The sequence below is a fragment of the Siphateles boraxobius genome, unplaced genomic scaffold (assembly GCF_051911475.1).
Source record: "Siphateles boraxobius isolate OS27281-9 unplaced genomic scaffold, OSU_SipBor_1 61, whole genome shotgun sequence".
Lineage (NCBI taxonomy): Eukaryota > Metazoa > Chordata > Actinopteri > Cypriniformes > Leuciscidae > Siphateles > Siphateles boraxobius.
Window position 1 is genome coordinate 11,658,542 of NW_027509188.1, and position 251,658 is coordinate 11,910,199.

The 251,658-nt window shown below is 40.2% G+C and overlaps 6 protein-coding genes and 1 long non-coding RNA gene across 7 annotated transcripts in view; 4 read left to right on the top strand and 3 right to left on the bottom strand.

Annotated features, from left to right (window-relative positions):
• Positions 1-3,809, top strand: part of LOC143718558 (uncharacterized) — a 4,351-nt gene extending 542 nt beyond the window's left edge. The window contains exons 2-6 of the mRNA XM_077209577.1: positions 1,762-1,876; positions 2,055-2,275; positions 2,363-2,431; positions 2,517-2,594; positions 3,793-3,809. Of these exons, the coding sequence (XP_077065692.1) occupies positions 1,762-1,876; positions 2,055-2,275; positions 2,363-2,431; positions 2,517-2,594; positions 3,793-3,809 (500 nt within the window). The remainder of the gene's footprint in view (positions 1-1,761; positions 1,877-2,054; positions 2,276-2,362; positions 2,432-2,516; positions 2,595-3,792) is intronic.
• A 5,243-nt stretch (positions 3,810-9,052) lies between these two features.
• LOC143718559 (E3 SUMO-protein ligase ZBED1-like) lies at positions 9,053-10,564 on the bottom strand. The gene has a single exon (XM_077209578.1). It carries the CDS (start codon positions 10,562-10,564, stop codon positions 9,053-9,055), a length of 1,512 nt encoding a protein of 503 aa, XP_077065693.1.
• Positions 10,565-52,467: 41,903 nt separating this feature from the next.
• LOC143718561 (uncharacterized) lies at positions 52,468-56,504 on the top strand. Its single transcript, XM_077209579.1, has 4 exons — positions 52,468-52,880; positions 55,670-55,803; positions 55,983-56,130; positions 56,360-56,504. Exons 1-4 carry the CDS (start codon positions 52,468-52,470, stop codon positions 56,403-56,405), a joined length of 741 nt encoding a protein of 246 aa, XP_077065694.1. The 3' UTR covers positions 56,406-56,504.
• A 42,694-nt stretch (positions 56,505-99,198) lies between these two features.
• On the top strand, positions 99,199-105,042 carry LOC143718420 (uncharacterized). Its single transcript, XR_013196386.1, has 2 exons — positions 99,199-99,280; positions 104,608-105,042. It is a non-coding gene; the product is annotated as an uncharacterized LOC143718420 (long non-coding RNA).
• Positions 105,043-114,382: 9,340 nt separating this feature from the next.
• Positions 114,383-190,876, top strand: LOC143718301 (tripartite motif-containing protein 16-like). Its single transcript, XM_077209356.1, has 6 exons — positions 114,383-115,225; positions 170,801-170,896; positions 170,981-171,211; positions 177,167-177,326; positions 177,478-177,525; positions 189,473-190,876. Exons 1-6 carry the CDS (start codon positions 114,524-114,526, stop codon positions 190,027-190,029), a joined length of 1,794 nt encoding a protein of 597 aa, XP_077065471.1. The 5' UTR covers positions 114,383-114,523; the 3' UTR covers positions 190,030-190,876.
• Positions 124,120-134,815, bottom strand: LOC143718322 (uncharacterized). Its single transcript, XM_077209380.1, has 8 exons — positions 134,718-134,815; positions 130,318-130,529; positions 129,321-129,469; positions 127,805-128,254; positions 127,321-127,698; positions 126,840-126,909; positions 126,428-126,596; positions 124,120-124,463 (listed from the first exon to the last, which is right to left on the bottom strand). The coding sequence occupies exons 2-8, from the start codon at positions 130,523-130,525 to the stop codon at positions 124,340-124,342; spliced, it is 1,548 nt and encodes a 515-aa protein (XP_077065495.1). The 5' UTR covers positions 130,526-130,529; positions 134,718-134,815; the 3' UTR covers positions 124,120-124,339.
• Positions 190,877-206,489: 15,613 nt separating the features above from the next.
• On the bottom strand, positions 206,490-217,838 carry LOC143718312 (E3 ubiquitin/ISG15 ligase TRIM25-like). The gene is made up of 6 exons (XM_077209369.1): positions 217,183-217,838; positions 215,520-215,615; positions 213,057-213,287; positions 210,611-210,770; positions 210,413-210,460; positions 206,490-208,176 (listed from the first exon to the last, which is right to left on the bottom strand). Exons 1-6 carry the CDS (start codon positions 217,750-217,752, stop codon positions 207,629-207,631), a joined length of 1,653 nt encoding a protein of 550 aa, XP_077065484.1. The 5' UTR covers positions 217,753-217,838; the 3' UTR covers positions 206,490-207,628.
• Positions 217,839-251,658: the final 33,820 nt, after the last annotated feature.

The window sequence follows — 251,658 nt, forward strand, 5'->3', positions numbered from 1 at the left end:
TTACATAAGCAGAGAGTCTGATTTCTTTCGTTTTGAATTGTTCTGTTAAAAGTAGACATTTCAAGCTTTCTATATATTTCTCAGATCTGTGAGGCAAGTACCTTATACGCTGTGTTTCGGTTCATTTATTAGAATTCATTTATTCTGTTCATTTATTATCCTCCGTGTCATGATGATCTATTTTCTACTATATTTACTTCTTATTTATTAAAAACAGGCAATTGGTTGATGAAACATTGATTAAAATTAAGATACAATTAATAAAAAACGAAATTCCCTTTAAAGAAAGGCTTTGTGCTTTCTGTTTTAGGTCTCTGTGAAAAGTTTTAAAGTCGCTTTCAGAGCGGTTATGTCCGTAACGGAGAACTGTCACGTCCGTAACATCGTTTTTTTCCTCATAAATACGAACACGAAAAATTGAATAAAAATAATATTTTATGTTCTGTGGAGGCCGACCCTCATCCGGTGGGTAGTATTACTTTTGTTTTGTGCAGTGTAGTTCATAGAATTAATAAAAAAAATATTTTGCCACCTAAAAGTTAAAGATTTTTTTGTGTCACGTCACATCTATTTCCCTCATATTAAATATAAAACGCATGTGTAAACTGGTATTTTTCTAATGTCTGGAGCTTTATTAAGGGGGTATGTATATATAAACAGACATTTCAGTATTATTTCATTTTCTGAGAATTATTATTATTATTAGCTTCTACTAATGATAATTTAAAAATGTGGTAGCCCTACATCTAACACATCACACTCCACTGTTATGGTGGCAATTTCAGTAGATTTACTCACTAACATTGTTGTGGAAACACAATAAGAATGGAAACTAAAATATGGTAGTATCGCGCTACAGCGCACAGGTGGTAGACCTATTCTGTGTGGTTTACTACAATTTAGTTTACTGTTTACTATTTAGTTTACTATTGTTAATGTGTTTTCTTTTTTATTATTATTTTACAGCAGAGAAGTTAAGAAAATATACAATGTTATCATATGTGAAAAGCAATACTTATTAGTATGTGAAAAGTTAAAATAGCTTTAATGAGGTGTTGGATATGTGTTGTCGGCCTATTGTGTATGAGATTGGGTGCATATCTGTTTAAAATCATTATATTCAGCACATTTGTATCATATGTTGACTTTTGATGAGATTTGTATCATATGTTTATGATTCTATTTACTATTCTCGACAAAATTGATGAAAAATAAATATTAATAAACAAATACAAATTGTTGTTAACAATTGGTGGTGTTGGGGGTACTCCGGAAGATCTATAATGTCTCAGGGGGTACTTGCCTGTTAAAAGTTTGGGAACCACTGCTCTAACCTATTCTCTAATATTTTAGCTTATGCACTCATGAATCCTTTTAAATTGTACTGTAAAGTGTTTTCGTGCAATGACTTTGTACCGTACATGACTGTATTATACTTTATTACACGTATATAACTTTTTTTTTTTCGGGCCTAAATTGATCAGTCCAGGGAAGTTATTTAATGCCAAGTTCCCCCGAAGGGCTGGCATTTTAATTTATTGAATTTTTTAAAATGAATGAAGCCCCATTTACAATTGTCAGAGGCTGACTCATCTTTTTATTCTTTTAAAGATGGTAAAAAGTTTCAGAAAGGGTAATTTGATATGTTGGTCTCAGTTCCTCATGCCATGGCAAAATGTTACAAATGGTTTATTGCACATCACATTAGTTTTGTGTCATACGCTGTATGTGTTGACTTTTTTGGCACATCTTTTCTTACAGCTATTCAGTGTCCTATGTGCCCAGCGCGACTGGTGTACATCACCGAGCACCTGAGGGACGCCCACGTCATGCTCGACCTCGAGCAACTGACATTACAAAATATGCCCGCCGCAGAGTAAAGCTGGCCAATTTGGCTTGTCTGCTCTGCGGCAAGGTTGTCAAATACCCGGAGAAACAGCTCCTGAAAGGGCACCGGGATTTGACAGTAAGTCGTCGTTAAAACTAACCCCTTGTTTTAAATCGGTGTACGATACAGCTTTCTGTTTGTTGTTGATTTAACAAATGCAATCAAGGGCAGTGCGGGCGTTGGAGAAGTCGGTGACCGTGGGGAAGCTGCAGCTGCTGTGGGACAGCATGCCAGCCATCCCCATGGTCCTCGACTTTTCCCAGGCCGAGGCCCCGCCTGATGCCTCCCGGGACGAGGCCGGGTCTCCGGAACCGGCTCTGGTGTGGGTCTCGCTGCCTCAGGTCACACCAGCCCAGACTGAGGAGATGAACATTCAGGAGATCCTTGGTATGAATCCGTTGATCATCACAATCCTGATAATCACTCAAATTAATTAATGATTATTAATAACTAAATCAATGGTTCGTCTTTCAGACGAGCTGTTCCCCACCTTCGACGGCCTGGCAGCGCTGTGGAGCCCCGACGACCTGGAGGCCACTATAGGTATGAATCCCCTGTATCATCACAATCCTAATAGTGCTGCAGATAATCAATAAGTGGTCAACTAAATTGACGGTTTGTTTTTCAGAAGAAAACCCTCCGAGCCACAGAGATTTGCCAGCAGTCGGGGCCACAGCGCTGGCCGAAGTCCCTGAAGTGGACATGAGTAAGAGTCCATTTATCATCATAATTCCTAATAGTGCTGATAAGCGGTACTCTAAATTGATGTTTTGTTTTTCACAAGATCTCTTCCCCAATTTTTTGTTTAATTTTGATTTGTTGTTTTGATTTAATCCCAGTGTGTGTGTGGGCCCCCGGGGGCCAGAGATACAGATTAAAAAAACGCATTTATCGGAAAACTCGACGGATCCGGCGGGCACTGAGCTCTTTGGAACCGTCTATTTGAGCTGAAAAGAATGCTACAAATTTCATGATTTTTTGCTGTGTTTTGGCAGAGATATTAGCCGAAAACAACCGGGCGCGAATCAAAATGGCGTCCGCTTGTGCGAATCAAAATTTTGTCCGGGACAAAATTGCTCGTATCTTGGCAACGCGAAGACCTATGCTGCGTCCCAATTCGCATACTATCCGTCCTAAATAGTATTCGAAAATAGAATTAGTACGTTCCAAATCGTAGTATGTTGAAATGAGTGTTCCAAAGATACCCGGATGGTCTACTATATCCGGTCAGAATCCGAAGTGCAGATCGATGCACACTCTAACGCAGGCGCGGATTTATGGGCGGGCCTGGGTGGGCACGTGCCCACCCAGATTGGCAGGTGGCCCACCCAATCAGATTAATAAAAACGAAATTTAAATTTTTAATTTTAATAATAATAATAATAATGAATTAAGTTTGGCCATATACGGCCCGCCGAACACTTTATATGATATATGACAAGCCTGAGCGCGTCCATCTCTGGCTCAGCGCCAGCCAACGCGCGAACGCACAGTTTGAATCTGGCAGTTATGTCATGTCACTGTACATATTTTTTCCAGACTTTGACACCCTTGCAAGGAGAGGGGACGAGGCTCATTGTTCACATGAACACCGTGTCTTGGAAAGACAAAGACGGGCCCGTTCACATATCGCGTTTTTTGCGCGCTCAAGTTTGTTATTTCAGATGTTCGCGCTCATAATGGAAGCGACGCGGTCGTGAAAGACGTGGTCAGGCATCTGATTGACTCGTCAAACGCATGCGTTTCGACTGCCAAGGGACTCGCGATTTGTCATAAAAGCGCGCGTTCTTAACGTGCGCTTTGTGGTCACGGAAAAAGCGCGTCAGAAACGCGCGTTTTTTGCATCAAAACGTGCGTCCTCGACGTGTGATCTGCTTTTTAAATGATATTGTTTCTGTCTGCAGGTGTTTTATGCCTCTGAAGTGTTTTTGTAACAAGAAAAACAACTCTCGGTTTCAAGTTCACTGTTTTTTATTTCAGCACCTCGGACAGTCCCTTAATCCCTTCGTTCGAGACACATCTCGCAAATTTTCCAGTTGTAATTCCGGTAACACTTTACAATAAAGTTTCATACATTTTTTTTTTAATGCAAAAACCACAAATTTCTGGCGCGCATTTTCCGTGACCACAAAGTGCACGTTAAGAATGCGCGCTTTTATGGCAAATCGCGCGTCCCGCATGCTTTATGAATACTTTAGCTTGCCATCAGTGTTGCCAGATGTACGATAATTATCGTATTTGTACGATAATTTTGACCTCTGTACGATGTACGATCAAAAATGAAAAAAATCCCATAATATACGATAATTTCATAGTTTTCAGTCGTTTGTCAAAACATCCTACCGCTTCTCTCTCTGACCCAGAATCATTTTGCAGGCTCACCTGCCTGCACGCAAGCACGTATACACACACACACACACACACACACACACAGGCACCACACGTGTCGCCCGGCCCGCACGTCAACACTACTCCATCTAATCCATCCTACATGTTGGGATAAATAGCTGTATTCTGCACGTTTACGTCGTGTACGATAATGTTCTTCCAAATACGATCATTTTGAACTTCTGGTACGATAATTGGACATTTCCAATCTGGCAACACTGCTTGCCATACGCATGTGGTGCAGGCTGCAGCGCGCTCGTTTTTCCAGGCGCGCCTATATGCCGCGGCGAGATGAAAAACATCTCAACTTTTCAGAGAGTGCCGCAAGGTCATTTGACTAAAACCAACCGGTCAGCTTCGGTCTTTCCGTATTAACAACTTCGAAAGCTCGGCCGAACAGCTGATCATAGCTGTACAGTGCGGTTTTTATTTCTCATCTCCATAAATATAGCCTACTAAACCCTAGATTCAGGCCCACCTCGACTTAATCCAGGCCCACCCATCTGTCACGTTCTGCATCCGCCACTGCTCTAACGGCTAATATTGTCCACAACCCATCGCGCGTTGGACGAGGATTCGGTTAGAACTACAAACACGAGTGAAAAGTGTTAAAAAACTACAGACATGGAGGACGCGCGAGTCCGGTGGTTGTGTAGAAAGGTTTAGATAAAGGGGTTTGAGTGATTAATTATCAGTATCCAACCTGACGAAAATGTAGCCTATTTATTCAACGTTGTCTACATTATATTTAATCTGCAGCAGCATTTGAACTTTTGTAAAGATATGTTTAGCCATTACCTTTTAAATGCATCATTATATTCAAATTGCAAACACATGAGGAGAGTCTCCGCATGAAAGACCCACGACTGGCAGATGAACGTGCTCTCCGAAATGGTAGGAAAACAAATTAGATTGAATGGAGGATTTTAACTGTGACAGGATGATTGACAGGGCAGTTTACGGTGACAGGATGCACGCGACAGATCTGTCCGTTAAAGATGACGTGATAGTATGTCCCAAAGCTTGCCTACTCTTTTGCTACACACTCAAAAGAATGTACTTTTTTTTCACAAAAAGAGTACATACTTTTAAGTCGTAGTATAAGTAGGCGAATTGGGACGCAGCTCTAGAGAGCTCAAACTCGGGTGAGGGTGTCCCGCGGGGACACTCGCCTGAATGCGAGAGTCGCAGGACCCGGGGACGCCCCCTAGTGGATCGCCGGTCGCTGGAACCCCCGACTTTGGACGGCTGTAACTCGGGGGCCCTTGTGAGTTGGACATCATGGGTGGGCTCTTAGGAAAGGACTCATCCGGCACTGTGTCTATTATATAATCTATTAGAGTTTGGGGAACGTGGAGCAAGGGGCTCCTGAAATAGACGACCTTTTCCCAGTCCACTTTCGCATCTCCTGGACATGAAAGTGACCTCAAAAGACTATAAATGATCCCTGCACGGATCAACCTTTATCATTCTAACTAAATCATGGCTCACGAAGGCTGCATCATTGTATATAATTTAAACATGAATGACAGCAACTTTTCCCAGGACGAGGAAGTGGAGGAGGAGGGGGAAGAGCGGGCCTGCACCAAACCTGGCTGCGTGAAGATGAAGGATGAGCTCAGAAGGCAGGAGGCTGCTCTGAAACGGGCCCTCAGAAGCATAAGCAGCTGCTTCCTCCAGCTGAGGAGGATTGAGGAGAGGCACGTCCAGAGAACAGTGCCACCTCCTCCGGCCGGAAGGGTCCCACTGGCGACACGGGTCCTAAGAGGCCTGACGGGCCGACACCGAACGCCGCCACCCCGACGACAGTGGCAGAAGAAGACATGTCCGCTTTGGTAAGTCCATCTTTTGGTGGGTCTGTTTAAGTTGAAGTGGGCGTGTTCATATCTCAGCTCTGGAAGGCTCTAGAGCCTCCATTTTTACACTCAGGTCTAAGTCTCATTGCCCTCTATCAGAATCCAGAGTTTTCGAGAAAATCGGAGAAACCCACACCCCAAGGACTGTTTGGACGTTTTCTCAAGTTTGGGACTAGCCGGAGAAGTACCCTGTCGAAGAGCTGCAAGACCATGACACCATTCATTTGTCTTTCAATGTTGATGAACTACCATTATTTAAGAGTTCAGCGAAAGTCATGTGGCCTGTCCACTGTGCGATCCACCTCAATCCCATTGTTTTTTTCCCTACAACATTAACATGTGGAAACAAACGGCCAAACGATCTGCATTTTTTTAGATGATGTTGAAGCAGAGACCTCAAAGACCTCCTGTCTAGTGGCATTCAATGCAAAGGTAAAAAACACAACATGAATGTTCTCTGCATTGTCTGCGATGCTCCAGCAAAAGCTTTAGTCCGTGGCACAAAGCTGTTCTCTGGATATTATGGCTGCGATAAATGTGACGAAAGGGTGAATGGTTCGACAGAGTCACCTTTCAGGACACTGAAAACCTCACTCGAAGAACAGACGCCTCATTCAGAAGAATACATTTAATGAATACAAATAAACGCTGTTCATTTAACTTTCTAACAGGAGCACAGAATCCTGAAAAAGGTATCACCATTACAATTTTTTTTTTAAATATGAAGCAGCTCAACTGTCCAACATTGATAATCATAAATGTTTCCTGAGCAGCAAATCATCATATTAGAATGATTTCTGAAGGATCATGTGACATTGAAGACTGGAGAAGATTCAGTTTTGATCACAGGAATAAAGTACATTTTAAAATATATTCAAATAGACAAACTGTTCTTTTAAATTGTAATAATATTTCCCAATATAATGGTTTTGTCATGTTGTGCGTTTTGTGTCATTTCTCTTAGTATTAATAATAAAGCAACCACTATGGTAGTGTTCTGGTTTAAACCAGTTTTGTAGAAGTGGGAAGTTCGTATCATTTTACTGACTCGGATCTTTGAATCTCGTTCATCAAAATGAACAAATCTTTTTGCGAGTAATTTTGTTCATTTCAGCAGAATGTATTTTTGTGTTTTTTTGATTGCAGTCTTTTTCTGATGCCATTGTTTTCCTTGGATATGTTTATCAGTTCCATGAAATGTTAAGCTTTTCTTGGTTCATGCCATGTTTTATAGGCAACCTCTGTCATGCTAATTCAGATTAGCACAGTTGGTTCAAATTAATCTGGTTTATTTTAGGTCAGGACTCCATAGTCCAGGTGTAACTAATCTGTACTTAATTTTTTAAGACATTTTTTAAGACATGATTAAATATTCTAGATTAAGGCCTAATCCTGGTTTAATTTAAACCCTGTCTGGGAAACCGCCCCTTTGTATAAAGATTTGTTGATGTAATAATTGCCAGAGTTTGCCAGTTAGTTATTTGTACTATTGGTTTTATAGTGCCTTCTGTTTCTAAGCATTTTATTAACGATTTATGATTAGGTGTGTGTGGCGGTCTTGATGTAATTTTAGAAAGGGTTAATATTAGCGCTCTGGGAAAAAAGCAGAACATCGATTAATCGTTTTCTGAAATGTGGTTGAATCTAAAATCAATTCTCAAAACTGAAATGATAATTTTTTTTCTGTATTGTAATTTCATTCAATGAAAACAAGATTAAAAATTAAATGAGAGCTTGCAAATCAGAATCGAATCAGGACATCTGAATCGATATACTGCTCTAGTTAATATGTCAGGTTTAATATGTCCTGCATAGTTAACATTTGACTCTTTACAGGTGAAGGTCACAAGGATGACTCAGTCGGATATGGGCGAAATACCTGTCTCGGACCTGAAGTGTGGAAGCACTGTACTTAGAGTCCCACTGTGGCGGCATGAAGCCCTGAGTCCAATGTGTCTGGACGACGAGGTCATTGTGACACATGTAAGACCCAACACATCAAATGGCCTTAACAAGCTGAATAACTCAGCATACACATCAGTCAAGGTACAAGTAACCCTCTGCAACAATTCAGCTGTAATCAATGACATAGTACAATAAACATATTGAATCCACTGCTGTTAAGGACATACAGTTCATTCTCAACCCCTACAGCTGTATCATGTATATTGTCTCGTACATTTCAAAAGCTGAACATGAGATGAGTGATTACCTAAAGAGAGTGATAAAAGCCATGATAACCTGACCGCGAGAGCATGAATGCAGATTCAAAGAACAGTCTCGCACATGTAGTCTGAAATTAAAATCATCATCATGTGATGTCATATTCATATTCATAGCTACTGATGACAACACTGTAAAGATGAGTTTACCGATGAGGTGCTTGGAGACCATAGATGATGACATAGAGAACGTGTGGACTATCTTGTTGGTATTTGACTTAAAAACATAAATAATACTATAATGGGATAATAAATTCCAATGAAAATAAGAATAAATAAAGTCTTTGGATCTATTGAATTAAATGTAAGCTAAATAATATTAACCATGTATTTCTTTTAAAAGAAAACTTCTGGGCCTCTGTCTGCAAGGCTCATTTGATCAACTATATTACAAAAATGTTTTGTATTTTTAGGTTGTGTATTTTTTTCCTACAATTCTGTTAGACCCGAGTATGAGTAGTAGAGTAGAGAACTTAAAAACACGGTGAACAAATATATCTACCTGGCTGTTGACTTAAACAATAGAGCTGCCTTTTGAAAAATAAATCCTTTTGAAAATAAATAGGAACAACAAGGTCCACATCTTCAGACTTAAATACGAGCTAGCTATGCATATCCTTTTGGAACAAAACAGGAAAAGCAGTCAAAAAAACTACATCAGGGCCTTTTTACAAATTCCACACCTATTTCCAGTCCTTTCAGTTCATATTAAAGTGAAGAAATGTGAGCATGTTCACATTCTCAGTGCTCAGTCTTGACCGCTGAGGAGACAGAATATGGCCACTTGTGCTGAACACCCTTTCCGAGGGCACACTTGTTGCAGGGATACAGAGGTACTTTCTAGCCACTTTTGAAAGCATTGGCATTTCTTCCACATGTGCCTTCCACCAAGCCAGAGGGTCAGCATCAGCACTGATTGCTGGAAGGGACGAGTACAGGTTCACCTCGGAGTTAAATTTTTCTTGGATTGATGGCATTGCATATCCTGGAGTTAGTGACCTGTTCATCTTTGCACTGGTGATTTGCTGTAACAACCCAGACAGGCTCTTCTCTTTCCTTTTGGTGGTGGGGGTGTTAGTAGAGGAGGTGCTCTGTGTGGATGCTGCTGGAGGATCTTCTGTGTGTGATGCAAGAGCCAGTGCTTCATCACTGCATGCCTTGACTGTGTCATCTAGATTCTCAGCAAAGCTTCCCTTGAACCTGGGATCCACAAAACTGGATATGTTCAGAACATTCTTCATTTCTTCTGTATATCTCAGTTGCATTAACAGGTCTTCTCTTATGACATGTTTCATTTGTTTAGTGAGAGTGCAGTCTTTCTCTTGATCTTGAAGTATCTCATTGTTGATGTGCTCCAAGACTGGCTTTAGGGAGGAAAGTGTGACTTGTTTCTCTGAGGCCAGGACATCAGTGAAATCATGGAGAGGACAAAGGAGCTGGCTTACTTTCTCAAGGACAGTGATGTCATTGTCTTTAGGCATAAAATGCCAGGTGTTTCTGTCTCCTGCTAGCACCCCACAGATGGCCTGCTGCTGCTCCAAGAACCTGGCAATCATTTCAAATGTGGATCCCCACCTGGTGACCACATCGTGTATCAGTGAATGCTCAGGGATGTTCAATTCTGCCTGCTTCTTTTGAAGCTCGCGTTTCCGTTTCCAGCTTCGAGAAAACCCTTGCACCAAATGTCGGCATGCTCTGGTAGCGGATTCAACTCTTGGTATCTTGAGTACTTTGGAAATGGCCAAATTTAAATTATGACCAAAACAAGGAAACCAAACACAGGGAAATGACTGAAAGGCTTTCCTCATGTTACTTGCATTGTCTGTTGTTATTCCAGACAGACTCTCTTTCTTTATCTTCCAGTCCAGGAGCATGTTTTCCATCATTTCAGTGATATGCTCTGCTGTGTGGTCATCCGGAAAAAAAAGTGTCTCAAGACAGTGAGACTTAAGCTGCCAATCAGTAGAGAGGTAGTGGATTGTAAAACTCATAAAGGGTTCTCCCCCACCAACAGAGCTGGTCCACAGGTCTGTGGTTGCACCAAACCACACACCCTCTGTCAGCTGTTCCTCCACATTTGCTCGTACCTCCTTGTACATTGCTGGGATTTTGTTTGTGGAGAAGTAGCTTCTTGATGGAACTTTGTATTGTGGCACTGCCTTTTTCATCAGATTAAGAAATCCTGTTTTTTCCACAATCTGAAATGGCATCATATCTTTGGAGATGAAATACGCCACTGCTTTATTTAAATCCTGGGCTTGTTTTGAATTGGGAGCATAGGTTACACACTTTGCAAAGGATTCTCCAATAGTTGGTTGTTGAACTGCGGCACCACCGGTCTTAAGCTAAAAGTGATGAAGAAAGATTAAAATAAATGATCCATACCAAGACAAACAGTAATGACTTAAGTTAATTTTTAATGTTTAATTACATTAATAATTATATTTCTATAACAATTCAGTATTATTATTATTATTTTTAAGACTAATATTACATGTATTTATCCCCCAGGGGAAATTGTTACTAATGATGGGAATAAACTGAACTGTTACTGTTATCCACTCCAATATTATTGTACTTATTTTAATACTCTTTTTTAATTATTAATCCAAATTTTACATGTGCCATTAGAAAATCATCTATTATAATCTCATTATTTTGGTTTGTTTGTTTGAAGTTTAAGTAAAAATAATAGAAAGAAACTGAGAACATCTCTCATGCAGTGTTATTAATAACTGAAATGAAGTCTACACGGCCCTGATCTTATGTTAGTGTTTTACACCGGGCATATTAAAACTACAAAGCCTATAACATTTACTCAACACAGACAGGAGAAAGCAATAGGATATTAAGTTAAATGTTCACTAGGGCTGTCAACGAATATTCTAAATTCGAATATATATTTCAATAGTTTTAAAAAACAGAATTTCGATATTAATATTCGAATGTGAAAAAACACGCCCGCGGTACCAGAGGCGCGGCTGTCTGCATTTTCCAGCTGCACAGATAGCACAGTGAGTGTCTGGCTCACTCATTGGCTGTGCTGCGACAACTGCACATCCAATGGCGCGGGCGCCTCCAACGTGTGCGCCAATGAGCTAGCATTACATCATACACGTCAAAGCCCGCCAAGGGGGTGTGGGCAGACGCCACAGCTCGCTCGGAGCGTTCAATGTCGGTTCAGTGAGGAAGAGAGAGAGTGCAAGCGGGAGTAAGGTCAGCGGTCTTGGCCATTAGTTGACTAGTTTACTTGTTTTTGTGCAAGTTAATACGTTGTCAGATATGTTTAAACTTAAATAAACTACCTTTACAAGTAGTTATAAATGTCTCTTTGTATTAATTTGTCCTGTTATTGACGTAATGCGCATCATTGACAAAATGCGCAAGCGGATGTTTGAATAGTTCGAATATATGTGTTTATATATATATATTCGGAATATTCGAACGTCATTTTTGAGCAATTTTGACAGACCTAATGTTCACTGACTGAAACTCTTGAGAGCACGTCACATTCTGTTTTCCACAGACTTACGTTACCATAACATGACGCTGTTTTTTTTTTTTTTTACGTTGCACTGAAAGCTAAACTCTTACCGCTACTGCATGGATTTTAAGTGAAACGTTTATATTTAATACCAACTCAATGTTTTATTAATTATCTAGCAACATAATTTAACTTAATTACCTTTGCATGAGTGTCCAAATCTGGGTGGTGATCTGCATCAAATTAGATGTATTGGCTCCTTTAGCAGAAACTTTTTTACGGCAAGTTTTGCAGACAGGCGATCCGTCTTCTTCAATTACACCCTTGTCATTCTTCGTGTAACCAAAATGCTCCCACACTGCTGACTTAAGGCGTTTTTTTAGTGGAAATAGAGCGTCGCTGCTTCTTCCCTCTGCCATAGTGACTGATGAGTACGGCACTTTAAGCTGGTGCACCGCTGGTGTAACTTTGTTTTCGTTTTGTGTTAGTTGCAAAAGTTCCGTTCCGTGCAGAACACTCGGTGTAGCATAGTCTTTACGATTAATTAACCGTGACGTTTTAAAGCGCGGTTAATTGTGAAAACCGGTAATCGCTGCATCCCTACTCTGGACAGGCGTTTCCAAGGCGGGATTTCTTCAGGTAAACTCTTGCTGATTTATCTTCGTCTTTCTGGACACTGTCACTAAAAGAAGTTCTTCATTTGCTGTAACAAATACATTAACAGTGTTTAGTAAAATATCATCAGTAAACTGTAGTAAAACAAGTCAGTGGCGGGTTCAAAAAGCAACATGTTCCTGCATTGAGCAGTGAGTCTCCAAACTCTCTTCGGCTGCAGGGTGTCTGGGTTTATAAGAACGTTTTTCAAATTCCTTCGATATCGATCAACACCACAAATGTGTCAGTGATGTAGAATAATCTGACCTGGGTGACCTTTGCTGCGATGAATGAGACAACTGCACGCTGAAGATAAATCTATGGCACAAGGTGAGTTAGTTTGCACTGTCCTCATTGTAGATCAGGGCTCTTCAGTCTCTTCAACATTTTCAATGTTTGCTGATCTCAAACTTGTAAGATTTAAAATATTAAGACTGAGCGTCAATGTACAATACAGAAAAATCTGTCAACTCTGTTATAGACAAATTGGGTTGACGATTTTCCACCATTTTGTGCTGTAGCTCAAAATGCAAACCTCAAACCAGATACCACATGGCATGTCTAAAAACAGAATTTTATGGGTTTTCGCCATATGTTTTTTAAAAAGTGAATGAGAGATTCACTTCAATATCACAATAATAGATGTGACAAATACTTAATCTACTATTGGTGTATCCTAAACATTTTGTGCAAATTAATGAGACAAGAATAATGACATACTTCACTGCTTTCCAGAGTTTCCCGCCAGAGGAAGTGACATCACTTGGTGCAATCACATGCTTTTTCTGCAAATGCTTTGGAGGGTTTATTTTGTTTTATAACAGAGTTGACCAGATCATGGGGACAGACACAAAATAATTTTTTTTATTAATTAAATTGCATAGAATATATATTTTCTGTATTATTTGTAATTGTTTATATAACTTAATAAACACAATTTTTTTTTTTTAAATTAGACTTAATTGTTTCATGATAATTAAAGTTGAATGTATGAATCAGGAGGCAGAGACAGTCAATAATAGGTGGAGTGTGAGTCATTTAGTTAATATTTCCAATTAATTTTTTCCGCCTAAATATACATTTATAAGTTATAAGTTTATATAATAAAAGAAGGTTTATCTGGGAGACTCGAAATGTACCCCCAATTCTAGAATGCCTCATATATTAAATGAAGCAGCGCGGGCTTTATTCCTGTGATGACGGGTGGGTTTCAGTTTGTACATTTGCTGTTGCGTGGCTGTCTGAGCATTTAGATTGAATGCTTATAGGTGTTTTCTGAACTGAACTGAACGAGATGGATGTGGTTTGTTGTTTGCAAAGTGTATTATAAACGATTATACTTTTTAAATATCGTATTTACCCAACGAATTGGAGCGTTTTTGTGTCTCCTCAGCATTCTTCATATGATGGATGTTTGTGGGTTGACACATTATGAGGTAGGCTACTATTTCTACATGTCGTTTTTCACATACTTGAGAACTTGTACACACACACACACACACACACACACGTGTGTGTGTGTGTGTGTGTGTGTGTGCGTGTGTGTGTGTGTGTGTAAGCAAGTGAATGTTTATATTACCAGTTGTATTAATAAGCTGCTGAAATTAAACTAGCTTTTTTTGTTCATGCTATTAGGACTTGTATAGAACTTTTCCTCTTAGATTTGAACAAGTTAGATGTTGTTTCTTGTTTAAGTAAGAAACAACTAGAAATTTAAAAAGAAACTAATTTTATAAAAGTCATTTATTGTATTCATAATAAAATATGGTAGGCTACGCATTAGAATTAATTGATATTTCTCTTTTATTTTTAGTAGATAAGTGTGGTCTGACTGCTTTTAATCTGTGTATAAATCTATATTACCCTCTGTTTCGGGTGTATGCTGAATTTCAATGCATTATGGACCAGAACCTGCCAGAACATCTTCTACGCAGAACTCGACCGCCAAAGACTGGAAAAACTTCTGATACACGATATAATGATATTTTGGCCTTGTTCGTTCAAGGCTGTTGAGTGGTTTAACTGAAGCCCTACAAGTAGAAGCTTCATATGAAAGAAATAATTATTTTCCATTATGATTGTTTTGTGATCTGAAGAGCTGTGTTCAACGTTTAATGCCCAATAAATTTTCAGTATCCATGCGTCTTATTATTTTTTGTTAGCGTTCTTATCAAATGTGACAAGATTAGATTCGATAGCACTCCTATTTTCAGAACAATATAGCAACTTGATGGCAACCGTCTGCCAGTAACTTACTGTAAAAATACAAGGAAATCCTTAACAGTGTTTATTATGTTTATTAGCTTCATATTTCATGTATAGAAACATGTCTGTGTTTATTATGTACGGACACAGAACTAGAAGTGTAATGGAGCTGCGTCACTGGAAGAGACAGAGCGGGTTATGAATATGTAATATGAGTGACGTGAGCAGCGAATGATCATAACAGCGATCGAGTAATATAAGTCATAACTCTTTATACATATTTCTTTATGTTCTTAATAAATATGTATTAAAAGATAAAGAAAAAACGCCTGTTGTGCCAAATCTCACCCACCAAACAGATCCTATTGTTTTGGATTAGCTCGAACTGTGAATATTATTTTAACTTTATTGTAAAATTCTCTTTACTGCCTTATCTCTATTTAGATTAAAAACTTAAAACAGAAATGAAATACTGTTGCAGTAATACAATTGTACTGTCAAATTAAAACATATATTTGTTTTAACTACTAATATTTGTTTAACATTTTTAATTTCCAAATCTTCAGTCCTTTGTGCCTCAAGCTTTTATTTTGACTTAATACTGGAGAAATGGTAAAAGTTTAGTTTACACTTTATTTTAAGCCGTCAGTATTACAGTGTAATTCTACATTTAAGTCCTGAGTAATAATTATTAACTACATGTACTTACTTTAGGGTTAGGATTAGGGTTTAGTTTAGGGTTTAATTGCATGTAATTATGCATAATTTATAATTATTACTACAGTAACTATAACGTGTAATAATGACACTGTAAAATAAAGTGTTATCAAATTTTCTATCCACAAAAGTGCTGGAATGAATGAATAAAGTAATAAAGTGAACACTACTGACTCTAGCTGAGGAGGAAAGTCTGAGCGCAGTGTGTGATATTATGAAACAGTGTAAATGTTAAAGGGCAGTTTTTCCCCCAAAAAATTATATAACCTTGTATGAAAATACCATATGAAAAAAGTTAATGCAGGATTGTAATTGTTTTACAAGGCACGAGGGCACAAATTTACCAGAAAACGTGTCAAAAATAAAAAAAATCACGTTATATTACGTCACGAGAAGGCCGTTCGCGCTGACTCAGACTCGGTTGGTATTCAGTGAGAGCGGTCGTGATTCAATGTGTTTTCGGTCATTTTTGTATTTCAATTCACCATCGTCATGGTAAATGATTGTGTGTGTTGAGGCTGCATAAACTCTAGCCTGTCAGGACATCGAGTCCACAGTTTTCAAAACAAGAAAAAAAAACGGTGTTATTCCGTGTCTGTGTGTGTTTTGTGGGTGAAGAAACGGACTTCACTTCTGCTTCTGCTTCAAACACACGGTGTTGTGTAGCGTTCACTTTATATCTGAGGATTATAATCCCGGTGATATGATGCAGTTGAACACGGACACTCAAACCAAGCGAGACTCTTCATCGGTCCTTCATCCGTCCGTCAGCGATAAAGCTCGACGTGAATGCGCACCGTAAAAATAAGTGTGAAATTAAATATCAGGGCTGTTTTGGCAGCAAAAGCGGGACCAAAACAATACTAGGAATATGAAGGCAAATGAGTAACAAAACTCGAGAGTAATAAGATGTGAATTTGAGAACTTGTACAATAAATATCCGTACTTGTACGTGAACATTTACACTCACAATGTGAAAACCTGTAAAAAATAAAAATCTGAAGTTGAATGTCGAAATTTGCACTCAGAGACAATAGGCACACTCACAAACCTGTATTCTGAATTTGAAGCTGCAGACAAGTAGTCGCATCAATGTTAATGCATCAACCAAATTATCATTGAATCAATGTCGAAATTTAACATTGATTTTTCATCCGGTTTACACCCTGAAATAATGTTTATTTCAACAACGAAAAATCAAGATGGTCTTAAAATCTATATTTTTTTAACATAAATTAAATAACTTATTTAACACTGAATCAACATAGAAACAATTTAAAATCAATCTTGCTTTATGTACATCTATGCTTGAATGTTTAAATGATTCCTTTCAGACAGACCATGTAGGGTTGCAATTAATATGGTTTTGAATCAAAATGTCATTCAAAGTAAGGCAAGGCAAGGCAAGGCAAGGCAAGTTGCCTTGCCTTGCCTTGCCTTGCCTTGCCTTGCCTTGCCTTGCCTATTCAAAGTAAACAACATCCTTCAGTTTACAAGCAAATGTATTTATTTATGCCCCCAAACTGAACAGGAAATATCACACGACAGACAACAACAGCGCAGTACTACAGTAAGAAAGAATGAAACATTACTCTGATAAATAGTTCAAGTTCAATTTTATTTATATAGGACATTTACAACAAACCAAAGTGCTTTACAGAAGAACAACATTAAAAGAAGATGTAATGCATTAAAAAATAAAACAAGATATAACATGCATCATGAAATAAAACAAAAATAAGAGCAATATAGCTAAGAGTAACCATAAAACGGGAGAACCAAAACAGAAATAAGAACTCAGATATAAATTAATAAAACCAACCAAAGATAATAATTGATAAACAGTATCAATATAATATATAAAATAAAACAGGTAGGTTTTTTAAAGACTTGAAAGTAGGTAGAGAAGGGGCTGTTCGAACAGGCAAAATATTTGGAAATGTGACTAATTATGAACCACAAATGTAGTACAAAATAAAGTGAAACTTGAAATTTTATATAATGTTTACGTAAAAACAATCTGAATTCAAATTCAAGACTATTTAATGAATTTTAGTATAGAGATTCAGCTTTAAAGCACCTGCAGACACACAGGAGGAATAAATGGAAAGGCAAGTTGAAAAGATTGAAATAGTTTGTGAAAAAAGTAAAGGAAGATAATTTGCTAAAATTAACAGGGTTTAACAGTGTGAGCATTTTACTCGCATCTCCGACAAAAAAAAGATGTGTGCCAACCGTAAAATGTATTTTTAGGAGTATGTGTAAATAATAAGTAGGTCCTCTTTTGCAAATTATAAAGCCTAAAATATATCTAATATAATATATATCTAAAATATCTTAAAATGTTATAACAAAAACTTTAGCATTTTAAGAGGTCCTAAATTTTAGGCCTTAAAACATAATTTGCTGAATTCAATAGCCAATTTGATTTGATAAAACTGAAATTAAGACTTGTACAGACCCACTGGGGCCCTGACTTACCAAACATGCACATCTTGAGCCTAGTGTCTTTAAAAGCTGTTTTCCTTTTTTGCTCATTTTTTATTTTCTTCCCAGCCCAGTTCATCTGAGAGGCCAGCTCATTAGTTATACTACAGGCCAGCATCCTCTGATGCTCCTCCCACTACAGCAAAACAGCCAACCGAGTAAGGTGTCAGGAAAATATTAGCATAGAACATGGAAAGGTTTTTTAAATTTTTCTATTGATGTGTGTCTTGTCGATATACTTAGCGGTATTCTCTTAGGTGTTTTCTGTGATTGTGTGTTGTGTGTGTAATATGTGTTAAATTGTGAATTAAAAAAAAGAACATTGATAGGTTTAAAGATTACATCGTCCCATCATCGTTACATCGTTACAAAAGTCCCCTGGTTATTTAAATACGTTGCAAAATTAAAATACATAGTCCTTTTAATATAGCAACTAAAACACTTATTCAAAGTCATACAGGAATGACAACTTTACACTTTGGAACATTATTTCTCCAATATTTTGACATTTTATTTTCACAAATGTTATTTGAAATATTAAAGTAACGTTAGACAGTTTAACGTCATTTTACGTTACTTGCATTTGACAAGTTCTGTATGTATATAAAATTACTTTTGTAAATTATATTTGACCAAAATAGTGACGTCTCGTCTTTGACCATATTACAGCTGTTATTTCTCTATATTTTTACCCCTTTTTGGAAGTCGTGGAAACGCTGTCATGGATAAATATATATATAAAAAAGAAGCTTTTATTGGAATACAAAAATTATACCTGCCGTCGTCTCCCATTCGCGTGCACAACTATGAACTTCTTTGCGCCTTTTTGGGTTAGTACGCCCTTAAAATGAAAATTAACAGTTTACCCACTGTTGGTTTTACCCACGATAAGGTTTGGTGAAAGACAAATTGAAATTCAATGTATTATTATGAAAAAATGCCGGCCATTGGTTTGTGCACGGTGCGCGTTCATGTGACTAATAATTTTAACGTCACAGTTCATTCCGACTCACCCAGGAAAAGTTGTAAGAAATATAGATAAATAAAAATGAGAAATGAAATTGAGATTTAAGATTAACTTACTTCTAAAAACCACTCTGTCGTTGCCCAAATTCCTCGTCGCTTGAAGTCTGTAAAGTCTTTGATCTGATTGGCGGTTGTCAACCAGCTCGAGGTGCATTACCGCCACCTACTGGATTGGATTGTTGCGCATTCGATATATAGAAAATATTCTAATATCTCTCAACCCTGTATTCTTTAGGTAAATAATCAAAATGTGTGTACATTCTACATTAGTTTTGAATTAATAATAATGCATTTTTAAAAATGAAAAGAGATATGAAATATATAACTGGATGACCACAAGAATTTAGGACTCAGTGACATTCATTATCTCTGGCTGAATGTGCGCATGTAGCTATCCGAAACACTGTGTAGAAGGTTCAAAACGTTTCCATGATGGTGGAGATTAGAAAACATTAGTATGAACACTCAATTGGCAGGTCTTTTCTTTTGGGTGGTGGTGTGCTGGAGGTCAGTGGGAAGGAGCAGAGGATTCGCTTACAATATATAACACAAATAGATACAGACAGGCAGAAGCTTCACACACACTAGACATAACGTGGAATGGACAAAGACTGGCTGAACTGAAGGGAACTAAATACAAACACTGATGAACACAGATTACCAGAAACCAGGTGACAGATGATGAAGATCTAACACAGGTGACACAGATGATGAAGATCTAACACAGGTGGAACAGATGATGAACTAAATGACAGTAACCATAGAAACCAATGAGTGGCGGAAAATAGAACATAGGAAGACGTGACTAGGGGTGACTGTGAAACCAATATTATTTTAACATTGATTTTTCAACATTGATCCAATATTTTTTAGCATTGAATTTTCAACCTCAACCAAAATGATGATTCTGATGAAATTTCAACGTTTAATTAATCAGATAGCAAGGCAAGGCAAGGCAAGTTTATTTATATAGCACATTTCATACACAATGGTAATTCAAAGTGCTTTACATAGAAGAAATTAAAATAATCAAAAGAAATCAGAATAATTAAAACAGTTTAGAATAAAAGATAAAATACAGAAATCAGAATAATTAAAACATAAAATAAAATACAGTGCAAACAGTCGGACGAACAGTGGCACAGTGCTCATTCAGTAAATGCACAGCTAAACAGATGTGTTTTGAGTCTGGATTTGAATGTGACTACTGTAGGAGCACATCTGATCTCTTCTGGAAGCTGGTTCCAGCTGCGGCTGGCATAGTAGCTAAAAGCAGACTCGCCATGCTTAGAGTGAACCCTTGGTATTTCTAGCCGATGTGATCCTAATGATCTGAGTGATCTGTTGGGTTTATATTCAGTGAGCATATCTGCAATGTATTGAGGTCCTAGGCCATTGAATGATTTATATACCAGTAATAATACTTTAAAATCAATCCTAAATGTAACTGGCAGCCAGTGTAAAGACCTGAGGACTGGTGTGATGTGTTCATATTTTCTGGTTCTGCTCAGAATCCTAGCAGCAGCGTTCTGTATGAGCTGCAACTGTCTTATGGTCTTTTTGGGAAGGCCAGTGAGAAGTCCATTACAATAATCCACCCTACTGGTGATGAAAGCATGCACAAGTTTTTCTAAGTCTTGACTGGAAACAAAGCATCTAATTCTTGCAATATTTTTCAGGTGATAATATGCTGATTTAGTTATTGCTTTGACATGACTACTGAAACTAAGGTCTGACTCCAGAGACACACCAAGATTCCTGACTTGATTTTTAGTTGTTTGACCCCTAGACTGAAGGTATGCGTTCACCTTGAGAACTTCATCTTTGTTTCCAAACGCAATGACTTCAGTTTTGTCTTTGTTTAACTGAAGAAAGTTTTGGCACATCCAGTTGTTTACTTCATCAATGCATTGGCAAAGGGAGTCAATGGGGCTGTAATCGTTAGGCGATAGGGATAAGTAGAGCTGTGTGTCGTCTGCATAGCTGTGGTAAGCGATTTGGTTCTTTCTCATTATTTGGCTCATTGGGAGCATGTACAGGTTGAATAGGAGTGGCGCAAGAATTGAGCCTTGAGGGACTCCGCATGTCATGGATGTCCACTCAGACTTATGGTCTCCTATACTCACATAATAACCTCTGCCTCCTAAGTATGACCTGAACCATTTTAGGACTATCCCAGAAAGCCCGACCCAGTTTTCCAGCCTGTCAAGAAGTATTTTGTGATCGACAGTGTCAAATGCAGCACTGAGGTCGAGTAGTACCAGCACTGATAATTTGCCTGTATCAGTATTTAAGCGAATATCATTTATTATCTTTATGAGCGCGGTCTCTGTACTGTGGTGCGGTCGGAAACCAGATTGAAAATGGTCAAAGTATCCATTCGAGCTTAAGAATTTGTTCAGCTGATTGAAGACAACTTTTTCAATGATCTTGCCTATGAAAGGAAGATTTGAGATCGGTCTATAGTTGTTTAATATGGTCTTATCCAGATTGCTCTTTTTCAGGAGGGGCTTGACAACAGCAGTTTTCAGGGAGGTCGGAAAACTCCCAGAGAGAAGTGAGGCATTTACCACTTCTAGGAGATCTGCTTCTAAGCTGTGTAACACATTTTTGAAAAAAGATGTGGGAAGTGCATCAAGGGCGCAGGTTGATGTTTTTAGTTGCTGTACGGTTTCTTCCAAAATTTTGCCATCAATTTCTTCGAAATCAGACATAGTGGCTACTTTCTCGTGCTGTTGTTTGATCTGCCTGACCCCAGCGCAACTCAAGGATGAGCTGATCACCTTTCTGATATTATTGATTTTCTCAGAGAAGAAAGAAGCAAACTCACTGCACTTTCTCACTGAGAGCATTTCACTGGGAATCTGGCTTGGGGGGTTTGTCAGTCTCTCTACAGTAGCAAAAAGAGTGCGCGTGTTGTTTATATTGCTGTTTATAATATTCGAGAAAAAAGTCTGTCTAGCTTTGCTTAGTTCCTTATTGAAAGCATGGATGCTGTCTTTGTAGATGTTATAATGGACTACAAGTTTTGTCTTCCGCCACATGCGCTCTGCTTTTCTGCATTGTCTTTTCATATTTTGCACTGCTGTTGAGTTTCTCCAAGGTGCTTTTTGTCTGCCACTCTTCTTCCTGACTTTCACAGGAGCAATATCATCAATTACACTCTTAACTTTTGAGTTAAAAGAGTCAAGGAGAAAATCAACAGAGTCAGCAGATATGCTTGGTGTTAAAGATATAGCCTTCATAAATAGTACACTAGTATTCTCATTTAAGCATCTCTTCTTGACAGACACAGATCTAGCTTCAATGGCAGGAGAGATCAATATATCAAAGAAAATACAAAAATGATCAGACAGTGCTACATCCTTAATAACAATTGATGAAATGTTTAGACCCTTACTGATAAGTAAATCTAGAGTGTGTCCACGATTATGTGTGGCTCCATGTACATGCTGAGTCAGATCAAAAGTTTTTAAAACAGTTTTGATTTCTTTTGCCATATTGTTTTCTGCATTATCTATGTGAATGTTAAAATCTCCAGCAATGGCAAAGCAGTCAAACTCTGAGGAAATAGAACTTAACAGTTCTGTTAAGTTCTCAGCAAAAGCTGGAGAGTATTTTGGAGGCCTGTAAACAATGATAAGTAAAATGCGTGGAGCACCTTTTAACACAATACCCAGATATTCGAAAGACGGGTAATTCCCAAATGATATTTGCTTACATTGATAGACATCTTTATAAAGAGCAGCTAAACCTCCGCCTCTTCTGACAGCTCTGCAGACACTCATAAAAGTAAAGTTAGGAGGGGCTGTTTCATTGAGGACTGTTGCACTGCAACTTTCTTCTAGCCAAGTTTCATTTAGCAACATAAAATCCAGGTTGTATGTGGTTATTAAGTCATTGACTAAAAGTGATTTATTTTTAAGTGAGCGGATGTTTAAAAGTGCTAACTTAACAGTCTTACTTTTTGTCCCCACAGCAATCTTGGTATGTCGTGTAATAGGCACCAGATTAGATGGGTTTGCTGTACGGCTTTTGAAGGCCTTAGACTTTCTATCATGTAATTGAACAGCAATAGAAAAACATACAGGCACACTGGGTTCCCGCTTGTTCTGTAAACATTTGAGAAAGTTATTGTTATCATAGCGGGGACCCGACACATATCACTGAGAGCTGGTATCAGTTGTTTTTGGTTCACCTCGAGCCGCTGGAGGAGGGTGTGGGCCCTGGCGCTGTGGCAGAGGCCGAAGAGCTCTCACAGGGGGAGGGGGAGGGCGAGCTCGGCCCGTAGGCTTTGGTGGTTGTGGGGCCTGGCGTTTTTTGGTTGGTATCTGGGGGCTCGCAGCAAAAGAGTGGGATAGTCTAGTTCCAGCGTGCACCAGTTGTTCCATTTTCTCTGAGAAGCACAGAAGTGGAGATGCTGGAGAGAGTGATAATGTTTCCAGTGAGAGTGATTTTTGCTCTGGTGTTATTGGAGGCTGTAATATGCTGTCCTGGTTTCCCTGGCTGTTTTCCAGAAAGTCGTCCTTGGGTGCTGTATATTGGAGCAGTGCTGGTATGTCACAGTCTGTCTGTGGTGAGCTCTGTGGGCAGGGCTCAGCTGAGATTGTGTCCGTGAGCAGAGGTTGTTGTGGCTGAGTGGTGTTATCACTGTCCTTGTGTGATGTGTCAACCGCATGTCCATTCAGGGGCTGAAGTGAAATCCTGTGGTCATTCATACTGTATCCAGGTGTGTGTGTGCCATTCAGGTTGAGTGGATTGGCACACATTGCAGAAGGATGACGGAGGGAGAAGTAGATATTGTCCTTTAGCACTCTTGAACCAAGTTTGTTTGGGTGGTGGCCATCCTGTTGAAACAGTTGCCTCTGACTCCAGAAAAGATTGAAGTTGTCAATAAAGTTCACTCCTTTTATATTGCAGGTTTTTTGCAGCCATGTATTAAGCCCAAGCAACCGTGAAAACCTGTTTGTTCCTCTTGCTGGGAGTGGTCCACTGATGAATGTTTGAACTTTCAGTCTTTTAAGTGTTTCAAAAAGTTCATTGAAATCCTTTTTAAGAAGTTCCGACTGCTCTTTATGAATATCATTCTTCCCCACATGAATGATGAGTCGATTTGCAGTCTTATGTTTCATCAGAATGTTCTCAAGTTCCCTGTTTACATCAGATGTTGTTGCTTGTGGAAGGCAGCACGTTGTTGTATCCCTGCTATTAATGTTTCTGATTACGGAGTCGCCCACTATCAGAGTCCTGGGCTCGGCTGCACTGTGAGCTGAGTGCCGCTGTCTGCTCGACCTTGAGCCCCAGTTAGCATCAGTGTTAGCTACTGGCTGATTCTGTCTGTGTGTGATCACATTCATCAAATTTGGGGATTCCTCATTCATTAATACTTCAAATCTGTTCTCAAGATGTATAGGCGGTGGTAGGAGACCAGTGTTTGCAGTCCTTGTCAGAGCCGTATCTGGGGTAGAGGATGCTACTGCAGTAATATGTGATGCTCGTGACAATCTGATGTCTCGAGTGCCTTTGGGTCTCGCACCCTGTTTGTGCCATCGATTAGTAAAACGATCGGCTTGTTTCTCTACACTCAGTATGGCCTGTCGAGAAGCACTAGATTCATGGGACTCACCGGCTGTATGCTGAGGACGTCCATGACGAAGCTCTGTTGTGTGTTCCGTCTGGTTTGGTGGTCCCGCAATTAACTTTGTTTCAAGAATTGCAATCCTTTGTAAAAGTCTGTGGCAGTTGGAGCAGCAAGTAGATTCCAGAGGAGGCATTTTCTTATCCTTATGAATGTAGGCAGTTTTGTTTTCTCTTCCCCGGAATGTAAGCTTTCAGTGGGAGGCTGGTTGAATAAAATAATTCTGCTTTTTTTTGTAGTAATCCAAACGTTTGAGCACTGTGCTGATTTGCTGAAGTTAAAATTAGGTGATAAAAGGAGATAAAATATAGAAATATAAAAGCGATAGAGCAAAGCGCGGAGCAGTAAGCGAGAGCGTCCGAACAGTAGCTGAGCAGGAAGTGTGACCTTGCAGACCTTGCTATCTGGGCAGATAGGCTCTTTTTCTTCTTCTTTTTTTTACTAGTGGGCAAAGGACACTATAGTTAATTTATGTTAGTGAGGAAAGCAAAAGAGAGTAAACTGTGACATTATACCCAAAAATTCTTCATACAGTGGACTGGCAGAAAATGTATAAAAATTTGGGACACTTTAACCTGACCATGTTTTGCTTAAGTGTTTTTTTTAATTGCTAATGTGATGTTTTTACACCACAGACTGAACAAAATGAAGCATTGCTTGGTATTTTATTGACCTAGATTGGTATTATCTAATTGTGTGCTGAAATGTAACAGCTATTCAACCTAATTCATTTGTGAGACAGTCTAACAGAAGGACAGGCAAAACCAGTGAAATATCAACTGATCTGATAACTCTGAGATCATGTCTTATTTTACTACCATTTTCCTAAACTACAGCGAATAAACTGTGATAATGTGAGAAATGTTGAAGGTGTCTGAATAAAATTTGACTAGGTATTAACAAATTGTCACCCGTTCAGTACAAAGCAGACTGACAATTTGCTTATACATTGTTTATGCGGCCAAAAAAGACATGAACACAATGAACACAAACACCCAACATCACATTTATAACTTTTTATTTAAAAACGCATAAAAACACAGTAAAAAAGAACAGACTGAACAATTTATGAACACATTTATTAAAACAAAAACTCCCAGGTGTAAAAACCCACCGTTACAAACTCCTCGTGATAGTTGGGAAAGAGGTCATCTGAAAAATAAACCATCAATTTAGTTGATCAGGGTCATCGGTAAGTCCCACATATGCCGCCACTGTGGGCAACCACCTGAGCCGGCAATGCCCACACCTGAGCTGGTCGGTCTCCCGCCTGAGGCTCCAGGGACCCTGCCTCATCCCACGGGCATCAGGTGGGCCCTCGGCCTGAGAGAAGTCGAAGGCCATGGGGACGGCTGGCTTTGGGAAATTAAAAATCCAAAGTCCAGACCCTTGGGTCCAGACCTGGTTAGGCACAGTCCATCCGTCCAGGTCACGGACCCACGCCCTCCCACACTCCTGAAATTTTCTCGTGACCCGAACTCCTGGCAACCACCAGTGAAAATGTGTACACTGCTCTGCCCAAAAACCATATAGTAAAAAAGGGTTGAAATTGAATTTTAATATAGGTCTGGCACGCATTCAAGTGCTCTGTGAAAGCAATGAAATCCTCAATCGAGTAAATTTTTTTTAGATTTCCTTGGGGAGACTGGACAAAGCTGGTGTCCAGTCTGATGCATGGGTGAATTGGGTTATTGGGTTGACACTGGAAGTGAGTTTAAAGCCGCCATCCAGTGTTCCAACATAGCCTTCACCGTCGCTGGTCTCCAGTGAATTCCATCCTGCTCAACATGAAATTGTTCTGATGGAAGTGAAGGGGAAAAATTCAGGTGATTTGTGATGTGTGTATTTAAGTGCTCCAACATCCCCTGCTCTCCCAATGGGAGAGTTCTGGAGACATGAATAAGGGGGAAGAGGATTTCTGTCCACGGTAGTCTCGTCTTTGCCACTCTGTACGCGTTCTGAAGCGCTGTAATCGCCGTCATACGGTGTTGTCTGTTATTCAGACCGAATGCCAGAATATTTTTTTCTGGTTCGACCCGAGCGTGGTCTTCTCGACTAAGTTACCGCCGTGATGGAGTTTTGCACCTGGGTAACTCTCAATCTGGAGGTCGGGGCAGTTGGCTCCCCTGAGGCTCCAGGGACCCTGCCTCATCCCACGGGGCATCAGGTGGGGCCTCGGCCTGAGAGAAGTCGAGGACCATGGCTCCGACTGCCACAAAAGCCGAAGCTTCCCCACAGTCACCGACTTCTCCAGCGTCCGCACTGCTCTTGACCTCGAGCGGGTCTAAAACATCATAAAAAACATGATTGTATTTGTTAAATCAACAATAAAGAGATAGCTGTTTCATACACTGATTTAAAACAACTGGTCAAACACGATCATGTCAGTTTTAACACTGACTTACCATCAAATCCCGGGGCCCTTTAACCAGCTGTGTTTCCGGGTGCTTGACGATCTTTCCGCAGAGTGGGCAAGCCAGATGATCTCTCCATCTGCTTCTGCTCCTGCCCTGGTCCTGGCTCTCACACCAACAGCTTTGATTGACCGCCGTTTATGGTCAAAATGACTGCCATGGCCATTCTAGGTAGAAATAGTCAGAACAGTTTTGTGATTTTGATAAAATAAAATAATAATTATTCTGTGTCAGAATAAAATATACACATATTTAGGAAAAGTCTGAGTCCTACAGCCACATTCATTTTATTGGTAACGCTTCCTTTTACAGTACAGCACTTACGTGTACTTACAGTGTACTTACCTAGAAAGGGGTAGGTTCAGGGTTAACAAAGGTATTACACTGTAAAATTTAAAAACGGTCAAAATGACTGCCTTGGTATAGTTCTAGTGTTAAAGGGGGGAACAATCCAACCGTCTCCATTGACTTTGCATTGCGAGAGGCTGCCTCCTCGTCATTTATGAATGATAACAAAAAACAAAACAATGTCTAAAAGCTGCTATTTGACAAGGTGTACAGCAAACAACCTAAATAACCCAGAAATACATTTTTATAAGCTGTCGACCCCAAAAAATGTTTGTTTCGGGACATCAAAAGTGGATCAAATGAGACAGAGCGCAACTAGTTCTCGAATTATGAGAACTACGCCCACTGGAACGCGACATGATATTGTAAAAATATTGGAATGCTGTATTCTTTGTATAATCTTTTTCCAAGATTCTCTAGTGTAGACGAAAATGTCAATTTCTAAATTAATAAATTATTTATGGACAAAAAATAGAGCCAGATATAAAGGGAAGTTGGGGTGCAGTTGATATCGATAACTAAAATAAGGTAGCAAGCTAGTGTTAGCAAGCAACCGTAGCTTGGCACTTGCAAAAAAGCAAACCTAACAATTACTGTATAGGTTTCTGCTTTATCCACATTCTAAAAGTTGCATACTGTCAAAATGCTACAGCTTAGCTTACATAAATATAATATATAAAACTGACATTTGGATATTTGACTTACCAGTGAGAAAATGTTTACTGCACACGTAGACATACTGAGTGTCAGGATCCCACAATTTACCCATTCCTCCTGCTGATGCTTCACGTCTCATTAACTGTATCCACTTTTGTCTCCTTAACGGCTGTTTTTTTATGGTTTTGGAAGCTTATAAAAATGTATTTCTGGGTGTTTTAGCTTGTTTGCTGTACACCTTGTCACAGAGCAGCTTTTGGGCATTTTTCTGTTTTTTGTTATTATTCATAAATGACAAGGAGGCAGCCTCTCGCAATGCAAAGTCAATGGAGACGGTTGGATTGTTTTCCCCCCGGTGGGCGTGGTCTTCAGATTATGATGCGTTGCGCTCTGTCTCTATAGCAACCATAGTTAATTACCAAGCCAACTAATCACCTGATCCATGAACAAGGAACGCCCATTAATCTGATTTGCACCACCCATTTTAAAAATCTTTTTATTATTTTTATTTTTAATATATATATTTACAATTTTATGAAATATATACTTTTTTCATTTCATGTTTAAACGTACAGTATGTCATTTTTTGCCACCAGGGGTCGCTAATCTCTTAAAATGACAAAGGCGTATATCGATGACGCAAAGCATTAAGTGTAAGTATGGATCTTGTCGTCAAGCTGATGGATCTTTTATGGATGAGTGAATACTTTGATGTTTTTAACATGACTGTGGTGAGAAGCAGGGCGCGATTGCTAGCGAGAGACAGATACCAGCGCCACACGCAATGCGAGTCCCGCGGATTTAAAGGAATAAGGACATTTCATTCTACCGAACTACTCGCAAGGGCTGAATTAATAAGTTACTCACAGGTCAGTTTATTAGACGAATGAAGCTTGAGGTAACGCAGTGCTGTTTCACTTGCTCTAACAGTTGCAGTATCACACTAAACGGCATTTGAGTGTGTTGAATGTTAGTTAGGTTGTTTGTTGGCTGTATGAGACTAACTAAGCTAGATCAACATTAGAATAACATACAGATCATATTCTAACATTTCATCATGTTGAACTAAATAACATTGATTAGTTTTATGTACATTTGCTCACCGGTCTAATAAAGTACATGCAACACTTGTCAAGTCTCTGTCAAGTCGAAGTTAGTCGCGGACGTGGAGCTCTCGGCATCTCAAAAGATGTTGATCTTCGTTTTAGTCCTCTTTTTATCTCAAAGTCTGAATAATGTATGAACAAAACAACAACAGCGTGAGCGTCCTGCTAGGCATAACCCAGTTGTCCACGTCTATCGCCATGGTTACTATGGCAGTACGAGTGGAAAGGTCCTTTCACACTGGACGCGATTTTGACGCAGGAATAATTCGCGTGATAGTTTTATTTTTTGATCAGCTGTTTGTGTAATGAGTGCTTCCACACCGAACGCGAATGTGCTGCGGCGAAAAAACGACTTTTATTTTTTTCGCTTCGATGTCGATTTTTTTTTACTTTTGCGGCGACAGAAAAGGGTTCAGCCAATCACATACAAGGAAACAAAGGTGAAGCTTGTTGACGCTACGCTTTGGCCGCTCTGACGTGGCAGCATGATGTGCGAGAGAAGAGAAGTGTCACAACATGAAATGTAAACTAAAAACAAGAAATACATTGAAACTAGAAACCTTTTATAATGACAGCATTTTTATATTGCCTATTCCGCATCTCAACGCACGCATACCCTATCATTTATGACATGACGTTATTTCTTACCAGCAAAAGAACGAGGCATGGGATAAAATAGCTTGGATGTATAGCTGCTGATGATTTATAATATTTTTGACTAGGAGGGAAATAATTGATGTAGAATATTTTCAACATTCATCATTGTGTGTTTCATATTTTTGCATGCATGTAGGCCACACACCAGAGCATGTGCGTATAAAGCGGAGCGGGGTGACGCTTAAATAGGCCTATAAGTTAAAAAACTCAAACATACGTTTCATATATACATTTAAATAATATAATGCTTTATTAAAATTTCATCTATGTTGATAGCTATATGAAAAGGGAACCGCATGAGATGAGTATAAGGATCATAATGGTGCGTTCACACCGGACGCGAATAGCGCGTCAGGCGCGAGTGATTTCAATGTTAAGTCAATGCAAAGACGCTTACGCGCGTAAAAAATTCCTGCGGCGCGAATGAGGCGTAGAGCGCGGCAGACGCGAATTCGCCTCATTCGCGCGTCAAGTTCGCGCGAATGGTGCGAATTAAGCGGCTGGCGCGTTAAGCGCGTTACGCGCGAATGATTTTGTTAGTGCTATTTGTGCATTCACGCGTTTGACGCGAATTCGCGTCTGCCGCCCGAGTTGAAAAATCTGAACTTCTGCGTCAATTCGCGCCGCGTTAACCAATCCGGAGCCTAGCTGCATGCTGCTGTCATGTGGTGAAGTATCTGGAGGCTTCAATAAATTATTTTGTAATATGACTGGTTCTAATGCACAACAAAGCAAATATTTTATCACATAAAACTTGATTTCAATATATGAGACATATTCATTTTGTATTGAATGCTATTTATTCCATATCTAGATATATGAAATATTATTAATGTAAAGACAACCAACATACTGCATAAGTTCGTGTCTGGACAGTGTTGTTAGAGAGAGAGAGAGAAATCACAGGACAGATTAATCACTTTTGGAGGCTGGCTCCATTTATCATCAAAACAAAAATAAATGACAGATTAGGTGGATGAGGGCGAGGGTGCTCCTCGCTCCGATGCGGGACAACAGGTCATCAAGCTGGGCGCGGGACAGGCGGAAGTACCGCTGAAAGCCGCCGTCATCCAGGCGCAGCTCCTGGAGCGAGCCAATGGTGAAACTCGCCACACTGGGTTCGCCTTCGAAGGGTCTGATGGACACAAATACGGCGACGATTACCCCTACGCCGCCGTTCTGCTCTCCAGAGCAAATACAGAGGGGTGACTCTTCGATGAATGCTCGATCAACATAAAAAAGATGGCCGCCAACGGGTTTCGATTCTGACGCGCGTAAATTTCGCTTCAAACTTTTGTTTTTACGCGCGTCAGTTTCACTCTTGACACGCGAATTAACACAAAGTGGTCAAGCGTCAAACTAGACGCGGTAGACGCGAATTTGACGCGCTATTCGCGTCCGGTGTGAACGCACAGTAAGATGCCCAATATATCGAAAACATTTGGAATGGGTCAGAGATAATTTTGGCCACTTATTAAGTTTTGTTTTGTAGAAAGCCTTTCTTAAAAGTGAATTTCGTTTTGTATAAATTGTATCTTAATTTTAATCAATGTTTCATCAATAAATTGCCTGGATTAATAGGAATAAGAAGCAAATATAGTAGACAATAGGACATGGAGGCGCCGGCACCGGTGCGTGAACTTGAGCGCGTCTCATACCGAAAACTGACAGAAAACACTAGTTTATTAATAAACAATTCAAATGTTTAATGCATAATCCTTACTTTGGACGGTTCTTTGTGGCAAAGTTTTAGCTACTTTACAAGATTAGCATCTTTAGCATCCCTTCAGACTCTCTGTTCTTTAAGATTGGGTGTACACAAAACCTTCTTCTCTGTCTTTTTAAAGAAAACGAAAAGCTCATCTTCACTGGATGATGATGATGATGATGATGAAGTGTCCGTGTTTTCTCAGCTGTCGGCGCGAAAGTTTTGGAATGTTGAAGCTCTGAACGTTGCAAATTCGCGTCGCAGATGATGTGAATGGTTTTGACGCGAACTATTCGCTTTTCCGTTTCGCTTATTCGTTACGCGTCAAAGACACGTCCCGTTTCCTTGGTTAAAAATCGCAATTTTCTCACGGTTTACAAATAGTTGGAAACATTGGGGATATTGTAAGTAATCAACTAAACAAAATATATAACATTGGCCTAGTGGATATTTTACTGCAAAAATCCTACATATTGTACCTTTAAATTAAATGTGTTTATGCAGTTCCCTTTCAAGGGAACTCGAGCTGCGTTGAGACGCGGTGGGAACGCTCTGCGTGATTGCGTCGTGAAGCACGTGTATAATCAGTCCAATGGAAGAGCGAGACGTCATAGGCGGTGACGTCATAGACCAGGAAGCTATAAAGCACACCAGAAAACAGACCGCGACAGCTTCTGTTGCCTTCAGCAAGCGATCTGTGTATTCTGTCCTTGTCATATTTATTGTTGTCTGTCAAGTTGCAATATATATATATATTATGGCAAAAGAGAGCAAGCAGCTTTTGTGTTGTTCCCTGCCCACGTTATATCACGGGTGGGGACACACACATCAGCTTTTTGTTACTATTTGGGAGTGGAGCATGCCACAGTCAGTTCTCGAGGGGGCTGACTGTGAGCATTGCGAGAAGCTGTCCGTGAGGGCGCTCCGCTCCCGCCGGGCGTTCTTCGAGGAGGACGGTTCGGTTCGCGCACCCCGCGCGGGTCCCGCTGTGGCCGATGCACGGCGGCGACTCGCATTTTGGGGTTCGCAAACGGATCTGAAAGCGGGGGTTGGGACGGGCCCCGCCCTATCTCAGCTTTCACCTGCCAGATCCAGTGCTGGCGATTTCCAGTTCCGAGGAATTGGTATCGTTAGTGTTTTGTTTAGAAAAAGAGAACAAAACAAATAAAGATATTAAGAAAAGGCAGATGTTTGAGTTTTCAATAAATGAATAAATAAGTCAGCTCATAACTCTGTTGAATAAAGAGGAGCTTTAAAAGGAGGTTTATCTACTGCTGTTGCTAGTTAAATATTTTCTGGCCAGTTGAACATTATGAGAGTGAAAATAAAAAAAGTTTATTAGATGAAATAAATCTAAAAACAGAAAACTCTGTATCTCAGCCTCCTCGTCGGGGACTGCCGTTTTTTTCCCTATCTCCACACCACACTGAGGTGTCGAGATCGTGGAATAAGTCAGTTTCTATTTTATGTGTTTAATGCCCAACGTCTAACTATAGTAATGCTATGGGTATTAAGTATCATGGTATGACAGTGCCTCGGGTTAAAGAGACGCTTGCTAGCTTTCTCTCTCCCGAGTCGGCGACATCATTTTTAACCCCGACGTAAATTATAAAGACATGGATGAATGTGAGGTTGTCAGCACTGACGCTATTCGAGAATTGCGTCGTGCAAAAACAGATAAACTATACTGGGGAGGGACGGTTTCGAGAAATCGTTTCTCCTCTGCGTCCTCTGGGTGGCGACTCTCCGAGGAGGGTCGCAGCACGGCCAGTTCGGTTGTTTTTCCTGCTGGTGGCCACGGAGTGATATATTTATATATATATATATATATATATATATATATATATATATATATATATATATATATATATATATATATATACGTTTTTCTGATTTAAAAATAAAGAAAAATAAGATAAAATTATGTCTGTTCTTCTGGACGCTCCGCTTTCAAAAACAAAACAAAACAAAACTAAGAATAAACCGTTCAGCGGCGTTCCAGAGGTTTCTTCCTCACCAATCTAATGTTCCCGAGACTGCTGGGCGGAGCAGTCTCAGTCTACTAAGCTCCTCGCAGCACAGAGTGCAAGAACGAGCATCGCCATTTGGGGTCTTCCACAATCGAAGGGGACTTGGGTGGCGGTAGCAGTCTAGCCAGTTAGAGATATGCAAGATCTGAGGACTATTTTATCTCTAAAAAAGCTTGGACAAGAGGAAGCCCTGACGCCGAGGCTATCAGGCTTCTAAAGGGTGGTCCCCTCCGGGGTAGGGATGGTTTTGAGAAAATCGTTTCTCCTCGGCGCCCTCTGGGCTGCGACTCTCTGAGGAGGGTCGCAGTGCTGCCAGTTCGGTTTCCCTGCCGGTTCGCCGTTTCAGGGTGCCGAGGTGCCTGCTTTTTCCAATGATCCTCCGAGGAGGGTCGTTGGAACTAAGTTATTTAAAGGGAGGCAAGATCTGAGGACTGTCGTCATCTCTAATAAAGCTTCTGAGGGCTCCTCCGGGGCAGGGATGGTTTTGAGAAATCGTTTCTCCTCGGCGCCCTCTGGGGTGCGACTCTCTGAGGAGGGTCGCAGCGCTGCCAGTTCGGTTGTTCCCTGCCGGTTCGCCGTTCAGGGCACCGAGGTGTCAGCGTCCCCATACGATCCTCCGAGGAGGGTCGTAGAACGGTCAGTTCGGTTGTTCCCTGCCGGTTCGCCGCTTCAGGGCACCGTACTGACTGTTCAACCAAATCCAGAGGCCAGTCTTGAGAGACTGGTTCCCCTAGTAGAATTTCTGTCAGCGTGGAAACTACTGCCACATATTTCTCGGTGGGTCCTGCACACTATAGAAAAGGGTTCAGAATTCGGTTCTTGTCCGCCCAGATTTCTAGGGGTCCTCCCCATTGTGGTGGACCCCGAGCAGGCTTTGGTTATGGAGCAGGAAGTACTGACACTTCTGCAAAAGGAGCTGTAGAAGGGGTTCCTCCTCCCGGCAGACAGTCAGGGTTTTACCTTTCATTACTTCATTGTTCCGAAAGAGGATGAGGGGTTGCGTCCTACTCTAGACCTGCGTCAATTAAACAGCAGGTTTCAGAATCTTAAGTTCAAAGTACGCTAAATATGATTGTGTCACAGATTCAGTCCGAGGACTGGTTTGTCACAATAGACTTAAAGGACGCTTACTTATCTATCCATCCTCATCACAGGAGGTTCCTGAGGTTTGCTTTCAGGGGCGAAGCATACCAGTATCGGGTTCTTCCATTCAGCCTAGGTTATCACCCCACACCTTTTACAATATGCGTGGATGCAGCTCTGGCTCCTCTGAGATTCCAGGGCATTCGCGTATTAAATTATATTGACGATTGGTTGATTTTAGCTCAGTCCGAGCTTTTGGCAGTTCAACATCGAGATGTCGTTCTGTCCCACATAAGGAGGTTGGGGTTGCGGCTCAACACCAAAAAGAGTGTACTCCTCCCAGCTCAGAGGACCACTTTCTAGGTGTATTATGGGATTCGACAACAATGCAAGCACGTCTGTCTCCTGCACGTATTTCTGCGATTCTCACAGCCGTAAAGAATGTAAAACTAGGTCAGTCACTCACTGCAAACAGTCTCTGAGACTGTTGGGGCTCATGGTAGTTGCGTCTAACGTAGTTACTTTTGGCCTTCTGTACATGAGACCCCTGCAGTGGTGGCTCGGGACCAAGGGGTTTTCTCCGAGGGGAAATCCGTTTTCGCATGATCAAGTCACGCGGCTATGCCTTCGTGCCTCGGTCATGTGGAAGAAACCTTGGTTCCTCACCCAGGGCCCAGTGCTGGGTGCTTCTTGTCGACGTGTCACGCTATCGACGGATGCTTCCCTCACAGGATGGGGGGCGGTCATGAGTGGCCGCTCGGTGAAAGGTCTTTGGCTGGGGCTCATGGCAGTTGCGTCCAACGTAGTTACTTTTGGCCTTCTGTACATGAGACCCCTGCAGTGGTGGCTCGGGACCAAGGGGTTTTCTCCGAGGGGAAATCCGTTTTCGCATGATCAAGGTCACGCGGCTATGCCTTCGTGCCTCGGTCATGTGGAAGAACCTTGGTTCCTCGCCCAGGCCCAGTGTTGGGGGCTTCTTGTCGACGCATAATGCTATCGACGGATGTTTCCCTCACAAGTCGGGGGCAATCATGAGTGGTTGGTCGGCGAAGGGTCAGGACAACACACTGATGGTCTCGTATATCAGAGCAGATATCCTGTTGAGGCAGGGGCTGTGGCCCGGGGAATGGAGACTTCACCCCGAGGTGGTGGAGCTTCTTAGGGAGAACTTCGGTCAAACTACAAGTCGACCTTTCGCATCGCTTGTACAATGCATTGCCCTTGTGGTTCTCCCTCACGCATCCAGTTCCGCTTGGACTGTATGTAATGTAATAGGTGTGGTTGCCACTACACCTATACGCTTTTCCCGATATCTTTGCTCCTGGGAGCTCTGGAGTTGTGGATACTGTGGGCTCGGCCTCTGAGGGGGCCCAGCTCATAGATTCAGGTTTCTCGACCGAGGTCGAGGAGACCATACTCCAGTCTAGAGCTCCCTCCACGAGAAGACTAATATGCTGTTCTCTGCCTGGTGCAGAGAACGCCTTCTGAATCTCGTTTCTGCCCTGTTGGTACAGTACTTGATTTCTGTAATGAATGTTTCTTTGCTGGGCTATCTCTGAGGAGAGATCCTTAATTTCGTCTTCTCCGTGGTACATGAGGCTGAGGCCTGCACGTACTTGGATTTGCACCTGGTTGGTGGTAGTATTTCTTCACCCCAGATCGGGTTGTATTTCTAGGTCCCTACTAATTTGTGCTCCAGGCCTTCTGTCCTCCACCTTTAATACCCCAGATCAGGAAAATCTTAAATCTGTTATGCCCTGTCCGGGCTTTGGATGCTTAGGTCCACAGAGCTGCTCAGTGGCGTTTATCAGAACAATTATTTGTCTGCTTCGGGTAACCTAAGATAGGTTGCCCTGCATCTAAACAGATAATGAGCAAGTGGGTAGTTGAGGCTATCTCACTTGCTTATGAAGCGGCCGGACAGTGTTCACCTGTGGCTGTTCAGGCCCATTCTACAAGGAGTATGGCTGCCTCTAGGCTTTAATTTTGGGTGTTTCCCTTCAGGATATTTGTAATGCGGCAGGCTGGTCCTCACCTCATACATTTGTCAGATTTTATGACCTACACCTCTCCACTCCCGGGGCTAGGCTGCTTGCTTCTAGTGTGCGCAAGGACTTCACACAGAACAGGCATTTGTCTTATGGCGTAGTGGGTATGGGGTTCCCACCGCGTCTCAACGCAGCTCGAGTTCCCTTGAAAGGGAACGTCTCAGGTTACGTATGTAACCCTGGTTCCCTGAGAGGGAACGAGACGCTGCGTTCTCCTGCCATACTTGCAGGTTCACCACCTGGTCCCGGAAGGGAGTGGTGGGAACCTTGGGCACATATCCAGGCCGGGGTCTCAGGATCACGTGAGAGTGACCGGGCCCGAATTCCAGGCACGCTTCGTCAACGGAGAATGCGTGCAGGTCCCCTTCCCTCTTGATAGAGGCCAAAGCAACCAGGAGCGCTGTCTTCATAGACAGGACTTAAGCTCAACTGAATGCAGAGGCTCAAAGGGAGCCCTCTGCAGGGCATTTAAGACCACTGAGAGGTCCCAAGAGGGAACGAGAGGAGGGCGAGGAGGATTCAGTCTCCTCGCTCCTCTCAGGAACCTGACGATCAGGTCGTGCTTCCCCAGAGACTTACCTTGAACTGCTTCGTGATATGCGGCGATAGCGGCCACATACACCTTCAGGGTGGAGGGAGACAGCCTTAGCTCCAACCCATCTTTCAGGAAGGAAAGCACGACAGAGATCGAGCATCTCCTGGGGTCTTCTCGACGAGAAGAGCACCAGTTGACGAAGAGGTTCCACTTCAACGCGTAGACATGTCTCGTGGACGATGCTCTAGCGGAAGTGATGGTAGCCGCCACCGCTGGTGGCAGGGTACTCAAACCTGCCTCGTCCCGTCCAGGAGCCACACGTGGAGCCTCCAGAGATCGGGTCGAGGGTGCCCCGTCTCTGAGAAAGGAGATCCTTCCTCAGAGGAATTGGCCAAGGAGGTGCTGTCGCGAGGAGTACCAGTTCGGAGAACCAGGTCCGGGTGGGCCAATACGGCGCAACCAGAATGAGTTGCTCCTCGTCCTCCTTGATCTTGCACAAGGTCTGTGCGAGAAGGCTCACTGGGGGAAACGCATATTTGCGTAGGCCCCGCGGCCAGCTGTGCGCCAGTGCATCCGTGCCGAGGGAGCCCTCGGTCAGGGAATAGAACAGGGCGCAATGGGTCGAGTCGTGAGAGGCAAACAGATCTATCTGTGCTTCCCCGAACTGGTCCCAAATCAGCTGAACCGACTGGGGATGGAGTCGCCATATCCCGGAGATGGGCCGAAACCGTGACAGCTCGTCGGCTGCAAAGTTCCGATCTCCCGGAATGTAGATAGCACGAAGGGACCTCAGGTGCTTCTGACTCCATAAGAGGAGGTGGCGAGCGAGTTGCGACATACGGCGGGAGCGTAGACCACCCTGACGGTTGATGTACGCTACAGTCGCGGTATTGTCTGAACGGACTAGTACGTGTTGACCCCTGAGCAACGTGAGGAAACGGTGCAGGGCAAGGCGTACTGCCAGCAACTCGAGGCAATTGACATGCAAAAGGCGCTGGGGTCCTGTCCAGGAGCCCGCGGCACTTGCAAAAAAAAAAACTCAAAACAAAACAAAACTTCAATATCATGTATAACTAGCACTACACTTGCTGTGAACCATCATTAGTTATTTTGAACTGTCCTGAGCGTCTATCATTAAACAGCAGACATTTTGCTTTTGGTTCCTACTCACATTCAGATGCGCCGCAATAGGGCAGGCAAGCCAGGCAATTGCCTGGACCCCCGCATTTTAAGGGGGCCCCCGAGGGCTGATCATTCAAACAATCAGGAATGTTAAAGGGTTAGTTCGCCCATTTAAGACATGAAGTTGTATGGAATCCTTACCAGCACTATAGCGCATACACACTGACCCACTCTGTAGTCACCTCCCTGGTCAGAGTTCTGGCCGCTGGAAGTTTTTCAAGAAAGTACTCCCGGTTAGTTTTCGGGGCCTCAAAACTGTGCGTTTTTACGTGAAAAAATGATTTGCGTTTCAAAGCTTGATTCATTTAACACACAAAAAACACGCCGGTCAAAATTCATACCTCAGTTTTAATCGGCACTATTTTCTTTCTATTTCTATCAATCCGCTATGCTGTCAACGTCAACAGTGCGCACGTTGCGCACAACCACCGATTTATTGTTACATGTCTGCATCTTGCACGAGAAGGCAACGAATTCAGTGAATTTGCCAAATTAACGTTACTTGCTGATCCCCACTGTTACAGCTACACGTTCCTGGTGACCTGTTGCATAAGGATGCTACATTTCCTGCTTCTATGTTGGAATACAATAACACCTATTTGATTTAAATTTTAGGCTACTAAAACACAGTTCTCCACTGTATCAGTGTACAGTACGTTAGCGCTATAAACTAGTGCTAACATGTTGCCAAACAACTGTAAACAATCTAGCCCTTGCTCGCGCACTACTGTAAACATTTTAAAACCGTTAAAAGGTTAAGGTTAAAAACAGTTCTCGTCCACGCTCGTTTGATTTTCTTCTGTTTTTTATTGCTACAAAGAATAAGTATTAATACAGCAAATTGCCACGACACAGTATCAATTTTGTTTACATGCGCTTCCCCGTGAGATCGCGTCCAAGAGGTGCTAAATCTGACAAGATAATCTTAAGAATATCTTGTAGTGTGTGATGCGCCACTATTTCCAAATCTTGTAGTGTGAGCATCAGAGATGGGGGACTCGAGTCACATGACTTGACTCGAGTCAGACTCGAGTCGCAAATTTAAGGACTTGAGACTTGCTTGACTAAATTAAGAAAATGACTCGACTTGACTTTGACTTGAGATCCAATGACTTGAGACTTGACTTGCCTTGAACTGTATGACTCGAGAATGACTCGCAACATCAATTGATGAACAAAATGAAAGCAACGGAACCGTTGACGCCAGTCATCAGATTCTGCGCGATTGCGTGACACTGCACAAGCCCAGAAAAAACATACAACGCGGTGAGTGCGCTAAATACAAAAACATCTCCCAGCATCGTTTCTTTTTGGATATAAACACTACAAATTGACTATATTCATACAAGAAGATTTGCTGTACGCATAATAACTGGCAAGGGATATCGGACGACCATCACAACCTCGAACAGTCGAACTTCATTCACCACGTCTAAAAGTAAGCTATGGCTTGTTTAACCTGTTTGTTATAGTTAATTTGACTATCTTTAAATCGAGAATATTGGTCAAAACAGCATGCCTCTTTATACACAATTTTGTTTTCAAATGTAGCTTAATGTTGTCAATATTCAAATGATAATTAATGATGTCATATGTTTTGTATAACATTTGCCACATTTCTTTCTAAATCATGCTTTAAAGCCAAATATGTCGTTCTTTCCAATGACAAAAAACAACATAGAAAACTGTTAATGTTTTGTCGTGTTTTATGTTTCTCTTAAAGCAGGGTTAGATGTTATCAGGGGTTACATCTATTAGATGTTATCAAAATGCCAGCAGAATTAATATTGCACCCAACATTCAAAATGTGGTGGGAAAAAATGCCCTAGTATGAGTTATTTTCATAATTATAATATATGATATTAAAAAAATATTTCCAGAATATTGACGCGATTGCAAATGTGATAATGATTTTATAAAACAGTTCAGTACACAAACAGTGAATATTGTGATGTGACATTTAGACATAGCCTAATATTCCAAATATTTTCTGTTTTTGCTCGATTTCTCCAATGACAATAGTTCCAAACAAGCCACAGAAAGAGTTATGCGTATTTGTGATTCAGTGACCTAGTTGCTTAGTTCCAGAACGAATCTGCCGTTTTGAACATAAGTTAAATGAATGCTTCTATGACTCGTACATTAATACGGTAATTTGGCGCCACCTATTGGCGGTTTTAACTTCATAATTAAAAATATATAATTTGTATTAAGGGGATGCCAGTTTGAAGAATGCCTTTGGTCGCATAGGAATTATACTTGAATTGTGAATTGTTTAACACCTTTTAATGGTCTTTGCAATGTTTGAGGCATATTTATTTTTTCATGCTTTAATGTTGGGCTAATTTCAGTTACATTTAGATTTTTATTGTACTAACCACTCAGCTATATGTGGAAATGCATATATTAAAAAAAAATAAAGTTGCAAATAAAACCATTCTCCACAACTTCTGTAGTTTTGACTTATTTTAATATATAAATTCAGTGAAATCGTCAAACGTTTGTATGACTTGCCAGTGACTTGTGACCCAAGCTACGACTTGACTTGACTTGCTTGACATAAGGCAGTGACTTGACTTGACTTGACTTGCCTTTATAAAAAATTTACTTGGACTTGCTTGAGACTCCAAGGTTAAGACTTGAGACTTGCTTGTGACTTGCACATGTGTGACTTAATCCCACCTCTCGTGAGCATGTTTAAGATGTGAGGGAAGAAAATCTGCAAAGATTCTCCTTAAGTGTGTGTGCTGCAACCAATTTCTAAATCACTTAGGATTTTAAAACTCCTGTAGTGTGAGTCAGGTTTAAGTCTACGAGTCCGTAGGCCGTCCCTTTCATCATGTTAACGCTCTGAAGTGAGTGTGTGCTCAGCAGCGCCCCCTATGTTTCCTTGAAGCATGCATGCAGGCTCCACACACTTTAACTACCCAGGAATCCTTGCGAAAGGCCAATCAGACAACGGATGGGGGGAAATTTTGCTCACGGACAATTGTAAAAATGGCTGAGAAGAAATTATTTAAGTGTATCATTATGTTTTTTATGACCTAGGTGTACATTTTACCAGTTATTACCTACAGTTTATACAAACATTATGGTCATCGACCAGTGGTTGCGGTCTCAAACATAAGCTAATAATAGCGTGCTGAATAATACGATCGCATTATGATTCATGAAATAAATTGATCCGAATGTTAGGGCTTTACTGAGTCATATGTAAACGTAGTATGAATATTTAAACCTGTATATTCATCTGAAACTCACGCATATTTTCATTATGTGTTAAAACTGTAATCTTAGTTCAAATGCAACATTATGTATTATTATGTGCAATACATCATTTAAATAAGCATGTATCTATTGTCTAATGTCCAGGTAGCATACACAATATCAAAGTATAGAACTGTAAAAGCAGGCTGTGTAGTTGACATGGAGATAAGATTTGGGAAAATAAATCCTGTTCTCAATCTAAATAGTGATTTCTCTTCATGGCAAGCCATCTCACAAACACAAAGGTAAAAACAACATCAACAATAGTCAGCATATTTCCCCGCACCTGCAGCTCCTGTCCTTAACAACAACCAGACCGTCTTCCTATTTCCGGCGTGACGATCAAGTCTGTCCTAAAAACACCTCTCAATGCACCCTCGTGGACTCGTACCAAGAGGCCTATAGGCCTGTGTCCTCAGCACTACATGACGTCAGCAAAGCGTGGACTCTGAGGAAGTCCACAAGTCCGCAGTGTGCCATTTGGGACAGGGCCTCTCTCTCGCCGCCACGGAGTTGCAACTGCACAAGTTAGTTTTGCATCTCATAAATCGCGAAAAGAGGAGCAAAAGTCAAGGTGCGAAATTTGAAAATGCAGTGACAGATTTGAGAAGTTGCAAGTGCCTAATTGAGGTTGTACCTCAAATGTGAATGTAAGAATAAGTGCAAATATATATTTCAAGTTTGTGTATGTCGTTGTATTTCTGTGAATGGCATTTTACACATTTGTGACTGCTTGTCTGCAGCTTCAAATTCAGAATACAAGTTTGTGACTATTGTCTGCGAGTGCAAATTTCAACATTCAACTTAAGATTTTTATTTTACAGGTTTTCACATTGGAGCTGTGAGTGTAAATTTGAGCGTACAAGTATGAATATTTATTGCACAAGTTCTAAAATTTACACGTGCTGTCGAGTTTTAGTGCTGCTGTTACCTTCATAGTTCTCAGCCTATTGTTTCCTCTTACAAATCAGTTGTTAGATTTAAAGTTTAGTTCAAATATAGATGACCAGAATAGAGGATCTCCAGATACATTTGCTTTTTTCTTTTGATAGCAGGAACTTTTTGACATTTTCATGTGTGCCTTAAAGATCCTGTCACCAGGTACTCTTTGTTTGAAGTTTGATACCCTTTCCCTTGATACTCTCCCTTTGCCACGTCAAAACTAGATAAATATCTTTAATCAGTTTGATTCTCGATTAGTTTGTCAACACCGTCAATTGTGTGTCAACACCGTTAGTTGGGTGTCAACACCATAAGATGGAGGTTTTTCATTTTTATAAAAAAAAATTATGTTTCTTTTGTTCAATTGAGTGTGTTCCAACATTAAAACACCAACTTATCTACATACATCAGTGTCTTGTGTGCACAAAACCACTGATTGTATATATTAAAAATATGTCTCGGAGTTGACAAATGTCAAGTTACTAAGTGACTAAATGTCAATTTTTATAAAAAGTGGTTAAAGGGATAGTTCACCCAAAATGAAAATTCTGTCAGTATTTACTCACCCTCATGTTGTTCCAACTCCGTAAGACCTTCGTTCATCTTTGGAACACGAATAAAGATATTTTTGATTAAATCTGAGAGCTGGATCACTCCTCCATAGGCTTCTAAGGGATTGAACTTGTTCCCCGAAAAGTTATTAAAGACATTGTTAAAATAGTCCAAGTGACTACAGTGGCTCAATCTTAAGTTTATCAAGCAAAGAGAATACGTTTTGTAACAACTTTATTTCAACTATTAATTACCTTCTCTTTGGGCCTCGAGTCAGTTAGCGTAGTGTGATAGCGTAGAGCTACGTCACACGTAGGCTCACTATTGGCCGACGCTGGTCATGTGTGTGATGCGTGTGACGTACAACATAGAAGCGCTGCGATGTTACACTAGTGAACTCACTCGAGGGTACTTTTTTAATGTACTCTAGGTGTTTATTTTGTAATGTACACAATATAGTACAGTCATGGTCAGAATTAATGGCACCCCTGGTAAATATGATCAAAACTGGCTGTAAAAAATAAATCTGCATCATTTATCCTTTTGATCTTTCATTCAAAAAATTGCCAAAAATCTAACCTTTCATTGAAGTAAAAGAATTGAAAGTGTGTTGGTATAATAATTATAAATTATTATTTCGTAATAATCACATTATGAAATAAATGTTTTTCTCCAAAACACGTTGGCCACAATTATTGGTACCCCTAGAATTTTTTACCAGTAAAATATCTCTGAAGTATATTCCCATTAATGTTTACCTTTTTTAACACTAGGAACATGAAACTGTCTAGCTATGACTTCTTGTTTCACAGGAGTTTAAATATGAGGAAACACAAAGGCTAAATCCCCTTAATCATCCATCACAATGAGTAAAACCAAAGAATACAGTTCTGATGTGCATCAAAAGATTGTTGACCATCACAAAATAGTAAGTGGCTGTAAGAAAATAGCTAAAGAATTGAAAATCCCCATTTTGACCATCGGGGCAATAACTAAGAAGTTACAATCAACTAAAGATGTTATGAATCTGCCAGTAAGAGGACGTGTGTCTATATTGCCTTAATGCACGGTGAGGAGGAGAGTTTGAGTGGCCAGAGACTCTTCAAGGATCACAGATGGAGAATTGCAGAGATTACTTGAGTCTTGGGGTCAGAAAGACTATTTTAAAAAAAATCAAACAACCCCTACATCACCACATGTTGTTTGGGAGGGTTTCAAGAAAAATCCTCCTCGCTCCTCCAAAAACAAACTCCAGCATATTCAGTTGTCAGAATGACTGGAACTTTAAACGGCACAGGGTTCTGTGGTCAGATGAAACTAAAAAAAGAGCTTTTTGGCAGCGAACACACTAGATGGGTTTGGTGCACACAAGGATAAGAAGTACTCCATGTGTACAATTTAATGTACCGTTGAATCTTTAATGTTGTGGGCATATTTTTCTGCTGGAGGTCCTGGACTTCTTGTTCAGATACATGGCATCGTGGAACGATCCAAAAAAAAATATCAAAATCAACACAAAAATGTGTTACGGAGCACAAAATGAAGCTTCTGCCATGACCGTCACAGTTCCCTGACCTGATGAGTGGAGTGAACTGAAGAGGAGAAGCACCAACATGGATCTGGGAATCTACAGGATCTGGAGAGATTCTGTATGGAGGAATGGTCTCTGATCTCCTGTCAGGTGTTCTCCAAACTCATCAGACATTATAGGAGAAAACTCAGAGCTGTTATCTTAAAAAAAGTATTGCAAAAAAGAGATTGCAAAAAGTATTTAATAAAAGGGTGCCAATAATTGTGGCCAACGTGTTTTGGAGAAAAACATTTATTTCATAATGTGATCCCCCCCCCCCCCCCCCCCCACACACACTTTCAATTCTTTTACTTCAATGAAAGGTTCGATTTTTGGCAATTTTTTGAATGAAAGATCAAAAGGATAAACGATGTAGATTTATTTTTTACAGCCAGTTTTGATCATATTTACCAGGGGTGCCATTAATTCTGACCACCACTGTATATTAAAGTGTTCTTGATTTCAAAGTGTGTCTTAACATTTATATTGAATTATTTTTGCACTTTTAATATACCATTTTGAATACTAAATAAAACAGCTTTTTAATAAACTATTAGTGTAATGCTAATACATTTCTAATGAGCTGAAATGCTATTGAAATGTTCTTGAAGTAAATTAAAATGAAATATACTTTGTATATTAATATACTTAATTTGTTTCAAAATAATACATTTAACACACACTTAGTACAGTATAATTTAAATATATTAAGTGTGTCCAAAAAAAGCACAATTTAAATACATTTCCTTTTCACCTGGGAACACAGATGATGAAGTTTATGAGCTGATCATATCATCATCAAATTAATCTCAAGAACCTGAAATGGAAACTGGTTCCGATAGGACCTTAAAAAAACTTTCAAACCTGCGTTAAACAATTCCTTATAAACTTAGTTTCCTTAGTTTCTTCTACACATAATCAAGAGAGTCAACAAGCTGAACAACATGTGCTAACGTTTAAATAAAGGCTGAAACACAGTAACACAATAATTCTGACATGAGACGACATGATCTTACCGGGAGTCAGACTGAAGACGCTGCTCATCAGGAGATGATGGTGTTTATGAGCTGCTCAGTTCTTTTATAGCCTGAATTAACTCCGGAAACATCAGACAAAGATGCATTAAACATCATTTACAGTTAATGCACACACAACTCACATCAGCAAACCAAACCAAACTACACAATATAAAACCATTAAAAACCCCCCCCCCCAAGTGTTATAGAAAGGAAAATGTGAATAGCCATTAATACAGTGATATAATATTAAAATTGTCATACTGTAAGTTTATCAAATTATGATTATGCAGTAAGGGCTAAATAAAGACAAAATCTTATAGCAACTTTTTCTACTGAAAACAAAATCACTACATCTTTATTTGCAGTTTAATTCCAAGTCAAGCCAAGTAGAAATGTATTTCTATAGCACATTTAAAAGCAACAGAGTTGCACCAAAGTGCTGTACAATAAAACATTGAGCATATAAACAGAAAGCATAAAAAGAAACACATTGGGCCTTTCGAACTGTCTCCCCTTATCTGTGAAAACGTCAAATTCTGTTTATGTTTAAATCTAAATTGAAATCTTATTTTTGTACTTTGGCTTTTTAAAACTCTGTATGTTAAATTTGCTGATTTTATTTTGTATGGTTTCCTTTTATTTTTTGTTTGTTTCCTTTCATTGTTTTATCTTATTTGTACAGCACTATCGTTCAACTGCTGTTGTGTTTATCTGTGCTTAATAAATACAAATACATAAATACAAAATACAATAATAATAAAATAATTAAAGCTGCAAGCAGCATTTATTGGTGTTCAAGCAGTTAAGCTCAAAAGCATCAAAAGACATTAAGTTTTATTTAGCAAGCATTTAACCACTGACATCATAGATGGAATAGACCATGTTTTAGCATGATTTACCTTGATATACCACATTTTATAGTGATTTTTCATGATTTACCATATTCCAGTATGATTTACAATGAATATAGCATGATTTACCACGTTTTAGTATGATTTACTACGTTCTAGGATGATTTACCATAGAGCAGTGGTTCCCAAACCTGTCCTGAAGGACCTGTTTTCTCTGTCTCTCTAATCAATCACACCTGATTCAACTCATCAGCTCACTAACCAACAAGTGATTTTATAGTGTCTAAATATGAATGCACCTGTTAAAAGACTTCATTAATAAGTAGAATGAGCCAATAAGTGGTCTTCTACTGCCCTCTGCTGGCCACTTTCATTTTGACAGGCTTGATTTTCACCAGTATTCTGCACTAAAGCAAACCAGTTTTTCAATTTTAACTCCTTTATGCAAGCTCACACACACACACACACACACACACACACACACACACACACACACACACACACACACACACACACACACACACACACACACACACACACACACACACACACAATCATTATGAAAATACATTTGAATGGTATTTCATACATGTCTTTGCAAAATATTAATCAGATTATTCAGAATTTATTCAGAAACATAGGACTACACACACATTCTGTTGTAGATACAGAGATTTGAACTATGTCTCATTCAGGATTCACATTTGTCAATGTGACAGAATTGTCAATAGTGATACTTCAATAGATGAAATTTGACTTAATGTGATTGTAAATGTTAAAATAGTCATTTTATAAAGTCTAAATAGTAATTTTGTCACACTACTCAAGTGTAATTCATATTTTAAACAGCAGGGGGCAGTAAAATACTACTTATTGGCTTAATATGCCATTATATTCATTTAATTTTCTCCTTTTTAACTATTATAGAGGCAAATTTTGTCCGATCTGTCTGAAATTGTTCATGATTGTTTGGATTCATATGGCACATGGTCTGACTTGTTTTTAAGAAGATTTGAGCATTCATTGAATAGATATAGGCTTTCGGGGACACTTGGTCGAAGCCACATTTTGAAGTGACCCTATTAAAGTAATCCAAATGCAGAAGTTCAACTTTTCTGATAATTATTGATCTAGACAGCCCAGAGTATTGTACTGCACTGGTTTTGAACATTATGATATGAACATTATATGACCGTAGATGGAAAAGACCATTTACAGCTAATACAGGCAATTTACCATAGGAAATACATGGTTTAGAAGCTTTTTAACAGTTAAAGTGCTACCTATGGTCCGATCTCCAATAAACTTTGCATGCTTCTTCACCATGTTATGACACATATGCTCATCAATTTTTGAGGATTGATGAGGGGATTTTGTTTTCAAATAGCAATTACAATAAGTTTTCAGCACTTCGTGCTTGAACACCTAAAAAATAAGACATGATGTTTGTGAATCAATCTGTCAGTAAACGTTGAGTTAGTTAGATTCTGCACTACGCTTTAATAATGTAAGATTCTAATTATTAACACTTGATGAAGTGATAAATGTAAAGTATATTAACTGTATCCAGACGAGAAATGGCATTTCTGTTAAATATTTACAAAATGTGCATACCAAATGTTAAATTATATTGTGTTAAAGGTGCTGTAGAATGCATTGATACACTATTTTAAATTATTCTCTGATATCTACATAGAAGTTATGTGGTTTAGGTTAGGTTTTACATGCTTTACATGTTCATTTATAACCCTAGGATTTGCCCCTGGCATGAAATGGGCTGTTATTACCTTATTTGGAAGCGTCGTGAATAATAATGTTGAGCTCTGCTCTGATTGGCTGTTTCACAGATTTGTACGTAGGAGCTGTGGTGTACTCTGAAATACAAACGTGCAAAATAATCATACTTCAGTTCTCAAATAAAATATTTTAACAAATTGACTAGATGGATTGTCAAATGACAATTGTTTCAACTGAAGTGGTGGAGAAGGTGACGTTAGCTAGAAGGAGCAAGTGACCTATCTGTAAGCAACCAAACTAACCTAGTTAGCGCCTGAGTTATGTGTTGTTGATGAAATATAGGCATTATAATACTACCCGACAAAAGGGATGGACATAGATGTATCTACAGTTGTATGTATTTTGTAAATTTATATGACAACACAGGAAATAATATTAACCTCTGTGTAAATAGGTAGTCATACTATTTAGTGTTCTATGCATGTTACTTGGAGCTTGCTAGTTAGCTAAGGTTTATGTTACTGTACTAGTATCTTGAGTTCGATCTCGACAACGAAGTGTAAATTATCGTTAATGTTGTTAGCTCACTAAGAAACTCTCAATTTAAACAGAAATGGCTTCAACCGAGGAGAAGTGGATAAAATAGGTAACGTTACTTACCGCTTGCGGAAGGGGTTGTAATGGAAATATAACGTTACTTGGATATAATGTTATATTGTCCCAGGTTAGAAAAACTGTCAGTGGTGAAATGGGCAGAGCAAACTAACAATTTTGAATCAAATTGGTGCGGTAACCTGTTGTAAACATCAACCATGCCCGTTGACAGTTTGTTCTGTGGGAAGGGAATGAAAAGTGCTCACATCCCCTGCACAGCCTGGAACATAACATTTAAATCCATGATCTGCCATTTTCACTATTGTCCTTGCTTGCTTCTTCACAATACCTGCAGAACTTCTTATGATTCGGCTGTGCAGGTCCACGTTAACACCGCCTGGCCTAGAACATGGGCCGGTATATGCACATTATTGGGGGCGTGAATATTAATGATCCCGACTGCAACGTCACAGTCGGTGTTATGTTGGGATTCGCCCGTTTTTCAGTGGTCTTTTGCAAACACAAGATTTACAAATGAAGGAGGAAACAATGGTGTTTGAGGCTCATGGTTTGTCAGTTCCACGTACAGAACTCTTATTATTCAACTATGCCAAGGTAAATACAGTTGTAACAAGGTTAGATGTTATGGGAAGAAGGAGGCGGGAACCGGCGAACAATTAAAGAATTTAATAACCAAATAAAACAAATACAAAAAACGAAAGTAAAGACGGCAGTCCTTCACGGTCGACTGCCGTCACACATAATAAACCAAAACATCAAATAAAATCCAGGCCTGGCCTCTCTCGATCTCCACAGTCGTCGCTCCACCTTTTCTGCTTCCGCTCCTGCGTGAGATACGAGACCGGTGCGTCGCGCAGGAATCGCTCATCAGTAATCACGCAGGAGTCGCTCATCAGTAATCACGCCACAGGCCTCCTGCCGCTCTACCACGGCCCTCGGCCTCGTCCTGCTCGCCACAACAGTTTTCCATTCTATGGCACCTTTGATACTGGTGAAAAGCTAATTCATGTTCAAATGTGGTGAACACTAGACTTTTTAACAGTATGGTAAACTTGAACAACAATCAAACAGCATCTTAGCTTACTGGTAATCATGACAGTAATGAACACTTTCATCAACATGTTGATAGTGAACACAAAAGTGATGTGATGCATGTATTTCACATATGATGATTTAGAATATTATAATAGCTTAAATGAGAAACAATACAGTTTTTAAGCATTCTTTAAAGTGTCAGTCATGAAGGATTTAACCTGAAGCACTTCTACTGAGTATCATAATTGATTTGGTTTCTGCCATTAGAAAACACTTCCCTATTGAGTGGATGTGGGTGATGTTTTCCTCAATTTTCAAAAGCTTGATTCCTGAGAGCTTGTTACTAAGAGATTCAGTAGTGATTGCACATTTCCTCATTTCCCATCAGCATTAATTCATTATGAATAATGCCACAAACCACCTCTAATATAACACAAATGTTAACTGTTTCCTAATGAATGTATCTGCACAATATATGTGACAATCTGTGAGTTGTCTGCTTATGTGGACTTAAATCCTGTATAGCATGAATTTTGTCATTGATTTCGAAACAGATCACTACAGGTGCACCCGAGTATAAAACAGCGCATGTAGTACACGTCATCCACTTCTTTGTCTTGTAACAGGCTCAGGCATGTTGCCATGTTCTTTCGTACTGAGTGTACTACTACTACACACCACCAGAGGCACTACGGTACTCTAGTGGATGGTATATACCCATGTGGGTAGTAGAGCAAGGCGGATTTGTTGGGCAGAGGAAGCAAGGCTTACCTTGGGTGTGTTACCACAAACCGCCTTCAGTCCTGACTGAGAAACTTTGGTTTTAAGATCAATCAAGGACTCTTTAACTGTGTCCCAATTCAGGGGCTGCTCCTCTGAAGGCTGTATTTGAAGGCCGGTTGCGTCACAGCGGCGCGGCGAAGGCTGTCCCTATTCGAAGGATCCTTTGAATGTGGCCTACCGTCAGTATTGCCAAGTCAGCGGGAATTGGGCTACTTTTAAGTTGTTGTCGCGGGTAAACATTTTTTTTTTTCCACGGGTGTATTTCCACCCCCGTAAGTACGATTTCGGCACTCCAACACCCCAAAACATCTCTCAGACTCGGAAATCCAGTGGAAAATTACCCCGCTCGATGGAGAAGAGCCGATGGGCTTTGTGGGCTACTTTTGTTGCACAGACCTGGCAACCCTCCTACCGTCCTCCTTTCCCCGGCCGAGGAACAGCAGCAGCCGAGAGAAACGAGACCGAGAGGAGCTGATCCAGATATTTAGTTTCAGATATATATGTTTCAAAGAGAGACAGAGGAGAGGAGATCACTGGAGAGCAGGGAGAGAATGTTTTCTATTCTTGACAGATTGGTACAGAAATAATCTTTTGGTTATGTGAATTAAAATTTTTAAATGAAACAATCGAATACATTACTTTTATATAAATGAAAAAAAAAATATCTGTACATTTTTCATTTTTGTAATGCATGTTAATTATAACTTGTAAATGTAATAAAAAATGATTCTGTAAATTTATTTTTGTCACGTCAATTAATTTGTAAATTAACAAAATAAATTGTTCAATACATTTTTACTTACAGTACTTTTTACAACTATTTAGAAGATAAGTTATGTTTAAGATAAGATTTTTTTAAAATTAACAGTAAACATAAAACAGATTGCAAGAACACATTTTTCTGTGGACTGTTATTGATCTGATCAGTTGATCCTGGATGGGCTGCATAATAGAGACTGTCACTGAAATCCGTACACAAAATGAAGAATTCCTTCAATGTTTCTGCTTGCAATGTTTAAAGTACAATAAATGGAGAAGTGAACAATAGTTTTAAAGAAGTAATCAAATGTTTTCTTCCATTACAGAAGATTGTTCAACATCTTTTGACATCACAAAAATTATAAATATTCTCTGCTACAAAATTGACAAATTTCAGGAAAAGCCATAGTTCAAAACAACTTGGTGGGGTATGTGATTTGGAAAACGACCGGCAGATTTTGAAAATACACAATTCAAATGGTCCTACCTTCTTTCCTCCAACGCTGGCCCTGACTCCACCCATTCGAAGAACATGGAGCCAATTTATGGAAGTTTTTTCCTAACATAATTAAAATTAAAATTAAAATGCTTAAAATATCAAATAATAAATCAAAGTCTCAAAACAACTGCTCAAATGATGAATCAAATTGTCAAATTATTAAAAAATAAATCAAAGTCTCAAAATGGCTGCACAAATGATAAATCAAATGCTCAAATGCAATTTCATTTCCTCAATCGTGGAAGCATGAACTGTATCAAAAATCAAGTTAAAACTCATTTGTTTTTGATTTTTAATTTTCATTATCAGCCCAGTATAAACCTGTCATAATTAAATCTATAAGTCAATGCTCAAATCATAAATCAAATGGACAAAATATAAATCAAATGGTTAAACCAACATCGAAAATGGCAAATCAAATGATCAAACGGACATCGCAAATGATAAATCAAATGCTCAAACGGTAGCCGGAAACGGCAAATGATAATTCAAATGAAAATGAGGAATGTCAATCAAGTTGCGTGGGCGGAGCTTTGAGCTCAAGATCGATGACAAACTGACAATGTTTATACAAGATATAATTTTACATTTGCATGCCCTTTCCGAAGATGTGTCATTGGGAAGCTTTGACGAAAAGGTTTTGGAGTCCACGGTGGAATATATTCTGGAGAGAATGGGGGAAATATCGGCCCTTACGGACACCGATGTCAACAATGTTGCGATTGCGAACCTGCGCGAGGTACTGAGGCAACTGCAGGTGCAAAAAGTCAGAAGAACGCCAGGGAGACCAAGTCAAAACATCCCTGCAGAGACCATCGAGACGTATCTATTGCGAGGTATAAAGGCTGCGGAAATCGCAAGATTGTTTGGTGTTTCGGAGATGACAATACGTCGTCGAATGCGTGAATATGGAAAAAGGTAAGTCTCGTATGGGACTTTTTGTGCGTCATCCCAAAATTGCAGTTAAGTTAGTTAAATAAGTTGCAGTTAACTAAGTTAGCCTAGTTATTGGAGAAATTATTCACCGAATGATTCACTAATGTTACGTCTGATCTATTTCTGTCAGAACAGGTCTGTGCAGTTTGATTTGAATTAAAAGCCCTTAGTCTTAATCTTTGCTAAGGGACCAATAACCAAATACTACGTTTTACTTTCCTAGCAGATTTCACAGACATGGCTCACAGAAATGTAATATTCAAGCAGCTTTATTAAAATGCCTTAGATAAAACGGTAACACTTTAGAATACGGTTCCTTCGTTAATGAATAACTACACAGGAACAAATGAGTAACACAATATTAACAATCTAGTAACTACTATTAACTAACAAGAAATTCTGAGTAACGAATTAGTAAGTAACAGCGCACAGATGAAAGTGGTAGTTCACTATTAAAGCTACACTGTGTGCATCCAGTGAATATTAGTTTCTGTTCCTCTCAATTCCGATTTCGTTTTAACTCCTACGGTGGCCAATGTAGTCCAAGATTGGAATGCAGCATTACAACTGCATTATCACATTAGGCTACGTTAATTGTGTATAAAGTAAAATAAATGAAAAATAACTAAAATTTAAAGTGCCTACATATAACTTATAGCCTACAAATTATAGCGCCATTAAAATATTAATCACATGTTATCCGTCATAGAACACGGATTTATGTTACAAGGTAAACAATACTTTTCATCATTGACGCGAGGAAACCTATCCTAGATGTCGTTCTAGCGTTATGCACAGCACACCATGATATAATTAGCCAAGCAACTTCCAATATACACAAACAGGCTTAATTAACGTTACCTGTCGAGAAGAAAGCAGGCAACGTCGGCGTCCTTTTTAAAATCATTGCTCGTCATGAGCTCTTTCCATCTTGGAAAGGCCACTCCAATATTTACTTTTGTCTTGTTGATTTGCCTGTTGCGTTGCCGTCTTAATTCTCTTTTTCGCTTCCTTGGCGACTCTGATACGTATCCTCGAGAATAAGAGTGATCCTCCATCAGCAACAGACTTTCAAAAAGGCTTTCAGGTTTTTATATATCAGTCTCAAGCAATCCCCCTCTTGAGATTCGACACGGTGCCATCGAGTGTTAAAACGCGAAAGGCGAAGCTTGAATTAACGGGTATGTCCCTCTTTGGCTAATGTACTTTCAAGATGGAGGGGCAACATGGCGACCGACATTAGAACCCCCCACCCGTATGTATTTTCAATGGCATATTATACACTCACGAGAATACTTTATTACTTGAACAAAGTAAATATACATTAATGAGCACATATATTTTTGAAAGAACTAAGTGTTTTTAGCTAAGAATAAACTAAAAAAGTTACACAGTGTAGCTTTAACTAATTGATAACTACTATTTTTTTAATGCTTCCCAGAGAACTACTGAAGAAGATTAATAATTCATGCAAAACTAATCAATAACTAATGCAGGACAAATGACTAGCACTGCATTAACATTAATAACTGCTACTGTAAACAAATACACAAGGTTTATCAATATGTAATAGCATAGCAGACTTATGATTTGGGAAATAATAATCCTATGCTCTCTCCTAGAGAACTATTTATCAACTGAATAATTTTAAAGAAATGGCTTTTTAAATGCAGTTGTCAGCACTTGTCCTGTAGTGATTCAATGCCAGTCCAGAGGAATGCCAGAAAATTGTCCAGAGTCATGGTGACGGCTGGAACATATTGAGTTATCAGCCATCCAAATACCATATACAGTGATTTTATTATTTAACCTATACCTCGCAAAAAAAAAAGAGATTTTATTAATGTCTCCTACCTCATATACGTGTGTGCAAAAATCTTGTGAAGGAATAGAAGATTCTACACTTTAGGATTGGCTTTTCATGTAAGAATCATGCTAACTAACTAGTAATGACTCAAGTGTTACTACATACTTCTAAAGGAATGACTAATTATTTGGATCCGTATTCTAAAGTGAAGATCATGGTAACTAACTAGTAATTACTCAAGTGTTACCACACACTTCTATGGGAATTACTATCTAAAACTTCACCAAAAACCTCAAAAGCTTAAAAGAATTAGTAACTCCTTTAGAAGTATGTAGTAACAGTTGAGTAATTACTTGTTAGCTACCGTGATCTTCACTTTATAATACGGATCCAAAGAATTAGTCATTCCTTTAGAAGTATGTAGTAACACTTGAGTCATTACTAGTTAGTTAGGATGATTCTTACAGTAGTTCTCTGGGAATCATTAAAAAAAGTAGTTATTGATTAGTTAAAAGTGAACTACCACTTTCATCTGTGCGCTGTTACTTACTAATTTGTTAATCAGAATTTCTTGTTAGTTAATAGTAATTACTAGATTGTTAATATTGTGTTACTCATTTGTTCCTGTGTGGTTATTCATTAACGAAGGAACCGTATTCTAAAGTGTTACCGATAAAACATTACTGGTGTGCATCTTGAGACAATGACACTGGCATATTTCAAGATATGTCAAAGTTATTTTCGACTCGAATTTGTTTTTTAGTCTGGGACCAACTTAAGAAATGTGTATAAAAAAACAGCGGTAAATTTACTGTATTAGAGGCACTAGAAGGTAATGAAGTCCCATAAAACTTGCTTGCTTCAAATTGTTCTTTCTAAATGAATTTGGAACTAGTTTCTGTCTTTGTGGCTTACACTTAGTTTTTCATTTAATTGCCATACCATTGTTTCCCCATTATTGCAGAGCATCTGACCTATACACAGACATATCAAATGATGATCTGGACAGAACTGTAGCAGAAATCCAGAACCTCTACCCCAACTCTGGCTACCATATGATGCATGGCCACTTGAGCTCAAGAGGTGTTAAAGTACAAGGTAAGACTTGTTCATCTATATGTAAAATGATTATTGCATACAATTGGCTACACTTCTACCTGGACACGATTAAATGATGTAACTCCTGAAACAGGCAAATTCGATCTTCAGTTGTCAGAGAATTTATACAGGTAAGATTACGATTTTTTGTTTGTTATTTCTCTCTTTTTTCATATTAGTTGAAAGAGTGCGCAAGTCCCTGCGGAGAGTGGATCCACAGGGAACACAGCTACGAGCCTTGTCGCTACGCACAATAAGGCGTCGACAGTATTCCGTTCCAGCACCTAATGCCATGTGGCATATAGATGGGAACCACAAACTAATTAGGTATGTTTTTAAGATTTAAAGGATAAGTTCACAATTTATCTTTTAGTTTGTTGACATTTTGTTCCTTGATTTATAAACTCACTGTTCCAGAAACAAAGAAGATGTACATTTAAAAAATTATTTTGCATAGGTGGAGGATAGTGGTCCATGGAGGCATAGATGGCTTCAGCAGGATGATTTTGTACCTAAAAGCTGCTATGAAAAACAGTGCTTCTGTTGTGCTGTACAGTTTCATAGAAGCTGTAAATCGCTTTGGATTACCCTCCAGAGTGTGATCTGATAAGGGCTGGGAGAATGTTGATGTGGCCTACTTCATGGTGTCCAATCGAGGGGAAAACCGACACTCCCACATCACAGGGCGCAGTGTCCATAACCAAAGGTTGCTTCCCCCCCCCCTATTATCTCAGCATCTAATATTAAGACATAGAGACATTAAGACATTAAGACAAATATAGAAATATTTCATTAGTTACATAAATATACAAAATTAGATAAATTACTGAAACTTCAAAACAATCTTAGGATTACAACGATAATTACTGACAATAACACTGACTGGAGTTGTATTTTCGAACTTTGGTTTGTTATTCATTGTGTAGACTTTTACATTTAAAGAACCTATTGACATTGTGTTCTCCTTAATATGTTACATTCATTGATCTTATGTCTACCTCCATAAAAATGCAGAAATCTTGAACACATGAATAGTCTCTCGTCACTTTCTAAGCATCCTTAACTGTAGATTGGGGAGAATGTAACAGATTTTCTTTACTTCAGGTGGATGACGACTGTGGTGTGGATTGGGAAGGACCACACTCCTCTGAGGAAGAGGGTGTGAATATCCCCGAGGTTCAACTACCACGAGAACTTACCATTGAGGAAATTGCAACCTTGCCTCATCCTGACGTTCCATTTTTAAGATACTGTCAGTGTGATAAACCAGTTAATGTCATAATCACTAAAACTTATACCTCTTATAAGAACTTCAAGTTCAACTCTTGAGATGCTTGAATATAATTTGTGTATTGATGTACAAATACATTTTTTCTGATGCACTGGCTGGTAATTACATTTGATTAAACTTACAAATACACATATTAAAAATATTAAAGTACTAGTACATTTACCTTTTTAACATAACATTTCATCTTTAAGTTACAAATTATGTAACTTGCAACAAATAAATAAATGGACATGAAATTATAAAATCATGTAGTATTTAGTTTCATTTTAATTCATTCATTTTCATTTTTTCTCTCAATAAACGGTCCAGTTAAAAGCCTGATGGCAGGGAGCATACTGGCCTCTTCATTTAAAAATCCCAGGAACTCTCCAAATGATTAAATTAATCCAAATCCTCTTTCACTTGTGGACACTGCTGCTTTTAAGTCCGCCTGAAAGTCCATATAGTTAGTGTAGTGAGAAGGCAGTTTTATTTTCTCTGTGCATGTGAATGCAGTGGGCATTTTAATGGAGTTAGACACCTCCACATAGAGATGTTGTGGGAGGATTGCCCAACCCACCCAAAATGTAACAAGCTGCTCAATATCCAATGCTGTAGCTGTAAAAAAAAAAAATACAAATAAAATGTGTGCACACAATTTACAAAGTTGTGAAATGAGCCAACTGATGTCTGAAATGAATGTGTGGTAACAAGACCATTACCATTTTCAATGTACATCCTGAGGTACGATGCCATCTGGCATTTCATAGATAAAATCATTAATCTGGTACACTTTGAGTCACTCGAATAGGTTGTTAAAAATAAATAAAAATCCACCCGCCAACCACCCATATTCTTTGATTTAGATATCTGCATCTGATCATCACATTACAATTATTCAATTAAGCATGATAATATGGTAACATATCACACTGAAGTAGGCTGATTTAAAAGTTCTTCTTTTGGCAAAATTGCATTTCCTTTATAGCCTAAACAGAGGATTTACTCCCTTTAAACTTAAATTGTCAATGTTTCATTTTTGAAAACACTCTTATCGGAATAATTTTTTGTACCTTTATAAAGGGCATTTTCCCCTTAATTTTATTTAATGCATGCTCTAAATTTCATTTCAAATTCTTACTAGGGATGTCAATTTTCACAAATTCCCATAATCGATCGTCGTTTAAATTAACGATCAATTAATCGTTAGCCTTAATACTGCAGTATGCCGTCTGCTGCAGTGATATGGCCAACAGCATGACAGGGTCTGCAAATGCTGCTCAAAACACTGTTCTTCACCAAATTAATGAGAATGGTTTTTAATCTAAATAAAGGGCTAGTAGGATTGTAAAATGTTTCTTTGTGATTGATAATTAAAATAAATTAATTATTTAATAATCAAATATAACGACAAATACAACGTGTCACCAGCGCCGCCTCAGATGCGTGCTTGTCAGAATGTGTGACTGTTGTGGACATGCTCTTCCTGGAACAATGCGCTGGAAACGGCAACTAAACCCAATGCATTCACAACGATTTAATAAAATAATGTTCTCATGTTATGTAATATGACAGTCCCAAATTAATCATCGTTATTATTAGTAGGGGTGTAACGGTACACAAAAATCACGGTTTGGTACGTACCTCGGTTTTAAAAGTCACGGTTCGGTACGTTTTCGATACAGCAAAAAGAAAGAAATGCCAGAGAAATTTCTTAGTTATTTAAAAATATTTTTTTCTTTTAACAAATGAGTTTTCCTACATCTTGAAACTTTCAGGTTTATTAATGGGGGTCATCTTTGAAGGATGAACAAATAATGTTTTGGTCATCACATTAAAAATAACATTTAAATATATATATATTTATTTATATATTATTTGAGTTTTGAAGAGCTGGAAAAAGATGTGTGAAGTACTTGAAAGCAGTTCACTATTCCAGCCAAACTGGTTACAGTTAGTGTAAGCCTACTATATTAAATCCATGGTGAATGTTGCTGGTCTGTGGACGTAAAGTATTACTAGTTCATTCACGGCACAATGTTTCTCCTGGTTTCCACGTCAGTGCTATTTGATCTAGAGATCTACGGTTAATAACGGAGAAATGTGAATGCTTCTCACTAGATCTCGCAGCGATGTTATTACTTCAGTGGCGAATTCAAATGTTTTCTTTACTGGATCTCTTAGCGCTGTGTTGTAACAGTGTCGCTTGATCGAGATCGGCTCGCGCTGCACAGATGTTGCTGGTCAAACGGTCCGTGAAGCACAATATAATGAGTAGCGCAGTTTCGTTCCGCTTTCATTACGTTTGCCATTTGATGTTGCGCAACGTTGTGGTGATCGCGCCAGCGCGAATTTTGTCGGCAAGAAAAATGGTCCAAGGAATCGTTCGGTTTGTATGCGTACCGAACCGGAAGCCTCGAACCGAAACGGTTCAATACGAATACATGTACCGTTACACCCCTAATTATTAGTCATGCATTTGCTGGTTGAGCGGCGAGCACTGAATGAATAACCATTGAGCACTTTGCTAGCGCGTTATTTAACTCAAAGAAACGCATCCTATATGAGACTAATCAGATGTATACAAAATAAACATAATACTACAAATTAGACATGTGCCGGTATTCGGTAATGCGATAAATCGCGGTAATGAATATGCACGATATTGTTATCGCGGGCACTTCAAAATACCGTGAATAATAATAGATCCGAATTTAGATGTCTAGAACGCGCATCAGCTTATTTTCCATCAACCGCTTAAAAAACACTGCGTATATGCTGCGCAAAACACGTGAGCGAACGCACTCTGTAAACAATGCCCACGTGTAGAAGCACTGTGTGCATGCGCGCAGTGCGCACTGAGGTCTAATGTAAACAATTCTCAGATAGAGAAGAAGCATGGCGGAAGGGGGAATGCTGCCTACGATTTATCCACCTTCTAAAAGGGTAAAGTCAGAGGTTTGGAAATATTTTGGGTTCCAAAAAAATGCAGAGGGATTGCTGATCGAAGACGGTTTCCCTTTGTGTAAGACGTGTGGACGGAAAGTGGCTGCGAAACATGGGAACACGTCTAACATGTTCGCTCATCTTCGCGACAACCATCCAGTGCAATTCAGGCAGATAAAGGATAAGACACTTTATTTCTCATGTTGAATGCCACAAAAAAAAAACTATTTGAAAAGACAGGATGGCAAAATTACGTTAACTTATTTCCATTTGCTGCTTGTAGCTTGCTTCCACGTAGTTTAAGAGTTAGCCTGAACTCCACTAGCAACGCTAAAGTTTGCGTCTTGTATTAACAACAAAAATACAATAATCAGCTAAAAGTAAGTTGTGTAATTAATAATGGAGGTTTGGCAGAATAATTAATTTGAAATTAAAGTTAAAAAGGAACGCAACACAAATACATTTTCCACACAGTGCACTAAACTTTTTGTTTATAAATGTTTAGCTAGCTATATTAGCTTACCTACTGGCTTTGTTATTTAGAAAAAATAACTTGAATTACAGTGCTACTGTCGTACTGACAAGTCGTTGGTAAGTAATTTGTCAGTATGACCCTTTAAATATCAAGAGATGTTATATGTGTTATTTGGCTATGTAATTATGGTGTTGATTACACTATTGTAGAAGTGGAAGAAAGCTCATCGTCATGTGTTTATAATATTTAATATTAATTTAATTACAAAATTACAAAAATTAAAATTATATATTTAATCTAACAAACAAAAAACAAATTTTCAGGTAGCATTACTTTGCCTGTATTCTCTGTCTGAACAGCATCTTTTATTGACATTTTCAGAGGTATGAAGTAATATTTTTCTTCCCTATTTTACAGAGTGGCCATGCATCTAGCAGTGCTGCTGGTTCATCTTCAGCTGAAGCCATCGTCCAGCCAACAGTCAAAGAGGCATTCCAGCGTCAGGCTTCATATGGACCCTCATCTCATCGGGCCAAGGAAATCAACCATGCCATAGCATATTGTATTGCTAAGGACATGATACCAATTTACACAGTAGCAAAACCAGGATTTCAGAAACTGATGAAGACGACAGTTCCACTTTACAAAGTTCCCTCACAGATGTTTTTCTCGAAGACAGAATTACCCAAAATGTACAACAGTCTAAAAGAGGATGTTGGCAAGCGTATAGCCCAGGGAAAATGGTATGCAGCAACAACTGACCTATGGACCAGCAGTGGAGGAAGTGGACATCCATACATCAGCTTCACCATCCACTACCTCACAGATTGGAAACTTCAATCAAACTGCCTGGAAACGCAGTTCTTTCCAGAAGACCACACTGCTGACAATATCAGGGAATTTTTGATAACATGTTGCAGGAGTGGGGCATCAACAAAGAGCGTTTTGTCAGTGTTACAACTGATAATGCTACAAACATGAAAAAGGCATTCGAGAATGACACCACCTTCCCCAGTCAGTGGTTTGGGTGTTTTGGCCACAACTTGAATCCGGCCATTTCTAAAGCTCTGAAAAATCAGAGGGTGGACACAGCTGTCCGAAGCTGTAGACATTTGGTGCAGGGATTTTAAAGAAGTTGGAAGAGAAGAAGAGAGCTCAGAAATAAACAAGAGGCCTTAAACATCCCTCAGAGGTCGCTCATCCATGATGTAGTCACTAGATGGGGATCGACACAGAAAATGCTGCAGAGGTTTATTGAACAACAGCAGGCAGTCTGTGCTGTACTGGCAACTGAGAGAGGGGCATGGCATTTGATGCCAAAGGATGCAGATATTGCAGTCATTGAGCAAGTCTTGCAAATCCTTCAACCACTCAGTGCTTTTACTGATGCTTTGGCTTCAGAGAGCAGAGTAAGTCTGTCAGCCCTGAGGCCGGTGCTAAGTCACATCATCTCAGACATTCTTGAGGTAAAAAATGAAGACAGTGCCCTCACCAAAGACCTGAAGAGGGTAATGAAGTCAGATCTTGAGTCCAGGTACACTGCCGATGCAAAGAAGGTGATGGACTGGACAAGCTTAGTTGATCCCCGGTTTAAGGGAAGCTTTTCTGATGACCTTGATGCCACAGTCAACTGCTGCATTGAGGAAGCCTCAAAACTGGCAGAGATGACAACACTGAGTGAGGGAGCTGCCCAGACAGAGCAAAGCAGCACAACTCCCACCCCCTCCTGAAAAACAGCAACAAAGCTTGGCCACCCTGCTCAACAAAATCACCTCCACAAGGCAGCAGAGAGCAGAGGAGCAGGAGGGTGAAGGCAACATTGTCAAAGATTGAAGCTGAGATAAAAGTGTATGTTTCTGTGCCACTAATAAAATCAGAGGCAGATCCATTGCAGTGGTGGAGTTTGCATGCTGAAGAACTACCTCATCTTGCTACCGTGGCTGAGAAGTTTCTCTGCATTCCTGCAACAAGTGTTCCTTCAGAGAGGGTATTTAGTGCCAGTGGACACATCCTCTCACCTCAGCGTTCAAAGCTCAAGCCAGAAAAAGTGAACATGCTCACATTTTTGCACTTCAATCTGGAGGACTAACACATGCCAGTCCAGAAGAGATACCAGGTTGAAAATGTTTATTGTTGATTCTTTATAGTTGTGTTTTTTCTATTTAAAAACAAATAACAAAAGTGGTTATTTTGCAGTTTGCACTTTCTGTTTGATAGTACAATTACTAACTTTATACATTTGTATTGTGTATTGTTTTATTTATATTTATTTGTATTTAAATGTTTGAGGTACTTTTTGTTATTTAAAAAGTTATTAAAGTTACTAAGTGGACAAAACTGAAGTTTGTTTATTTTTTTAACCTGTTTCTCTTGTGCTATTAAAATATCGTGAATCGTGATAATACCGTATACCGTGATAAAAGCTCAATCAATTAATCGCAGCATGAAAATTTGATACCGGCACATGCCTACAACAAATTATATCGAAATAAACTAAATTTGACGGAGGCGGCCGCCTCATAATTGTCTATGCAGGAAAATGCTGTGTATTTAATTTTAATGCAAGCAAAAAGGTACGAGAGGCTGTGCTGTATCGTGAATAAGTCACGGCTGAAGGGGGTTGTTAGGCTAGAATCTTAAAAAATAAATACAAATTTTGTCAAAACTGCTCAGCACTAAATTTGAGCTAGGGAAGTTTCTGAAATTTGATTGATATGACCCTGTAATATGAACTTTTCTTCATCGGGTCTAATCTGCTTTTCACTTCCTGCCCTCCATCTGAATTTCAAACTTCATTAGAATCATGTGACTGCAAACAAGCTATTTCTTCTCATTCAACATTCCGTTTCACACAGAAATACACCACAATACTGAATACCGCATGTTGAAGAATGGTTTCTGCAAGCCACTTCCGGTTTTCTGTAGTTAATGTTGGCAAGTCCCAGCTAAAAGCAAGATCATTCACTTTGTATCGTTCCACATCTGTTAGATTCCGTGGCTCTTCAAGCTATGAAGAAGAGCAAGCAAATTGTTTAAATAAATCATTTAAATTGCAAAATAAAAAGTACTGTGATGACTTAACGTAGAAATGAACTAACCAGAGAAACAATATCGACTACATCTTGGTCTGGGCAGTCTCTCATGTCTGTGATGGCTGGCTCATCACTTCCTAGAAGTAGGTTGAACATGGAGGTGCTCAGTCCTGTCAAGAGTGGCCCTCCATGAATGAACGAGTGGCCAATCATTCGACCAATGACTTTAAAAAGATCACTGTCCAGAAGAACTCGTGAGGACGATGGTACCAAGTGGTCTTCTTCTCCATTGAAGAACAGCATTTTTCCAGTGTTATCTTAAAAAGTTTTAAAAGTTGGCAATTAGTTCACACTATAATTAAGACAAAAACTTCTCAATTGCACAAGAAAAGTAAATAAAATACACTTACCAATATTTAAAATGAAGCCGTATTGTATTCTGGACATAAGCATCGCAAAGTAGTAACGCGTTACGCCATCCCCAATTGCAGCATCACCTGACGCAATAAAAAAAGCATTCTTTATACATACAAATAGTATATAAATAATAATCCTATGTCTAATGAAAAATATTCCGTTTTAACCATACCTTTAAGGTTGATTGATAGTGGGGATGCCCAGTCAGTTCGGTTTGACTTGTAGAATGACAGAAACTGTCTATCTCTGTCTTCCATACTGCTGGTTAGATCTAGTGTAACCTTAAGGGGTGTCTGATTTTCTGATCCATGTAATAAATTTCTTCTAAACTGATATACTGCCTGCTGTTCATCACTCTCGATTTTCCAATCTGAAAATATAAGTTTCAAACATACAAATTAACCCTCATCTTGGCAGTAGAATCGTGGTTGGCTAGTAATTTTTTTTCTTGCCAGACAGATATTTCCTCATAAAACTATGTAAGGGTTAATGCCCGTATGGGTTGCCTCCGCCGAAGTCCATTAATACCTAGACAATGGACATCTCGAAGGGCATTAACCCGCTTATACCATGGTCACTTGTCAAATAACACATTTTTAAAACATTAGTTTATATTTTAATTAGTTTTACAATCGAAATCTAAAGTTTTTACAAACATTAAACTGGTGGACGCCCAAGCCCTATTACCGGACAACGAAAACCCTGGGCCATTCAGTGTTCTTTTGTAAAAACTATTGTTTACTATTCTTGTCTGCTTTGACATCATCTCGCCCAATTGCATTTGAAGACATTTGATAAAAAGAACCATTTAGAATATTGCTGGAAATGTGCAGACCTTCCACTACAGCACGGATCTCAGATCCACTGGTCTCTTGATGCTCCTGCTCTCTACCAGAAAGAATGCTCCCTGCTCTGCTGCTGTTTTCGTGAATGGAAAAGCTGTTGCTGCTTCCTGCTCTGCTCTCATAATGTAGGGTGTTGGGACTACTTGCTGGTGTATTGCTGCAAGTAAAGCTGCCCTGCATGTTGCTAAAGTGGAGTTTTAAAAGACTTGTGATCAGATTATAATAATATAATGTGTGAATAGGGCACTGTAAATTGGACACTTCAGAAATAAAATTTAAAGTAGCCTAAGAAATATACTTACAGTTCACAGCAATCAACATGTTCTTGTATCTCCGGTAATGGGAAAATCTTGCTGCAATACAAACAGACCACTGGTGGCCCATTTCCAGACACTTGTCCTACAGCAACCTGCCAAAAACATGCCAAACTTACAAAGGCTTAAAGTAATGCAGTGATAGTTTTAAAGGGACTGTTCACCCAGCTCTCGTGCTTGGACGTGAGCACTTTAAAATATAATCTGTGAGCACTTTAAAATAGAATTACAGGGCTCCAGACTAACTTTTCCACTGGTTGCACTGGTAATACCAACTTTCTCAGTTGGTCGCACCAGCATATGATTTGGTCGCACCTTTTTTTTTTTTGCTACATGCCATGGGATTAATCAATGCATGCTGATGAATAGTGGTTTTAATGGACCAAGGCTAGCAAAGGCTTTCTGGGTTGCAGCATTTATACCTGTAATATATTATATTAAAAAAAAAAACACATGTCATATATGATAATTATCATTGCCAAATTTCAGGATTTTCGTGGATTTTGGACAGTAATTTTAATCTGTAATTTTAAGCATTTTACATTTGAATTATACAATCTAAAAAATGCTGGGTTGTTTCAACCCAAATTTGGGTCTAATATGGACAAACCCAAATGTTGGGATGAAAATGTAATAAAAAAAATTACAGTTGGAAGAGAAAGTTGAAGTTGGGTTGAAATTTTTAATTACATTTTTAACCCAACATTTGGGTTTGTCCATATTTGACCCAAATTTGAGTTTAAACAACCCAGCATTGTTTAGAGTGTATACATCTATCTATTTACATTTTAATTATATTCTATCTATCTATCTATCTATAAGCATCATCTTTCTATCTTTTAAAAATCATTAAACATTAAAATGTATGCATTACATTTTAAAAGATTAGAGTAGTATAATATGCTGATACAGATTTTCCGTTATCAAAGTTTATAGTTGTAACAAAAATCAGAAATCTCACACTCCTTACCTTCTGCATTTTATAATAATTTTCCTCTGTCGATCGATTACTATCATCTAACCGCTGAAAAGACGTAGGAAGGGGCTCGGTATTTCGTCAGACCTTTTCATTTTTATATGCCTTAATTCCTGAATTCGTAATTGGCGCGTTTCACCATCAGTGTGCAATGCGCGTGACGTGTACGTTCGTCAATAAATAAACTGCACGTGTCTTGCGGAAGAACACTGTAGCCGGAGCTACTTCTCTCCGTTAATGTCTGTGGCGAGTCACGCAGGCACTGGGCTACTCCGCAGCCGAGCCCGGGATAAAATAGTCAGAATATAAACACTTATTATAAGCGTACCGTAGGGATTCAGGATAAGTCAAAAACACCGTTTGGAAAATGGAGTCATGATGTACTCGTTCATTTTGAACATAAGTTACGGACTGCAGCAGCTGATACAACGGCGTTCTGTTGCGCGAGCGTCCACTCGCACAAATGCGACCACATACAATTTTAACTCGCACATTCTCAAAAAAAATTCTCAATTTGGTCGCAGTCTGGAACCCTGAATTAGTAATTCTAGAAAAAAAAATTACTGGAAAAGCTGCTGGAAAATAAGACAGGCAATGCCGTTTTGACATAGCAGCATTCTATGTTCGATCATAAGAGAAGTGTCACAACATACAATGTAAACAGAAAAACAAGCAATACATTGACACTAGAAACATTTTAGCTATAATACTAATAGTAATTTAAAGATGTGGTAGCATTGGATCTGGACGGGAAGGATAACTCTGGGAGTTGGCAGGGGTGTGTCGCAATCGCGATTCTGCCTTCTCACATCGCGATACAGATCGTGGATCTGAACATCGCGATTTCGGTTTTATATCGCGTATCGTTACAGCCCTAATGGAATACTGAAAACACAAGTGAAATATTAATTACTGACTGTATGTATAAGGTTCACATTGCCAGTTTTTTGGAATTGACAATTTTATTCAATCCTGGATCTAAAACCTTCAGATGACACGTAGCTCAGCTCTCTGTGGCTGAAAACTCGCAACAAACAGTAGACACTCTAAAAGATTATGTGGGTTTTTGTTTCTAGTCTGACGTATTCTGTACATACTAAAACTCATCCACTTGTTTGGTTATCCCCATGGTGTTCGTGGAAACCCATTTGCAAAGTTCTTCCCGTGAGGCTACATGTATCTGCTCTTTCCCTTAGTATGTCCTTTTGATCTATTTCGTATGCACAGTGGTGTAGTCTAGTTCTCTGTAGTGAGTATACTGTGATATACTGTAGGCTAAGTTACATTTGAAACTGGATTCCGTGATTCGATCCGTGTCGCTGCACAAACACAGACGGCGCGGTTAATTTATGCATGAAAGTTCTGTCACAAAACGATGTTGTTACGAATCCTCACGCTTTTTTAAGTGGGTATACGGAAATCCTTGACATTTTCTAGTGGGTATACGGCGTATACCTGCGTATCACAGACTATACCACTGCATATGCAAATTATCTTTAAGTTCTGTACCACAAACAGCTTTGTTTTAAGAATTTTTTAAACACTTACTTCTGTATTCAGATCTTTTTGCAGGGGTCTTACATAAATTGTTGCAGCTCCTATACCGACTGCATCAGAGCACAAATATTCAGGAGAGTAGCCTTCATCTGGACATGGGATAGGTTCCAGAATTTTTGTCCTGGTGCAGCCTCTCGTCTTTAAAAGCTGAAAACCACCAGCTTCACTCAGTTTTGGGAACTGGCGCATGAGTTCTTGACTAAACTCTGACGAAGAAGAGTATTTGTCTGATGAGGAAAACATTTAAAGAAAATGCACATTAACATGCAGCACATTATCAGTTATGATATTATGTATATTATATAACTGTTATTATCATAACTGTTGCAAACTCACCAGAGAAAATAATTTTCTTTTCTCCAAGTCCAGCTCTCTCCAGTTGAAAATTTTCTGGCACCTTTGGAACTTCTGAATCTTTCCTCTTGGCTAGGCAAAAGAATCTGTGTGTGTATGACACACACTTTTTTTTCAGTCTAGGAGATTGTGAAGGAGGGAAATGCCCAGTTCTTCTTAGTTGATTAACTGGACGTCGAGGGTAGGGTGAAAATAATCGATTCACCTCACCTAGAAATGTCAAAATTTAAAGCAGTGCTGAATACAAAGTCAATGCCTTAAGTATAAAAAAGCATTATTAGCTTAACTCTGTCCCCTTACAGCACCAATATGACAAAATTAGTATGTCTCAATTCAAAGTACTCATTAAAGAGCAGGCAAAAAGTACATAGATGACATACTTTTTCCAGTAACTCAGGTGTTCTGTTGTTGGATGTAAGAGTGAACATAGCAGTCTCCATACACCTGACACCAGAGCAGCTGATAAGTGCATAAGACGCAGTGGATTACTTTTATTTTTTGAAGGGAATGCCGCCCCTTACTTTTACTTTTATACTTTAAGTAGTTTTGAAACCAGTACTTTTACACTTTTATTTGAGTAAAAAGCTTGAGTTGATACTTCAACTTCTACAGAAGTCTTCTTAAACCCTAGTATCTATACTTTTACTTGAGTAAGTTAATGAATAGTTATGTGAATACTTTTGACACCTGGCAGTAATGAAGGGGAGAGGGCACACTTGATGTAAAATAAAGCTTGAAGTGACCGTAACGGGCTTGTGGAAGGGCCCTTTATGAAGGGATCCCGTTGTTCTCTTTCCCTGAATGCCCTTAAAGGGCGCAAAATGGCGTTTGGAACTAAGTACAAAGTTAAAACAGCTAATTCCAGATTCATTTTGAAAACATGACGACACAACATTTATTTTTACCATAGATATGAAGGGGACTGGAGCGATTACAAAATGGCTGACTGAGATTAACGTTAGACTCACCTTGCAACGTTACTACCTCTTGTGCCCGTCGATCTGGAGCACATTCAACCGAAGGCTGCTGGGGAGGGCCGGTTGTCAATAAGGTGCTCTGCTCCAGGGCCTCTGCTGCATCCCTTAAAAGTTTTGTTATTGCATTTGTGTCCATTTTATATTAAAAAACGATGTCGTCGAAGAGGTAATTTGGTAAACACTCGACAGCAGCGGCTGAGGTAACGTTACCACGGCCCGTTGGTCTTAAAGCTCCGCCCACGCAACTTGATTGACATTCCTCATTTTCATTTGAATTATCATTTGCCGTTTCCGGCTTCCGTTTGAGCATTTGATTTATCATTTGCGATGTCCGTTTGAGCATTTGATTTGCCATTTTCGATGTTGGTTTGAGCATTTGATTTATATTTTGTCCATTTGATTTATGAAAACAAAAACAAATGAGTTTTAACTTGATTTTTGATACAGTTCATGCTTCCACGATTGAGGAAATGAAATTGCATTTGAGCATTTGATTTATCATTTGTGCAGCCATTTTGAGACTTTGATTTATTATTTAATAATTTGACCATTTGATTCATCATTTGAGCAGTTGTTTTGAGACTTTGATTTATTATTTGATTTTTTTAGCATTTTAATTTTAATTTTAATTATGTTAGGAAAAAACTTCCATACCAATTCGAGCAATCATGCACGAGCGAAAACTCAGATGCGCGAGAGATTGTAATGCTCTGCCAGCACGTTCATCACGCAGCAAAACATCAGCTGATTTCGCCATCGCTTCCCACGGTTTTCGAGTACGGACGGTAAGTAAATCACTGAAGCGGTACTTTTTTCTAATTACTAGTTGTTTCTCGTTTTATGTCACAGTAATGATCAATCTAGGTTATTTAACAATGAAAATATTAGAGAAAAGTAATTTTATTAATTTTATTTTAATTTTTATTAAAAAGTGAGTGAATTTAAAAGCAGAATTGAATATCTAGTACATAATCCTGGTTTGCAAAACCTATTTTGAAAATATTTAATTTATTTATATTTATAAAAAGATTAGTTCCAGTCTTTGATTCTGATTGGTCAATAGCTGTGTTTTATTCACGACAAAACTATGACCGCTTCACCCAACGGTTCTATGTATCACTACACGGCCCCCTTAGCAACCGCTCTTAGCAACGTAAACATGTGTTTTATCTCATTGATGTTGTTCATTGAAGCTTATAAAGTAGAGTATATTGTGAGAGATCGAGTAAGCGACTGTACCTGCATTTACAGTAGACTGTACAGTAAGCTGTAGTGTTTTGAGTTTAGTGATTAATCCAGCAAAATTTGTCCCTCTTCGCAGTAATAAATTGTATCTATTTCTATTTTATTTTTGTGTGTCTGTGCACATATTGCTGTTCATATCCTTGTAAGAATATGGGATAAATGTTCGTTTTTGTTTTAAAATAATATATTGAGTTTTATGTTTGAGTGACGTCATTTCCACTTGCTGAATCGCCCAATCGCGTCCCGCTCAAAGCTTAGAACAGCTTTGGATTTGAACGAGACAGCTATGTTGCAAATGAGCTCTGAAGTAAAATGTTTAAATATAATAGATTAAGTCAAGACTTTGATCAATATCGGTGGATGACATGTTTTAATGCTGGATTGAGTCACTTAATGTGCTTGCATGTCGTTATGTTTGTGTATATTGTGTATTATTCTGGGTTTTGTGTTAATGAGCTCTTACTGAGTCGGTTCAAGTTGCTGCCCGGGCGGGTTTCTATGGTAATATGGTTCTTAAATTTAATTAAAAAGGTTGGATTATGTTCATAACATATCATTCAGTTTACTTTGCTAAAGTATATTGTCTTTTTATGTCTAAAACTGTGTATTTGGAGCCACGTGTGTACTTAAAATGGTTGGTCTGATGCAGTTACAGTGTTAATGGGGGTAGGGGTTCACTTTTCTATGTTCTCACACTGGTTTCACCCCTTATTTACACAGCCTACGTCTGCGGCGCGTTGCGGCTGCGACACGGCTCTAGTCAATGCTTGTGTTTACACCAGCCGCGACACTGCGCGTTTCAGAAGCGCCGCTTCGCTAAAGATAGGCGCCTAGTATATTTTTGACGGACGCCATGTCCAAGCTGCACCATAAATACAAAATAAAAGTAAACAAATCTTGTCAATTTCAAAATAAACACCCTGTGCAAACTCCCAATTGAATTGCACACCAATATATCCTTGGTAGGAGGCCAGAAATGGACGACGAGAGGTTCATCCTGGAACTTTAAAAACACACAGTGTTATATGACACTACAGATCCTTTTTACAAGAACTGTTTCAAAAAGGACAAGGCATGGAGTTTGATTGCAGGAGTTGGTGGAGTGGAAGGTGGATACTGTAACCTCCTAATTATATAGAGAATTTGAAAAAAATTTATGAATGCAATAAAATAAATTGAACAACTCATGAATTGCCAATCTGAGGCCCTATTCACAAAAAATGTTAAGGCTAAAAGTAGCTCTTAACTGGCGAATTTAGGAGCAACTTACAATCTCCCTCCGGGAGACCAGTGTTGCCCGAGCCAGATCCAGAAATGTCAGCTATGCTGAAAAAGGCCGCCGAGGCGGTAGGGCTCGTGTGGAACCCTCCACCGTGTCCCGAGCCTTCTCGGTTGGATGATTGGTATATTGGGGCGGGCCGTACTGGTTCTCAGTCCGCCGCCCCGGTTCCTTTCTTTCCTGAAGTGCATGAGGAGCTTACGAGGGCATGGATGGCACCTTTCTCTGCCAGAAACCGCCTGAGTAGCTCCTCCCCCCTCATTACCCTTGATGGGGAGCGGTGAAGGGTTACGAGGCTATCCCTCCGGTGGAGCGGGCCGTTGCGATGCAGTTATGCCCAACGGCGGCCGCTTCCTGGAGAGGTGATCCTCGTCACCCCTCTAAAGCCTGTAAGTTCTCGTCCGCATTTACGGGCAAAGCTTACAAAGCTTGTGGGCAAGCCGCTTCCTCCTTGCATGCCATGGCGTTGCTCCAGGTCCACCAGGCCCAGGCACTCATGAACATGCACGAGGGTAGTTCGGACCGTGAGCTCATGGGTGAGCTCCGCACTGCAACTGACCTCGCCCTCTGGGCGGCGAAGGTTGCAGCTCGCGCGGTCGGTTCGGCGATGTCCACACTTGTGGTCCAGGAGCGCCATCTCTGGCTCAACCTGGCCGATATGAGAGAAGCGGACAAGGTTCGGTTCCTGGACTCTCCCATTTCCCAGGTTGGGTTATTCGGCGACGCTGTGGAGAACTTTGCCCAACAGTTCTCTACAGCTCAGAAACAGACGGAGGCCATCCGGCACATCCTGCCTCGGAGGGACGCTGCTGCCTTCACCCGCCCGCCGAGGACAGATCCTCCGCCTGTTCGTCGCCGAGGGCGTCCGCCCGCAGCCGCCTCAGCTCCCGTCGGACCATCGCAGCAGCCTTCACCCAGGTTCCGCCGTGGAGCCGGCCGCGGAAGGGGCGCCCAGCCTGCTCCAGGCGCTGCCAAGCCAGGTGGTAAGCATCAGCGCAAAAGGAAACGCTGAACCTGGACGGGCTCTCAGGGATGGATGAGTTGCTCGTGGAGTGGTCGCCGGCTGGAGTTTTTTGTTATGTGTGTGTCTGTTCCGCCGCTGGCCCCTATAAAAATGGGGTCAGCGGTACCCACATATTCAGAAAAAGAGCAAATTTTCTGTTCCTGAGTCCCAAGTGGACCTGTCTGGCGGTGTGACCCTGTAATAGCCTTACATCCCTCAGCTTCCCTTGGTCGCCAACAGGAAGCTTGGGGCGTTCGAGGACCCGGTCATCCGCCTTCTCACGTCCCCCTGCCGCTAGTGGAGATAGGTAAGTGTTGCACTGCACACTAACACCACTATCTCTACTTTGCTGCCCCGCCCCAGGCTCGGCTACCCCGCTCAAGTCAGTGATAATCATCACATTAGGTGTTGAGCAGACGTGCTCCTGAAAATTCAGTGATATTCATCGCACCGAGTGTGGAGCAGTGCTCCTGACTTGTGCGTGCTTATCTTATCCTGCTGGCGAAGGATTTGATATAGCCGCTCCTCCAGCCGGTATGAAGGCCAATTGTGAAAAAACTTGTTCTTCGTGCTACTCGGTGTGCGTCGTGACCATCTTGGCCCAAGATTGGTCTGCAGCTCCGACCTGAAAGACATGTGCTTTAGATCTCTACCTTCTGCACCGCAGGCCATCCTGTGTGTGGCGTGTAAGAAAAAAAGGGTGGAGTATCAGTACAGTGTCCTTCCCCTCGAGTGCTCCAGAGCCCGTTGGGTCTTCAGGTCAACTGGAAGGGAGTAATCTCGCCCACGGGCTGAGTATCTCTTTTTCAGTTTTGGAGATGGACTCGGTCTAACACGTCTCTCCAATGAGAATGTGTTCAGCTGGTGTTGAAGTGAGAAAGGGTCCCACTGAAAGAACTTTCAGAGGCTCCTGGGGTATGTGGTAGTCGTAGCCTTTGGCTTCCTCCATATGTGACCACTTCAGCTCTAGCTTCATGATCGAGTCCCGAGGTGACCGTGGCAGAGCAGCTCACCCTGTGTGACTATAGTTCGTCCCGGTCTGCTGCCAAACCCTCTTCAACAGAGGGGCCATGTACAAAGGGCGTGTTTTAACGGGGGCCTGGGCGACCCCCGACTACACGGGCATTCGTGCCTCGAGTTGTTAGACATTGCGACCGTTGCACAAGCTTCCCTTGCATGTCACAACTCACCCGTCACCTCCTCCTTGGAGTCAGAAGCTTCTGAGGACGCTTTGTTCCACTCCTCCCGGTTTACTCAATCGTGCCGCCATCAAGCCTCACGACAGTTATAGCCAGGGCAAGTGGAGACTCCATCCCCTGGGTCCAGCTGGGTCATGACCATTCCGGGGCCGCTCAGTTGCCCCCCCGGTTTCATCTTTCCACCAGTGTTTGTGTAAACCGAGCGGACTACCCTTGGACAAACACTGGCTCTCAGCTGCCCCAGGGGCCCGCAGAAATTCGTTTAACCCCAGTGAGCCTTCTAAAAGTGACTGCGACTCATGGTCGCCTTGCGCCTGCTCAAGTCAGTGAAATCATCACACTTCATGTTGAGCAGAATTGCTCCTGAAACTCAGTGAAGTTCATCGCACTCAGGTGTTGAGCAGCAATGCTCCTGTAGCTCAGTGAGTTCATCACACTCAGGTGTTGAGCAGAAATGCTCCTGTAGCTCAATGAATTCGTCACACGCAGTGCTGAGCAGAAATGCTCCTGGTGCTCAGTGAAGTTCTTCGCACTCAAGTGTTAGGCAGAAATGCTCCTGAAGCTCAGTGAGTTTATCACACTCAGGTGTTGAGCAGGAATGCTCCTGAAGCTCAGTGAACTTGTCACACTCAAGTGCTGAGCAGAAGATGCTCCTTAAGCCCAGTGATCTTCACATGTTGTGTTGAGCAACGCTCCTGTCTTTTTGCGCCCGTCGCTTGCACCTACGTGCTAAGTCAGGAGAGGAACAGGTCTTCATAGTTGCCCCTTATTGGCCCAACTAGACCTGGTTCCCATCGACAGCCTTCCTGACTTCCCCTGAAAACTCTTTCAGGGACGGGGCACGAGGGCACCCGCGTTCTTCCCCCGGAGATTCCGGGTGGTCTTACATCTGAACGCGGAGGTTCAGGTGGCTATCACAGGGCATGTGATAGTTACCATCACTTCTGCGAGCACCCCCTAGAAATGGGTAGCTTGCTTACGTCTTTAGAAGTGGAACCTAGTCGTTGAGTGCGTCTTCTCTCCAGAGGAGATCCTGAAAGCTTTCGATCACTTCAGTGCTCTCTTTCCTGCAAAATGGGTTGCAGTAGGCTGTTTTCCTTCACCCTCAGAATGATGTTGCCTCGGTGTTTAAACGACGCTCATCGTGTTGCAGAAGTGTGCAGAAGCACGTTCTGATCGTCAGGTTCCTGAGGAGCAAGGTCTTGTAAATCCTTGCGTCCCTCTTTATCCTCTTGGGCCTTGTCCCTGGTGCGACTGCACTGCAGAGACCGCCCCTGAGCCACTGCAGGCAGTGAGTTAAAAATTCTGTTATATCAGTTCTCCTGCTCGCGTGGTCTCTACTAGAGGGTAGGGACTTGCTCGCTTTCGGTCAACGTATTGTGCCTGGAGTCTGGGCCGGCTAACTCTCACAAGCTGAGACCCCGGCTCGGATTGTGCCCAAGGTTCCTACCTCTCCCGTAATAGGAGCAGGTGGTGAGCCTGCAAGCGCTGCCCTGGAGGAGGCAGATCCAGCCCTGGCTTCTCTGTCCGTTCGCTTGGACGTGTACAGAATGCAAGCCATAGACCTCAGACCAGCTCTACAAATATCTGTTGGAATTCAGCAGAGAGGGAAGGCTGTTTCCATGCAAAGTTGCACTTAGTGCTTGCCTTCATTTCGGTAGAAATCCGAGATGCAACATGTCCACTTAGGTGTTGAGCTCCTCTATGATGAGTGTAAAGTGCTCCGCCTGGGCGTTGACGATATGCTTTGCTAAACAGATTCTAGAGTTGGGGACTGGACGACACCTAGTTGAACCGCTGCTTCCCGTGGGCTCCCTTCTCATGAAGCCAGTTTCACCGTGAGCCCGGTTCAAGTGTCGGCTTGCTGCGCCATTCCCCTCCTATGGACTGGATACGTGCGCCGTTCTACTCCAGTTGAGTTCCCTTAAAATTGAACCCTGTTGAGTTCCTCCACACCCCTCCGACGTCGGACGTGCGGAACGTCTGGTGTTAGGCCTACCACTCGTAAGCAGTGTGGAACCTGTGTTAGGCTGGGTCCATATGTTGCGGTCCCTACGGCGACCCCATATGTGTATTCTTCCACGATACAGCTCCCTGCGGCGAGCCTGTGTCTTCCCTCGGCAGAGCCTCTCTGCCGTCACTGTCCGGTGTGTCGCCCCCGTCTTAGGCTGGAGCCACCCCAGTGACATTCCATATGTTAGACTGCCCGGTTTCCGCCCAGTTCATATGTGTATTCTCCACGTTACCTCCCTCTGGGTTGGATGTGGCTTCCGCAGCGTCCCTTCCTTCCAATGTACGGGGAACGCTTTCCCAGTGGTCCTGTAGGAACAGCAGTGACTTCCCTGGCCTAAGCCCTGTCCTTACCCGCCTTAAATTTGCGGGGGCATCAGGAGGCTTTGGTTTAGGCACTGGAAGGTGGCAGCGTTAGTGGCGTTTTCAAAGGGTGATCCCATTTCAGTCGACGTCGACTACGTCTGACGTTATCAACTGAAAGGGAACGTCCTGGTTGCGTATGCAACCCACCATTCCCTGAAGGAGGGAACGGAGGACGTAGTCCCCTTGCCACTACCGCTGGACCACCGCTGACCCCGGGTTACTCTCGGCTCCTCAGCGAAAAGCAACTAGTGCGTGCATCCACTTCCGTATTTATACCGGCGCCGCGGGGGCGGAGTGTGTGATGCAAATCACGCACGCCAAATTCCATTGGCTCGTTCAATAGTAATCGAAGATGATAGGCTCCCTAGCGTGATCCCATTTCAGTCGACGTCGACTACGTCCTCCGTTCCCTCCTTCAGGGAACGGTGGGTTGCATACGCAACCAGGACGTTTTCTTTTATTTTACAAAAGTACAACGTTTTCTTATTATTGTGAGATTACACAAATAAAAGTGGATGCGAATGATGAATTATTTTCTGTATGACCAGAAATTATGGAGTATTTTAAGTTGTTTCCAATGTTGTTGATAGGAGAATTCAAATGATCGCTCCGGCGCCTCCATGTCATGCAGTGCGCGCTCCACAATAATGGTGGAATATGTTGGAATAGAGTAGACCAGTGTTTCCCAAACTTTTTTTCTGGGGAATTACATTTTAAAGTTGATAAATCCTTGTGACCCAATAATCATTAGGCCCATATAGTTCATATATCACGAAGAGAATTTATGCATTAACAAAATTTGTATGACCATTTTTAAGGTCAGTTAAGCTTCCAGTTAACTATTTAAAAGAGATACAGATATTTGACAAAGCACAATTTTTTTTATTAACCTGTTGTTGACCATAAGTAAAATGCAGAGGTAAAATGAGAAAGGAAGAGTTGACAGGGCATCTCATTGTTTTCATATTCTCATCATTACAGTGTACACAATTAATCCTTAATGAGACAAAGTGCAAATCCTTCCTATCATCAATAAAACCAGACAGAATCAATGCATGCCTTTCATATAACATTCAATGATTTGCACATCTACCAGAATAATATGAAGTTTCTTACTGAAAATTTTTTTGTGAACTTTTTTATGCACCCACTGTAATATACACATTTTATAAAGTGCACAGTATGACAGGCTCTCATTTTTTCCTCTCAAAACAAAAATATGTATGCAAACAATATTTAGAACAATAGTAATATGAACCTTCAGAGCTATCAAAAACATGACTTTTTATTTTATTTTTTTAATGTTGGTCAGGCAGAAGAAGAGTAATGTTTAAGTGCACCAGTTTTTATAATCATTGTTTCACCAAATCAAGGCAGTTTACCCAGCTAATGACAGAGATGGGCCTGCTTGTTTTTTAGAATTACATTCCAGCTTGGTGTACATGAGGAGACTGCAACACGCATATCAGGTGCAGCATTCAGTCTATTTATGTATTTTGTCTTTATTTTTGTGAGAACTGAGAACCCAACTTCACATTTGTATGTAGTTGTAAAAGGAATAAGCAACAGTATGCTTGCCTTGCTTAAGACAGGGTATTCAGATGAAATGCTTACCCAAAATGATGATAATGTCATGGATTCATGTCTTCTTTTAAGTGTCTGGTCACTGCTCAGCTCTAACAGTTCGGTTGAAGCAGAAGCATCTGCTTCAACCGAAGTTGAAGCAGAAGCTTTCTTCAGAAGCAGTTAGTCCAAGCTCCAGCAGTGACTATGGACTTTCAAAATCAAAAGGATTTTGGATCCACCTTTTATCATTCAAAATGTCATATCTGTCCTTAGGGAAAAAGTGCTCCAAGTTATTAATGAGTGCAACTAGGTGTGTCACTATAAGCACAGTCAGGTGTTTCACTTGGGTGTCAGTGACATCATTTTCCTCTATGTGCTGTAACACAGTAGGGAACATGTAGTGGCTGGGTTTTGGACTTCTGAGTCGTGCAAGCCACAGCCTCAGAGACTTTTGAAAGGTGAGAATGTGTTTCCAGTTTTGGAAAACATCATCATTCTGTCCTTGCAGTTTCAAACATAGCTTGTTGAGAGATGAAAAGATATCCGCCAGATATGACACTGTAATAAGCCATTCTTCAGTGAACAGCTCTGCAAGTGAAGAATTTTTCTCAAAGAGAGAAAAGCATGTATTTCATTTCTCAGCTCATATATTCTTGTGAGGACTCTACCTTTGGAGCGCCACCGCACTTCTGTATGAAAGAGTAAATGGGTGTGTTCCGCCCCCATGCCGGCGCACAGCTGATCAAAAAGCCGACTGTTGAGTGCGCTGGCTTTAATAAAGTTCACTACACGAATTACTTCTTTCAATGTTTTGTCAAGCTCGGGGGGTATTCCTTTGCATGGCGGTGAATGAAACAGTGATTCCACACGATGTCTTTACCAGCTGCCTCCTTGATTCTTTTCACAACTCCGCCCCTTTCTGCCCGTCATATTTGCAGCCCCGTCACTCGATATACTTTACAGTTGACCCAGCTGAACCCACACTCTGTAACCATGTAGTTGTTCAGTACTGAAAATATCTGTTCACCTTTCATTCCAGTAGGAATATTCAAGCAACATAATAAATCCTCCACAAATTCTGTTTCCCACACGTACCTTACGTATACCAACAAAGTTGCGCAGTCCGAGACGTCAGTGCTTTCATCCAGCTGTATTGAAAATTCCCCTGCCGCCTTCAATCTTGTTATGAGCTGTTTCTCAAGATTGTCTGAAATGTCATTTATCCTTCGGGAAACAGTATTGTTACTCAGGGGGATGCATTTTAATTTTTGTGCGGTTTTTTCATCAATAACCGTGCTAACCATTTCTATTGCGGCAGGCAGAATAAATTTTTCTGCTTCAGTATGAGCTGCTTCTCTTTGGCCACACGGTAAGAAACCATGTATGATGCTAACTCGGCTTTGTCATTTAATATCACATTTCTACGGAGAAGCTCAGCTGATTATTCAATCTCCTGTGCCTTCCTTTGAAAGAAATCCCTAGGTTTCTTTCGCCAAGTCGAAGTGAAGTGTTTCCAAATGTCTTTTTAGTTTAGTTGGTTTTAAACTCTCATTTGCGAGTTTTTCGCTGCATATAACACACTGGGTCGAGCTTCTTGGTTCGTTTTGGAATAATTAACAAAACCATATTTCAGGAAGTAGTCTTTATATGGCCTTGGTCTTGTTTTTCTTTTCTTATTTGGAGGCTCTTCTCCCAAATCCTCAGAAGTACCTGCTCCGGCGTCTGGACGAAAGCATCCACTGGTTCCGCTTTCCTCACATTCTTCATCATTATGGCGTTTTTCACCTGAAGTAGCTTTGCTAACATTAGCTAGTCTATTTTCACGCTGGCCTCCCTCGGGGACGGTATTTTGGCTGTTGGCAGTGTTAGCCTGGTCTTTAGCTGGCTTTTTCTTCTTAATTAGCCAAGCATCCTTTTTATGGCTGGTTGCCGAGTGCAGAGCGCAGCTAAACAAAAAAACTAAAACAAAAAAAAACAGAAGAAGAAAACGACAAGCTCCCTTGTGCGGCTAATTGGTGAACTACATAAATTTTAATCAAGAGTATATATAGCACACTGAAAAATAGTGCTCGACTTAGCGACCCATACAAAATCTCCCGCGACCCACTTGTGGGTCGGGACCCCGCCTTTGGGAATGATTGGAGTAGACGATTTAATATGAATGATTTGCGTCAAAATCTTAGTGTTTATTTGTGATAATCTTAGCCCTTTATTATTATTGTCTAACCTGTATTATGACTGACATTTGACGAAGTGCTTTGTTCCTTTTTTGTAAGTCGGTTTGGATGAAAGCGTTTTTTATGTAGCCTAAATAGGGGATTTTCGACTTTATTCTCAAAATATTTCCACTTTATTCTCGAAATACTTAGGGAGCGGGCATCCACACCACTAGTGGAACGTGCTACACAAGAAAAAAGGAGAAGTCACAGAACACAGACATTGGGGAGTGGCTGATGTCCTTACTTCAAGAGCCTATTCCAAAACCACACATGCCAGATGCTGAACTAGATGAAGCTTATCACTTTGCACTAAGCCTTGTGTCAATGTTGCACAGATTGGATAAGGACAGGAGGCAACAAGCAAAAATAGATATCTTGATCACCCTACACAACCTAGAAAAAGCCCAACACCACGAAACTGCCCCCCACAACATGCAGCTGGTTGGCATCCCCCCACTAAGGATAATAGAGGGCATTCCAGGCCAGCAGGCTTTCGGCCAATTACCTTCCCTTCACAGGGTACACAATGCCAAGACGAGAGCAATGAGGGGTCTTACTACAGAGACTTGTAGCCAGTACAGAGCAAAACTGGCTCAATTGTAAATAACTACTGTTTTTTGTTGAGTTTCAGTTGGCTCGATTTCTTGTCTATGACATTATGATCTTACATCAATCAACAGCCAGTCTCTGCTTGGGTTCTATGGCAGCTCTGTAATTTGTTGATTGTCTGGTCAGTTCAGGACCAATGAGGGACAGAAGTTCATCCATCTGCTCTACACTCATCCTAAAGTTTTGATCGCGTTGGCTGTCCAGCCTCAGTTCAGCCAAAAGATGCTAAACATGTCCTTGCTGTGTCCTTCACTGGTTGAGAGGATGCACCCAATACCGTCTCCTTCTCCCTCTAAAGTCTTTCAAGTAGGAGAACAAATGACAGTGTTCTCCTCATGCTCACAGGCACTGTATGTGAAATATAGATATGAGATAATTGAGGATGCATTTTAAACGACTAAAACACAGCTACAGATATTTTATCCTTGTCATTCATAACTACCCTAGTAAAAATACCTATACCAAAATCTATTTAAAATACATTAACCTCATTGTATACTTCAAATCCATATTTATTGACATATCAATTAATACTTACTGATATAAAATAATGATTAAACTGAGTATTTCTTTATTGCACAATGCACATTTCTTAATATTACACATAAAACAATATCACTATTTTAATATTCAGTGATATCTTGTCCTTTTAACAGTTATGGGGTTTTCCCATAGACATAATAAATACATAGACCCAGTGACCACTTGGGAACATTGCTGCGACTCGTCAACGTGTCCACCATATTGCTCAGGGTCATTTTTAAAGGCAAGCGACTAAGGTGTGAGTGGCTTTATGCCTGCCCAGAAATGGGTCTCTGACAACGGCTGGATAAACAGTGACCTGTTCCTGGAGTGGAGTCAGATGTTTACAGAACTGCTGCCTCAAGATGACCCAAGGCCCCATGTTCTCCAGTTGGATGGCCACAGTAGCCATGTCTATAATTTGGACTTCATAAAACTGATGAATGCCAAAAAATGTGCATATGATGGCCTATCCGCCTCACACCACTCATGCCCTCCAGCCTGCTGACAAAGCACTTTTCAAAAGTGAAATGTAACGCTCGTTCTCATGCATAATGTTCTGCCTTGTCGTGTGAACGTGTGGTTTCGTGTTCGCTCTGTTCACGTGTGTTTTGGTTTCGGTTTTGCTCACAACAGAAAAAAAACACTCGGAGCATGAATGTCCGAATCCCGACACAAAACCGAAACCAAACTAGACAGATGTGCCGTGATCCAAAACACCAACGCCCCGCACATGAAACAAAGGCACCTGACATCGACGGGGGAAATGTGGGAATTAGGTTAAACTGTGAAATGTATGATGAAAATTGGCTAGCAATTTAGCCAAGCAAATACCAAGAAATACGTTACAGCAGTTTGTCTTTCGAGTACACAAAATCCGGGATGGGACTGAGCTCGAACAGCTTCCGCGTCAGCGACTTTTTATTGTACAAAATCGCTGTCAATCAAAAGTAGGTGCAGTCTTTGGACAGACCCTCCAATCATCACGCAGAAGCCCGGAGTCCAGCCCAGTCCAGATTTATCCAAGGACCGTCTAGTTTCGAAGCACTGAAAAAAAACTGTTCAAAGCAGCGCCACTGAAGTCAATGAAGGCCCGGCCTCAACAGAGAAATGCGCTGTGACGCTCCGGGAATGAATGAGAAGGAAATCGAATCAGCCAACCTGCTATATGAAGCTGATTCTGAATGAACTCGTCTTCGAGATGAACGTGTTCTAATGCATTTTTGTCAATAAAATGTTAACACAATAGCAGGGTTCTCAAGTCTCACGCATTGGCCGTGAGACACACGCAATTCAACCAGTTCACACGCTTACACGCCACACTGTGTATTTCTCACGCTGAAAAGGCAATGCCAACCAAGTTGTCCTGCAAGCTTTATATATAACGTTGTATACGAGGCGCAGGCACACAAAGTGAAGTTTCCTGCCGCCAGCACGTATCTCGGCCAGATTGCTTTCGGTACTATGCAACATAGATGTGCGAACACACAGAAGTTGACGGAACATTCTCGGCCACCGTACGTTCGTTACTAGGTAGCCAACAACATCGCGCGAACACACATCATGATGGAGTAGGTAAGTTGGAAGAAAGCTTGTCTAACATTTTTAGGCTAGAACATTTAATATATAGCCCATCGTATACATTATTATTGATGCAGTCAAACTAAGGGAAATGTTAGCGTGTATGGGAAGGAATGAAGACGTATTTCTTCATTTTATTTTAAATTATATATTATACAGTATTAATAGTCTTTTTAGTTACATTAAGGCTACATGTATTAAAGCAGAGTGCTCTGTGTAATATTTTTATATCCTGTCAAAACATACATTAATCATTGCCATTGCATTTGTATTTTTCAAAGATGTCAGCAAAAAGATATTTTATCATTCTGGGCACCAAAGGGGTACGCCCCCTAAAAAGGTTGCCAGATTAGAGGAGGAGACGGTGGAAGAGGTGGTGGCAGAGACGGTGGAGAAGACACCAAGTGAGACAGTAGGAGAGACAGTGGAAGAGAGCACACAGGAGACAGTGGAAGAGTCAGTGGACAGGACAGGGAAGATAAAAGCTTGTGGAGCAGCCACTTATAGGTGTACATTCAAAAATGAGTGGACAACCAAATGGCCATTTATCACTAAAGGCACTAGCAGCTCCTATTACTGGTGCTCTGTTTGCAGACAGGAGAATTCATGTGCCCATCAAGGTGTGACTGATGTCAACAGGCATGTTAAAAGCAAACGGCATCAGTCCAAAGAACAGGCACTTCAGTCAGCAAGTAGGATTGCAAAGTTTTATACTCCAGCTTCTGTTGGTGGCATAACAGAACAAGAGAGCAAGGTACATGGTACATATGAAAACCAAAAGACTGGCAGTAATGTTAGCTGAATTTTGTTAACATTGTAGGTTGTATGCCCCTTGTATTATGCCCCTTGTATTATGCCCCTTTTCATAAGATGTAAAATAAGTCTCTGATGTCCCCAGAGTGTGTATGTGAATTTTTAGCTCAAAATACCCAACAGATCATTTTTTACAGCGTGTTTTAATTGTCATTTTGTGGTGCTCAGAAAAACGCGCTGTTTTAGTGTGTGCCCTTTAAATGCAAATGAGCACGGCACAGGGGGCGGAGCTTCAAGAGCTCGCGGATCTCACAGAATGATCATAATAATATCAGAAACTCTCAGTAACGGTGTTCATTTCGACCCGGAGTCGGACAATAATGCCTACAGAGTCAGAGTGCTGTATAGAGATGGAACAGGTATAGTTTAGTAGTTTAATTACGGTTATAACGTATTTGTCATCTGCTTGTATGTATCCACTATTAATAGCCTACAAGTCTGCTGTTTCGGACCAGGTCCGAATGATAATCAAACATATACTGATGAGTTTAATAAAGTTTATTGTACATAACACAAAAGATGAAGCGTCAGTTTTACTTCAGAAACTCACCGTAAGAGCTGAGTAAACAGTAAGATATAAGAAGTGCGCAAGTACATACACGAATTTCGGTAGAGTTGAGGGAGCATTTTCTTTAAAAAAAAAAAAATTCCACCTCGTCTTCAGCGGCTGCCTCAGATTTCGGGGGTAATTAGAGAGAACTATGTGGATTAATACATCCAGCCACACAACACCTACAATGCTGGGAGACATTCTCGTCAGTGCAGCCGCTGTGAACTCGATCAGGGCGGGTCTATGTTAGAACGGCAGTGTCTGTCAACACTCGTGGGCGGGGCCTGTACTTAGTGATGTCACTAAAACAGTATTCTGAAAACAGGTCGATGGGAGACACGGCTGATGATTTATGGGGATTAATAAAAAAGGAGTGAGTGGATTTTTATCACTATTGGGTGGTTGTGTACACACACTGCCAACACACATGTATGTCCAAACAGCATACAAAAGTGAATTTTGCATTATATGGGACCTTTAAAGGAGTGCTTTAAAGATTCGACCACAGCACAGGATTTTAAGTGTGCGAGCATTAAAACAGAGTGCATTATCAATGGAGCAGTGCCACCATATTTTAGAAATGAATTGGTGATGAAAATGATGGAAAATCCTTTTACATTGATCACAGATGGGTCAAACGATACAGGTATAACTTTGACAGATATTGTAAACAGTATATTTGTTGTTGGTTTTTTTTATATTTTCTGGCACCCATTCCTAGAACACACACACACACACTTAATTTCATACAGATGTGTGACTTTAATTATGTAAAACATGCACCTTGTCTTTGCAGGTCGAGATAAAATGAATCCACTCACTGTGCGGATATATGACAGTGACACTAACAAAGTTGTCCATAGGTTTCTAGATATGTGCACCAACAGTGGCCGTAGCTGTGGCACAGCTTAAGTAATCTTTCAAAAGATGAATGAGGTTTTGCAGAAAAATGCTATTACATGGGGTAACTGTGTAAGTCTGTCCATTGACAACGCACCTGTCAACACGGGAGCAAAAAATTATATATCATCAAGAGCACTCAATGAAAATGGAAACATTTACATTCATGGTTGCCCCTGCTACATCATCCACAACACGGCCAAACATGCTGGACAGAGGTTTTTGGATGTAAGTTTGATAATGTCTGCTTTCCATAACTTACAGTAGCTGTTTAATGCCATGTAAAATAGTTTGCTGTGCTGGATTGTAATGAATATGTAATTTGATTCAGAGGACCTGAGTGTGGATGTTGGATACTGGTTTAGGGGAAGCACCAACCGTAAAGGATATCTGTCAGGTTTGTTACTTGACATGCACCTGTGTACTACAATGGAAATGCAGAAGATTTTCTTTGAATTGATATTATGGATTATATATTTTCATCACAGAATTTTGTGACTATATGGAAAATCCAAAATAAAAATTACTCTGTTAGAAATAATTTCAAGTTTTCAGAGTATTAGTGTCAGTACTACATTGAAATGCTATATATAATGTTGAATATAATGTATAATAATGGGAATATTTGTGGCTCCTGATAATGCCAAATGTCTTGTTACCAGTAAAAGGTGTCCTACATTATTTTAATTATATCTAGTCAGTGACAGATTACAAGCATATTCTGGTGTCTCTATTGTCCTGTGCATTGGGTTTTCAGCATCAACTCCAAGCCTATTCATTTACACACAAAATGTAATATTAAATTTAGCATTTTAATCAATTGTACATTTTTTGTTAATCTTTTATCATATGTCTTGGAATATCGCAATAATATCGTATCGTGGTTCATTATCGTGATATGTATCGAATTGTGACATGAGGGTATCGTTACACAGCATATCCACAAATCCAGAGATTTTCTGTGTGTGAGGATTGTACTGAACATGTTTTTTGATAGCCATGGCATCCAACATGAGAGTCACACATCATTATTTAGCTGGGTCTTCCTCTTGTCATCTTTTCAACATGTCCAACATCAAGTTGAGGCCAGGCTTGGAATCTACAGAACTCATCCACCTTTGTAAAATAAAAAAAATGTAAATTAATGTATTAAACTATTTTGTACAATCAAATGAATCAATTTAAATGAAGAATACTTCTGTAATGTATGTGGATGTGGGAGGTGGAGATGGAGAGACTTCCTCAAATAAGCCGCAATTTGGAAGCGGCAATTTGACAATTATTTACAGGTGACAATTTTCCGGATGAGCAGAAAAAAGTGTTACTAATCCACTGCTTAGGCGCGGAAGGACAACGCCTGTACAATACACTGCCACTTGAACACAATTAATACAGCGGGACTGTGACTGCATTGACAACCTTCTTTCAACCCAAGGTTAATGTGGTAGCAGAAAGGTACCAGTTCAGACAATGAGCTCAACATGTGGGTAAGTCAACGGATCATTACATAGCTGCTCTTCGCGAGCTAGTTGCTACTTGTGCATTTGGTACATTTGAAAATGAAATGTTGGGCGATCAACTGATCGAGAAGACACCTGTACCGCGTATTCGAGAGAGGCTACTGCTTGAATCCGATTTGACTCTTGAAAAAGCCCTGGACATTGCCAGGCAAATTGAAACTGCCAGCGCTGAGGCAAAGACTATGTTGGAAGGAGAACCCAAACCCGTGAGTGCAGTACAATTCAAAACTACTCAAAAACGAGCAGGACAACGAAGGAAATGTTTCATCACCAGTGAAAAAAAATTCAACCCATTATTACTGACACAAGAACCATTAATACAGACACAAGAACCATTAGACAAAGGAACCCTCCTTCATGGATGAAAGACTTTGTGACTTAAAGTATATGAGTACAAAAGAGAAATGTATAAGTACTGAACATTAAGCTATTTATCCAGTTATTGATAGGGGTAAAGTAACAGCTAAGATTAAATGTTATCCTTTAAGGGTGGTTTTGATGTGGTTAATGCTACAATGTTCACAGGAGATGGTTAAATAGAAAAAAGAAAAAAAAGGGGGAAAATGTTATGTTCTGTTTAGGGCACTAGCCCTTTAAGAAATGGTACATGTGCGCGGGAAAAAGAGAGCGCGCTGCACAAGTTACTGACATGCGCAGAACAGTTCAGAAAAGTGAATTCTGGCTTACAGCAATGTCTCTTTGTTAGAATATCTTTGTCCTTCAGCATACAATATAACAGGCTATATACAATATTTATTCTAGCCAGCACAACAGCCATGTCTGCACATTCTTTTCCTTTTGTGTAAGCTAAACATCTGGTATTCATTAATGGAGGTTGGAATAGCCCCCTCCTTTGAATGTTCGTTCTTTCTATACATTGTGTGTTTGAAAAGCTTCTGGGATCCCCAGGATCTGTTGGAAATCTAACAGGATACTGCCCATATAAAGAAAGCTGTTATATAATGTCTATATGATATCTATGATGTAATGTGTAGTTTTATTTGATAGATTTGGTATTACTCCCGTTTAGACTTATAATATACACCATAGACAAAGGATATTGGGTCGAGCTTCTACTCCAGCCGGCGCCGGTGTATTGTATTATCTATTCATAATAAAAGACCAAGATTTGGGGCACTTTTCGTTTGGACCATTTCATTTCCATTTCTAACACTCTTTATTGACTTGCACAAACATTACAACAGTAAGTGAAGAGTGAGAGCAAACTCCCTCTGTTCTTTTGTGTACTCGTTGCCCTGTTTTGACAAGAGGTCTATCGGATGATCTGTGCCCGGTTGCATAAAGCACCTTAAGAGACTGAAGGTGTGATTTCCCCTCAGTTAAGGGAGTAATTTAAGGGTGTTGTTTATAATCCCTCAAACAGCAAGCCAGTTTTTGTCATAAAAGTTGATTGCTGCCATGGACACGTTATTTGTTAATGCAGATAGCGGTAGGTTTCACCAAAAACAGCATAACAGGAAAACAAAAAGAGAAAACCAAATATGAAAGAGAAGGACCGGATGAGACAGAAACTCAAATTGATAGTTTACTCAAAATTTTAGGCCGCTTTCACACTGTTGTTGCTTGGTAACCACTAAATGAAAAGTCATCAAAATGGATAGACTTGCTCGGTTCATATTTGTTCTTCTTTTTTTGAACCTTTGCTTTTGTTTTCAACATCAAGATACAGAAACACATTTGCGTCTGTCTGCTGCAAAAATACTGAAATCATTCCAAAGACAGCGGGCTGTCCGCCGAAGACAATTTTTTGCGGAGGCAAGCAGAAATCATCTCTCTGCTTGCAGTGTGTCAATCCCGCTTTTCGTCAAGGTAAGTGAATACACACAAGCACACACGAAAGAGCTAACGTTTATCAAATATTTTGTAGCGTTAAGTGTTAGGATAGGAACTTTTTTAGGAACTGTTTTGATGTTTACTTGTGTTTAGTTTTCACTTTGATGAAATGTAAAATAATATGTACTGATATTATAATACATAATTTAATAAATGAGCTTACATATGATTCTACATTCTTGTTTATAGAATAGATCATGTAATGCTTTATTTTCTATCATGTCATAGGAGAATTTGGATCCGTCATCGATCTGGTAGGAGCATGTCCTAACCAGCTGGACAGACTACGAATGGCACAATAATTTTAGGATGAAGAGGACCACATTCATGCAGCTATGTGATATCCTCAGGCCAAATCTTGAAAGACATATCACCAGATTTAGAAGAGCATTGTCTGTGGAACAGCAAGTTGCAATATGTATCTGGAGGCTGGCCACAAAACCTGCAATTCAGGTCACTTTCACATTTATTTGGGATTGGATTATCCACTGCTTGTATGATAACAAAAAATTTAACATCATTCATTGTAGAGAAATTGTTCCAAATGTACATCAAAAACTCAAATAATGGCTCATGGCTCATATATCAGACAATAATAAACTGTACTTTCTATGCAGAACTAAATGCACTAGTAACGCAAATGTGATTTAACCATTAACAAGAAAATGAAATGGTGTCCATTAACTGAACCAACACATACTTTCCCTGTTACATTTTAAATACATTATCCAGAAATATTGATACATTATCCAAAATGTGTCTGCTACTCATAAACTCAATAAGCTGCTTGTTTTTACACCATGCTTTCAGCTATTAACAAAATTAAGTATAGGATTATGCATTCATGATTAATGTCCATTTTATCAATTGTACATTTTGCTAATAATATTGACAAATTACTACTGCTCCAAGATTCAGCACCCAATGATGACTTCCTGGAAAACAGCCAGGGAAACCAGGACAGCATATTACAGCCTCCGATAACACCAGAGCAACAGACGCTCTCATCGGAAACGTTATCCCTCTCACAAGCATCTCCACTTCTGTGCTTCTCAGAGAAAATGGAACAACTGGTGTATGCTGGAACCAGACTATCCCACTCTTTTGCTGCAAGCCCCCAGATATCAACCACAAAAAGGCAGACCATGCAACCACCAAAGCCTACGGGCCCAGCTCGCCCTCCCCCTCCCCCTGTGAGAGCTCTTCGGCCTCTGCCACAGCGCCAGGGCCCACACCCCCCTCCAGCGGCTCGAGGTGAACCAAAAACAACTGATACCAGCTCTCAGTGATATGTGTCGGGTCCCCGCTATGATAACAGTAACTTTCTCAAATGTTTACAGAACAAGCGGGAACCCAGTGTGCCTGTATCTTTCTCTATTGCGGTTCAGTTACATGATAGAAAGTCTAAGGCCTTCAAAAGCCGTACAGCAAACCCATCTAATCTGGTGCCTATTACACGCCAAACTAAGATTGCTGTGGGGACAAAAAGTAAGACTGTTAAGTTAGCACTTTTAAACATCCGCTCAATTAAAAATAAATCACTTATAGTTGTAAGAACCGATTTTCCTGCTAAGACAAAAGCTGAGATAAAACTCACCATAAAGCAATAAAACGCACCCTGGACAGAAGATCGCAAAGACAGAGCACAGGACATTGTCTTGTCCAAACGTTTCTCCTATCTTATCTCTGCATCCCCCTCTCCCTCTCCCCCTGAGTCAAGTCACCAAAAGTTCACTAAGAATGCTTATATATCATATATGATGTATCTTGGGAATCTATTGTTTTTCCTTTTCGTGTTTGGTATCATTTTAAGTGTCTCGGTGCGATTGGTAAAATGGTCTTAATTTCATTGCAGTCATTGGTAATATGAGAAGGATTGAGGACTTAGGAGAATCCTGTGTTCCTCTTTGGGTGATGTTTCTTCAAGACATCTCCCCTCTCCCCCGAGACCAGGTGCTACCCCCTGGGGTACAGGAACTGACCCAAAACACACTGGAAAAATATTGGTACAACCCTTTTTCTGGTCTGGGTATTTAAGGCTAGGTAACAGAGCAATCTGTGGGACCTGTAACCAGGAAAACCCCCATGCAGTAATGTGTCAGTGTTATCCCCTTGGAAAGCTCTCACACACTACTGTGTGTCTCTGTCAGGAATGCATTGCTTACTTTTAGAATCATCTTTGAGTAATTGATGTCATGCATTTATTATTTCTGAATTGGCTTTTAATCATTTACTTGTGAAATTGGCACGGTACATTTTTCCTGACAAAAATAAATGTTAACCTTGATTATTCTGAAGTTTTCTGGAATCATTATTTCTAGTAGATTATGTGTAGTCTGTTGTTCCCGCAAATCTCTGTCCAGGATAGATCACACCTAAGGCACTAATGAATGGAGCATGGGGCACATCATTAGACCTTCTGATTCCTGACTATCTCCTAACTTAGCATGTTGTACGCTGCAACTATTGAGAAAAATTACACCTATGAGTCAGCAGTGAGCGGCCGCGTAGGGTAAGATAGTTTGCACTGCACCCTCTGACTATTTTAGGACTGGCTAGTTTGTGATCGTGAGCGCACACTCGCGACGTGACGTCTCAAAGCGACACCAGGTCCTTAATGAACGAATATTTGAAATTATGAAATGGCCAGAATAATCAAAGATCTAAATTAACTCATAATCAGTATTTATGACTGTTTTCTAATAAGAAACACAATCTAAATTTGATTAACATTTGAAATTGGAGTCAGATTAAGCGTAGAGCTAAAGTATTATTTAAACTAAATTCCAATAAATTAAGTGAACTTCACTGGATCGCTGAAAAGACATACACGCATTATTCCTTCGACCATACCATTGGATTCCGGTGTTGGGCCAATGGGTGGACCTTACAAATTGGTGACCCCGACGTGATTCTCCAGATTGTGAGTGTCTTTTCAGCGAAATATTGGGATCTCCTTCTCTTTCTTCAGCCATTGTGGTAAGTCAATTATTTTTGCCTTTTTAAAAGTGTTGAGGGAAAATTCAGACACACCTCATATAGACACATTTATAGAATGGGTCGGCATACCCAGTTAGACCGGAGAGCGCAAAATCCGGTGGGGCTTGAGAATTAGATAAAACCACATGCCAGGGACATGATAGCGGCAGTGTAGATGAGAAATTATATTCCCTTGCTTTAACTTTAAATACCTCCTTGTTTGCCCACGCAACAAGTGATGTAACCTAAATTGGAATAACTTCATTCAAATTTTATTCTGGTACTCAACAAAGGGCTGTAAAGTTTAAACTAAAAACTTAAATTCTGAGATATTTGTCGTTTAAAACTGATGCATATAATGACAATTATTGTGTCACTAAGAGGCTTGTAGCCAGGCCTGATAGTTTCAGAGCACATGTGCAGCTTGTCGTTGTCTCATAAGAGAATTGAGACAAAGCACAATATGAAGTACCTCAAATTAATTGCTGTTCTTCGAAAATCTTTCAATAGTGCTAAAAAGTTCATGACTGATGTCCCAGAATATGGTTTAAACAACACCATTTAAGACTCAGTCTTATAAAACATAGCTTTTAATTTGGTCTTATATCAGACTTTGCAATCACTGCACTCTTGTATGTTTTCGATGTCTCAAAAGAGACAGACAAAACTAACAAACCAAAAAACAATCTTGGCGCCCTCCATCAGACCTGTTTGCCCAACCCTTTTTTCATATTCAAATAGATTCTTAAAAGAATGCAATTGATAACATCTCAGCCTAAAACAAGATAACTGTGTCCAATTCTATATTGTAGACACAGAAATCTTTGAAGTGAGCAATTATTTGACCCATGTTTCTCAGTGCTTGCAGTACATTTAATGTTCACAGCATCAAAGCAGCTATAACTGGTTTCCAGTTTAGTTTGTTGCTGTCCACACAATGCTCATGCCAGCACAGCTGGAGCTGCAGGGCCAAATGGCTTCTAAAAGATCAGGGAGATAATAACAAGTCAGCCTGGACATCTACTCAGTAGAGACCCCAGAGACCAGTAAATGAAATTTGTTTGATTTATACAATTTTATATAATATAATTTATATTATGACCAGATTGTGATATATATTATATTATAATGGCCAGGAATGGCTTTAGTCTCTTGATGATTCAGCATTGGTTTAGAAGAGGAGAAGATGTTGACGGAGAATGAAAAGAATCAGAATGTAGAGAGATGGTATGTGCATGTAGGGAGCAAGAAGTCAGGAACACTTCTAGTGTTGGGAGGAAGGAGATAATAGATGGTTAGAGAAAGTATTGGTAAGGAAGGAAACTGAAGAGAAGAATGAATGAGAAAGAACTTATTTACCTTCTATTTGTGCAAGAATCTTCAATGAGAAAAATTACAATGCCCAGTATATACCAACTAAAATTATCAACCCGATTGCCATGTCTTGAATGCGTCCAAATTCACAGGAGGATTTAAATTTCATCGAATATATCTTCACCCCAACAACAAGGGGAGGTACAAGTTTTAATTTTCTCTTGCAACAAAAACCACAAACAAAGTGGTGCAAGTGTTTAACTCCTCTCTAGGAGTGTCAGCTCACATGGGATCTGATCAAATAAGGTATTTTACTGGACATGTAAGGAAAGTTGTGTGAAATGTAAACATCAGGCAGAGAATCTACAGTATGGACCACAGAGATCCACATGGTCAAGAGTTTGAATGGCACCATAAATTCCAAAGGCTAAACAAACAAACAAACAAACAGAGCACCACTGGTGATCTAATTGCTCTGAACACAGATCTGGCTAGTGTAAATAAACACAACACAGCAGACTGTATGAGTTTAACTGCAATGGTAGTCAGATCTGACCATTATCACACAGTTTAATTGATCTGTTCTTTGCAAAAACAGGATCATGATAATGACACATGTCTTTGTAAACTAAAACAAATTTTCTCCAAATGGCATAAAATCTTAACAGATCAAAGCCACCAGTAACAACTTTCTGGTTAAGGCCATCAAACAAATATTGTGATAGACCATCTATCTCAATGCAATTTGTTTAAAGGCTTAAGATTAACTGTGTTTTCCTCTCTAGGTCTATCTCCTTTACAGGGTGACAACTGCCGTTCTTCAGAACCAGATTCTGCAAGGGTCTGGTCAAGCCTGCATCAAGCAGGACACACAACTTTACATGTAGGAGATGGGGGTGGAGAAACTTCAAGGGGCCGCTCACACCTCATAACACTACAGAAGTAGCTACTGTATGTGGCCTCCCGGATTAGCACCGGAACTAAATTATGCAACACAGATTATGGTAGGATAGACACCACCCATCCTATATACAAACATACACAATAAACACTATCAGTACCACAACCCTTTAGAACATCTCTTCCTGGCATAGATCATAAGACTATCCAGGCCAAAATTATTCACATCATGCAAATCTATAATACAAAATTCACCTTCATACATATAGGACCAGGGAAATTATTTTAATAATTTCCTTTCAAGAATTTTCCTGAATGTAAACACTGATGTGCATAATGGGCATGGCTATGGTCACACATCAATAAGTTAAAATTCCACAGATAAAATCTAATTGAGACCTAAGTATCAATACAACTGGTCTTTGGACAAAATGTTTATTATGTCCAGTCATTAGCGTTGTTGCAAACCAGGAGGGCCCCCTGGTTTTCTACAAATGACTAATGACAATAAAAAATGATCTAAACAGATCTAAAATGCAGCCATTTCTAATGGTCAACTATACAATTCCCAGTCAGATCTGCATTATTGAGTGTGACATAGCCTGTACATCAAATGCACAGAGGATGATTGCAAAAGTTAAGCTACAAAGTTTAAATCTATGTTTCTGTACATTTTATTCTCTAAATTGAACATATTAAAACCTTAGGTTTCATTAATGATTTGCACTTAAAATAGCTAATATAGACAATTTTATCATTATGAAATTGTGTATTTCCATGTTTAATTATGTGATATACTTCAATTATGCATACTGCTGGTAAATATAGTTATACGGACTTTCTGCTGCCCTTTCTTAATTTATCCAGACCAAGTCTAAATTCCACTGCCAGATCACTGTGGTAGTGAAGAATTTGGTGATCAAATGAGACCTGGTCAATAAATATATGATTCTGAAAAAGAGACCTCATTTACCACTCGCACTTCTGACTTTTGTCTTTCGCACTTTTGAGTACATCATGTCTTGTTATATTGTGTTCTTGTGTTTATCCAATAACTTTTTCTCATGACCACACATACATCAGTATTCAATTATTGCATGGTCATTCAGAAGTTGTTCAGGTGTCTTACACGCAATGGAGTGTCATCAGTGAAAAGATTCCTTCAATGATGGAGTTCTGCCCTGCCCGGCAAACAAAACCTTCTGCTTGAAGGTGAACGAGGACCTCAAAGGGTCAGTTAAAACATCCTAGGGAGGACACGGATGTTTCCTCAGAGCGTTAAAATGACACTTTCCACTGACACTTTCTGATCATGCTGACCAACGCAAACAGACTTGATACAACGAGTCATTCCACAGACTGGATACCACTGCAACCAAGTGCAGGTGAAAGCAAACCCGGCCAAGAGGATCATGGGACACCCCGTCCAGCTGCTGCAGCATCCACTCAGCACAGTACGCCTACACCTAAAGGGACTGTGTCACAGAGGTGTATTCTGCAGTGTTTTCCTTTTAATGTTCAACCTGTCTTAATGCTGTTATTTCAGGTGACTACTTGATTCCTGCACCCATCGACTTCACTGAGAATGTGGAAACGGGAAAATGTCCAAAAATGTCCCCTTAGGTCTGATTTGAATCTGTCCCAAGGGGCCAGGGGTCGTCTGTAAGAACCGATTTTCCTGCTAAGACAAAAGCTGAGATAAAACTCACCATAAAGCAATAAAACGCACCCTGGACAGAAGATCGCAAAGACAGAGCACAGGACATTGTCTTGTCCAAACGTTTCTCCTATCTTATCTCTGCATCCCCCTCTCCCTCTCCCCCTGAGTCAAGTCACCAAAAGTTCACTAAGAATGCTTATATATCATATATGATGTATCTTGGGAATCTATTGTTTTTCCTTTTCGTGTTTGGTATCATTTTAAGTGTCTCGGTGTGATTGGTAAAATGGTCTTAATTTTATTGCAGTCATTGGTAATATGAGAAGGATTGAGGACTTAGGAGAATCCTGTGTTCCTCTTTGGGTGATGTTTCTTCAAGACATCTCCCCTCTCCCCCGAGACCAGGTGCTACCCCCTGGGGTACAGGAACTGACCCAAAACACACTGGAAAAATATTGGTACAACCCTTTTTCTGGTCTGGGTATTTAAGGCTAGGTAACAGAGCAATCTGTGGGACCTGTAACCAGGAAAACCCCCATGCAGTAATGTGTCAGTGTTATCCCCTTGGAAAGCTCTCACACACTACTGTGTGTCTCTGTCAGGAATGCATTGCTTACTTTTAGAATCATCTTTGAGTAATTGATGTCATGCATTTATTATTTCTGAATTGGCTTTTAATCATTTACTTGTGAAATTGGCACGGTACATTTTTCCTGACAAAAATAAATGTTAACCTTGATTATTCTGAAGTTTTCTGGAATCATTATTTCTAGTAGATTATGTGTAGTCTGTTGTTCCCGCAAATCTCTGTCCAGGATAGATCACACCTAAGGTACTAATGAATGGAGCATGGGGCACATCATTAGACCTTCTGATTCCTGACTATCTCCTAACTTAGCATGTTGTACGCTGCAACTATTGAGAAAAATTACACCTATGAGTCAGCAGTGAGCGGCCGCGTAGGGTAAGATAGTTTGCACTGCACCCTCTGACTATTTTAGGACTGGCTAGTTTGTGATCGTGAGCGCACACTCGCGACGTGACGTCTCAAAGCGACACCAGGTCCTTAATGAACGAATATTTGAAATTATGAAATGGCCAGAATAATCAAAGATCTAAATTAACTCATAATCAGTATTTATGACTGTTTTCTAATAAGAAACACAATCTAAATTTGATTAACATTTGAAATTGGAGTCAGATTAAGCGTAGAGCTAAAGTATTATTTAAACTAAATTCCAATAAATTAAGTGAACTTCACTGGATCGCTGAAAAGACATACACGCATTATTCCTTCGACCATACCATTGGATTCCGGTGTTGGGCCAATGGGTGGACCTTACATAGTCAACGACTTAATAACCACATACAACCTGGATTTTATGTTGCTAAATGAAACTTGGCTAGAAGACAGCTGCAGTGCAACGGTCCTCAATGAAACATCCCCTCCTAACTTTACTTTTACGAGTGTCTGCAGAGCTGTCAGAAGAAGCGGAGGTTTAGCTGCTCTTTTTAAAGATGTCTATCAATGCAAGCAAAAATCATCATTAATAAACTGTTTCAGGCCTGGTGTGATCCTGCTTGGTAGGAGTGAAAACCTATAGTTATATCAGCCCTTTATGTATTACTTTGGAAAACAAAGATGTAAAGAAATTAACACAAACCTAAAGAGTTCAAGGGTCAAATAACTAATTAACGAAAGCAAAGTATGGCAGTATTTATTCTACTATATTTAATAAAAGAGGAAAATCAGTTACCTTCATTTCCCATTACATGCACATTACACACTATCCAGTTGCTCACAGCCTTCTTTACATTGGCCAGTGAGGCTGGTGGCCACCAGCATACTTTTCTCTCTGTGCCCTTGAGCCACTCGAATGGAATTTTGTTAATTTTTTTGCCGCCATCAGGGTCAACCTCATCCACAAACCCCACATCACTGAACGAGGACACCCTGCAGAGTTCAATAAATCATGTAATGTGTAGAGGCAATAAAAGCAGCAGTTTAGTGAAGTCTGTCACTGGAGCACTGGAAAGCTGACCAGACAGTTTTGATAGCAAACAGACTCCAAGAGATGTAGAATCAACACGCCTGACAATTTGTTTCACAGGATTCTGTGGTCTTCTCACCATTTTTTATCAATTGTCCCAAGTAATTCTCAAATGGAAAACATGAAACTGAATCCAGAGGGCCATACTTTTTACCATCATCTGCTAAATGTAAAAGACTGTGTGTATTGTTAACCAGAAATGTTGTCCCATATATCTTCTCAAAGTTGGTAACAAAACATCTTAATAATTTTTGGGCATACACATAGAATTCTCTACACATGGGAGACAAAAGTATTCTCATAACATTGCTCATAGCAAAAGCACAACAGGCCCTGTATATAATAAAAACTGTAGCCTTCCATTGGCTCTACTTGGTAAAAGAACGTGGCTTTCTGGAGAAGCTCAGAGGTAAGCTTGTGCTGCGTTCCAGTCCACTTTTAGACATGCACTTGCGAACTTCCCTAAGCACTTCCCCTCGGGGGAATCCCTGCCGCCATTTTGAAGCACTTCCCCTCGGGGGAATCCCTGCCGCCATTTTGAAGTGCGTTCCACTTCATGAAGTGGACGAGGGAAGTTTATATGGACAGACCCTCATTCCCTCGATTTTGATCGAGGGAGCGTGTCTACTTCATATGTACACTTCAGGCAGCTCCATATACCACAATGCAACACGATTGTGACGTCACTGCAGATCTCGTCTAATCACCATCACCACAAACAACTCTATGATATGTTAATTCGATTTTTTTTTATATAAAACAACCCAAACACACCTATATACATTTTGGATGCTGCATTAAACAAATTCTTAAAGGGAAAAAAATTGTAAATAATAAATCAACTCCACAGCTGATTCCAGGTGATCAAGGGCTTAGGACGTTCCAGTTCAGCCCATTGTAGTTTCCGCCAGAAGTGGACACTCGTGCAACGTAAGCAATGACGCACATCCGAGTGAACGAGACGGAGGGAAGTTAGCGGGTGAAGGGCATGTCAATTTTGGACTGGAACGCAGCCTTGGTCTACACAATTTCAAGTGATCAGAGATGGCTGATAGAGTAGAAGACGAAACCCGACACTGCAATGGTCTCTTAACCCACAGAGCAATTAATTAATTAATTAAACAGACAATGCCCAAGCAAACTAAATGCATTTAGTCTAAAGGAAAAGTGGAAAACATGCCAATGCCTATGCCTTGGAGAGGTGATTTAGAGTGGTGGTGCTCTTCATCAAACATTTGATCAAACTGAGTGTCTGTTCTTGGGCTTGTGCAACGCTCACAAGAACTGTAGCCACCATGACCTTTGACATTTTAAAAAGGCTCTTGGTGGAGTGACACAGATAGACGCATCTGGCAATGGTACATTTTAGTGTTTACCAATAAAAGTTACACCAACTCTTGTGACAACTTTTAAATCTTCTATAAAATCATGCATGTAGTCATTTACTGATTCAGGTTTACAAGTACCTGCATAGACACAGAATATAAACACATTTGCTTTTGGTAATTCAAATATTTTACCTAATATAGGCCACAACTGCATATTAGAGCTCCTAGAAAGAGGTAATCCATCAACATTTACACCAGTGGTTCTCAACTCCAGTCATCGGGACCCACTGCTCTGCACATTTTGCATGTCTCCTTATTTAACACACTTGATTCAGATCACCAGCTCGTTAGGAGAGACTCAATGTCTCTGTTGTCAGTTCACTCTCGCTTGTTATTTTCAATTCTGAAATTATTGCACTTGTAAGGCCAAAATGATAGTAGTTACACTGACCCATCTCTTTCAAATCACATTTTTTCACTGAACTGAGGAGAGTTCTGGGATCCTTTGGAAAATCCAAACCTAACTCCAAAAGTATACCTAATAGTTCTGAAAGTGCAGAATGAGACACATTTCGGCTCTAGCTGCCCATTCACAGCCAGTTTCCTTTTAGCATCATTATGGGGTTTCTCTTTAGGATTATCAGAGCAAGAAATCCAGATTAACAAAATCAAAATCCAGATTAACAGCTTCATCACCATTGTCCTCAATATTTTGCTCAATATTTTGCATTTTGTCCACAGCCTGATCTGCCTGCCTGCTCCATAGCCTCCATTGCAATACACATTAAAATGCTGCTGCACTCTGACTTTGATTCTCCACCTCATCGTTCGTGAATTGCCATTAAGGTAATGCATTTCACTACAACACACAGACCAGGGGCAGAAATAGATATATATGCTGCGTCTTCAAGGGCTGCATACTTCGGTAGTCGCATTTGAAGGCTGATTATGTCATCAAGGATGTCTTATTTAAGAAAAGCAACCTTAATAAAATTGATTGTTATTCCTAGTGATGTGTAAAATATTGTAATTTCTTAATTTGCAAACTAATGGTTACTGTCACGGTGCCAACCCTGTGATCATGAATGGACTGTATTCACGTACACCATATCAAACACACCCAGACATTGTCGCAGCATTAATACAGTCTGTTTACTGACATCAAAATCATGCATACTCGGACTGGTGCAATATATGTGAATGTTTGAAGGTATTGTGTATAATGTGTTTAGGATGGTAGGATGTGTATTTGCTCGTTATGTGTAGTGGATATGCACAATGTGTTTGGGTAACATTAGCCACTTACATTGTTAATTCATTGTTATAAATAACCACAATACACATATGTTTGATTTGAAATATTTATTCAAGATTGGATTACACAGTATAACATATATAACTTACCTGCTTGTGAAACAACAATGACCAAAACTGTATTGTTTTAAAAGCATAGTATTTAAACATGGTAGACAAGCTGTCTGATTGGGAGAAACCATGTTGGGTATGATGTAACTGGGGGTTTCCAATATTCCTGTAAAACAAGGTTTATGTTTGTTAATTCATTAGTTGCATTGTTTTATTGTGTAATTTAACCATAGATAGGTACTGTTTTATATGTATAAGGTGATAAGAAGTGTGTGTATATATATATATATATATATATATATATTATACAGAATTGGTTCAAAGTTAGAGTTGGAAACATCTTGAAAAAATTTGTCTTTTTTGTATGCATGCAAATTGAATAAAATCCAAGGTAAACATTTCTAGTAATTGTGCAGTTAATTCTCATACTGTATTTTCAGAAGGTTTTGGAATATGTATCCTCTCCCCAAATTTGTCAATAATAAAACACAATAAAAAGGTTACAATTACAACAACAATTACAATTTTAACAATATTTCAAGTGTAATCTTTCTTTGTAAAAAGTGTGACGATCCGGTATGTGACGCCCCCGTACTTAGATGATGGGCGGTTCCATGAGTGGTCTCATCACTCTTCACCTGGATGCCCTATCTTAATGCCCTTTGAAATTAGCCCTTTTACTACTCCTCAGGGCTCCACCTTTTGTTTGTTTATGTTACTGTTTTTTCCCATTGTTGCACTTACACCAGAGCCTCATTACAGTTCATGTTTACATTCCACACCCTACATTACTGATTTTACTGACAATACCTTTGCACTTGTTTGGTTTATTCTTCTGTTCTGTTAATAAATATTGAGTTAGATCCGACGACTGTGTGTGTCCCTTCCTTTGTTGCGGGCTTTTGGAGCCACTGGTCCTAACAAATGGGGGCTCGTCCGTTTGGTATTTGTTCTTTTTTGAATTTGGCGTAATCAGTATGATTATAGCGTTTGTAAGAGAAAATCTTATTTGAATATTGTGACATCACTTCCGCGTAACGGGACACACGTGTGGAAGTCTGTTTGATTTGTGTGCAGCGTTTGGTTGTTGCATTGAAGTATAGCAGCATGTTTCCTTTGAGACATGTTGGTTATTTTTTTTATGCTTTGGTAGTGTTGCGGGGAAAGCGGGTAGTAGCAGTTGACTCTGGGGCACATCCAGGGTGTTGAAAGTGTCGCTGGTCTGACCGGTAGCATTTTTCACCCACTGGGTTTTAGTGCATAAATACCCCCTGCCAGTAGCCACATGAAGACTAGATAGATAGATAGCTAGATAGATAGATAGATAGATAGATAGATAGATTGTTTTTTGAGGAAAGTTAGAGGGGAATCCTCCCAGTATTTGATTGCACATTTGGCTTGCTTATTAGTCTATTTGTTTCTCTGATGGCGGATATTGATGCGTTTATTGAATCTCCGTCATATGTATTGTTAGAAAAATATATGAAGGAACAGCTTTTAAGAATTGCTGCACATTATAAAATAGATGTCGTTGATAAAAAAAACTCAAGGAAAGTTTTAAAGTTGAGATGAAGTCTAAATTATTTGGAAGGAGCATTTTGAGTATGGAAATGGATAGAGAGCCGATTTCGTCGGCACAAATGCCGACCAGTTTACAATCTGTATTGATGTTTGACCAGCAAAAATAATTGTTGCTGTTGCAAATGGAACATGAAAGAGCAAAACAGCAATCCGAATACGGTAGGATGGAATTAGAGAAAGCGAAAATTGAGGTTGAAGTTTAAAAAACTAAGACTTGTGAAGAAGGATAAGGGGGCGTTTTCTAGTGATAAGGAAGATGCAGGTACATTTGCACTGAATTCAATTTTGAAATTTGTTCCTAAATTTAATGAAGAGGATTCTGATATCGGTTTCACTCTCTTTGAGCGTAACACTGAGCTACAGGATTGGTCAGAAGAAAATCGTGTGTTATTGTTGCAGTGCGTGTTGACCGGAAAAGGCTCAGTTAGACTTTTCTGCTTTGAGTAGGGAAGATTTACAGGATTATGATAGAATTTAATTAGCGGTGTTAAAGTCTTATGAGTGTGTGCCTGAAGCATATCGTCAGCGTTTCAGGGCGTGTAAGAAGGAACACGGACAGTCTCATTTGGAGTTTGTACAGGATTTGAGAAAATACTTTACTCGTTGGTATACTGCGCTAGATATTGCATCCTTTGATTTGGTCCAACTGATGATATTGGAACAATTTAAAGTTTCTGTTCCAGACAGTATTGCCATTTATATTAATAAACGTAACGTTAATTCACCTGAAGAAGCAGCAACATTGACTGACGATTATGTACTCACTCACAGAAGTAGCTTTGTCGACTAGTGCTCACGGGGAGACGTAATTACTGCTCGGCCTAGTACATCTCTGAATAGTTTTCCTCCCAAGTCTAGTTATTTTCCTACTGGGAAGTTTGACCCACATAAGACATATAACCAGTGTTGGGGAGTAACGGAATACATGTACCGGTGTTACGTATTCAGAATACAAATTATGAGTAACTGTATTCCGTTACAGTTACAATTTAAATAGTTGGTATTTAGAATACAGTTACATTTTTGAAATCAATGGATTACGTGACGATACTTCTCTGTTTCACGAGTTTATTCACTCTCTAAATAAATTAAAGCAACTCCATGCATTTCCCAGAAGCCCCAATATGAAAACGAAAAAATGGACGGTTTGCGTGATCAGTTAAGTCACAATGGAGTTGGAAGAGGAGCAGCGGGAGCTAGATGTAGAGATGGAGCCGTAACAACAGATCCAGGGCAAGAATACGTTTCTATCTTGGAAATTCAAACAGCATTTCACATTAAAGAAAGAGAAGGGAGGATCTTCCTGGGTCTTCCCGTCCAGATCCAATGCTACCACATCTTCAAATTACTAGTATTATTTGAAGTTAACATTATAAAATACGTAGACCTACACCACAAAACTAGTTGAAGATACATTCTTTAAAATTGGCCAATTCCGTTATAAACGTGACATTTACAGTCAAAACTTGAAATATAAATTCTCAGAAAATGCATTTAATACCAATATATTGAAACGTCTGTTTATATCCATACTCCCTTAATAAAGGAGTCCAGACATTAGAAAAATATTTGTCTAAACATTTGGTTTATATTTAATATGAGGAAAACATGCGTGACACAAAACAATATTTAACTTTTAGGTGGCAAAATATTTTTTTGTAATTCTGTGAATTACACTGCGCAAACCAAAGTAATACTACTACCCACCGGATGAAGAAGGGTTGGCTCTCAGTCTCCACAGAACATAAAATATTCATTTTATATTATTTTATTTTTCGCATTTATGAGGAAAAACAATGTTACGGACGCAACAGTTCTCCGTTAAGGACCTGAGCGCTCTGAAAGCGGCACTAAAAGATGCTTTAAAACTTTCACAGAGACATCCAACAGAAAGCACAAAAACTTTCTTTAAATTGAATTTCGTTTTGTATTAATTGTATCTTAATTTTAATCAAGGTTTCATCAACCAATTGCCTGGATTTAATAAATAAGTAGTAAATATAGCAGACGATAGATAATCACGAAACGGAGCCGCCGGCGCGTGAACTGGAGCTCGTCTCATAAATGAACCGAAACTCAGCGTATAAAGTAACCTACTCGCCTCTCAGACATGTCTACTTTTAAACAGAACAATTGAATACGAAAGAAAACAGACTACAGACTGCTCTCTGCTTATGTAATCCGTATGAAATGTGCATTTCTCTCTGGCGCGTTCACTACTGAAGATCGCGAGTCAGCATCGTCAACTTCATCTTAGCCGACACTGACAAAGAAAACACTTGTTTATTAATAAACAATTAAAATATCTCCTTGCTATATTTGACATATTCATAATCATTACTTTTGCCGGTTCTTTGTGACAGCTTTTAGATACTTTATTGGCAGCGCCGCCCTTACATGTTACATGAACGCGTCACCACCGCACCCTCCGGTTGATGAAACATTGATTACTCAGATTGAGTAACGTAACGGAATACATTACAAATTACATTTTTGGGCATGTATTATGTATTCTGTAACGAAATACGTTTCGAAAGTATCCTTCCCAACACTTCATATAACTACTGTTGTGAAAAAGGGCACTGGAAGGCAGATTGTCCTTTACTTGAGGAGAAGGCTAAACATGAAGTTAATAAGTCTCCTAAATCAGCTGCTTTTGTGGCCTCAGCTTCCTATAATGATGATGAGAATTGTGTAAAGGAAAGAGTGAATACTAACTGTTTATCCTTTCCTTACTGAAGGCTACATGTCTCTTTGTGGGTAGTAATGAGAAAGTACCTGTCAAGATCTTGAGGGACACGGGGGCTATGGATTCGTTCATTTTAGAGTCTATTTTACCATTTTCTTTGCGGTCTGACACTGGTGACAGCGTGTTACTCCGAGGAATGGGTATGAGTACACTAACCGTTTCTCTCCATAGGGTCAAGCTGTGTTCGAGTTTGGTGAATGGTGACATTGTTTTCGTCCTGCATCGCCAGTTGAAGGTGTTCATCTTATTTTGGGGAATGAGTTAGCAGGCAAACGTGTGTGGCCTAACGGTCCTGTATCACCCATAGTTTCATCAAATGATGTGCTTCCACAGACCCCTGAAAATGGACATCCTGTGTGTGTAACAACTTGTGCAATGACTCGAAGCACGACCAAGGAAATAGTTGATAATCCAAAAATAATGTTGAATCAACTGTGTAGTTCTCTGCCTGTGCCTGATTCTTTTCCTGTGTCTGCAGATGAGATGGGAGAGGAGCAACTTTCGGATTTATCCTTGGCTGAGCTGTTTGACAGTGCTGTTCAAGGGCGATCATGTGTCTAACATCGCTCGAGGGATCTTGACAGAACCCCTGTCTTAAGGGGAGGGGTGTGACGATCCGGTATGTGACGCCTCCATACTTAGATGATGGGCGGTTCGCTGAGTGGTCTCATCACGTTCACCTGGATGCCCTATCTTAATGCCCTTTAAAATGAGCCCTTTTACTACTCCTCGGGTCTCCAAATTTTGTTTGTTTATGTTGCTATTTTTTTCCGTTGTTGCACTTACACCAGAGCCTCATTACAGTTCATGTTTACATTCCACACCCTACATTACTGATTTTACTGACGATACATTTGCACTTGTTTCGTTTAGTCTTCTGTTCTGTTAATAAATATTGAGTTGGATCCGACGACTGGGTGTGTCCTTTCCTTTGTTATGGCCTTTTGGAGCCACAGGTCGTAAAAAAAGTATACATTTTATCATGCGTATTTCAAAGGTAAGGATTCATTAGTTTGAATATTGGAACAAACACTATAATAACATCTTAGTTGATAATTCAATATACCTACTTTATTTTTATCAAAACATTCCATACTATATATTTAACATATGTGCAGAAATTGGCGAACAAAAGCTTATTTGATGTGGCAGTAGTTTTTTTTTTTACAGTAAAAACGATACTCGGTTACTAACGTAACCTCGGTTCTCTCTAGAGAGGGAACGAGTATTGCGTAAGTTTAGCTTACGCTACGGGAAAGATTCATCTTCTCGAGATACTGAAGCCAAAAAATTATCCTTAATTTTGTATAACTTGTCAACGCAGTGCAGCAGCTAGCAGACCTAGAGCAGGCCATCTCGCGTGCTCATTGGCTGCCCTGCGGGCAACTGCTGCAGCCTACCAGTGCGCCCGGCGTGACGTCACGCCCAATGAAGGGCGCCCGCGCCTTTATAGCGTCACAGCCCACCAGATAGGCGTGGCTTAGCGTATAAAATAGGGGCTGTAGGCTGAATTCTCTGGTTTTTCGACGACTGAAGCGAAGTCGCTCGTGGCGCGAGCACGGCCGGTTACGCAATACTCGTTCCCTCTCTAGAGAGAACCGAGGTTACGTTAGTAACCGAGTATCGTTCTCTTACGAGAGGTTCTCTCGTATTGCGTAAGTTTAGCTTACGCTACGGGAACACTTTGTCAATGCCGTGCGCGCCAAGCATCCACATGAGACCCCGAGGTTGAGGGGAACCCCATAAGTGGAAAAAATAAGGTGGCCAGCCACGCGGGCCATCACTTGTACATAAGCACACATAGGGAATACAGAGCAGCGCGCCGGTCTGTATAGTCATATGGCACATACCCTACTTAGTGCAGCTCAACCAGGAGAGCTGAGTCATGAACGTGATCTGAGCAGGAGATCTGGGCAGAATACACCTCTTTTCAGACTGACAACAGTTTAGCCTGCAAGGCAGGAACTTCTAGGTTATAAAACCTGACAAAGGTAGACGGGGAGCTCCAGCCCGCCGCTACACATATGTCATGGATAGAAATTCCACTGGACCATGCCCACGACGAGGCCACGCCTCTCGTGGAATGAGCCCTGATGCCCAGAGGGCATTGCAGGCCTTTTGACGCGTAAGCTGCCGCTATAGCGTCCACTATCCATCTGGACAGGCTCTGTTTCGAGGAGGCAATCCCCTTGGCGCGCCCACCAAACGAAACGAAAAGCTGTTCCGAACGCCTGAAGGAGGCGGAGCGCGTAATGTAAAACCTCAGCGCTCTGACAGGGCAGAGGAGATTCACATCACTTTCGCTGTCAGATGCTGGGAGAGCTGACAGCGAAATAACTTGCGCTCTGAATGGAGTGCCCATCACTTTAGGGACATAACCATGTCTAGGTCTGAGGATGACTTTAGAGTCATTTGGTCTGAACTCAAGACACGACGCGCTGACAGACAGCGCGTGCAGATCCCCTACACGTTTTACTGACGACAGTGCAGTCAGAAAAACGGCTTTTAGTGATAGATATTTCAACTCCACGGAGTCTAGTGGTTCAAATGGAAAAGCTTTCAGGGCCTCGAGGACCAGTGAAAGATCCCACATGGGAACCGACGGGGGGCGCGGCGGATTCATCCTTCTAGCTCCTCTAAGGAAGCGGATGACCAACTCATGTCTTCCCAGTGACTGGCCGTGCGTCGATTCCGCGAATGTTGCTACGGCCGCCACGTAAACTTTGAGCGTGGATGGGGATCTTCCCTTATCCAACAGCTCTTGTAGGAAAGTGAGCAGATGCGCCACCCCGCATGTCCGCGGGTCCAGACCTCTGTCGGTGCACCATCCAGAGAACACCGACCATTTAGACGCGTAGAGCCTTCTCGTGGAAGGGGCTCTAGACTGCGTGATCGTGTTCATCACTCCTTCTGGCAGGGCAACGAGTACCCGTTGATCAACCATGCATGCAGAGACCAGCGCTCTGGATGGGGATGCCAGATCGTGCCGCGAGCTTGAGAGAGGAGATCTGCCCTCACCGGAATCGGCCACGGAGCTGTATGTGACAGCCGTGCCAGTTCCGGGAACCAAGTCTGATTCTCCCAACGCGGGGCTATGAGGAGCACCGAGTGGCGCGTTTCCCTGATCCTCTTGATCACCTGTGGCAACAGAGAGACCGGAAGGAAAGCATATAGCGGGAGGCTGGGCCAAACCTGGGCCAGCGCGTCCTCGTCCTTCGAGAAGAACGTCGGGCATTGAGCGTTGTCTTTTGACGCAAACAGGTCGACTTCCGCTCTGCCGAATAGGCGCCACAGTTTCTGGACCGTTTGGGGATGCAGGGACCATTCCCCTGGGGGAACATTGTCCCTGGACAGTCTGTCTGGGCCGTCGTTCAAATGGCCAGGCACATGCGCCGCCCTCAGCTAGCGCAGGTTCGTCTGTGACCAAATAAGGAGGCGTTCCGTCAGATTGCAGAGATTTCTGGAACTGACACCGCCCTGACGGTTTACATAGGATACCACAGATGTGTTGTCCGAGCGGACAAGAACATGCTGGTCCTGTATAAACGGGAGGAAGCACTTCAGCGCGTTCTCGACCGCTATCATTTCCAGACAGTTTATGTGAAAACCCTTCTCCTGGTCTGACCACTGGCCAAAGGCCGGTCTGCCCTCGAACAGCACGCCCCAACCCGAGTTGGACGCGTCTGTCGAGATGACCTTCCGATAAGAGATGGTTCCCATCATTACTCCCTGCTGGTACCAATCGGCCACTAACCAGGGCTGCAGAGCTGTTATGCAGGTCTGAGTCACTCTGATTTTCTGGCCGCCAGACACCCAGGCTCGGCGAGGCGCGCGAGCGTTCAACCAGCGTTGGAGTGGGCGCATGCGCAGTAGGCCCAGCTGGAGCACCGCTGCAGCTGATGCCATACAGCCCAACATCCTTTGAAATGTTTTCAAAGGGAGAAAGCTGCCCTTCTGGAAAGATGCGGCTAGGTGGCGAACACGGCGCACGCGCTGTGTCGATAAACGAGCCGTCATGGTCACCGAGTCCAGTTCTATTCCTAAAAAGGAAATTGACTGGCTGGGCAGTAATGAGCTCTTGGTCCAGTTGACCGTGAGACCCAAGCTTTCCAGATGACTGAGAAGCACTGTTCTGTGGGATAGTAGTTCTGTCTCTGACTGTGCCAATATCAGCCAATCGTCCAGATAGTTCATTATGCGCAGCCCCTGACTTCTCAGGGGGGCGAGCGCCGCGTCCATGCACTTTGTAAATGTACGGGGTGCTAGGGACAGGCCGAACGGCAGGACGGTGTATTGATATGCCTGACCGTCGAAGGCGAATCTCAAAAATTGCCTGTGACGGGGTACTATCTGAATCTGAAAATAGGCATCCTTCAGATCTAGAGAAATAAACCAGTCCCTCGGGCGAACGTGCGCGAGGATTTTTCTGGTCGTAAGCATTTTGAACGGTCTTTTTACAAGCACTTTGTTCAAATATCTCAGATCTAGGATAAGTCTGAAGGCTCCGTCCTTCTTGGGTACGAGAAAATATCGGCTGTAAAAGCCTGACTCGCTCAGAGAAGGCGGCACCTTTTCTATAGCCCCTTTGCACAGCAGCTTTCCTATTTCTGCGTGAAGTAGGTGTGCTACTTCCGCATTCACTATCGTCGCGGTCCGGGTTTGAAAGCGCGGAGGACGGCGAATGAATTGAAGTGCATAGCCCTGCTTTATTGTGCTCAACACCCATTCTGAAATCCCTTGGGATAGTTTCCCACGCATCTATGTGAGCTGCCAGGGGGCGAATGGCCTCCGGGTTCAGACCGCCGCCATTTGCGGGCTTGTGAAACTGAACCGGAGCCGAGAGCGTGCGTTCTGGGCAATGGCCGCTCGCTGACAGCCGAGACCGGCTGACTTATGTGAGATGTCCTGATCATAAGGGATGGGGAACATACTTTTACCACACTTTGACGCACGAGCAGCGCTCTGGGCGGGAGAGCTCTCTGTAAGCGTGAGCGCGCGCACGCGGGCACGAGACTTACAACTGTATCTGACGCCCCGATCATAGTAGATGGGGAGCGTTTTATTAACGCCCTGTGTATTGTGATAACACTTAAACGCACAGGCGGGGCCCGGGGGAAGGTTTGTGTTAGCAAGCGTGAGCGCTCTCTGGCGGGCACGAGACTTACGTTCATAAGCTTCTTTGATCGTGTAACAGAGCGGGCAGATAGTGGGCATAGACCTGTGGACACATTTCTTACATTCAACACTCGAGCGGCTTTTCTGCGCTTTATGAGAGTGGGCACATTCACTACACTTAAAACACTGACGGCGTGAGCCGGACCAGACATTATACTCTTTTTGAGATTTCTCAGGGTCGCCGTGAAAACCGCGTTTGTGTGCAGGCGAGAGGGTGAATAAACCGGCTTGTTGGCTGCTAGTTGAACCACTGCAGTAGCCTGTTCGAAGGGGACTGACAGGGAAATGAACTTTGACGGCGTTCCGGCCGCAGCGGGACACGCGCGTCTTTTCTCTCCCGCTGTTAGGAGGGCTTCGCGTGCTCAGACTTCAGCGTGAGCCTTTGCCGAGGCCCTCTGGGGGGCGGCGGTCTGCGACGGCTGTCTGAGCGCGATCTAGGGCGGCCGCCCTGACGTCGCTGCGAAGGCTGATGCTGAGGCTGTGCTGGACGCTGGGTGCTGGTTCGCACAGGAGGCTGGCTTTGTCTCTCGCGAGAGCGGCCTGTGGCGGAACTCGAGCGTCGCGGCAGGAAGAGGTTCATGGCCTGCGTGGTCTTTTGCACCATAGAGAAGCGGTCAACAATCCCGTTCACCGCTGGGCCGAAGAGACCAATGGGGGAAAGCGGCGCGTTCAGAAAGGTGGCTCGCTCAGTTTCCCTCATATCTGCGAGCGTTAACCAGAGGTGCCTCTCCGTCACGGTTAACGCGGCCATGGCTCGTCCGATGGCCTGGGCTGCAGCTTTGGTGGCGCGGAGAGAAAGATCCGTCGTGCTTCTCAAATCGGTAACCGCAGCTGGGTCCCGGCCCTTCTCATCCCATTCACGGAGGAGGTCGGCTTGCAGGATCTGAAGCACAGCCATCGAGTGTAGAGCAGACGCGGCCTAGCCGGAGGCGGCATAAGCGCGGCCGACCAAGGCGGAAGTGGCTCTGCAGGCTTTAGACGGGAGGGCTGACCGTGACCGCGCTGCGACCGCCTCTTCCACAGGGGGAATCGCTGTGTACCCTTTCTCGGCGGCGCCGTCCACTCTGGAGAGCGACGCGGAGGCCTGTGACTGAAGTCTAGCAGAAAAAGGTGAATTCCACGACTTCGTCAGCTCCGCATGAAGTTCCGGCAGGAATGGAGCGGGCCTGGTTTCTGAAACTGCGCGGCGGCGACTTTGAAGGAAGCAGCCGTCGAGCCTGTTCGGCGCGGGTTCCTTCGGCAGCGACCACTCGAGCCCGAGACGGTCAACAGCTTGCGTCAGCAGGCGCATAAGTTCCGCGTCAGCTCCAGCGCGGGTACGGGCGGATTCCTGGATTGACGAGGAGGCGGAGTGAAGCGACCATTCCTCGCTGTCTGATGCCAGGATAGAGCAGCAGTCTTTTGTGGCGTGTCCCACGGACTCATCCTCCGAAGTGACGGCAGTGAGGCTCGCAAGCGGCAGCTGCGCGTCAGTGAGGAGAGGTGGGGAAGGCGAGAGCGAGGCTCGAGGGAGGTTCTCCGGCGAACGCGTCGCTGTGGCCACAGGTTCCGGCTGTCTCAGGGAACGGCGCTTCTTTCTGCGCGGTCCCACAGGGGGCGGAGTGACTGCTGTGGTGTTGAACGCTTCGAGTCGAGCCCGCAGGGTCGACAGCGGAAGCTCCCCACACAGAGCTCGCAGCCCCCGGACGCGAGGGCGAGCTCTGCGTGTTCCAGGCCAAGGCAGAGAGCGCAGATCAGGTGGCGGTCTCCGGCGCTGAGCGGGGCTTTACACGAGCCGCAGGAAGTGCGAGGCATCTTTAAAAAGACGCTCGCTGCTCTTTTAGAATGATTTGCAAAAAGGATGCGTCGCCGGATAGCGTAGCTCGCACGGATGGCTGAAGGTGGCGAAGACGGCCGGCTTCTTCAGCGCTGTCCTAAGCTGGCTGTTCGCTGTTCGACGGCGGCGGTGGCTTCTCTCAAATCCAGCGATGCGAAGAGCTCGCTGAAGAGTCGAAAAATCAGAGAATTCAGCCTACAGCCCCTATTTTATACGCTAAGCCACGCCTATCTGGTGGGCTGTGACGCTATAAAGGCGCGGGCGCCCTTCATTGGGCGTGACGTCACGCCGGGCGCACTGGTAGTCTGCAGCAGTTGCCCGCAGGGCAGCCAATGAGCACGCGAGATGGCCTGCTCTAGGTCTGCTAGCTGCTGCACTGCGTTGACAAGTTATACAAAATTAAGGATAATTTTTTGGCTTCAGTATCTCGAGAAGATGAATCTTTCCCGTAGCGTAAGCTAAACTTACGCAATACGAGAGAACCTCTCGTAAGAGAACTTTATAATCTATCCAAAATTAATCAACAAAATCTTGTCTAAACATTCATATTTTAGTCTGTAACATATCATGTTTATGATATATTAGCATACAAATGTTTATTTGCAGTTTGTTGCTTATACAAAGACATTTTATTTCAACATATTTCAGTCTATTTTTACTCATCTCGGTAGGCTATAGCAATATAGTTTGGATGTGTTCATGTAAACATAACATGTTTACTAATGTAGGTGCGAGTGTGAAAGAACGGCACAGATGCGGGCTGTACAGCTGTAGTAAACAACAGCGCGCGCATCTGTACAATTCATTCGAGTGAAAAAACGAAGATAAAATCCAAAAAAAAAGTCAAAGGTACAAGACTGTGTACATATTTTCATTTCCAAGCGAAGGAACTGCTCATCCCATAAACCACCGCGCCTCACTGAAGTCGACTGAAGCCACCCACAACTGCGAAAGAGCCTTTTGAGGGACTTCCAAATCTGACAACAGCCACGCGAACTTTTTCATCCAGTAAATTTCATATGATGAATGTGCAGTTAATAGCAGTTCTTTCAGTAGTAATCGTGTAAATAATAGCGAGTCGCTGCTCCCCAGCGTCCATTCCTCCGTGTGTGTTCAGTGTGCAGTTTGTGTGTTTATTTCAAAGCCCTTTATGACACAGGACGCTCTGCTGACAGGACAGGGTGAGGTCCATGCTCATTTTATTCATGAAGTTATAGTTTGTTCATCCTTAATTTTAATAACATTTAATGTATTTTCTTATTATCCACAACAAGTGAAAATTAAAAAGTGATGGTCAGCAAACCAGAAAGTGCACCACGCCACCGGTCTGATGCATGGACCGGTGCATGGTCTGCTCCTGGACCACCATCATATTCAGTTTATTAACTTGCGATGAATTATTACACAAATGTTCAGCAAATGAAGAGGTATGCCTCTATATTGTTTTGACAGTGGCATCATAAAATGCTTGATATGATTCATACCATATGAAGGCTACAGTAGCCTACACTGTAAAAAATGATTTGTTAGTTTGACTCAAAAAAAGTAAGTTACCTGGTTGCCTTAAAATTTTTAGTTCATTGAAACTAAAAATGTGAGTTTTACAACAAGTGATTTTTTTGTTTCAACTATTATTTTGTTATTTCAAACAAAGATACTTTGTTTAACTTAACTTAATGTTTTGTTGTCCTAACTTAAGATTAAATATTGTATCAACTTATCCAAGCAATCATATGGATTAAGTTAACTTACAATTTTAAATTGTAAATGATGAATGAACGGCACAGGCGCACACGCGCGCTTTGTTTACTACAGTTACAGCGCGTGTCTGTGCCGTTCATTCACTCTCGCACCTACATTAGTAAACGTTATGTTTACATGAACACATCCAAACTATATTGCTATAGCCTACTAAGATGAGTAAAAATAGACTGAAATATGTTGAAATACAATGTCTGTATAAGCAACAAACTGCAAATTCACATGTATATGCTAATATATCATACACAATATGTTACAGACTAAATATGAATGTTTAGACAAGATTTTGTGATTAGTTTTGGATAGATTATAAAGTTTTGACTGTAAAATAAGACTACTGTCACATTAAATAGGTACGCTTTTGTTCACCAATTTCTGCTCATAAATATACTATAGTATGATGTTTTGTCAAAAATAAAGTAGGTATATTAAATTATCAACTAAGATGTTATTATAGTGTTTGTTCCAATAATCAAACTAATGAATCCTTAACTTTTTTAATACGTATGATAAAATGTATACTTTTTACAAAGAAATACACTTGAAATATTGTTAAAATTGTAATTGTTGTTGTAATAGTAACCTATTTGTAATTTCGACTTTCGTCCTGCAGACGTCCTGGAGAATATTTCTGTTCGTCCTAAACACATTTTCTATCGTCCCCAGGACGATAGGACGCCGTTAGTCTCGAGCCCTGCACTGACGTTTGCCTACAGAACAACCACTGGCTCTACTCCCTTTTACCTAAACTCATTACTTCAGACTTATGTGCCATACAGAAACTTGCGCTCTGCAAGCGAATGTTGTCTTGTGGTACTATCTCAAAGAGGCACAAAATCTCTTTCTCGGACCTTTACCATGACTGTTCCCTGTTGGTGGAATGATCTGCCTAACTCTACCAGAGCTGCTGAGTCAGTAGCCACAAGAAACTGCTGAAGACGCATCTTTTTCGGCAGCACTTGATCCAGTGATACTAACACTTTCTCTTCTATTCAATTTTTATTTATTAAAAAAAAGATTAAACTCATAGCACTTACATATTGTTGTCCTACTGTTAGTTTAACTGCTTCTATGGTTCTCATTTGTAAGTTGCTTTGGATAAAAGGGTCTGCTAAATGAATACATTTAAATGTAAATGTTGTTACACTAGATCATTGGAAGAAATTTTAACTAATGGTATTAATTTAAGGGCATTTTTATTTTGAAATAATTTGTTTTGGAAGAAAGTACAATCACGTAATCTATGCCGTCCAAAGCCGTCATGTGACCATAAGCAAAAGGTTATTTTTTTTCATTTTATATATATTTAAAAAAATGTATATTTCTATGTCATTTTCTTTGTTTTACCCTTTTTATAAATGTTTTAATCTGTATAAAATGAAAAGCTGATGTAATTTCCAGCCGCCCTCTCTCTTTCGCGGGATGTCATGGCGATGAACGGCACGGACCAGAGATTCTCCTTGTTAGAACTGTCTGATGGGGTCTGTTATATTTTGATACAGAAACTGAGAGAAGCCGAGTGCAAATCACATCACAACTGGATCATCGTGTGGGATATCTTTTTTGTTAAGAAGAAAACACAACACAGACGGAAACCCACTACACTAGAAGTGAGGAGCCTGCTTTATAGATTTGCAGACACATGTTTTTCACACATCACTCAAACACAGAACCAGGAAACAGGAAACAGGAAACTCTTCAGTTCAGAGAAACTGAAACTGAAGTGCAGTTGAGCCGTTGTGTGTTTGTGTCTCTGTATTCAAGCAGTAAAATGGCAGAAGCCAGAATTTCTCAGGATGAGTTCCTGTGTTCATTGTGTCTGGATCTCCTGAAGGATCCAGTGACCACTTCCTGTGGACACAGTTTCTGTAAGATCTGTATTGCATGCTGCTGGGATCAGGAGGATCAGATGAGAGTCTACAGCTGCCCTCAGTGCAGACAGACCTTCAGTCCAAGACCTGCTTTAACTAAAAACACCATGCTGGCTGAAGTGGTGGAGAAACTGAAGAAGACTAAACTTCCTGCTGACTGTTACGCTGGAGCTGGAGATGTGCAGTGTGACGTCTGTGATGGAAGAAAACGCAAAGCCGTCAAGTCCTGTCTGGTGTGTCTGGAGTCTTTCTGTCAGAATCACCTTGAACAACATGAGAGTTTTGTTAAAAGAAAGAGACACAATCTGACTGATGCCACTGGACGACTGCAGGATATGGTCTGCCAAACACATGATAAACTCCTTGAGGTTTTCTGCCGCACTGACCAGAAGTGTATATGTTTGCTGTGTACGATGGATGAACATAAAAACCACGACACTGTATCAGCTGCAGCGCATAGGACAGAGAAACAGGTATGAACTTTAAACTAGACACTGATGAAAAAATATTGACACTATTTATATTGGCACTTATATGATCAGATAATATCACATTGCAGACGTCAGAAGAAGTGAACAGAAACTGCAAGTGGACTTTCACTGCTGAGTGACAGAAAATATATAACAGAAAATATGGTGAAAATGTACCATAAACATATTTACAACACAAACTTTTGTAAAACAGGATTTGATGAAGCAACATAAAATAATATAAAATATTCACAGATTGTTTGACAAAATATATCTCTATCAAGAATAACACAAGTTAAATGCAGCGACAGACAAAAACACTTTCTTTTTAGTAAATCTATCTCAGTCCATATAAACAATTTTTGATGGAGATGGGATGCCTGTCTTCATGTAAATTAGAATGACTGATTTCTGATCAACATTTTATAACTGATGGCATTTATTAACAGAAATATTGGGTAACACTTTATTTTACGGTGTCCTTGATACAGAGTAATTACTTAGTTAATTACTTAGTAATAAACGTTGTAATTACATGTACCAAAATGTAATTAACATGTAACTAAGTTATGGTACAGCCTGTACTTACAGATTGTAATTACACACATGTAATAGGCAGCTACTGTTACACATATGTAACAAGCCGAGTCTGTTACATATGTGTTACAAACTTGGTACACTGTAATTATGTAAGAAAGTACTTAGTACCACACAATGTAACAAGAAGTACTTAAATATATTAGGCTACTAAGGTCTGCAGTTACACATGGTAAATGTGTACGTTTTGTAGCATTACATGTATGTAACATAAAATAAAGTGTATCAAGATTGTACTTGAGTGCAATTCATGTGTATCTACATACCTTATCCATCTTAAATAACCCACTAGTTCACCGCTAAAATACATGCATTAGCTTCCTAATTACATTGCAACTACAGAATATTACACAGGTATAAGCTACGTAAAATAAAGTGTATCAAGACTGTACTTAAGTGTACTTCATGTGTATCTACATACCTTATCCATATGTACCTTAGTTTGAATTAACTCTCTAGTTCACAGCTTAAATACATGCATTAGCTTCCTAATTACATTGCAACTACAGAATATTACACAGGTATAAGCTACGTAAAATAAAGTGTATCAAGACTGTACTTAAGTGTACTTCATGTGTATCTACATAACTTATCCATATGTACCTTAGTTTGAATTAACTCTCTAGTTCACAGCTTAAATACATGCATTAGCTTCCTAATTACATTGCAACTACAGAATATTACACAGGTATAAGCTACGTAAAATAAAGTGTATCAAGACTGTACTTAAGTGGACTTCATGTGTATCTACATAACTTATCCATATGTACCTTAGTTTGAATTAACTCTCTAGTTCACAGCTTAAATACATGCATTAGCTTCCTAATTACATTGCAACTACAGAATATTACACAAGTATAAGCTACGTAAAATAAAGTGTATCAAGACTGTACTTAAGTGTACTTCATGTGTATCTACATACCTTAGTTTGAATTAACTCTCTAGTTCACAGCTTAAATACATGCATTAGCTTCCTAATTACATTGCAACTACAGAATATTACACAGGTATAAGCTACGTAAAATAAAGTTTATCAAGACTGTACTTAAGTGGACTTCATGTGTATCTACATAACTTATCCATATGTACCTTAGTTTGAATTAACTCTCTAGTTCACAGCTTAAATACATGCAATAGCTTCCTAATTACATTGCAAATACAGAATATTACACAGGTATAAGCTACGTAAAATAAAGTGTATAGAGACTGTACTTAAGTGGACTTCATGTGTATCTACATACCTTTTCCATATGTACCTTAGTTTGAATTAGATCACTAGTTTACAGCTTAAATACATGAATTAGATTCCTAATTACATTGCAACTACAGAATATTACACAGGTATAAGCTACGTAAAATAAAGTGTATCAAGGCTGTACTTAAGTGTATTTCATGTGTATGTACATACCTTATCCATATGTACCTTAGTTTGAATTAACTCTCTAGTTCACAGTGTTGTGGTTTTCAATCTTTCTGAAAAATAACTTTGCAGAGATCTTTGATGCCAGAAATAATTAGACTTTATTTTCGAACGCCGTCCCGTTCCATAGAACGGCGCTCTAACGCTCTCTGGCCCTCTGGCCTTCCAGTGCGCCCCCGAGTACATTTTGGTTCAGAGTTATATACATACATCTTCTTCCAAAGAAGGTAACACACCCTATAGATAGTTTTGGGTAAAGGTCTTTTACCATGTGACTTCTCAGAATAGAATTTTCTGCAGCAAACAATATTCCATTCAAGGTCTTTCACATACACAGAGGAAATCCAAAGTCACAGACAGAAGAAATAATTGTGTCCAAATATATAGCAAAATTACTTGTTTTCTAAATAATAAAATCTTCAACATTCCCTCCTCTGAGGCTTATCTAAGCCTCACTTTCACTAGCTTTTTCCAGAGTGTAGTTTCAAAATCCAGCTCCCTCAGTTATACTACCTAGTGACTCAACTGAGTCACTCATTCTCCTTTCCAATTACTGGATTAAGCCACCACACTCCGGAGGAGCACTCGAGCCAAACATCTTCTTCCATACATTTTATTTCTTTTAGTTGTTCTTTCTTTTTTGTTTAATGGAAAAAGTAAAAGAATCGAGGTCTCCTAGTCAGACAAACTGAAACATTGTTATAAGTGTGTGTATACCTTTGTTCTTGCATTGCATGTTATTGTCACAGTTATGTAGAGTATATCAAACATAAAAGTCTCTTATACTATTGAAAGTTTTCTTGCGGTGTAGATATCCTCTAGGGTCTGGCTCATCAATCATCTTCTTCGTCCTCAATTCCTCATTTAATGGGATCAACATCCAGGGTTTGTAGATATCAATTTGGTTGCCCTCTCAAATTAGTTTTCATTATCTTTTTTCCGCATTTCCATTCGTTTAACCGTGGTTTTCCAACTAATGATCTTAATATACAAAGTACACAACAGAATAATAACCCAATTTTAATATTGCATCTCCAAAAACATCTCTAATTGAGAAAATCATAATTTTCCAGACTTTACATTAAGTTTTCCTTAACTTCTGCTCTTAAGGTTTTCTAACATGATCGTAATCGCTAAATTTTCCTCCCTGCGCAATATTATTTAGTAAAAGTGCAACACTGATCACCAAACATAAGTCAGTTTACTTTTTTCACATAATTGTTTTTCTCCTAATGCAGACAAAGCATTATAATAAATATCTGCTTATTATAGTAGTCTAATTTATTTATTATGCATTTTTGTTCTACTTGATCTATATGACTATTAATTCAAAATATGGCTGGGTAAACATAACTTTTAACACTTCTTATGAGAGAATATCATTTCTTAAATTCGAAGAATCCATCTTTTAGTCAGTCAATTTTAGTGAACAGAACACTTTACACCTATCTAATAAATTGCAATACATTTCACTTACTGTCTATTTTATTACCAAATTTAAACAATAAATTCCATTTTGACCTTTTTAATCTCGCATGTTGCTTCTCATTCTCATTGTAGCTCCTCAGTTCAAGACTAAACTGAATACATTTTCTTCGTTTCTACTAATTTCTAAATAAACTATCATGAATAAACTAATTATGTCTCATGTAATCACTCTAACTAAGAAAGCTTCAGAGCAATGTTACATTTATCTCATAATAGTCATTCAATAAACTCATTAGACAATTAGAAAAATAACTCTAGCAAATAACGTTTTGCACTCTTACATATTCCTTATATGTACATTTCTTTTTCTTTATATCTAACAATCTAAAAGTTTTTCTATCAACCATTTAAACCATTAGCATTATAACTTAATTATTATTAAAACTTCCTTGTGTTCGTATGCAACTTATTTTTAATCTTCAATACTTCTGTTTAGTTGACATATAATCTGACCTTATTTCTGATAGTTTTTCAATCTAAGGATTACTTCTGTTAGAGATTTAATTTCTGTTCCTGTCCCTCCTCTGCTGATTTCATTGCTTTTACCCATCTATATCATGTCCACATGGTATACTGATATATGGCCTATTTTTGTCGCTATTCTTTTCTTAACTTTGTTTTTGCCACAAATTTCACAAAACTTTGCAAAAATGCCTTTTAATTTAAAATGCCTTTGCCTTTAATTTTAACTTTATTTTAAATTTTAATTTCCTTGCCTTACTCCCCCCTTTGCGCACTGGTTTAAAACCATTGCGCATCTGGACTGAGAATATTCAAAAGTATTCATTGGTTCAACAATCTGTCCTTCATGTGAATGCCAAATATCTATTTTTGACCCCCCTCTGGTGCCATTTAGATTGTTCACAAGGGTCTGTTTGTTATTGGATTTCAATAACTTCCTCTAAGTCTATAAACTTTCTATCCTTTCTATCAAGCACTACTTGATATCATTTTAGCTAATCAATTGCATATTGAATCAAATTGTATTCTTAATTTAAATCTAATATTTGTTAATACTTGCTTTAATTTCAACTGTAGCCTTAAATTAATTAAGTATACCCTTGTATTGACAAGTTACATCTGAGTACCCTTTAAGATTTATTTTAAAGTTATTTTTAGTTCTAATTTTTTTCCTTCATGAATTGTCTTAATTCCCATTATGCTATATCAATTGTTAACATTATTTTAGTTTCTTTTCTTAATTAGTCATTATCATTGTTTTCTATGTTGCGTAATATATTTTTCTCCTTAATAATTTTTTGTTATGGTGGGGTTATTATTAAGTTGCTACTGAATCTATTCAAGGGCTGAACATCCAATCATAGGAAAGTTGGTTGATGTTGACTATTGTTTGAGCTTGTACTCATCTCTGTTGATTCTCTTTTCTTTGCACAGTTCTTCTCATTACTGTATTTCTGGTCAAGTTTGTCTTTTCTTCCATTCATGATTTGATCATTCTGTTAACCTTGTCATCAATCATTACATCTTTCACCAGGGTGTCTCCAGTGAGTCGTTCGTTGCAATGGACTCTTTCTCTCATTGTCAGCATGTCCTTGATCCCTCAGTTCAGTTGTGGGGGGTTGCTGAAGTCAGTTGGTGTATTTTAAGTTGAGAGGCATGGACTCAAATGTCACACTGTTGATCACTTCTTCTGAAATTACAAAGCACAGTTACTGGTTCATTTTGTCAGACTCGTCCCAGAATCTTTCCTGGAATCGAGCTGCTGCTATCTGTAAATTAAAGCTTAATTATTTTTGTTAGTGAAAACAACATGTGATTTCAATCATCTGCTCATCTGTCCCATTGTCCTTCATGATGTTACCTGTAGAAAGGTCATATGGGCTGAGTGGTGTCATTTCTGCTTTCATTAACAGCAGTGCTTTAATCCATATATTCCTATTTGTTTTTCATAAATTTGACTTTTCATCATTATTTGCAACTTTTTGCATTTTTCTCACAACAAATTTCAATTTACTCTTATAATTAGTCAATACAACTCAGTTATCTCTTTGTCTTGCGTTCCACTATTAGCCCACTATTTATTAGGCATCTTGGACAATACTCAACCCACTTTGACAAAAGTTACAAGACAATATTTCATACTTTTGACAAAGATCAGCTCCATCACGATATGCTGAAAAGAAAGGCAGACGTGTTATGCTGCAAAGAAAGTCAGATATGTTATGCGCTGCGCAAATGTGGCACTGTTTTTATATTTTTTATTTTTCTCTTTTCATTCTTTGTTTTTTCATATTGTTACTTCAGTTCCTGACCAGGAAATTTAACCAAATCCATCCATGGTCATTATTTTACTGGGCAGAATTTGCCCTGTGGGCCCACATGTTACATTTTAAATACAGCTGTATTTGCAAAATAATTGATTTGCCTTAGTGTCTCTTCAGACACCATCTCTCACTCATTCACACTCAGTGTCTCTCTCACACACACACTGGCCAGCATACACTCTTACAGGTTGTGCTCTAAATGTGGCATCCTATAATTTTAGCCAAGGGTTGATCAGGTCAACACAGCTATGTCAAACACTACTGAGAAGTGTCAATGATCATAAGGTTTAGTTTAACACCGTTGTTATAATCCTTTTTTTCTTTTTACAAATTCTAATAGACTAAGTATTTTAGAATAATAAGCCTGTCAATTGTAATTTTTCAAATACATTTTGTCATTTGTTTTTCTGATTTTTCCTATTCTTTTTTTTTTTTTTTTTTTTTTTTTTTGCTCATGAGCTGCTTTAGGAAATTGGAGATCTCTGCATAATCTTGGATCCATGGCCAACAACATTTCCATCTCATTATCCCAGTTCTGACAGCATTTTTTGCGATTTCATAATTTTGGACTTTTGGAGTAATTTTTTCTCCAATCTATATCTCTAAAAACTTAGCAAAACAAAATGGAGTGACCAGTATCATTGTTTTGTAAACAATAATAATAATTCTTTGACATTTTGCGTCTATCTTTTTCTTTGCTACAGAATAATTTTTCATGCTTTTAGCCCTATAATTGTTTCATATAATCCTCACTATACCAAATCCAGCCTCAGTTTGAACTATTTGGTGAGTTGAGCACCCACTTCTCTCTTTCAGTGTATTCTCTTTCTTTTTTATATGGCTGGACTTGAACCTACTGGAAAAGCAGAGAGGGTTAGTTTAGCAGAGAATATAAAGAATTGCTTATGAGACCAGTGAATAATCAGAATGAATAAAGTTAATATAATAACTAAATTTGAAGCAGTCTCTAGAGTGATCATTGAAGTTGCCACACCTGTGTTGCCCGTAAGGGAAGGGTTTCAGTCAGTTCTTCTGTTTTTAGATTATCAGTCTGTTAAAGCTTCTTGGCTGTCGCTCTGCATGTGTCGTCAGCCTAGCTGTCACTCAAGGCTTGGTGTAAACTGGAATATTGGCTCTGTTGTTTCTCTGCCTCTGCTGAGTTTGGGCTTTTGATAGATTTTGCCTCAGCTTTGCATCTCAGGATTTTCCTCTTGTCCTCAGGAAAAAGTCTCCAGTGAAATAGTGAAAGTTTCACCTTTTCCAGCATTAAATCAGTCTTTCTCCATGCTGAGTTTTCCAGAGAGTGGTCATCTTCAGAAGGGGAGCTGAAAGCCTCTCACCCACTCTTCTTCTTCTCTCTGCAGTCGTCTTTGACCTTTCACCTCTTCCATTCGACACTGAAGCCATCTGAAACTTGAACACTCAGAGAGCTGCATAGATCAAATTCATCTTTATAAATATTTGTTCCTGAGCTATTAGCTTTTTATCTAAATTCCACTTTTAACCATCTTTTTCCTAGTTCTTTTATACTATATAATAATCACTGGTTGACAACAGCAGTTCTCCCATTCTGTTTTTAGTAAAGCAAGTTCTTCGTTGCAGGAAAAAGCAAGCTATTTCTTCATTGCAATATCAGCAATAATCTAACTTTGATTTTCTGAGTATAATACAATTAAATAATTTTCCCTATCATAAAATCAGCCTTCAATCTTTCTCCTATATTTGCATGCTGTGCTCAAAATAATCTAACATGGTGAATCAACTTTTCCTCACCCATTTCCAACAATTCACATTTACTACAATTCTAAGATTGCTGTAAATTATTTATGACTGTTGAAACTTGGTCACCCAATCTTGTTCACTTTTAGCACACTGTACAAGTTATTTTTTCCTTAGCACAAACTTAATTATCTACAATGGAATCATTTTTCTCTCACTTTGTCTTCAGGGATAATGAGATACAAATTTTTGACGTCTTCAGATATAAGATATGATATACTAAGCACGTGCATTCTTATTTATTTATCCATTAATATATATCAGTCCATTTATTAATATATATTTTATACTTTAACTTATTTATACTACAATAATCTGCAAGACTAATATCTTGAAACAATTGTTTTCTTTTACTATTTCCTTTACTTTTAATACTCATTTATACATTACTTGTCTCTGAAGCACATTCACACATTCCTTGTCACCTATTTTTAACCACAGGCACAGTCAAGCAGACACACAGGACAGGATCCTACATACACACACAGAGCTATATTCTACTCACAGTGTTTCTCACTGTTTTTACAAACAATACTTCACTGAATAACTTTAAACTATCACAGACCTCTGCGATTCAATTTAGCTTACCCGAGCAGTCCATTGTCATTCCTATAACAATGCGGTAACCATAAGCTAAACTTATCTGTGCGCATGCTATCTTATTATCCTTAATAAGAAACACAGATAAAATACCTCATAACCTTATGAGTATCGTTATGCCTTAACGAGCAGAAAATTATCACAGTCCTCTGCGATTCACTTTAGCTTCCCTGAGCAGGCCATCGTTATACCTATAACAATGCGGTAACCAGAAGCTAACCTTGATCTGTACGCATGCTATACTTGTATCCGTCCAGGCCCACTTACAAGTAAACACAGATCAACACTGATATCTTATCAGTACTTATAATCCTCTGTGTACATGCTATCTTATTATCCTCAAGGCCCTCTTAATAAGAAACACAGAGTTCTGGTAACCTTTACCAGTATACCTACACTGTTAGACATTTCTTGTAATTTTACAGGAAATTCCTGGCTAATAGTTGCCGTAAATTTACTGTAAACAGTATACAGGAGTGTTATTGTAAAATAACTACAACAAGGTACTGTACTTAATGTAATTTACTGTAATTTTACAGGATCAAATACTGTAAATATTACAGCAAAATTTTATATTTACGGCAACTCAGTAGCCAGGAATTTCCTGTAATTTTAGGAATTTCCTGTAATTTCACAGGACAGAATATTGTAAATATTACAATTAGATGTTGTAACTTGGATAAATGTCCTCTTTCAGACTTCTGTAAAGAAAAACAAAACACTTAGTATTTTTTTTTCAAATATATTTTTATTTTCTCTTAAAACTGATGAGAAAACAGAGTTCACAATGCACAAACAAACAATTTATTACTGTACCAAACTGGTTGAACATGCGTTGTCAAACATATGTCCTCTAATGTCCTCTGCCCACTAATGTCATCCAATGTCCCCTGCCCACTAATGTCCCCTGCCCACTAATGTCCCCTGCCCACTAATGTCCCCTGCCCACTAATGTCCCCTGCCCACCAATTCAAAATCCAGCAGTTTCCTCAAAAGTGTGCAAACTGGTGCGTTCAGCCCTCGTTTTTTCTCTGCCTTGCTGCCCGTCTGGGGATTTATGCCGCAAAAGGCTCTGAAAACAGGGGGGAAAACACACTTATCAGGTAACATTTAAGACTATAACATGGTCATAACCATGACATGAAACATTAAGGGATCTTTATGAATAAATGAGTGCGTGTGTGTGTGAGACTGAGTCATTGTACGCTATATGAGTATGTGTCTGTCTGTGTGTATGTGTCTGTGGCTTGGCACGATCGATGCAAGGGTCTGCGATTCGAGTGCACCGGGTGGAGTGTTGTTCATCGGATAGAAATTGGGCTGAAACCGTGATGCATCTCCCTTTAAAAGCTTTGCATCTGTAAAATATGATTTCTTATTTTATATAGGCCTGTATATTTTTAAATGATTATTTTCATTAAATTTACTTTCATAATTATCTCAGCCATTTCCCGAAGGAGCAGACTATTAGATGCGGAGGGGTAGGCCTATTTTCAGGTCTAAATTCATGAGCATTGTTTACAAATAGAAAGATCTCTAAACCGTGATTCTAACACCCGAGCTACACCGGGCCTCTACACGCGCGTATTACGCTGAATTCTACCGACTCATAGATTCAACTGATGTCAGCGATTCTGGCTACACCAGGAACGTGGACAGCGCGGACCCGGCGCACGCATGCTTTAAAATAGGAATTGGTTCTATTTTTCCACGCACTCGCACATCACGCATCTGCGAGACAGAGAAAACTTTCATCTTGTTGGATAGCTGCACGTTGTTATAGCTATCAAACACAAGTCCCCACCCTACTCTGCTTCTGATTTGCTAAATACGTTTTTTTTTGTTTTTTTTTAAGTGAGAGCTGCCATAGGTTTTGGGGAACTCAAAAATGATAAACCTTTCTGAATTTCCATCCTGATGAAAATTTCTTCACAACCGTGTCACGCCGGAGATCCGGCACGGTGCCGGAATACTTTAACCCCTGAGTGTGTGCCTGTGAGAGATTGAGTGAGTGTCTGTTTGTGCGATCGTCAACCCTCTCTCCCCATCCCCTCTCCTCTCTCATGCCTCTCCTCACTCATCCCTTTCTCACTAAATTGGATAGCATAATTTGAGTTTTTTCTTATACTTGCAAAGCAATGTGTAAAATCTGATCACTCTAAATACGAAGTAATATGTCGTTGTATTAAGTGGGCCGGGGTGACTTACTGACAACCCTAACTGTAACAAAAAATGTCAATTACAGAAAAGTTATAAACATTGATTAAGATCCCTTCATATATCAAGTCATTGCTTATGGAGGTATATCTGATTCAAATCAACTGAACGCCTGTGACAGTGCGATTTGTAGTTGTAGAGAAAAGCCACACATGTGCATGAGTAAATTTAAAGTCAAAGAGAGAAATGTTTTAAGAGCAAACTTGTAGACTTTTTTCTCTCCCACAAACACAACACAGCAGTTACACCTTCTCAAATTCTTCATTGCAGGTTCACAAATCATATTCCACATATTACAAATTAAGAAACTCGATCACATTTTTGATACAATTGCTGCAGTGAATATGGTGCAAAACGCATTTACACACCCGCATCAAGAAATGTGAAGTTGTGGAGAAATTTTTCACATCCGCAAATCAGTACGTGAATTCATCCAATGAGTTGCACACATGATGAATATTTCTTGTATATGTCTTGTATATGTATACTGCTCATTTTAGTTCACGCGACCGTTTCTCAGAATGTTTAATGGATTATATTAAAAAAGGTAAATATAGTTTCAGTGTGAACTTAAAATACAATTGTGCATTTCATTTCATAAAAGTATACAAACTTAATGAAATAATGCACAATTGTATTTTAAGTTCACACTGAAACTATATTTACCTTTTTTTAAATAATCCATTAAACCTGCTGAGAAACGATCGCGTGAACTAAAATGAGCAAATCGCACTGTCACAGGCGTTCGGTTGATTTAAATCAAATATACCTCCATAATTGCTATGATCGTTTTCATGACAGTGCCATGTTTAAACTCACCTCTGAATGAATTCAAGTGTGCTTGCGGCTTCTGCCGGATATTGCAAGTTGAAGACATAGTAAGCAGCGAAGACTGCTGCCAATCCATGCAGGAGGTTGCTGTGGGGCCCCATAACACATGCTCCTTCCATGGACATAAACCACGTGTCTGCGCCGCGCAGTATCTCTCCTGAAACCCATTAACAATATGATAACTTAAAGCTGCATAACACACTATTGCCACCTACATGACTTCATTAATGTTCAAGTGGAGAAAGACTCGCACACCTCCACTTGAACATTATTATCTCCTTTGACCCCCGCACCCTCCATCAACAACTCAAAGAAATACATTTTTTAGGCGCAACAGTCCTCCCTCAACCACGTGAATTCATTAAAGAATTAACTTCAACAAAATAAGGGAAGATTATACCTGGTACAACTAATCGAGGTGTGCTTGGCAGGGTGACAGCTCTCTCAATATCGGCAGCTGTGGCAGAGGGCTGGTGGAGAATAAAAACCATTAGTTAACCATGGTTAAGTTGAGTTAACAACGACAAAGAAAACTTGCCCCAAAAGCTGTAATGTTCTACTCAACACCAAGGGGGAAATCAGCTTCAATTTATGGTGCCAAATGTAGAAACAGCTGCACATGGCAAATATTTTTTTTAAAATATTGATGCCATGTCAATAAAACAGTATATTAAAATGATTTTATGAACTACATGGCAGGAAGCAATGGCTGATACTCAGGCTGTTCAGAGTCTATGGAATATTAGAATAACTTGTGCAAAGTGTCAATAGCAAAGGATGGGGCTGGTGACTTATTTCTGGTAATTAACAATTACAAAATAGCAGGACAGAGAATAACAGGAATGGTTAATTTATGTATATGCACTGCAAGTTATACTCACATCAGCCATAAGGAAGATTCCATCCCCCTCCTTGAAGTGAGCAAGCAGGCACATGATGGTGCAGATAGCTTTGTTGCCACTCTCTTCATTGTAGGCTTCCAGAACCTTCCCCACTCCTGGTGTCTTCTGCTGTTTGAAGTACTCTATGATGTTCTGACTCCTGTTGTCTATGGCAGCTGGCAGCTTCTCCTGGATAGGAATTCCGGTCAGCTCACTGAAATGGGAGAACAAGCCCTTCAAGGAGAAGAGAAAGGGCCAGTCATCCTTAATTTTTGAGACGCTGTGTGGAGGGTCAGCATTGAGATCACAACGCTGGAGAACGTAGGTTCTCTGAAGCCATCTCTGAAGCGCTCCTCTCTCCATGCCTGACATTCCTTCCTAGGGGTGGGGGGTGGGGGAGTCAAAATTTGGATGCATCAATACTCAAAAATAAAATATAGGTTTGTGCCTAAAGATGCCTAAATATAATTCCCACTATTCCTACCTGGGCATATAGCTGCTGCATCTGAGTCTTCATCTCTTGTAGGGTTTCATCAGTCTCCCCTGAGGGGAATTCTTGAGGTGCCCATCGGACACATCCATATTGATCAACAGGACCTCTTCCATTTGTCATCGCCTGACGATTGCTGTGCTTATTCTTCCTTAACCGTGCCAATGTGTTGTTTCGATTGACGTGCTCGATTCTGGTTTTTACTTGCTGGACGAGCGATGCCCCAGCTGTATTTTCATCATCATCCACATCCCCAAAACATGTAGGGTACTTCTGTATTATATCGTTTACAACTTTCAAACAGATCCCTCTATTTGGATTTGGATTGTGCACCTTCATTTGATCGACAAGCTCTCTGACCATCGCTCTTCTGGCAGCAGGATTCGGTCTAGTAGAATTTGCAATGGCTGACTGGATCTCTGACGTCATCTTCTCCCAGTTAACCTTCAAGGATGCAAACAGAAAATGGCGAAAAAAAAGAGAGAAGGATACAAGGATATAAACTTTTAAGGGTGCATTTATAGTCAATTTCAGCATCAGACTCAAACGAAGCAGTGATTAAAAATGTAATCTAAGACATCTAAGAGGCCTGTCTGTAGCCAGTTGTTGAGAGTTCCACTAAGTGGTCTGTCAAAAACGATCGAACGTAGCGAGTTAAGTGGCTCCAAAGATGTTTTTTTCCAGGATTTGTCAAAGAGAATTGAGATGCCTGAACGCGATTAGAATAGTTGGCTATATGAATTTTTATCTAATCCTCGTCACTCCCAACAATAGTACAAAGCAAGAAATGAACTCACAGGGAAATGGGGTACCTTAGGCTAAGTTCTGCGTTATGTTTGTGATCCAAAATATAGCCTGCAATAGATGCTTTTACAGAACCCTGTCGCTCAGTATTTTAATCTCTATCTCTCGCTCTCTCTTTGATGTAGGCTAGGCATACGTCACCAACATTACACCTCGCTGTGTAAGCAGGTAAGTTGCAGTCCATCTGCAATAAATATAATATTTAATATTTCGTGATATGGGGGAAATGGGCCTAAGTGAAGCATCAACTGTCCACAAAAGCATATCTAGGAGAGTTGATAATATGTTCCTCACGGCCCCAGCATCCTACACGAACGCACCTAGGAATTCCTGATCATAGACAGGCTTCTCGCTGCGTCACTTTGAAGACGAAAGCGAGGCTGAGGTTAACATGGCTACGACGTGAATAAGGCGAATCGGTCCAACAAAGTGGCATTCACCGAAGACAGTGGCTGATGTTTACGTCATACCAATAATGTACAAAACGTAGCTTACCCAACCCATTCTATTCCATGTATTATTGTTTTCATTTTTATTTTTAACGTGTCCAATCTTATAACAAAATCTTAGAAAAAACAAATATCGGCCATTGCCATCGGCCACATTGCTATTTTGAACATCGGCATCGGCCCAGAATTTTGCCATCGGTGGATCTCTATCGATTAAAATAGAAATATATTTTAGGAATTGCCAAGACCCACCCCACCTTAAAATGTACAGGCCATGGTGAGCGTGGTGAGGGCATTGGGTTGGACTTTCGGGGTGTCTCAGGTGAGGAGAGTTGTGGACTTCCCACGGGGGACAGGGTTGAGGAGAGTTGTGGAGAGCCAGGAGGAGATAGGGCTGAGAAGGAACCTGAAAAAATATTTACCATTAGACCCCTATGATCCAGACATATTATGGTGTATTTAAACACCAATCATATTTTCTATAAAATAAAACCATTCATTTTTCATTTATTTCAAACTTTTTGTTGTGGTAGCCCCAAAAAACAACTGTAGAAAGCCACCTGACAGCCAAGGTCACATCATGTCACGCTTAAAAAAAATTTAGATTGGTGACCAGGATGGGAATTCCATTTGGCCATCGATGTTGCAGTTTTTAGGGCACAAAATGAAAGTGGATTTCACAATCTGCCAAACACATCAGTTAATACATCACGCCACAATCATACCCTATATATATATTAAAAAACAATCACACCATCATCACAATTATATTGGAATACTTACACAATCCTAAATCAAATACCCCAATATGCTACAAAACACAAAGCACACTCAGGGCATAGTTCATGAAATAGGCTAGTAAGGGTACAAAATCAATACATTTTTACCGGGTATGATGGGGTGGCTATGGCAGAGAGGCTATGATGGTGGAGCAATGATGGGAGTGGCACCATAAAAGTAGTCTAGAGATCGCATAGTTAAGAGATTTTGGGTGCGTTCATAAATTAACTCTGAGCGCAGTTTCCGAACCGTCAAGAGTGTAGCAGAGCGTGTTCGGAGTGAATTTACAAACGCACCCTAGGTTTACAAGTTCAACTGTGAACATTTCAATGTGTAGCCTAATATACTTAGAATTAAAAACAGTTAAATCATTAAATAGGATGAAGGATAAAAGTGCCTTGTGTCACTCCATGCAGACGACCACCCCCATCCCGGAACCACCCATAGAACCCGAACCACCCAACCTACAGTTACCTTGAGATGAAAAGGCACGGAGAAGCTTTCTAGACTGGACCACACGTAGAAAGGGCAGAATATTTTCTTCACTTAGAAGGCTCATGTCCTCCTTGTTCTCCACACCAAGTTCCTCCAGGCCTGCCATCAAGGTAGTTAGTGTGTCTGCGGGGAGGTCCGGAAGTACTGCCGAGACAGCCCTCCTGAGTTCCTCCTGTGCTGCAGCCATGTCTCTGCAAAGGAGTGATGGAGACAGATCATTGTAATGTCACACATTGTGTAGGCTGGCAAAGGATAATAATCCAGTAGATCATCATGCCTCATGCAAACAAACTGCTCTTGAGGTGTCCCCAAAACACTATAGACCCCAATGTCCCTCAACTTAACAAAACGATATACTTCTGAGACAAAGGACACAGAGCCATGGTGCACAATGATCAGCTCTATCTTGCCAACCTCCAACTCTTCTTCAGTTTTCCCCAGCAAAATAAACATGCCCTTTTTGTATGATGTGCCCTTCACCGTCACTGTGTGAGATGCTACTGTATCTTTAGATTTAAAATGCAAACCAACAACAGCCTCTTGGATTTTGTCGCTGTAGTCATTTACATAGAATGTCATCTCTTTATCCAGCAACACACTCGGCTGAAACATTTCACCTGCACTCAAGTATGCCTGGAAGAGCTGGTGTCTCTCTGCGACAGTCTTGCAGATGTTCTTGAAATTATGTAACTTCCTAGCACATCTTTTGAAGAATGTGTGCTTACTCTCAAACCTGAGAGTCCAAAGGCGAATAAGGGGACCAAAGTGGGTAATGAGCTCTGGATAATGAAGTAAATAGTGGTGTTTGGGCTTCAGAGGCTCATTGGGAAAGAGCTGCCTTCGAAAGTAGATATACTCCTCAATGAGTATTTTAAGATAAGCAACCTGATCTGTAGTGATTGCTGGTGCACAAATGAGCTCTACAATTTCTCTGAGCTGCAGCACAAGTTGCCAGGCAGCATCCTCACATGGATTCCTAATCCTATCTCCTATCAGGAGAGGGAGCAAACGCAGGAAGCACCAGTTCTGGACTGCATGTCCACTAAGTCTTCGGCTACCTGGTGAAACATCGGCTGGTTTGTCCTGAGCATCATTTCCCTGATAGTTAAACTGATCTTTGCACCTGTTGAGATGTGTATAGTTGAAATGTTTCTCCTCAACTAGATGACCAATCAACAAACTAAGGTCACAGGAAACAATGCCTTCAAACAGGTCATGGCCAAGACATGGGGGTAATCCAGGCTGGCAAACATGAAAGAAGGACAGTTGGTTAAACGGAGAGTTTGACTTGATACCACATTCAGAATTTGTACCAGTGTTTTCTAATTCTTGTAGATGATTCAGAAAAGACTGTTCTGTACGCTTGTTGCCACATAATAATGGAGAGCTCTCAAAACTTGATCTTTTTATATCACAATACCTGCAGAAATAATGGCTCACACTAAAGTTCTCAACAAATCCACCAATACAGTGAGACCCTAAATTGTCACCCGAAATAGCACACAGTCGACCTCTGACAATTTGTCCATTATTTATCTCGATGCCAGTTTCCTCAAGAGCTTTCAGGTCTTTTATGAGGGGCTCAAATACTTTGTCCATCCCAAAATATTTGAAGTCCTGCTCCTTACACAAGAGAACAAGCTGCATTTGATCTATGGATGATCTGTTGTGAGGCAAAATGTCTGTTAAAGTGAGATAAACTGCTAGAATCTTGTGTTTCTTTTTAGAAGATCCAAGTGGATTAACCACTTCAAATGCATCCTGATAAAGTATAAGACCAAGAGAAGATGGCTCCGCTTTAAATAAAGGGTTGCACTGAGCTCCCTTCCCATCATTTACATCCTGGAAAATACCCTCTGATGATGGTTGGGAACGTGTTGCTGCATACTGTTCCTGCATGGACTTGCTTTTAAAAAGTGCAGCCAATGTTTCTTTAATAGAAACATAATGGGCAAACGATTCCTTACCTTTCTCATTGATACCTAATAACTGAGGCACCGGCTCAACATAATTAAAATGTTTTTTAAAAGCCGTCTTTCTTTTCTGGTCTGTGCTCAAAGGCCCACTGTTACAGGCTGTGAGGAGATCGTCTTTTCTCATTTCATCCATAATGTTACTAATTGTGGCCTTTGGGATTCCAAGGACAGTTAGTTTCTCACTCAAGGTATTAAGCAGATTTGTCAGACTGACATGATGGACATCTTGATATCCTTCAATAATCGTTTGTATTGTAGTAGCCGGCAATAGTAGTTTAGCCTGAAGTTTTAGATAGAAAAGTGTGATATTCTGAAGAAAGAGGGATTCATCAACTGCAACAGGCACTTCTTGCTCATCATCAGAATAATTAACGTTAGATGGTTCACACTCACTCACTGATTCACTGGCAACAGGTCTTTCTACATTAGAGGGGTTTTCTACATGTTCAACACTGTCATTGCGGTGCTTCTTAGAAAGATGGGATGCAAAACTCGACAAAACAGAGAACCTTCTATCACATCCTCTAAATGGGCATTCAATGTGTAACCCTTCACGCAAATGTGACCTCAAGTGACAAACTAGTAAAGATGATGTTTCACACCTTACTGCACAAAAGTCACATTGTATAGGAGTACATGGTCGCTGACTATTACTCAAAGGAACATCTGGTTTGTGGTCTCTGTATATGTGAGCTTTAAGTACAGGAATTTTAAGATACTGTCTGGAGCATTCAGGCACACCACACTGATATCTGTAATTAGCACTATTACTATGCAACTTAATGTGCTGAGTAAACTCACAAACTCTATTAAATTCCTTACCACATGTGCTAAACTTGCAAATAAACATTTTGGACTGTTGCTATGTGAAGATTGCTAGCAGCTAGCTCACCCTCACAACACGTGGTGGTTGTCTGAAAATTTTCGGCAAAACAGCGAAACGGACAAAAAAAAAGATAGAAATATACGATAATGTTATAAAATCTGTACTTAATATATATGCTTTAACAGTTATAAGAAGATTGCAAACATACAAACTACCTTTATATGGCTAACTAACCAACTCACTGACAGGAGGCAGACGTGACGTTCTTCTCAGAAGTCAAGAGCGCAATGAAAAACTTTCCACAGAACACCGGATTTTCAGCAAGTGCAAAAAGTTGAGAAGAGACCTTTCACGATAAGCACTTGGAAACAATTTTTCTAAGATGCACGCGCGCAGTTCAGTTTAAGATTTGACACCTTATCTAGCTAGATTACAAACAGAAAAATTGTTTAAAAATGACATTCGAATATTCCCTCAAAAAAAACCCCCCACATATTCTAACATCTGGTTGCGCATTTTGTCAATGACGCGCATTACGTAAATACAGGACAAATTAATACAAAGAGACATAACTACTTGTATAGGTAGTTTATTTAAGTTTAAACCTATTTGACAACGTATTACCTACACAAAAACAAGTAAATCAACTAATGGCCAAGACCGTAGAGCAGACCTCTGAACTCTCGCTCGCTCGCACTCTCGTCTCGGCCTCACCGCTCTCTGCGCATAACAGTTTAAACGAACAACAACAACAATAAACAAATGTTGAGTTCTGATCAAGAGTTTTGTGCAAGCAATTTAAGGTTGCGACTCTTGTCCCATATAGCAGGCTTCATTCAGTGATCGAAACAAATATTCTTAACATTAATTGAAGTTTTAGAACCGACATTGAACGCTCCGAGCGAGCTGTGCTGTGGTAACTTAACGTTAAACATGGAACTTTTCCTTGACATGAAACGGTAAATAATCAAACCAGTGGGAGCCTGCAAAAATGTGCTGTCTCTAACCTAACGTTAACGTTACCTTATTCATGCAATATCCCAGGCAGCACGCCTATTCGGAAAGCAGACAGCCGTGCCTCTGCTACCGCGGGCGTGTTTTTCCACATTCGAATATTATTTTTCACCTTCGAAATTCTGTTTTTAAAACTATTCGAATATATATTCGAATTTAGAATATTCGTTGACAGCCCTAAATGACAGTCGAGCTAGCTAGCCAATCCATCCAAACAATGAAAGAACCATGTTGACGTTACTTTAGGCAGATTAAAAATAGCATCAATTTGTGATGAACAAGGTGGTAGCTAACGTTAGCAACTACCAGTACATGACTGATGGAGGAAGAGACGCGTTAATAAAGTTAGCTACCTTATCATAAAAGCACCTATTTCTGCCCAACCATGCCCTATTTCCAATTTAGCTAAACCACAAGGGGACAGCTTACTTCATGTTAGCTAATCAAAGCAGACGAAACCGTCACCATCCACTCAGATAAGCAGAACTAATAACGTTATATCTGTATTATAAAAATACATATGTAAGGGCAACAGTAAGTTACATAACGTAAAGTTAACTTACCTTCGTCCCAGAATGTTTGCTTCTTCTTTCTTCTTCTTCTTTCTTCTTCTTGAATGTCAATGATGGCTCGTCCAGAATGTTCGTTTAGAACTAACCGCCTAAAAATTCAAACCGCGGTGATTCCATGATGCAACGCGGTGGCTGTAAAACCATTGTAAAACTCCGCGTATACAGTGTAGTTACAATAATAATACAGGACTGTCCATTAATTTCCCATGATGCATTGATACTTACAGTAAAAACACAAATACAATACATTATTGTAAGATTTACTGTAGAAATTACATCAATTGCTAACAGTGTAATGATACCCAATACCATTAAAATCTACAATAAGTTGGTAACCTTTACCAATAAACTCAAACTCTTGCTAATCATCCATCCAGGCCCTCTTGATTTAGCAAACACAGATTCTTACATACGTACGACAAAACCTTTAGCGGCACATCAGCAGCCTACCAATATTCATACAATCTGCATCAGACTATATAAATACTGGCAAACACTAACGGGAGCTCCGCCGCGCTTTAACACATTACTTGATATCATCAACAACAATAGACACTTATTTCTAGAATCAAAGATCCTCTTTTCAATTTTTTAGTTCTTTAAACTTGGAGAAGCATTTTAAAGGGTCTTACCACTCTGGCTCACTGGTGACAACACACACTTTTTCAAAAGCAAAAATTTGCTCACCTCAAATTACAGTGGCCACTGTTGTCTGTGTCGGTCACCAGAGTCGCCTTTCGTGGTTCCTTCTGCTTCAAAACCCAAGTCCCTGTTCGGGCGCCAAATGTTGTGGTTTTCAATCTTTCTGAAAAATAACTTTGCAGAGATCTTTGATGCCAGAAATAATTAGACTTTATTTTCGAACGCCGTCCCGTTCCATAGAACGGCGCTCTAACGCTCTCTGGCCCTCTGGCCTTCCAGTGCGCCCCCGAGTACATTTTGGTTCAGAGTTATATACATACATCTTCTTCCAAAGAAGGTAACACACCCTATAGATAGTTTTGGGTAAAGGTCTTTTACCATGTGACTTCTCAGAATAGAATTTTCTGCAGCAAACAACATTCCATTCAAGGTCTTTCACATACACAGAGGAAATCCAAAGTCACAGACAGAAGAAATAATTGTGTCCAAATATATAGCAAAATTACTTGTTTTCTAAATAATAAAATCTTCTACAACAGCTTAAATACATGTAATAGCTTCCTAATTACATTGCAAATACAGAATATTACACAGGTATAAGCTACGTAAAATAAAGTGTATCAAGACTGTACTTAAGTGTACTTCATGTGTATCTACATACCTTATCCATATGTACCTTAGTTTGAATTAACTCTCTAGTTCACAGCTTAAATGCAGGCATTAGCTTCCTAATTACATTGCAACTACAGAATATTACACAGGTATAAGCTACGTAAAATAAAGTGTATCAAGACTGTACTTAAGTGTATTTCATGTGTATCTACATACCTTATCCATATGTACCTTAGTTTGAATTAACTCTCTAGTTCACGGCTTAAATACATGTAATAGCTTCCTAATTACATTGCAACTACAGAATATTACACAGGTATAAGCTACGTAAAATAAAGTGTATCAAGACTGTACTTAAGTGTACTTCATGTGTATCTACATACCTTATCCATATGTACCTTAGTTTGAATTAACTCTCTAGTTCACAGCTTAAATGCAGGCATTAGCTTCCTAATTACATTGCAACTACAGAATATTACACAGGTATAAGCTACGTAAAATAAAGTGTATCAAGACTGTACTTAAGGCGAGACACGGCAGGCAAAAACATCGATTTTTTATGCAGTGGTCAGTTTTGAGATTTTGGGCTAGTTTACTTCTTCAATGTGTGTTCTTTCAAACTGCTATAAAGAAAACATTGAAAATATACATTAAGATGTTTATTTTATTACATTTTGTTTACTTGCGCCAGTAAGTTTCTCCCGAATTCACCAAGAAGTTAGCATTCTAACGCGACATGCAGCGCTCCGTCTGTTTACTGAAGTCTGTCATGACCGGTATCGTTGGAAAGCTCTGGGTCTCATGCACAACGCTGTGTAACCCATATATGGGCATTTCCTTTCTATCAGTAACCAATCATGAATGTCCAAAGGGGGATTTAAAGCTAATGACGAAATCTCATTGGCTACTGCTGGTTTCTGCTAACGTGATTCGCTCAGACGCATCACGTGGTGTACTCTGACACTTCCGTGTTTAGCTTGCCGCGAGACTTTCGAAAATGCCGCTAACACCGCAAATCTCAAGGAAAAAAAAACGGCAATTGCGCTTTGCAAGATGTGGAAAGGGAAAGCAATCAGATGGGTTAGGTGAAAAAACACCAGGAAGCAGCACATCTGCCCGTAAGCTGACGTTGGGAAACCGGGGTGGGTTTAATGACAGTGCCGCTGACTGTGGGACACAGCAGTGGCTGATTATGCATGTCGCACGTCTGAACGAATTAATAAATGATCTCTTGTGCCCTAATTGTGCTGCATCAAGTCTATTTATTAACATTGATCCAGTGAACCATGGATTTTGTAGCAGTTTGCTTCTAGAGTGCAGTAATTGCAAAGGGGAGAATGTGTATAGGCGAAGCATCTACACATCCACACGGCTGCAAAGCGAAACGAGAGGTGATGTCGCTTTTGACGTGAACGTCCGCATGGTCCTTTTAGCCCATGAATTAGGGATGGGATATGCAGCACTGAGGAAGGTCAGCAAGGTGTTGGGGATCCCTTCCCTTCACCTGAAAACATACCAGAGGCATGACAAGAGAGTCACAGGTAGGCTTTCGAAATAGGGATAGGACAGGGATGTTGATTTTGGAGGTCTAATGACCTGTTACATTTATCATAGTGTTGTTGTAACAGTGAACATATTTTATTGGATGGAACACACACACACACACACACACACACACACACACACACACACGCACGCACGCACACGCATACATACACATACACATTAACAGTAGGCTGCATCACATACACGCACAATTATGAATCTGTTATAATAGTATAACATAGGATGGCCTTATTCTTTAGTCATTTACTGTTTGCTTGTCCAATTGGCTGCTGTGACTGCATGGTCTACTCCCTGGTCCTTTCAAAAAAAAATTTGCCACTCAAATGTACTGTTTCAATAAACTCAACAAAAAAGGAACAGTTCTTGACACAACATGCATTTTAATCTTAGTGGCGGAAATTGAGAGAGGACTGGAGTCACTGCACAAGACTAGGGAGCAGATCAGACAGGCCTATGCAGACGTTGATCCAGAGTTGGCAGAGTTGCTGAGGGAGGATGCTGATGCTGTAATTAACATTGGTGTCTCTTTTGATGGCACCTGGCAAAAAAGAGGCTTCACTTCCCATTATGGCATTGGTGTTTGTATCGACATTCTTACAGGACTTGTCATTGACTTTGAGGTCTTATCCTCTTACTGTCATGCTTGTGTCCTAAAGCAAAGTGCCAAGAATGAAGGGAAGATCACTGTGGAGGAATTTGACAGCTGGAGGGAGACGCACACTGACTGTGCAAAGAATTTCACAGGGTCTAGTAAGGCAATGGAGCAAGAGGCAGCAAAGAGGATGTGGGCTAGATCAGTCAGTCGCCACCAGCTGCGGTACTCTGAGATGCTCTCAGATGGGGATAGCTCTGCTTTTAAGGAAGTACTGTCACTAAACCCATACCCTGGGCATGAGATTGTAAAGCTGGAATGTATAAACCATGCTCACAAGCGAATGGGCACAGCGCTCAGAAAATTTAGTGGCGAACGCAAATTGGGAGGCAAGGGTTTGGGGAAACTGACTGCAAAGAAATGCAAAACACTGCAAAATTATTACAGGGGGGCAATTTTGAATAACCAGGGGTCACTGGAAACAATGAAAGCAGAGATATGGGCAGGCCTTCTCCACTGCATGTCAACAAATGAAACACCATTACATACTAGGTGCAATCCATCTTGGTGTTGGTATCGGAGGGCTGAAGACAAAAATGAGACCCCCGAAAGCCACACACGACATACTGCAAACTACCTATCCCACGAGGTTGGCCAGAAACTTCTCCCCATTTATCACCGCATGTCAAGTGATAGCTTGCTGCAAAGAATGCAGCATGGTGGCACACAAAATGCAAATGAGTGCCTCAATTCTGTGATATGGGCCCGCTGCCCAAAAACAGTTTTTGTAGGCAAGAACAGGGTCGAGGCAGCGTTCAAGCATGGCCATCTCCACTTTTAATGAGGGTGCCTCAGCTATGCTTAATGTGATGGCAAACTTATGGCTGGAGAGCACACTTATTACAGTGAACACCATCAAGCAGGCAGACCTGCTCAGGGTGTGCAAAGCAAACGCCATTCAGTCCGCAAGTGCAAAACGCAAACGAAAACTTGTGAGCACAGACAAGAAAGTGAAAAGGCACCAGCAAGAGATGTCAGAGGGACCTACATATGGTGCTGGAATGGATCATTAGACTTTAGAAAGCTGTGACAGCTACTGTTGGTATTGTTCTGTGTCCATAACTGTCCAGCGTGGGTTTTGTCGGCAACTTTGTGCATGATACACCAATGTTAATTAATTGAGTTACTGCCGTTGTAGGCCTTATATGCATGCCATGTTATTAAATAATCAGTTTTCATGAGCTTGAAATATTATATATTATTATTACTAAGGGCCTGAGCATTTATTCTGTTTTTGAAAAATGTTTTCCAATAGAAATGTATTAAATTCCCCTATTTAAATCTTTAAATGCCGTTTTCTCAAAATGAGTTTTTTGTCATTCTCCAGTAGAAACTTCTCAGCCTGTGTAGCACCTATGTACACCAAACTTTCCAGTTATACACTTAGCAGTATTCTGGAGATATTTTCAGAGGGATTTGTTAATAAATCATTCCTGGCCTGATTTATGTGACATTTTAATAAAAAAAATAAGGCGAAAATCGATTTTTTAAGGCTATGAACAGTATATTTTGATTTCCTATGTAATGAAAGTATATATCCTGAAATCCCTCTGAAATCTTGTTTTCATCTTGTGTGTAAACAAAATGAAAAAAGAATTTTGCACCTGGCTTTATCATATGTTCAGATCTATCTACCGAAAATATATGCAAAATTGCGCATATTTAATGAGATAATGCCTAATTTGCATAATCAAACATAAAAAATTTAAAAACTTGTAATACATTTTTTTTATATAATTATGCAAGTAATCAACTGAGGAGGTTTCATGGTGATATCTATTATTTAAAAATTTTACCCTATTCACCTGTAGTGTCTCGCCTTAAGTGGACTTCATGTGTATCTACATACCTTATCCATATGTACCTTAGTTTGAATTAACTCTCTAGTTCACAGCTTAAATACATGCAATAGCTTCCTAATTACATTGCAACTACAGAATATTACACAGGTATAAGCTACGTAAAATAAAGTGTATCAAGACTGTAATTAAGTGGACTTCATGTGTATCTACATACCTTGTCCACATGTACCTTAGTTTGAATTAGATCACTAGTTTACAGCTTAAATACATGAATTAGATTCCTAATTACATTGCAACTACAGATTACACAGGTATAAGCTACGTAAAATAAAGTGTATCAAGACTGTACTTAAGTGTATTTCATGTGTATCTACATACCTTATCCATATGTACCTTAGTTTGAATTAACTCTCTAGTTCACAGCTTAAATACATGTAATAGCTTCCTAATTACATTGCAACTACAGAATATTACACAGGTATAAGCTACGTAAAATAAAGTGTATCAAGACTGTACTTAAGTGTACTTCATGTGTATCTACATACCTTATCCATATGTACCTTAGTTTGAATTAACTCTCTAGTTCACAGCTTAAATGCAGGCATTAGCTTCCTAATTACATTGCAACTACAGAATATTACACAGGTATAAGCTACGTAAAATAAAGTGTATCAAGACTGTACTTAAGTGTACTTCATGTGTATCTACATACCTTATCCATATGTACCTTAGTTTGAATTAACTCTCTAGTTCACAGCTTAAATACATGTAATAGCTTCCTAATTACATTGCAACTACAGAATATTACACAGGTATAAGCTACGTAAAATAAAGTGTATCAAGACTGTACTTAAGTGTACTTCATGTGTATCTACATACCTTATCCATATGTACCTTAGTTTGAATTAACTCTCTAGTTCACAGCTTAAATGCAGGCATTAGCTTCCTAATTACATTGCAACTACAGAATATTACACAGGTATAAGCTACGTAAAATAAAGTGTATCAAGACTGTACTTAAGTGGACTTCATGTGTATCTACATACCTTATCCATATGTACCTTAGTTTGAATTAACTCTCTAGTTCACAGCTTAAATACATGTAATAGCTTCCTAATTACATTGCAACTACAGAATATTACACAGGTATAAGCTACGTAAAATAAAGTGTATCAATACTGTACTTAAGTGTACTTCATGTGTATCTACATACCTTATCCATATGTACCTTAGTTTGAATTAACACTCTAGTTCACAGCTTAAATGCAGGCATTAGCTTCCTAATTACATTGCAACTACAGTATATTACACAGGTATAAGCTACGTAAAATAAAGTGTATCAAGACTGTACTTAAGTGTACTTCATGTGTATCTACATACCTTAGTTTGAATTAACTCTCTAGTTCACAGCTTAAATACATGCAATAGCTTCCTAATTACATTGCAACTACAGAATATTACACAGGTATAAGCTACGTAAAATAAAGTGTATCAAGACTGTACTTAAGTGGACTTCATGTGTATCTACATACCTTGTCCATATGTACCTTAGTTTGAATTAGATCACTAGTTTACAGCTTAAATACATGAATTAGATTCCTAATTACATTGCAACTACAGAATATTACACAGGTATAAGCTACGTAAAATAAAGTGTATCAAGACTGTACTTAAGTGTATTTCATGTGTATCTACATACCTTATCCATATGTACCTTAGTTTGAATTAACTCTCTAGTTCACAGCTTAAATACATGTAATATCTTCCTAATTACATTGCAACTACAGAATATTACACAGGTATAAGCTACGTAAAATAAAGTGTATCAAGACTGTACTTAAGTGTACTTCATGTGTATCTACATACCTTATCCATATGTACCTTAGTTTGAAATAACACTCTAGTTCACAGCTTAAATGCAGGCATTAGCTTCCTAATTACATTGCAACTACAGTATATTACACAGGTATAAGCTACGTAAAATAAAGTGTATCAAGACTGTACTTAAGTGTACTTCATGTGTATCTACATACCTTAGTTTGAATTAACTCTCTAGTTCACAGCTTAAATACATGCATTAGATTCCTAATTACATTGCAACTACAGAATATTACACAGGTATAAGCTACGTAAAATAAAGTGTATCAAGACTGTACTTAAGTGTACTTCATGTGTATCTACATACCTTAGTTTGAATTAACTCTCTAGTTCACAGCTTAAATACATGCATTAGCTTCCTAATTACATTGCAACTACAGAATATTACACAGGTATAAGCTACGTAAAATAAAGTGTATCAAGACTGTACTTAAGTGTATTTCATGTGTATCTACATACCTTATCCATATGTACCTTAGTTTGAATTAACTCTCTAGTTCACAGCTTAAATACATGTAATATCTTCCTAATTACATTGCAACTACAGAATATTACACAGGTATAAGCTACGTAAAATAAAGTGTATCAAGACTGTACTTAAGTGTACTTCATGTGTATCTACATACCTTATCCATATGTACCTTAGTTTGAAATAACACTCTAGTTCACAGCTTAAATGCAGGCATTAGCTTCCTAATTACATTGCAACTACAGTATATTACACAGGTATAAGCTACGTAAAATAAAGTGTATCAAGACTGTACTTAAGTGTACTTCATGTGTATCTACATACCTTAGTTTGAATTAACTCTCTAGTTCACAGCTTAAATACATGCATTAGATTCCTAATTACATTGCAACTACAGAATATTACACAGGTATAAGCTACGTAAAATAAAGTGTATCAATACTGTACTTAAGTGTACTTCATGTGTATCTACATACCTTATCCATATGTACCTTAGTTTGAATTAACACTCTAGTTCACAGCTTAAATGCAGGCATTAGCTTCCTAATTACATTGCAACTACAGTATATTACACAGGTATAAGCTACGTAAAATAAAGTGTATCAAGACTGTACTTAAGTGTACTTCATGTGTATCTACATACCTTAGTTTGAATTAACTCTCTAGTTCACAGCTTAAATACATGCAATAGCTTCCTAATTACATTGCAACTACAGAATATTACACAGGTATAAGCTACGTAAAATAAAGTGTATCAAGACTGTACTTAAGTGGACTTCATGTGTATCTACACACCTTGTCCATATGTACCTTAGTTTGAATTAGATCACTAGTTTACAGCTTAAATACATGAATTAGATTCCTAATTACATTGCAACTACAGAATATTACACAGGTATAAGCTACGTAAAATAAAGTGTATCAAGACTGTACTTAAGTGTATTTCATGTGTATCTACATACCTTATCCATATGTACCTTAGTTTGAATTAACTCTCTAGTTCACAGCTTAAATACATGTAATATCTTCCTAATTACATTGCAACTACAGAATATTACACAGGTATAAGCTACGTAAAATAAAGTGTATCAAGACTGTACTTAAGTGTACTTCATGTGTATCTACATACCTTATCCATATGTACCTTAGTTTGAAATAACACTCTAGTTCACAGCTTAAATGCAGGCATTAGCTTCCTAATTACATTGCAACTACAGTATATTACACAGGTATAAGCTACGTAAAATAAAGTGTATCAAGACTGTACTTAAGTGTACTTCATGTGTATCTACATACCTTAGTTTGAATTAACTCTCTAGTTCACAGCTTAAATACATGCATTAGATTCCTAATTACATTGCAACTACAGAATATTACACAGGTATAAGCTACGTAAAATAAAGTGTATCAAGACTGTACTTAAGTGTACTTCATGTGTATCTACATACCTTAGTTTGAATTAACTCTCTAGTTCACAGCTTAAATACATGCATTAGCTTCCTAATTACATTGCAACTACAGAATATTACACAGGTATAAGCTACGTAAAATAAAGTGTATCAAGACTGTACTTAAGTGTACTTCATGTGTATCTACATACCTTATCCATATGTACCTTAGTTTGAAATAACACTCTAGTTCACAGCTTAAATGCAGGCATTAGCTTCCTAATTACATTGCAACTACAGTATATTACACAGGTATAAGCTACGTAAAATAAAGTGTATCAAGACTGTACTTAAGTGTACTTCATGTGTATCTACATACCTTAGTTTGAAATAACTCTCTAGTTCACAGCTTAAATACATGCATTAGATTCCTAATTACATTGCAACTACAGAATATTACACAGGTATAAGCTACGTAAAATAAAGTGTATCAATACTGTACTTAAGTGTACTTCATGTGTATCTACATACCTTATCCATATGTACCTTAGTTTGAATTAACACTCTAGTTCACAGCTTAAATGCAGGCATTAGCTTCCTAATTACATTGCAACTACAGTATATTACACAGGTATAAGCTACGTAAAATAAAGTGTATCAAGACTGTACTTAAGTGTACTTCATGTGTATCTACATACCTTAGTTTGAATTAACTCTCTAGTTCACAGCTTAAATACATGCAATAGCTTCCTAATTACATTGCAACTACAGAATATTACACAGGTATAAGCTACGTAAAATAAAGTGTATCAAGACTGTACTTAAGTGGACTTCATGTGTATCTACATACCTTGTCCATATGTACCTTAGTTTGAATTAGATCACTAGTTTACAGCTTAAATACATGAATTAGATTCCTAATTACATTGCAACTACAGAATATTACACAGGTATAAGCTACGTAAAATAAAGTGTATCAAGACTGTACTTAAGTGTATTTCATGTGTATCTACATACCTTATCCATATGTACCTTAGTTTGAATTAACTCTCTAGTTCACAGCTTAAATACATGTAATATCTTCCTAATTACATTGCAACTACAGAATATTACACAGGTATAAGCTACGTAAAATAAAGTGTATCAAGACTGTACTTAAGTGTACTTCATGTGTATCTACATACCTTATCCATATGTACCTTAGTTTGAAATAACACTCTAGTTCACAGCTTAAATGCAGGCATTAGCTTCCTAATTACATTGCAACTACAGTATATTACACAGGTATAAGCTACGTAAAATAAAGTGTATCAAGACTGTACTTAAGTGTACTTCATGTGTATCTACATACCTTAGTTTGAATTAACTCTCTAGTTCACAGCTTAAATACATGCATTAGATTCCTAATTACATTGCAACTACAGAATATTACACAGGTATAAGCTACGTAAAATAAAGTGTATCAAGACTGTACTTAAGTGTACTTCATGTGTATCTACATACCTTAGTTTGAATTAACTCTCTAGTTCACAGCTTAAATACATTCATTAGCTTCCTAATTACATTGCAACTACAGAATATTACACAGGTATAAGCTACGTAAAATAAAGTGTATCAAGACTGTACTTAAGTGTATTTCATGTGTATCTACATACCTTATCCATATGTACCTTAGTTTGAATTAACTCTCTAGTTCACAGCTTAAATACATGTAATATCTTCCTAATTACATTGCAACTACAGAATATTACACAGGTATAAGCTACGTAAAATAAAGTGTATCAAGACTGTACTTAAGTGTACTTCATGTGTATCTACATACCTTATCCATATGTACCTTAGTTTGAAATAACACTCTAGTTCACAGCTTAAATGCAGGCATTAGCTTCCTAATTACATTGCAACTACAGTATATTACACAGGTATAAGCTACGTAAAATAAAGTGTATCAAGACTGTACTTAAGTGTACTTCATGTGTATCTACATACCTTAGTTTGAATTAACTCTCTAGTTCACAGCTTAAATACATGCATTAGATTCCTAATTACATTGCAACTACAGAATATTACACAGGTATAAGCTACGTAAAATAAAGTGTATCAAGACTGTACTTAAGTGTACTTCATGTGTATCTACATACCTTATCCATATGTACCTTAGTTTGAATTAACTCTCTAGTTCACAGCTTAAATACATGTAATAGCTTCCTAATTACATTGCAACTACAGAATATTACACAGGTATAAGCTACTTAAAATAAAGTGTATCAAGACTGTACTTAAGTGTACTTCATGTGTATCTACATACCTTATCCATATGTACCTTAGTTTGAATTAACTCTCTAGTTCACAGCTTAAATGCAGGCATTAGCTTCCTAATTACATTGCAACTACAGAATATTACACAGGTATAAGCTACGTAAAATAAAGTGTATCAAGACTGTACTTAAGTGGACTTCATGTGTATCTACATACCTTGTCCATATGTACCTTAGTTTGAATTAACTCTCTAGTTCACAGCTTAAATGCATGCATTAGATTCCTAATTACATTGCAACTACAGAATATTACACAGGTATAAGCTACGTAAAATAAAGTGTATCAAGACTGTACTTAAGTGTACTTCATGTGTATCTACATACCTTATCCATATGTACCTTAGTTTGAATTAACTCTCTAGTTCACAGCTTAAATACATGTAATAGCTTCCTAATTACATTGCAACTACAGAATATTACACAGGTATAAGCTACGTAAAATAAAGTGTATCAAGACTGTACTTAAGTGTACTTCATGTGTATCTACATACCTTATCCATATGTACCTTAGTTTGAATTAACTCTCTAGTTCACAGCTTAAATGCAGGTATTAGCTTCCTAATTACATTGCAACTACAGAATATTACACAGGTATAAGCTACGTAAAATAAAGTGTATCAAGACTGTACTTAAGTGTATTTCATGTGCATCTACATACCTTATCCATATGTACCTTAGTTTGAATTAACTCTCTAGTTCACAGCTTAAATACATGTAATAGCTTCCTAATTACATTGCAACTACAGAATATTACACAGGTATAAGCTACGTAAAATAAAGTGTATCAAGACTGTACTTAAGTGTACTTCATGTGTATCTACATACCTTATCCATATGTACCTTAGTTTGAATTAACACTCTAGTTCACAGCTTAAATGCAGGCATTAGCTTCCTAATTACATTGCAACTACAGTATATTACACAGGTATAAGCTACGTAAAATAAAGTGTATCAAGACTGTACTTAAGTGTACTTCATGTGTATCTACATACCTTAGTTTGAATTAACTCTCTAGTTCACAGCTTAAATACATGCATTAGATTCCTAATTACATTGCAACTACAGAATATTACACAGGTATAAGCTACGTAAAATAAAGTGTATCAAGACTGTACTTAAGTGGACTTCATGTGTATCTACATACCTTATCCATATGTACCTTAGTTTGAATTAACTCTCTAGTTCACAGCTTAAATACATGCAATAGCTTCCTAATTACATTGCAAATACAGAATATTACACAGGTATAAGCTACGTAAAATAAAGTGTATCAAGACTGTCTTAAGTGTACTTCATGTGTATCTACATACCTTAGTTTGAATTAACTCTCTAGTTCACAGCTTAAATACATGCATTAGATTCCTAATTACATTGCAACTACAGAATATTACACAGGTATAAGCTACGTAAAATAAAGTGTATCAAGACTGTACTTAAGTGTACTTCATGTGTATCTACATACCTTAGTTTGAATTAACTCTCTAGTTCACAGCTTAAATACATGCATTAGATTCCTAATTACATTGCAACTACAGAATATTACACAGGTATAAGCTACGTAAAATAAAGTGTATCAAGACTGTACTTAAGTGTACTTCATGTGTATCTACATACCTTAGTTTGAATTAACTCTCTAGTTCACAGCTTAAATACATGCATTAGATTCCTAATTACATTGCAACTACAGAATATTACACAGGTATAAGCTACGTAAAATAAAGTGTATCAAGACTGTACTTAAGTGTACTTCATGTGTATCTACATACCTTATCCATATGTACCTTAGTTTGAATTAACACTCTAGTTCACAGCTTAAATGCAGGCATTAGCTTCCTAATTACATTGCAACTACAGAATATTACACAGGTATAAGCTACGTAAAATAAAGTGTATCAAGACTGTACTTAAGTGTACTTCATGTGTATCTACATACCTTAGTTTGAATTAACTCTCTAGTTCACAGCTTAAATACATGCATTAGATTCCTAATTACATTGCAACTACAGAATATTACACAGGTATAAGCTACGTAAAATAAAGTGTATCAAGACTGTACTTAAGTGTACTTCATGTGTATCTACATACCTTAGTTTGAATTAACTCTCTAGTTCACAGCTTAAATACATGCATTAGATTCCTAATTACATTGCAACTACAGAATATTACACAGGTATAAGCTACGTAAAATAAAGTGTATCAAGACTGTACTTAAGTGTACTTCATGTGTATCTACATACCTTAGTTTGAATTAACTCTCTAGTTCACAGCTTAAATACATGCATTAGCTTCCTAATTACATTGCAACTACAGTATATTACACAGGTATAAGCTACGTAAAATAAAGTGTATCAAGACTGTACTTAAGTGTACTTCATGTGTATCTACATACCTTAGTTTGAATTAACTCTCTAGTTCACAGCTTAAATACATGCATTAGATTCCTAATTACATTGCAACTACAGAATATTACACAGGTATAAGCTACGTAAAATAAAGTGTATCAAGACTGTACTTAAGTGGACTTCATGTGTATCTACATACCTTATCCATATGTACCTTAGTTTGAATTAACTCTCTAGTTCACAGCTTAAATACATGCAATAGCTTCCTAATTACATTGCAACTACAGAATATTACACAGGTATAAGCTACGTAAAATAAAGTGTATCAAGACTGTACTTAAGTGGACTTCATGTGTATCTACATACCTTATCCATATGTACCTTAGTTTGAATTAACTCTCTAGTTCACAGCTTAAATACATGCAATAGCTTCCTAATTACATTGCAACTACAGAATATTACACAGGTATAAGCTACGTAAAATAAAGTGTATCAAGACTGTACTTAAGTGGACTTCATGTGTATCTACATACCTTATCCATATGTACCTTAGTTTGAATTAACTCTCTAGTTCACGGCTTAAATACATGTAATAGCTTCCTAATTACATTGCAACTACAGAATATTACACAAGTATAAGCTACGTAAAATAAAGTGTATCAAGACTGTACTTAAGTGGACTTCATGTGTATCTACATAACTTATCCATGTGTACCTTAGTTTGAATTAACTCTCTAGTTCACAGCTTAAATGCAGGCATTAGCTTCCTAATTACATTGCAACTACAGAATATTACACAGGTATAAGCTACGTAAAATAAAGTTTATCAAGACTGTACTTAAGTGGACTTCATGTGTATCTACATACCTTATCCATATGTACCTTAGTTTGAATTAACTCTCTAGTTCACAGCTTAAATACATGCAATAGCTTCCTAATTACATTGCAAATACAGAATATTACACAGGTATAAGCTACGTAAAATAAAGTGTATCAAGACTGTACTTAAGTGGACTTCATGTGTATCTACATACATTGTCCATATGTACCTTAGTTTGAATTAGATCACTAGTTTACAGCTTAAATACATGAATTAGATTCCTAATTACATTGCAACTACAGAATATTACACAGGTATAAGCTACGTAAAATAAAGTGTATCAAGGCTGTACTTAAGTGTACTTCATGTGTATCTACATACCTTATCCATATGTACCTTAGTTTGAATTAACTCTCTAGTTCACAGCTTAAATGCAGGCATTAGCTTCCTAATTACATTGCAACTACAGAATATTACACAGGTATAAGCTACGTAAAATAAAGTGTATCAAGACTGTACTTAATTGGACTTCATGTGTATCTACATACCTTATCCATATGTACCTTAGTTTGAATTAACTCTCTAGTTCACAGCTTAAATACATGCAATAGCTTCCTAATTACATTGCAACTACAGAATATTACACAGGTATAAGCTACGTAAAATAAAGTGTATCAAGACTGTACTTAAGTGGACTTCATGTGTATCTACATACCTTGTCCACATGTACCTTAGTTTGAATTAGATCACTAGTTTACAGCTTAAATACATGAATTAGATTCCTAATTACATTGCAACTACAGAATATTACACAGGTATAAGCTACGTAAAATAAAGTGTATCAAGACTGTACTTAAGTGTACTTCATGTGTATCTACATACCTTATCCATATGTACCTTAGTTTGAATTAACTCTCTAGTTCACAGCTTAAATACATGTAATAGCTTCCTAATTACATTGCAACTACAGAATATTACACAGGTATAAGCTACGTAAAATAAAGTGTATCAAGACTGTACTTAAGTGTACTTCATGTGTATCTACATACCTTATCCATATGTACCTTAGTTTGAATTAACTCTCTAGTTCACAGCTTAAATGCAGGCATTAGCTTCCTAATTACATTGCAACTACAGAATATTACACAGGTATAAGCTACGTAAAATAAAGTGTATCAAGACTGTACTTAAGTGTATTTCATGTGTATCTACATACCTTATCCATATGTACCTTAGTTTGAATTAACTCTCTAGTTCACAGCTTAAATACATGTAATAGCTTCCTAATTACATTGCAACTACAGAATATTACACAGGTATAAGCTACGTAAAATAAAGTGTATCAATACTGTACTTAAGTGTACTTCATGTGTATCTACATACCTTATCCATATGTACCTTAGTTTGAATTAACACTCTAGTTCACAGCTTAAATGCAGGCATTAGCTTCCTAATTACATTGCAACTACAGTATATTACACAGGTATAAGCTACGTAAAATAAAGTGTATCAAGACTGTACTTAAGTGTACTTCATGTGTATCTACATACCTTAGTTTGAATTAACTCTCTAGTTCACAGCTTAAATACATGCATTAGATTCCTAATTACATTGCAACTACAGAATATTACACAGGTATAAGCTACGTAAAATAAAGTGTATCAAGACTGTACTTAAGTGGACTTCATGTGTATCTACATACCTTATCCATATGTACCTTAGTTTGAATTAACTCTCTAGTTCACAGCTTAAATACATGCAATAGCTTCCTAATTACATTGCAACTACAGAATATTACACAGGTATAAGCTACGTAAAATAAAGTGTATCAAGACTGTACTTAAGTGGACTTCATGTGTATCTACATACCTTATCCATATGTACCTTAGTTTGAATTAACTCTCTAGTTCACAGCTTAAATACATGCAATAGCTTCCTAATTACATTGCAACTACAGAATATTACACAGGTATAAGCTACGTAAAATAAAGTGTATCAAGACTGTACTTAAGTGGACTTCATGTGTATCTACATACCTTGTCCATATGTACCTTAGTTTGAATTAGATCACTAGTTTACAGCTTAAATACATGAATTAGATTCCTAATTACATTGCAACTACAGAATATTACACAGGTATAAGCTACGTAAAATAAAGTGTATCAAGACTGTGCTTAAGTGTACTTCATGTGTATCTACATACCTTATCCATATGTACCTTAGTTTGAATTAACTCTCTAGTTCACAGCTTAAATACATGTAATAGCTTCCTAATTACATTGCAACTACAGAATATTACACAGGTATAAGCTACGTAAAATAAAGTGTATCAAGACTGTACTTAAGTGTACTTCATGTGTATCTACATACCTTATCCATATGTACCTTAGTTTGAATTAACTCTCTAGTTCACAGCTTAAATGCAGGCATTAGCTTCCTAATTACATTGAACTACAGAATATTACACAGGTATAAGCTACGTAAAATAAAGTGTATCAAGACTGTACTTAAGTGGACTTCATGTGTATCTACATACCTTGTCCATATGTACCTTAGTTTGAATTAACTCTCTAGTTCACAGCTTAAATACATGCATTAGATTCCTAATTACATTGCAACTACAGAATATTACACAGGTATAAGCTACGTAAAATAAAGTGTATCAAGACTGTACTTAAGTGTACTTCATGTGTATCTACATACCTTATCCATATGTACCTTAGTTTGAATTAACTCTCTAGTTCACAGCTTAAATACATGTAATAGCTTCCTAATTACATTGCAACTACAGAATATTACACAGGTATAAGCTACGTAAAATAAAATGTATCAAGACTGTACTTAAGTGTACTTCATGTGTATCTACATACCTTATCCATATGTACCTTAGTTTGAATTAACTCTCTAGTTCACAGCTTAAATGCAGGCATTAGCTTCCTAATTACATTGCAACTACAGAATATTACACAGGTATAAGCTACGTAAAATAAAGTGTATCAAGACTGTACTTAAGTGTATTTCATGTGTATCTACATACCTTATCCATATGTACCTTAGTTTGAATTACCTCTCTAGTTCACAGCTTAAATACATGTAATAGCTTCCTAATTACATTGCAACTACAGAATATTACACAGGTATAAGCTACGTAAAATAAAGTGTATCAAGACTGTACTTAAGTGTACTTCATGTGTATCTACATACCTTATCCATATGTACCTTAGTTTGAATTAACACTCTAGTTCACAGCTTAAATGCAGGCATTAGCTTCCTAATTACATTGCAACTACAGTATATTACACAGGTATAAGCTACGTAAAATAAAGTGTATCAAGACTGTACTTAAGTGTACTTCATGTGTATCTACATACCTTAGTTTGAATTAACTCTCTAGTTCACAGCTTAAATACATGCATTAGATTCCTAATTACATTGCAACTACAGTATATTACACAGGTATAAGCTACGTAAAATAAAGTGTATCAAGACTGTACTTAAGTGGACTTCATGTGTATCTACATACCTTATCCATATGTACCTTAGTTTGAATTAACTCTCTAGTTCACAGCTTAAATACATGCAATAGCTTCCTAATTACATTGCAACTACAGAATATTACACAGGTATAAGCTACGTAAAATAAAGTGTATCAAGACTGTACTTAAGTGGACTTCATGTGTATCTACATACCTTATCCATATGTACCTTAGTTTGAATTAACTCTCTAGTTCACAGCTTAAATACATGCAATAGCTTCCTAATTATATTGCAACTACAGAATATTACTCAGGTATAAGCTACGTAAAATAAAGTGTATCAAGACTGTACTTAAGTGGACTTCATGTGTATCTACATACCTTGTCCATATGTACCTTAGTTTGAATTAGATCACTAGTTTACAGCTTAAATACATGAATTAGATTCCTAATTACATTGCAACTACAGAATATTACACAGGTATAAGCTACGTAAAATAAAGTGTATCAAGACTGTACTTAAGTGTACTTCATGTGTATCTACATACCTTATCCATATGTACCTTAGTTTGAATTAACTCTCTAGTTCACAGCTTAAATGCAGGCATTAGCTTCCTAATTACATTGCAACTACAGAATATTACACAGGTATAAGCTACGTAAAATAAAGTGTATCAAGACTGTACTTAAGTGGACTTCATGTGTATCTACATACCTTGTCCATATGTACCTTAGTTTGAATTAACTCTCTAGTTCACAGCTTAAATACATGCATTAGATTCCTAATTACATTGCAACTACAGAATATTACACAGGTATAAGCTACGTAAAATAAAGTGTATCAAGACTGTACTTAAGTGGACTTCATGTGTATCTACATACCTTATCCATATGTACCTTAGTTTGAATTAACTCACTAGTTTACAGCTTAAATACATGCATTAGCTTCCTAATTACATTGCAACTACAGAATATTACACAGGTATAAGCTACGTAAAATAAAGTGTTTCAAGACTGTACTTAAGTGTACTTCATTTCTATCTAACCTTATCCATCTGTGCCTTAGATTGGATTAACTCACTAGTTCACAGCATAAATACATGATTTTTGTCATCAGCACAGTCCGCTGGTATCTGCATACACTATTTGACTGTAGCCTGTTCATGGATGAGTGATTTTTGAGTGCTAAATAAACAAAGCATAAGCCTACAAATTAAATATACCCAAACTTTAAGTGTACCTACTCTTTTAGCCACCTGCCTGCCAATACAAATAATGGAAATTAATGAGATGTGAGCAGATTTTAACAATTCAAAACTTTATTCTGAAGTTTTAAAAGATTGCAACACAAAAATAAAATGGCTTTTTAAACATTGTTAAGCAAAACATGTTACTGGGACTGATTCAGAAACAAATAATACAATAGCCCCAATATAAAACAACTGAAAAATAAGGATCTTATCTATATTTATACTTGATTGGCAGAAGCTTGCCTTTCGCTTTTAGCTCTTCAATTTTAGCACGGACCTCTGGAGTCATTGATTCCGCACAACGCTTTGAATAATCTAAAAGCTTCTCTTTTTTGAGATTAAATGGTGGGAGGCTCTTTAAAAATTTTGGAGCTGCGATTGTAATTTCAGCCAGGGAAGCAGACAGAGCCAGTGTGTTACGATCCACACCTACAATTCTGAAGGCCTTATTCATGCTCCCCTGACTCTTGTAGGCCTTCACAACTTTGTGGTACCGACGTACCTGTTATGATGAGGTGGAAGCAAGGAGGAAGCAGGATCCAATTGCAGCACACTTTATTTAATAAACCCAAACTACATAAAGACTCTGGCTAGGGCACAAGACTCAGGAACAGAACCACCAACATCAAGGTACAACAACAAGAACTCACAAAGACTGGACTGAAACACAGGGCTTAAATACAAGGCCAAACAAGCTAAACAAGATAACAAGGGGGCGTGGTATACATGAACACAAACGAGGAGCGGGAAAACTGAACAGGACTGAACCAAAAGCACAAAGACCGGGGGAACACAGACAGACATTACAACATAGCCCCCCCCTCTATGGGCGGCTCCCGACGCCCATCAAAACTAGAGACATAGTTCGGGAGGGTGGTGGAGCGGAGGCGGTCCCGGGGGAGGGATGGCGGGCCAGGTCCGTGCAGGGCCATGGAACATGGGCGGAGCTGGACGAACAGACTGCCAGGGCGGAGCAGGCTGTGGGCGTGTCCACGACGGAGCAGGCTGAGGGCGAGGCCACGGCGGAGCAGGCTGAGGGCGGGACCAGGGCGGAGCAGGCTGTGGACCCTCGGGTGTCCAGGGCGGAGCTGTCGGACCCTCGGGCGTCCAGGGCGGAGCTGTCGGACCCTCGGGCGTCCAGGGCGGAGCTGTCGGACCCTCGGGCATCCAGGGCGGAGCTGTCGGACCCTCGGGCGTCCAGGGCGGAGCTGTCGGACCCTCGGGCGTCCAGCGCGGAGCTGTCGGACCCTCGGGCATCCAGGGCGGAGCTGTCGGACCCTCGGGCGTCCAGGGCGGAGCTGTCGGACCCTCGGGCGGAGCTGTCGGACCCTCGGGCGTCCAGGGCGGAGCAGACCCCTCGGGCGTCCAGGGCGGAGCTGTCGGACCCTCGGGCGTCCAGGGCGGTGAAGACCCCTCGGGCGGCCACGGCGGTGAAGACCCCTCGGGCGGCCACGGCGGTGAAGACCCTTCGGGCGGCCACGGCGGTGAAGACCCTTCGGGCGTGCACTATATCGCTCTGTATTGCCGCAAAACTATGTTAGCACTTAGCTTAGCCCATGCATTAAATATGGGCCAAGCAGAGAAGCGACCAAACACTTCCACGTTTTCCCTATGTAAACACAGTTACTCGAGTAGTGTAACTTGACCTGGGCTGGTGACACAAAATAAACCGTTGCGCTTTTCTAAGCGTTTAAAATTGATGACTATATTGTATGGCGGAATACCATAACAAGTGCTTTTGAGCACTTCGACTTGGCGCAATAATATCTTCACTCGTGAAAAGTCCTCTTACCGGCTCCCGCTTCCTCTCCCCCTCCCTCTGACATTTCCGTCAATACAACCAACGTGACATGCGCCGGTAGTAGTAGTTCGAGCGGAGTTGACGAAGTAACAGGTTGTTGGAAGCTAGTTTGTGTACAATAATGGTTAAAGCGTGCATCGTAAAGGGTTGTGAAAATAAGGAGAATGTACATAGTGCTGTCATTTTTCACCGAATTCCAACACACCACATACAGCGGAGAGCTTGGTTGAGTTATACGGTTTAAGGCTTATACTACATGTTTCTTTCTGAGCTCAGTCCTTATCTAAATAAAACAGTAACTTTTTATTTCCTGTCTCAGAAGCGCAATGATTTCACAGATATGTTACTCAGCTAAGGTTACTGACACTTCCAGGACAACTAAATACCATGCAAAAGTACACTTACAGCGTTGGGTGATGATCCTCTTTCTTGTGTAAGTGATCTGAATATTGTTGGTGTAGCCTCATCCTTTAGGCGTGTTCCTGTGCAGGTATAGTCCTCCTTTGTGAAATGTTCGGAGCAAACACGCCACTTCTTCAGAGTCATCAATGGTGTTTTGGGATTCTTGTTCAAAGCAGCTAACCAAGCTCTCCGCTGTATGTGGTGTGTTGGAATTCGGTGAAAAATGACAGCACTATATACATTCTCCTTATTTTCACAACCCTTTACGATGCACGCTTTAACCATTATTGTACACAAACTAGCTTCCAACAACCTGTTACTTCGTCAACTCCGCTCGAACTACTACTACCGGCGCATGTCACGTTGGTTGTATTGACGGAAATGTCAGAGGGAGAGGAAGCGGGAGCCGGTAAGAGGACTTTTCACGAGTGAAGATATTATTGCGCCAAGTCGAAGTGCTCAAAAGCACTTGTTATGGTATTCCGCCATACAATATAGTCATCAATTTTAAACGCTTAGAAAAGCGCAACGGTTTATTTTGTGTCACCAGCCCAGGTCAAGTTACACTACTCGAGTAACTGTGTTTACATTGGGAAAACGTGGAAGTGTTTGGTCGCTTCTCTGCTTGGCCCATATTTAATGCATGGGCTAAGCTAAGTGCTAACATAGTTTTGCGGCAATACAGAGCGATATAGTGCACGCACTGAGACGAGAGAGGTATGTATCAACTCGTCTTAGTTAAGGGAATAACAAAGTTTAATAAGAAAAACTGGTGGAGTATCCCTTTAATTGCAAAATGGTTGCCAAACACAACAGTACCTCTCGCCATTGCTAGAGGATGACAGTGCTCCTTTTTACTCTTCTTGCGGGATTTCTTCATTTTGGAGAACGAAGAGGATGAAAGTGAGGAGCTTGAGGTGGACTTGAAGGTGGAGCTGGAGGTGGAGCTGGAGGTGGAGCTGGAATCATCTGAATCACGGGATTTGTACTTTTTTGACTTCCCTGCCAACCCAAAAAAAAAAATCACATTATAAAAATTAACTTTTTTGTGAACTGGTTTTCATTTGTATTCAAGTGCCTTCAGTTCACACCATAAATAAGCCTAAACTGCCAGTCTTTTTTTTGTTTTGTTTTTTACTGTGGATGTATTTGAGCTTTGGCGCTAGAACTAAAGCTTGCATGCAACATTTGTTTAGTTTGAAATGAAATGGGTAATCAAATTGTCCTTGATATTTTGACACTTGACAGACTTTGCAAAAATGACTTATTTTAAAATCAGCCCCATCCTGTTGTCGCAAAGCAGTTCTACATTTCATTCGGCTTACATCTTAACAGACCTCACCCAGCAATAGTCACCAACCTGTTCTTGCCCTCAATTTTTTCTTCAAAATGTCAATTTCCTCATGCATTTTCTTAATTTTTTTCCGCAGTCTTTTATTTTTCTTCAGCAACTTCAGGGAACTGGTTTTATCTGCAATCAACAAAATATTCAATGTAGAGTTAAGGCATATTTATGAAGCACTTAGATTTCCACTTTAACCAAAGCGCTAAATAAAGATTTCAATAAGAGATAAAAAAAGATAAACAAAGGTTATTTGACAATGCCATTTTAACATAAGATGAAAAGCATGATGTTAAAAATAATCTACTAAATTAAAATCAGTGACATTGTCTGATAATAAAAATGAACTTGAGAAATCAATGTTAATAAAATAAGCAATGTATGGGTAAAACCTAAAGTGTGGTCCCGTTTCTGTGTACCAGTTAAAAATCTAAGGCACATATCTATATTTCAAAATTTCAATTGAGGAATGCTTACATTCTCAGAATCAAGACCGAATACAATGATTAAACTCTTACCACTGGACAGAACCATCTCATCACACTGTACACTCTCCTCGCTGGACACATTATCTTCATCTAGCATGATCTGGTCTTCTCCATGCTTCTCTACTCGTTCAGCAACTTGTAGATCTTCTGTCACATTTTTGGGGCTCTCTACAATCTCTACATCCATACTTTTTTTCATTTTCTTTTTCCCTCTTTTGCTGGCCATGGTGGACCTGGGTCAGAATAAATAGTGATCCACACAGCAGATATGATATAAACCACATCATTAAATTTTTTTGGCTATGGTATTTAATATTAAAATCAGTGAATGTACTTTATTTTTATTAAAAGTAAGTATATGTATATATCTATCAAGATAGAGAGAAAGAGATAGATACATAGATAGAGATACACACACACACATATATATATATATATATATATATATATATATATATATATATATATAGAGAGAGAGAGAGAGAGAGAGAGAGAGAGAGAGAGAGTCTGACCATAGACTGTAGTGGTTATCTGACATTGCCTATTGTAAAGTTTATAGTAAAGCAGTCAAATGAGACAATCCTAAACATAATTTAATACATCTCACATCAATATATTATCTAAATATGTAATGTATAGCAACAAAAACACTTATACCATACCTACAGTATCTTCTCGACTAGTACTCGTTTTGCAAGCGTCTCCAGACTCCAGACGATTCCTTTTTTTAAACGTTATTGTGTCACGTGGCAATGCGGTTGACCTACAGAAACCGCGCACGCGCAGGTTGGCGGCTAGGCGCGGCAGCGCGGGATTTCAAATATGGTGTCTGTACCATTGCCACAGAACAAACAAAATGACAAGATAAAGCTTATTAAATGGATGCAGCGAAATAAATTATTGGCCCAAAAAATGAGATGTGGACACTGCAGAAGAAAAATGAAGTTCGTGATAGACAACAGAAAAGATGGATATACCTGGTAAGTGGTTTGGAAAAAAAGAGTCATTTATTTATTTTTAATTTACGGATCACTTTAGTACCATTAATCTTTTTCTATCTTTTTTTTAAAAAACAGGGTGTGCTATCGCAAACAGAACCACACCCAAAGGAAGAAAAAATCAATCCGGACCGGATCAATTTTTTCAGGATCCCATAAAGAACTTCATCAATGGTTGATGTTTATTTACAGGTAATTCACACAATTATATATATATATATATATATATATATATATATATATATATATATATATATATATATATATATATATATATATATATATCATTAAACTCCACAACATGCTTTCTTAGAAGTCATCAGACATGTTTAGGATTTCCGTGGTTCTGTTTGATCAGATTTAAGGCCATATAAAGAGGATAAAATAGCTTAATTATTATAGCAAAATTCTTAATTATAATATTAAGTGTTATTAATTTTTCCTGCCGATGGAAAAACAGAGAAATGTCGATACATGTGATTTCTAAGTCAAAATGCTGCGATGTTGCACATTGTACTGGCTCGTGGAATTGTGTTTCCGTTTTTTTTATTATTATTGTAATATGTTATATGGTTGTAAAAGGGCATATTTTATGTCCCTCGATCATCTGTGGTAAAAAAAAAAAAAAAAAAAACACGAAGAAAAAAAAGAAGTAAAACCATGTCAAAATAAGAGTCCCAGTGAATTTCTGGCTTGTTTACAATTATGCTTGCAGGTTTTTTTTTTTTTTTTTACTGGATATTCTTTTGGTTATAAAATAAGCTGTTTCTGTGGCTTCTCCCTGAGCCACCCCATCACAGGAAGGAAATACAAATAACATTATCTAACAAATTCAATTATATACAGTAGGTATAGTAGTATCAACAAAATAATCTATTTGTTGTGTTTCTTTAAACACAATTTTATACTAGGAAACTAAAATATCATCAACCTCTAATTAGTATGTATTGATGTGTTAGTACATAAACCAAGTTTACTATGTAAAAATAGAATACAAATGTCTTGAGTTACTTGCATTTACCTTGTTCTGCAGTTGAATGTGTGCCCCAGCCATAGACCCCAATCTGAAAGAATCTGATATATATGATTTATTTCCTTATTGTATGGGTATGCTCTGTATGAACATGTGGTATTTATTTGTGCAGGCTTAAAACACTGATGTTCTTGCTCAAATTAATTTTGGAACATTTAAAAAAAAAATCTAATAGTTTTTTTTTTTTTTTTCCAAGCATGACAAAAATCTATAAATATATAACATGCCTCATAATTTAGGTTATTTAAAGGTACCATTGACCTTTTTCAGTCATTTTTTTATTGTTAATTTAAATATAAAATTAGGAATAAAGAAATTTCATTATGTTACTTGTGTGATTTTAACTGCTGTGTAAATGCATTTATGCAACATCTGGGCAGCATTAAACAATTTGCCCCTACCGATGCACTTTTAAGTATTTTGTTTTTATATAAAAGATGGGACAGATACATTATATGATGTTAGTAAAAACAAATCCCCTGGAAATAATTTTCATTGGGAAAATGAACAACACTCTCAAAAATGAACAAAAAGCTCAGAAAGGTAAGCTTAAGTGTTAGTTTTGATTTGATTAGTTTTGGATTCTGTTCTGTTATCATGTAAATTCCCATTTCGTTGAATACAACTCTGGTGTGCATGCTGGGATTGTTGAAAAATTTGTAAACAAATCAAGTTTAGAGTACAAATGCTTGAAACTAAATCTGATGTTAATAGTTTGCTTTTTATGCTTTCTAACAATGGTTTTTAATTAAAAGGTGTGCACAAATGCATTGAGAAGGATGAAGAGAAAGCACCAATTCAAAATTGGAGGGCGATCGAGACATCGTTTCGTTGTAATTGATGAGTCAAAATTCACTCATAAAAGAAAGGTAAAAAATAAAAAGTCAGCTCAAATCTAGTTAGTAATTAGTAATTACTAGTAATTTAGCATAGCAGAACTGCATTTGGTTAAGATTTTATGTGCAAACTATTAAGATGTATTGTGTATTTGTGTATACATAACTGAAATTATGTATTTGTGACCAGTCACGGAAACTAGGGACACAAGTCGGTTCTGGGGCATTTTGAGTTATTCATAGATTCTGAGAGTGTAATATCCAAGCTTTCCAACGATGTGTAACATGTGGAAATCTGATAATATTTGGAGAAGTTGTGGCCATTTTAAAGTAGGCACTTAAAAAAGCTCAAAGAGGAGAAAACGAGCTAAAGATTGTGCAGTTCTCACCTGTCTCTGCTGCTGGGGGTGACAATAGGGCTCATTTACATCTCATTTAGATAAGCCATACCCCCTGTAAAGCTCCTCCATGTGCTTTACAGCTTTTTTTACACTTCGAATGAGTGCACTTCTGCCGCACTAGGCGAAAAACAATTGTGCTGCCCCTCTATTTGCAACGTACCAGCAACAACACACAAAGACCAATAATGCCATATAGCCTGCATATAACGCGAAACCAGCAACAACACATAAAGACCAATATGCCATATACATATAACGCAAAACCAGCAACAACACACAAAGACCAATATGCCATATAGCCTGCATATAACGCAAAACCAGCAACAACACACAAAGGCCAATATGCCATATACATATAACGCAAAACCAACAACAACAAACAAAGACCAATAAGCCATAGGCCTACATATAGCACAAATAGTACGCAACGCTCGTGTGCCCAAAATGTCAACAATATTAAAGTTTATGTAGGAGGCAAATGCCTGCTGGCATTTTTCTTTAAGCAGTCATTTCTGCAATTTTCCAAATAATCACATTTCACCTCCTCAAATTACTGTTGCAAATCTCTTTACACCACTTTCTTATGTGCGTATACACACACAAATGAAATGTCCGCAAGCACATTATATCATCAGCAGGTTCAGCATCTTAAATAACGACTAAAGAGCAAATGAAGCTTAACTTACATTTCAGAAACACGCACGGCAGGCCTTCATCGCAGCAGCAAAGGTCATAACTGCATCCTCTATTTCGATTCTCGGTCACATATGAAACAGCCAGCCACCGCTGTCAGCGAGCCGAGCCGCCGTATTGAAGCACTGAGGGCGAGCGCGCTGCGCCCATACCTCCGGTTCAGTTTCCCGAGCCCACGAAGTGCGGCGAAAACATTTTCGGTGTAACTGCCAGACGGTTCATCTCGTCTGCGACAATCTTTGCGGCATCCATCTTCATTGTATTTTGATATCAGAGAGAGCTGGCCAGAGCACAGCATAATAAGTAGCCATGTGGTTGACTTGGAGGGCGGGGGCAAAAGCGCCGGGTTATTCAGTATGGAAATACACACAGACAATGACACGCCACGCCCCTACTGCATGCTAGAATCTCCGAAAACAAGCCGATTTCAACCTCAAAATGTAAGCTTTTAAATATACCAATACTGCTATCTCAAACATGGAGAGGCTTCTTCGTGATTTCAATTAACAGATTCTCCAAAAAATTGAAAATCACCAATTTTGAAAAAAAACTCTTCTTTCTCATTTTGCTCGAAAGTTGTGCTGCCGACTTGTGTCCCTGGTTTCTGTGACGGGTCACATTTCTTATAGTATAACCGTGGACGGTATGGTGGTACATGGGCAAGACATGGATGGGTGTTTGGTCTGTTAGAAGTACACCACAGTAGCCGAAGGCCTGTTCTTAAGCTGGTCCCTCCACGAGCACGCACAACTCTGAACCCAATCATTAAACGGCATGTTAGAAGCGGTTCAACAAACTACAGTGATTCCTGGCGGGCATATGTACAGTCCCTCACTACAGAAGGTTATCATCACTATCCGGTAAACCACAAGAATAACTTTGTGGATCCACAGACTGGCAGCCACACTCAACACATTGAGAGATACTGGCAAACAATTAAAGGACAAGTGTGGAGATTAAGGGGGAACTGTACTGAGAAAATGCTGAAGAGCCACTTGAAGTTTATTGAATGGACATATGTGACCCGTCACAGAAACCAGGGACACAAGTCGGCAGCACAACTTTCGAGCAAAATGAGAAAGAAGAGTTTTTTTTTCAAAATTGGTGATTTTCAATTTTTTGGAGAATCTGTTAATTGAAATCACGAAGAAGCCTCTCCATGTTTGAGATAGCAGTATTGGTATATTTAAAAGCTTACATTTTGAGGTTGAAATCGGCTTGTTTTCGGAGATTCTAGCATGCAGTAGGGGCGTGGCGTGTCATTGTCTGTGTGTATTTCCATACTGAATAACCCGGCGCTTTTGCCCCCGCCCTCCAAGTCAACCACATGGCTACTTATTATGCTGTGCTCTGGCCGGCTCTCTCTGATATCAAAATTCAATGAAGATGGATGCCGCAAAGATTGTCGCAGACGAGATGAACCGTCTGGCAGTTACACCGAAAATGTTTTCGCCGCACTTCGTGGGCTCGGGAAACTGAACCGGAGGTATGGGCGCAGCGCGCTCGCCCTCAGTGCTTCAATACGGCGGCTCGGCTCGCTGACAGCGGTGGCTGGCTGTTTCATATGTGACGGAGAATCGAAATAGAGGATGCAGTTAAGACCTTTGCTGCGATGAAGGCCTGCCGTGCGTGTTTCTGAAATGTAAGTTAAGCTTCATTTGCTCTTTAGTCGTTATTTAAGATGCTGAACCTGCTGATGATATAATGTGCTTGCGGACATTTCATTTGTGTGTGTATACGCACATAAGAAAGTGGTGTAAAGAGATTTGCAACAGTAATTTGAGGAGGTGAAATGTGATTATTTGGAAAATTGCAGAAATGACTGCTTAAAGAAAAATGCCAGCAGGCATTTGCCTCCTACATAAACTTTAATATTGTTGACATTTTGGGCACACGAGCGTTGCGCACTATTTGCGCTATATGTAGGCCTATGGCTTATTGGTCTTTGTTTGTTGTTGCTGGTTTTGCGTTATATGTATATGGCATATTGGTCTTTGTGTGTTGTTGCTGGTTTTGCGTTATACTGTATGTATATGGCATATTGGCCTTTGTGTGTTGTTGCTGGTTTTGCGTTATATGCAGTAGGGTTGGGCGGTATTTCGGTAATATCGTATACCGCGGGGTCTTAAAATAGCAACGGTATCAGTTTCAATACCGTCATTACCGGCACTTATATATAATAAATAAATATAATTTATTCAATGCCTAAAAATACTTATGTAGTTGTCATCAAGTGACAGTGTGGAGGAGAGAGAGAGAGAAGGGAGAGGCGGTAAATACTGACTAGGCAATTTGTAAATGTTGCAATAAAAAAGGTGACCGCGAGAGATGGAAACACCTCTAACCTAATGTCGCATCTCCGAAACAACCACCCACTCACTGCTGCCAGGATGCATTTTGCCCCGAGTTCATTAAATAAGCGCATTCGTTTATATTTGTTAAAATATTATAATGTTATTTTTTTTTTACGTTGATAATGAAAACTGAACAGCACGAGTAAGATGGGATGCATCGGGAGTCAGACATTGACCACTTAATTAAGTTTCATTTTGTAAAAGGCCTTTCTTTAAAGTGAATTTCGTTTTGTATAAATTGTATCCTATTTTTTTTTTTTTTTTACCAACCAATAATAAATAAGAATCAAATATAGCAGACAACATAATCATGACATGATCATTCGCTGGCGCGCCGCGGTCACTTGCATTGAAATCTCATCATAAATTAACCGAAACTCACATGTATGTCTCACAGACATGACAGATATCTAAATAAAGCTTGAAATTTCATTAAACGAAACAATTCAAAATGAAAAGAAATAGGCCACTCGCTGATTATTTAATCCATGATGTGCATTTCTCTCTATGCGCGTTCTATACGGAAATGGCGATCATCAAATTAAACGAAACTATTCCAAACGAAAAGAAATAGGCTAGCCTACTCTCTGATTATGTAATCCATGATGTGCATTTCTCTCTATCGTTCACTATGGAGATGGCGATTCGTCAATTTCTTTAAACGAAACAAATTCAAAAGGAAAAGAAATATAGGCAGCATACTCTCTGATTAATCCAGGATGTGCATTTCTCTCTATACGCGCGTTCACCACGGAGATATCAATCGTCAATTTCTTTAAACGAAACAATTCAAAACGAAAAGAAAAAGGCTAGCCTATACCTTCTGATTATGTAATCCATGATGTGCATTTCTCTATATATGCGCGTTCACTACGGAGATGGCGATCGTCAACTTAATCTTTGCAGCACTGACAGAAAAGTTATATTAATAAAAATCAATGGACGCGTGTCACCGGATTTACAAATGCACTTCTTGCTTGTTGCTTGTTAATTTAATTTAAATCAATTAATAAAATGAATACAATTGTCATAATTAAAATAATTAAATATTATTAATTTTTCCATTTTTGCTCATTTATAAATAGTATTTATATCTACCACCCCCTCAGCACCTGGGTTAAACAATTATTTGGCGCCACCATATTATAACTGCCCACGTATTAAAAATAGTCGAGTCTAAATAGGGCTACGGCTCATATTACATTTAATGCCGTCAACAGGGATCAGACACAACGTGCACGGGTTGGCCTTGATTTTTTTTTGTGTGTTTTTTTATGCCCGATCTGGTATTCAGTTTCTGAACGGTGTAGACACAAGCCAACAGTTTGGTGACGCTGTCTGAGCCTTATGTCATAATTTTTAAATAGTCACGGTAATACCGTATACCCCGGTAAAATAGGGAGGAGATTTGACGGTATCAAAATTTGGATACCGCCCAAGCCTAATATGCAGGCTATATGGCATTATTGGTCTTTGTGTGTTGTTGCTGGTACGTTGCAAATAGAGGGGCAGCACAATTGTTTTTCGCCTAGTGCGGCAGAAGTGCACTCATTCGAAGTGTAAAAAAAGCTGTAAAGCACATGGAGGAGCTTTACAGGGGGTATGGCTTATCTAAATGAGATGTAAATGAGCCCTATTGTCACCCCCAGCAGCAGAGACAGGTGAGAACTGCACAATCTTTAGCTCGTTTTCTCCTCTTTGAGCTTTTTTAAGTGCCTACTTTAAAATGGCCACAACTTCTCCAAATATTATCAGATTTCCACATGTTACACATCGTTGGAAAGCTTGGATATTACACTCTCAGAATCTATGAATAACTCAAAATGCCCCAGAACCGACTTGTGTCCCTAGTTTCCGTGACTGGTCACATATTGGCTAGGAAAGAAAAGCAAGAAAGGCATCTTTGGAAGGCTCATTCACGACATAAGTCAAAAATACAGAGTGTGAGTCCATTAGTTTTGACATATGTCCACTGACCTCAGTGGACTTTCAAGAATACACTTTAGAGTGTAGATTTCATTTATAAAATATGTATTCTCATTAATGTTTGTGAAACATTGTACATTTTAGCAGTTAATTATATGTTGTATTTGAAGGGTGAAAATAAATTTACAATTTGACTTGTAATTGTGTGCAGGCAGGTGGGTGGAAAGGGTAACACCACATCAATTCAACTCTACACTATTGAGCTAAAATACAGTATTCTGTAATTGTAATGTAGTTGGGAAGCTACTGCTTGTATTTATGCTGTAAACTAGTGAGTTTACCCAAACTAAGGTACATATGAATAAGGTAAGATAGAAATTAAGTCCACTTAAGTACAGTCTTGATACACTTTATTTTACGTAGCTTATACCTGTGTAATATTCTGTAGTTGCAATGTAATTAGGAAGCTATTGCATGTATTTAAGCTGTGAACTAGAGAGTTAATTCAAACTAAGGTACATATGGATAAGGTATGTAGATACACATGAAGTCCACTTAAGTACAGTCTTGATACACTTTACTTTACGTAGCTTATACCTGTGTAATATTCTGTAGTTGCAATGTAATTAGGAAGCTACTACATGTATTTAAGCTGTGAACTAGAGAGTTAATTCAAACTAAGGTACATATGGATAAGGTATGTAGATACACATGAAGTTCACTTAAGTACAGTCTTGATACACTTTATTTTACGTAGCTTATACCTGTGTAATATTCTGTAGTTGCAATGTAATTAGGAAGCTAATGCATGTATTTAAGCTGTGAACTAGAGAGTTAATTCAAACTAAGGTACATATGGATAAGGTATGTAGATACACATGAAGTCCACTTAAGTACAGTCATGATACACTTTATTTTACGTTGCTTATACCTGTGTAATATTCTGTAGTTGCAATGTAATTAGGAAGCTAATGCCTGCATTTAAGCTGTGAACTAGAGAGTTAATTCAAAATAAGGTACACATGGATAAGTTATGTAGATACACATGAAGTTCACTTAAGTACAGTCTTGATACACTTTATTTTACGTAGCTTATACCTGTGTAATATTCTGTAGTTGCAATGTAATTAGGAAGCTAATGCTTGTATTTAAGCTGTGAACTAGAGAGTTAATTCAAACTAAGGTACATATGGATAAGGTATGTAGATACACATGAAGTACACTTAAGTACAGTCTTGATACACTTTATTTTACGTAGCTTACACCTGTGCAATATTCTGTAGTTGCAATGTAATTAGGAAGCTAATGCATGTATTTAAGCTGTGAACTAGAGAGTTAATTCAAACTAAGGTACATATGGATAAGGTATGTAGATACACATGAAGTCCACTTAAGTACAGTCTTGATACACTTTATTTTACGTAGCTTATAGCTGTGTAATATTCTGTAGTTGAAATGTAATTAGGAAGCTAATGCTCGTATTTAAGCTGTGAACTAGAGAGTTAATTCAAACTAAGGTACATATGGATAAGGTATGTAGATACACATGAAGTCCACTTAAGTACATTCTTGATACACTTTATTTTACGTAGCTTATACCTGTGTAATATTCTGTAGTTGCAATGTAATTAAGAAGCTAATGCATGTATTTAAGCTGTGAACTAGAGAGTTAATTCAAACTAAGGTACATATGGATAAGGTATGTAGATACACATGAAGTCCACTTAAGTACAGTCATGATACACTTTATTTTACGTAGCTTATACCTGTGTAATATTCTGTAGTTGCAATATAATTAGGAAGCTAATGCATGTATTTAAGCTGTGAACTAGAGAGTTAATTCAAACTAAGGTACATATGGATAAGGTATGTAGATACACATGAAGTCCACTTAAGTACAGTCTTGATACACTTTATTTTACGTAACTTATACCTGTGTAATATTCTGTAGTTGCAATGTAATTAAGAAGCTAATGCATGTATTTAAGCTGTGAACTAGAGAGTTAATTCAAACTAAGGTACATATGGATAAGGTATGTAGATACACATAAAGTCCACTTAAGTACAGTCATGATACACTTTATTTTACGTAGCTTATACCTGTGTAATATTCTGTAGTTGCAATGTAATTAGGAAGCTAATGCATGTATTTTAGCGGTGAACTAGTGGTTTATTTAAAATGGATAAGGTATGTAGATACACATGAATTGCACTCAAGTACAATCTTGATACACTTTATTTTATGTTACATACATGCAATGCTACAAAACGTACACATTTACCATGTGTAACTGCAGACCTTAGTAGCCTAATATATTTAAGTACTTCTTGTTACATTGTGTGGTACTAAGTACTTTCTTACATAATTACAGTGTACCAAGTTTGTAACACATATGTAACAGACTCGGCTTGTTACATATGTGTAACAGTAGCTGCCTATTACATATGTGTAATTACAATCTGTAAGTACAGGCTGTACAATAACTTAATTACATGTTAATTACATTTTGGTACATGTAATTACAACGTTTATTACTAAGTAATTAACTAAGTAATTACTCTGTATCAAGGACACCGTAAAATAAAGTGTTACCATGGCTGCTTGCAGCTATATTTCTCCTTGTGTTTGCAGTCCTGTGCCAGATCGTCGTCAAATGATCCCCTTGTGTCCTGCCCTGCCAGATCCTTTTTGCCTAGCCAAGTCATGCCTTGTCCAGTTGCCTGCCCCGCTTCACACTGACAGTGTTTCTACTGCATGACTTGGCTAGGCAAATAGGATCTGGCAGGGCAGGACACAAGGGGATCATTTGACGACGATCTGGCACAGGACTGCAAACACAAGGAGAAATATAGCTGCAAGCAGCCATTACCGGGGCCAAGCGCAAAGAAGACGACAAGACATGCCAACATGCCTGAGAGTTTCAGACCAACTGCAGCAAAGAGCAATTAAAGACATTCAAATATGAATTCAGGCAAAATGGCTAAAAAATCATATACATTAACTAAAAATATGATTTAATGGATTATCACTTTCGATCAATAGTGGCGCAGTTATGAAGTGTATGTGGTGTGGTCAGAGTGAGTTGACAATGACACATACAAAGTGTGGTGTCAAAATGTCAAGGCATTGCAGAGATAAAGCCTGAATAGTCATTTTGGCAGCATGCCTACATTTTGATGCTGCAGTATACAAAAACGGTTTCGCCTATTGTTATGAAATCCATTACTTTTAGTCAGCACGGTCTGGAGATGATACGATTCAATTTTGGTGAAAATCGGACGAACGGTCTAGGAGAAGTTCGAAAAAGAAGGTTTTAAAAGAAAATCAAGATGGTGGACAGGAAGTTTGGCTGATTATGGCAAAATTGGTATCTATGTTTTCGGCATAACCCAAGGAATCTGTGTAGAGTGTCATAACAATAGGGAAAATTATTCAAAAGTTATTAGCATTTTTGGAAATTAATTATAACTTTTGACCAAAAGGTGGCGCTGTCTCAAAATCTTTTGAGTATCTTCAAGGCATGCTGCTGATGGCACATACTGAGTTTCGCAATTTTACACCAATGCATTCGTACACCAATGCAAAGTAAAGCATTTTAATCACAAAACTGTATTTAATTCAATGGCAATTTCACGTTTTGTTCTATTATAGCGCCAACTAGAGGCACAATCACATTGTTTTATTCATGTGTCAAATTTGGTGAACATATCTCATTTCACTTTGGAGTTATAGACATTTATATGTTTAAACACATAAAAAAATATTACCCACACCTGACTTTATTTGCATTTTTATGCCACTTACTATTGATATTTTGACACTTGGGCAGTAGCAAATAGCCAACGACCTATGTTTTCAAACTTCTGACGGTGGTTTTGTCTCGATCGGTCTAACGGTTTCGAAGATATTGGCAAATGTTTTTTTAAGCGCTAAATCACAACAGAGTTATACGCATTTGAAAATTTAATTTTACCACTAGGCGGCGCTTGTTCAAAACTTCTCAGGCTCTTTCAGGGCATTGTACTGATGACCCATACCGAGTTTGGTAACCGTATGTTCATACGTTCAGAAAATACAGCATTTTGGTACAAAATTAAAAATGGCCGACGGGTAAATTGGTCAATATGGGAAAACTGGATATCAGTCTACTTGGCATAAAGTCCTGAATCTAACGAGACCCCTTTTATGAATTTTGGACGATTTGTTCAGAAGTTATAAGCAAAAATAGCAATTTTTCATATCTCCGGACCAGTAGGTGTCGCTGTGCCGAAACGCAGCATGTAGCCTCAGGTCATGCTTGTGATGCACTCACAACAGAATACAAACACACGGAGCATGAATGTCCGAATCCCGGCACAGAACCGAAACCAAACTAGACATGAGTGCCAGAATCCGAACACCACGCTTCGAACATGAAACAAGGCACACAGACAAGAGGCCGTACGCTCACACAAAGACAAGACAATACAGGAGTGTCAGGGCTCTGGCACAAAACCAAGAATAAACTAGACCAAAGTGACAGAACCATGACAGATATGTGACAGCATTATAAACTGACATCTCTGTTATTGATTTGTGGTGTAGAAGCAGCTGAAGGAGACGCAGAGGTCGTTCCAGCAGAGGATCCAGCAGAGAGAGAAAGATCTTCAGCAGCTGAGAGAGGCTGTGGCGTCTCATAAGGTGAGTCTGGAGAAGAGAAGTTTGAGAAGTCTCAGTCAGGACTCACTGAAGCTCACTGTGTGATTGTGATGTGTGTCCTAACAGCGCTCTGCACAGACAATAGTGGAGGACAGTGAGAGGATCGCTGAGCTCATCCACTCCATTGAGAGAATCTGTACTGAGGCGACACAGCAGATCAGAGATCAGGAAAAGACTGCAGTGAGTCGAACTAAAGAACGACAGGAGCAACTGGAGCAGGAGATCAATGATCTGAGGAGGAGAGACGCTGAGCTGGAGCAGCTTTCACACACACAGGATCACATCCATTTCCTCCAGGTAACAGAGATCTAGAAGAACAGGATCGTAATGGTCTTAAGCAAGAGACTCAGAGAAGCATTTCATGAGAGAATGAGCAGTTGACTGCAATGTTGCCAGGAATTCTGTTTGTTTTGTTATCGTGTGATTTGTTGTGATCATCTTACTTTAAACTAGACTACACTTGTGAATGCATTTCAGCTTTGGAAATCTCTTAGGAAACATGTTTTGAGCTCTTTCTTCTGGGAGATAATATTTAGCTGCCAAACTACACTAGTGCAAAGAACAGTTCAAAACTTCCAGAACATATAAACTTTTTTAAACCAAATATGTCCTTCTGATTTCTTACGTCATGGTGGAATTTATAGTACCAATTTTGAGCAATGTTCACCAAAGTTGCTTCAGGTGATCTTCAAACCTGATGGATGTACAATTTCATAATTGTTTGACTGTTCCCTTGAGGATCACACCCATGAGAATCTCCATCTAGATCGTATTGTACACTACCCAGATGACTCCCTGTGTGCCTTATATCACGCCAGCCTCAAAAGATATTCTGTGATTAAGTGGAGTTGGTACTCTCCAGCTGTGGTTCCCCCTGCACAGTGGTTGAAGAGAAGGAGGATCCCTAATACAGTGGTCCCGGAGCTAGCACTCATTGACCTACAAATTCTGGAATGGAGTCTTACCCATGCTCCCACCCTTGAGTTCTTCTCCACTGGTCCCACCAGGCTTAATGGACTCTCTGGCTCCGAATAATTCCCTGGCCCTCCTTCCTCTGCTGGTCCCACCCAGCTTCCTGGCTCCTCCCTTTCTGCTGGCTTCATCCAGCTTCCATCCAGGATTCACCACAGACTTCCGGACCTCTGACTGCGCCTCAGCCCTCCACCCCTTTGGCTTGACGGGGCTCCCATTTTTGCTCCGTTTCCTCCATCCTTGCTCCCACCGGATCTGCCTTTGTCCTTTCTATAATTCTTTAATTTCAATTTACTCAATACAGCTAAGATGATGACTGATGCATTTGATTTAGATAATGGGTAAAACTTTATAATAACGTTCAATCAGAAGTTATTTTTACATTATTAGTTAATGATGAACTAATAATTTTCAAAACATGGCTATACATCTATAAATGATAAATAAAAGATAATTATGTTGTACATTATCTTAAAGAATAGTAAATCATGAAATAATCAAACAGATCATTAGTAGATGATTAATGTTATTAAGATGTAATTAGTTGATATATTAATCACTTACATATTTAAATATTCATGTTAAAATTGTTTTAGGATCATTATCTCAATAAATAATGGGTAATCACGAACAAATGATGAACAAACCATTAGTAAATGATCAGTATATTACGATTGTCACGGTTGTGGTGTGAGCAGAAGAATAAGATGAAGTCAAAAGTTTCAATTTCAAAAACTTTTACTTACAATAATATGTATAATATAACTTGCACGGATACAGACAGGCAGACGAGCAGAAGGTTCCCACACACACGCTAAATACAGCGTAGAACGGACGAAGACTGAATGAACTGAAGGGAACTAAATACAGACACTGATTAACATTGATGAGTGAAGACAGGTGAAACAGATGATTATTAACAAGACAGGTGCTGCAGATGAACTAATGAAGAAGACACGTGACATGAAGACAGCAGACAACTGTGACATTACACCTCCCTCCTGCTAGGTGCGACCTTGCACCGTAGAAGGACCAACTGTGGAGGGAGGGGACACAGAAGGAGGACGGAAGGCAGAAGTCAGGCGGCCATGGCAGAGAAGACTGATCAGGCGGCCAAGGCGGAGAAGACGGAGGGAGGAGCCATGAATGAGGCAGGGCTGACGACTCCAGGGGGGCGACTGACAGGGGCGAAGCAGGTAGGAGAGGAGACCAGGGTGGAGCCGGAGAGTCGATGAACTTAGGCGATGCTGAGGACTCTGGTGACTGAAGTGCAGGTGGGGACACAGAAGGGCACGGTGGAGAGAGAGGGAGTGAGGACCAAAGGGAAACTGTGGGGAGTGAGGAGTCCAACAGAGCCGGGGGGACGAAGGGATGAGGCGTAACCAAGAGAGAAGTCCAGAGTTGAGGGAAGGTCGACGAATGACCAAAAAGGATCCGGGGCGACGAGGGAGCCTGGTGGAACTAGGGAACTGAAGGGCCAAGGTGGAGCTGAGGGACGTAAGAGCCAGGGTGGAGCAGATAAAACAAAGGGCCGAGGTAGAGTCCTGGTTGCGGAGGTTGGAGGTGGAGACTGGGATCCATCGACCAGGCTGGAGCTGCAGGCCAGCAGACCCACGGCAACTCCACCTCACAGAAAGTGGTTAAAAGAGGAGCTGAGGGGCTGACAGGCAGTGGTGGAAGAATAGCGAGGTGGCAGATGGAAGGAGGCTGGAGAGGGAGGCTGGTTGGGAATTCAGGCTCAGGAGCAGAAGACTCAGGCTCAGGGACAGAATGCTCGGGGACATAAGGCTCAGCCTCGGGGACAGAATGCTCGGGGACAGAAGGCTCAGGCTCGGGGACAAAGGCTCAGGCTCAGGGACAGAAGGCACAGGTTCGGGGAACATGACATGAACAGTCTCTTATGCGGCAGGCACGACATGAACAGTCTCTTGTGCGGCAGGCACAACGTGAAAGCTCAGGGTCGGCCGGACTGACTTGAAGCTCATGCTCGGTAGGACTGACGTGAAGTTCATGCTCGGCAGGACTGACGTGAAGATTAGGCTGGTCAGGCGTGACGTGAAGTTCAGGTTTGGCAGGACTGACGTGAAGCTCAGGTTTGGCAGGACTGACGTGAAGCTCAGGCTGGTCAGGCATGACATTAAGATCAGGCTGGTCAGGCATGACGTGAATATCAGCCTGGTCAGGCATGACGTGATGATCAGGCGAATCACGCATGAGTTGAGGATTAGGCTTGTCTTGCTATGCTCCGAATCTGGACTCGACGCTCTCCAGACACCGGATGACGGTCTCTCTCCAGACCAGTCCGGTGGTGTCCGGGAGGTCGGAATGACGATTGAAAGTGGCCCTGATCCGGAACAAGGTCCTCAGGCTCACATCATCAAGCGTGCTTGTGACTTCAAGAAGATCAAAGTCCTTCACAAAAGCAAAAACGTTTTGGCTCTCCTGAGCCAGGACGATTATGCGGATCCTATTGTCCATTTTGCGGTCTGTTCTTCTGTCACGGGTGTGGTGCGGGCAGAAGAAGAAGATAGTCAAAAGTTCCAATTTCAAAAACTTATACTTACAATAAATATATATAATATAACTCGCATAACTCGCCTACAAGAAAACTTTTTATCCATCTCCCCATCTTAGATCCAACTTTCAATCCATTCACTACTCTTGTCTTTATATATATATATATATATATCAATTATTATTATTATTATTATTATGCCTATTAAACACATATACACAATGCTGCTTGAAAGTTTGTGGTCCTCTTATAGAATTTGTGAAAATGTGAATAATTTTGACAAAATAAGAGGGATCATACAAAATGCATGTTATTTTTTTATTTAGTACTGTCCTGAATAAGATACACTATATTGTCAAAAGTTTTGGCACGTCAGCCTTTACATGCACATGAACTTTAATGACATACCATTCTTAATCTGTAGGGTTTAATGTGGAGTTGGACCACTCTTTGCAGCTATAACAGCTTCAACTCTTCTGGGAAGGCTTTCCACAAGGTTTTGGAGTGTGTTTTATGGGGATTTTTGACCATTCTTCTAGAAGCTGTATTTGTTAGGTCAGGCACTGATGTTTAACGAGAAGGCTTGGCTCGCAGTCTCTGCTCTAATTCATCCCATCGGGTTGAGTTCAGGACTCTGTGCAGGCCAATCAAGTTCCTCCACACCAAACTCACTCATCCATGTCTTTATGGACCTCGCTTTGTGCACTGGTGCGCAGTCATGTTGGAACAGGAAGAATCCATCCCCAAACTGTTACCACAAAGTTGAGAGCATGGAATTGTCCAAAATGTCTTGGTATGCTTCCTTTCACTGGAACTAAGGGGCCAAGCCCTGAAACCCCTGAATAACAACCCCACACCATAATCCCCCTCCACCAAACTTTGCACTTGACGCAATGCAGTCAGGTAAGTACCGTTCTCCTGGCAACCTCCAAACCCAGACTCGTCCATCGGATTGCCAGATTCATTCATAGGTGCTTGATTTTACACAACTGTGGCCATGGAAGTTATTTGAACACCTGAATTCAATGATTTAGAGGGTGTCTCAATACTTTTTGGCAATATAGTGTATTTTACATAATACTTGTATTTTGTAAAACATAATACTGTGTGTTGTTACCTGGATGATCCACGACTGTTTTCTTTTGTTTTGTGATGGTTGTTCTTGAGTCCCTTGTTTGTCAGTTAAACTGCCCAACATTCTTCAGAAATATCTTGCACCTTCTTTGGTTTTCCAGCATATTTTACATATTTGAACCCTTACCAACAGTGACTGTATGATTTTGAGATCAATTTTTTCACACTGAGGACCATTTAGAGTTCAAGGTAAATTGTAATTAATTTGTATTCCAGGAAACATGTTAAGTATCTTCTTTTGCTTCTGAAGGGCAGTATTACATTAATTTTAGGAAACACTATATTTTACAGTGTCCTTGTTACATATGTTACATGTAATTACCATAGTAATAAAAGTAAATTATGCCTAATTACATGCAATTAACCCTCAACCAAATCCTAATCCTACCCCAACCCTATAGTAAGTACATGTAGTTAATTAATATTACACTGTACTTAAATATTTAATTACACTGTAACAATTACACCTTAAAATAAAGTGTTTCCTATTTTTCTATATATATATATTTAAACAAAATAGGAAAATTTGGCCATCTTCATCCTGTTCAAAAGTTTTCACCCCCACATATAAGGATAGCGTTACCTGGACAAAATGATATTGTGGCCACGACTTATTACCACATTCCCACAAGTTAATAGGACTTTCCTATAAATTAATAACTCATGGCCACGACAAAACTAAGTGAACCAAACATGTCCCCTCCCGGTCATTGTAGTTTATAATTTATTGATGTATCATGAAGTTGTAAGACAAACATGCAGGTCTGTTAAAGCACTATTTTTTAAGAAGCATATTTATTTATTTGATTTCAAGTGAAGAAACATTTATGAATGACTTAGGTTATTTCATGATTTACAAAATTTTATTTTTAAAGATAATTTACATCACATTTGTAAATCGTTAGCATACTACTTATTAATCGTTTATGAATTTATAGTCATGTTTTGTAAATGATTAGTTCATCCATAACTAATAACGTATAACTGAACATTATTGTAAAGTGTTAGCAGATAAAGTTAGGATTATTTTGGTATATTGCTGACCTTTACATTTTATTTCAACATGTGAATGGATCATTTTCATGGTTTTCTTTTTAAATGTGGTTATAACCAACCCAACATGGTATTTTGCTGTTGCTGTCATTACATTTTTTTATATATATAATTTCAATATACACTGAATATTTGGATACATGATCACAGTCTTTCTAATAACGTTTTTAAAAAATGATATCTTTCTTATGCTAATATGTATCTTATGCTTAAATGTTCTTAGCAGATGGTGATTTTCTGCTAAAATGCAGTGTCATTATGTACACGTGTTAACTTTTTCACCTGTGTCTAGAAACAGCCCTCAATGTGACACCACTGATGCGCTTGATCTGTTACATTTATTTAATTGGCAGTTATTGGTTGTTATTGCTTTATTATCCAAATGATTTCTTAGAAAGTTCACATATAGTGTAAATGCCTAACGCTAGAATTTGCTGCTCTAATGTCATACAATGAATTTGAGAAGGGCTGGATTGAGGAGAGTTACTAAAGATCAACAAGAGCCACACAAATCTGACAGTAGAGCAGGTTATTGATGAAGTGTGGAGGTGATGAGCTTTGATTTCTGTTTTCTGTAGAGTATCCAGTCTCTCTCAACTGCCCCTGAATCTACAGACGTAAATGACAATCCCTTCAGTTATCTCTCCTCTTTTGATGGCATGAGAGAATCTATCCGTCAGCTGAGAGACAAACTGGAGGATTTCTGCAAAGAAGAGCTCAAAAAGATCTCTGACAGAGGTAAAGTCCTGGAGATTCTGCTCTCAGAAATGATCCTCCATCATCTCATATCATGTAGAAGATCATTTTAGAAATGTCTTAGGAACGGATGCAGGGATCATTTTCTCTTGACATAATCATATAATCACACTATTTATGTCTGTTTCCACAGTCACTTTCACCAACGTTGTTCCCAAGACCAGGAACGACTTCCTACAATGTAAGTCACTAAGAAAACAAGCAGAAAACCTCACTAATGTTTAGAGTTGATCATGTAAATGATGATTGCACAGGATATCTGGTAAACTGTACTGAGACACTGCTGATATATTGAACATGAAGAGTTTAGCTACACTGAAAAAAATAACACTGAGTAACACTTTATTTTAAAGGTCCATAATTATGCAGTAGTGAAGCATTAACACACCAATAGTTAATGGTTAACTTTACATAAATTAAAGACATATTTGCCATTATTTATGCTGTAGTTAAGCTTTAACAAACCAGGTATGTAAATTCAGAGAAACTAGAAACTAATTACTAAGTATTTACCTGGTAAATAAATAGTCTATTAGTGTGTAATTAGTTTATTAGTGTGTAATTAGTTAAGGTGATTAGTATGCAATTACAGAGTGTTACGAACCCCACTATTGAAGTGCTCGTTAAAGGAGGGGGTAAGCAACATAAAGACACAAAATGCAAGATATAAACGTTTTAACAGTTTATTCTTAGAACACGACTCACGTGTCAGAAGACAACAGATAATATTGACAGAGATTAACAACCATAGACCCACAAAACACGGAAACCAACAACATAGAAACACAGTTTATCAGCGGCTGGTGGAAACATCCTGACGCGCACAGGGCTCTCCCGTTCGTCCACTCATGCCCTTCTCCTCCAGTGCACGCCAAGCTCTTAACAGAGCTAAAACAGTGATCGAGACGATCATGCCGCTATGGAAAGCAATCGTAGTTGGTCAACCTACACACACATTAACATAAGGCTCAGGCCGTAACACAGAGAAACTACCAGGGGAAAAACACCACTATTAAATTTCAACTCAACAAAGTACTGTGTACTTGTTACCTGTTTTGGTTGGTAATAACTCATTAATTCATTAAAATGAAGCATTGTTTATTTCCATGGTATTCCATGGTATTAACATATTTAAATGTTTTTGTTTATTTAAATTAAAAGTTAAATTCTGTATTATTATCATCTCTTACTGTTATATGAAATAATGAAATTACAAAGTGAAACTATTGCTTTTCACTGGACGTTTTTTTTTTATTTAAAAAAATCTTTCGGTTTTTATTTATTACATTTTTTTGGGGGGGGGGGGGGGGGCAGATTTCTTTTAAGGTTTAGGGGGGACACGACAAAAAAAGTTTGAGAACCACTGGTCTAGTGAGTGATTCAATAGCCATACAGCCTTTAACTACTGAATGAATCAGCGTTTCGAGCGAATCGATTGAATAAAATGACTCATTCATTGACACAGTGACTTGCTGCCACCTACTGGCGATATTTCATAATCGTTTCATCTTGTCATTTATTTATTATTTCTGTATTCAAAATGTTTAAAACATAAAAAATAATCTCATTGTATTATGCAATTGCAGTTGCTGTGTAAATGCATTTAATTACAACTCTGAGCAGCATTAAATTGTGTAAATACATCTAAAAGAAACTTCAGATGCTGCTTTAATGCCACCTCTTTTATTGACTACATTTAAGAATTTAAATTTAAAGATGTTATGGGCCTATATATTTAATAAAATTAGAACAAAAGCTAGGTATCTAGGCTTAATTTCTGACAGTAATAGCTGACAATAAATATAAAAAACACTCTGCATCTCTGGCTTTACTGTTTACAACTTTAAAACCAACACTAATTAAACATAATAATTCATATTGTTCAGTTTACTTCATAGATTGTTGTAGCGACAATGAGTCTTACATTAAATTAGCTCAAATTATATATAGGGAATTTAATAATTAATCATGAATGATTAATATATTGCACATTACAGTTAAATTATCAAAGCTGAAAATAGATCGATTGTATATATGAAAGATCACCATAATGGGTTATGGTTCGTCATTAATATATCAATAGTCTCATTACAGATCGATTATATGAGATAACCTTAAATGGAATTAATTTAGTTATCGAACAATCTGTTTGTCCAGCAAACGGCCGTAAGATTAACTTATCAATTTTCAACAAAAATTATCTCTTTCTTATAATTCCAAAAAAGCTATTTTCTGGCCATGAAAAATCACCTTCTTGTTATTATAAAATTTAGGTTACTGAAATAGTAACGAATTGTAAAGCTTTGTAGCTAAAGGGTCGAACATTTCATTGACTTTGTAAAAATGAGCACTTTAGACAATTAGCAATCAAGAATATAATAACCCGGGATACATGTATGTACAATAAACAGTAAAACTAACGAGACAAACCAATAACAACGGGAGTGAGAGAGAGAGAGATTGAGTGAGAGAGAGAGAGAGAGATTGAGTGAGAGAGAGAGAGAGTGAAATATATATATATATATAGAGAGAGAGATAGAGGATGGGAAAGTGAAACTAACGGTCAGGATGAGAGAGATCACCGGGGTGATCGCAGCATGGCAAAAAGCACAGACAATAACCCTTAGAGAGGCAACAAGAAATCACATCAATCAAATCAAATCAATAACCTATACTTGCGAATGCGTATGGTTCTCTTTGTGTGAGCTGAAGAACGCAGAGTCGTATGCGTGTTTGTCCTTCGGCGCTATAGGCTTGTTCTCTCGTGTCTTCCGGGGCGAGCAGACTCGCGGGAAGTTTTAAAGGTTCACCGAACGTGAAGTTACCATGGAAATAGTTCAGAGTTCATCTCCCACGGGAGGGAGAGGCGAACATGAAAATAAAACTTAGTAAAGAAAGAAAAAGAAAAGAAACGCAGTGTAAAGCTCCCTAAGGAGCCATGGGACCGGAAACCTCTCACAGGGAAAGTGCTCTTTGAGAAACTTCTGTGTCAGTCTCTTATAGAGAGGAGGGGTTCACGCCTGCTTTGCGTATGTGAACCAATCATCTTAGAGCATCTCGAGCGGGAAAAGTTCTTCTTTGTCTTGTCAGGATAATTGATGATGCTATAAAATTTTGTCATTTCTAGCCAGAAAGATTATACACACAGAACAATACATTTTACTGTAATATCCTATGTATGACTGGTTTAGTCAAAACAAGACGGTCAAACAGGTACCAAGAATGGCCGGAAAGAGTAGAATAAACATAAAGTTACATTCATATGCAGAATTACACACATTTAATGTTCACTCACACGACTATAAAGCCATAATACTGGCTACCATGACCTAGGAAAGATCAAATTCATGTTTATACATTTCTTAAGTGGTTATACTTATAGAAAATATAAGATTGCAGAGTCTATTCCTCTTTCTTTATCAGAATTTAAGTGGGAGCTGTGATTCCCTTGGAATTCCTTTTGGGGGTCATAAAGTTGTATGACCTAGCAAGAGGGAGAGTTACAGAAGATGATCCTTTTAGGTAATCTTTCTTTAGAAATACACTTAAGATTTGAAGTTACAGACCAGTCTCCAATTACATCTATAGAATAAGACAAAACTAATTAGATATGCATGTGTCACAAGGTGACAAATCCAGCGGAACCAATTTCCGCTGGGAGTGTGTTTCCCCCCGGGACAATTTCACTGACACACCGTGCGGGTTTGCTTGTTGTCAGTTGCCATGACAGTGACAGCTGATTTAGCTAAGCTGTACCAGGTGCGGGCGTTTGGTGTGGGGATTGGTGATTGGAAAACACAGCCTAGTGAAGCAGTTAAAAGGAAAAGGAAAAGGCATTCGCGTGTGGTACTTCCCCGGGAGAAATCGATTCTTTTGGCAGTGGCTTGGATTTGCTGGGATTTTTGGAGCGGCTGTGAGGATCTGACTGGAAAGGGGTGCAACAGTGGTTGTGGGAGTACAAGCTGGAACGTGAATTGGATGTGCAGTGAGTGTACTTTGGAGATTGAGTCAAGATTGGAGAATGTCATCACTCGAGAGAGAAAGATAAGTAATGAAACACCGGATCCGTGTGAATGCATGTTGTGTATTGAACTGAATAAGGAATTGTGAAGTGTATTGACCACAAATATAATTACCACAAAGAGTGTGAACTGATTCATCTGTGAAACCCTGATATCTTCTGATGAGTGTTGAAGAGTGTTGAAGATGCTGTGTTCCATGCGGTGTGAAGTCCTCTGCATCTCTTCAGCTTCTGAGTATTGATCCAGCGCAACAGTGGAGGGATTGAACAGTGGGTGAGTGCTGGCCTTATTGCACGAAGGTTTGAGAGTGGATTGCGGTGCCTGAAATGAAGTGTCACACAGTATTGGACTTGACGTGAAGTTGCAGTGTGTGGATGTACACATTTACTTAACTGCCAGTACTCTCCAGTCCACGTCCTCGCCCAGTGTTGCGGAGCAAAGCCCTCAGGTTGAATGTGTATGTTCCATGTCGGCCACCAGGTCCTGTGATATGAGAGAGGAGTGTGATTGTCCTGTTTAACTTGTCTTGTCTATTTAAATAGAACGTTCTTCTGCCGCCGCCTTCGTGTGTGCTGCCTGTTCGGAGGAGAAACACACCCCAGCCTTAGTGTTGCCGTGGGAACCACCTAGCCCAGCCGTAAGCCTGAGTCTCCATTATACGGAAGGATCATGTTTGCTCTTGTATCAAATGCTCCGTCTATTTAAGATTCTCCTGCCACCGCCTTCGTGGGTGCTGCCTGGTCGGAGGAGGGACACATCCCAGCCTTAGTGCCTGTGTGGAGCAACCCAGCCCAGCCATTCTCCTGCCACCACCTTCGTGGGTGCTGCCTGGTCGGAGGAGAGACACATCCCAGCCCTATTGCCTGTGTGGAGCAACCCAGCCCAGCCGTAAGCCGATTCTCCATTATACGAAAGGATCATGTTCGTTCTTGTATCAAAGGCTTTGTCTATTTAAATAGAAGATTCGTCTGCCTCTGCCTTCCTGTGTGCTGCCTGTTCAGAGGAGAGGTATATCCCTGCAGCAACGCTGCTTGTTCAGACCCACCCGCTCCAGCCGTAAGTCCTTACTTCACCGAAATAGAATTGAACCTATAAACTTGTCTCTATCTTGGGTTAGAGGGGACCCTTGTCTCTGGGTGGAGCCGTCAAGGGTGGAAAGGCATCCGGAGGACCTCACACCTGCTGCTCAGTGACGCCACGGAGGAGAGCACCCTACACGGAGAGGATCTGCCTACCCGACTACCTATCTGGCCGGCAGCGAGTCCCCCTCCTGGACTCCATCGCCCCCTGTGCCGGACATCTACCGAGTAGATGACGCTTGGGAAAAACTTACCTGCTACCCACCTGTCCTGTGGAGAGAGTCCCCTCCTGGCCCGTGGCCCCGGCCCTGGTTTGCGCGGGTCGCTGCCCGCCTGTATAACGCCGAAAAGAGTCCACTTACCACGGTACTTACCTGCACGCCGGACGGGCGTTTGACTCCTTCCTCCTCTGTGGCGGCCAGTAACCCGGGCCCTCGCAGTGAACCCCTCGGCCTCCTCCCTGGAAAGAGAGACGAAGCCCGCGTTAAGACTTTTAATTTTTGCTTTTATTCAATAAAGATTGTTACTTTTAGAAATTCTTCTTGTCTGCCTGGTCTCTGGTACGCTCCTCGAGGTGGTCCTGGGTTTGAGGGGTGGGCGCAGTCTGGCTTGGCCCCCCCGACCTGTGACGCATGCATACAGGAAGGTTAGATACAATTCTGTGTTATATACATTAAGGACATTCCTATCCTAAGTTGCACACAAAGGACGTTTGTGTGCGGGTATTTGTGGTGTGTGTGTATCCTTAGGGCATATTGTCCATCCGTGGTGTGCACCACGTGAGGGTTTCGAGAACAACGGGGACCTGTTTCTTGATTGCGCAATGCGTCATAAATGGAGTTAATCAATGACCTGCTGGCAGACATTGGGGCACCATTTCACATGGTTCAAAGTTTTGTGAATTAAACATATGTGTTCATATTTGTTCAGTAGTGAAAGGAAAACAGGATTTCGGTCAGTCGCTACATGGTAAATCACAGAAATATAACATTATGTAAATCAATTAGTATACACAGATGTCGATATAGTGGTACATTGGTAAGTTTAAGCAATGGGATATTTTAGTGATATAGATAGAGGCAATTTAAGACAATCATAGTAATAGTAATAGAGTTGTAGTAGAAGTAGTAATAAGTAGTAGTGGTAGCATTAGTAATAATAGTAATAGTAATAATAGTAATAGTAATAATACATTTAGACTGGTCAATACAATTTTTGTAGATATACACTATTCTCTAGGTCTGGGAGCTGCTCCACAACTGCCAGTGAGCACAACCAACAGACCCTCTCAACATAGACACCTCCCTTCGTAGATGTAGATACAATATTCTTGTTAGTGTATGTTATTTTTTCTTATGTAATGTATTCTGTAAGAAGATTGGTCCAGTGATTGATATGTATAACATTTCTTGATTTCCAGTTTAGCAAAATTAATTCTTGGCGATAGTTAGAGAAATGTGGAGTGGGTTTTTATATTTGACTGGGAGATTATCAACTTCTATGCTGTTACTGAGTAAACAGAGACGGAGATGGAAGGATTCTACAGCCTGTGATAATTGAGAGTTTTGTGGTCACTGATATCCAAAATGAGTAAACTGGTTGACAGGTCCATGTGGCATGAAAGTAGTCGTCTATGTCCCCTATGTACACTGTGAACAAATATCAGTGTCCCTCAAGCCCATTCTAAACTTCTTTCTTTCGGTGATTTGAGTCCTGTGAATAATCTTGAACTGTATGAGTTAGAGGTTTGTATTGTTAGTCATTGAAAATGTATTTGTGATGAAGTTCAGTGTGTGTGTGGAAGGAAGAAGACAGGGGTCGGCGTGACTGGGACTCGTGGTTTATTAAAACACAAAATAAACAAAATAAAAGAGAGGCGCACACTAGCGCATTCACCGAGTCACCTTGGCGACACAGCACAACATTAAACTAAAACACGACGAACAGTAGCTTGACGGTGATTTCCACTTGGCAGCAGCACGCGAGTTCCCAGTCCAACTCTCTCTCTCTCGTTCCCGCCGGCTTTTATGCGGTCTCTACACGCCAATTACTGCAATCAGACACAGGTGTTCATCCACTGCACTTGACCTACTTACGGCTCGGCTCCCTCCTCTCTCTCCCGCTACAGACTTCGCTAAACCACTTCGCCCACTTCGCCCCCCTCGCCACAGTATTGTTACAGATTTCCTTCCAGAGGTCGGTGTTGAGGGAGAAGGATAAATCTTTTTCCAATTTGGTCATGGGTATTAAAATTCTTGCATCATTATTTGATATAAGTTTATGTAGTTTGGATATTAATTTGTTGGAGTTAGTGATTTGCATTATGTCTTCAATTAACCGAGAGGGATGAAGTGGGTTATTGATTATGTTGATAATCAATAACCCAACTAGCCTCTCCCTATGGAGGATCCCTATACCACTCTACAGATAAAGCGTTGTGGAATTTTTCGGTTCGCGTACCTACCCAAAGTGATAAGATAAAATAAAAATTCTGAATCAAAATTTATAGACAAGTAGTTTGTTTAGGCATGGTGTGTAAGGAATTACAAACCTGCGCACATATATTCAAACGCACATAACTATAGAATCAATTCTTAATGCGCATGTGAACGCCATCAGCGTCTATCACAGGTTCACGTTTAAAGTCTGTTTAGAGAGAACGGTGTCGTCTTAGCGGCCCCTAATTTAATAACAAATTATCATTTAGATGGAAGTGAATCAATCAAAACTAACTTTAGCTGGAAAAAACATTTTTCAAGAGCCACTATAAAACCAAACCAATCTCTGTTACCTTAAATTATATCTTTATCTCTGTAAAGCTGCTTTGAAACAATCTACATTGTTAAAAGCGCTATATAAATGAGGATGACTTGACTTGACTTGACTTGATCTTGGATTTAACTATGGATTTAATTAGTTGATATTGGAGAAACTGTTCTCCCCCAAGACTGTACCTCTGGTCTAGTGTTTTAAATTATGAAAATTGGTTATTTTGAAATAAGTGATGGATGTGAGTAATTCCATTTTGTGGCCATGATGGAAAATTGACAGGTTTATTGCATAGTTGGAAATCAGGTGCTAGATGGAGGTATGTCTACATGGTGTTAGTGGTGAATTATTAATTTTGTTTACTTTCCAGCAGGTTGTCAGAGTTGATGCAATTGTAATATTCTTAAAATAGTGCATTTTCTTAATTGATTTTGGAAGGAAGGCGAGGTCTGAAACTAAAGTATTTTTGCATTGATTTTGTTCTAATTCTTTCAATAATTTATTATGATTGTTTTTGTGAATCCATTTATATAAATATTGTAGCTGGTTTGCTAAAAAGTAATATTGAAAATTTGGAGCTTCTAGGCCGCCTTGTGACTTTATCTTTTGTAATTTTTCCAGAGATATTTTAGGTGTTTTGTTATTCCAATTGAAGTGAGAGGTTAATGAATCAAGTGATTTAAACCATTTATCGGTGGGTGTTGTTGGAAGCATTGAGAACAGATAGTTGACTTGTGGTAAAGTTTTCATTTTAACTGTAGCAATGCGACCGATAAGTGATAGGTTTGTCCAGTGTTTTAAATCATCTCCATTCTTTTGGCATTTTATCTAGTGCTTTATGGTGCAACACCTCCTTTTTTTAAAGATGTTACTCTGAGGAGTTCAACAGATCTTTGACATGTACTGATAAATAAATGTTTTCACAAAAAAAAATCATATTTAACCTTAATACATGTGCCTAACAGACAATAAACAAACTGCAATGCACTCTCAAGGTCTTTGTCTCTTCAATAATGAGTCAATGAGATGAAGTAAACTTATCGTTTGAATGTCCTGTCTTTTGATAAGTTGAAGTGATGATGAAGATGAAATGAGTTTCTACTCCACAAGGCTATTTGAGTGCAATACAATGGTTGTAATCCTACAATCCACAATGTGAGAAAAGATCACAGTCAACAGTGTTCAGTGAAACGTTGTCCCCAGCACCACGTTGCTGGCCATGTGCTGTAGCCTCGTTGCCAGCGTGGATTGCACTTGGATTCACTGTCTCTAGTATTCAATCAGTGTTCACAAAAGAACATGTGGAAATTAAAAGTTCTTTCTAGAAAGAAAGCAAATAGCTAACATCAGTGATCTTATGAAACAAATGAAACGTCAAGTATATAAATCATCCATACTCACAGTTGAGCAGAAACTATTTTAACGATCTGAAACGCAAGTGTCAAAGCGCAAAGCGCAAGTAACTTCTGCGTGCGGATCTCGGCGCTGTTGCTATTTTAAAGGCGGGATAAATGCCTCTTGCGCCTGGCGCAAATCTAAAAGGGGTTGGTCTGAAGTAGCTTCATTATTCATAGGTGTGGTTTGGGCGTAACGGGAAACAAACCAATAAGAGCGTCATATCACATTCTCTTTAAGAGCATGATGAACGAGGTGCACTTGCTCCATGGCGCAATACTATTATAACGGCGCATTTACCAGGCGCGCTTCAGAATCGGTTCACAGCCGAGGAGATCGATGTTCTCGTCAGGGCCGTAAAAGAAAGAGAAGTGACATTGGGGATGGGACAAACCCACCCAAATTAGCTTCGGTTAAACATGCATATAATAATTTGGGTAAATGTGTAAGCTTTATGCCTATTTTCCCCATCGTCATGGACACAACAATGATTTCCCTCGTGTTTTAATATTTTTCCTTATAATAATGTATCATTTGCAAAAAGTTAAATGCATCTGTGATGAGAGAATCATCTACAGTGTATGCGCGTTGTTCACACTCTGTATTATGGCCAAGCATGCGCTTAAAATAGCATCTGAATGTACGCGCAACGCGCCATTGACTTTGGACTAGGTTTTTTTCTGGTCAGTGGCGCAATTGTTTTATAGAACAGCAAAATAGCATGAGGGAAAGTTTGCGCCAGAACACGCCTCCTCTTTGTGCTGAACCGCCCCGGGGAGCGCAAGTGTATTTCTTAGTTAACCGACGTGTGTCTGTGGAGGGAAAAGTCCGCTTTGCGCGGGTGCAAAATAGGAATTATACATGCGTCAGTGTACAAAGTCATTTGCGCCGGGTGCAAGATAGGGCCCAAAGAGTTCTCAACAAAGGACTTTAGAGAAGCAAGAAGGTAGTGTGAGTTCAACCATTTGATTTCCCTCTACCAAACGAACTGACTTACTCTATGGTAGGTGAGTTTATATGTCCGGTTACCTCCAGGCAATAGCGCCCTCAAGCTGCTCCTGTTGTTACTACATGTAGTAAAGAACGAAACTGTGTATTTACATGCATCACATTATTGTGTGGTGTGCCCCTTTAAGAGACTGATCACGTCATTCATGACGTGCGCTATGCGTGATGACGCTGTTGAGTTGAGTGTGATCCACCGTAGATGCTAAGTGTGCTCTACATCTTTATATACTTTTGTTTCACTTGTTTTATTTTGTGACGCTGAAAGAGTAATCTCTCATGTGTGAGAGGATCGCGTTGCCTGTGTTACCTGCCATTAAATGTGCGTGATACAGCCATTACGCCTCTAAACTCTTTCTTCTATTGACTTCGTGAGAGCTATCCTGGTCAAAGCGTTACAATGTGACCCAAATACATCACACTAGGGCATCAACAACAGTAAAATACAATAATACAGCAAGTAACGTTTTGTCCGTTACAACGGAGTTCATCATGAGTAAGGGGTGTATCTAATGCATTTGCCTGTCCTTTTGACATTGTTGGTAGTTTTAGTTCTTATAGAACTAAATCTATTAAAATTTATTTTAAGGTGTCATTGTTACAGTGTAGTTATACATTTAAGTACTGAGTGATATTAATTAATAATATGCACTTACTATAGAGTTAGGGTAGGATTGCATGGAATTATGCATAATTTACTGTTATTACAATGATAAGTACATGTAACATATGTAACAAGAACACTGTAAAATAAAGTGATACCAAAATGGCTAATATTCCGTTATTCCATTGCAATATTTTCAGTTAATCATTAACTACCTGTGTGTAAATCCTTAACTACCCACATGATTATGGACCCTTAAAATAAAGTGTTCCCTAACATTGATTCAGCCTGGTTAAACTTGTAATTTCTATGCCAAGTGAAATCATTTTCAAAAAATTGGAGCCAGCTATTTTTTTTTTCAGATCGAACAGACAAAACATTTTTGAGATATCATCAATTGAAATTATTCTGTACACTTAAAAAATGTTTGTTCAATGAACTTAAATTAAGAATAACCTTTCCACACAATTAGTTTAGGTCTGTACAACAAGACTAAAACAAGTTAATTTAAACAAATAATGTTCTGTTGAACCAACCAAATAGATTTATGTTCCTGATTTAGGTAATAACTATCAAATGTTAAAGACACTTATGTTTATTGTAACTGTGTGTAACATACGGGATGAGGAAGTAAGAAGAGACTTGTCTCAGTGCTGGCATGAGTGCAGTTTTTGCTGATTGAGTGAAGCATCACATGATGTTTGTCATGTCGCCTCTCACAGCCTGAACACAAACACTCTTCTGAACAAAACTGACATAACTGAAACACTTTTACATGTCAAACATAACTGAACATTAAACACTAACAGGCATTTCCCTCAAAAACATCTAAAATAGCACTTAATTTCAACATTTACTCTCCTGGTCAAAACCTACATGTAAGCAAAGAATGCTGGGAACGTCTAGGTTGCGACTGTAATCTCTGTTCTCTGAGAACAGGGAATGAGACACTGCATCAATGACGCTATGCATGCTGGGAACTAAAAGTCCACTGCCCAGTTTAAGTTAATTCAACACTAATTATTCAGATAGTTCAAATAGATTAAGTAAACTTCAGTTTCACATATTCAAGTGGATTTTACACAATAAAATTAGGTAAAGACAAAATGTTCAGTATATACTGAACATATACTAGAAATTGTGTGGTTTTAACTCATTTGAATTGTTTAACAAGCACCAAAAATAATTTTTACAGAGTACATTAAAAGATCAGATTCATAATTCCTGATTCTGATATGTTTTTATCTCCATCAGATTCCCATCAGCTCAATCTGGATCTGAACACAGCACATAAACGCCTCTGTCTGTCTGGGAATAACAGAGTGATTAAATTCACTGACACTCTCACAGTCCAGCCGTATCCTGATCATCCAGACAGATTTGATGCGTGTCCTCAGGTGTTGTGTAGAGAGAGTGTGTGTGAACGCCGTTACTGGGAGATTGAGTGGCGTGGAGAATATGTGTTAATATCAGTGTCATACAAGAGCATCAGCAGGAAGGGACGATATAATAAGTGTCGGTTTGGATTTAATGATCAGTCCTGGGGTTTGTTCTGCTCTTCCTCCAGATACTCAATCAGACACAATAACGTAGAGACTGAACTCCCTGTAAAACCCATTAGCCGTAGAATAGGAGTGTGTGTGTATCACAGTAAAATAGGAGTGTTTGTGGATCACAGTGCAGGAACTCTGTCCTTCTACAGCGTCAACAGAGACACAATGAGTCTCATCCACACAGTCCAGACCACATTCACTCAGCCGCTCTATCCTGGGTTTAGGGTTTATTCTAAATCATCAGTGAAACTGTGTTGATGAATCAGAATAGCCAGTAGAGAGATTCTACCCATAATGCTTTGAGCTGCATGATAAATCAGTGACTGTCACACGCTGGCTTGACTAGAGAATCTGAGATAAAAGGCTTGAAGCAGAAAGACGACGAACACTTATATTTAATAAACACCAGCAGGAAACATTAAAACAAGACAATGAATATATAATAGCTGAGGGTTTAACCCTCTGGGGTCGACAAACGCGCCGGCACGTTCTGCTGGATTTTCTTCACATAGTACCACAATAGACTCAATATGAAAAAATAATCTGTAAGATGTCTACTTTTGAATGTGTCCACTTACAATCAAAACAAAACATTGTGCTTTTGTAAAATAAAGAAAATAAACAGGGATGCTTTCTGCCTCTCTGAACTTTTTTTTCTTGAGCACGTCTATAAACTGAAACAAAACTCAGCGAATAATTGTCACACATACCTGAGCAATATATCTTTATAAACATTTAAGTGTGTACTTTTAAATTATCTAATTCAAAACGAAAACAAATATTCTCAGTTTAAGTAAATTTGTATGAAACCAACAGGATGTCCAGTTTCTCAAGCGTGTGCTCATTAGCCCTATTGTGACCGCAAAAAGAGATTCACATGCAAATCGTCCATGTGAAGGAACGCAAACCTGTAAACGCCCTCATTACCTCAAAACACAGCACCAAACTTAATCAGTCCTCTGCTTTTCCTCAAGTTTGGAAGACATGCTGTGAGCTTACATTGGATTTACCTCAGAAGAAGAAATGCGATTTAAAGATAAGAAAGATTTTAAGGTACAAAATGTATTCTGAATTATATTAGTTAAAGTGTTATTGTTGCATAAACTTCACATTGTAGTTGAACTGTTGCTAGACTAAAAAGTATGAAATCGACGGAAACGTTGAAATTTGAACTACAGACAGGTAGGCAACCTTTAAATGCTAAATAAATATACATGTATGGCACAAGAATGTTTTTATGCTCCTTAATATAAAACATATTGTGATATAAAAGTAGGCTAGTATGAGTGTTTACACTAACATGATAGATTTAATGTATAGGCCGGTGTTTACTATGAAATACTGTGTTCGTAGATATCTGCTCAAGCATAGATGTTTATTATAATGTGGTAACAATAGTGTTTTTATTGTTAAAACTTCATTTGAAATTCGACACCTCGTGTTGAGTTTGTTTCCGAAAAGTCATGAAGTAAGTGTGATGTGTAACTCATATATGTATGAATAGGTATAGAGCAATGTATTTTTAGATGTATATATGTATATGTATGTATTTATATATTTATATAATGAATATATATATATATATATATACGAGTATTGCAAATTGGAAACGAGTATTGCAAAACATCTGTGAAGGGTTCTAGGAACAAGAGGGCCTAAGCTGACGGTTGCTGTATAACTGTCTTGCCAAATGCTGTATTTCTTTTTATATATGATGCAAAAGCTTTGTGCTTAGGGGGAAACCCTGTGATTCTTAAGGGTATAAATTGTGAGGCCTTCAACACTTCAAGGCTGACCCTAGTGGTGAAGACTACTCGTTTTTTTTTTTTTTTTATGTGGATTTTTATTCTGTACTTTGTTAATAAAACGAAACCATTGATTGTGGTGATTCGTAAACTTCTCTATAAAAAGCAGAGTGATTTTCTTCTAAAACCTATTATCTGGACCTGGATGTCCCATCGAGCTTTGAGAGCGCCGGGATCCAGACTGAGTTTGGCTTGGACTCCCCTTGGGAATTTCTAACCAGCGGACAGCGCTCATAACCTGAAGGTAGTATCAAATATTTTGGTATGTAAAGGCTATGGAGATGTGTGATGGAAATCTTAGTAATTTAAGGGGAAAATAAATACAACATAGCACCCAACTAGCGGGGCTCGTTTTTAAGTAAGAACAACATAAGTATGTTTTCTTTAAATACACTAAAACTGCACTAAAATTATGCTATGTAACTAAGAATATATTCTTTACCAAAGTATTTGTAGTGTAGTTTTTAGAAATACAAATTACAATTATGCTTGTATTTAGCATATTTCTTAAACGTGTAACTAAGCATCTATTTATTACCACTTCTAGTATACTTTTTAGAAATATATTAAAATGCAATTCTATATATTTTAATGCACTTCAAATAAGCATGTTGGGAATACAGATGTATTATAAACATTCTACCTGAATTTCAAGTATATTTTTAATACATTTAATACTACGTCTATTTCACCTGGGGTCATAAACACAGAAACTCTAAGGTCATCATGTCATGACTGAAGACAGGAAGCAATAGCAAGTAAACTCTTTTATTTAAAGGCAATAAGGAAGTCCCGAATCAGATGAAGGCAGGTGGCGCAGGGACTTTGATGGTCAACACAGAACAGACGAGATGAAGTGCGAAGGTGAAAGGTAGTGACGGATCCAGACACAGAACGTAAACCACAGGAAACAACGACCAGGAACAAGAAGCACGAGACTGTGGAACGTCGAACAGGAACAGGACCAGACACACTGCACGAAGGACTTCAAACAACGATCTGTCAAAGGAGATGAGAAAACGGTGAGTATTTAAAGGTGAGGAGATTAACTGCAGCTGGCATCGTGAGTGAGATCAGCTGCATCGCTGATCAGGCAATCGTGACACTTCACGGCAACCCGTCAAAATGAAAGTTTGGTTTAACTTGATAGAAATATATTATAATTTAATAATTTCATATTTAGTTTTTGTTTGTCATGTTACATCCTTTGACCTAGACGGGGTGTAACACCAGTGATCTCCCTCCATTCACTGTGTGCAGTAATAGTCTCCTGTATACTTACCTTTATCCTCCAGTGGTGTGTGCTTATCCTCATCTCACATATGTGACCAGTCACGGAAACTAGGGACACAAGTCGGTTCTGGGGCATTTTGAGTTATTCATAGATTCTGAGAGTGTAATATCCAAGCTTTCCAACGATGTGTAACATGTGGAAATCTGATAATATTTGGAGAAGTTGTGGCCATTTTAAAGTAGGCACTTAAAAAAGCTCAAAGAGGAGAAAACGAGCTAAAGATTGTGCAGTTCTCACCTGTCTCTGCTGCTGGGGGTGACAATAGGGCTCATTTACATCTCATTTAGATAAGCCATACCCCCTGTAAAGCTCCTCCATGTGCTTTACAGCTTTTTTTACACTTCGAATGAGTGCACTTCTGCCGCACTAGGCGAAAAACAATTGTGCTGCCCCTCTATTTGCAACGTACCAGCAACAACACACAAAGACCAATAATGCCATATAGCCTGCATATAACGCGAAACCAGCAACAACACATAAAGACCAATATGCCATATACATATAACGCAAAACCAGCAACAACACACAAAGACCAATATGCCATATAGCCTGCATATAACGCAAAACCAGCAACAACACACAAAGGCCAATATGCCATATACATACAGTATAACGCAAAACCAGCAACAACACACAAAGACCAATATGCCATATACATATAACGCAAAACCAACAACAACAAACAAAGACCAATAAGCCATAGGCCTACATATCTATAGCGCAAATAGTACGCAACGCTCGTGTGCCCAAAATGTCAACAATATTAAAGTTTATGTAGGAGGCAAATGCCTGCTGGCATTTTTCTTTAAGCAGTCATTTCTGCAATTTTCCAAATAATCACATTTCACCTCCTCAAATTACTGTTGCAAATCTCTTTACACCACTTTCTTATGTGCGTATACACACACAAATGAAATGTCCGCAAGCACATTATATCATCAGCAGGTTCAGCATCTTAAATAACGACTAAAGAGCAAATGAAGCTTAACTTACATTTCAGAAACACGCACGGCAGGCCTTCATCGCAGCAGCAAAGGTCTTAACTGCATCCTCTATTTCGATTCTCCGTCACATATGAAACAGCCAGCCACCGCTGTCAGCGAGCCGAGCCGCCGTATTGAAGCACTGAGGGCGAGCGCGCTGCGCCCATACCTCCGGTTCAGTTTCCCGAGCCCACGAAGTGCGGCGAAAACATTTTCGGTGTAACTGCCAGACGGTTCATCTCGTCTGCGACAATCTTTGCGGCATCCATCTTCATTGAATTTTGATATCAGAGAGAGCTGGCCAGAGCACAGCATAATAAGTAGCCATGTGGTTGACTTGGAGGGCGGGGGCAAAAGCGCCGGGTTATTCAGTATGGAAATACACACAGACAATGACACGCCACGCCCCTACTGCATGCTAGAATCTCCGAAAACAAGCCGATTTCAACCTCAAAATGTTAGCTTTTAAATATACCAATACTGCTATCTCAAACACGGAGAGGCTTCTTCGTGATTTCAATTAACAGATTCTCCAAAAAATTGAAAATCACCAATTTTGAAAAAAAACTCTTCTTTCTCATTTTGCTCGAAAGTTGTGCTGCCGACTTGTGTCCCTGGTTTCTGTGACGGCTCACATATTGCCCTGTGTGTGAGGATTCTCTGTAGTGGAGGGACGGTTGATACCGGGGCTCAGATGATCCGACACAGTTTTCAAGTCTGACCACCAGATGTCGCTAATGCACATTGTGTTAAAAGCTTTGAGTCATGAACCGATTTTCAAGATAATTTGATGGAGGCCTTCAGAAAGCCTTGGTGTCCCACCACTAATTCTTTGTCACCCTAGCAAAAGAGGAAAAAATGAACTGTCTGACTAGGATTATTTACCTGTATTGATCCATTCTTTATATTTGTCAATAAATACCTGCATTTGGGTTCACTAACACTAAGTCTCCTAGTCTCCAAGTCTGTCTCCAATAGCTTCTTGTCATCTTATCTATTACTACTGCAAAAGCAACTAGAGAGACAGTAAGGGAGGATGACGTTCACTGACAAATATGTCATTGGAATGTGCGCTCGCGAGAGGCTATAAATAGACGTGAAACAGGTGCACCTTCAGGTATTACTTCGTCTAAAGAGACATCTTGACATGCCCCTAGTGCAGCGATGTAGCGCAGCATCTCATTCCCGCTTTTTCAGGGAACAGGGTTACAGTCAATTAATCCCAGACGTTTCCTTTCAAAAGCTACTCAATGCTGTGCTGAGTTTAGCATTATGGGAACGAGAATACCAAAGCTGCTGCACTGGAAGTGTCTGGACCCCTCAAGGTGTAGTGTGTGTGATCACAAACACAAGAAAGATCTCAGCCATGAGCTTGGGATGTCAAATTAACCCCCTGGGGTCGGCAAACGCACCAGCGCGTTTTGCTCGATTTTTTTCACATTGCAGCAAAATAGACTTAAAATACTCTGTCATTTTTGGTCATACAGACTTAAAAAATATGAAAAAATAAACTGTTAAATGTCTACTTTTTAATTTGTCCACTTACAATCAAAATAAAACATTGTGCTTTTGTAAAATAAAGAAAATAAACCTCTCCGTGAACTTTTTTTCTGGAGAATGTCTCTAAACTTAAACAAAACTCAGCGAATACTTCTCACCCAGGCATGAGCAATATATCTTTATAATCATTTAAGTGTGTATATTTAAATTATCTAATTCAAAATAGATATTCTCTGTTTATGTAATCTATATAAAGACAGAGAGAGGTCAGCCGTTCTCATTAACGTTCTCTCAGCTCATTATTCTGATAATGTGACGCCCACGGAGAGCGCGCGCTATTCAAACGCAAATGATCTGAGGTAACACATGCAAACGTGTCAACGCCCACATCAACTCGATAAAACACACCGAGTTTAATCAGATTAATGTACTATGTCGTCTTGCGAGGCTGTGAGGAATACCTCTGGGACATTTACCTCAGAACATGTGCTGGTTTATTTTCATTTGGAGGAGCGACGGATCTAGCCGAGAATTGTGAGTAAGTTTTTTATTCTTGTGCTTTGTTCTAATCACGATATGGAATAGTGTTTGTAAACGTTTAAATTTGAATCACGTTTCTGTGTTTGAATGAATTAGCGGCACAGATGGGCGCTTTTGTTTACTAGCTTGCAAAAAGACTGTTTAAATATTAATTGGGTTTCTGTGTGTGAATGAATGAACAGCACAGATGCGCACTGTTGTTTACTATGTTACAGATGAAATATGAAAGGCAACATTTCGTAGTTTTGGATAGATTATAGAGTTTTTACTCTAAAATAGACAAGTAATAAGCTTTTGTTAGCCAGTTTCTGCTCATGTGTTAAATATATTGTATGTTTTGTCAAAAATAAACTCATCAACTAAGATGTTATTATAGGTTTGTTCCAATGTAAGCTATATCAGACTAATGAATCCTTAACTTTAAAATATGTATGACAAAATATATTGGCCTACTTTAAAAAATAATATATATATATATTAGGGGTGGCACGATCCGCCTTTTTTGCCTCCGATACCTGGGATTCAGTATTGGCCGATACCGAGTACCGATCCAATACTAAAATAATAAAAATAAAAAAACAGTGCCGAATTACCTAATAAACTATACCTGTATGGCTCACTGTGGGGAAGAGACTGTTATTATTCTTTTGTGAAATACATCAAGCTTGACTTAAACATTATTTTCATAACTTTGTTAAACAATATACGGACAAAATATATACTATATAATTAAAAGACATTTATTTTTAATTTTTAAGCTTTTTAATGAATCAGCAACATATGATAGATAGGACAGAACAACTAAGGAAAGAACAAAAATTGGCAATATCAGAGCAATACCGATGCAGAGTATCAGATCAGTGCACCCTTAATATATATATATATATATATATATATATATATATATGTAAAGACTCTGGGGCGGATCTAATCCGTGGGGAATTTGCATATCATAATTAATAATTGGTAATTAATAATTATTCATACATGTTTGGATTAGATCAGTCTTACATGTTAATAAAACTCCCGATAAGGGATGATATGTCATTTTACCTGCATGCATGTCTGTGTATCATTGCACTTAACCACAAGTTGATTGCAATTAACTACACGGACCACGTCTTACAAAACAGGCTAAATTAATTAGCTCAATTGTCAGACTAATATTTGTGGGAATCCACAATATCATCTTACTTTATAGGATTTCAGGAAAAGCAATTCTGTGGCCACAAGAATTGGGTTTCCTGCCCTATAAACACATACTCTTTAAAGTATCTTTAATTTGTATCTTGTTGCTATAAGATCTTTTGACACTTAAGGGACTTGAAAATGAGCAAAAAGGCAGTACATCAATCAAATGAATATAATGAATTTAATAAGGCAGAACTACTTATGTATTTACTACGGTTACATGGGATATATGTATTTACAAACATAATAAACAACAAAACACGATACGGCATCGATGAACGAGAAATGCATAGAGTGTGGACAATGGAAACACGTGTGAGAGGGGAAGAGGGAGAGAGAGAGAGAGATAGAGAGAGCATTGGCAACATTCACCCTGACAGTCCCCTGTCTGTAACAACACGAAAACATCATCTTAATGCTTCTTAGAAGCTCTATAAAGAGATATACTTGAGTTTCTGGGTCTCTCTGTGTCGCGGCATTCCTGCGCGTGCGTGAGCGGAGTCCTTTAGGAAGCGTCACTGGGTGCTGCTTGGCGCGCGTGTTGAACGGAGTTTCCAAGTCTTTGGGGTAACATTATTAAAGGAAAATAGTTCGGCTAAGTTCGTTTCACTTTGTGGAAGTGAACAGAGTCGACTACGGAAAACAAAACTTTGACTAACAAAGAAAATAAATTAAGATCTCTACGGTGAAATCACGCGGAGTTAACGTCACATCTTTGCATGGCTGGTGAAGAAGCGTGTGTGCGTCTCTCGCCACGTGGTCACGTGCGCGTGTTTCTCCTTCAAAACGAGCGCGCGCTCGTTTAAAGGTCCCTTGTAGATGGATTTGCTGAAGAGACATGTCACGCGGTGTTCTTTTCACACGTCGATTGGAATTAAACACGGAGACTTACCTAAGACTGAAAAACACAAACTAAACTAGAAACAAATAAAAGAAAGGCGAAGAGCTCGCCCGGAGGCGAGACGTTACATTATGACACTAGGACAAGAGGGTAAGAGAGAAGTAAACTGGTATTCAGTCCTTTTGAAGACCTGACGTTTCCGCCTTCTTTTGGAAGAGGGTCCAATCAGGAGCTGTCCCTTTGGAGGGAGATTTTATGACCCTTTGTGTTATAACGAAGCATTTAAATCTCTAGTTTCATTGGGTGTTTAAGAGAAGAATCTTCACAATTCTTATAATACTAATGTGTCACAAAGTTTAGCAAAATGTAATGTCAATTAACAAATGGGGAATGAAGATTGGAGTTTATCGAGACCAAACTTGCCACAAATGGATTTGGTTAAACATTAGTTGGCAAAGTTTAAAACATTATCGCATTAGAGTTGTCGAGAAACATAGACCAAACCACAAAAAGGCAACTCATGAGATAGGGAACTTAGATACATTGTTCATAAAATTCTCAAGTGGATATATAATAGCATATATATATATGAATACAGGATTCATTTCTCCTCCTTGGTTAGAATTCAGAGAGAGCCACAGTTCTGTGAACATTCCTTTGGGTCGTAAACGCTGTTATCTAAGAACACCAGTGATGTTAGTTTTGGTCTCTTTTCACTCCAAAGATGGAAAACATAGTAAACTATATTTTACTGGATATTACTGTACATATTCTGATTGATCACACCGAAAGCATTCTGGAGGTGTCCAGAACTATGTGTACAAGTTATGGGAATAGACAGTTATATTTGAAATGCATAATGAAGGTATTTATAATTCACTTTAAGCTACGATAAAATCATAGTCATTCCAATGTGACATGGGCAAATGGACACACATAAAAACACATCGAATATATCTGGTTAAATGTTTAAAAAGAGAAGTTTCTTTCTCTTTAGAATCACCTTCTTTGGGACATTCCAGTCAGTCATAAAAATGTCTCGTAACTGGACACCACGCTCTGTCCTGAGCGGGCTTCACTTGTGGGGGATGCGTGTGTGGTTGTGTTTGTGTGTGTGTGTGTGTGTGTGTGTGTGTGTGTATGTTAATTTACATCCAGGCTTTTTGGGCCTGAAGGCAATGGGATTTTAGCTAGGATGTATTTAGTTATTCAGATTCACCCCTCGCCCAGTCCTTACAGTGAGGATATTGGAGAAAGGTTCTTGTGTGTGTGTGTTTGAATGTGCTCTGGTCTCCATCCTGGCTTGGCTCTGAGGAGATAACATCTTTGAGGCCTGACCTTCCCTGCTGTGTGTCGTACACAAGTTCCTTCTCGTTGGAAAGGGGAGGCTTGGATTTTACTCAGTTCGCCATGAAAGAGTCAATGAACGCCATTAGGGGCAGACTCTGTGGTGCCCAACCTGAGTTATGAACCAGAGTCAGAGAGGTTAAAAGCATTCTTACATGTATAAGTGCATGAGTCGTCCTGACACAGTCCAGATACCCTACATATATATATATATATATATATATATATATATATATATAGATATATATATATATATAGATATATATATATATATATATATATATGGATATATAGATATATATATATTGTCCTTGCATTCTTTCTTATGTGACACACCTGAATGAAAGGCTCATTATGCAGCTCATTATGCAGGTCATTGTCTTCTCAGGTGTGAACCACATAATTATTCATGATCGGGTTGGACCATTCACGCCCCCATGCATATTGCCTTTTCAAACAAAAAGTGTTTTACAAAATTTAAATCAATCTATTGTTTTATGGGAATGATTAGGCAGGATGATTTTCAGATCATTTTGAAGCAAAAACTCTAGGCGACAACATTGATTAGTCAAATGTCTTGTGGACACGTATTTAGTATGTGTTTTGTGACCTTATTTCAGAATATATTTTTTTTTAAATAAAAAATATATTTAGAAAAAAGCACACATGTCAGGTCATCTCAAAACATCTCAAGGACCCCAAAAACAACTTAGACCCCAGAGGGTTAACCCTTTAGGTTTTTTCCTAAAACGTTCGATTTTGACATTTTAATTTCAAAAGGCTATATCTTAAAAGTGATAAAAGATAGAGACTTTCTGTAAATAAGAGAAATATTAAGGATGACCCAGGGTTTATATAGGGATTACATTTTTCCATCTAACTTGCATATTATGACGTCATAGTGTGGCAGCCATCTTGGATTATAGGATTTTCATGAAAAGTCACATGTTTAAATGATAAAATGCAGAACTTCTTTCCCCCCAAAATGTCCCTCACCTTCTGTATGCTATATTGCACAATACTGAATGCTCAGGTAAATAGTAAGTAGTGAACAAACTGTGTAAATCATTACTAATAAATGGTAGAAACAAACCGAATGCATGTAGCGGTTGGCCTTTTGCTTTAGAGATTTTCAATTTACTACATACAGTAGGCACTCTGATTCCATTTATGGGGCACATATATATTATTCATATGCTTGCGATAGACTTGCATAATACCGCCTCTGCTCCTGCTACGAGCACCGCGGCCAGATCTGCCTCGCGCGCGCCAAGTGTGCACAGCTCGGGAAACATTGTTCCCACCACTGACATTTGGCAAAGGACCATCTACGTTGGGAAAAGGATTCACCGTTTGTGCTTTGTGTAGGGCTATACTTTCACTTTCAGAATCACTGTCATCTTCTGAAGGCAGATATTCCCCTTCAGAATCAGGGTCCGCGAATAGAAGACCCAACACTTCATTGCGGGTAAGCTTTATTGATGCCATTAGATAATAATAATAATAATAATAATCTAATGCAAATACTCGCTGACGTTGACAATATTGCTCTGATAAAATGGCTCACTTGCACACTAGCTCCACTTTTGTTCGTACTGATTCAATGCGCTCTAGCTAAAAGATTTTGTATAGAAGCATGACATTTTTTTGAGTCAGGGATGAAGTATGACATGTCTGCCATCTAGTTGAGGGGAGGTCGAACGAAATTTGACACCCTATTTGACAAAATCGGCCGTTTTATTCAGTGCCTCATCTTGTTGAGTAAACTCGACCGCCATAAGGGTTAAGGACATGTGAGCCCGGAGTAGCACGAACATCCAAACTAGATAAATGTGTGCGGAGAGGACAAGCCTGCCACATCACATACCTGCTGCGTACCATCTTTAGAAACAGACGCTTGTCAGGCACTGACTCCAGTGGTAGAAAAGGGGTCTTGACTAGCCCTTCAAGGACTATGGCCAAGTGCCATGAAGGGATCTTTGCTATAATGGGAGGCCTCGGCCACCTTGCTCCGCAGATGGAGCTGGCGTCAGAGTTTCCCGACAGAACCCCCTCATTTAGGGTGTGGCAAGCTGATATGGCAGCCACAAATACCCTGAGAGTAGCAGGGCATGTGCTTGTTGACAATTTTCCCTGCAGAAACTCCTCCACTGAAACAATCTGGCAGTGAACTGGGTTTGCATGAGGTGCAGTACACCACCTTTCAAAAACACCCTATTTAAGAGCATAGATTTTTTCTTGTAGAGAACATCCTAGCACTCAGAATAGTCTGTACAACATCAGCTGGAAGACCAGAATCCATCAGTTGGTCCCCCTCAGGGGCCAAACATGAAAGCTCGGGCCAGGGATGAAATATTGTCCCCTGTGCCTGAGACAGAAGGTCCCTCCTGTTCGGAATTACCCAGGGCGAGCCGTCAAGGAGGGATATTATTTCTGAGAACTAAATTCTGGTTGGCCAATGAAGCGCTATCAATAAGAGGCAAGACCCTTGTTGACGGACCTTGGCCAGGATTCCCAGGAGCAGAGCGGTCGGTGGAAACACATATAGACGTGGCCAGGGCAACGTGTGCGCCATTGCATTCACACACAGGGTGGCTAGGTGACTCAGAGAGAAGCAGAGGGGACATTGCAATGTCTCTTGAGAGACAAAGGGGTCCACTTTTGCTTTATAGAATCTTTCCCAAATCTGTTTGCATACTCGATTGCATACAGAGAGGCCTTAAAAGCTGCTAGATCTGCTTATTTTTCAACCCAATTAGAAGAAAATAAACAAAACCTTATAAACAAAATTAATTGAAACAGTTACTAAACTAATGAAAAATAAAGCTTCAAGCCCACAAGTTTCCAAGCAGCACAGCAGTAATGACTTTATGACCTCCTTCATTTATAAGATTATATGAAAATTATAATTATGCAACCGTCTACTACAGTATTGCATCGGGGAGTGCATTGTAGTCTCCCTAAGTAAAAATTCACCGTAATCCTAAGCAATAGAAATTCTGTATTATAAATTTTAAGGCCAGACAAGTAGTTTGTTGAGGGTTGGTTTTTAGGGAAGGACTACATGCCTGCGCACATATATTCAAACGTGCATGTCTATAGAGTGAACTCTTGATGCACATTTGCACGCCGGCAGCGTTCTCACAGGTTCGCATTCTCGAAGTTTGCGTAGAGGGAACTTAAGAGTTTTCTGTTAAAACGGTGTCGTGTTAGCGCCCCCTAAGTTAATAACTAGTGATCGTTGCGACGGAGGTGAATCAGTCGAGGCTGACTTTGGGGGGGGGGTGGCTTTGTTCTGGAGCTGCTGTAAAGCCAGAAGGTCACTGTAAAGCCACTTTGGAACAATCTACATTGTTAAAAGCGCTATATAAATGATGATGACTTGACTTGACTTGACTGTTTGACTATCTTGGGGTGGAACCTCCATATTTATTCCAAATTTATATAAAAATAAATAAATTTTAAATAAATAACCATTTACATGCTTAGGACGTTTGCTCATTGTGATCAGATGGCACGATGGCTTCACTTGTTATGATGTCATGAGCAATTCTTTATTAATAAAAAAGTTTAAATGACAGAACCGGACACGAGGACATCCCAGTCTGGAGAGAGAGTGAGCGAAAGGGACGGACCTGTCTCTCGGTCCTTAGTCAGTGTAAAATTGTTTGGATCAGCCTAAAGAAGGTTTTCCAGTCAGCGGGTGAAGTTCTCCGCGTTCCATCTTTCCGCGTGACAAAGTAATTTGATTAAATTAAATACATTTTCTCATATGTCTCCACAAATGAAAAAGGTTTTAATGATATCTGGGTGTAAGTGGACGTTACTTTGCTTGTGTCGTTAGTATGAGTTTGTCACGTCCGGGTAACAGTCGCGCCCCGGAACTGATATAAGCAAGCTCAGTGGCTCCGCTCGTTAGAGATACATCCACACCGGAGCAGGAAGCGTTTGGCGCGTGTAGTACGTTGTCTAAAGGAATGGTGAGGATTAAATGAAGTTTCCCAACCCTCTGTTAGATGTTTGTACCCTTGGTAAGCGGTACAAGGTAAGTGTATGATTTTATTTGTTGTTGATGTCGTGAAAAATTGATTGTGTAATGCTAATTCAATGGAAGATGTGTCTTTGATACGTGTATTGTAAGATTTATTGTGGCTTTGTTTGTTTTAGTTTCACGGTGCGTGATGACACAATAAAGATATTTGCACCAGTCGAACTCTACGCGGGTTTGTTAATGCCAGGGCTGCAACACCGGGCATCATTAAGTGTATGTGAATGTTTGATTATTCTTTTTTAACTCTTTACTAAAAATAATGTCTGAGTCGATTAGAATAAAATCAAATGTTTACAATTTATTATGTCAGGTAAATGTATCAGTTGAATAATCAATTCAAAGATAATAGATACAAACATCAAATGCTCTAGAATAAAGAGAGAAGTTGCAATACCTTGACATAACGCCCTGAGCACTAGTTGTATTTCATTATATAGACAGACCTCATTTCATATATAAACATGAGTTCACAGTGGGAATTCACCTTAATCACCATCCCAGACTTACTGGGGGCAGAAGTTGATTTACATGGAACCATTTGCTAACAGTGACAAATTTGAATTGGATTAACACCTGACCACATGAGGCCATATGCCTGGAAGACACACCCTCCTATGTATGTGAATTATTTCAAAACTCTTAAATACCTTATTACCTTCTGGTTTACTTGTTTGAGAATGAGAGATTTGTACCAGTCGCACTGAGACATTTCAAATTATATCAAACTGTGATACTGTATGATAATTATTCACATAAAACTATATAGATTCTTGTGTGAATTTCAGATGATCTCACCATGAGGGAGAAGGAGTCGGGGGAGAATGGGGGGTCAAGGGAAAAGATGTAGATTAGTATTGTTAGGTGAGACTTGCGTCTCGAATGATGCACAAGAGAGATGTTCAAATGTTGATTTGCTTTGTTCTCTCAGAGTGTTGTGCTATATTCCAGTTCTTCCAGATTTTCTAGTCTTACATCAGATCAACTCTCGAGCCCCACAATCTCAATGTGTGTGCTTGCCCTTGAAAATACGCGAGAATAGCACTAGGCACTTTAACAGTAAACAATTCACACGGCTCACTGTCCCAATGCTCAAACGCAAGGGCAGCATGCTCTTCCCTCAAATACTCAAAGCAAAACTCATGTGTATCATACTTTGGGATGGGCCCTGAACAGGGAGGCACACATCGCCTGATTGTTTGCAACATGATGTTCAACTTTTATTTTTCTTTCACACAAAGTTCCAGCTGTGAGTATGCAGAAATTTCTCAAACTCCTAACAAAAGCCAAGTTTCCACTACAGGAACTTTCCCCAGGAACTAGGGACTTTGAGGTGGTACTCCGTGTGTTTACACCGCAGGAACTAGGGTCTAAATGGAAGTGCCGGGTAAATTGTTCCCCGTCCGAAAGTCCCTGCTCACAAGGTAGTACTTTTTTTTTAAAGTTCATGAACTTTAAGGGGTGGGAATTGGGAGCTGAATATGCTGATTAGTTGACTCAACGCAGTATTTTATTTCAACCACCATCTGTTGCGTAGCATGCCGTAACAGTTGTCTGACCGACGATGAAGTTTAGATTCAGAGGTTGAAATCCAGCGACAACTGTAAAGGCGCGCGTAGTCCTACATCAACAGACTATTTGCCTTATCTTCTCGGTACTTTAGATCGCTGTGGAAATGCAGACAGCAACAGGTCTGGGGAAAAAAAAGTTCCTGCGCAAAAAAAATTCCTGCAACAAATTGTTATGGGTAATTTCAGTGGAAACGCGGCTTAAGTGGACAGATAAAGAGTTTAGGGCACGCACACACACACACACACACACACACACACACACACACACACACACACACACACACACACACACACACACACACACACACACACACACAATGCAGTCTCTGAAGACAAAGAAACCTGAAGGCGCACTTGTTTCACCTCTATTTATAGCCTCTCATGAACTTCCAATGACTGTAATGATCAGAGCTCATTCTGATCTTTTATTTAAAGCTACACTGTGTGATTTTTACCCCCATCTAGCGGTGAAAAGGTATATGACCATCCAGTGAATATTAGTTTCTGTTCCTCTCAATTCCGATTTCGTTTTAACTCCTACGGTGGCCAATGTAGTCCAAGATTAACATGGCTTCCAGTTCGACCTCGTCCATGAGTGAAAGGTGAAGCTTGAATTAACCGTATGTCCCTCTTTGGCTAATGTACTTTCAAGATGGAGGGGCAACATGGCGACCGACATTAGAACCCCCCACCCGTATGTATTTTCAATGGCATATTATACACTCACGAGAATACTTTATTACTTGAACGAAGTAAATATACATTAATGAGCACATATATTTTTGAAAGAACTTAGTGTTTTTAGCTAAGAATAAACTAAAAAAGTTACACAGTGTAGCTTTAAAGCCAAGTTCCTTGGTGTGTTTGCCACATATACTTCACAATCGATCAAACAAATACGTTTTTCCATAGTGCTATGAGCGAAGCATTGAGAAAAGCTTTTGAAAGGGACCAATAGCATAAACGTCTCTGGTTCTCTCTCTCTTTCTCTCTCTCTATCTATCAGTATCTCTCTCTCTCTCTCTATATATATATATATATGTATATATGTATATCTATGTATGTGTATATATATGGTGTCTCCTCTCCACCAGTAAACTGGTGTGTGGTGAGCGTTCTGGCGCAATCTGGCTGCTGTCGCATCATCCAGGTGGATGCTGCACATTGGCGGTGGTCGAGGAGGTTCCCCTTCAATGTAAAGCGCTTTGAGTGTTGAGAAAAGCGCTATATAAATGTAATGAATTATTATTATTATTATTATCTATTGTCTGTGGTTTCCTTTCTCACGCTCATCATTCTTCAAGTCCTGGCAAAACTCGAGAAATGCAGGTGTCGCTCGCTAGCACTCATTCCTCTGGCCTGAGAAAGCCAGTGAAGAGCAGAAAGCAGTAGACAATATAACGACAATAAAGAATGAGCAGGGTTTATGGAATAATCTCACTTCTATACGTTTCATTGATCAGGCTTCGTCTGACCATAGAGGTGTTAGATTCCAGGTTTTTTGGAGTCAACTCCCGTCTCCCACCGTAGGAATCGATGGAATCAACTACTTAACTTTATTTACTTTACACCAAAGCAGCATCAGGAATAATACAAGATTGCAGTACATATTACATACTATGATATTAAATCATTTATTTATTTTCCCCAACACAAACTTTAAAATACCCTTAACTGTCTGAATTAGTCTAATTGAGCGATGACATTACCTTGACTTGACGAGGAGTATCAACGTTGTTACCTAGCTGTTGCCGATACTTCATTTTACAGAAAAATTACAAGAAACAGCCATGGTTGAATATTATGTCAGAATTAAACAGGAAAGGAGGTATTCCTTCATGAATTTATCTTATTATATTGGGCGGGTGATGGCTCTAAACACACATGATTGTTGTCTTAAAAAACTGCTTGGATGGTCTAGTTAAAGATATTAAAAATTAATACAGTACATACAAAAATACACAATAATGTTAACTTGATGTGTTTATTCTTGATGTCAGTTTGTAATGATTTATGGTTAGTATTAATATAACATCATTTAAACTACAAAGCTGGCACGGAGGCATGTATAATTACAAACTGAAGTCACTATGACTGTTATCTATTTCTAAAGTAAGTTACATGCACAGAAACGGATTAAATTCCTGTGCTGGAGTGGAGCCTGACTCTACGGCTATTCCGAGACCCAGAATCGACTCTTTTGTAGTCGACTCCCCATCACTATATGAACAGCATAAATACAACAAGTGTGTTTATTTCAGACTGCTTAACAACACGTATAAAATGAAAGGATATAAAGCACGACACAGATGTATGGTTGAAGTGGCACACACACAAGTTTCTATTGAGATCCTTAGATATCCTTCATTTACACAGGAAATGTTCAACAAACTGTGCGATTGATTCATTCTCTTGAATATGTGTCTTAATTCCCTCGACTTTGACATTCTGTTCCTGTATTTCTTTTGTTATTGCTTCTAACTTTAACGTCTTTGTCTATTGAGATCATCTATGATTTGTTTGTATCATCCAGACATGTTTGCAGTGAGTCTCATTGTGTCTCTATTGACACAATTGTTAGTATTCTTGCCTGTTTTTTCTGGTTTTCTCTTTAAGTTCAGCTGTGTTATTGATGTAATGAAGAGAAAATAAGAGACTATAACATCTCACTGTTACTGATTTATCATGCAGCCCAAAGCATTATGGGTAGAATCTCTCTAATGTATATTTTGATTCATCAACACAGTTTCACTGATGATTTATAATAAACATAAAACCCAGGATAGAGTGTTTGTGTGAATGTGGTCTGGACTGTGTGGATGAGGCTCATTGTGTCAGAGACACTGTAGAAGGACAGAGTTCCTGCACTGTGATCCACATACACTCCTATTCTCCTGTTATCCACACACACTCCTATTCTCCTGCTGATGGGCTTTACAGTGAGTTTAGTCTCTATGCTATTGTGTATGAAGGAGTAACTGGAGGAAGAGCAGATCAAACTCCAGGACTGATCTTTACGTCCAAACATACAGTCAAAACCCCCTCCCTTCCTGCTGATGCTCTTGTATGACACTGATATTAACACACGCCCACTCCACTTAATTTCCCAGTAACAGCGTCCACACACACTCTCTCTACACAACACCTGAGGACACACATCATCAAATCTGTCTTGATGATCAGGATACGACTGCTCTGTAAGAGTGTTAGTAATCACTCTGTTCCTCTCAGACAAACGGAGGTATTTATTCACTGTGTTCAGATCCAGAGTGAACTGATGGGAATCTGATGGAGATAAAACACAACAGAATCAGGACTTGTGAATTTAATGTACACTGTAAAAAGATTTTTTTAATTAAAAACCACACAACTGCTGAACATTTTGTCTTAATTTAAAAAAAAAAGTGTGTTAAAAAATCCACTCAAAATATACTTCATCCAATTGTGTTGGAACTATCTGAATAATTTGTGTTGCATTAACTGAAACTGGGCTGTGGATTTTTAGTTCCAAGCATGCTTTGTATGATCAGGAGAGTAAATGCTGAAATTAATTGTAATTGTAGTGTTTTTGAAGGAAATGCCTGCTGATTATGTTATTATGTTCAGTTATGTTTGACATGTAAAAGAGTTTCTGTTATGTTAGGTTTTGCAGAATTTGTGTTCAGACTATGAGAGGCGACATGACAAACATCATGTGTGTTGCTTCACTCAATGAGCAAAAACTGCACTCATTACGTGTTCAGCACAGTGTTTCTTTACAAAATGACATCGCCATCTACTGGCCTGGCAGCAAATACAGCGATTTAAGTGGTTTTCGCAGGTCTGTTTGAACTGGGATTGTTTTGACAATGTTAGGGTTAGGGTTAGGTACAAAAGGTTAGGGTTAATCGTCCGCACAAAGAAAAATGTAAAGGAAAAACCTTTCGGTTTTTAGTACATCATTGCGTTAAGGACAACTTTTCCACACAATTAGATTATGTCTGTACAACAAGACTAAAACAACTTAATAGATTTACGTTCCTGTGTTATTATTATTAAATTTAACATACAGGATGAGCAATTAAGAAGAGACTGGTCTCAGGGTACGTTAATGCACCTGTTAGCCAGCAACCCCATTTTTGAAAAATCCCCAGAAATGGCATACCCAAACTAAACCACATACAGTTCATGAACCCTTTGTACTAAAAGCACAAGTATGATCTAATTTCAAAGCTGACACATGGCAGTCTTTTGTAAATTTAGAATTAATTATTGTCACAATGAACAAAATAGTTATAAATATTTTTTGTAAAGTTATTAGAAATTTATTTTTATGAAATATCTTCATGAAAATAAAATTGAAGTTGGCATTGTATCTAGAAATGCACTGCCGCTAAAGCCACATGTCTGACCATGTTATATTTAAAATGTGAAGATAAGTCTAAAACTCTGTATTTAATGTTTTTCAAGATAATGTCTATGACTTTATTTTGATTAGATTCTAAAATGCAAACTGATGTTTATTGTCATCTTCTAAGGATCCATTCAGTCTACTGTCTCTCATATACTCTCATATACATCATATATCGTTGCAATCATGTTAATTGTCTCCAAAACATCTTTAATCTGCATGTTACAGTGATCTCTGGAAGCTTTGTTTATGTCAGGGACTTCCTGGGATGTCACATGATATAGCTCTTCTTCATTTATTCCATATATGGACTAAATGTGCTCAGGCTGCCAGTATGGATTGACAACACAGTACATCAGAGTATCCAGCGCTCATAATGATTACATCGGCACATTTTGGGTATAAATTAAAAAAATATTATTACTCTCTATAGAAATCTGACTTAAACCTATGATAATCTATCAATATTGCTCCAAAAATGCAATTTTTTTAGCTGAAAGCCCTGAGGGAAGTTGTTTTGTCAAATGCTTTCAAGACGACCACACAGGAGTTTTTGGTAACGCTTCCTTTTACAGTACGTTAACTTGCGTGTACTTACAGTGTACTTACCTAAGAAAGTACTGGGTAATAATGCTTAATTTTACAGTGCGTTAACTTACGTGTACTTATAGTGTACTTACCTAAGAAAGTACTGGGTAATATAAGGTAAGTACATGGGTTAGGGGTAGGTTCAGGGTTAGTACCTAGTTATTACCCATTTATGGTAATCTTGTCTGTTCAATTGGGGGGAGGGGGGGGGGGAGCTTGCTCCAACTGTTTAAAAAAATGATTTACCCTTGGCAAGGAAAATTACAAGTTCAACCAAATTTACTGATTCATGGTGACTTAAGTTCAAAATACTTTGTGTGAATTATTAACTTACATTTTTCAGGTTGAATCTATGTTATATTTTTTTCAGTGTAACTGAATTCTTCATGTTCAACATCAGCAGTCTCACAGTACCGTTTATCAGATATCCTGTGCAAATCATCATTTTCACAATCAACTCTAAAACTCTTCTGTCATGTTTTCTTATACCTTCTATAGGAAGAACTTGAAACACTTTTTCTGCTTGTTTTCTTAGTGACTTACATTGTAGGAAGTCGTTCCTCATCCTGGGAACAATGTTGGTGAAAGTAACTGTGGAAATCAACAGATGTTAAGTGTATGATTATCATGTCAAGAGAAAATTATCCCTGCATCTGTTCCTAAGACATTTCTAATATTATCTTCTACATGATATGAGATGATGGATGATCATTTCTGAGAGCAGAATCTCCAGGACTTTACCTCTCTCAGAGATCTTCTTCAACTCCTCTTTGCAGAAATCCTCCAGTTTGTCTCTCAGCTGACGGACAGATTCTCTCACACCATCAAAAGAGGAGAGAGAACTGAAGGGATTGTCATTTATGTCTGTAGATTCAGGAGGAGCTAAGAGAGACTGGAAACTCTACCGAAAACAGAAAACATATTCATTAAATAACATTAGAACTACAATTTCTAGCATTTGCCATTTACACTATCCTCCAAATTATTTCATAGACAGATCCCATATAAAGCATCTGCTAATAACAAATATAACAGATAAAGCGCATCAGTGTGACACATTCAGGGCTGTTTCTACCAGAACCCTCGGGTCAGCCGTGGCACCGGCGGTGAAGGAGCCGACCATGGACGAGCTGTTGGAGGAAGAGCCCACAGTGGAGCTTCGGCGTTGGATCCGGGCTGAACCAAGGGACCAATCAATCGAGGCGGAGCTGAGAGATGTTCAGATCCATACAGAGTCGAAGTACGAAGACCCAGGGTAACACCACTGATCTGGAGGGCCAAGGCGGAGCCACAGGCTCACGGGACTGAGGTGTAACCGGGGGCTTGAAAGAGAGGTATTAGCTAACCCTGCATCCACTGACTAAAGTCAGAACTGACAAGATTGTGTCCGTGAGAAACACGATCCGGCCGACGTGATCTCTATGTGGCATTGGGTCCATAATGAATTAATAACTGAGAGCCTCATAAGTATGAGAGACTCAGAATAATCAACGATCTAAATTAAATCAAAATTAATCTTTTGATCAGCTGTTAAGATAGAAACTCAGTAAAAAATAAAGAGTCATTTAAATTTGGAGTCAGATTAAATTATTCATGGAGTCAGAATTAAAATTGGAAAATCACTTTAATTTATTAAACAGTTGATTTTCCAGAAGCGCCAGAAAAGACATACACGCTGAATACCTCCGACCACAACAGTGGATTCCGTTTTTGGGCCATTGGGTGGAGCTTACACCATCTCATCATTGGAGCAGTATTGAATTCCCTGTAATGGCGACTAAAGGAAGTGACAAATCGCACTTTAGTCACTACAACCGTATTAGGGATCTTTTCACCCACTGTGAAGGGGGAACCACAACTGGAGAATACCGACTCAGCGTACTCACAGAATATCCCTTGAGGGCCATCCACGGGCAGGCATGCCATCGTCTGATCTTTGAGCCCGGTGTGATATAAGGCGCACAGGGAGTCATCTGGGTGGAGCACCATGTGATCTAGATGGAGATACTGATGGGTGTGATCCTCAAGGGAACGGTCAAACAATTATGAAACTGCACATCCATTAGGTTTGAAAATCACCTGATGCAATTTGGTGAACATTACTCAAAATTTGTACCATCAATTTCACCATGATGTAAGAAATTAGAATGAAAATTTTGGTTAAAAAAAAAGTTTAAATGTGAGAAGTTTTGAACTGTTGGTGGCGCTAGTGGAGTTTGGCAGATATATCTTCTAGAAGAAAGAGCTTAGAACATGTTTACTTTCCAGGGGTGAAATGCATTTGTAAGTGTGTCTGACTGATGATTATATAATAACAAAACACACAGATCAACACTTCAGTCAGCAGCTCATTCTGCTCTCATGAATTCGAAAACACATAAGAACTACACTTCAGACTCTACAAGCCTCAGTTAACATGTTAAATGTTAAAGTTCATGACTGGACAATTAGAAAAAGACTGAAGAAGTATGGCATGTTTGGATGGGTTGCCAGAAGAAAGCCTCTCCTCTCTAAAAAGAACATGGCAGCATGGCTTAGGTTTGCAAAGTTGCATCTGAACAAACCACAAGACTTCTGGAACAATGTCCTTTGGACAGATGAGATCAAAGTGGAGATGTTTGTCATAATCCACAGTGCCACGTTTAGCAAAAAACAAAAACAGCATATCAGCAAAAAACACCTCATACCAAAAGTCAAGCAGTCTGAGGGAGGGGTGGTGATTTTTGGCTTGTTTTGCAGCCACAGGACCACAGACCTAGATTATTTCAGTCATAAGCCCTGTTCGGACTGGATTAGTTTAACATGGAGAGGTGGGGTAAAGTAATTATTACCAGAGTTTCTCAGTAATTTTAGTCCCGTCTCAGTAATCATTACATACAATGTCAGTAAAGATTACGGTGACTTTTACCTTGTGTAAGAAGGTTCAGAAAAATTATCTCAGGTAATACTAAGCCCATGCTTATTCAGAAAATTGTTTCCTGTGAGATTTCCTGAGCTGAAATTAACTTCTAAGTGTTTTCTTTTTTTTAAACAATACGATCAGATGAGAGTCTGACTGATGAATACATAATAACCAAACACACAGATCAACACTTCAGTCAACTGCTCATTCTGCTCTCATGAAATGTTTCCCTGTGAGTCTCTTGCTCAGGTTCACTATGATCCTGTTCTTCTAGATCTCTGTTACCTGCAGGAAATGGATGTGATCCTGTGTGTGTGAAAGCTGCTCGAGCTCAGCGTCTCTCCTCCTCAGATCATTGATCTCCTGCTCCAGTCGCTCCAGTCGTTCTTCAGCTCGACTCACTGCAGTCTTTTCCTGATCTCTGATCTTCTGTGTCGCCTCAGAGCGGCTTCTCTTAATGGAGCGGATGAGCTCAGCGATCCTCTCACTGTCCTCCACTGCTGTCTGTGCAGAGCGCTGTTAGGACACACATCACAATCACACAGTGAGCTTCAGTGAGTCCTGACCAGGGCCGGCGGAAGCGCTGGGCAAACTGGGCAATTGCCCAGGGCGCCAGACACTATTGTAAGATTTGATTTTCCTAAGACAAAACTGAGATAAAACTCATCCTGCAATAAAGCAATAAAATGCACCCTGAACAGAAGATCTCAAAGAAAGAGCACATGACATTGTCTTGTCCAAACTTTTCTCCTTCCTTATCTCTGCATCCCCCTCTCCCTCCTCCCTTCCTTTCCCCTGATTCAAGTCACTGAAAGTTCACTGAGAATGTCTATATGATGTATCTTGTGAATCTATTGTTATTTCCCTTTCATGTTTGGTATCATTTTAAATGTCTCAGTACGATTGGTACGATTGGTAAAATGGTCTTAATTTCATTGCAGTCATTGGTATTATGAGAAAGATTGAACACTTAGGAGAATCCTGTTCTCCTCTTTGGGTGGTGTCTCTTCAAGATATCTGATAATTCTCTCCCCCTGGGGTACATGGATAGACCCAAAACAACTCTAAAACATATTTGTACAAGCCTTTTGTTCTGGTCTGGGTATATAAGGGTAAGTGGCAGAGCAGTCTTTGGGAAACTGTAACCAGGAAAAACCCCATGCAGTGCTGTGTCTGTGGCTGTGGTTGTGGCAAATGTTATATTTGATTTATTCTGCATTATTGTAATCCTTTTTCTAGTATGGATTAATGTGTAGTCTGGTGTTTGCGCAAATCTCTGTCCAGGATAGATCACATTGAAGGCACTAATGAATGGAGCACGGAGCACATCATTAAGGAGACCTTACGATTTCTGACTATCCCTGACTTAGCAAGTTGCATCTTGTGACTATTAAAAAATTACACCTTTGTTATGAGTCAGCAGTGAGCGGCATCTTAAGGGTAAAATAGTTGCACTGCATCCTCTGACTATTTCAGAACTGGCTAGTTTGAGATCGTGAGCGCATATTCGCGACGTGAAGTCTCAAAGCGATACTGGGTCCTTTAATGAACGAATAATTGAAAGTATGGGATACCCAGAATAATCAAATATCTAAATTAAATCATAATCAATATTTATGATTATTTTCTAATAAGAAACACAATGTAAATTTGATTATCATTTGAAATTGGAGTCAGATTAAGCACAGAGCTAAAGTAATATTAAAACTAAATTCTAATAAATAAGGTGAACTTCACTGGAGCGCTGAAAAGACATACACACATTATACCTTCGCCCACACCGTTGGATTCCGTCGTTGGGCCAATGGGTGGCCCTTACACTAGAGGGCGCCGAACCATGACAAGCACAAGCATCTCAAACTTGTGAAGAACTATCTGCGACTTAAAACTCAACAATGCGTTTTATGCAACCAAATGACGCGGAACGAGCTGTCCTTCCTGTTGAATAAACTGTCATATAAATTAATGTCCAGTCATTCTAAAATTCTCCTTTCACTCCTCAGTGTCTGTGAAGTGAAGTAGGACAACGGCCCACCAATCTGAGTTTCAGATTCTCATCCCTCATCCACAGACGATGAGAAGCGAGTAGAGGCATTTTTACAGCGTTATAAATATAAGCAGCAAGGAACAACGGTTCATATGCTCATTGTCTCCAAATTATGAACAGAAATGGATAAATATTAAGTTTGCTGTTTAAAACAAATAAAGATCCAATGTAGGAGAATGGTTATTATGTGCAAAAAGCAGGAAACTCTGTATATTCTTGGAATGAGCGCATGTCAAAATTAAATTCCGATTTGAAGCTTGTGACATAAACACGCACACAAATCCGATCACTTCATTTTGTGTTCATGTAAACACTACGTTCGGATTCATCAATCAGAATGAATTCAGTCCGATTGAAACAAAAGTTGTGCATGTAAACGTTGTCACAAGATCATTTAAATGGATTAGGCAAAATTTCAATTGAGCTCCAAATCTGTCGCAAATTGGATTACTTCAAGAACAGTTTGCAGCAGCCAAAGCAAGATAGGTGCTCTTTTAAATGGTGAGTCAACTGTATTAATTCATTACACCTGTCTTAAGTCAACAGTAGGGTTCAATATGTGATAAGTTGGCATTTTTTTTCTCTTCAAAATTTGAACGTAGGGGGCGGCATATTCTTAATTTGCCGAGACTGCTGGATTGTCTTCCCTCGGGCCTGGTCCTGACTGAGACTCCTTAAATTTTCTTCTTCTCCAGACTCACCTTATGAGACGTCACATCCTCTCTCAGCTGCTGAAGATCTTTCTCTCTCTGCTGGATCCTCTGCTGGAACGACCTCTGCGTCTCCTTCAGCTGCTTCTACACCACAAATCAATAACAGATTTCAGTTTATAATGCTCTCACATATCTGTCAGGGTTCTGTCACTTTGGTCTAGTTTATTCTTGGTTTTTTGCCACTCATGTTTAGTTTGGTTTCGGTTCTGTGCCGGGATTCGGACATTCATGCTCTGTGTGTTTGTATTCTGCTGTGAGTTCACAGCATAAGTCAAGTCATCCTCATTTATATAGCACTTTTAACAATGTAGATTGTTTCAAAGCAGCTTTACAGAGATAAACATATAATTTAAGGTAACAGAGATTGGTTTGGTTTTATAGTGGCTCTTGAAAAATGTTTTTTCCAGCTAAAGTTAGTTTTGATTTATTCACTTCCGTCTAAATGATAATTTGTTATTAAATTAGGGGCCGCTAAGACATAAGCATTTGCTTGTTCTTGGTCTTGTTGTGTAAGCATAAGGTTTCGAGTTCGCTCTAGCAATACACTCTTCTGTCCGCGTGTTGTGTTCTGTGTAGCATGTGATTCATGTTTCCATCGGCCGTGTGCTTTCATGTTAAGTTTTGTCTTGTGCTGAGCATCATGCGGCTATTTGTTATCTGATCATTGGTTAATTTGCCCCACCTGTTTTCCCTAATCACCTGACTTGATTGGCCCTATATATTCTCCTTGTGTTTGCAGTCCTGTGGCAGATCGTTGTCATATGTTCCTCTTGTATCCTGTCCTGCCAGATCCTATTTGCACATCCAATTCATGCCTTGACCAGCCATGCCTGCCTCCACCTTAGGGTAGTTTTTGTTTTATTTTTATTTTATAACTAATAAAATCCCTTACCTTCTGCTTTACTGTTTACTCGCTTCATCCCCTCACCTCACCCTTGACAAAATCATCATGTTAAAAGTTAAATCCAGTAACAGTAGAATAAATAAGCAATGGCTGTTGGTTCAAACTTATTAAAGGTATGATAGATTAGTTTCCACCATCGTATATGAATTTACATTAAGCATGAGGCCTCTTTCACACTGCAAGCATAAGTATCATAAAAGTGAAACTGATTTGAACACATGTAAAGCTTCCCACTGACAGTCTTTCTGCTGCGTAACAGTATTTCTGTTAATAACTGCCATCAGTTATAAAATGTTGATCAGGAATCAGTCCTTCTAATTTACATGAATACAGGCATCACATTTCTATCAAAAACTAATTTTGAAAACAGAACAGAAGCCAAAGCTTGAAGTGAAGCAACGACGAGTTCATATGGACTGAGACAGATTTAGTGTTTTGTCTGTCGCTGCATTTAACTTGCGTTATTCTTGAGAGAGATATATTTTGTCAAACAATCTGTGAATATTTTCTATTATTTTATGTTGCTTCATCAAAGCCTGTTTTTCAAAAGTTTGTGTTGATAAATACAGTATGTTTACGGTTCATTTTCACCATATTTTCTGTTAAGTTCAGCTTTCTGAAAGTCCCCTTGCAGTTTCTGTTAATTTCTGCGGACGTCTGCAGTGTGAATGATGTTACCTGATCTTCAGGGTGCCAATGTAAATAGTGTCAATATTTTTTCATCAGTGTCTACTTTATAGTTCATACCTGTTTCTCTGTCCGCTGTGCTGCAGCTGATACAGTGTCGTGGTTTTTATGTTCATCCATACACAGCAAACATATAAACTTCTGATCAGTGCGGCAGAAAACCTCGAGGAGTTTATCATGTGTTTGGCAAATCATCTCCTGCAGTCGTCCAGTGGCATCAGTCAGATTGTGTCTCTTTTCTTTAAAGAAACTCTCATGTTGTTCAAGGTGACTGTGACAGAAAGACTCCAGACACCCCAGACAGGACTTGACGGCTTTGCGTTTTCTTCCATCACAGACGTCACACTGCACATCTCCAGCTCCAGCGTAACAGTCAGCAGGAAGTTTAGTCTTCTTCAGTTTCTCCACCACTTCAGCCAGCATGGTGTTTTTAGTTAAAGCAGGTCTTGGACTGAAGGTCTGTCTGCATTGAGGGCAGCTGTAGACCCTCATCTGATCCTCCTGATCCCAGCAGCATGTGATACAGCTCATACAGAAACTGTGTCCACAGGAAGTGGTCACTGGATCCTTCAGGAGATCCAGACACACTGAACACAGGAACTCATCCTGAGAAATTCTTGCTTCTGCCATTTTACTGCTTGAATACAGAGACACAAACACACAACGGCTCAACTGCACTTCAGTTTCAGTGTTTCTGAACTGAAGAGTTTCCTGTTTCCTGTTTCCTGGTTTTGTGTTTGAGTGATGTGTGAAAAACATGTGTCTGCAAATCTGTAAAGCAGGTTCCTCACTTCTAGTGTAGTGGGTTTCTGTCTGCGACCCCATCAGAAACTTCTAAGAGAATCTCTGGTCCATTACACAGATTAACACATTTATAAAAAGTGTAAAACAAAGAAAATAACATGGAAATACAAACACACATATAAATTAAAATAACATATTTTGCTTATGGTCACATGACCATAGATTACTCGATTGTAATTTCTTCCTAAACAAATTATTTCAAAATAAAATGCCCTTAAATATAAACCATTAGTTCCCAATTATTTCAATAATCTAGTGTAACAATATACACTCATCACATCCACCCCCAATGTTTTACACTAGATTATTGGACAGACCAACATCTTGACATATCAGTGATGTCATTTCATATTTACCTTAGGTATACAGATTTAAAGCCATCATGTTAAATATTCAGATAAATATTTACCCCCCAAATATACTGCATGGGGGACCGCTTCCCACGTACCGACATGGACATGTAAGGTTCAGTAAATTATTTGCTCTAAATGAATGGTTAATGTCATGGTGTAATGAACAGATACTGCTCTTTGTAAATAACTAGAATCTTTTCTCAGGGCGACCTAGGCTTTTCTGTGCTGATGGCCTGCACCTCAGCAGAATCGGAGCGGATCTTCTGTCTGATAAAATCTCCAAGACACTACGCACAGTATGACTAGAAAATCAAAACTCAAATTACAGTCTTTGTTCTACCCACTTAATTGATAGAAGTGTGAGTATAGTACAGTATATAGAAACGGTGTCTATTCCTCGATTAGTGAGGTCAAACAATAAATCTATTGTAGGATCTAGAAAAAATCTAATCATGATTAAACCAGAAAATCTTAAAATTAGTGAATAAAAACAATTTCTAAAGCTAGGTCTCCTAAACATTAGATCGCTCGCACTGCGCATCTTCAGGATGCGCATGAGATGGCTGAGGAGGTGTATGATCACATAGATCCTGAACCCCCTCAGCCACCCTGCCCCGTGTACGCAGAGCTGGTGGATGTTATGGAGCGCGCCGCCGGCAGGCTGCAGCTGCCTTGGCGATGCGCTAGAGGAGAGGCCGCACGTGGCAGACTTGACGATCGGTTTCTCCTCAGCCATAGACCACCAACTCAGGTGAGCCTTCCATTCCTTCCCGATCTTCATACTGAGGTCGAGAGGTCATGGAAGAACCCATACTCTGCCCATATCCACCGACATCAGCGGGCTAGTTTCGCGTCGACACTGAGAGCTCCAACCCTGCGATCCAAACCGCTGAAAACAACGGGGCGTTTGAATGGCAGAGCGTACACGGCAGCAGGTCAGGCCGGTGCTTCCATGCACACCATGGCAGTGCTGCAAGCATACCAGGCCGACCTGCTGGGGGATCTCGATCAGGGGGCAGGAATGTCCCCTGAATCGGTGGCTGAGCTGCGCCGTACCACGGATCTTGCTCTCTGGGCCACCAAGCAAACCGCTACCGCGATTGGTCGGTCGATGGCAGCGATGGTGGCCACGGAGAGACATCTGTGGCTAAATCTAGCCGACATCGGGGAGAAAGAGAAGGCCTTTCTCCTCGATTCACCAGTTTGGCCCTCTGAACTCTTCAGCACCTCCGTAGAGGCAGTGGTGGGGAAGTTCAGGGAGGCAAAGGTGCGCTCAGCTGCATTCAAGACGTGTATACCGCTGAGATCCGTATCCACGCCCAGGCAGGCGGGAGGACCTGGCCCTTCACGGTCCGAGGACCATAGGTAGGGCCAGCGAGCCAGCATCACCTCTCGTGCGCCCCCTCCATGGAGGAGCAGGCTGCAGAAAAGGCGTGACTCCCGCAACAGGAGGGATTTGAGGGAGGTTATCCAGCACAAATGCACACAGCGTCGCTGATGGATAACCTCCCCGGAGGGTTATGAAATTTGCCCTCTCCTCTCTCTGACTCCCCATTGTTCATCACATCAGGCCTGGGGATGGGCCTATGATGAGAACGATGTTCTGATGGCCCGCCTAGGCTTGGCTAGTGAGAACTCCTCTTTCAGGCATCTAAAGTGGTGGACCCCAGGTTCATAGAGAACTATCTGGCGAGTCTTCACTCCGCAGGTGAGCTGACTGGTCTTTATAAGAGTATTTTTTTTTTGTGAATTAAAATTCTGAAATGTATCTCTCTACAGACCTCGTTCCTTGTATAGAGCTATGAGGTCATATCAAGGTAATAAGGTAAGAGAAGTTTCCTGGATTATTAGGGCCCTGAAGTTCCCCGTTAGGTGGCCAGAACGATAACTATGTTAGCCTTAGGGCTGTTAGCCACCTCAGTGTAGAGGAGTTGGTCTCTCTCTCAAAGAATGTTTTACTTGGGGAGTTGACTGACGCTAGAGCTTCAGATAGATCTTATGTCTGGCCCACGGGACCATCTGACTTCTTCCTGAGTATTTTGCCTCTTGAGCTCTGTTTGGGGTTTCAGTAGGCTGAGCGATTCTGCAGCCCTTTGTATGGAATAACACAGACTATATTTTTTAGTAAGGCTGTGGCTCCTCCGAGCCCTCAGATAGATCTATGCTTGCAGGCTGGCCCTCACCAGGGCCGCCTCTGTTGCTGGCCTAGGCTTTGCCAGGGATAATGGAGGCGGCAGATATGTCTTTATTGAGCAGGGTTATTTCTTTCGCTTCACGAAGAAGACTGGGTCTGTCTGCCCGACCCTGCCGTGCAGAACTGGCATACGGATTAGGCTGCCAGTATAGGCTTCACTCACCTCGCTGAGTTACTGCTGGAGCGCTGGGTTGTAGACCCAGGGTGGGTGGCTTTCAATCAAGCCCCACTCCCCTAGGTTGGGCACAGATACATTTCTGTCACCCCTAGAGCCGCTGGCAGGCCCGCACCCTGGTAACCTCAGGGTGAGGTGTGAGTATTCCCCTGTGATACAGGGTAGGTCTGAACACTTCACTCCCAGTTCTGTATTATCCTACCTCGCACCACTGTGGCTCGGGTCGAGTAGGAAGTAAGCCTTCACTTCTTCTTTGGTCGAAGTACGCTCCCCTGAAGCCAGAGCATTGCCCTGAGCTGACACCCATGCGTAGATGGTAGGCCCCCGACTCTCGGGCCTCTGTTGAGGCAGAGTGGCGTATGTTGTACTCCCCTTGTTTTAAGGGTGCTGGCTTTCTTGGGTAGTACACTGCCATGGGCAATGTGATTAGGCATCAGGATGCTGTATACGCTGGGTAACAGCTTATCTACCAACGAAGGCTGCGCCATTAGGTAGTAGGCCTCAGCAGGCCTCATTGATTGGGCAGCCCCCAAGAGGGCGCTGTAGGCCAGCTTACTTTACGTGGTTGGCCTTGGTGGTTCGGGCAGTTGACTCACTGATGGGTAGTAGGCCTTAAACAGGCCTCCTCGGAGGTGAGTCCCAACATTGTGGGACATACTTTATAGCGATACTGGAAGCCCAATAGTAAAATATGGTTGTGTAGTATGGTTCCCAACAGTGTGTTATAGCAGAATATGACTTGCTATCAGCTAGTAGGCCCGACCAGGCCTCCCTGATAGGCGAGTCCCCAGCTGGCTGGCCTTAGCAGGCCACCTTGTACTATAACCCGGACTCAGGGCTCATAGCTACCAGTGATTATCAGGTAGTAGGCCACTCAGGCCTCCCTGAAGGTGAATTCCCACTTAACCCCCTGGAGCCCGCGCGATAGTCTTGCTTTTTTTCTTATCAGTGCAAAAGAAACTCAAAATACTCTGTTAATTTTGATCTTACATATTAAGTGTTGTACATCATTAGATCCTGATAAGTGTCTATTTTTTTGTGGATACTCACAATAAAAACAAAGTGTTGTGCTTTTCGCCAAATAAAGAAAAATAAACATGATGCTCGTTTTGCTTTTACTCTGTGAGTGAAGTCCATTCTGAAACGCGTCCGAAAATTAACTGTAACTTACAGGCACGAGTGTTTTTCCATAATAAAGCTTGAACTCTCTTCTTTTAAATGAATTAATTTATATAAAAAAACAAATATTCTCAGTTTATGTAATCTGTATGAAAAGAGAGAGATGTCAGTCTTTTTCTTTCCAGCTCATTATACCTAATCACGCGTTAATGTGCCACGCCCACGGAGAGCGCGCGGTATTCAAACGCAAATGATCTTAGGCAAGCCATTCAAACATGCCAACGCCCACCAGCTGGATTATAAAACACATCGTGTTTAGTAAGTATCTTACTACAGCTGTGTTCACAGCGTATCCTTTCGCTGTGAGGAATAGTACTATCTAATAACCCTGGAAAATGTACCAAAAGTGCTGGTAGTTTCATTTCGAGGAGCAACGGATCCAGCTGATGTAGTAAGTCATTTATTCTTAAGTGCTTTGTTCTAATCGCGATATAGAATAATGTCTGACTGTAAACCGCAAAAAGACTGTTTGAATATGAATTGCGTGTCTGTGTGTAGGCTAAATGATGAATGAACGGCACAGGCGCGCACGCTTTGTTTACTACAGTTATACAGTGCGTGTCTGTGCCGTTCATTCACTCTCGGACCTACATTAGTAAACGTTATGTTTACATGAACACATCCAAACTATATTGCTATAGCCTACTAAGATGAGTAAAAATAAACTGAAATATGTTGAAATAAAATGTCTGTAGAAGCAACAAACTGCAAATTCCCATGTATATGCTAATATATCATACACAATATATTACAGACTAAATATGAATGTTTAGACAAGATTTTGTGATTAGTTTTGGATAGATTATAAAGTTTTGACTGTAAAAAAAGATTACTGTCACATTAAATAGGTAAGCTTTTGTTCACCAATTTCTGCTCATAGTTAAATATACTATAGTATGATGTTTTGTCAAAAATAAAGTAGGTGTATTGAATTATCAACTAAGATGTTATTATAGTGTTTGTTCCAATATTCAAACTAATGAATCCTTACCTTTTTTAATACGTATGATAAAAATTATACTTTTTACAAAGAAATACACTTGAAATATTGTTAAAATTGTAATTGTTGTTGTAATTGTAACCTATTTGTAATTGGTTACAATTTCTAATTGTAAAATATGTATATATAGATAATTTATTTTGTCCTTGCATTCTTTGGGATCCTGTGACAAGCCTGTGTGAAAGGGTAATTAATATGCAGCTCATTATGTATGTGGCACATTATCTGGCGTTGTCTTCTCAGGTGTGAACACGCCTCCACGCATATTGCCTTTCCAAACAAAAGGTGTCTCATAAAATTTAAATCAATGTAGTTTTGTGTAAAGGATTAGGCAGGATAATTTTCAGATAATTTTGAAGCAAAAATTCTAGGCAACAACACTCATTAGTCAAAACTCTTGTGGACACATATTTAGTATGTGTTTTGTGGCCTTATTTCAGACACTTTAAGTTTTATTTTTTTCAATAACCACGCATAAACATTATTCTCTAAAAGATACAAACATGTACATACATGTTGCTCACATATTACGGTAGCCCCGTTTGCGCTATATAGAGTGAATTTACACCTTTGCCATTAACATGTTTATAAATAACTGAAAAAAGCACAAATGTCAGAGTATGTCAGAACACCTCAAGGACCCCAAAAACCCCTTAGACCTCAGAGGGTTAAGATGGTTATCAGGTAGTAAGCCTCACCCGGCCGCCCTTAAGGCGAATTCCCACTTACGTTGGCTATCAGGTAGTAGGCCTCTCTGGGCCTCCCTGAATGTGAGCTCCCAAATATTGTGGCTGCCAGGTAGTAGGCCTCGCCAGGCCTCCCTGAAGGTGAGTTCCCACATGCTGTGATTATCAGTTAGTAGCTAGCCTTAGTAGGCAGCCGCTGAAGGCCAGCTTGCGCCCTGGCTCGCTAAAGTGTTCATTCTCTGCTACTGGTACCCTCCCGGAACCTTTTTTCTGCCTACAGCCTGGTTTGCCTACCAGGCGGACCTTGTGCTCCCCTCACCGAGGGTCACTATGAGCACGCGGCCTCCTGAGTCTGGTCAGACGGTCGTAGGCCTCTCGTGGGGCCTCCAAGTTAGGTCAGCCCTTAGACCTTCACAGGCCTCCTCAGTGTTTTGAAACACAAACACTGGGTAGATCCGTGGATCGAGTAGAGAAACTCCCCTCAACTGGCAAGGGTTGGAAAGCACTATGCTGAGTCATACTCTCCTGGATATCCCCGGGCCGAGTGGTTTACTGCCAGCTTCGCAGTCCCTCGGGTTGGATGCCTTACCTAAGGCAAGTGTCCACAGGCTCTGTCTTCGGACAGACAGGAAGTTGCCAGACTAAGTGTCTTTGTACTGACGCCAGGTCAGGCCATCCTGGTGGCATTTCGGGGTGAGTACGTTCCCCTGAAGAGTGATTGGCTGGGGTTCCTTCGGGTTTCCTAGCCACATTCCCTAGAAGGGACCCCTTCTAATTGGAAGCTGTGGTTCCAGGCCTGGAGCAGGCCCAGGTAGGCCTTTCATTTAACCATGTATTATGAAGGTTTTCCTGCGAGGCTTATAGCTTGGGCTATGACTGTAGGGAATGCTGTCACTGACAGCCTAGTGTGACCTGAGGGTGAGTGGTTCTAGCGTTTCATTTGAACTTGCTGGTTCTGACAGTTGTCACTGCCACTTGGCATGCACTCCCCTTAGCATGGCGGTGTGGGTATATCGTTCCCCTAGCGCAAGGGTGGGCAAACTACGGCCCGCGGGCCACATACGGCCCGTTAGGCTGTTTAATCCGGCCCGTCGAGTATTTAAAAAAAATAAAAAAAAAAAATTAAAAAAAAAAAAAAAATATATATATATATATATATATATATATATATATATATATATATATATATCTAACAGATTTGTGAATATTTTGAATAAAGCAGATCATCATTCATTGATTCAGCGCTGTTGTGGCTGCGGTGTGTCACGCGACGAGCAATGACGCGTCACCATGGAAACCATAAAGTGACACATTGTAATTAACGGTCGCATTGATAAACTCACTCTGGGGAGTCAGCCAGAATTTTTTTAATGTACGTGTGACATTAACAATGAGTGGACCAAAGAAAAGAAAAGTGGACAGTGAGTGCCGAGTTTTTAACCTGTTAACCGTTGCCAGAGCGCTGGCGCACTGAAGCGTTTTTTTGTTTAAATAGTTCAAAGTTACTATCAGATTTAAAGTTATTACCTTGACAAACTATACATCATTAATAAGGAGTGGACAGCTAAATATTTTTTCACTGAAGTCCATCATCAAAGGCCGTATGTCTTATTTGCCAAGAAACCATTGCAGTTTTCAAAGAATACAATATCAGCTGCCACTTTTCCACCAAGCATGCTAACTATGTTAGCAACCAGTCAGAGCAAGAAAGGAAGGCTACTGCTCAGAGATTAGCAGCCAATTTACAGGCTCAGCAAAATATTTCTCTTCGACAAGCTATTATTCAGGAGTCAAGTACCAAGGCAAGTTATTTGCTGGCATTCAAATTAGCAAAGGCCAGCAAGCCTTTCTCCGAAGGGGAGTTTTTGAAAGAATGCGGGTTGAGACTGCGAGTCTCTTGTGTCCAGAGAGCAAAAACAAATTTGAACAAATTAGTTTGTCACGCAGAACAGTGACCCGCCGTATACAACTAATTGACGAAGATGTGACAAACGACAACAAAAAAGCAGAGTCATTTAAGTTCTATTCGTTAGCACTGGACGAAAGTAACGACATAAAAGACACCGCACAGCTCTTAATTTTTATCAGAGGGATTGATGATAATTTTGAGATCACATAGGAGTTTTTGGCCATGGAGTCCATAAAGGGGACAACACGAGGAGTGGACTTGTATGACAACTTGACTGGTGTCATCGAGAGGCTGAAGTTACCATGTCACCACCGATGGATCGCCAAATTTAACAGGGAAAAACGTTGGGCTGCTGAAAAGAATCCAGGATAAGGTGAAAGAGAAGATAAGGAGAAAGATCCAGGATAAGATGAAACCATGAGTTGGATATAATTTTCCTGCACTGCATAATCCATCATTAAGTCCTGTGCAAGTCTGTATTGCAGCTTGATCATGTAGTGAAGGTAGTCGTAAAGCTCGTAAACTTCATTCGAGCAAGAGGACTTAACCATCGTCAGTTCATTCAATTCCTCGAAGAAACTGATGCTGATCACCAGGACTTATTGTCCGTTATTTAAGTCTGGGGAAAGCATGTCAGCGAGTGTGGGAGCTCAAACGGGAGATATGCTCATTTTTGGAGTTAATGGGGAAGGCTGACGATTTTCCTGAGCTGAGCGACACAGATTGGCTTTGTGATTTGGTGTTCGCTGTGGACATATTGGCACACATAAACGTGCTGAACGAGAAGCTGCAAGGGAAAGATCAATTTGTGCATGACATGCAAACAAATGTGAAAGCCTTAAAAACCTAATTTACTTTATTCTCAAAGCAAATTTCAAACAACACATTCGCTCATTTCCCCAAACTACCGACGCTGAAAGAGGCCTCTTAACATGCGAAGAAATACAGCAAATCACTGGATGTCCTGCACAGAGAATTTTGCCCTCGATTCTCTGATTTTGAAAAAATTGAGGTCACTTCAGCTGGTGTCATGTCCCCTGTCACTGGACTCGGAAACAGCGCCGCAGGAGTTGCAATTGGAATTGATAGATCTGCAGTGTGACTCCGTCCTAAAGAAGAGGTTCGACTCCTTGAATGTGGATAGGTTTTATGCTTCACTCAATGAAACCAAGTTTCCAAACATCCGACAGTTGGCACAGAAGATGCTGGTGTTGTTTGGCTCTACTTACGTGTGTGAGCAGACGTTCAGTGTGATGAACATCAACAAAGCACGCCAAAGATCCCAGTTAACTGATGATCACCTGAGATCGATCCTGAGAATTGCCACAGCTAAACTGACACCAAACTTCGATGTGCTGGCAAAAAAGGGTGATCAACAACACTGTTCTCACTGAAACCGAATAAGGTAGGTAGGTTGGCTAATCTTTACTTTTTAGGTATTGAGTTTAATATGTAATTTATAACTAATATCCCAGCAAACACAGAACGTTGGCACGATTGAATAATTGACATTTCAGCACTCCTTGAACAGACAGCGACTTAAGCGCATAGGCTACTTGATGCACGTTAATGTTTTTTCCTTTTTTTGGAAACTCACAGAGAAAAAAAAATGTTTGTAACCACTTGCACACCTGTTAAGTTTTTCCTTTTATTTGTCTGCTATTTAGTTTCTTTGCTCCTCTGGATTTGTGGATGTCTCCTGGACTGATTCCGGTTACCGACCTTTATCGCCCGGCTTTCGACTACGCTCCCCTGTCTGCCATGTAACGTTAAAGAACCCGGTTTTGTTCATTAAATGTTCTGATATGCCTTTGCTTTTTATGTTTTACTTATTATACTTAAAATAAATTTGTATATTCGTTTATTTCGTTTTTTCTTTCACAAATGTATGACTTTTGGATGTGCAATTTGATTTATGTTTATTTATTTGATATGTTTTAATAAAATCATTTTTACTCTTCTAAGTATATACACTTGCAGGTGTTTTTTTTCTAATTTACTGTTAGGCCCAAGGCTCGCAAAATCGCTAGCCCGACAGTCGGGCTACCAAAATGCATAACCGGCCTGAAATAGTGTAATCAAATTGCTCCCTTTATTCACATTATTGACTAGTTATTTTAAGGAAAAATATGACCGCGCACGTTTTTGATGATGCTGATTTATCCACAGTGCAATTTCTCATGAATCTCCGTGCCTGTTTTAAGAGAAACACATGATCAGAGGCGTATTTTTTTTTAAAAGTGGGTGGGACAGGTGTATGTGTGTGTGTGTGTGTGTGTATTGGGGTGGTGTTATGATTGCATAATACAATGCAAAATCAGATATATGTACAATAACAATTTTAGAAAAAAATAACATTAGGATGTCTAGAAATCAATTTCAATAGTAACGTTAGATTGGGTTTAATTAATCTTTTAAATCAGTGATTTTTTTGTGTACCTTAGTGGTCTTGTGGTTCAATTTAAAACTTTTGGCAAGTGTGGCAGAGCGGGTTAGACCCCGCCCTGTTATTTGTGGCTGTCACATGAGTGATAGATGTGGCAGCCTATCGGCCGCTGTCCCTGGCCTATTTAAAGACTGTCTATAGGCTTGTTCGACTTGAACCGGCGCTGCACAGACCGATCGGTTGATGACATCAAAGTACCGCGAGAGCGATTAGAGAGCAGACGGCTCCTTATGCTTTTGAATCGCTCTCGCGGTACTTTGATGTCATCAACCGATCGGTCTGCGCAGCGCCGGTTCAAGTCGAACAAGCCTTATGCCACCTGGTGATGCGTCATTGTTAGCTCCGCCCCTTGTTGCAGGCGCGCCGCCATTCAATGCTGGCCGTGTTTGGTTGGCAGCGCCGCGCTGATGTGCAGGCTGTTCCGTTCCCCCAGGTAGGCTATAGGTAAATGTTTGTAATGTAGACTTTTGCAGCTTGCGATAATCTACGGGCTCTTCCTTTCAGTTGGTTTGCTTTTATGTGTACGCTGCTGTGAGCAACCGCACGTTTATACAATTCCGTGATGATCAACTGGTATGTAAAGTTATTCTTTTAAAGTTTCAACTAATATTTAACCGAGCTAATCAACGGATGTCTGATGTTTTTAGCAGGATATTGATTCTTTTGAAGATGCTCCGTCTTAATGTGGACGTTGGGCTGATCGTTTTCTGCATAAAATCCATTTAGACTGCGCTGCTGTCTTGCTGCTGTGCTGCTGTGTTTCTGTTTTTGTTGTATGTCTTCATCGCTACAACCATCGATCTGTTCACCGCTGCAGGTGCCGAAATTGTGTACGTGGGCTCGCCCTTCAGTCATCTTATTATTGGCTGCCTGTGTGTTAAGTTGTATGTTTCTTTACTTTGTTTTTGGTTAGTTTGGATGTTGAATATTGTGCAATGTGTTAAGTTGTAACTTTGTTGCCCTGTGATTTGTGAACTTCTTTTTTTTCTACAAGTTAGTGTTCCCTTGTGGTGAGTGTTTGGTATCACCAAACACTCTGAATTTTGTTATTAGTTGTGTCTAGTATCATTTGTTTAGTGTATTCATTAATCTTGTTTTTGTTTATTTTAGGCTGATGGACCCCGGGTTGGGAGGCTAGCTTTACTTGTCTTCTGGTGGTGATGGTACTTCAAGCACTTAGTGTGGTTTGCCGCTTGTAACCACTTATACCTCACTGGGCGTGCGTGTGTGTGTGCGTGTGGCTTTTGAATTAGGTACTTAGCTAGCCTACCCCACTGCGGGTGAGCCTCAGCCATCTTAACAGTTAATTATTTTATTGTATTTTCTCGTTTATCGTGTGTTTGTGGATGAACAGTGTGGTACGAGTCATGTGACATTCTGCCTTACAGTGACCAGAAGGTTTTACCTATTGATGTGAACTTAATAAATTTACTTTTGTACTGATATCCAGGTCTCTTTGCCCTCCATGGTAACGAACCTGTGTGCCCTATTTAGTTTGGGTAAGTTATTTCCCCTCTCTTTGAAGAGGGGTGGCGTAGTCAGCTTGTTATTTATTTACCACTATACAATTTGGTATTAGTCAACCGTTTATTCTCGCCGCCACGCTACACAAGCATGTCAAAGGTTCTGGGTTCTAATCCGCACACGTATAGATTTTTTTTTTCTCATCAAAACCTAACATGTTCATCAGTGGTTACAGTAGATATCAAGCAGGGACACGTTTGTGCACATTTTGTTTTGTGATTTCACCAGAATGAATTGTTCCCCCGCAACTGCGATAGATTGAAGAGCGTGTCCGAGTGAAGACTGCGCAAGCCACAAGAGAACACTGTATCAATGACACTGATAGCAGTGGCAACGAGCGCTCAGCTTGATTTCAAAAACAACACATTTTAGCGCTAGATTGTCTCTTATTTAATAAAGTACTAAATGAATGCTCTGCTAGTTAACTGGAGATGTTTTGTTTATTAGTATTAGGTTTACGTCCGTGCCTTGAAATGTTTCACAAAGTGGTGGGGGACAATATCGACCCTGAGACAAAGTGGTGGGGACATGTCCCACCCCTAAATTACGCACAATAATGGTTAAAGCTCCACTTTCACTTGAATGCTTTACTTTGCGTGTCAGAATGTTTGAATCCATGTGCTAACACACTATTACTGTAAAGCTGCTTTGAATAAAACAAATCTGTATGGTAAAAAGCGCTGCATAAATAAAGGGCGACTTTACCATCATATATTCTGCTATATACAGCATAAAATAATTAGAGCACCATTTACTTGCCTCAAAAAAGTATTGTTATTGTATTGTTGTTATTATTTATTGCTACACTTCAATATGTGAATTTTTCCATCAGAAAATTAACACTTTTAGTGTTGTCAGACTTTAAAACAAAGGAGCTGCGCACTTGTTGAAAGTTATGTTTTGAAAAAGTTTTTGTTTGATGTTTTGACTGCTAACCAATTTTCTACATTAAAATTTGTCTTTTTATTTGGGCTAGTAAAATTCATTTCGGGCTACCAAAATCTGAAGAGTGCCTGCCCGAAGGGCTACCTGCGATTTTGAAATTTTGCGAGCCCTGAGGATCATAAAATAATAATGATAAACAATATTTAAAAAGTATATAATTATCTAACATCTGACTAATTAAAAATTAACCTCAAAACATAACATGCTAAATGATATCTATAGCATAAAAAATTTAATAAATTTAAATAAATGTGTTTGCTGGGATAATCTGCTACTTGGCCGGCCCTCTTTCAAATTTTAAAACCCAGTGTGGCCCTTGAGCCAAAAAGTTTGCCCACCCCTGCCCTAGCGTCATTCGATGCAGTGCGAGTTCCCTTTCGAAAGGGAACGTCTCAGGTTACGACTGTAACCTATGTTCCCTGAGAACAGGGAACGAGACATTGCGTCTCCTTGCCATGCCTCGGGGTTTGCCTACCGAACAGTCCCTTCAGACGATAAGGTGATTTGTCATGTTTGCAAGGCACCCTTTTATACTTCCAGGTCGCATGTTAATCATTCACGCTAATGATTCACGCACTGTCGCCGGTCAATGTGATTGTCGTGATTTGATTGTGATTTCAGACACCTGTCACGCCTGAGGCGTTCCCCTAGCGTCATTCGACGCAGTGTCTCGTTCCCTGTTCTCAGGGAACATAGGTTACAGTCGTAACCTGAGACATACTCTGCCTCACCGAAACCGGGATTAAACCAAATAATTATTTCGGTCTTAATGAGTCTACTCGGGCAGGCTACTGTTATAAGCACGAGCCCCATCTGATTGGTTGTGGCAACGGTGTTGCAACAATCTATAGAGGTATTCTCAATGTTACTTATAAAACAGGACACAGGTTTAATTGACCTTTCGCTAAGCCACGCCCGAAAACCGCGACTGATCAATCGTGTCTTAGCAACCGTAACTAGGTGCGGGAGGTCTGGCAAGCTTTCGAGCGAGGGAAACATGCCGAAGCGTTGTGCGTATGGATTGTGCAAATCCGATACCTGGTATCCTTAAAGTTTGGACGGGGGAGTGGAATTTTTTTCCTTCCCGAAAATCTAAAAGCCAAGGGAAGAAATGATGGGCGTGGATCAAGCAGTGTGGGAGACCCCTGTGGTGGATTTTTCCCTAAACCTAACTGCGTACCTGGAACCTAATTATTTTAAATAAATTTGTTCAGGGTGCCCAGTCATCACCCATGCGTCTCTCGTCGACACTTAAACTATGGCGTCTCTAGTCGACACTCAATATATAGCGTCTCTTGTCGACACTTAACAACCTTTTTACTCTAGCTTCTGCGTCTCTAGTCGACACTGGCCGAGTTCCCTAAACTCTAACTTACTTACTTGGTTCCCTAGTCTAACCTGTTGCGCAACAGAAAATAACAGGCAGACCTCAGCAAATGTCCTTCAAATGCTTTAATCACAGCCAGGAGAGTTCTCAAGCAGTTCTCAGAGAATCTAACTAGAAGAAGCAAGGCCGGTGGATCTCTGACAAATTCTATTGAGAATCCCACCAGTCAACACGAATTCAACAGTTTTTATAATATGACATGATACATTATCACATGCTTTCAAACCCAGACATCTCAAAACAGAATCATCATGACTAACATATCACGCTCTCCATCATCACGATTGGTTACATTGTCAAAGCAAGTCCCCCCTTTCATTACCCTTTGTTAGTAACATAAGCAAAGATATCCTGTATCATCCAAAATATTGTGAGGGGTTAATATTTCAATCAATCATTTCACAATATAACGGTTTAGTGCAATTTCATAGTTCCTTTTGACCAAAGTTATATTAAGTCAAAACTTTAGGAGGTTAGAGTTTGTCTGATGGCTACATCCTAGAGAAAAAGGAAGTAAGCTCAATTTAGATTTATTGTTAGAATCAGGAATGGAATTTTAGTCATCTCAGACATAGGACCAAAGGAAGTGTTAGAACTTATCACGAGATGTTAGTATAATTCATATCTTTATGGTTTAGATGTTAAAAACATGGTTAATTTATTATTCAGTTTAAAATCTCCACCACACCCCATTCACAACTAAATGTCGACAGGATTAACAAAAACACCTATTGCTTGGAAATTGCTCGGTTCTTTGTTCATAATGCATATATTTTAACGTAAAATAAAACAATTAAAGACAAGACGGAGGCTCACTGACATACTTTAAAATATATTTCAGCATTTTGTTAATTGACGACCTTCTAGTAACGGCCCTGACTGAGTAACTTTAACCCAAGCTGATCGCGGCTCTCCCGGTGTTAGTGTTATTCCACAAGATTTATGGATAAGCTGTTTGATTTATAATTATTAGATTTTCACATTTCACTTACCCTGCTGTGCACGAACATAGTTGTTCCTCAATTTGTGTGTTTCCCATTTGAATGGTCAGCGTATGAGGCGCTGTTGCTTGCGCTGGGACTATAGGCTTCAGCTTCAATTTTTATTAAATTGTTCTCTAATCGGTTGCATATTATGTCGTGGATATATCCCTCGAATGCACACTCTAGTCCCTTTTGTCTTGCTCTCTCAGATATTTCACATGTTCGCCAAAAATAACTAATTATCTCATTGGGAATGTCTGACACCGGTGCATACACACTGTAATAGACGTGCCAAGCACGAAAGCTTGATAGGCGTAGCAACAGCAACTAGGGAGTGCGGGGCTTAGCAAAGGGTCAATTCATTTGAAGTGCTTGAGCTAAATGTTACACTCTCAGATATAAGAAATCCCTACTATCTCTTGCATTGGCTACCGTATACAGACTTCCAGGGCTCTATGCTGATTTCCTAAAAGAGTTTGCGGATTTTCTCTCAGACCTAGTGGTCAACGTCAATAAAGCATTGATTGTCTGAGATTTTAACATTCACGTAATGTTAAAATTATGCATTAGGGGCTGTGTTTACAGATTTATTAAACTCCTTTGGGGTCAAGCAAAATGTCACTAGACTCACCCATCGTTTTAATCATACACTAGATTTAATTATATCGCATAGAACCAATGCGACTGAAATAGATATTAAACCGCAAAGTGATGATATCACTGATCACTACATTGTAATGTGCATAATGCGTACTGCTGAAATTTGCCATGTCGTGCTGCATTATCAGCCAGCTAGAACAATTCTCCCAAATACTATCGATAGATTCACAAAAAACCTGCCTGATCTGTCTCAGTTTCTTAATGCACCCAAACACACAAATTAACTAGAGGAAATTACTAGCAGCACTTCCTGTTATAAAAAGGCTTTAATATCAGACAGGGCCAAGCATCTCCGCAAACTAATAGAAAAAAAAACTAAATAATCTGAGATTTTTATTTAGTACAGTGGCGAGATTAACAAATAAACAGATAATGTTTGGGGCTCAGACTCACTCTCCAAGTTTAAATCAAGATTAAAGAAGCCTAGCATTCATATAATGCATCTCCTTACCTTATACAGTTATATCAGATCAAATGCACATGATTATTTTTGCTTAATGTTATGAACAGCAGCTACGCTAATTATTTTTTATTTGCTACTCTGTTTTATCTTGGGATGCCCATATTGAGGTAGCTAGAGAGTATGTCAGCTCCAGTTTGGATCCAGCCTATTATGAATACTTCAGATGCCCAGCGCCTATGAAGAGACGTCGCCAACTCCTGCGAAGACTTCAGATGACACAAACTCTGAATCAACATTCCTCAATCCATTCCTCAATGTTAAACATTTTTTTAAATATCATAATAATTTGTTAACAAACAAGTATTCATTACTTCAATGAGCTCATTGTTTCTGCATTAAATTATTACATTATTAATAAATTAATAAATTTTTTGCTAATTGTGATTGTACATTTCTGAAATACATTACTTAGACAGTTACCTCTGATAACAGATCACTCTAAATTGTAATATGGACTCATGCACTTTCTGTAAAGCTGCTTTAAAATGAAAAGCGTAGTTGAAGTGTATTGTGAAAAGCTCTATACAAATAAACATGATTTGAATTGAAACATACATTTTGCTGGAAGTTTTCATAGCAGTTTCAGGTATTCCAGGCTGTGTCCCTTAATTTGAGTTTTACAACATAGGTGTGACCCTTAATTCCCTGAATTAAGCCCTTTATACTGACACAACAAGAAACATATGACAACACCATGTCCATGCTGTTGGGCAAGAGGATGACCGAAGAAAGCAGTGCTGTCGGGGCTGGCAAGACTACAAGGAAGGATTTAAGTGCAGTGAAAATCTAAGCATCACTGACTCTTACCGATCTCTGTTTATGAAGGCAACACTATTAAAGCTCAACACCATCTTTGGCAATTAGCGGTTGAAAAATGAGCTGCTTGTGATCTATGAAGATAACAATTTCCATAAAGAAACTTCAAATGATCATACATAATGATTTTCAATCCAGCCTGTCAGAACTGGTCAAACTGCTGAAGTTGAAGCTAACAATTCCTGTAAAAAAGTGTGCTCACTGAAAGGTGTTTGTCTGGCCTGAAGAGAGTAAAAAAAAAACACCTCGGTTATGATTAACCTCGGTTCCCTTTCAGTCGATAACGTCAGACGTAGTCGACGGTCGACTGAATGGGGATCTCGCTAGAGAGCCTATCCTCTTCGAGTACTATTGAACAAGCCAATGTAATTGGCGTGCGTGATTCACATCACAAACTCCGCCCCAGCGGCGCGGGTATAAATACGGAAGTGGATGCACGCACTAGTTGCCTTTCGCTTCGGAGCCGATCGTTTGATGTCTCTGAGAGTGCTGTTGTCTACAATGAGCGAGTGTGTCGGTGTTCTTCAGGAAGACTCTCCCAGTGCTGGTGTTCTACAGCGCGAGTGCAGCGGTGATCGCGAGCTTTGAGCTCTCAACTGCTGTTTTAACAGCAACAAATTTCTAAATGTTTGTGTGTGTTGATGGCTGGTTAGAGGGCGGAAAAGTGAGTGCTTCCCTGTTTCAGTTCTCTGTTCAGTGTTGCCGCGGTCATTCCCCTGTGTGCTCCGGCACTGGTGACAGTCCTATTTTCTGAAAGAGCAACACGTGTGCGTTTGCATCTTTTTCAAGATGTCATTCCGCCCGTGCGTTTCTCGGTGCGGTCGTTCCCTGTCTCTCTCTGATGGTCACAACTGTTGTGTCACGTGTTTGGGCTTACAGCACGCTAAGACATCTTTTGTGGACAGCTCATGTTTTCACTGTGGGAACATAACTGTCGCAGTGTTGAGGGCGAGACTAGCCTTCGTTCGCGGAGAGCGAGTCCCCATTACCATGCCCCACCCTCGGGTGCTGTGTGGGATGGGTGACCGGAGGATAGTGTTGGATGTCCCGCCCGGTAACCATTCCCTGTGGGCTCCTCACTCCTCCCTTCCACTGCAACCACTGGAGCCTCCTGTGTTGTCTGCTGGTCCATCTGTAATGGGTGGGCCAGCGGTTTCACTCGGGGCTCCCCTGGAGGACAGGACGCCGATTGCAGCATCGGAGGGTGAGCTGACTTCTAGAGATGATGACTCGGCTGCATTGTCTCCCTTTGGGAGTTCAATGTTGCCCGAGCCGGATCCAGAATTATCAGCTATGCTGAAACGGGCCGCCGAGGCTGCCGGGATCGAGTGGAACCTCCACCTTGTCCCGTTCAGTCTCGGTTGGAATCTGGAGTTTGGTATCTTGGGGCGGGCCGCGTTGGTTCTCAGCTCGCCGCCCCAGTGCCTTTCTTTCCCGAAATGCATGGAGAGCTTATCAGGTGGTGAACAGCATCTTTCTCTGCCAGAAACTGCCTGAATAGCTTTTCCCCCTCATTACCCTTGATGGAGGAACGGTGAAGGGTTGCGAGGTGTCCCTCCATTGGAGCGGTCTGTCGACACAGGTGCACCTGTGTCCGGCGGCCGCTGCCTTTTGGGGGGATCCTCGTCTCCCCCCTAAGGCCTGTGAGTTTTCGTCCGTTCCGACGGGCAGAGCTAACAAAGCCTGTGGGCAAGCCCCTTCCTCTTGCGTGCCATGGCGTTGCTGCAGGCTAGGGCACCCATGGCATGCACGAGGGTAATCCAGACCGTGCGCTCATAGATGAGCACCGCACTGCATCCGACCTCACCCTGCAGGGCATGAGTGTCGTAGCGTGCGTGATCGGTCTGGCGATGTCCACCTTGGTGGTCCAGTAGCGCCTTCGTTGGCTCAGCCTGGTTGGTATGGCGGATGCGGACAAGGTTCGGTTCCTGGTCTCCCCAATTTCCCAGGTTGGGCTGGTCGGCGAAGCGGTGGAGAACTGCATCCAGCAGTTATCTGGCCCTAAAGCGCAGACGGAGGTCATCCGGCACATCCTGCCCCGGTGGCCAGCTGCTGCCTCCACCCGCCGCCGGTGGCAGCTCCTCCACCTGCTCGTCGCCGTTGCCGTTCCCCGGCCACTGCTCCTGCTGGCCCTCCGCAGGAGCCTCCACTCAGGCCTCAGCATGGAGCCGGCCGCAGTGAAGACGCCCAGCCCGCTCCAGGCGCTGCCAAGCCAGGTGGCAAGCGACAGCGAAAGCATTATTGAGCGGGCCGCCCAGGAATGGATGAGATGCTCTTGGAGTGGCACGATCACTCCCTCCCCCCGGGTGAGGGCCGGGTGGAGCCTTTGTTTGTGTGTGTGTCTGTTCCGCCGCTGGCTCCCTAAAAAAAAAAAAAAAAAAAGCAGAGCAAGCGGTACCCACACTTCAAAGAGAGAGCAATTGCATCTGTTCCTGGGTCCCAAGAGAGCCTGTCTGGCGGGTGTGACCCTGTATAGCCTTACACCCCTCAGCTCCCCCTTGGTCGCCAGCAGGCAGCTTGGTGCGTTCGAGGACCCGGTCATCCGCCTTCTCACGCGCCCCCTGCCGCTAGTGGAGACAGGTAAGTGTTGCACAGCACACTAACACCACTCTCTCTACTTTGCTGCCCCACCTCAGGCTCGGCTACCCCGCTCAAGTCAGTGATAATCATCACATTAGGTGTTGAGCAGATGTGCTCCTGAAAATTCAGTGATATTCATCACACCGAGTGTTGAGCAGTGCTCCTGACTTGTGCGTGCTTATCTTATCCTGCTGGCGAAGGATTTGATATAGCCGCTCCTCCAGCCGGTACGAAGGCCAGTTGTAAACTCGTTCTTCGTGCTACTAGGTGGTGGGTCGTGACCATCTTGGCCCAAGATTGGTCTGCAGCTCCGACCTGAAAGACATGTGCTTAAAAACAGATCTCTACCTTCCGCACCGCAGGCCATCCTGTGGGTTGCGTGTAAGGGTGGAGTATCAGTACAGTGTCCTTCTCTTCGAGTGCTCCAGAGCCCATTGGGTCTTCAGGTCAACTGGAAGAGAGTAATCTTGCCCACGGGCTGAGTATCACTTTTTCAGTTTTGGAGATGGACTCGGTCTAACACGTCTCTCCAATGAGAATGTGTTCAGCTGGTGTTTGAAGTGAGAAAGGGTCCCACTGAAAGAACTTTCAGAGGCTCCTGGGGTATATGGTAGTTGCAGCCATTGGCTTCCTCCATATGTGACCGCTTCAGCGCTAGCTTCATGATCCAGTCCCGAGGTGACCGTGGCAGAGCAGCTCACCCTGTATGACTATAGTTCATCCCGGTCTGCTGCCAAACCCTCTTCAACAGAGGTGCCATGTACAAAGGGCGTGTTTTAACGGGGGCCTGGGCGACCCTCGACTACACGGGCATTCGTGCCTCGAGTTGTTAGACATTGCGACCGTTGCGACAAGCTTCCCTTGCATGTCACAACTCACCTGTCACCTCCTCCTTGGAGTCAGAAGCTTCTGAGGATGCTTTGTTCCACTCTTCCCGCTCTACTCAATCGTGCCGCCATCGAGCCTCACGACAGTTATAGCCAGGGCAAGTGGAGACTCCATCCCCTGGGTCCAGCTGGGTCATGACCATTCCGGGGCCGCTCAGTTGCCCCTCCGGTTTCGTCTTCCTGCCAGTGTTTGTACAAACTGAGCGGAATACCCTTGGACAAACACTGGCTCTCAGCTGCCCCAGGGGCCCGCAGAAATGCGTTTAACCCCAGTGAGCCTTCTAAAAGTGACTGCGACTCATGGTCGCCTTGCGCCTGCTCAAGTCAGTGAATTCATCACACTTCATATTTAGCAGAAATGCTCCTGAAACTCAGTGAAGTTCATCGCACTCAGGTGTTGAGCAGCAATGCTCCTGTAGCTCAGTGAGTTCATCACACTCAGGTGTTGAGCAGAATTGCTCCTGTAGCTCAGTGAATTCATCACACGCAGTGCTGAGCAGAAATGCTCCTGGTGCTCAGTGAAGTTCTTCGCACTCAAGTGTTGAGCAGAAATTCTCCTGAAGCTCAGTGAGTTTATCACACTCAGGTGTTGAGCAGGAATGCTCCTGAAGCTCAGTGAACTTATCACACTCAAGTGCTGAGCAGAAAATGCTCCTGAAGCCCAGTGATCTTCACATGTTGTGTTGAGCAATGCTCCTGTCTTTTTGCGCCCGTCGCTTGCACCTACGTGCCAAGTCAGGAGAGGAACAGGTCTTCATAGTTGCCCCTTATTGGCCCAACTAGACCTGGTTCCCATCGACAGCCTTGCTGACTTCCCCTGAAAACTCTTTCAGGGACGGGGCATGATGGCACCCGCGTTCTTCCCCCCGAGATTCCGGGCGGTCTTACATCTGAACGCGGAGGTTCAGGTGGCTATCACAGGGACATGTGATAGTTACCATCACTTCTGCGAGCACCCCCTAGAAATGGGTAGCGTGCTTACGCCTTTAGAAGTGGAACCTAGTCGTTGAGTGCGTCTTCTCTCCAGAGGAGATCCTGAAAGCTTTCGATCACTTCAGTGCTCTCTTTCCTGCAAAATGGATTGGAGTAGGCTGTTTTCCTTCACCCTCAAAATGATGTTGCCTCAGTGTTTAAACGACGCTTATCGTGTTGCAGAAGTGTGCAGAAGCACGTTCTGATCGTCAGGTTCCTGAGGAGCAAGGTCTTGTAAATCCTTGCGTCCCTCTTTATCCTCTTGGGCCTTGTCCCTGGTGCGACTGCACTGCAGAGACCGCCCCTGAGCCACTGCAGGCAGTGAGTTAAAAATTATGATATATCAGTTCTCCTGCTCGCGTGGTCTCTACTAGAGGGTAGGGACTTGCTCGCTTTCGGTCAACGTATTGTGCCGGGAGTCTGGGCCGGCTAACTCTCACAAGCTGAGACCCTGGCTCGGATTGTGCCCAAGGTTCCTACCTCTCCCGTAATAGGAGCAGGTGGTGAGCCTGCAAGCGCTGCCCTGGAGGAGGCAGATCCAGCCCTGGCTTCTCTGTCCGTTCGCTTGGACGTGTACAGAATGCAAGCCATAGACCTCAGACCAGCTCTACAAATATCTGTTGGAACTCAGCAGAGGCTGTTTCCATGCAAAGTTGCACTTAGTGCTTGCCTTCATTTCGGTAAAAATCCGAGCAACATGTCCACTTAGATGTTGAGCTCCTCTATGATGAGTGTAAAGTGCTCCGCCTGGGCGTTGACGATATGCTTTGCTAAACAGATTCTAGAGTTGGGGGCTGGACGACACCTAGTTGCACTGCTGCTTCCCGTGAGCTCCCTTCTCATGAAGCCAGTTTCACCGTGAGCCCGGTTCAAGTGTCGGCTTGCTGCGGCATTCCCCTCCTATGGACTGGATATGTGCGCCTTTCTACTCCAGTTGAGTTCCCTTAAAATTGAACCCTGTTGAGTTCCTCCACACCCCTCCGACGTCGGACGTGCGGAACCACTCGTAAGCAGTGTGGAACCTGTGTTAGGCTGGGTCCATATGTTGCGGTCCCTACGGCGACCCCATATGTGTTTTCTTCCACGATACGGCTCCCTGCGGCGAGCCCGTGTCTTCCCTCAGCAGAGTCTCTCTGCCGTCACTGTCCGGTGTGTCTCCCCCCGTCTTAGGCTGGAGCCACCCCAGTGACATTCCATATGTTAGTCTGCCCGGTTTCCGCCCAGTTCATATGTGTATTCTCCACGTTACCTCCCTCTGGGTTGGATGTGGCTACCGCAGCGTCCCTTCCTTCCAATGTACGGGGAACGCTTTCCTAGTGGTCCTGTAGGAACAGCAGTGACTTCCCTGGCCTAAGCCCTGTCCTTTCCCGCCTTAAATTTGCGGGGGCATCAGGAGGCTTTGGTTTAGGCACTGGAAGGTGGCAGCGTTAGTGGTGTTTTCAAAGGTTATCCCCATTCAGTTGACCGTCGACTACGTCTGACGTTATCGACTGAAAGGGAACATTCCCTGAAGGAGGGAACGGAGGACGTAGTCCCCTTGCCACTACCGCTGGACCACCGCTGACCCCGGGTTACTCTCGGCTCCTCAGCGAAAAGCAACTAGTGCGTGCATCCACTTCCGTATTTATACCCGCGCCGCGGGGGTGGAGTGTGTGATGTGAATCACGCACGACAATTACATTGGCTCATTCAATAGTACTCGAAGAGGATAGGCTCTCTAGCGAGATCCCCATTCAGTCGACCGTCGACTACGTCCTCCGTTCCCTCCTTCAGGGAACGGTGGGTTGCATACGCAACCAGGACGTTCTCTGAAGAGTGAACGAGATGTTGGGTCGAGATGACGCTGTGGGAACACTGCGTGATTGAGTCGTGAAGCACTTATGAAATCAGTCCAATGGCGTATAGGTGGATGACGTCATTGCAGGAAGCTATAAAGCACACCCAGACCAAACATTGTCAACTTCGGATAGGTCGAAGCAAGTCGATCACTGACACGCCGGAAGTATTGCCGGGTGACGCAATGTCTCCTTCCTTCTTCAGGGAACAGAGGTTACAGTCGTAACCGAGGCGTACCCTTTCAAGGGAACTTGCGTTGCGTCGAGATAACACTGTGAGAACGTCTATACCAATGCCACCAGTGCCTGTCTTGTGTGAAATCAGGCAAGCACAACAAAAACAGAATCACCTGGGACCCAGGAGTGAAGCCCAAAACTAGGTTGTAAACCCAACGAGTGTGTGCGGAAACGAACAGCCCGCCGCATCACACACCTCTGGTAGGGATAATACAAAGCTACAAAGCCCCCACAATCCTTCTGCTCCAACGCACCACGGAGGAAACCGGTTTGTTTCCTGTTCAAGGAGCTCTAGAGTGATCGTGGCCTCAACAACCTCAGTTGAGAGAACTGAGTCTATGAGTTGTGACCCCTCAGAGGCCAAACCCACACTTCCATAACTCTTTTCTCCAGAACTCCTGGAAGTAGAACAATCAGGGAAACCATGTACAGACACAGTACAGCCACGTCTGCAACTCCATATGAGCTCCACCACCTCGGGGTGGAGTCTCCCTTCCATGGGCCTCAGCCGCTGCCTCGACAGGATGTCTGCTCCCTTAATCTGGTGCCCAGGGATGTAGAGCCTGAGCCATCATCACCAGGTGATTAAGTGCCAGGTGAGATGGTGACCCGACCATCCATGATCGCTCCCCAGCCCATGAGGCAAGGATCCGTCGTAAGCGTTAAGCGACGACAATGATCTCCCATCACAGGACCCTGGGACAAGAACCATCATTCTTCCACATAACTAGGGCATGATCATGCGAAAGGGGTTGCCCCTCTGGGAAAACCCTTTGATCCTGAGCCACCACTGCAAGGGTCTCATGTACAACAGGCCAAAACGTATCATGTTGGATGCTGCTGCCATCAGACCCCACAGTCACTGAAACAGTTTCACAGTGAGTGACTGGCCTAGCTTTAATATTTTCACAGCCAACAGGATGGACTCTATGCGTGCCGGTGAGAGGTATGCCTGCATCAACATGGAGTCCAAAACCACGCCTAGAAAAGTGGTTCTCTGTAGTGGAGAAAGCATACTCTTTTTGGCATTGAACTATAACCCCAACTCTTTCATGTGGGCGAGAACCACATCTTGATGCCAAACCGCCAACTGATGCAACTGAGCCAGAATCAACCAATCGTTGATGTAGTTTATGATGTGAATACACTGCAGGCGCAGAGGCGTCAGCACTGCATCTACGCATTTCGTGAAAAAGTGCGGGGTGAGAGTGCTAGGCCGAATGGAAGAACTCGCTATTGGTATGCTTTGCCCCTGATATCAAACCTCAGGAACTTCCTGTGATATGGAAGGATGGATATATGGAAGTATGCTTCCTTGAGATTTATTGTGACAGACCAGTGCCTGGGATCTGATCTGTGGCATGATTTTTTTCAAGGTTAACATTTAGAATTTTAGCTACATTACTAGTCGCAGATACAAAATGGCACGCAACCCCCCATCCTTCTTTGGAACTATAAAATACAGACTGTAGAACCCGGTTTCCCAGTTAGAGTAGGGTACATGTTCTATGGCCCCTTTCTCCAGCAGGGTTTTCACTTCTTGTTCCATTACCAGAACCTGCTCGGGGGGCCATCACGGTGGATAGGAGCCCCATAAACATGGGCGGGCAAGAACCGAACTGTATTTGATAACCCTTTTCTATGGTCTGCAGGACCCAGCGAGAAACATTTGGCAATAGCTTCCACGCTGCCAAAAATTCTACTAGAGGTACCAGCCTATCGAGACTGGCTTCTGTTTTATTTTTTTAAATAAAAAAAAATAGGCGCCAATTTACGCTGGTCTATGTGTTACTCCAGCGACCAATTCAGTGCCCTGTACGGCGAACCAGCAGGAAACAACCGAACTGACTGCTCTGGGACCCTCCTCAGAGGGGGCAGGCATCCCAGGACCACTACGCTTCCGGGTGGACCCCTGAGATATGTGCATATGAGGTTGCGGGGTTAGCATAACGGTTCCCTGAGGGCACCGAAGGGAAATGGGCACCATATAGTGAGGTGGTAACCACTTCCCCCCCGGAAATTAAGAGAACCAGCCTCTCGAGACTGGTTTCTGGTATTACTCAAGCGACCAATTCGGTGCCCTGAAGCGGTGCACCGGCAGGGAACAGCCGAACTGATTGCTCTGAGACCCTCCTCGGAGGGGGCGGGCAGAACGGCCCCTGAGGGCATCAAAGGGAGATGGGCACTGTATATTGTGGTGTTATTAATTTCCCCTCAGGAATTTCACCATTTATTTCCTCAGGATTAAATGCAGCCAAAAAGCAACCAGACGAGTAAACACGGTCTGACTGAAAGGCTGAATAGTATATTAATACTACTTTTTACTATTTTATAATACTATAATACTAAAACTATTTTATAATTAGAATTAATAGTATTAATACTATTATTAAATAGAAGCTTCTGCTTCCTGCTCAGCTACTGTTCGGACGCTCTTGCTTACTGCTCCGCACTTTGCTCTATCGCTTTTAAATTTTATTCCTTTTATCACCTAATTTTAACTTCAGCAAATCAGCACAGTGCTCAAATGACAAAGCTTGGATTACTACAAAAAAAGCATAATTCTTTTATCCGACCAGCCTCCCACTGAGGGCCATCAGCTTACATTCCAGGGAAGGGAAAACACAACTGCCTACATTCAAAATGATAAGAGAGAAAATGCCTCTTCTGGTTCAAGAATCTACTTGCTGCTCTAACTGCCACAGACTTTTACAAACGATTGCAGTTCTTGAAACAAAGTTATTTGCGGGAACACCAAACCAGACGGAACACACAACAGAGCTTCGTCAAGGACTCCCTCAGCATACAGCCGGTGAGTCCCATGAATCTAGTGCTCCTCGACAGGCTATACCAGGGATGTCCAAACTCAGTCCTGGAGGGCCACTGTCCTGCAGAGTTTAGCTCCAACCCCAATTAAACACACCTGGACCACCAGCTAATCAAGGTCTTATAGGCTAGAAACTTCCAGGCAGGTGTGTTGAGTCTGGCTAGAGCTAAACTCTGAAGGACAGTGGCCCTCCAGGACTGAGTTTGGACACCCCTGGGCTATACTGAGTGTAGAGAAACAAGTAACTGATCGACATACAAATCGATGGCACAAACAGGGAGCGAGACCCAAAGGCACTTGAGACATCAGATTGTCACGAGCATCACATATTTCCACAGTAGCATCCTCTACCCCAGATACGGCTCTGACAAGGATTGCAAACACTGGTTTCCTACCATCGCCTATACCCCCTGAGAACAGATTTGAAGTATTAATGAATGTAGATGAGGAATCCCCAAACGTGATCAAACAAAGATCGAATCAGCCAGTAGCTAACACTGATGCTAACTGGTGCTCAAGGTCGAGCACACAGCGGCACTCAGCTCAGAGCGCAGCCGGGCCCAGGACTCTTTTTTCCTGAGAAATACCAAGAGTTCACTCTAAGCATGGCGAGTCCGCTTTTAGCTACTATGCTGGAACCAGCTTCCAGAAGAGATCAGATGTGCTCCTACAATAGTCACATTCAAATCCAGACTCAAAACACTTCTGTTTAGCTGTGCATTTACTGATTGAGCACTGTGCCACTGTTCGTCTGACTGTTTCTACTGTGTTTTACTTTTTTTTATTCTAAACTGTTTTAATTATTCTGATTTATTTTGATTATTTTAATTTCTTCTATGTAAAGCACTTTGAATTACTATTGTGTATGAAATGTGCTATATAAATAAACTTGCCTTGCCTAATACCGACATCTAACTCAAAGATCAGATGGGTACATATTATTTAATTTTCAATTAAATGCAGCCAAATATCAACCAGACAAGTAAACACGGTCTGGTTGAAAGGCTGAATACAATATTCAGAATCAGAATCAGAATCAGAATCAGAAAGAGCTTTATTGCCAAGTGTGCTTGCACACACAAGGAATTTGTTTTGGTACTGAGGCTTCCAGTGGACTATACAAATACAAATACAACATGAAACATGAAACATAATACTACAAATTATAAGAATTAAAAAAATAAAAATATAAATATATGAGAATAAAACTATCACAGTTTGGTTTAGTCAGAATAGACATTTTCAGATTTACAGATTATGAACCTATTTACAGTGTTTTGAATATTATAAATAAATAAATCTACATATAAGTATCACCTGAGTTGTAGGATATTGCACTAAACAGTGGGAGTATTGCACTTACAGGCATATGCCTTGGGAGGAGTGTTAACTGTTCAGGAGGGAAATGGCCTGTGGGAAGAAACTGTTCCTGTGCCGAGATGTTCTTGTGGCCAGTGATCTGAGTCTCCGTCTTGACGGTAACAGTTCAAACAGGTGGTGTCCAGGGTGAGTGGAGTCTGTGATGATTTTACCTGCTCTCTTCCTCACTCTGGAAGAGTACAGGTCCTGGAGGTTTGGCAGGGGGGCACCAATGATCCTATCCGCAGTCCGGACTGTCCGTTGTAGTCTCCTGATGTCTGATTTGGTAGCTGAACCAAACCAGACAGTGATGGAAGCGCACAAGACAGACTCAATGACGGCTGAGTAGAACTGAATCAGCAGATCCTGTGGCAGGTTGAACTTCCTCAGCTGGCGAAGGAAGTACAGTCTCTGCTGGGCCTTTTTCACAGTGGAGTCAATGTGATTGTCCCACTTCAGGTCCTGAGAGATGATAGTGCCCAGGAACCTGAATGACTCCACTGCTTCCACAGTGCTGTTCATGATGGTGAGTGGGGGGAGTGCTGGGCTGTTCCTCCTGAAGTCCACGATCATCTCCACTGTTTTGAGCGTGTTCAGCTCAAGGTTGTTATAACTGCACCAGGCAGCCAGCTGTTCAACCTCCAGTCTGTAAGCAGACTCGTCACCGTTTTGGATGAGACCGATGACAGTGGTGTCGTCGGCAAATTTCAGGAGCTTGACAGTGGGGTCTTTAGAAGTGCAGTCATTAGTGTACAGGGAGAAGAGCAGTGGGGAGAGAACGCACCCTTGGGGGGCTCCGGTGCTGATTGTGAGTGTCTTGGATGTGTGTTTCCCCAGTCTCACTCGCTGCTGCCGGTCCGTCAGGAAGCTGGTGATCCACTGACAGATCGAGGATGGTATGGAGAGCTGGGTCAGTTTGGCTGTGAGAAGACCAGGCATGATGGTATTGAAGGCCGAACTGAAGTCCACAAAGAGGATCCTTGCATAAGTCCCTGGTCTGTCGAGATGTTGCAGGATATAATGCAGTCCCATGTTGACTGCATCATCCACAGACCTATTTGCTCTGTAAGCAAACTGAAAGGGATCCAGCAAGGGTCCAGTGAGGTCCTTCAGGTGGGCCAGCACCAGTCTTTCAAACGACTTCATGACCACAGACGTGAGAGCGACAGGTCTGTAGCCATTAAGTCCAGTGATTTTGGGTTTTTTGGGGACAGGAATGATAGTGGAGCGTTTGAAGCAGCAGGGAACTTCACACTGCTCCAATGATCTGTTGAAGATCTGCGTGAAGACCGGGGCCAGTTGGTCAGCGCAGGCTTTTAAACAAGCAGATGAGATGCCGTCTGGGCCTGAGGCTTTCCTAGTCTTCTGTTTTTTGAAGACTCGGCTCACGTCCTCCACACAGACCTTAAGCTCAGGTTGGATGGCAGGAGGGGGGAGTGATAATTGGAGTGCAGGAGGTGATGGTGAAAGTGTGAAGTGCAGATCAGACCGGGTGTGTGGTGTTAATGAGGGCTTTTCAAACCGGCAGTAAAATGAATTTAAATCGTCAGCCAGGTGTTGATTGTCCACAGATCGAGGGGATGGTGACTTGTAGTTGGTGATGTTCCTCAGGCCATTCCAGACTGATGATGGGTCGTTGGATGAAAACTGGTTTTTCAGTTTATCAGAGTAGTTCCTTTTAGCAACTCTGATCTCCTTTGTCAACCTGTTTCTGGCCTGGTTATACAAGATTTTATCCCCACTTCTGTAAGCATCCTCTTTGGCATGACGAAGGTGTTTGAGTTTCCCAGTAAACCATGGTTTATCATTAGTGAATGATAAGAATGTCCTGGTAGGAATGCATGTATCCTCACAGAAACTGATGTTACAGTATCTGTGAGCTCATCCAGATCATTGGTTGCAGCTTCAAAAACAGTCCAATCAGTGCAATCAAAGCAGGCCTGTAGATTCTGCTCTGCTTCATTAGTCAATCTTTTTACAGTCCTTATTCCAGGTTTAGCTGATTTCAGTTTCTGCCTGTAGGTCGGTATGAGATGACCCAAACAGTGATCAGAGAGCCCCAAAGCTGCCCGTGGGACGGAGTGATACGCATTTCTTATTGTGGTGTAACAGTGGTCCAGTATATTACTGTCTCTGGTGGGACATGTAACGTGCTGTCTGTATTTTGGTAGTTCACGGGAAAGATTTGCTTTGTTAAAATCCCCAAGAATGATTAAAATAGAGTCTGGGTACCTTTGTTCCGTTTCAGATATTTGTTCAGCCAGCTGTTGTAGCGCGCGCTCACGCACGCGTCTGGAGGGATGTAAACATTCACGAGAATGAAAGAGGAAAATTCCCGAGGCGAGTAGAAGGGTTTACAGTTTATGAAATGTGCCTCTAAATTAGGAGAGCACATCTTCTTCAGTGTTGTTACATCTGAACACCAACTTTCGTTAATGTAGAAACACAATCCACCACCTCTCGTTTTCCCCGTTAGCTCCGCGATGCGATCCGCTCGGAACAGCTGGAAGCCCGGCAGATGTATTGCGTTGTCCGGTATGGCTTCACTCAGCCAGGTTTCAGTGAAGCACAAAGCAGCAGAGTTTAAAAAATCCTTGTTAGTGTGGGTGAGGAGAAGAAGTTCATCCGTTTTGTTAGGAAGGGATCGGAGATTCGCGAGATGAATACTGGGGAGTGCAGTGCGCAGGCCGCGCTCGCGGAGTTTAACCAGCGCGCCGGCTCGCTTCCCGCGTTTGTGTCTGAACGCGCGTTTGAACAACAACGCTGCACCTCCGACGAGAATGTAAAGCAAAACGTCTGAATAATCAAAAACTGTAGAAAAGGTCTCTGGTGTGTGTTTCCTAATGTCCAGTAGTTCGTCTTTGGTGAAACTGATAGGAAAAGAATGACTAAACGCAGAACAAACGAACAAAAACAACACAATAGCTGGAGAGCTCCACACCGAGGCAGCCGTCCGCGGCGCCATCTTGGATCATTTCATATTGATACAGACATCTAACTCCTCAGAGATCAGATAAGTACATATTTAATTTTCTCAAAAATTAAATGCAGCCAAATATCAACCAGACCTAGCCACTAGACTCTTATGCAGTTTCGTAATCTAACGCGCTGCCTTGGCACACGCGAGATCCAAGATCGAGTCACAGATTCTGTATTACAGTCCCATAATCTACGTGCTGCCTTGGCAAAGAATCTTTATTGACTTTCTTCCCTCGAGAAGAAAGCCAACAGGAGCAGAGCTAAATCTCTCGATAGTGCAATTGTAACACGTCGGGAATTTATGAATGAACACTGTCAGCCCCCTTTTACTACAGCTGACCGTGCATGCTCTACTCCCAAACAAACAACATATAAATCGTGTTTATCCCCACTCGTAATGAAGCGAGGGCAGGGAGGAACACACGATCCAAAATGCTGTTTGTTCGCAATTAAATTCCTGTCTAGATATATAAAATGCTTGTGGACAAACAAAAATAAATAGACAGAGACAGTTTCACACAGAGCGCTTGCTGAAGACACAGAAGCTGACAATTTTTGGTCTGGGTACTCTATATAGCTTCCTGCCATGACGTCACCCGCCTATACGCCATTGGACTGATTTCACAAGTGCTTCACGACGCTGTATAAAAAACCAGGCTCAGTCGGCGGGCCACTGTCTCACAAGTCTCAAACTTCTCAAATCTAGCCTTGAGGTCATGAATGCATTAACTAACTCTTCCGCATTTTGTAATTTAGATTTATTTCTAAGATGGAAGAATGTGGTTATACAGATGCTAGAAACGTGGCTTTTAAAATAGGTATTGGTATCAAAGATCACACTAGCTGACAATGAAGACTCGACAGAGCAGCCATCAATTGTTAAGACAGTATTTAAGGTTACTTAGTGTGGAGGTTTTTGGTCCAATAATTAGAAACTTTTTTTCAGAATTAAGTACTAGGAAAATTACCAGTAATACAATTTTTTATATCAGCTATGCATTCCGTTAATTTTGTGAATTGGTAAGTTTCGTCTGGGCACAACGAATTATAGAGCTCAGTATTATCAGCGTAACAATTACGATCACCAGCTGGAGCGCCCTTGAGAGCCACCAGAGGGCACACCACATCAGACTATTGTCATTCCCTCACAAACTACATTTCCCATAATTCTCAAAAAAAATAGTTTTTGCTTCAAAGTCGCTTAATCTCGCTCAGTCTAAGTATTCGCTCACAGGCTCAGATTATTGGCAATGAAATGGGCCATATGCGATTAATTCAGCCACTGGCTGAATATAGTATAGTATATTTTGACCAAACCGAAACTTGATGCCTGCGAGCAGAGATCGGTTGCGAAGTTGGTTCTTTTTGAATTTGTCATACAATTCATAACTGGCCAAAACAATGTGGTGGTTGATGTCTTGAGCCGGGAACTTTTTGCCACTTCCAAAATTTTGCACAGACTTACCAGATCACCATATGACATCTTGAAGCATGAAGCGGAGGCTGGGTTTGGTTCATTTGTCCTGTGAGCATAAAAAAGGGGAGGCTGTGGAGGAATTGTCTGGGTCATCTTGAGGTCACTAACCTGGTTCAGAGTTTTGTTGGGGGGCAAGTGTCCTGTGAGGAGAAGTCAGATGTACTCCGTTCTCACCATCACTGGTGTACAGCATTTGAGGGGTTTGGAGGATGCAGTGCAGTGTCCACTCAGTAAACACCCATGCAGATTTGCTCAACAAGCAATGTCATGATCCAGTGATAAGTTGGGTGAGGTTCTTTGTAGAGCCAGGTTGATAGCCTTCTAGTAGAGAAAAAGGTAATGAGTATTTCCTATAAAATAAAGGTATACTTAATGCGTCTAAGAATCCGGCGACCAAGAGAAGGTCTTTCCAGTATGTTGTGCCGGCAGCCTTAAGAGGCTTGGTAATGAAAGGGGTGCATGATGAGACAGGCCATCAGGGCCAGCAACACATTATTTGGCTAGCGAGACAAAGACTTTACTGGAATTCTGTGGAGATCGACAAAAAACTACACGTGACGCAATGTAAATGAGATGTGTGTTGAGTAATACATCTGAAGCCAGGGCACAACTTGTGTCTATAACCACAACAGCATCGCTAGAGTTGGTTTGTATCGATTTCTGGTCGGCTGAGGATGTCAATAATATGTCTGTTAATGTGTTGGTAATAACCGACCACTTCACAAAACTTCCATATGTGTATGTTAGACTGAATCAAACCGCAAAGTCTGTTGCCCGTGTTCTGTGGAACAATTTATTTTGTATATATGGGTTTCCAGGATGGATCCATTCAGACAAGGGTGCACATTTGGAAAGTTCTCTGATTGTTGAAATGTTGAAATTATCATGTGTTGCCAAATCTCATACCACACCCTATCACCCTATGAGTAACGTTCAGACTGAAAGGTTTAATCGTATTCTTGGTGACACGAGAAGTTCCTTGCCTCCGAGGTCGGTCTAAAGCTAATTGTCCTCAGATGCTGAACACACCGACTTTCTCATACAATTGCACTAGGCATGAGACAATTGGCTACCCACCATTCTTTTTGATATTTGGCCGTACCCCCAAATTGCCAGTGGATGTTTTGTTTGAGAGTGTAATTTGCATGGGGGACTGCTGATGTGAGTTAACATGAACATCTCATCTCATTCTCTGGGAAAGGATTTAAGGGAGGCAATGTTACTTGCATAACAAAATGCACTTCAGCAGCAGAACAAAAAGGCTGAATATTATACATCACAAGTGCAAGGGTCATTCATTGGAGTTGTGTGATATAGTCATCTTGGCAAACAAATGGGAGAAGGGGAAAAGGAAATTAGCAGATCGTTGGGAAAGCACAGTGTATATGGTGGTCAGAAAGAACTGTTCTTCCTGTTCATTCATTACCCTGTTAATGCCTGTGAACTTTTTAGAGTTCATCTCAGCATTCAGGAGATTCTTGTTATGTTGCAAAAATATCTTATCATGGGTAGAATGATCTTTTATGGTCTATAATGCATGAGTTTGCTTAAGAAAATAAGCATAGAGAGCGATTGTTATTGTATGGCATAATTGGGACTATGTATATGGCATGGTTTTTCAAATTGTAGATTGTGTCATGGGTCCGGGTTTGTCACCAGTTCTTCTCTGTTTGTTATGGTTCTGTTATTTTCTGCAGCTTGTGATTTGAGCAATCAACGCTGTCTTGTAGCACTGTGCGCACAATCTTATGTCTGTGTGTCCGCTGGTGTGTGTGCGGAGCGCACGGGAACCACCATAGAGAGAATCAACTAATTTGCACTGTCACATGAACTGTTTTTATTGTTCCCAAAGTTTTCTA

Coding starts and splice junctions, on each gene's coding strand:
- LOC143718559 (XM_077209578.1), bottom strand. CDS start 10,564: ATGCCATTTCAGATTGTGGAAAAAACAGGATTTCTTAATCTGATGAAA.
- LOC143718561 (XM_077209579.1), top strand. CDS start 52,468: ATGTCAATCAAGTTGCGTGGGCGGAGCTTTGAGCTCAAGATCGATGAC. Junction 52,881..55,669: donor ATGCGTGAATATGGAAAAAG/GTAAGTCTCGTA, acceptor CCATTATTGCAG/AGCATCTGACCTATACACAG. Junction 56,131..56,359: donor GGGAACCACAAACTAATTAG/GTATGTTTTTAA, acceptor TGTGCTGTACAG/TTTCATAGAAGCTGTAAATC.
- LOC143718301 (XM_077209356.1), top strand. CDS start 114,524: ATGTTTTTCACACATCACTCAAACACAGAACCAGGAAACAGGAAACAG. Junction 115,226..170,800: donor CGCATAGGACAGAGAAACAG/GTATGAACTTTA, acceptor TTTGTGGTGTAG/AAGCAGCTGAAGGAGACGCA. Junction 170,897..170,980: donor AGGCTGTGGCGTCTCATAAG/GTGAGTCTGGAG, acceptor GTGTCCTAACAG/CGCTCTGCACAGACAATAGT.
- LOC143718322 (XM_077209380.1), bottom strand. CDS start 130,525: ATGGCTGCAGCACAGGAGGAACTCAGGAGGGCTGTCTCGGCAGTACTT. Junction 128,255..129,320: donor CATGGCCTGTACATTTTAAG/GTGGGGTGGGTC, acceptor GCATCCTTGAAG/GTTAACTGGGAGAAGATGAC. Junction 127,699..127,804: donor TGCAGCAGCTATATGCCCAG/GTAGGAATAGTG, acceptor CCCCACCCCTAG/GAAGGAATGTCAGGCATGGA.
- LOC143718312 (XM_077209369.1), bottom strand. CDS start 217,752: ATGGCAGAAGCAAGAATTTCTCAGGATGAGTTCCTGTGTTCAGTGTGT. Junction 213,288..215,519: donor AGGATGTGACGTCTCATAAG/GTGAGTCTGGAG, acceptor GTGTCCTAACAG/CGCTCTGCACAGACAGCAGT. Junction 210,771..213,056: donor ATCACATCCATTTCCTGCAG/GTAACAGAGATC, acceptor TGTTTTCGGTAG/AGTTTCCAGTCTCTCTTAGC.